Source organism: Lissotriton helveticus, chromosome 11 (assembly GCF_964261635.1).
Source record: "Lissotriton helveticus chromosome 11, aLisHel1.1, whole genome shotgun sequence".
Classification (NCBI taxonomy): Eukaryota; Metazoa; Chordata; class Amphibia; order Caudata; family Salamandridae; genus Lissotriton; species Lissotriton helveticus.
In genome coordinates, this window is record NC_136072.1 from 789,325,069 (window position 1) to 789,613,426 (window position 288,358).

Genomic DNA, 288,358 nt, shown 5'->3' on the forward strand with positions numbered 1-288,358 from the left:
CACGCTAAGTGTGGCACGGGGCACGATCAGGGTTAGCACTGGAAGTTGTACGCAGGAGGGTTAACTGTGCCATGCGCAAATTCACCGACCAACGGGGTTTTGGCTTTATAAGACATGGGGAATTACATGCCAAATCTACAGGCTGCTTTGACAACGATGGGGCTCACCTTTCCCAGGTGTGGATGGACCTGTTCCTGTTAGACCTAGAGGAAACTCTTGGAATAGCAGGTTGTAAGTAGCTAGGTGAGCTCAGGTGGGGGGCCCTGGTTGTGGCGGTCGCTTCACCCAGGGCTGTGGCGGAGTTACAGGATGATCCAGAGGCGAAAGGGACGTAGGAGTTTGAGTTTGAGTTTAAAGCATTTGTAGAGCGCATGTATACCTGGCGGTTTCATGGCACTGTGCGGAAGCTGAGCTCAGGGGGGCAGGAGGGGCGGGGAGGAGGGGGAAAAAAGGATGATTATGATGGGAAGGCTTGTGAAAAGAGCAAGGTTTTGAGCGCCTTACGAAACTGAGGATATAGAGTGGAAGATCTAAGGTGGGCAGGGAGAGAGTTCCAGAAGTCAGGGGCAAATGTGGAAAATTTCGTGCCCCCCCACTTTTTCCGCCTGAAGCGAGGAACTGTCAACAATTGTTGAGAGGATGAACGTAATTCTCTGGCGGGGGCGTAGGTTTTGATTTCCGAGGCGATGAAGGCAGGGGCTACGCCAGCCCGAGCCTGAAAGGTAATGCATTCTAGCTTGAACTGAACTCTTTCTCGGATAGGGAGCCAGTGCAAGGACTTTAGGAGCGGGGTGACATGATGGAATTTGGCCAAATTGTAAACCAGGCGGGCGGCCTGGTTTTGGACCAGCTGTAGTCGTCGCATACTGTAGGCGGGCATGCCGCAGTATAAAGCGTTGCCGTAATTTAAACGAGAGATTACCATCGCCAGGACGATAAGTTTCAGGGCGGAAAAAGAAAAGAAACGGGAGACTTTGCGGATGGTGTGGAGTGAAAGAAAGGAGGAGGAAACCACAGAGCTAACCTGGGAGTGCAGAGTGAGTTGGTTGTTAAGTTTGATCCCCAGAGTTTTCACAGCGGAGGAGGGAGGGGGGGGGGGGAACCTAGGGAAGGGGGCCAGAAGAGAGGGGTCCAGGGACTGGAGCAACCACCTGTCAGAACCAGCTCGGTTTTGTCTGGGTTTAACTTCAGGTGGTTGTAATTCATCCAGTCCCGGATAAAGGTCATAATGGATTGAAAATTCGCCATGGACTCAGGGGAGGAGGACAAAGAAAAAATAAGCTGGAGATCATCCGCGTAATTGTAGACGGCGACCTCCATTTGCTGAAGGGCAAAAATAAGGGGGGCGATGTACATAATAAATAACAGAGGGGAAAGGGAAGAACCCTGGGGAACCCCGCATTGCACCTTCCGGAAGTCCGCCGAGTAGTCGCCCAAGCGTACAGCTTGGGTGCGGTCCCTCAGGAAGGAGGACAGCCAGACCAAAGCTGAGCCACCGACCCCCGCCGCTCTGACACGAGAAAGTAAGATGGCATGATCAACCGTGTCAAAAGCGGCGGAGAGGTCGAGAAGGACCAGGGCCTGGGGGTGGTTGGTGTCCATACCCTCTTTGAGGTTGTCGAGGACCGATAGCACTACGGACTCCGTGGAGTGTGCGGGGCGAAAACCGGCCTGACGGGGAGCTAACACACCATTTTGCTCCACAAAGGAGCTGAGCGCTCTGGTGACGTGGCGCTCTAGTATCTTCCCTAGAAAGGGCAGGAGTGAGATGGGGCGGTAGTTAACGAGAGAGGAGGGGTCGGCGCCGGGTTTTTTGAGGATAGGGACGATGATGGCCGATTTTAAAGGAGGAATAACCGTGCCCTGGGACAGTGAACTGTTGAGAAATTTAAGGGGGGGCTGCGTACAGACCGAGTAAATGTGTCTCAGGATGTAAGCAGGGCAGGGGTCTAGAGGTGAGCCTGATTTCACCAAAGGGAGAAGAGAAAGAAAGGCCTCCTCTGTCAAGAGAGGGAAGGAGTCAAAGTGTACGCCGGCTGATGGACATTGAGGGTCAACAAAGGAAGGGGGGGAGAAGTAGGGGTACCCTATTCAGGAGCACAAAGGGTGCTGAGGCCTAATATCCCCGGGAGATCTGTGCGGTGGACCCTGGGGGTGCGACGGCGCCCCGTTATCCTAGGGGGGTGTGTGAGCAAGATGGCGGACAGAGTTCACCGGAATTGGGAGGGGCTAGTCCTCTCACCACAACCGCGAAGCACCGTCTGGCCAAGGCCGCGATGATTCAAGGCCCATCAGGTGCTAAGCTGCGAGGGGCAGCTTGCCTTTGGATCATCTGTAAGATAACCCACCTTGTTGGCATTGTTTATGCTAATAAACCTGCAGAACGTTTTTTCCCATCTACAATTTGTTTGGTCTATTTATTTCAGGTTATGTTATTGCTGGGGGGCTGGTGTGCGGGCTGATATGCCCTGGGCCAGTTATTGCACCATACTACCAGCTGTCTGTGTCCGTCCTTTCTCGCCATGTGGGCCTGAGGCCCAACACCACAGAATCCAGTAAATTTGGGGTTCACTCGGTCAGAGGAGCAATGGCCTCCAAATCTTTTTTCCTGGGTCCTCAACTACAGGACATTGAGGGCTGCTGATTGGTCCTCTGATTCTGCTTTTAAAACATTTTATTGCACACTTATTTTAGATGTAGCCTCGGCGGTATTAAATCAGCCTTGAACAGGCATAATCCAAAGCCTCTGATCCTGACATAGAATTTAAAGAAAATCTAGCTAATGCCTAGAATTTTCAATTCCAGTTCAAATATGCAGACAAGAGATTCCTCTCTATTTTGACGGTTGAGTAGTCAGTTGGGTTCGTCATCACTGACAAGAAAGAGGAATAGATATGGTGTTCTGACGTTATATGGCAAAGGCATGCCCTGATTGGGTGCCTTGGGATGATGTGAATGTTTATTCATTTTTGTCCTCGCCTGCGGTCCTGACAATTACAATCTGCTGGTTTGCTATCCCATTTGCGTTAATCTAACAAACGTCACTTGGCAGGGTTGCCTACATGGTTTTTAAAGCAAAAAGATTCCCTGATATAAAGATAATTTTATACAAGGTATTTAAAAACACGGACTAATGGAGGGTCTGAAAAAGGGTAGCAACCCTTACCGAAAGATGGCCTCTAGGGCAACACAGTGACAGGCGGGCTAGCGTGCACCCAGGATGCATCCCGCTGCGTATCAGCACAAGTGGTAAGAGCCCCCAAGTGGTAAGAGCCCACCACCTACGAATTTGGGTGGCACGAGCGTGTAACTAAGCGGTTTATTTTGTGAGCTAGCGCGCATTTATAAACAATAAGGGTGAGCGAACACGCTCAGGATATCACGTGTTGGTATGTTGTTAGGGACGCCAGAGGTCACACTCTGGATTAGCGGTGCATGTGGGATTGGAGCTCAACCTACCGGGTCGGGGGCCTATCACTTCCAGGAGGCGGGAAGGCGGTCACTTCCAGGGCAGCAGAGATGCTTTCTACAGGGCGTGCCTTTCTCTCTTTCTGACCAATTGCAGGCTTTGATTATGTGGACCAGCAAACCAGACCGTACGTGGGCCGTCTCTCTCCCTGTCAGTTATCATGATCTAGCTCACGGATTGGCTCCGCCAGCCTTCGGCTTTTGAGGTAGGTTTGAGTAGAAAGCTGGGTAAAAGAAATCTTGTATCAGAGTCCGAGAACGGGTGCTAAGTAACCAGCTCCTCGCTGGTTCTGGAGGGTTCGCAGCATCACCACTAAAACATCAATTTTCATCGTATTTCTGAAGCTGAGAGGTACGAAAAGTAAAACTATTGATAAAAACCGATACCTTTTCCTAAATGGAGATAGTATTCGCCTAAATTGAGAGTTTTGCCCTGTATAAAGGGCCACTGTCCTTCCCAGTCCTTAATATTTTGAGAATCTTATTTCTGACTTTGGTTATTTCAATAGGTTTGATTGTCGTTATAGGATTACTTCTAATTACAGCAGGAGGACACTTCCATACCAAGTGCTACGTACAAAGCAAAACATTTTCGTTTATAGGCGCTTCTTTTGGGGAAACGTGTGTATTTTTAAAGGAATGCTGTAGAGAAGGAGTTTTCTAGGAGTCAATGTAAGGGTTTACCACTACAATGTTTCCCAGTCCTAGTATTCATGCATGCCAACCCTACCGTTTTAGGCGGGAGACTACTGATTTCAAGGCTAGTTTCATGCCTCCCGGTTCCTGCATGCAGAAACACGATTTGGAGTTTTGTAAAACTGCCAAAAATAAAATGTTGATGCCTGTCATGTACACTCGAACCCCCCCACCCCCAAGAATTACCCCTGATATCAAAGGCTAACGCTTTGTCCTTAATTCTTGAAGGGGGAGATTACAGCATGTGACAGGCCTCGACATTTTATTGTTGGCAGTTTTACAAAGTGCAAACAAAAACAGAGCTTTTGTTTTTGTTTGCCAGAGTTTAGAACTGTTTTTGTTTGCACAATGTTATTAAACTGCAAATAATTAAATGCTGCTTGTCATCATACATACCAATAGCCCTGATTGATACAGATTGCCTCTGCTTCAATATGTCAGTGGGGAATATAATAGATTCTCCTGACTATTATAAAAAAATCTCCCACTTGCCTGTTCTAAAATATTGTCATATATGCTGTTATTGCACTCGGTGTTGGAAAAGATTTTTTTTAGTAGAAACTTTACAGGTAAAGTATAGCTACTTTATCATAATGTGTTGCCCTGACAGTTTTTGTAGGTACGCTTGTTGTATTTGTATACTTTTCATGGAGTGAGTGGAATGTTGAAAATTAACACACGGGAGACCGATTGACTAATCCGAAACCGCAACCATAAATCCTTTTTCCTATAATACTTAATAATTCTTTGATAGTAGGGATCACCCTGCACTTTCACATCTTGAAACGTCTGTTTTTTGTGCCTTCTTAAAAATCTAGTAAATTTGAAATCATTTGATATTAATGCATTAGCCTTACAGTCACACTTTGATGTACAGATATGTATTATTCAACTTTTCACCCTCAGCCTGTTGATAGGCCTCCCTTTCAAATGATTACAGCTGTCTCCTCCCCTCTGTGAATGTACCAACCTTGCTTCTTTTACACATTCTGTAGTACTCTAACAGTATCTCATTTCCCAGCACTTATACAGGTACTGATTACTCTCTTAAATCAGGCACATCGGAGCATTCTTAAAAACTACCAAAGCAATAACGTCTGAACACATTTACCCCTCTATTCTCAGAATATCTTCCCACTTTGTGAACAGCTGTGGTTTCAATTGTTAACCACACACATGGCTTGCAGCCACTTTTTAAGCACCCCACTGTCTCCTGGGACCAACTCCTCATAAATGGTCGAATGTTTTTTTTATGTGCATAGATGTGATATGAAGGGGAAGAGATTTTGCTTGCCTGTGGATTTTCCTGAAAATAAAGCTGGGACTACAGTTCAAAACTTTTTGCTTTGGGTACATATACATTTGTAGGTTTCGCGTAAGACAGTGCATGCACTGTCGGCAAAATCTGTTGTTAAAAAACCCCTTCAAACAGTCTTAAAGCCTGCCCATTACTTACCAATACTTGGCTTCGGTCCAACTCTTGTTTCCTTGCTTCTTATTGGTCACTGCCTCCTACTTTCTCAGAAGCTTCAGTGTGAGTCCCTGCCATGGAGCATGGACCAAATACAACTTCTTCTCTGCACTCTGTCCTTTTACTGGTCACAGCGTCCTGCAGGTACTTTTGTTTTTAACTTTTTCTACACATACCCTCTAAGAGTGCATGTGTCCCTTTCCTACACCAATGCCCGTACTCTGTAAGGATTCAAGAGCAGTTTCCGCAGGAGTTCCAGGAACCGAAGTCTAGCCCAACCCGTCCCCCCTACACCGTCTGTCAAACACTAGAACGCAATGGTGATATGGAGGGAAAGGAGGGAACAAAACAAGGAAAAAGGGGAAGAGACACTGGACTTCTTGGATGGATCTCCCTCTCTGGTGGAAGCTGGCGCTAAAAGGAATGGTTAATTAGTACAACAACAATCAACAAGCATTCATTATATTGTCTACATAGACTATCTATTACCTGATTCATACAAGGTGTGCCTGGGATTTTATGGGTCAATCAGCCTTTCTAAACATTCAATGTGTCTAGATACCACGGAATGCCTGTTGTGAAATAAAGCATGTATCGACAGGGTATTGTAATCACCAATGCATAATGATAGAGATCTGTACCTGTCTTACCCCTGTAGAAACAACGGGCTGAACTGCGTGGCAGAATAGTAGAATTTATAAGGTCACAGTTATAGCGTGTCTGTAAGAGCGGTAAGCACATGCATGAGAACCGACAGAATCTTTACTGAGGAGATACTAAATGATAATAGTGCGCTACAAGCGCATTACCAGGTCTTCTTTCCCCTGCACTGTGACGAATGCCAGCATCCAGGAATTCCAGCAAACACAATATGGTAAAGGAACAACAAAAAAAAGGGAAAGTCGCCGCTAGGCGGATCACAACTCCCACAAGTAGGCACCTAAACCCACACTCCGCAAGGCCGGCCGTTTGACGGGACCCTAGTCCGGCCAAAAGACGGATCCGCAAGAGTCTAGATAAGGTGCCCCCCAAGGAATCAGAGAGAAGACAGCCGGCACTGGGGGAGACAATAAGGGAAACCAAAAAAAGGGCAAAAGACTCGGACTCTTCCGCAAAGAGAAACAGGCGGAACACCGAGAGAAAGCCTCTCACAACGAGACTCTAGGAAGCACTACAGCGCTTCTGGCTTAGTGGAATAGACGGCTAAGGAACAAAGCTGAACAACGCTACGATGTGGATCCTGAATCGAGGTCCACTTCTGGAAACAAAGTGAAAGAGACGAAGATTGGCGAGGCGGAAGTGACACGCCGCAAGGGCAGCGAGAAACTAGAGCGCGAAGCTCAGAGTAGCGGGGAGGTCAGGCTTTAGTTTCCTGCCCGATCCCCTCGCACATGAGCAGTGTCGCGCACCCATCTTGGATTGGCCTCGCGTTATCTGTGTGCTCTCCGAATACCTGGCAGGTGTGACATACTCTTACTAAACCTCCTGCTCTCTGTTGTGTTGATGCTCCATCCCCCCTCCACAGCTCCCTCATATTCCTTGCCCTCTGTTGTGTTGCTGCTCCCTCCCTCCTCCCTCCTCCCCCCTCCCCCCTCCCCCACACCACCTTCATGGTGCTTTCCCTCCTCCCGATGTCTGTTGTGTTGCAGCCCCCCACAGTTCCTCTGCCACCTCCAATCCTTGCCCATTCGCTGCAAAAAAAAACCCATCAAACAAAGCCAAATAGCTTGTGCTGATACAAGTGCCATTTGGTCTTGTAAAAAAGACCTTATTGCACAGCAGGCTGAGCTGCTGTGCAAAATCTCTTTAAGAAAAAAAATTATATGACGCTGTCAATGCTGGCTTTGTGATGACTTTTTTTTCTTTAAGCCAAGTTGCACAGCAGCCCACGCTGCTTTGCAACATATCTAAAAAGAATTAGAATTTGAATTTTTAAGAACTTGTAAAGCGCTCGTATACAATGCAGTTTCATGGCGCTGGAGGAGCTACCTGGGCGGGAGAAAGGAGGAGGATTATAGGCCGAAAGCCTGTTGGAATAAAAGGGTCTTGAGGGCTCTGCGGAACTCCATGTAGGAGGGAGAGGTTCTGATATGGCGTGGGAGGGAGTTCCAGAAAGCAGACGCAAGGACCGTGAATTTCTGGCCTCCAGATCTAGATTTCTTGAAGCGAGGGGTGACTAGTAGCGATTTTGTGGAAGAGCGGAGGTCTCTGGACGGGGAATAGTTAGTGACGGCAGAATTGATAAATGCAGGAGCTGTGGCCATTCGAGCTTGAAAGGTAAGGCAGCCAAGTTTGAATAGGGCCCTTTGTTTGATGGGGAGCCAGTGGAGGGAGAAGAGAAGGGGTGATGAGTGATGAAATTTGGGCAGGCCATGTACCAGGCGAGCAGCCTGGTTCTGCACTAGCTGAAGGCGTTGGAGTGCGTAGGCGGGGGCGCCGTTGTAAATGATGTTCCCATAATCAATTTTGGATAGAACCATGGCCATAACAATTAATTTAAGTGCAGAAAGAGAAAAAAACCGTGAGACTTTTCTAATAGTGCGAAGGGTAAAAAAACAGGAGGATACTACCGAACTAATATGGGAGTGCAAGGTCAGTTGATGATTAAGAATGATACCAAGAGTTTTAACAGATTGGGAGGGGGTGGGAGGAAGACCAAGGGATGGGGCCAGAAAGAGGGTGACCATGGGTTGCCACTGCCTCCGGTCAGAATCAGCTCAGTTTTATCCGGGTTGAGTTTCAAGTGGTTGGCATTCATCCAATCCGGGATAAAAAGCATGACCGACCGGAAGGCAGTGACACCAGAAGAGGGAGAGACAAAATTAAAAATAAGTTGGAGGTCATCAGCGTAATTGTAGACTGTGACCTCCATCTGCTGAAGTGCAAAAATAAGAGGAAAAAATATAAAGATTAAATAAAAGGGGGGAGAGAGAGGAACCTTGGGGGACTCCACATTGCACCCTGCGGGGAGGGGCAGTGAATTCGGCGAGATGGACGGCCTGGGTACGGTCAGCCAGGAAGGAGCCTATCCAGGTCAATGCTTGTCCTTCTATGCCCGCCGCCTCGACACGGGACAAAAGAATGGAATGGTCCACCGTGTCGAAAGCGGCGGACAGGTCAAGGAGGACAAGGGCCTGGGGGGTGTTAGTGTCAAGCCTCTCCCTGAGTTGGTCCATGACCGAAATGACCACCTTCTCGGTGGAATGGCGGGGACGAAAACCCGCCTGGCAGTGTGCAAGTTAGTTACTGTCCTCAATGAAGGTGCTGAGTACCTGGGTGGCATGGGACTCAGCTACCTTACCCAAGTAAGGAAGAAGGGAGATCGGGCGATAGTTTGCCGGGGAGGAGGGATCAGCCCCTGGTTTTTTTAAGATGGGGAGGATTATTGCAGTCTTGAATGTGTCAGGAACGGAGCTGTTCACATAACAATCATTGAGAAGAGTAAGAGCAGGGGAAGGACATTTGAAAAAAATCTCGCGAAGAATGCGGGCCGGGCAGATGTCGGCTGGGGGGCCCGACTTGACGCGACAGAGTAGGGGGGGCAAAGATTCACTGGTAAGGGCAGGGATAGCAGTGAGGGACATTATATTGGGGGTGGGCTGGGGGTGAAGGAAAGTGGGCGGGGGGAAGGGAATGTTGGCTTTAATGCGAACTATTTTATCAATAAAAAATTCGTTAAGTGAGTCGCATAGGGCCTGGGAAGGGGGGATCTTGGAATGAGTTCTGTCGGAGGATGCCAACTCGTGGATGGTAGCAAAGATCTCGCGCGGCTGACTTTCTGCGGCGAGGATGCGTTTCGAGAAATAATCTGATTTGGCTGCCAGAATGGCTTGTTTGTAATCATTAAGAGTAGAAGTGTAGTGTTTTTTTTGGATGGGGCAGTATGTTCTACGCCAAGTTCTTTCAGCCTGGCGAAGCGCAAGTTTCTTGGCTTTAAGGGCTGGGTTAAACCACTTGTTGGCATTGTGAGAGCGGGTGATGGTAATCCGCCTCAAGGGAGCCACTGGGTCGCAGGCTGTAGAGAGCCAGTGATCAAGGGAGGTGGTCTGAGAGTGGGTAGTCAGCCCCGATAGAACCAGACAAGTGGCCACTAGGGAGTTGCACAAAGATGGAATATCAACTCTGTTCCAATTTCTTGCTCGGGTGATCTTCGGGCGAGAGAGGGGAGTTTTTTGACACCGAACTAAGGAAATGGCAAGAATGTAATGGTCTGATCAGGAGCAAGGCGAAATGATAGGAGGGGAGATCGGGATATTTAAAGTCCAGATCTGGTCCAGGGTATGGCCTCGGTTGTGAGTGGGGCCTTGGGCATGCTGGGTAAAATTGAGGCTGAGCAGTAGTTCCGTAAAGTCCTTGGATTTCGTCTCCTCGGCGGGATCAGTGGGCCAGAAGTTGAAGTCCCCCAGCACGAGAAAAGAAGCACTATTAACTACAAGAGTCGCAAGGAAGTCCTGTAGGGTGGAGAGAAAGCTTACGGGTGATTGAGGGGGCCGGTAAATCAATACACAAGTGATAGGGATGTTGAAGGAGGTAGAATGAACTACAAGACAATCGGCTGTAGGTAGCGTAGGCGACGCAAGAGTCTGGAAATGGAGTCCCTTACGAGCAATCAAGGCAACCCCGCCGCCTGCTCTTATCTCAGGGCGATCTGCGTGGAATATAGAGTAGAGAGGGGGGAGGGCCGCCAGGATGCTGGGAAGGGAATTAGGTCTGTACCATGTTTCAGTTAGGAATAGTAAATCCGGGGATTCGGAGTCTAAGAGGTCAAATATTTCGTATTGATGCTTAACAGCTGACCTCGTGTTCAGAAGGAGAGCGGTGGTAGTAGGCAAAGGGGGCGGAGGGCGTGTCGGTGTAGGAAATTTACCTGAGGCTATGCCAAGTTGTTGAGCATAGGAGAGTGTAGCGAAATCCAATGACCAAGAGTTGTTTAAGGCATGAGTTGAGCTGAAGAGTATGTGAGGGATTGAGCATAGTGGCATGCCCCTAGCCCCGGTCGGTCGCGGACGAGCGCAGACGGGCTTGCCTTAGGCGCGCTTTCGGTGCGCAAACGGCGCGCCCGCTGCGCGTCCGGTAAATGCACATTATTAAAGTGAGGGTGTGTGGCCTGAGGAGGGTGGGCGTGGCCTCAGCGTTCCTCGGCAATGGCGGCAATTTAGAAGAGTTACCCACGTCAGCGCTAAAGTCCGCTGCGCGGGGAAAGGCGGGAGGAGTGGCAGGTAAGATTAAAATACACAGTGTCACAATATCACACAAGATTTTTAAAAAAAGCAACAAACAGGTCTCCCGGCTTCCGCCTCAGGAGATAACAATCCTCTGTGCGCGCTCGCAATCAGCGCGCCTTTAATACAGAAAGCGGGGGGCGTGGCCTGAGGATGGTGGGCGTGGCCTCAGCGTTCCTCGGCAATGACGGCAATTTAGAAGAGTTACCCACGTCAGCGCTAAAGTCCGCTGCGCGGGGAAAGGCAGGGGAGTGGCAGGTAAGATATTAAAATACACAGTGTCACAATATCACACAAGATTTTTAAAAAAAGCAACAAACAGGTCTCCCGGCTTCCGCCTCAGGAGATAACAATCCATTGACAAACCTAAAAGATTCAGCATAGGCGAAATCTATAGGCTGTGCCAATGTTTGTTAATTTCTGTTTTAGAACTTGCTTTGGAGTGTATTTCTCTGCAAGTCATATTGTTACTATTTCTTTAAAATATACTTAAAGTGGGCTTTTGCTCCCCCAGAGCAGTATTATTCTCTCACCATATGCTCTCGGCAACTTGGTGTATGAAGTGCTTCCATTGAAATGCATAAAGGACTATTACACACCTAAAAAGTATACTCAGTCATCACACTGTAATATTGTATTTTTTATCTCCTACATGCTTTATATAGAAAGTTATCCTTTTCTTTTTTTTACTCTGTTTTTTTCTGTTGTTGATGCCAACAGGAGAGACTTTAGTGGGATAACTAGCATTTGTGCATGCAACAGCTATGAACTGCATTTGTGGGTGCCTAATGCTTGATTTTTGCATGTGTTGACAATTTAAACCAGACCTATTGGTTCTGCCAATGCTTGTTGTTGTCCTATTTTAATATAGCAATTAAGCCATTCTACACATTAGAGCATTAAACCAAACATTTACCCTACTGTAAAGTAAGGGATTATGAATAGTCCATTAGTCCGAATTTCTTTTATTTTCTGCTAGCATAAAAACAAATGAGAGATGTTACAGAACTTAATACTCCTCAAAGGTCTGTTAAAATTGATAAGATAACCCACATGCTAATAGTCTCTCTTATACCGATGCTCCTGGTTGTCCTTGAGTGTGAATTCTAGGGATAAGGCAACGCATCCAAATGTCGATTAAGGTACTGGCATCCTCCCACCTCTGGTATCTTATCCAACCTTGCTTTTTGACTTTGTTTGGATGGAGATCAGTTTGTAGCCCTTAATGAGCTTGAATGAAAGAAACATATATTTTGCTTGTCGTGCAGATTTTCACTAATTTCTAATAATTTCCTTTCCCCGAGTTATTTACGTAATCTCTTGTCTCACTGTTTTTGTCCCACAGTGTTTGACTTCTGTCTTGACAGATATATTGTAGGTGTCTAAAATTGCATACTTCCGCCATTCATTCATATTTGCCATATTTTTTGTTTCTCAAATAAATACCCTAATAGATGAATGTTTTAGTTACTGTTAGTGGAAGAAAATCCTGGCTCATACTAATAGCAGTTTCCCAAGAATGTCCGCTAGTTCCGTCCAAAGAATATGCCTAGCAACTTCTTTTCTGGTTAGCCTTTTCTATTTCCTATATTTGTTAATTTTTGTGAATGAAGTTGTGCATTTTTTTTTGTTCCTATAAAGCTTTATTTTAAACCGATTTCCTGTGTTCATTTCTTAAGTTCTTCATGCATTGCAAGCTTTGAGCTAGCTGATTCGATTTTAGATTCCTTTTAAGAAATGGGTCTTTATCATAACACAAATTGACTCTATATGACCCTTTCAAGCAAAATGATGGTTCTTTCTGTTTCAAATGGGTTATTTTAGTGAAATAGTAAAAAAAATCAAGGTTACTAATGCAGTCATTTCTGAAAAAAAGTTTGTTAAACCATAATTTAGAAAAAAAGTCATTTCTTAAGCCAGGTCTACATTGGCGAGGGTTTATATCTGTAGAGATGCCATAGATTGTAGTAAAGAAAGGAAAACATCCAGATGAGAGTACTCAAGATGTTTGCATCTCCCACAATACAATGCAATACATGTAACTGAATAGGAAAACATGTCATATGACCGAATAGTGTTTACCTACCTTATGAGGCCCAATAGCTAATTAGTGTGTTCAGTACTTGCCCACAATTCTTCCATAGTGTAATTTGTTCTTTATTATTGGCTATTTACGTAGCCTGCCCAACATACTGAATTGTTTCTGGGCTCTCAGTTGTATGTGTTAATGTCTATATTTTAAGTGATTTAGTTTAGTAATGTGAAAACCATAATAGTCGTTTAAAATAAATATCTTGCATGAAAAGAAATGCATTAAAAATGGATATACAGGATTAAAAGTATTGTTTACTTGGTCCTCAGTGTAAAACATTTTTACTTGGTCTTATGATGTACAAGAAACTGCAATTTCGCTGTTTTGTAGTGGAACTGAAAATTAGATTACAAATATTTTGTATATAAAATATTTGACATTTACATTTTTTGATTGGGTAAAGTTAGAAGAAGCAGTTTGATCACAACAATTGTAATCTCAAGATTTTGCATACAGTGAAGGTGAAGTAAAAATGAACTAAACATGTTAATTGAATCTAGAGAAAAATATATAGTATTAAGTAATGGAAAGATTACCCTGAAGCTAGGAAAAATACAAATGTTCTAGGAATTTTCAGGTTGTCACCTGCTCTATATAGATTTTGCTAATTTTCGTTTTTAAAAGGTGTTTCTTGCTGAGCTTTTCCAGAGAAACATAATTCCATACTCTAAAACAGAAACATAACCCATACTATAAAAGTATGTACATTATACAACCTTTTATGCTTTTTAATCAAAGATCTAACATATTGAAGTAAAACAATTTGCAAAATTATGAGCAAAAGTAAAGAAAAAATTTAAGATTAAGCAACAGTTAAAACTAGAAGTACAGGGAAAAAATCGACAAAAAGGAAAACATTTCCTGCAGCATTCATGCGTTAGGGGATAGGGTGGTTTGTAAGAATTTTCAATCCAAAAATTCGGACAAGTCTCAAGTATTGAATGGAAAAGGAATGCATTTTGCAAACAGCCCCTGCTGCTCAAGGACTTTAATTGCACGTATACAAATGTTAGACTGAATATATTTCAGAGACATTTTGAATAATCTAAATTATTTTTTGAGGAATCAACACAAATGTTGCAGAATTTTGAGGACACATACTTTGCAGTCTCAAACTTTTGAGAATACAGCATCCCCTCTAGTTAGTTATACTGATTACATAATGACAGGTCCCATATGTTCTACACCTCACCTCAGGCAGAGTACATATTCATGCACACTTATCCTGCCTTGCGCCATTCAAGTAAATGTAAATCTTAAAAGCAGACAAAATACAGCAAGTCAAAAAAGAAATTGCACTCTGCTTTGCCCCAAACATCACTTAAGCTTGTGAACAGCACATTCACTCATGGATTGCAAAGTTGTAGCACGTTTTCATGCTGCAGGTAAAGTTGACTTTTATTGAGTTTTTCTGTCACTGGTGCACTTCAGATAAAGATTTAAATGTTTTTGGTTTTACCTGCACGTAGTGGTATTTTCATCTACGCTCTGAGCATATTCTTGTTGTGTGGCGTGTTTCGATATAGAACATGTTTATTCCATGGTTTAAAAATGGTGTGTATTGTTTTCATGCATGTGTTTTCATGTAATGAATGCACTTACTGAAGGGTCGTTTTCATTGAACATCGCATAGTTTAGTGTTACATACGTATTTTTTAGAAACATTGTCACAGGATGTTGATTTGATAATGGGATGGTTACTGCAGGTTCTGATTTGTTCTTTTTTTCATACTAGTCTTATCAGATGTGTATGTAACTGTAAAAAAAAAAGTCTTAGTGAGAGGGATGGGGATGTTATTAAATACGTACAAACATTTGGGAAGCACTATCATTTTAAGTATAGCGACCCTGCCCGCCATTGACAACTGGAAGCGCAGCCAGCGTTCTACCTGTGTCTCTTATCTGTGTATTGCTTGGCCGTAATTTAAACTAATAATACTGGCAGCATCTAAGTGTATGTGAATACCTAGATCCTTGACAGAATCGTGGCACCATTCAAGCGGAAATCCACAATCCCAAGGAGTCGTGCTCTCCGTTAGAGGGAAAATTAAAGATTTGTGCCAGTTGATGCCCAACCCTGAAAAGAGGCCGAACCGAAGTATTTCCCTTATGATAGGCTCAAGATTGTCCTGCGGGTGTAGCACATACAAAATGGTGTTCTCTGCATAAAGTGAGACTAACAAGGGTCCTGTGTTAAATTGTTGACCCCGGTGGAGATGTTGCTCCTAGAAATGTCTAATTAGAGGATCCATTGCCAAAATAAATAAAAGGGGGGAGAGAGGACATCCATGTCGCGTGCCACGTTTTAACGAAAAGGGATGTGATAGTGTGCCGTTTATGCGAAGTCTAGCCGTAGGTTTATCATACAAGAAGGCAGTGGTGGCAACAAATCCCACAGGCATCCCCCATTACAGAGAGGAAAAATGGCCATTCTAAAGAATCAAAGGCCTTTTCGGTGTCCAACAGTACAGCGCAGCAGGCACTTTTAGATCAATCCTGTGTATAACAGTAAGGAGGGTCCGAAGATTGAGCAAAGTGGAACGATGCGGAACAAATCCAGATTGTGCGGGGATATAATAAAGTCCATTAATTGAAAAACCCTGCTAGCGATGGCCTTGGCCAAAATTTTATAATTGAGATTTAATACCGATAGGGGCCTATAGGAGCTGCATAGGGAGGGGTCTTTCCCAGGCTTGGGAAGGAGAATAATAACTGCCTCCTGAAGCGTTGGGGGGAGTACTTGCCTCTCAAGCGCCTCCGCATAGACCTCAATCAATTGGGGTGCTAGAATATCTTTGTAAGCCTTATAGAAGTCCCCGGTGAATCAATCTAAACCAGGGGCTGATGAACCATGGAGTGCTTCTATCGCACCCATAACATCCAGATATGGGCTCTGCCAGGAAATCTTACATGTATTTTTCAAGATACACCAGTGCTATTTCAGACAGGTAATCTTCCTGATCAGTGAGATTGCAGCCAATCCTAGAGCTGTATAAGGCCTTGAAATACTACATGAAAGTGTTGCGGGTCTTCAGCGCGGAGGAGACCGGCTGATCTGGGGGGGGAGAAAATCTCTGGCATCTACGCCTTGCTGTAAGGGCGGCGTCGCATTTGCGACAGCACTCTTCCCGGTCTTTCTCCCTCTCCATATCTCCTAGCAGACTAATATTTACCCAAATACAACAGTTACCTATCCGCGGCTTTGCGAAACTCAACCAAAAGTGCCAAACGCTGAGTCACGGCATCTGCCGTGGCTTTGTAAAGTAACTCAGAATCTAGTGTAGATATGTCACGCTCAATGCGGGCCAGAGTGGCACACAAGTCCTTTAGGACGCCAGCACTTTTTGCAATGCAGAGAGCCCGTATGTATGCTTTAAAGCCCTCCCACAGAATCGCCCAAGTATCTACAGATCCAGTATTTATAGTAAAATAATCTTCAATGGCTTCTCGGAACTCCGCTTTAAAAACCTCATCCTGCAGCACCCGGCCTGGAAACCGCCACTGTCGCTCAAATCCCTCAGGACGCGGGACATCCAAGCAAAGTATTACTGGGGAATGGACAGAATATGTCCGTGGCAATATCTCAAGGTCTCGAAACCAGCCTGCAATTTCCGTAGAGACCAACCAATAATCTATCCTGGTCCATGTAGCATGATATCCGGAGTAATGTGTGTGCAGACACCATCACCTCATCAGATCCCCCAAAAGGGCCTCCTTCAAAAACCGCCTAGACCATCGTTTCCCAAACTGTGGTCAGCGGACCCCCAGGGGTCCGTGACACATTCCCAGGGGGTCCGCAGGACTTGAGTGCCTAACGTAAGAGGTGTGAATGTACTTGCCACCTGGGCGTTAAAACTGCAATACAATCTGGCCCCCAGGCTCACAGCACATGAGAGGTGTGAATGTTTCTGGCGCCGGGGCGGCAAGACTGCAATATAATATGGGCAATCACCCTTCAGCTATAGGTGCAAGCTGAAGGGTGATTGCCCTTATATTGTGTTATTCACTTCTGCCCATCACCCGACGCCGAGATTGAAGAGCATTGGAGGCTGTAGCACGTCGAACGGGCAGGAGGGCTCTTCTTGGAACTGAATGTAAGTGTTCAATTTGCGTGTGCGTGTTTGTGTGTGTTTTCCTCGTTTTTGTGCCCTTCTGCCCTCTGTTCCACTCGTTTTATGTGCCCTTCTGCCCTCTGTGCCACTCGTTTTCCCTCATTTGTTGTGCTTTTCTGCCCTCTGTTTCACTCGTTTTTTGTGCCCTTCTGCCCTCTGTGCCACTTGTTTTTCCCCCGTTTTTTGTGCCTTTCTGCCCTCTGTGGCACTCGTTTTTCCCTTGTTTTTTGTGCCTTTCTGCCCTCTGTTCCACTCGTTTTTTGTGCCCTCTGTTCCACTCGTTTTTTTGTGCCCTCTGTGCCACTCGTTTTCCCCTCGTTTTCCCCTCGTTTGTTGTGCTTTTCTGCCCTCTGTGCCACTCGTTTTTTGTGCCCTTCTCCCCTCTGCGCCACTTGTTTTTCCCCCGTTTTTTGTGCCTTTCTTCCCTCTATTCCACTGGTTTTTCCCTTGTTTTTTGTGCTCTTCTGCCTTCTGTTCCACTCGTTTTTTTGTGCCCTTCTGATCTCTGTGCCACTCGTTTCCCTCATTGTATGTGCCTTTCTGCCCTCTGTACCACTCGTTTTTTGCTCGTTTTTTGTGCCCTTCTGCCCTCTGTTCCACTCATTTTTTGGTGCCCATCTGCCCTCTGTGCCACTCATTTTCCCTCTTTTTTTTGTGCCTTTCTGCCCTCTGTTCCACTCGTTTTTTGTGCCTTTCTGCCCTCTGTTCCATTCGTTTTTCCCTCGTTTTTTGTGCCCTTCTGCCCTCTGTGCCACTCGTTTTATGTGCCTTTCTGCCCTCTGTGCCACTCGTTTTTTGTGCCTTTCTGCCCTGTGTGCCACTCGTTTTTTGTGCCTTTCTGCCCTCTGTTCCACTTGTTTTTTTGTGTCTTTCTGCCCTGTTCCACTCGTTTTCCCTTGTTTTTGTGCACTCTGTTCTACTCGTTTTCCCCTCGTTTTTCTGCCCTCTGTTTCACTCGTTTTTTTGTGCCCTTCTGCCCTCTGTTCCACTCGTTTTTTGTGCCCTTTGGCGCCACTCGTTTTCCCCTCGTTTTTTGTGCCTTTCTGCCCTTTGTTCCACTCGTTTTTTGTGCCCTTCTGCCATCTGTGCCACTCGTTTTCCCCCCGTTTTTGTGCCCTTCTGCCCTCTGTTCCACTCGTTTTTTGTGCCCTTCTGCACTCTGTGCCACTTGTTTTTCCTCGTTTTTTGTGCCTTTCTGCCCTTTGTTCCACTTGTTTTTGTGCCCTTCTGCCCCACTTGTTGTTCCTCGTTTTCTGTGCCTTTCTGCCCTTTGTTCCACTCGTTTTTTGTGCCCTTCTGCCCTCTGTGCCACTCGTTTCCCCCCGTTTTTGTGCCTCTCTGCCCTCTGTTCCACTCGCTTTCCCCTCATTTTTTGTGCCCTTCTGCCCTCTGTCCCACTCGTTTTTTTGCCCTTCTGCACACTGTTCCACTCTTTTCTTTGTGCCCTTCTGCGCCACTCGTTTCTTCCTTGTTTGTGTGCCCCTTTTACCTTCTGTTCCACTCGTTTCCCCCGCCGCTTTGCCCCCTGTGGCCTTGCCCCCCTGACTGCCTACTGCCCATTTGCTGCCCCTTATCACGACAACTATAACTTTTTATAGTTATCGTTGGATTGTAGTTGTTTCACTTTTGCATATTTTTCAATATAAAATAATAAAAGTTTTAGTAATGCAAGTATTTGTCTGGTGTGTACTTGTTTGTGTATTTTTTGCGAATTACTGTTTTAATTCTTTGAAATTGTACAAATTGCTTGGGGGTCCCGGCTTCCAGTAGTGATTCAGTGGGGGTCCTCAGGAGTCAAAAGTTTGGGAACCACTGGCCTAGACAACAACACGCACAACAGCAAAGAGCTCTTCAACATCGTGAAGGAACTCTCCAACCCCAGCTTCAACACGAGCGACATCCCACCCTTCCAATACCTGTGCGACTCGCTGGCCACCTTCTTTTACTGCAAGATCGCAGACATCCACAACAGCTTCAACGCCACGACTGCCACTAAGACCTCCGCACCCACGACCACCATCCGCACCAACCACCTGCTCTCCTGTACCAACATCAACAACGACGACACCATCAAGATCATGAACACCATCCACTCCGGATCTCCATCAGACCCATGCCCACACCACATCTTCAACAAAGCCAGCACATTCATCGCACCCCATCTCCGGAAAGTCATTAACACCTCCTTCGAGACAGCAACCTTCCCGGAGAGCTGGAAGCACGCCGAAATCAACGCCTTAATCAAGAAACCCAAGGCGGACCCCAAGGACCTCAAGAACTTCCGGCCAATCTCCCTGCTCCCGTTCCGGGCAAAGGTCATTGAGAAGACCGTCAACGAACAACTGACCCGCTACCTCGAGGCGAACAACATCCTTGACCCTTCCCAGTCCGGGTCCCACAGCCACAGCACCGAGACTGCCCTCATCGCCGCCACCGATGACATCAAGTCCCTGCTGGACAACGAATAAACGGCGGCCCTCATCCTTCTGGGCCTGTCAGCCGTCTTCGACACGGTCTGCCACCACATACTACGAACACGCCTCCTCAACGCCGGGATCCAAGAGAAGGCCCTGGACTGGACCACCTCCTTCCTCTCTGGCAGAACACAGAGCTTCTGCTCCCCCCCCCCCTTCCGCTACGAAGTCACCATGATCATCTGCGGCGTACCCCAGGGCTCATCCCTCAGCCCAACTCTGTTTAACATCTACATGGCACCTCTCGCCCACGTCGCCCGTCGGCACGACCTCAACATCATCTCCTACATCGATGACACCCAGCTGATCCTCTCCCTCACCAAGGACCCCCACACCGCCAAAACCAACCTTCACAAAGGAATGAAGGCCGTCGTTGAATGGATGAGGAACAGCCGACTGACGCTGAACTCGGACAAGTGCGAGGTCCTCATCCTCGGATCCACCCTTTTGGCCTGGGACGACTCCTGGTGGCCGACCGCACCAAGACCCCTACACCGCCAAAACCAACCTTCACAAAGGAATGACGGCCGTCGTTGAATGGATAAGGAACAGCCGACTGAAGCTGAACTCGGACAAGTGCGAAGTCCTCATCCTCAGATCCACCCCTTTGGCCTGGGACGACTGCTGGTGGCCAACCGCACTGGAAACCGCCCGAACACCCACCGACCATGCACGCAACCTAGGGGTCATCCTCGACTCTACCCTCTCCATGACTAAGCAGGTCAACGCCGTTTCCTCCTCCTGCTTCAAAACCCTACGCATGCTCCGCAGGATCTACAAGTGGATTCCCACTGAAACGAGAACGGTCACCCAGGCCCTCGTCAGCAGCAGGTTGGACTAAGGAAACGCCCTCTACGCATGCGCCTTGGCCAAACTCCTGAGACTGCTCCAACGCATCCAGAACGCCTCTGCACGCCTGATCCTCGACATCCCTTGCCGCAGTCACATCACACCCCACCTGAGAGACCTGCACTGGCTCCCAATCAACAAGAGGATAACCTTTAAGCTCCTCATCCACGCACACAAGGCACTCCACAACACCGGACCAACGTACTTCAACAGACAACTCTGCTTCTACACCCCCACCTGCCAGCTCTGCTCCACCGACCTCGCCGCAGTCCCCCGCTTCTGAAGAGCGACCTCTGGCGGCAGATCATTCTCCCACCTCGCCGCCAAGACCTGGAACACCCTCCCCATCCACCTACGGCAGACCCAAGACCTACTGATCTTCAGAAAACTCCTTAAGACCTGGATTTTCGAGCAGTAGCAGCATTCCCCACCCCAACGCCTTGTGACCCTCACGGGTGAGTAGTGCGCTTTACAAATGATTTGATTGATTGATTGATTGGTAGGATTGTGCTTTTTCCATAGGTGTGAGTTGTCTGCATATTTCCTGCAGTGCGAGTCTGGAACGTGGCTTGGAGTCGGGGGACGTTGAGGTGGTGTCTAGACTGGAGTCCAATAGTAAATTGAAGTTCCCTCCCATAATAATCAAACTAGGCTTAAGGTTCATCAAGTGTACGTGTAATGAGTGAAAGAAGTCCTGGGCATCAACGTTTGGGCCATAGACGCCTATTAAGGCTATGAAATGGCCCATGAGTGTGCCTGTGACAATAAGGAACCGGCCCTCGCTCTCCGCTACCACTTTGCCTGAATAAAAAGAGCAACGCCCCTGGCATAGCTACTATAATTGGCAAAGTATCTGTGTGCCCCTCAACTGTCGGACATGTGGGTAGTATTGCCTTTGGGCAAATGTGTTTCCTGTAGACATGCGATATCGACCTTATGTTGCAATAAATAATTGAGCACCTGATGTCGCTTGCGTGGGTTATTGAGGCCTCATACATTCCAGGACATAAGGGACAAACCAGAGGGACAAACCAGAGGGACCAACAGTAATATCCTAGCTGAGCCATAATGAGCACACATCAAAAGACGTGCGCAATTTCCATATAACAAAAAATATCTTGTGTGTGTGACCTTTCGTACCATCATTTAAAATATGTAACCGTTGCAAAGTTCCTCCCCACCTCCCACCACCCAGCCTCACCCAATCCCAAGTAAGGCAGTACCATGTTCCAATAATCAGCAGGAAGTGCCAACTTGTTGTATGAATGCGTAAACAACCATTGTAAAAACACTTCCAAGCACACTGGAACCAACAACAGAAGAAAGTATTCACCTTAAGGGGTGGCAACGCCCCAGCAGCCGAGCAACTAACTTATTGCAAAAATAGAAATATCGTAAGCATTATCCCCTGTTTCAACAGAATCAAATGAACTATCTAGAAATTCCCCTTCAGCCAGTCCCTGTATTAAAAAAAAAGTCCCATACTAGCGTCCAAGCCGCTATGTGGAGGGGAAGGGCCTCCATCTCCAGACCTGGGTCCACTGTTGTTGTTCTTGTATGTGTGACAAAATTCCAGCGCCTCAGTCAGAGTGTCGTAGATACAAGAGCGTCCTCCCGCATCAACATTAAGCCTGGCAGGGTAGAGCAATCCGTATTTCAATCACAAATTTCTGAGGGTTGCCTTCACCCCGTTGAACTTGCGGCAGGCATCTTGGACCATGACAGTATAGTCTGGAAAGAGAGTTTGGAGCCCTGCCACCTCGCTCCCGTGCCAGACGCAAGATCGAGATCTCTGAAGTTCATGATCCTCGCAATTATGGGTCTTGGTGGCAGGGCTGGATTAGGCCTCGGGCTGAGGGAGCGGTGTGCACGTTCTACAACAAAGCCCAGGGAGAAGGCTCACCTGCCAAATAAATCAGATAGCAAGTGTTCCACAAATATATCCATTTTCCTGGTCTTAGCCGTCTCCGGGACGCCTAAAATGCGCACGTTGTTGCGCCTATTGCGCGCTTCCAGGTCCTCGTTCTTAGTTGCGACCTCTTACAAGATGCGTTCCACTCTGTCCAGTCGTTTCAGTGACTGCACCGAGCTGTCTTCAATATCCGATATGCGGGCCTCCGCCACGTCAAGGTGTCGTCATGTGCTTGAACTTTGGCACCCATGTCGGCCAAGCTTTTGTCCAGCTCGTCTAATCTGCCATCAAGAGCCTTGAAGCCCGCTCTCATCTCCTGGAGCATCAATGTAGATAGTGAAGAGAGGTCATCCACGTTGTCCGATCTCTGGGCACTGCTCGCCATGGTGAGGGTCTCTTCAGAGGTGTTGTCCGCCACTTTCTCAAAGGGTAGGGTCCTTTGTTTAGGATCCTTGCAGCTCATTCCGTGGCACAGGATTGTAGTGTGGGGGCAGAGTCACAATAAGGGTCCAGATGCAGTTGGTAAGGGTAGAGCCAGCCAGTTGTCGAGTATGCTGAGTGTAACCGTGTCCTGAGGTGAAATCTGCAGCCCAGCTTCACTACACCACAAGGCAGCGAGTTAGGAGGAAGCTCGGTGGAGCGTGTGCGTATCAGATTGCGCACAATGTCAGTCTCATGCAGGAAGATGTGGAAGGGCGGAAAGGGAGGAGAGGATAGGAAGTGCCATGGCCCCCAGCAAGGTCGATGGAGTACCACAAGCGTTTTGATCAAAGTGCAGCCACAGCAGTGTAATGGGGGCTCTCCTGACCCAAGCCAGTAACGTGCTTGCAGCTCCAATCGCTCCTGCTCGTGGTGCCCTGCCGCCAGCAGTCTCTCAGGACAATGCGCCATGAAACTCGGACGGTGTAGTGCCATCTGCGCAACGTGATGCCTGGGGTTTTAGAAGATAGAGCCCTGACTGTAGCGAAATTGAGCCTCTGGTGGTTTGGCATTTATACGCCGCCCAGAAACAAAGTGTCCGCTGTGTAGGAGGTCCCGGGCCCCTGGAGGCCTATCAGAAAGAGCCCAGGCGTGTCTGTACTGCTGTGTAGCTGGCTTGAAAATCGGCGTAATGCCGGCTGCCTAATCCAGCAGGCAGGCCTCAGATGGGGGGGGAGGGGCGCAGGAGCAGAGTAGCTGCACGGTCTGCCGTGGCGGATTTATCTGTTGACCGAGCTGGCCCCCCCCCCCTGTGCTTTGTGTGCCCTCGCACCCACTCTCAATGGTGAGGTGGGTAGATTGATGGGTCCTGTGCCCAATACGGCCCTCCGGCTGTGTCGCTTGCGTTTATTACCGTGGGTGCAGTAGCGTAGAGATGATCGCATTGTGCGCAGTAGCAAGGCAGGGGGGGCGTCCAAACCGCCCACTCGTCATGGGCCCGGCCGCCACAACTACCGACCCCTGCTTACCTCCATCCAGTGCAGTGCCTCCTCTGCCAGGCGTCGTCCGCGTGCGTCGCTCCTCCACTCTCCGTGGCCGAGAAGCACCACCGCAGGAAATCATGAACAGAGGCCCCTCCGCTCACCAGAGCAGGATCGTCCGGCTCCGATTCTCATCCTGCGTTCAAGTATGCCGTTTATAGGTCGCGGGCATCGGGGCCTTAGGGGGATAATGTAAGAAGTGTTGCAGCGGCTGCCGGAGCTTCAGCATCAAGCGACCATCACGGACGCTTGCGTGGCCACTCCCCCTGTTCTTTTTATTTTTAATTACACCTGATGAAGGGCAATTTGCCCGAAATGCTTTAGGTCAATTTTATTCACATTCAGTCTTAAGGAACAGGGACACCTAGTAACTTTCTGTGACACTGCACCCTTTCCTTGCTTCATGCATTTGCTTTTCTTACTTATGCTACTGCTGGGATATTTTTAAAGAGAAAACATTCAAACAATTATCATTTGCAACAGCAAGACCTCCAAATTTCACTAATTCGAGACCTATTGCATTGCAAATGCCTATTGAGAAGGCAAGTGGGGCTTTTGTATTGCAAGAATCTTCCCTGCAAAAGTCCACAAAGATCAGAGTCTCATAGTCTGCAGTGCTGCTCCAAGTGTGGCTGATGGGAGATTAGATAACCTCAGTGACATCCAGGCTTCAGTGTAGCATACTTCAAGAGCCTTTAATTAAACTGGTGGACTGATACATCAGATACCTACCTGGTTCTAATGTGTTGCCTCCTGTCCATTCTCTGCTCTTTCTAGTGAGCAGTGTTCTTGTGTGAGTGCAGGATAAGCCGCCATGTTTTGCGAGTAGATTTTGAATGGTGTACCTTTGTGAATGCCAGATTAACATTGTCTTATTTGAGTGCAGCATAAGGGGCCCACAAGTTGAAAGTTGTGCCTGTGTGAGTGCAGAGGTAGGCATAGGCTACATGAGTGCAGTGTGAGGGATGTGCCTATGTGATGGCAGCAGTGTGAGTGTGGGGTGCCTGCATGTTATGTCTTTGTGTGCATGCACTTTTTATGGGCTTTTAGAGTTATGGTTTTGAAGTGAAGGAGGTGGAAATACAATAGTGTGTGTATAAGGACGGTAGTGAGTTTAGATATGGAACATGTAGACTATGAAGGAGGTTGAGTAATGTCAGCGTTAGCTGACTGAGATCTCACCATAGTGAGTGGACCCAGGTACTGTGCTTGCACCATGGCAACTTACCTACGCCACTGAACCCCTTGTGGTCTCTGGTGTTAAACGTGTAACACCCCTCACCTCCCTTTAACTATGACTGGTAAATATTAACAACCAGAAGCAACAATAGATAAAGTGTAACACCAAAAACAAACCATTGAGTTAACGGTGGCAGTATGTAGTCTATTAGCAAGACACAAAATAGCCCACATTGCAGAAGAGGTATCAGATATGTCAACAGGTCAGTAGACTGCCCGATAACCCCCACCAGCACTAATTAGGAGCTGCAGGGGCCCAGCCCCGACTGAAAGCAAGTCAAGTCTTATCAATGGAAATGATCTTGCCTACATTCAAAGTCCTAACTTGGCTCATCTTCGAATAGCTCCAGAAGTTTGGCTTTGCTAGTTTCAATCTCAGTCTGCATCCTCAGGAGCCTATCGTGACTACCATCGTCTACTGGCCTTGCTCAGCTAGGTCTTTGTCTTCTGCTAGTGATAGTCCCAGGATCTGTTTAGCCTCCCTAAGGTACCCCGTGGTCCAGAAATTGCCCCAATGAGAAAACAATATGAAATGGAGTTGAGATCCATTGGAAAAAAGTACCTAAGGAAAATTAGCAAAACTTAAATTTTTTTAAACTAGATACCTAGGGGACTCTAGGGTGGGGTGACATGTGCGACTCTCACTGGGTTTTCTTTTTACCCAGAATCCCCTGCAAAACACAAACTTTGACTAAAAAGCACATTTTCCTCATATTTTTGTGATGTAAAGTTCAGGAATCTGTGAGGAGCAACAAACTTCCTTCCAGTCAGAATTCCCCAAAGTCTTCTGCTAAAAATAGTACGTCACTTGTATGGGTAGGCCTAGTGCTTATGACCGTAAAGGACCCAAAACGCAACATGGATACATCACGTTTTTGCACTGAAAATTGACCTTTTTCTTGCAGCGTGAGTAGCTTAGGATTTTGAGCAGTAGCTATGCTGGCCCCTAGGGAAATCTAGCAAGCCTGCACATTTTTTTAAACTAAACAACCAGTGGGTGGGGTCAAGGGATGGGTGACTTTCATGGTTCTCATCATGTCATTTTACCCAGAAGCCTTTGCAAACCTCAAACTTTGACAAAAAATACACAATGTCCTCGTATTTCTATGAGTAAAAGATGTAGAATCAGCTGGAAGCCACACATTTCCTACCATCCAGCATTACCCCAATTCTCCCAATAAAAATGCTACCTCACTTGTATGGGTCAGTCTAGTGCCCCCAACAGGAAAGGGCTCAAAATGCAGCACAGGCGCATCACATTTTTTAACTGAAAATTGACCCTTTTTTTGCAACATGGGTAGCTGTGGGTTTTGGTCCCTAGCTCAACCAAAACACCTAGGGACACCTAGCAAACCTGCACATTTAAGAAAAAATAGACAACCACGGGAGTCCTGGGGTGTGTGATTTGCACTGCTTTTATAGAAGCCCTTGCAGACATCAACGTTTGGTAAAAAAAAAAAAGACACACATTGTCCTCACATTTCTGTGATGGAAAGTTTTGAAATCTGCAGGGAGCCACACATTTCCTACCATGTTCCCATGCATTTCCTGATCTGAACAGTTCCCCACTTGTGTGGATGTGCCAAGAGACCACGACACAGAAGGCTCTAAAGCGCTACATTGAGAGATGAGCAATAGTGGTAGCTGCTGTATTTGTGGCCATGCTGTGGCGCGACCCATGCAAACCTACGACCAACGGGGGGTTTTGAAAACTAGATAACGAGGTGATTCCAGAGTGGTGTGCCTTGCGGGAATCCCATGAGGTTTCTTACCCACAACACGCTGCAAACCTCATACGTTTCCTGAAATTCAGTGCTCCAACCTTTAGCCAATACCTACTGGAGCATGGTAAAAGCTAAAGGTGCAAAGAATGTGGCCCAGACTGATCCAAAACAATTAACACCTCATAATTTGACCCATGGATAACCTGTGGAACATAATCCTTGTGCATCGTAAAAACGAACAAGGTCGGATCAGGACTTATGATACCTAGTGACTTAAACTTGCTTCGAGTCTAAACGTTTAAATGGGTTCAAGTGAAAGAATGTATAAAGGGAAAGAAAATGTCGGATTAAAATTGAAGCAGCAGTGAGGTCCCGAGAAACTGTTTCAACCCAAGCCTAGTTCTCTTGCTGTTCCCATTCATTGCCTCTCTCCCTCTTTCTTGGTTCCCTTCTATTATCCGCTTTTAAAGAGAAACAACATTAAGATTTCACCTGCACATACAAAGCTGATTGGTAATTGGTGGTGTACTCCCTGTGACTGCTATTGTTGTTTTATAGCTGTATTGTAATTTTAAAAAAACTCTCCCAAATATTCTATAAATCCTTCTTTTCCACTACATACATTACTAAGGCTTAACCTGATATGATTTAAGCGCGGTTTTAGCTTTAAGTGTTTGTATTTTTCATCTTACATTTCTGCAATCATTGTGGATCAATGTGTGTTTTTATTTTACTGATGGACAAGTGGCCAACTGTTTGAAGCTTGCTGAATAAACCTGAATTGTGTGCATTGTTTTATTCATTTTTTTTCTTCTTCCAGGACTGTTTGAAGGATCCAAAGTTCATCAAGGAACTGAGCTACCATATTCCTCACCGTCACTTTTCTGTAGAAGTTGGATGTACCTTTTGAACTTTGAGGTGTCTCTTTGCACATGGACACAGTTGTATAGAAGAACCATCCACGGACCCAATGGAAGGCAGGCATTTTCTGCTCAGCTCTCTTGCTTCTATGAAACAAAGCCTAGCTGCCCAACGATAATGGTCAATGACACCTAAGCTGATTAGAAGGAGATAAAGACATGTAATCATTATTGCCGCGTTGATGGCTCTCTGGTAATTTGAAAGCAGCTAGTCCACGGCAGATTTTAAAATCATGTTAGATATGCTGCTCTTCTTTCTAAATGTCACAGCTTCCACTTGAAGAAAGGCCTCTGTACGTGAGGCTACTATGAATGGCCAACGTATCGTACCTATGGAGGTAATGCTCCTTCTCTGGTCTAAGGGTCACTCCCCATGGTGAATCCTGCGTTCTGTAAGTGGAATCCTGTAGTGCAGTGACACAAATATCTTGTGAGTCAGCCTCAGGAGGAGACCGTTGCCATGGATATACATGCCGATGAAAATCATAATGGTAAAGCAGAGGTAAGAGCACCGAGAGAGTTGTCTCAGAAAAAGCCTGATCACTTGCATATGGATGTATGACGTTATAACGCATACTTTTACTCCGCAGACCATTACAACGCGACTTTTACTCCGCATACCGTTACAACGCATAGCGCCTTGGGGCGCTGGATAGTGGTAAGTATAATTTACTATTCTAACTCCAGTCCCCGTGGACCCTAGGGAAGGTGTTGGATAGTAAATTATACTTATTCCCTATCCTAGAGCGCCCCCCAGCGCAATGCGTTGTAATGGTATGAGGAGTAATGGTCGCGTTGTAATGGTAGTGCGGAGTAAAAGATCCGTTGTAACGGGTGTATACCCTTGCATATGGATCTGAATTTTGAGTGGTTCCTCTACAGGCAGAAGCTTTTGGTAGACTTGAATAGTTGAGCTCCTGGCCTTCGACAACAGCTCTAGCTGGTGGTGGTCATTGGGAATGTAGTGAAAAACCACATAGTTGTAACTTTATGGCTTACTGTCATAAAACCAGTAGGGGATTTTGACTATAGCTGTTGTCAAAGGCCAGGAGCTCAACTATTCAACAGCTCTAGCTGGTGGTGGTCATTGGGAATGTAGTGAACAGCCACACAGTTCTAACTTAATGGCTTATCTCAAAATCACTTACTGGCTTCATGAAGTAAGCCACAAAGTTGCAACCTTGCAGCTGTTCTCTACTTTCCCAATGACCACCTCCATCAGATCCCTTGGGGGCGCCAAAGATTATGTAAATTGGTCCAGAAATGTCAAAGGGTTTTGCTAGATAGGATTCTAGATGTTCATAAGTCATGTGGAAGTATCTTTGAAGATGCTCTTATTTCAGCTAAGCTAGATCCTGATTTTACACTGTTCAATCTGGAACATACTTTAAGAAAATGCAAATCTTGAACCCCAATATTTCTCACTAGTATATTTGAGCAAAATCATTTGCACATGAGTGTTTCATTTATACCACATTAAGCTTATTTCCAATCCCCCTTCATCTACCTAAGTAAATTGGGCCTGTCTGCACGTTTTATTTCTTTTTAATTGTGTCGTTGTTGTATAGAACCCCATTATTTTCCTCATTGGTTGTTTCGGCCATACTCTGCTTACTGAACAGTTTTCTTCCGAGTAATTGAATCTGTTTAAGATGGTGTGTGCGTTCTGTCTGTTGTTGGTGAGGGCGGTATGCTGTGATTTAAGCTTTCATTTAATCCAAATGCTCCTTTTTAACAGAAGGATGAGTACCTCACCATCCTATCGCTGCCCAAATAATTCTTTCTATACTGTAAAGTTTAAACTCTGTGCTTTTGTTTTTTTTCCTTCACAGGAGTTCCTCGTAATGAATGATCATTAAGTCCTTAAGGGGTAATTCAGACCTGTTAGGATTGTGACCTTTACCTAATTGCAGGCCTTGCGATCTTGAGGGACGGGTCTCACCACTCCTTTGGAGTGCTCCCTGTGCCATTTATAGGGGTGCCATAATGGCGGCTGGCCAGTGCCATTCAACCCTTATTTGCTTGAGTCACCTACGCACAGTCGTGTGAAGCTTCGGGAAAGAACAGGTTTTAAACGAGGTTAGTGTGTAGCCAAAAAAAGGACATTGCGTCAGTGTTTCTCTCTTCAGAATGTGCGTGCTTAATGAGGTAGGACTGTTATCACAGCCCTCCCTCTCTGTCCTTGGGGGAAAGCGCGGGCTAGTCTAGGAAACCACAGCAACACGCCCGATATGAGAGGAGGCTACAGACTGCATTTCTGTCATTTATAAACACTAATACTTGACTTTGTCTTTTTTTATTGTTATTCAAGGGGATGAAGAACTGCATCCTGGAGTCCAGTCACCCTGAGCACGAATCAGACCTCCTGCCCACTAAAAACGTACCTGTGCGTATATTTATACCTCAAATTGACTGTTTGTAGCTTTTGTTCTGTTGGTCTGTTGGAAAATTTCGATAAAATCCTTGGAAAAATGAGCGTATTTGAGTCCTCTAATTTAAACTTCAGTGTTTGTGGTGATAATAGTTTTTATTTTAAAATAACTTAATTCCACAGTTGGCGTTTCCTGGCGTATCAGAATTAATTCAGTTAACTGCTATACTTTAATTCTGCTTGTTACACTTTCCCAATTTTTATGCAAGTGCTGCACAGTCATGGGTTAAAAATGAGAATGGTGGTGCAGCAGTTCACGCCAAGTCTGTCAGTGCTTAATTGAACAGTAAAGTTGAGAAATTGTCTCCTGCTGGAAGAAGTGATGAGAAAACAGCTATTTTCACTGAGTGCTATCTATGGTAGTGGCGGTGGTCTTGTGTCCTCTTTTAAGCAGTTTACAGGTTAAAAACATGCTTTCGAAGCTAGAGTCTGTAGATGGAAATGTGTTCATTAACGAATATTATTGTACAGCGGATGCCAGCATCTCTCATTTTATAACAAAACGTGGCAGAAAATGACATTTCGGAAGGCCAGTAGAGTTTATCTATTTTTAGGGAATGTACACTGAGGCTTTTTGCAATTCGGTGTGAAGGGCTGCAGCAAGCCTGTGTATGTTTTAGCAGAAAAACTACCTGTGTATCGTTTGAAATTGTGCAAAAAAAGTGTCTCAATAAATTTTTATTTTTTACAGGTGTAAATGGCGTTCAGTCGTTTTGTCTTGGAAGTTTTCTGTTGATCAGTTTTTCTTGTGTAAATTTTCGCTGTTATTTTTCCATTTCATCCATTCTTTTAATTTTGGTCCATAATTATGTGTTGGTTTACATGTGTGTCTGGTTGTTTTTATCAGGAGACTTGTGTTGCTCCTTTCCCCACAGCCCAGCAGGGGTCTTTTTATGTCTGCTGTGACTTTGCAGCTGCCATCTTACCTTGTGTGACCAACAGAAAAACCTTTAAGCTGACAGGTGGGCTTTGGCTCCACCTGCTCATGTATTTTTTTGGAGTAGACAATTTAATTGGGCAGAAACCGTTTGCTGCCAGTAAAAAAGAGCTCTTATGTTGCCCTTTTTCCGTTTATTGAAAACCATATATTCAATACAGCAGGAGTGATTAATCATGGTGACACGTCTATCGGTGCTATAGTGCTGATCTGTTTGTTATGAAAAGTTTTGACGAAGGCAGTAGGCCTGACCTATTTAGTGTGAAGAGCAAATATTAAAATCAGTAGGCATTTAAGGTGGATTATTACACTGTGCTAAAGCCTGTAAACTTGTCTTTTGTTACATAAAAATCTGACTTCCCTAGTAGGAAAGGGTTTTGGTGTTGGTTACCCTCTGAGATAAAACCTGCAAATAGAAGATTTTTTAGGACCAGTTAGAGAAATTGTAGTTTGTTGTGCCAAATGTAATTTTGTATATATTTGTAATGTAATGACTGTATTCCTGATGTGTAGCTTGTGGAAAGCTTATGCTCAGTAATGTAGGCCTAAAATAGTTTTGGTGACAATCCAATGATAAAGGTGATTCTGATTAGTTCACCAAGACAAGTCCAGCTCTGTTACTTAGGAAAAGTCATAACATGGTTGTAGACCCGGTGTATTTCTTGTGAAAATAATTTGGTAAAGCCAATATGCCTTTAAGGGTGGATTATGACACTGGGTTAAAGCCTGTATTTTGTTTAATGAAATCTCACAGATTACAGCAGTAGGCAAGAGCTTTGGTGTTGGTTAGCCCCTCTAACGAACCCTTTAAGACTAGCCTTGAAAGATTTGCGCTGTTAAAATCCTTAATAGGCTCCCATAAGGGGGGGTTAATATTATTTTGCCAATTGGGAATTTCTGCATATTAATAATTATACGATTGTATGACTGATGATCGTCTTGTGGGAAAGATTATGCTTAATATAGTAGGCCTGAGTTATGATGACTAGCCAAATATACAGGCCTGATGGTTTATTGGTAAAAGCTATGTCTGATACCATATACAGGATCTGTATATATGAAATGAACATATATTAAAGCCAATATAGCCTTTAAAGGTGGATTGTACATGAGGTATTGTGTTACATAGAACCTTGCAGATTCCCTTCGTAGGTAGGAATTTGGGTGTTGATTACTTCCGTTGAAGCCTGCTGGTATTGCAAGATTTGTACTGCAATAATCTGTGCTAGACCATTTTGGCGGGCTCTGACTGGTTTAGTTGTCGCCCAGGCTCATGAAATCAGCCCATTCATTTAAAAAGTCATGTATACATGCATATATAGGCAGGCTTTGCGTCATCCCTTTTTTGCCCCTGGTCTGTTAGTGTCATTCACTCACTGCTTTCATACTTGAAAACATAAAGCATGGAGCAAAGGATCACCCCCTTTTAGCCATTGGCTCAATTTCCTTATGATTGACAGCATTTTGCTTGATGTCAATGCACGCCCAACTGAAAATGTGTGAAGTTCAGTGCCAGGGCTGGTGTCCCAGTCTGTGACTCCTTGTAAAGGCCCTTTTTAATTATTTTTTTTTAATTCTGCTTTTTAACTTTGTTTAATTGTAGAAAATATTCCAGTCCACGTGACAATGCCTCTGGGCCATTTGTTTGCCACTTTTCATCCTAAGTGTGCCACTTCCCACATGACTATTGCTTCTAACCTGAGTGGCCGTCAAGGAATGGTATTGTACATAATGAATCATTGTTTTGCCATTCTAGGATGGCCAACATGTTGCTACTAAATTAGTGGTCATGTTGGGACTTTCAAACAATGATACACTGTGAATGAAGCATTCTGCTCTGCTTAATTTAACTTTCTATTGCAAACATGCCGTGTTTAGGAAGACGCATGATGTATTTTCTCTACTTTTATCCTTTTCAGTTATCTTGAATATGCTTCTTGAATACGTGTGGATCAGTATGTGGGTAAAAGCAAAAATAAGCAAGGAAATGCAAGGGTGAATGGGAGAGTGAATGTATGTTGTTACTGAATGCCTAACTTCGTCCCTAACTGAAAAGGCTCTTTCATTCATAAGCCAGAATCATTGCCACTACCAGTGCTTGTTTGAAAAGTCTTGTGTTTAGCTTCCCCTCGCCTTAAATCAATTCTATTAGTTCCTTTTTCTGTTACACCGTTGTTGGTCTAAATGTATTAAACCTGCGATGATCGTTGTTCACCTTTAAATCTTGTGTTTGACTTTGATATCATTGCCTTCTATTAGTCTTCTTTCTGCTTAGACATGTATTCTTCTTTAACTAGCGGGTTGCTTTTTCCCTCTTTTTATACTTGTTTCTGTGACGAGGCTTCCATAGTACAATAGGCAAACTTAATTACATTGTACCTCGTGTCTGGCAAAACAGTGTCACTAAAGGTTTAGGAGAAATGCTTTTTTGTGTCTTGCTTAGAGATAGTGGTTGTTGTTTTGTCATCCTCATGTGAGCAAACAAATTCATAAGTAAAAAATAAATTGTCTGTATATATTTATATGCAAAAAAAACAATTGATGGACGGAATGCTGGACAATGCAAAGATTCACCCCCAGTCACTAGGATCTGGGTTCAATCCATCATTCTTTTGCTCACCACACCACCCCAGGTTGGACCCAGCCATATGCAAATAAGTCTTGACTCTGTTCCTTGTGGGAACAGTCCAACCTGAACTGCCAAGCCAGGTACTGCCTGGACCAGAAACGAGCATCCTGAGACCAGGTCCCATGCTCTCCATGCCACTGTAGTCAAGCTATCCTGGCTGATGAGGGTTGAAACCCGAAACCAGTCCTAGGATGCTTGTTTCCAGTCCGGGGAGGACCTGGCCTGTCCGTTCAGGCTGGATTGTTCCCATTGGGAGCAGGGTCAAGACTGATTTGCATATGGCTGGGTTCAAACTGGAATGGCATGGTGAGCAAAAAAATAATGGATTTAGGCCCAGATCTCTGTACCGGGGTGAATGTACGGCATTGTTCTGCATTCTGCCCATCAATAATTTTGTGTGTGTGTGTGTGTGTATATAAGCCAAAGGAGTAGAAAACCCACTCAACAATGGCGTTTGCTGTCATTCGTAAAGATGGACTTTTGTAAGTCGCTTTTCATTTCCATTTTGAATGCATCTGCGCATGTGCGAGAATAAGTTAAAATGGCGAGTAATGCTGGTAAATAATCTGTGGCCGAGGAAGCCGTAAGCCGAAAGGCGTTCCGCCCTTTCTGATTAATAATGAATGTAAATCTACACCTGTGAGTGCGGTACCTTCTTTAATGTTTGAAGTGGAAGTCTGAGCTGAATCTAATTCGTGGTCCTGCCGCCACACCACACACCGCACCTACTCCGGAGTGCTGATCGCGCATTCTGGTGGAATCGAAGCATATATATATATATATATATATATATATCTCAAAGAAACGCCGCACTCAGGAACTTTTAAGGTTTATTTAAACAGAGCCTAGTCTGCACACCGACGCGTTTCAGCCTTGCGGCCTTGGTCACGTGAAACGTGTCGGTGTGCAGACTAGGTTCTGTTTAAATAAACCCTAAAAATCTTAAAAGTTTCTGAGTGCGGCGTTTCTTTGATAGAAAATTGCCGTTCCTGGTTGCTGGCTGAGCCGAACGTCCACACCCGCTGTTTGTGCTGCTCCGGTGAATTCAGCCACATTGTTGGGGGGAAAAAAATAAATAAAAAAATGTGTGTGTGTGTGTATATATATATATATATATATATTAATTATGTGACGTCATCAGCAGTGCATTGCGGGGGTGCGAGTTATAGTTAGCTCAACTACCTCTAAAGTCTGAATTTATGTGGTTTTGTATGAGAAAAATGTCCAATTAACTATAACGTCCCTGAAACCGGTGTTTTTTTTCTGTGAATTTCTAAGGTTTTTTTAAATGCTGATTTATAACTATAACATAGTAGTTGCATTTGCAGTGTGGTGCAGAAAGGGGGCTGGGCCTCTGACCAGCACTCAGGAATTCCGCTGCATTGGACTTACAGGAGGTCTTCTCCAAAGTCTCTCAGGAGTAAAGTGGACTTCATCCCCCAACCCATAGTGTGCCAGGAGGCGCATTTGCAGAGTGGTGGATAAAGGGGGGCGTGGCCTTTGAAGACCTCTTAGCAATACCACTGTGTGGGACTTACTGGACGTAACTAGAGGGGTAGGTTGTTCCCAAGGACGTCCTTGGGGGCCAACTACTCCTTCTATTACCTCCAGTAAGTCCCACACAGCAGTGTTTGTAAGTTCTCATAGCAGGCCACGCCCCCTTTGCCCACCATTCTACAAATGCGCTTCCTGGCACGCTTTTGGATGGGGATTCCAGTCCCCTTCGATGCTGGGGGTCCTTAATGGCCAAGTAGCCTACCTGACACCTCCAGTAAGCCCCAGATAGTGGGATTGCTGTGAGGTGCACACAGGCCACGTCCCTTTTCTGCACCACTCTGCAAACGCACCTCCTGGCACACTCTTGGTTAGGAGTGAAGTCACCTTGCCTCCTGAGGGTCTCCGGGGCCCATCTAGCCCTCCTGTTATCTCTAGTAAGCCCCACACAGCTGGATTGCTGAGAGTGGTCCGAGCCCACGCCCCCTTTTTACAGCACTCTGCAAACGCGCATCCTGGCGCACTGCTGCTCGGGGGATGAAGTTCACTTCAGTCCTGAGGTCCTCAGGACACATGGACCTCATCGCCCCACCAGCAGTACTCTAAGAGGCACGTTTGCAGAGTGGTGTCAAAAGGGGCGTGGCATCGGACCACCACTCAACAGTCCCACTGTGTGGGCCTTACTGGAGGTACCTGGTGGGCTAGTTGGCCCCTAAGCACCCTTCAGATTCTAGGGGACTTAATCTCCCAACCCAGGCGTTTTTTTCTCTTTTTTGTGCTTAGAAGGGGGACTTTGTGGCCCCCACTTCTCATAAATATTTTGAGGGCCCTGGGGACCACATCCCCCAGGGCCTTTGACGTTGGTTTTTTTTTTTTTAAATGGGAAGGGGGCAGCGCAGCCCCCCTTCCCGAGGCTGATTTTGGCCCCGGGGACCCCACCCCCCAGGGCTTTGTCCCGTTTTATTTATTTTTACATTTTATTTTAACGGGAGGCGGGTCGCCTGGTCACCCTTCCCTTATCCACTTGTTGCCCCGAGACCCCATCCCCCGGGATCTGGCCTCATGTTGGGGACCGCGGGGGGAGCCCCAATGCCCCCACGGTCCAGCCGGCTCCCCGTCCCCTGCGGGAGCCGGTATTGCTTTTGGACAAGCGGAGCTGCTGACATGCAGCTCCCCTTGTCCAAAAGCAATTCTGCTTTGCTTTGTGGAAGTGAGAGCAGTCTTCCACGAAGCAAAGTAGTGTTTGCTATGGAGTGCGGAAGCAGGAAGCCTCCAGGAGGGGGGCCGCACGGCCCCCCTACCAACATGAAAATAGACCTGGGGAGGTGGTGGCCTCCGTGGCCGGGGGTCCGCAACAAACCCCCACCCTTAATTAAAAATTGCCCGAGTAGGTAGTGGTCCCCGGGGCAGTGTGGGGAGGGGCAGGAGACACCCCCCCACACACTTTCTAATTTTAATTTATGTCCCGAGGAGGTGGCGGTCCCCGGGGCTTGGGGGGGGGGCCCGTGAGGCCCCCCGCCCATAATCAGAAATGCCCTGGGATGTGGCGGTCCCCAGGGCTGCGGGGGTGCCACTGTATAGTATTTGAAAAACACCGTATGCGTATCCCGCTGAAAAAAATAAAAATGCTTTTTTGGGCCGTAGGAGTCCCTGTGGTCAGGGTGTTCAGGGTCTTTCTACCCTACCCGCTAGTTCTTCTTTTTTTTTTAATCGTTTTTTGTACTGTTTTCTTGTGACTCGGTTGAACCGAGTCACAAGATGGCTGCCAACACTTTTTCGTTTGGAGGGTTGGCAGCCAATCAGAATCAAGCTCGTGATAGGGAGGGTTTGCGGATCCACCGCGGTCACCAGATATCGTTCGCATTTTATTTTTGAATTTCTCACAAACTACTGAACGGATTTACACCATTACAAAAAAAAGGTCGCTTTCTGAACTAAGAGCTACCTTTTTGCTAAATTTGGTGTAATTCTGTTCAGCAGTTCGGGCTCCAGCCCGATCCAAAATTTCCTATGGAAATTAACATGAAGAAAACGTGTTTTGGGACCCCCCCTTTTTTCCTCTGCCCTGCTTAATAAATCACGCCGATACTTTCAAGACAAGAGCTGACAGGAGCGCCCCAATAGTTTTGAAAATTTAGCTAAGATTCGTCAAACGGCGCCAAAGATATTGGCAAATCAAATAAAGCTTTTCCTATGGAACCGAAGTCCTAACTATAACTACCTACTAGCGACCGCCAGTAGATAATATTAATATATATATATTTCCTGAAAACCATATATGTATGTGTGTGTGTGTGTATATATATGTGTATATATATATATATATATATATATATATATATATGTGTGTGTATATATATATATATATATGTGTGTATATATATATATATATATATATATATATATATGTATGTATATATATATATATGTATGTATATATATATATATATATATATATATATATATGTATCCACAGTGGTAATTCAATCCGTTTCAACCACAAAGCGAGTGCACTCATGGAAATTGATGGCAAAGTGCATTTAATGTGCAAGCCTCCTCGCACTGACTAAATTTATATTACCTACTGGCGGTCGTAGTTATAGTTAGGAACTAGTTTCCATAGGAAGAACGTTTTTTAGGTCGAGCCTGTCCCATTCCGCAGGAATGGATAGGATCTAATTCAAGTGCTTGATCCGACTCGTGAAACCACTGGCGTTTCTTCACAGTGCATGTGAGGTCACGTGGCCACAAAAGCGGGTCACGTGACCACACAAGCACGCGCATCTCCCTAATCCGCCTCCCACGGCCGTCCTTTCTGCCCACCAGCACTTCAGTTCCGTCCCTCCTCCCCCGAGCAGAGACACCATCTGGCTTTCCTCTCATGCACGCACATCGCTCGCGATCACTTTCACCGCGCGCACCACTCGCAGACTCACTTCCTGCGTGTCCGACTCTTCCAGGTGCAAATATCACAATCCTATTCGATGCTCCTTATAAACATTCCATGATGTGCCGTCTAGCGTTTCCTTTCATTTCTCCTCCCCCTCCCCAGCCCGTAGCAGCACTCCTCCCACACCAGCACCTCCCCCCTCCCACACCAGCACCTCCCCTCTCTCTCCCCGCAAACACCTATCTATGCCTGTCCCTGTCTTACTGTCCCCTTGCTAGAGAGTCTTTACTTATTTTCAGGATCTGCGTGTCCGACTCTTCCAGGTGCAAATATCACAATCCTATTCGATGCTCCTTATAAACATTCCATGATGTGCCGTCTTGCATAGCATGCAAACACCACATCAGTGCATTTAAAAATACATTTGTAGAATTATAAATATGATGAAAACATTGTAGTCACGGGATAATGACTTCTCTGGTATTTACTTAACAGACAAGCCCAGGCTTCCGAGGAAGGGCTGGGCTCACCACTGCTCCCGCGGGGGAGCGTCTCCCCAGGCAAAGAACAGTCCCTTCTGGCCGGGATACACCGAGAGCAGACAGGGCCGCGGCGGGCGAGCGGCCATTCACCCCGCGGACCTTAAACACGGCCATCAATCCACCGGAGACGAGCAGAGGCAGCCCCGACACTGAAAGAGTGCCGCCATGCACACACTGCAGACAGACACGCATGCACGCACCCAGCAGATAAGACATAGCACCACACGCAGCCGATAGACCCCACACATGGCAAACAGACACACACACACACACACACACACCCCCCACAGCAGACAGACACACAGGAGAGATACAGACGCAGGCATATAGCAACAAGCATTGGCATAGCCAAGAGGTCTCGCTTGTGGGACCTTATAAGTATTTTGTTTTGCAGCACAATATCCTTGTAACTAAATACTTATAAGGTCGCACAAGCGAGACCTATTGGCTATGCCAATGCTTGTTTCATTTGACATTAACATTGGCGTTGCTTGAGCTGAGTAAAACCATTAAAGAAAAAGAGGCAGGACGGGGGTCTCACGGGAACACCGCTAGGCCGAAAAAGCAGTTTCTTAAAATACAAAATTCGACGGGATCCGCAGATCATGCCAGAAAAGAAACAAATAAAAACTGAACTGTGGGCTCCCGCGCTTCGTTAATAATCAGCCCCTGGGTGGGCCAGGTTCCGGGTGCATTTGCATAACAAGCATTTGCAATGCAATAGGTCTCGCATTTGCGAGAGTTTAAGCTATTGGCATTGTAATTGACAATGTCTTTTACTTCTATATTTTGATAATTAACACATAAATAAAATAAAAGGCATTGTCATGTACAATGCCAATAGCTCAAACTTTTGTAAATTGGAGACCTATGCAAAGAAGCAGCGCCATCGTCCCGGGATGCTTAGAAAGTGAAATCACGCATGGGGCCCTGAATGTTGCAGGAAGGCATGTCATGCTTGCAGTAGGACAAACTACTTAAAGAAAATAGTGCTTACAGATTAAAAAGGACTCACTGTGTAACAATCTAAGTAAAAGGTCCAGTCCTCATGGCAGGTTGAGAATGAAGACAAGGTGGTACTAAGAAGAGACCGAATCGGAAGCCAGCATTTACGAAGGACAATGACACAAGCCAATGAAAAATATTGGCGGAGAGTTGGCGGGGCTTCTATTTCATACGAGAATACAGCATGGCTCGCAGAGGAGCGTATGCGCTGCCCAGGCTCGACCTAAAAAAGGCTTATTAATGCCCCAGGGACCACCACTTCCACAGGGCTTTTAGGTTTATAAACAGAGGCCTCTCGGACTGCCCGGGGGACAACCACCTCTGCAGACCCACATGTCTTAAAGTAATGGGGGGGCCTTTTGGACCTCCTCGTGCACTGGGGACCACCACCTCCCTGGGGCTTATTGATTTTTTTAGGTGGGAGACCTCTCAGCCACCCCCCTCTTCTCTCCTGGAACCACCACCTCCCAAGGGCCATAATCAATTTGTGTTGGGGGGTCTCAGGGACCCTCCTGGGCCCCGGGGATCTTCCTGTGGCCAAATTCATTTCTAAAGATGGGAAGGGGCTGCGCTGTCCCCCTCCCTGGTGGTTCTTGGCCCCATGGACCGCCACCTTCCTGGGGCAGACCCAACATCAAGAAAGGAGGGGGCGCACACGCGATCCTCCTCCTGGAGCCATTGGTGACCCTAGGGACACCACCACCCCCAAGGCCAGCTCCTGCTATGTTCCTCGTTGCCCACCCCGGTACATAGCTGTTTACTATGGTTTGGAAGGAACTTGACTGCTCCAGCCAAGCTTTAGCAAACGCTCCAGCATAAAAGGCAACGGTCATGACTCCGCGCAGCGAACGCGGTCAGCGGACGCGCCGGATCTACGCCGGAGTCGTGCCAGAGTCCTGCCCGTCTGCGCCCGTCCGCGGTCAGGACGCGGCCGAGGCCAGGTACTCTGTGGAAACCCCATCATCTTGCTTCAAAACATATAGTAAGGAGTCTCTTTTTTCGCTACAACACAAATGTTGTGCTCTCACTGTTTCTCTTCAAAGGGACCTAGCCCTATATTCAGTGTTGGGCATACCTTGTAATATGCTGAATGACACATTGGTCACGTGCCCCTTTGATCAGCCGCCGTCTCAGGCCCCTAAAGACACCAGCAATTTCACTATTAAGGCTGGCCTAATTAATTGTCGCTCCCTGCCTAAACATTCTCTCGATATCGCCCAGTCTCTGATGGACAATAACTGGGATTTACTTTTTTTTACGGAAACATGGCTGGAGGATGAATCTAATCCGTCTTTGTGCCTGGCCATTCCCCTGGAATATAATATCTTATGCGCCAATAGAGCGGGTCGCAACCGGGGAGGTGGGGTAGCTATTATTTATAGATCCCAATGGACTATCTCTTCCTTCCCTTACACACAAATTGAACTGATTTAAGCCCTTCCCTTCTGTATTAAATTAGCTGAACACACCACACTGACAGGGCTACTGGTCTATCGCCCTCCTAAATCTAAGGCTTCCTACTTGGCTATATTTTTGGACTATGTCCTTCAGGCTAGCTTACGCTATGCCAATTTTACCTTACTAGGAGACATAAATTTAAACGCAGAGGACTCTTCTGACAAGCTTTGCCTTAACTTTCTTTCTACTTTAAAAGATGCTGGTTTAAGCCAACTGGTTTCTCAACCAACGCACAAAGCTACTCTTGATCTTGTTTGCTCGAATTTCTCAAACATCCTGATTGAGGATCCCTATCCGGTGATTTGGTCGGACCACTTTTTTATCCCTTTTTCTATTCACTTTTGCCAGCATGTGAGACCTAGAATTCCCCCTAAGGTGGTAGGACGTAATTGGAGTAAGATCTCCCCTGACAGTGTTGCCCTGCATCTTGTAAATACCACTCCCAAAGACGCCCCTGATTTAGATTCACGCCTGAGTAACCTCAACTGCTGGGTCTCCTCTGCTATTGACTCGCTCGCTCCTATGCGACCGATTAAAACCTTTCGAGCAGCTCCCTCCGCCCCATGGTACTCCGACGAGCTTCAGAAATATAAATCTTCTTGCAAGCTGTTGGAGCGCCGGTGGAGGTCATCCTATGCTATTGACACAAAACTTAAATATAAACTGGCCCTCAAAGAATACCGTAGGAAAATAATTGAGCATAAAAACGCTACCTGGAGGAGAAAATTAATAGAGCGCATGGCTCGGCCAGGGAAATTTTTAACACAGTGAAGACTTTCACAGATCCCTTGGCTCTTAAACAGTGTCTTCCAGTCTCTCAGGCCCTTTGCTCCCGCCTCTCTGACTTCTTTGAAGACAAGATCGCGAAGATCTATGACACCTTCCCCAATAATAATGATCTAGGGAGTGATACGTCTCTACCTGACCGCATCAAGTCTTCCTCCACCTTTTCAGACTTTGAGGCAATCTCACTGGAGCACTCACTGATGGAACTGTCTAGATGCCGCTCCGGCTCACCACTTGACCCTTGGCCAGCTAAGCAATATAAATCATTGGCCTCCTTTCTTAATCCCTTCCTCAACTACATCTAGAATGACCCGTTCAAAACCGGAATTTTCCCGGAGTCTTGGAAACATGCCCAACTGGTCCCGATCTTAAAGAAAGCTAATACAGATCCTAATGAGCCGGTGAACTATAGACCCATTTCTCTGCTCCCAGCCCCTGCCAAGGTCCTTGAAAAGCTAGCGCAGCAACAACTAGCAGGTTTTCTTAAATCCCACGGCCTACTTCATGAATCCCAACATGGTTTTAGAAAGTGCCATAGTACTGAGTCGGCCCTTATAGAAATGGCCGACTCCGTATGGTTGAAACTGGATGGGGTTTCCAGAGCGGTGCTGGTGCTGCTCGACTTGTCGGCAGCATTCGACACCGTCTCTCACCCCATCCTGATTGACCGTCTTCGGTCGATGGGTATTCAGGGGAAGGCCCTGGAGTGGCTGACCTCTTTTTTGTCTAATCGTACCCAGGCAGTCTATACTCACCCTTTTACTTCTGTTAGCCGTCCCCTGAAATGGGGTGTCCCTCAGGGCTCGGCTTTGAGCCCACTATTGTTCAATGTCTATTTTTCTCCTCTGGCCGAACTCATTGCTAGGTCGGGCATCATAGCTACTTCCTATGCAGATGATATTCAGCTGCTTTTCTCCTATGAGAGTGCCACGCAGACTACTTTTGATCCTCTGAAGGATTGTCTGCGTGACATTTCAAAATGGATGGACCATAACTGCCTCCGCATGAATGCGGCGAAAACGGAGGTTCTCTTTTTCCATCAACCCTCCCCTCTTGATGCAACTCTATGGTGGCCACAGGAACTCAGCCTGCCCCCTGTCCCTAAGGACTCTGTAAAAAATCTAGGGGTCAAGTGGGACTCAAATCTTTCCTTTAGTAACCAAATACAGACCGTTTCTGCCGCTTGTTTTTCCAAGATTAGGATGATTAGGAAATTCATCACCTATCTCCCCAGTGACACCAGGAAAACCATAGTCCAGGCATTGATTACATCTCACCTGGACTATGCAAACGGCCTGTATTTAGGGTTGCCCGCGGGCCTCCTACATCGGCTCCAGACAGTCCAGAATGCGGCTGTTCGGCTGGTCTGTGGGGTTTCCCTACGCACCCATATTTCGCCACATCGCAGAGCATTACACTGGCTACCAATCCATCAAAGAGCTGAATTCAAAGCCATGACCTTAGCCCATCGAGCAACTAGGGGTAGGGGATCGGCCTACCTCTCTTAGTATCCATCCCTACTGTAACTCTCGGAACCTCAGTTCCAACTCCCAACATCTGCTTTCCATACCAAGATTCAGGAAAGCACGTTCTGGAGGTAAAACCTTCCAGGTCTGTGCCACAACTCTCTGGAACAAACTCCCGATCGCAATTAGGATGATCCAGGAAGAATTACCCTTCCGTAAGGCACTAAAAACTTTCCTCTTTTGTTAACCCCCCCCAGGACTATCACTCTGCTTTCACTCAGAAGCGCCGGGACACCCCGTTGGGGTAGCTGCGCGCTATACAAAATACACAATAATAATAATAATAATAATAATGAGAATCTAGCAAGAAAGAGCATAAACAATGCTCTAACTTGCTAGAAGCCCCCCCATTCACCATTTCAGAAAGGCCAGGCCATGGGGCCCAAAATCCCCCTCACTTAAAACAAAAAAATGTGAAAAAGGTTGGGCCCTGGGTGATGGGGTCCCTGGGCCATGCAGCCACCCTCCCCTAATAAAGGGCACATTTAAAAAAAAAAAAAGCCTGCTGCAAGTCACCAGAGGCCACACCCACTTTTACCAGCATTCTGCAATTGCACCTCCTGGTGCACTGCTAGTTGGGGAATGAAGTCCAATTGACTCCAGAGGGTTATTGGTGGCCAACGACCCCTCCTGTTACCTCCAGTAAGTCCCACATAGCTGGATTTCTGAGAGGTTGTTGGCCACGCCCCCTTATTGAGCCACTCTGCAAACGTGCCTCGTGGCGCACTGCCAGTTGGGGGATGAAGTCCCCATGGCACTTGAGTGTCCTGGGGCATACAACTACTCCTGCTGTTAACTTCAAGTAAGTTCGACACAGCTGGATTGCTGGGAGGTCTTTTGAGGCCACACACCCTTTCTCCATTACTCTCAAAAGCACCTCCTCGCACACTGCTGTTGGGGGATGAAGTTCTCTTGTATGCTGATGGACCATGGGACCAAGAAGCTCTCTTATTAACTCCAGTAAGTCCCTTACTGCGGTACTCCTGAGAGCTAGTAGGAGGCCCCGGCCCCTTTCTCTACCACTCTGCAAACGTGACTAGTATTTAAAAAAAAACATAGAAGTTCACTTAATACACCAAAGGTTTCAGGGACGTTATACTTAGGAAATAGAATTTTATAAACCTTAGATATTCACAAAAAAACTGAGGTTACAGGGACGTTATAGTTTAACTCAGATTTCACTCGTACAAAACCAGTGAAATTAAGCAGCTATAGTTACCTGAGCTAACTATCCCTTATGCCCCTGCAATGCACTGCTTATGACCTCACATTTTTCATTACTCATGACCTGGTCAGTGACATCACATAATTTTTTTAAAGCTCCTGCCAGTTGGCAGTGGATTTTCGTCCAGATTATGAGTTTTGCGATGTGGACCTGGTGCAGCACCACCACCAACCCGTTGTGAGGCTGTCCACCAGATTATGAGTTTAACTGGTGTCTGGCTGGCTTTTTTTGGGGGCGTTCGCACAGCGGTGCCTTTAAAAACAGGCACCGCTGTAGGAACTTCAAAAACAGGCCTGCATGCATGGACTGAAAAGTGCATGCCATGCAGGAACTGGTGTCTATGCACCAGGGGGCCCTGTTGCGCCCCCTTGGTTTCCTCTCTGCCAGGTTTTACATGGAGTAAGAACCTCAATGCAAACTTTGGTGGAGAGGAAACTCGTAATATGCTTGGCGGGACCACGGCGATCCCACCGCGCCACCAGGGAACGGCGGTCCCATGGCGATTGAACAGCCCGACTCGTAATCGGGCTGTTGGGAGACTGCCACTGCCACACCCCCTGCAAGTCTGGCGGTCTGTGGATTGCTAGATTCATAATTGACGCCTTAGTGCAGGGGTCTTCAAACTGTGGGGCGCGACCCCAGGGGGGCCGTGGAGAGATGCAAAGGGGGTCGCGCATTCCCACTGACACTTCTGCTCAGGCCCAAGGGTTTCAGCCCCCCGCTTCCCCCGTCCTGCGTCTCAGCCCGGGCTCTGCAGTGTAACTCGAGCTGATGGGGCCTCAGCTGGGCAGTGTCTGGAGTCTTATCTCCAGCACACCCGTCAGAGTTTTTCACAGGTCTTTAAAGGCTATTAACATATTGACATGCCTTTGTAAACTGGTTACAGAGGCTTAGTGTTTTTTCCTGATTCCAGTACCCCCTGGGTCCTACTCTGCCTATTCCTTACATTTGTATTTCACATTTACTGCCGTAGAGTGAGAATGCATTTCATGAAAAGGAATATAAAGTAGGGTTGCCAAAAGTAAAATGCCTGTGTGTGTTGTTTAAAGAGCATGCAGAGACCTTCTCTTGACACTAAATAGATTTATAAATAAAAAAGTATGTATTCATTCATTATGTGACTTTTCTGTCTTTGTTCAGGCCGCCCTAGAACACAATTAAAAGTGTTTTCTATTTATATTTGCTGTTCGAAGTACGCACATATAAGTGCTTAAAATACAGCTTTAGGTGTCTGCTTATTTTTGTTCCAACTGGGTCATCAAAATAATCTGCTGGCAACCCTAACCATAGGATTGGAAGTTGGTTGCAGCATCAGCCATTATTTATTTCCTCCACCCTCGATCCCCGATTAAAGCCATAAAAGCAATAGTTTAACTTAGATCTTAAACCCCATGCCACCGTCAATAACATGCTGAGTTACTTCAAGTGTCTGGGAATGCACCCTGCATTCAGACAACTCACTCCTCATTCTCGCCCTTCACTTTCACGCTCACCCTGCACTCATAGCGATCACAATGCACTCACACGGATCACCATGCACTCACACCATTCACCTGCTCACCCTGCACTCACAGTGATTACTCGGCACTCCCAATGCACTTGCGCTGTTCATCCTATACCTCACCCTGCAGTCACACAAGCACACTACTCATTCTGCACTCAAGTGACACTTCACTCACCTGTCTCCCTCACTGCTGATATATAACTCACTCAAACAAGCCCAACAGTAATCCTACATTCATTCGTCCTATTCTGAACTTGCACCCGCACCCAAATTCGTATGGCCACCTTACTCACCCTGCAGTCACACCTCTCACCCTACTCTCACACTGTTGCATCACTCACATGGGCACTCTTGTCACCCACACAGTGCAGAGGGTTAATGTGTCTGCTACAAAGAATATGTTCCATGCAGATCACAGAAATGAGTGAGAGTGAACTATGAGTAGCGCTATAAAAAAAATTGAATGTTTGTCAGAAAGGTGCTATAGAGAGAGGAGGTGCATTGTTGGTGAGTGGTAGTGCGGGAATTCATGGAGGAGGAGGAAACGGGGGTGGGGCACCCAAAAATACTTTAGCACCATGTGCAGCCAGTGTTAGGGCCAGCCCTGGCTGGGAGTGTTAGCCCCCCCCTCCCCACCCTCCTCCTCGAAGTTCTGGCCTAGTGGCTTCTTTGCTTCTGTAGTGCGCTACTGTTACCAAAAGATGTCCTGGGGCTAATAACCATTTGCTGCCTGAAGGCAAATGAGAAACAAGGAGAAGGAGAACCAGCCAAATGGGGTAACCTACAGAGCATAGAGAGAGGTTTTTATATCTCCCTAAAGGACACTAGATTCTTGGTGGAGTGAAGCGAAGGAGGGTGCAAGTCCTAAAACTGCGCGGCCTGCACCAAAACAGCGAAACAGACAACTCATGCCTCCTTGAATTAGGGAACAATAAGCAGAGTGGCACAGGCTGAGAGGAGCATACAGGTCCGACCCGTATGCTTGGTGATGAGATGATGAGAGAGGACAGCAAGGGAGTGAGAGAATTTGATTGAAGAGGTCAGGGATGAGGAGAAATGTAAATTGCAGAAGAGAAGTGTGGACACGCAAGAAGTGAGTGTGAGCCAAAGGTGAGGGCTTCTGTTAGAACAAAGGGGAGATGTGAAAGATGAATGGGGGGACTGGAGAGGTGTAAGATACAAATAGACAAAAAGTTGAATGGAGAGATGAGGTGAATGAGAAGTGCTGAAAGGCACGGGAAGTGGCGGGGCCAGAGAGGCCATGAGATAAATGCGAGCGAGACTGTTAGAGATAAGGGCAGTGAAAAGAAAGAATGGAAAGAGGTGATTAAAGGTGAAGTGAGAGGTTGAATGGGGAGAGTTCACAAGTTGTAAAAAGGGGTGAATGAAAATGGCCTGCAAATTGAGAGAGGGGTCCGAGGTTGGGAGAGGAGAGAGGGATGGGATGGAAGGGAGGGGGTGAGAGGAAAGCGGCATGGGTAAATTACTTAACTCTGCACAAGACCGCCAGGGTGTTAAGGGACCCCTGCTGCTCCCGGCCAGGGCCAGGTGAGCTTCTAATGTGGCAGCACGTATTCCTGCGGAGTGGAAGGCCCTTCACCAAGGTTGACTAGAAATCTTTCTGACGTTAATTGTTGTATTTTGGATATAAACAAGTACTGATGGGGTCAAATCTTTCCTCAGTGTTACTGTGTGTAATAAATTAATTTCAAAATAATGAAGCAATGCTAATCCAAAATACGCGGCATCACATAACATAATTTACATTTTCTTCCCACACAATTTAGTCAAGCCTGTCGCTTAATTTGGTCCTCAACTGCCTCATAATTCCAGTAGCCCAGCCTACAGATTTAGAAATTTTTGTCAGGAGGGGGTCCTTACGCCTCAACATGTTGACAGGGGGGTCTCGCCATTCAAAAGTTTTAAGACCTCTGCCTTAGTGTTTGCCTTGACGGAGCTTTAAAATGGCTCCCGCCAAGCGAGAGCAAATACAGTTTTCCCTGCCACGCTCCTGTGCGAGCGCAGAAACCGCTATGCCCTTGGGGTGAGCACCCCGGAACTCAGCAGGAGCCGGCCCTGGGGTAGGGGGTTGTGGAAAGCGTACCCCTGCGCCCTGGATAATACCACTCCTGACCACTAAATCCAAAGTAGTACCGGTAGTCGGATGTAAAACAGAGCAGTTTAATTACGCTTGAGCGGGCACAAAATCCAGCACTGGAAAAGCATGTTAGTATTGTATTGTGATTGCATTTATATAGTGCTTACTACCCCTGCCGAGGTGTCAAAGCTATTTTTCGGTTAGTAGCACGCTACTCCGGAACCCATAAAGGATTAGTGGTGAATTAGTATAGTGAAAATATGAAAGTAGTTTTGATTGGTGGATATGTTAGCCAGTTATTTATAATGAGAAGGATAGTGGAAGGATAGAAGAGGGAAAAGGTTTGCAATTCTATATTGCTTGCTACCCCTAGCGGGGTGTTGAAGTGCTTTTTTCGGTGAGTAGCACGCTACTTCTGAACCCATAAAGGGTTAGTGGTGAATTAGTATAGTCAAAATATGAAAGTAATTTGAGTGGTTGAAAAAAACTGAGGCGCTTGTCCTGTTTTGAAATTATTATTTTACAATGGATTTCGCTGTCAAATAAAAAAAATACAACTTTTTGACGCACCCCGGTGGAACCCCACCACCTGGCCTAGATGGTAAGGGTGTTCCTACCCTGCCCCCTTGAATTTTTAAAAAACTTTTTTTCGTGGGACAAGGCAGAGTCTGATTCCCAAGATGGCTGACACCACTTCCTGGTTAAACTGCTGGTAGAGAATCTGATCTCAGCATGACTTCTGTCGGATCTGTGGAGGTTCCACGTCCCTAGATGTATGTAAATCTTTTTTCTTTAACCTTACTTGTGTGGGTAGGCATAGTGCTCACGACAGGAAATGGCTCAAAACCCAACGTGAACACACCACATTTTCACAATGAACAAGCATTTGCAATGCAATAGGTATCGCATTAGTAAAGTTTGAGCTATTGGTATGGTAAATGACAAATTTTTTATGTATGTGTTTTTTTTTAAAAATAACGTAATTAATAGCTTTGTCATTTACAATGCCAATAGTTATAACTTTCACAAATGTGACACCTATAGCATTGGTAATGCAACATGTTTTGTATTTACGTGACTTACATGTGTTGGTATTACAAATAACAATGGCTTTTATTTCTTTTTAATAATTAATACTTAAAAGTGATTCTAATTTATAATGGCAATAGCTTAAACTTTTGTAAATAACTTTTGTGAACATTATGTTCAGTGTATTTTATTGTGACGAAAATCCAAGAACAGAAGTGAAATATTAACATCTTTTTGTGACATTTGTAATAAAGCTTGAAACATTGAGAGAACATATTTGAACCAGTGATGCTGTGGTGGTGCTGAGTGATGCTGTGGTTGCGCTGAGTGATGCAGTGGTTGCGTGGAAAGTAAAGTGTGCCATACTGCGATTTCTACAATAGTTAATTGTGGATGCGTTAACAATTGATGTGTGCACTGATGGCTGGTGGTGTGTGTGCCTGTAGAAATGGTGCACTGATGGCTGGTGGTGTGTGTGCCTGGTGGAAGTGTGCACTGACAGCTGGTGGTATGTGCCTGGCTAAAGCGTGCACTGACGGCTGGTGGTGTGTGTGCCTGGTGCTCGCTTCAAGTGTGTGCTTTTAACGAGCCCCAAAGAACACTCCGGGGGGAGGGTGGATTACAGGGCCTCAGCAAAATGTAATTCAAATGTACTTTATTAGTCATAGCAAGTCAACTGGGACAATTCCAAGAACACGCACTAGTCAATATTACTTATTTATGTATGCGATTTTATATAGTGCCTGCACTACCAGAGGCATCAGAGCGCTCTAGATTGGAGCGAGGAGTGCTACATGAGAAGGTTTAAAGTAACAAGGTAGTAAGGAACCACATTTATGGCTACTACGGTTATTCGAGGTGAGAGTTACATATTTACAGATTACAAATTTAGGTGGCACGTAGCCTGCCCCAAGGGGAGAACCACCATGACTGACAGACGCCCCTGCTAAGATGCTATTCAGCAACGGAAACCGAGCTTAGTAGAGTTTGGGGTCAATTTGCGGCTAGGCGTAGAGTTAAGTGTGAACTTGATTTAATTTCAGCAAGGCTCGTCAGACTTCAGCGTAAGTGCTCCCAGCCCTCACGTTGATAAGGAAGCGTGGAACTGGAAATTACAGAGATTTGCCCAGTGTCAGACACTTTAGGTGAAGGGGGGGGAGCGCCAGGATTCGGCGGCTGGTGCCCTGGCTCCAAACTTTGAAACTGCAGGGCACCGCACCATCTCTGGAAAGAGATGTGTTTGGAGCGAATCGCGCCCCCCCCTCCCCCCGTTCTTCTTTAATGTTTACTGACGATCCCCCGCTGAGGAGACTGGCATAAGGCGTGTCCCACCCAGTCGACCCGCCATGGGAAGTATGTTTATCAGGCAGTGTCTGTTCAGCGACCAGCACTGGAAGTTCACAGGAGGTGCGGAGGGCGCGGGCGAGCTTTGCCAAGATTCCCTGGAGACTGCCCGAGAAGGAGTGACTGTCAGTGGGCTTGGAGCAGATTTGACATTAGGTTTGGGTGTGCTCCTGTTCCAGTATTTGAAATGGAAATACAGAAGTTTAGGTACTCACTGTCCCAGAATACCCGCGGGATACTGCGAAGTGACGGTAATATTCCCCTGCATCTCTGCTGAGAAGGGCAGGTGCTCCCCCTTCATAAGTAAAGTGCAGAAACTCTGTATCCAACTGTACCTGCCCATTTAAAGTGCACATCGGCTCCGAGCAGGGGGTGCACCCCGTGCGAACCGTGCAGACTTTGGTGCCCCCACCGCCTGACCTAAAAAATACACAGATCCTAAGCTATGAAGAGGAGCAGAGAATAGGACAACTGAAAGGGCAGATCTCGGGTAAATACACCGCAGATATGCCCACAGGAGACAGACCTGAGGTCAGATGCACAGGACAGGGCAACTGCGGCGAGCCGACCGAGAAGGAAGGAGGGCAGCCACATTGGGCATGAGGGCACATACAACGGGAGTGATACAGCATGGTGGCGAGGGCACCCTCATGGTATAGGGAAGAGGGTAGCATCAGGAGTTGCAACAAAAGCTGAAAGGGCACAGGAATGGAAGCATAGAAATCCTATGACAGACCAGGGGGCAGTTTCGGGCGAGGAAAGGGGCAGCCTTGGGCGCCACCCTGAAGTTGCTGCTGATACCATGTGCCGTGCCAGGGCGCCTGCTGCCAGAGAGCTCCCGAGTCACAGGTGAGGAGTTTGCCAACTACGCACACTGTTGCATGCACTGATAGGGAAGGGCTCACCCACGCCACGGGCCTCTACATGAACACTTTCACCCTTAAACTACAGATGCATCCTGTGCCCGTGCACCCCTTAGCTTGGCAGAGGCACAGTTAGCACTGCAGGGGCACTGTTGGCAGTACAGAAGTAGACGACGTCCCATGTCACCGGTTCTCTGCTGCAACAGAGCATCAAGCAAAATCACAACAAGGGGGCTGCCCGCCCCCCAGCACCCAGATCTGTCCCATCCGCAGCTCTCCTTACCTGTGTAAGTCTCGCCTTCCCGCAGTCACAAGTCCCGAGGATCGCAGCGAGCGCCCGCGCCATGGCTGCCGCCGGACTGGCGGCGGCGGGAGTCGCCCCTGCACCCCGTTGTTCCAGCCGCGCGTCCTCCCGATGCTCCGGCTCCCTTCCGGCTGCCCGCGTGCCCCCCCGCACAACTCCTTGCTCCGCCAGCAACTCTTTCCCCGCGCGCTCGTCTCGCGCTCCAGCAGCCTCCAAGCTCAGGCGGCCGCGCCGTTGACGTCAGCCGCGCGCGAGCTCTTCTACCACACCGGGCCACTAGAGGGCGCGTGACTGCAAGAACTGCTGAAGGCTGGGCGGGCTCCCGCTGGATGCAGAGCACGCGCAGCTCTAACTGTACAGGAGGCGCAGGCGCAGCGTTAGGGGAGCCCGGGAGCTTCGTCAGTGTTACAGGGGTGTCGGAACAATGCTCGATTTCCTGTATTCAAGCACAATTTAAAACGAGGCAGAAAGAGCACGGTGAGTGGGAGGTAGGGGGGGGTTGTATCTGTGTAGAGGGCGCGTGACTGCAAGAACTGCTGAAGGCTGGGCGGGCTCCCGCTGGATGCAGAGCGCGCGCAGCTCTAACTGTACAGGAGGCGCAGCGTTAGGGGAGCCCGGGGGCTTCGTCAGTGTTACAGGGGGGTCGGAACAATGCTCGATTTCCTGCAGTTCTGCAAAGCTTCAGAACAGTATTCAAGCACAATTTAAAACAAGGCAGAAAGAGCACGGTGAGTGGGAGGGGGGGGGTTGTATCTGTGTGTGTGCGCGCCCGTGAGTGGTAGGTGTGCGTGCGTGGCTGTGTGTGGGGGGGGCATGTGCGTGTGTGATTGTATGTGCCTGCGTCTGTGTGGGTGCCTGCCTGCGTGTGTGCCTGACTGCGTGTTTAGGTGAGAATCAGAGGCAGGGGATGTGCACGGCGCCGGCTGGGCGTGCGCGCACACGAGGTCCAATCTCCGGCAGGAGAAGCTCGTGACAGTCTGCTGTCTACATTCCCCCGAAAGTGATTACATTAGTTGTCTCGTATAGACAGCAAAAGCTTCGCTTTTGCTTTCGTCTAGCGAGACCTAAAAATGACCCTTTTTTTTGCAAAGTGCCTAGCTATAGTTTTTTTAACCCTAGCTCTGCCGGCACCTAGGGAAACCTAGCACACCTATACATTTTTGAGGACTAGACACTCAGGGGAATCCCGGATGGGGTGACTTGACTGCCTCTCACCAGGTTCTGTTACCCAGAATCCTTGCAAACCTAAGAAATTGTCAACAAAAACACATTTTCCCCACATTTCTGTGGTGGAAAGTTCTGGAATCTGCACGGATCCACACATTTCCTCCCACCCAGCGTTCTCCCAGGTCTCCCGATAAAAATGGTAACTCACTTGCGTGGGTGGGTCAAGGACCAGTGACAGGCAAGGGCCCAAAACCTATTGAGGCGACATCAAAATTACCTATCACAAACCAACCAGGGGGTCCCATGAGTTTTTGGCCTGGGGCTCGGCGGAGATATAGGGAAACCTACCTAACATACACATTTCTGAAAACTAGACACCCTGGGTAGTCCAGCAAGGTATGGCTTGCGTGGGTCCCCCATCATTCTCCTACCCAGAATCCCCTGCAAACCTCAAATTTCGCCCAAAAATTAACTTTTTCTCACATTTCTGTGGTGGAAAGTCCTGAAATCTGTGTGGCTCCACAAATTTCCTCCCACCCAGCGACCAAATGCAGCATCCGAAGCAGAAGCAAATACCTAACATGTCTGCCGGAAATATAGCTGTTGCCATCAAGGGACTAGTAGACCAATATGAAGACATTGATGGCTTCCTTAGCAAACCCATCATAAAAGTAAAAACCAAGAACTTCTTCAACTCTTCCAGATTTGTGGCAGTCCACCAGGTAGCTCTAGAGCGGTGCTTAAGGCTGGCACTGTTGTCCCTCAAAAACTGTTCGGCATACAAATTAGTCTGCTCAACAATCTCTGCCAAAAACACATCTTCCATAAGCAACTGAAAAAAATTTATTGGCAAAACGTTTTCAGTACTCATTCTACACCCTGGAACACCAGTAAAGTCTGGCAATGCTGGCTGCACCATGCCTGGGGCAACCTAGAGGTCACCACTTTCAACCGGAAGCCTTGCAGCCCACATGCCTCTTGCTGTACAACACCAACGGGAAGCCTTGCAGCCCCAGATGCCTCTTGCTGCCGCACTACACCAAGGGGAAGCCTTGCAGCCGCAGGCTTCAGGCCAGATGCCTCTTGCTGCACAACACCAACGGGAAGCCTTGCAGCCCCAGATGCCTCTTGCCGCCGCACTACACCAAGGGGAAGCCTTGCAGCTGCAGGCTGCAGCCCAGATGCCTCTTGACGCACTATCGGCACATCAATGTCCTCCTCTAACACAGGCACTTCATCCGCACTGAGAGAAGCTTCATCATACGATGATTCCATGTGGAGAGAAAACTCACTGCCTGAATCTTCCCCTCCCACCTCTGCCTCAGAATCAGAGTCAGTCTCTAAACCATGGTCAGATGAAGACTCAAAAAGCATACCAACAACCTGCTGAGCAGTAATCCTAAGAAAGGAGACTGCACAAACAAGTCAGCAACAACTAACACTGTGCAAAATAAGTAGTAAACAAAGTGTGGCTTTAGCAAAAGGTCTATATACTCAAAAACATAACTCTTACCAAAGATAGCTACACTCCCCAGCACCTACTCTGCAGAGACACAGCAAAAAGCAACAATATCCCACTAGAAAGGAAAAAAAACCACAATTACTCATAAGACAACAAAGTACACATCGAACACTAATGCAAAACGATTTTGACACTCAAAACACAGAAGCCAAACATACTGCTATTATTACACCATTTGCAAAAAACACATTCATGTAGAGAAATTAAACTAATTTACAGTACATAGCACAAAAAAAATATCTTACCAAGCACAACTACACAAGCTTCAAAACCAGCAGTAACAAAACCGCAACCTGGCACAGTCTAAAGAGCAAAAGCCTTGAACTAGAATAAAATAAAGAAATAAAAAAATACTATTACATTTCGCAAACAATAATACAATTAAAATTACAACGCACAATGTCGCTACCCAAATGGTCAATCTGCCAAATGGGCCTTCAAATAGGGCTGAGAAAAATGGTGATTAGGTGAGGTTTTCTACCAAGCCACTCTATCCCACAGGTGGGGCAGAAAACTGACAGATATTTGCCGCCCCTTGGGAAAAAAAATTAGATCCCTGGTGCCTAGTAGGGTTTTCTGCCTTACCCTCCAAAAATAATGGGGCAGATCTGTTGGAGGGCAGAAAATACACAAACGTATTTTAACCCCCCTGAGAGTGACCCTTGGTCAAGGGGTTGCTTCCATTACCTATAAAAGAAAATTCCTGGTGTCTACTGGGGTTTTCTGCCCACCCCCCCTATCAGGAGACACTAAGGACAAAAAAAGGACCGACTGCCACCTGGGGGGTTGGGCAGAAAAAAAATCCACAAATTCTTTAGAAGCGAACTTTGCCCAAGGGGTCGCTTCCACACACTACAAAACACAATCACTAGGGCCTAGTGGGCCGGGGGGCAGAAAGGCCAAAACAGGCCGATCTGCCCCCAGGGGGGGGCAGAAAAACCTACAGAAAAAAATGCTCCCTTTTGGAAGCGACCCTTGCCCAAGGGGTCGCTTCGATCTAAATTTAAATCCCCCAAAACAAACCCTGGTGGCTAGTGGTGTTTTTTGCCCCCCTGGGGGCAAAACAACCAAAAAAAGGGTCAATTTTCCCTTGGGGGGGGGGAGAAGGGCAGAAAAACATCAACAAACAAATGCGCCACTTTGGAAGCGACCCTTGCCCAAGGGGTCGCTTCCATCTAAATTTAAATGCCCCCAAAAAGAAACTCTGGTGGCTTGAGGCGTTTTCTGCCTGCCTGGGGGCAAAACGGCCGAAAAAGGGGGGGGGCAAAAAACATGAACAAATAAATGTGTATGTATGTATTGTGCACTTATATAGCGCAGACTGTCACCCAAAGGGTATCCTGGCGCTCTGACTAAACATAGCTAAATACATGCATACAGAGATTACGCTGCTCTAGGAAACAAGTAGGTCTTCAGGCTTCTCTTAAAGGCTAGGAATTCACCATGACTCCTCAATAAAAACGGGAGAGAATTCCACAGCTTAGCAGCGGCAAAGCTAAAGGAGCGGCCACCCATCCTTACCCTCTGAAACCTGGGAACTGTCACCAAGCGTGCAGAGTAAGAGCGTAAGGTCTGGGAGGTGGAATACCAGGAAAACAAGTTCTGCAACAGAACTGGACCACGTCCATGCAAGGCTTTAAAAACCAGGCAAGAGGATTTGAAAAGAATCCGTTGATGCACTGGCAGCCAATGCAAGTCGCCCAGCGCAGAGGTGGAAGAAGCCGTGCGCGGCCGGGAGAGGGCCAGTTTGGCTGCCATATTTTGAACGCGCTGCAATTTACCAACCAGCAATTTAGGTGCTTCAAGAAGCAGAGCGTTGCAGTAGTCCAGCCTGCTTAAAATGATCCCACGCACCACTTCTGGTCTGGCCTGTGCTGGGAGTAGCGGCAGGACTTTCCGCAACATCCGCAGCAGCATCATACACATAGCAACGGTTTTGTTGGCAAAGGCATCCAATTGCAAGTTGGGGCCAAACACAACCCCCAAATTGCGAGCAGACTCTGCTGCTGACACTGCCCCTAAGAAGGAGGACGGCCAGAAATCATCTGGTAGAGGGCGAGGAACGCGGTCATTGGAACAGTACAGCACCTCCGTTTTCGAACCGTTAAATTGGAGGGAATTGGAACGCAACCTGTCCGCTGTAGCAGTCATGCAGCGATGGAATGTCTCTAAAGAGACTGCATCTTTACCCTCCAAAGAAAAGATCAGTTGGGTATCGTCAGCGTAATTAAACACTGAGACACCAAAGGACCTTCTCAGTTGGATCAGAGGGCGGAGGTACAAATTGAATAATATTGGGCTGATGGCCGAGCCCTGAGGCACACCCTGCCCTACTTTCCGCACTCCCGACCTAAAAGGCGGCAGTGCCACCACCTGCTGTCTGTTGTTAAGATACGAAACTAACCAGTCCCTCGCCTGCCCTTTCACCCGATCTCCTCTAGTCTCCTGATGAGGGTGGAGTGGCTGACCGTGTCGAACGCGGCCGACATGTCGAGCAGCACTAAAAAGGCTGCCCGACCCATGTCGACCCGCAAACGGAGATTGTCCAACACGACCACCAGCGCGGACTCCGTCCCATGCGCTGGCCGGAATCCAAACTGGGCCACATCCAACCTGATGTTATCTTCTAGGAATCCAGATAGAGATCGGGTAACCAGCTTTTCCATGATCTTTACCGGAAAAGGAAGCAGAGAGATGGGCCTGTAATTTGACAAACAGGTGGGGTCAAGTGTGGATTTCTTCAGGAGGGGTGAAACTACCGCCAATTTCCAGCACTCCGGGACAGTCGCGGTGTTAAAGGACTGAAGACAGATGGAATACAAAGGGTGGAAGAGGTCCTTCTGGAACAGCTTCCAAAATGTATGCGGAAGCGGATCCATCGGAGAACCCGATGACACAGTCAGCGCCAATTTACAGAACCCCTCAAAGTCAGGAAGGGAGAAACAGCTCAGCAGAGGCCGAATAGATGGGTCTTCCGGAATACCCAGACTAGATGACGTGTCCGGGGGGCCCGGGGAAGATGGCCCGGCCTAGCCAGTCCGTTCAGGATGGTAACGATCTTGTCCTCGAAGGCAGCAGCCAGTGAGTCACATAAGGCCTGGGAGGCAGGAATATTATTCGTGGCGCCAATCGGATGAGAGAGGTCATTGACAATCTTAAAAAGTGTCTGCGACTTATTAGTTGCCTGGTTCAATGTATCCTCCAAATAGGCAGCCTTAGCACATTTGATCTGTGTTTTATATTCCTGTAATACTAGTTTAAAACTGACTTTCGCTGTGTCTGAGTAATACTTCCTCCAAGCCCTTTCTGCCCGCTTGCATTTCTGCTTCAGCAGTAGAAGGTCTTTGGAGTACCACGGCATCGCTCGATTTTGTCTATCCCTAGATCTGCGCAACGGCGCAACCGTATCCAAGGAGCTCGAGATTTGCTGGCACAAACTAGTATAGCTTGCATCAACATTGTCACCCAGCACATAGTGACCCTTACCCAAGGGGTAGGTTCCATTGAAAAGAAATCCCTGCTGCTAGTGGGGGCATTTCCGCTGCACGATCGCGACGCTGTACGCGTTTGTGCAGCAGAAATGCCCTGCAAAGAGACATTGGGGGAGAGGAAAATCTCTTTCCTCTCCCTCGATGCATTCTCCAAACCCCCCCAGGAATAAGGAAACCTACCTTGTTTCTCCGACGCCTGGAAGCAAATGGCTTCCAGAGCGTCTGGGACTTCGCGATGATGTCAGCGCGCGCTGACGTCATGGGATTCCCATGGGGGGGGGTCGGGGGTGGCAGAGGAAACTCTTCAGCTACCATCCCCCTTTGTGGGGGCAAGATCGGACACCCGTTGGGGGATCGCCAGTGCTTCCCCATGGGTGCATGTCATGACGAGCTGGACTAGTCATGAGCACACGCCCACTGAGCACCGAAAGGTGTAATAAACCAAAACTACTGAACACAGTTACAACAAACTACAAAAAGCACTCTTTCTGGACCAAGGCCTAGTGTTTGGCAACATTTGATGTAATTCTTTTTAGCGGTTCAGCTGTAGTGGTCAAAATCCCTATGGGAAATTGCATGGGTAAGACATGTTGGGGGGGGGGTGGGGGGGGGAGGGTCTTTTTTTTTTTTTGGACCCCCACTTCGGATTGCCGCTGAGAAGATTGTTGTACTAGTTATGGAAATTTCGGGAACATTAGTCAAACAGCGCCAAAGTTATTAGCAAAACAAATACACTTCGTCTGTGTAAGGTCGGTCCTAACATAACTACCTACTGGAGACCGCAGTAGTGATATATCACACACTCACTCTTAAACTGTTGACAACGTCTCATTTAATACTTGTCTACCCTTCTTAGGTTCAGCATGCCGGACAGCACAGCTGTCTGGTTTCAAAAAAACTTTTTTTTTTTTTAAAGTAAGTAATTTTATTTGGTTCAGACCTCAACTGAGATCAACATTTACAGATATAACATTATTATTATTGAGTTAAAATGATTAAAATAGTAACACTTTTAAGACGCACAGTAGAATGGAAAAGTAATAATGTTTCATTGTCTACTTATACAACATTCAATAAAATAGAAAATAAAAATGTTAAGATTGGGCGCTTTACCTTTAGAACAGCTTCAAGAAACTATTAAAAAACTTAAACAAGTTATGGCATACATATTCATTGACTGGAGAGTTACACAACTTAATTAAATCATGAGCTAAGATCGCATTATACTTTAGTTGAACTGGAGTTATATATCGTTGTCGAGCCTCTACCATACTCGCATTAGGACAGATTAATAAAACGTGAAGCAAATCTGGTCTACCACCTTTGCACAATTCACATATGCCTTTAGTTATTTGTACCGCCCAACTGGATAAGTATGTTGCTAATGGGAGTATACCCAAACGTAAAAGCAGGATACAGCACCTTACCCCGTGCTCAAGCTGAAATCGTGAATAGGGAGCGTAAGTTTTAAAATTTATATTTTCTGCGAACGCTTTACAATGCTTAAATTGAATACAATAATCTTTATCCATTTCATAACTGATTCTAGGGTCCAAATGTTTTAAAAACAGTTTCAAGAACGCTGGAGACCACTCCTATAAAAGTGCAACAGTGCATTGTGAAACCTCAAAGGCTTTTAACATATTCCTATTGAACGTCTACCCAGACGCCTCGTCTCTAAAAGTCTCCAGTTTTAACAAATGCCTTAATGTTTCTGGTGCTGCATGTAAAAGGTTCTACCCCCACCTTATGATATTGGAAATTACTCGAGCAGAAATTCCCGTTGGAGATAGCTCAAGACGAAGAGCTTGGACTGGTATCGACGGTGACACTTTTACCAATTTTCGGCATATGGTTCTCTCCCTTACTTTTATAGATTGCCATGTTTTAATTTGAGTGTATTCCATGGCATATGATAGAATCAGTGGGATTTTCATGCCATAAACTTCCAACATTGGTATAAAATGTCTATTTCCAGTAGAGTGATATAGTCTCTGTAGACCTATTGTGGACTTGAAAATCCGCCCATTGGTAGGCTTCATTGCCACTCATTTGCTTTCTTCGTATTCAATGGCTTTCCTTGTCCCGCTCATCTTTCTTGTGTTTGTCCCATGGCATTTTTACCATTTATCTGATTGGCTGGCTTCTATCTTTCCACTGCTCACTTTTTGGGAACTATTTTTTTTCTTTTTGAATTAGCACTGCATACAGAGTATGTATTTCCCAACTCTCTCCTTCTTGTGCTTCTGAACCCCACCTCCTGCAGTCCCAATACCCACCATGCGCTGATGCCCCCCTTGTGTGCTGGAAGCTCTTTTGTGCTTCTTCCCTCACCTAACTCCCCCATACTCTGCATTGCTTTCTTCCTCATGTGCCGCTTTACCATCCTCCCACCCACTCCACGTTGCTTCCCACCCTCGCCCAATATATATATATATATATATATAGATAGATAGATAGATAGATAGATATATGAAATTTTATAGGAAATCGTCATTCTTAATGACGGCAGTTATTTGATTTCAAATGATAAACATACTGCCCTCTATACTAGAATTCAGAAAATATTACAGGTCATAACCCCTTTCTCAGTCTGTCCCATAAAAAGGAACTATTTAACTGATCCTGCAGAGTGAAAAACTTCTGAAATTAGGGAATCGTGGAAAAGGATCTAAATTGATCTCCATTTTAAACGAATGGCCATCCCACTTTCTCTTTTTGAGAGAGGCTAGGAAAAGGAATTTCTAGGAACTAAGGGGCACATGCATCAAGCAAAGGAATTGCGATTCCTTAATAGCGATTATTAAGGAATCACTATTAAGGAATCGCAATTCCTTATGCATGCAGGTTTCGCAGAAAAAATAGCGATTCCCACACATTCTATATTAGCGAATCACAAATTGCGATTCGCTAATAGGGAATGCTTTCCCATTCATTCCTGTGGACCTAGAGATCTATAGGAATGAATGGGAAAGCATTTGCAATTTGCGATTACCAGATAGGTATTTGAAAATTGCGAATGCAATTCAAGGGTGCAAGGGGGCCAAAAGGCCACCCTGATGCACCCCCAAAAATGGTATTTGTTAGTATATGGCGCACACACAGGCCCTAAGGGCGTGTGTATGCGCCGCATGGCACGTAGAAAAATGCAATTCACAGCATTTTTCTAAGGAATTGCAAATTACCATAAACTTGAAGTTGTTGGTTATTTGCGATTCCTTAATGCAAAGTCTCATTCTGAGAAAGCTTATTGCATTGCATTTAGGGAATCGCAAATTGCGATTCCCTAACTGCATTAGCAAAATAGGTAATCACAAAAATTGTGATTTACCTATTTTGTGAATGCCTTTGAGGTTGATGCATCCCAAAAGGCTATATACCGATCGCAAAGGGGCAGATTCTGCGAATCTGCTAGTTTGCGACCAGTAAACAGCTTGATGCATGTGCCACATAATCAGTCCAAAAAGCACTGATTGGAAAAGTCGAAATGTTTCAAAAAATGCTACTTCTTAAAGCCTTGTTATCTTTACAAATATATTTACCAAACATTAACATTTTAAAATGTGTTCCAGAATCCTACATATTGGCAGAGATTTTTATGTTCATTTTATTGAAGAAACCCTCTGTGTGTGCGATAGAGCTCTTCTCTGCTGATAACCAACTCACTCACCCCAGTCGTTTCACTTTTCATGTAAAATTGTACACCTATTGAGTCCAAGCCTTCATCCTCCTCCTTCCTTTTAGCTTGGAGATTCATGCAAATGCAGATTATTTGGTGTGGCAGCATGTCTCTGATATTTGTTTTTCCCCTAACTAGATTTCAGTTTTGAAACAAAATGGACTTCTGCAGACATTTGTGACAGGAGGACTGGAACAGAAACAGGAAGGTAAGTTTCTTTCTCAATCAATCAATCTGGTTTGCAAAGCGCGTCTACTCACCTGTGAGGGTGTGATGGTGTTTTTGGGGGGGGGGGGGGGGGGTTTATGGTCTGTGGATCCATCTGGGCGTGGAGGTTCATTCGAAGAGCCAGGTCTTGAAATCCTTCCGGAATTGGGTCAGTGACGGGGAATGCCTGAGGTGGAGGGGCAGGCTGCTCCAGGTCTTGGCGTTGAGGTAGGAGAAGGCTCGTCCTCCTGTTCTGGTCTTCCATGGGATGGTGGCCAGGGCAAGTTGGGCAGAGCGAAGTTGTCTGGCGGGTACGTGAAATGAGAGGCGGTGGTTCAGATATGGTGGTCCTGCGTTGTGCTTTGTAGGCATGTGTGAGGAGCTTGAAGGTGATTCTCTTGTTGACTGGGAGACAGTGGAGTTGTCGGATGTGTTGCGTGATATGGCTGCCGCGGGGTATGTCGAGGACCATGCTGGCTGCTGCACTTTGGACGTTCTGTAGTTCCCTGAGCCATTTCTGGGTGATGCTGATGTGTAAAGTGATGCTGGTGATGAGTGTGAGGGTGACCGTCTTTCTGGATTCTGTGGGGATCCATCTTAATGTCTATCGGAGCATGTGTAGCGTCTGGAAACAGGATGAGGATGCAGCGTTGATCTGGCGGTTCATTGTGAGCGAGGAGTCCAGTAGGATACCGAGGTTGTGTGCGTGGTCCGTGGGGGTGGGAGGGGTTCCCAGAGTGGTGGGCCACCAGGAGTAATCCCAGGCTGAAGGGGCGGGTCCTAGGATGAGCATTTCGGTCTTGTCCGAGTTGAGCTTGAGGCAACTGCCTTTCATCTAGGTGGCCACAACATTTATCCCTATGTGGAAGTTGGTTCTGGTGACTGTGGGTTATTTGGTGAGGGAGAGGATCAGCTGGTTGTTGTCAGTGGAGGAGTTGATGTTGAGTCCGTGGTTTCTGATGACGGCTCAAGGGGGGCCATGTAGATGTTGAAGAAGGTGGGGATCAGGGAGTAGACCTGGGGCACTCCGCATCTTATCTCTGTCGGTTCTGAGAGAAACGGGTGTAGTCTGACTCGCTGTGTACAGCTGGTAAGAAAGGAGTAGATTGAGGCCAGGGCCCTTGTGGAGTCTCGTGATTAGGCTGTGGTGGGGCCTGAAGGGGCTGAGAGGTCCAGTACGATGAGGTAGCGGATGTCGGTGGCAGGGAAGAGTGCGGTCTTGGTGCTGTGTTTGCTTTGGAAGCTGGATTGAGAGATGTCCAGGATGTGGTTCTCGTCTTCTCACCGTTACCATATGTGCTCTGACATCGACCCCTCATTGTTGTTCACACAAGGATGGTGACCATTTCCCAGAATGTGTTTTCATTATGCCCCTCATTACGAAAAAATCATCAGCAGTTAAGATGTGTTCACTTCCTGCTTTTTATAGCCTGTTTGTTCTTACTCTGTTTCAACATTTCATCCATACCTGTTTTTTGCTCTTGAAATTACCTTTTGTGAGTAAAGACGGTGAGCGCTAATCATTTTCACATACCCTTTCTAATTCCCTTGTCTATGCTGTCTTAAGCTGCTCTCTGTTGCGGGTGTAGATGCAAATGTAAGAGGTCACATATACCTCGATATGGCATTTATGTTGTAGGTTACGCTAGGTTTTGTAGAATGCATGACACCCATTAGGTCTCTTGGTGCTGGAACCAGAAAAAAGATGATGGCTGGCCATAACGAACGTTACGTTCTGGGGAATGACCAGGTTTTTAACTCTTTTTAAAAGAGAAGAAGCAGTGTCTGAGGCCTCTGATGGAAAGGAAGAAAATTCAAGAGTTTTGCAAATAAAATGAAGAAGGCAAGTCCACTGGCCTTTGTAGTTCGAAATCTATCAATAGCCAACATCCTGGTGGATGACATTTTCGACTTTAAGAGGGTTTGAAGTAAATGGATTTTTGTAGAAGATATTTCAGCCTGCTCATATGAATCGCTTTGAAAACACGGATATGAGATTTTGTGCTGTCTTGTTTAGAGACGAGGTCAAGCATATGGCCATTTGTGTGGGTGCAGTGGCGTTGTAAAATATTGTCTTGTAGTAAAGATTTAACTTGAGAGATGTTTGTCCGATTGTTTCTACTCCAGTGAACGTTGACATTTCCAAGAATTATATATTCTCTTTCAGATACGACCTAAGTCATAAAGTCAATTGGCTCCTTTGCAATGCTCATGCAATAACGAGGTGGTTGGTAGATAATATTAATTCTTGGATTCTTTAAGGAAAGTTTGTCTCAATAGTAACGCACCGGACGGGTGCGAGTTGAGACACTTATTTACCATCTGAGGAATTCTTTTTAAATATGGATGATCCAGTCTACAGATCGTGTGGTTATTTCAAGATGTATAATTTCATAAACAAACCTGTACAATGAGAACAAAAAGAAGCGTTGAGGATGTGGTGAAGAAAATTTCAGTGCATGTGATATTATTTATTGAATTATCTCTAATTAAAGGGACTATGACCGTGGGCTTAGCAATTGCATATATTCTGTTTAGAAGAGTCTCAGCTGTGGTGTTACGCGTTGATAGTTGCAAAAAACTGACTATGGATAATTATTTATAGACTATTGAAACGTACTAGTCTAATTTATTTAGGTGCACCATGGTCTGATAATCATCAAAACTGTTAAAAGCACTGTGGCTTTATTATTCTCTTATACTACCTCCTTTTTGTGGGTCTGGCTTGATAGAGTGCTTAACAATATACATAGAGTAGGTTTTGCTTATTGCCCAGAGGAATATTACTCTCTCACTTCATGCGGTTGACTGGAGTTTAGTTTATCATTCTGCTTCCTAAAGAGTGCTTGAATTGTAATGCAGCGTGAGGGTATGTTTTGCATCTCGAAAGTACACTGAATCGACATGCACTACATTCCTCATCTCGAAGATGCATTGTATCCTGAAAATCATTGTTTTATGTTTTCACTGCAGATGACGTCTTTAATGTTTTAGTTGGGACTCCAAATGCAAGCCACTTCTGTCGACATTATCAATGCTTGTTCTAGATTTGGATGAATTAATGAGGATTTATGGGTTTTGATACACATTGTGACCAGAATCATATGAAGTTAGATAAAGGATTCTAATGAAGTAAGATAAAGGCTACCCATGAGGTATCCTTATCTTTTTTTTATTATTGGAATTCTGTGCAAGACCTGAGTGCACAGAATTAGAGTTGCAGCTCCGAATCAAGAAGTCCTCAACTAAAATGAGTTGACTGAATCCATTGAAAAATACCAACAACCCCCACTATTTGTCTGATGGTTGCACAAACTAATCTCCGTAAACTTCCAGGCAAGTCTGGTCAAATGTTTAGGAATTGAGAAAAATTCTCATCAAAATGTCCAAAAATACATTTTATTTCATTGTTTAAAAATGTGCAAATTAATCTTACCAGGGTTTGAAATGATGTGCTGATTAAATCCCTGAATGGTCATTAATCATAACATGTGAAATTCCATTAATTCCATACGGTAGGCATCTGCTCACAAAACTTGTTGAGATGTTTAAGTCCTCAGTTTGGTCCTGGTATAGTCAATAAAATTGAAATGTAGCAGCAATTCTTTTTAAATTGAATTATGAAGTATATTGTCTGTAAACTGAAATGTTCATGTTCTCTTAAAATGAGTAGTACCATAATAAACAGTTATTGGCAATGCGATTTGCTTTAACATTTCCAACTTAGTATCTGGACTAATATATAAAAAGGGTAGCAAATAGGTGGCAGTACCAGTTGAAAGTCTGCATGCAAGGACGGGTGCACTGCCCATTCCTCTCCCTATCATGTAACTGTTCTTGCTAGTAGGGATGCTTGATCTTCTGCTTCCACTGCTTTAGCTACGTGGTGTGTTATTGTAGTTTGGTTAACACCTTTTCACTTTTCAAACGTGAAAGTGGCATTCTAAACAATCAGATGGAGAGCTCTGTGCAAGTGCTGTGACACAGATGGGTGGAGGTGTGGGCAGAGGCTGCTAAGTAAAAATGAAGGGTACAAGCTTTTTTGCAACCCACGGAAGAGGTACAACAGAGTCAGCAGCAGATGCTTTCCCCACAAATGCAAAGATTTGTACACCACAGGTATCTGCAGTTTTCTTCCCACGTACTTACTAGGCCTGGGGCAGTTTGCGGAGTTCCGCTTCTCAGAACTCTGCGAAGTGACCAAAAAACTCTGCCGCGCTATGCGTAGTTCTGCAAGTGGCAGTGTGTGCTTGGTCACGCCTGTTCGCGTTGATTGTTAGCGCTGGGTGTTTGTCCCGCACTGGAAAATCAACACGAACTGCACCATGCACACCACAAGAGTGTGCTACTTCTTTTCTGTCACTCGAGTAGATTTTCTACTTGAGTGGCAGCTTTCTCAACGTGAACGGAATGTTTCTCGGCGCGAGCAGTCGCAACCACCCGCGTTGAGAAATCCGACCGCTCGCGTTGAGAAATCTCCCTGGTTGGTGGATTTTTCTCGCTTGCAGACGCCAACTTGACGTTGGCGAGTGAGAGCGAGGAAAAATCTCGCCAGAGATTGAGAGCGAGGAAAAATCTCGCCAGAGATGAATTTTCCTCATTTTTCGGAATTCTGCATGCTCCGGGGAGTGCGGAAGACTCATGGAGCGGAGTTCATCACCCAGAGCTAATACTTACTGGTATGAAGCAGGCTGCAGCAGTACAAACTTCGCTAGATCTATGTATAAATAAATACGTGTTGCAGCATTGCAAGTTCCCCGTCCTTGGAGAGGAAGACTGCAGCAACGCTTCAAGAGTCTATTTCATAAACAGAAGAGAAATGTGACAGGAAGCAGCAGTTGACACTTGTTCAAACACACAGGTACTGGTGATCGCAGCAGTAGATGCTTCCTGTATAATAGGTGGAATTTATGTTGGATTATCAGAAAAGCCAGACATGTAGGTCACAAAACAAAGTGCACATTTTTAAGAAGCAGGCAAACCATGCTTCAAGAATCTCCATAATAAGAAAAGGGGGCAGTCCTTAAGAAGCCCCATCAGATTGTCAATCACTTAATCAATTTATCTTTAAATAATTATAGGGCATCTTCCACTCATACTGTGATAATGTCTTCTTTGAGAAGATACAGGGACCGAAACCTGAAGTAGAAAGTGACTTGATAATGAATGAACCGATTGCACTCAATTCAAATAAAATTGCAATAAGCAGACTTAAAATCGGCAAAGCACCAGGAGCAGACTAGATAATATGCCTAAGTATCTCAGTGTCTCACTGTAGCATTTGTTTTCAGATGAGATTGTCTGTGCTCGTTTCTCAGAGTTTCCAAGCAAACAAGCATTGGGTACTGAAATAGATGTTCGAGGCATGTGGGCTGCTGAATTCATATCTTAGCATAGATCGCCGCCTAGTGTTGGGTCCGGATGATTGCATCTTGTTGTCCTGGAAGAGTCTTCGAAGTATCACGAGATAGGTATCTCCTCCCCTGGACTAAAGTGCGCATGGGCATCTTCTCCATCCTTAGATTGTTTTTTCCACCATTGGGTTCGGATGTTATTCCTCTACTCCAACTTCGGAACCGAAACTAAACTACTTTCTAAGGCCAAAAGGCCTTCTACTTCGATGGTATTGTTCTCGTTCGGTACTTCTTGACTCGACCAAAATTTCCATCTCGATCTGGTCGTCGACGCGAGCCGTTGGGCCTTTCGACGCCACGTGGGCCTGCTGTCGATGGAAAGGAGCCCGTTCAAAAGGTGCCCACAATGCCACTCCGTGACCGTCCTGACTGGCTCAGAAGCGGTCGCTCCCTGCACTGGTATCGTAGCGCTCCACTACGTGTGCTCCTCAGACCTCGTAGTGCTTCCCTGCTCTAGAATTGTATTTTTGACCCTTCAGTTATTGCAGCTTGATTACATCGTAGCGCTTCTCTGCTCGTGCATAGAAATATTTAAGTGCAGCTTGATTACATCGTAGCGCTTCTCTGCTCCTAAGTACCCACTCTGCTTAACTTGTTTTAGTAACTGCATTTGATCGTAGCGCTGACTGTAAAGACTTAATTGTTTATTCCTGCATAGCCCTGCTTGTGTTGTTGCTGTTGTTGTTTTCCTGGTCGAGTTTTTGCTGCCACCATTTTGTTGTTCTACCTCTCAGCCCCTCTTCCCACCCCGCCCCCGCCTCCCAGCTGACCCCACCTCGCCCCTCCCCCTTCTCCATCATCCATATAAGTCAAACACCTTAACGCGCAGCGTCTACGCGCAGCGATCGCGCCCCAATGCGCGCCAAAGGTAAGCCCGTCTGCGCCCGTCCGCGTCTGGACCGCGTCCAGCGCCTGTCCCCCTGGTCCCCGCCGCTCCCAACCCTCTAGATTCACTTATGATGCCGCTACTCTCCTCGCCCTCAATCCCGGACGTACACCACTTTTCTGCGAAGCTACTCCTGGACGCACTCACGGCCCTTTCGCCTGCCTTTCCTGCAAGTTCAACTGCGTCAGAACCCTCACCAAATCCACCTCCTCCATACACAACTCCGACTCTAACCGCCTGAAGTGCATCCTGCTTAACACCCGCTCGGTCCACAGACACGCAACGGAACTCTGGGACCTAATCGACACTGCGTCACCTGACATCGCCTTCCTTACTGAAACATGGATGAACACATCATCAGCTCCCGACATCGCCATAGCCATACCGGACAATTACAAGATTATCCGCAAAGACCGCACCAAGCAAACAGGAGGAGGCATCGCCATCATCCACAGGAACACCATCAAAATCACAACCAACTCCGACGACAATCTAGCAACCGCCGAACATCTCCACTTTCAGATCCACACCGACCCCAGGACCACACTGAGAGGCACCCTCATCTACAGGCCTCCAGGCTCCCGCACCCAATTCAGCGATGACGTCACGGACTTCATCGGCCCACACGCCCTAGCCTCCGAGAACTACATTCTTCTAGGAGACCTCAACTACCACCTCGAAAACAAACACGACAGCAACACCAACAACATTCTGGACAACCTGGCCAACCTCGGACTCAAACAACTTGTCGACACCCCCACCCATGTAGCCGGACACACGCTCGACCCTATCTTCACCTCCAGCAAGCACATCTCCTTCGATCACACCACAGCTCTCCATTGGACGGACCACAGCTGTGTTCACTTTAGCTACAAAACCTCCCTTACCCACAATCGCCCTCAACCTATTCCTCGAAGAAACTGGAACAAAATCACCTCCGACCAACTCCTCACATCACTCAACCAAAACCCTCCCACCCTCTCATTGGACCCAAACCAAGCGGCCACCAAACTCAAGCAATGGATCACCCACAGCGCTGACGAATTAGCACCCCTGAAAAAGCGCCAGATCAATTCAACCAGCAAAAAGGCTCCCTGGTTCAATGACGACCTTAAAAAATCCAAGAAGCTATGCCGCACTCTGGAGAAGATATGGAGAAAAAACCCAACCTCCGACAACATGGCCTCCCTCAAGTCAGCCACCCGCAAACACCACCAACTGATTCGATCTGCTAAAAAATCAGCATTCAAGGACCGTCTCGACAACAACACTCATAACAGCAAGGAACTCTTCAACATCGTCAAAGAATTCACCAACCCCACCGCAGCATCTAACGACATCACTCCCTCCCAAGACCTCTGCGACGCGTTATCCTCCTTCTTCTACAACAAAATTGCCGACATCCACAACAGCTTCGAGAACTCTCCCAGCGATCAACCCTCCCCACCTCCCCCAGATCCTACTCCGCCAACTAGCAACCTCAGCGCCTGGAACCCAATTACCACTGAAGACACCATGCGCCTCATGAACTCAATCCACTCTGGCTCGCCCACTGACCCCTGCCCCCACCACATCTTCAACAAAGCTGACTCCATCATCGCACCCCATCTCCGTGAGGTCATCAACTGCTCGTTCAACTCTGCCACCTTTCCAGAAAGCTGGAAACACGCCGAACTCAGCGCCCTTCTGAAGAAACCCACAGCAGACCCCTCTGAACTTAAAAACTACCGACCCATATCCCTCCTCCCATTCCCGGCCAAAGTCATCGAGAAAGCCGTCAACAGCCAGCTCGCCGCCTTCCTTGAATCCAACAACTCCCTCGACCCATCTCAATCTGGATTTCGAGCCAAACACAGCACCGAAACCGCCCTCATTGCAGCGACCGACGACATCCGAACACTCCTGGACAACGGAGAAACAGTAGCCCTCATCCTACTCGACCTATCCGCCGCTTTCGACACAGTCTGCCACAGCACCCTTATACATCGCCTCAGCAGCATCGGCATACAAGGAAAAGCCTTGAACTGGATCACCTCATTCCTCGCTGGGAGAACTCAGAGTCCGACTTCCCCCATTCTACTCAGAGGCCACCGAAGTCATCTGCGGCGTACCACAAGGATCCTCACTCAGTCCCACCCTCTTCAATATCTACATGAGTCCCCTCGCCTCCATCGCGCGTCAACTCAACCTCAACATCATCTCTTACGCTGACGACACCCAGTTAATCCTCTCCCTCACCAAAGACCCCAACACAGCCAAAACAAACCTTCACGAAGGCATGAAAGAAGTAGCCGAATGGATGAAACATAGCCGCTTAAAACTCAACTCAGACAAAACGGAGGTACTCATCCTAGGATCTTCCCCTTCAGCTTGGGACGACTCCTGGTGGCCTTCCGTGCTGGGCACAGCACCCACACCCACTAACCATGCACGTAACCTTGGCTTCATCCTAGACTCCTCTCTCTCGATGTCCAGACAAGTCAACGCCGTCTCGTCCTCCTGCTTCAACGTACTTCGCATTCTCAAAAAGATCTTCCGCTGGATCCCCCTCGAGACAAGAAAGACTGTCACCCACGCACTGGTCACGAGTCGACTGGATTATGGCAACACACTCTACGCCGGAATCACAGCAAAATTACAGAAAAAACTCCAGCGCATCCAAAACGCGTCAGCGAGACTCATATTAGACATCCCACGCCAAAATCACATCACCGAACATCTAAAAAACCTCCACTGGCTCCCCGTTAACAAAAGAATTACTTTCCGCCTTCTCACCCACGCACACAAAGCCCTCTACAATCTAGGACCCGAATGCCTCAACACTCGACTGTCCTTCTACAAACCCACCCGCCAACTCAGATCGTCCAATCACGCCCTCGCCGCAGTCCCGCGCATTCGGAAATCCACCATGGGTGGCAGATCCTTCTCCTTCCTGGCTGCCAAGACCTGGAACTCACTCCCCACCCACCTCCGCCTCACTCAGAACCACATCTCTTTCAGAAAAGAACTCAAAACCTGGCTTTTCGACAAATAATGAACCCCTTCCCATAGCGCCTTGAGACCCTCTGGGTGAGTAGTGCGCTTTACAAATGCTTGAACTTGAACTCCAAATTCCCGCATACTGACAAACATACAGTATGCAACAAGTGCTTATCACCGGAGCACAACGAACAAAAATTGCCCAGCGTGTGCCCAATTCCGTTCGAAGAAGACCATCCGGAATCGACGGGCCGCTAGGCAAGAGATGCAGCGGTCTGCACCGGAACCGGAGAACATCTTCGATGGTTAACACAACCTCCCAGAAGCAGCGGACTTGGATCTAGAAATCGTCACAGCTGAGGACTAGTCGGACTCCGATGACCAGATCACGCCGGGGCAAAAAGTGAGTACCCAGCCCCCAACACCGCTTCTTCCAAAAGATAAGGCTCCGGTCGAAGCATCGCCTAAAGGCCTTAGCCGAGATCGACAAGCTCCTTCAGACGCCCCGCCTTCCGGCTCAGCTCTGAAGCCCAAAACCAGGCCTTCTGATAGCCCAGGACCGAGTACCACTCTCCCCAAGAAGGTTGTCTACCACAAGAGGGTTGAAAGGTCGTCGAACCGAAGAAGGTTGTCAAACCAAAAGTCGTTGAACCGAGGAAGGTTGTCGAACCAAAGGTCGTCGAACTGAAGAAGGTGGTCGAACCAAAGAAAGTCGTCCAACCCAAAAAGGTTCTCGAGCCAAAAGCTATCGAGCCAAAGAAGAGCCTCGAACCAAAACGGTTCGTCGATCCAAAAAGAGCACCCGACCCAAAGGAGGCCGTCGAGCTGAAAAAGTGTCGATCAACAAAAACAGGATCACACTACAAAGCCCGTCGAGCCGAAAAAAGCCATTGACTCGACCAAAAACATTGAGCCGAAAAAGGTAGTCTAGCATAAAAACGTATCGAATCAAAAGCTCTGGTCGATCCGAAACAGGCCGTCGAGCCAAAAAAAGGTCGCCGAACCGAAAAAGACTGTTAAACCAACAAAGGACGTCGAACCGAGAAAGGTTACCGACCCGAAAGCAACAGCCGAGCCGAAAAAAGCACACAACCAAAGGCCCTCGAGCCAAAGACTCATAAACAAGTCACTATGCCAAAAACATCGGCGCCAAAGCCACGGACAGTTGAGGAAGAACTCTTCCATCCTGATCCAGTGAGTGAGGAACAACCTAAACTGTACATAGAGCGTGAAACCGGACACGTTACAGTTTACCATCGGAAAAAGAGACCATTGGACACGGACACTCCTTCCCCTGTTCCTCCAAAGAAAAAAGACTTCGTGACATCTCCCTCAAGGCCTTTTACCCCTCCTCCTTTCTTTCCTAATATGCCATTTGTGCCCTGCTCTCCTACACATTCAGATTATAATGATGGAGATAACATGGGGGTAGATCCTCAGGATAATTTTAATGAACCAGAGGATCCTGATGCACAGCATGACACATGGGATGACCAGAATGATACAACAAATTCGTGGAGGAGGGTCCGAGGGAAAGTTTAACGACCTCACAGGTAAATACCCCCAGTGCAACAACCTAAAGAACAAAAGTACCTGTCAGTCGGGTGATGCCGAGGTGCTCAGAACTCGCGCTGGAAACAAAAGTGCACAGGAAGAAACATACAACAACCAGATAGGTCAAAAGATGCATTGACTATCAACAATTGCTGGTTTGAGTCCTATCAGACCACCCAACTGGCGGAGCCTCATCATGTAGGACACTCAGGCCATGGTTAGTCTGCACATGCCCAGGTGTATATTGGCAATGCATGACTGAGTCATGGTCTGAACACCGCAAAAGTTAATTCAAAGGTGGTACTGATAAGTGCAGTGCAAAAAAATTATAAATATAGTGCAGTGGCTAAAATGGCTGTCAAGGCAAACAAAGACCTTTATTAGTGCTTGCCTGGACGTCAGATTAAAAATAGTGTAATGACAGCGTAAAATAATCACTGTCCAGCTTGCTTGGTGAAAAACAAAAATAAGGCCAACATGTTTCTGCCGTACTGTGTAAGTACACTGGCATTCATCAGGGCCATGCTCTCATATGCTACTGCAGATTACACTACCTAATGTGTAGAAATAAAATAAGAAATAAGATCAAATAACCAAATTATAGGTAAACTAAGAGTGGTCGAACACGACCATCCTACCGCATCTTCTCAAGTTGCTCAGTGGATGCGAATGGTCTTCCCTGTAGTAGAAAGGTCAAAAGACAACCATATATAAATTGTATAACCACGTGGTGCCTATTGAAACATAGACAATCTAGGTTATTTGCATAAGCCCAAAGTACCACGTATTGTTACTGTGCATAACCAGCAATCATTCCAGCAACCTCAGACAGATCAATCACTAACTTATGATGATCCTTCTAGTGGCGCGTGAACACCGTCACCACAAGAACTACTGTATAGAGTTTCAAGAACATAAAAATTATAAAAATTATTTAGCACTTACCCATCAATCTGTGGGAAGTAAGCCTCACCTCACCCGGCAACTGCTCGGAAAGATAAGGCCCCGCTCTAGACGTGTGAATAAAGACAGTGCCTAGGTCAGATCACTGTCAATGCTGTAGTACACTGTAATCTGACGTCCAGGCAAGCACTAAAAAAGGTCTTTGTTTGCCTTGACAGCCATTTTAGCCACTGCACTATATTTATAATTTTTTTGCACTGCACTTATCAGTACCACCTTTGAATTAACTTTTGCGGTGTTCAGACCATGACTCAGTCATGCATTGCCAATATACACCTGGGCATGTGCAGACTAACCATGGCCTGAGTGTCCTACATGATGAGGCTCCGCCAGTTGGGTGGTCTGATAGGACTCAAACCAGCAATTGTTGATAGTCAATGCATCTTTTGACCTATCTGGTTGTTGTATGTTTCTTCCTGTGCACTTTTGTTTCCAGCGCGAGTTCTGAGCACCTCGGCGTCACCCGACTGACAGGTACTTTTGTTCTTTATGACCAGAATGATCAATATGACCCACAACCCATCCCAGACACCTCCCCATACCCTACAAAGCCGTCGCCTACTGACGACACCATTGTTTTTAACCAACTGCTGGATAGAGCAGCAAAATACCACAATGTCGACATGCACACTGACCCAATAGAAGAAGATTTTCTATTTGACACTTTTCCTACTTCTGAGAAAAATGTCAGGACACTTCCTATGTTAAAAGGGGTACTAAACCACGCGCCAGACATATTCAAAGATCCAGCCAGAGCACGTGTACTCAATCTGAGGATTGAGAAGAAATATAAAGCGTCCCCTACAGACCCTACTTATATTAAATCCCAGTTGCCTTTAGACACACTAGTAGTAGCAAACGCTCGAAAGAGAGCTAACTCACAAACCACAGGAGATGCTCCCCCTCCTGACAAAAAGTCTAAGATATTAGAAGCCTCAGGCAAAGAGTAGCCTCACAGGCTGCTAATTCATGGAGGATTGCGAACACACAAGCTCTACTAGCACGCTGTGATAGAGCACATTCTGATCAACTTGAAGGCTTACTGCAACACCTGCCAGAACCTTTTAAAGCTCAGGCTAACAACCTCATACAGGAAGGCAAATTAACCAATGCTTCCATTAAATGTGCTCTTGACGCAGCTGACACATCAGCCAGGTCCATTAATACTAGCGTATTACTACGCAGACACGCGTGGCTAAGCATCTCTGGTTTTAAAAACGAGGTGCAATCCACCATCCTCAACCAACCAGTTAACCAAGACTTCCTGTTTGGCCCTGCAGTAGATACCATCTTAGACAAAATGAAAAAAGATACCGAAACTGCTAAGTCTATGGGCGCACTTCAGTTTCAACAACATAGAGTTTCCTTTTGTCGCTCCTCCTACAGAGGCTCCGCAAGGGGCAACACATCACAAACTTTCTCTTCTTACAAAAGCAACACCCAAAGTTCCTTTAATAAAGTCTCCAACAGAGGAGGTTATAGGGGTAACAATAACAAGGGCAGGGGACGTGGCGGCAATAACACCAGAGCCTCCACTGCTGCCAAACAGTGACTTCATCACACTTCCTCCAGACCATCCAACACCAGTCGGAGGCAGAATCAAACAATTCCTACCAGTCTGGAACTCCATTACCACAGACAGGTGGGTGAGACAAATTATCCAGTATGGTTATTGCCTGGAACTCCCTTCTACTCCTCCCAACATACCACCCAAACACCGTCCTATGTCCAAAGAACACATTACACTGTTACAACAAGAGGTCGCGTCCGTGCTACAAAAGGGAGCAATAGAACCAGTCCCTTTTCAACACCAGGGAACAGGGGTATACTCTCTATACTTCCTAATTCCCAAAAAGGATGGATCCCTCAGACCCATACTAGACCTCAGACCGCTAAATCAATACATACTCTCAGAGCATTTCCATATGATTACTCTACAACAAGTATTCCGTTACTCCAGCTAGGCGACTTCCTTGCTACATTAGACCTCAAAGATGCATATTTTCACATACCTATACATCCAGCTCACAGGAAATACCTCAGGTTCACAATAGAAGGTCAACATTATCAATTCAAAGTTCTCCCCTTTGGGGTGACTACAGGCCCAAGAGTTTTCACAAAATGTCTAGCTGTAGTAGCAGCACACCTCAGAAGTCTACACATCCACGTGTTTCCATACCTCGACGATTGGCTCATAAAGGCCAACTCGTACGCGCAGTGTGCAAGCCATACGTCTCAGACACTCCAGCTGCTGCACAGTCTGGGTTTTTCCATAAATTACCCAAAATCACATCTACAGCCCTCCCACATACAGCAATATCTGGGAGCTACAATAGATACCTCAGTAGCAAAGGCATATCGAAATCCAGCCAGGATAGCCAACATGCAGACTCTCATTCAAAAGTTTCAGCCACAACACTCTTTGCCAGCTCGATTGTTCATGCAGCTCATAGGCATGATGGCCTCCTGCATTTTCATTGTCCCTCATTCCCGACTTCAAATGCGTCCATTGCAAGAATGCCTAGCACGGCAGTGGAATCAAGCTCAAGGACAACTAAAAGACCTAGTGTTGGTAGACAGTTGCGCTTACAACTCTCTGCAGTGGTGGAACCCACAAAACCTTTCCAAGGGGCGACTGTTCCAAGAGCCGGTTCCACAAGTAGTACTAACAGCGGACGCATCACTGACAGGTTGGGGAGCCCACTTACTTCAATACACAGTCCAAGGGCTCTGGACAATCAAACAAAAGACACTTCATATCAACCACTTGGAGTTGCTAGCAATATTTCTGGCACTGAAAGCATTGCAGAAATACTTGTACAACAAGGCCGTGTTGATCCGGACGGACAACATGACAGCCATGTATTACATCCAGAAACAAGAAGGGACACACTCTCCACAACTGTCTCACCTAGCACAGAGCATATGGAGTTGGGCAATTCCCAAAAACATTTTTCTACTAGCAGAACACCTGCCAGGGAAAGACAATCAAATAGCAGATCTGTTAAGCAGAAACAGCCAACAGCTACACGAATGGGAGATTCACCCTCAAGTTCTCCAACCATTCTTCCAAGAATGGGGGCATCCAGAGATAGATCTGTTTGCCACAAACGAAAACTCAAAATGCCAGTTCTTTGCCGCCAGGTTCCCACATCCGTTGTCACAGGGCAATGCTATATGGATGAACTGGTAAGGCAGATTTGCGTACGCTTTTCCACCAGCCCCACTAAATCCGCTGGTGGCACGCAAACTACGCCAGCAGTCACTCACAATGATCCTGGTTGCTCCCACATGGGCAAGACAGCCATGGTACACAACGTTCCTACAACTTTCCGTAGTTCCCCACCAAAGACTGCGCCTCTCGCCCCATCTTTTAACTCAGAACCATGGAGAAATCAGGCACCCAGATCCCAATCAGATGAACCTAGAGATCTGGCTCCTGAATTCTTAGAGTTTGGATACCTTAACTTGCCTCCTGATTGCATGAACATTATGAAGGAGGCAAGAAGGCCAACTACTAGAGCATGCTATGCAGCTAAATGGAAAAGATTTGTAATTTATTGCAATAATCAAATCAATCCATTAGATGCTTCCATCCAAAACATTATCTGTTACCTCCTGCATCTTCAAAGATGCAATCTAGCATACTCTTCCATAAGGCTACATCTTGCTGCTATAGCAGCATATCTCCAGAACAGACAACACCTGTCCCTGTTTAGAGTACCCCCAATCAAAGCTTTTATGGAAGGTCTTAAAAGGATAATCCCTCCTAAGCACCCACCTTCACCAGTCTGGAACTTAAATATAGTACTTACCAGACTTTTGGGACCTTCTTTCGAACCACTCAGTCAGTCAGTCAAAATACTTTATTTCGATAAATTAATATCATGTAAAGACAATTGCACAATACATAAATCACCACAAAAAACATAAAAAGAAAAATGTGCTTACTAACATGGTTATTATATACAGGTTAAAAATCATATATCATCAACAGTCCAATATATTTACACAATGAGTACAAAAATATTTTCTATATTAAAAATGGTTAAAAAGTTGAGAGAAAATATCATAAAAGAGGTTATTTAGATCAGTCATCACAATCCTTACATAATAACAAAAACATCAGACGAGTCATTAAGTGAAGTTTTCTATAAAATGATTGATACCATTAGTCATTCATTGCAATGCTATGACAGTAGAATTATTTAACAGAAACCTCTTCTTTATCCTTACAGCGCCCACTAAAAAATTAGCGACATGGAACATAATCCTTGGGGTCTGCAATAGCTGTAAGAACAGAAGTGCTGGTTTAACCTGAATAAACCCTGCCTCCTTTAAAATAGGGATCAGATATTTTGTTCTTGCGGCCGTGTAGTGTTCACAAAACATTAAAAAATGTAATGTGTTTTGAGTCGAAAAATTATCACAACTACACGGCCCTGCATTATCTGGGGTACTCCAGGTTGGAAAGTGACCATGGGTCAAATGGATTAAATTAAGGCGAAAACGCGTTAAAAGGAATCGGTGATAGGGTTTATTTACCGTTGTTAAATACAACTCTGGGCCGGCCTGTGTGCACAAAATGATGCTTGCTCTCACCGTAGGTTTCACAAGTTCCATTTGTTCCCTCTCCAGTCTTAATTGGTCACCCATCATACCCTTAATCGCCCCAATATCCCTAGTTGTTATAGAGGCCGGGGAAGAAAAGAGCTCTGGACGCCCCAGCTTTGCAAGACTATTTTTTATATAGGTTAACCAGGGAATTTTGTTAACTCTGTCTAGCTGCAGGCAATCTTTTAAAATACTGTGGTTTAAAGTAATTTCTTGATTCAGCCAAGTTTTTAGCCAAGTCAAGACGGGTGCCATTTTAATCTGATCCGTAATGTATCCCACTCCTAGTTCATTATGAACTGTGTATGTCGGTGTGGACTGAGGAACTGAGAGAACAGCTCTTAAAAATTTGTTCTCCGTAATCTGGATATTGTCGGGGGAACAATATCCCCAGATTGGGCTCCCATAGGTGGCCACAGCAAGACATTTAGCTTTGTAAATTTTTATCAAAGCTGCTATTGGCCTAGCTCCCAATTTCCTCGCAAAACCATGTAATGCAGAGGCTGATCTAGCGAGAGATATGTTTCTGTTTTTTAGTTGGGGGCCCCAGGTTCCTCTTTCGTCAAATGTTATCCCTAAATACGGAAAGGTGGCTACCCTACATAGTTCTTGCTCACCACAAGTGAATGTTTTAAAAAAATTGTATTTGCTTGCCTTTCCCATTATCATAACTTGGGACTTCCTTACATTTATTTTTAAGTCTAATAGTCCCATAAAATCTTCAAACGAGTCCAGGAGGCGTTGAAGGCCGACACCAGTCCGTGAAAGCAACACAGCGTCGTCCGCGTACAGAAGGACTGGGATTCCCAGTCCTCCCACACGAGGGACGTCGAGTGTAGCCTCCAATAGGGCTGCTTCTAGTCCATTAATGTAGATAGTAAAGAGGAGGGGTGCCAAGATGCACCCCTGCCTCACCCCCCTTTCTGATTTAAAGTGACTCGAGCATCGTCCCTCTGAGGTGACTCTAACTGATGCTATGAGGTCTGTATGTAGATCCGCTAAAAGATTAATAAGTGCTCTATCTAGACCCATCTTGATTAAGATTTGCCACAATTTAGTGCGGTTTACCAAATCAAAGGCAGACAAGAGGTCCATGAACCCCAGGTACATGGACCCCTCCTTAGCCCTAGTATACTTGTCTATCAATAGGTGTAAATTCAGTCCTTGATCTATCGTACTTCTTTTTGGTCTAAAGCTTTACTGAACTACGCCAGTAGTCACTCACAATGATCCTGGTTGCTCCCACATGGGCAAGACAGCCATGGTACACAACGTTCCTAGAACTTTCCGTAGTTCCCCACCAAAGACTGCGCCTCTCGCCCCATCTTTTAACTCAGAACCATGGAGAAATCAGGCACCCAGATCCCAATCAGATGAACCTAGAGATCTGGCTCCTGAATTCTTAGAGTTTGGATACCTTAACTTGCCTCCTGATTGCATGAACATTATGAAAGAGGCAAGAAGGCCAACTACTAGAGCATGCTATGCAGCTAAATGGAAAAGATTTGTAATTTATTGCAATAATAACCAAATCAATCCATTAGATGCTTCCATCCAAAACATTATCTGTTACCTCCTGCATCTTCAAAGATGCAATCTAGCATACTCTTCCATAAGGCTACATCTTGCTGCTATAGCAGCATATCTCCAGAACAGACAACACCTGTCCCTGTTTAGAGTACCCCCAATCAAAGCTTTTATGGAAGGTCTTAAAAGGATAATCCCTCCTAAGCACCCACCTTCACCAGTCTGGAACTTAAATGTCGTACTTACCAGACTTTTGGGACCTTCTTTCGAACCACTCCATTCATGTGAATTACAATTTCTAACATGGAAGGTGGCATTTTTGATTGCCATTACCTCCCTCAGGCGAGTGAGTGAGCTACAGGCACTAACCATTCAAAAACCTTTCATGCAAATACATGCAAATAAGGTAGTACTTCGGACTAACCCTAAGTTCATGCCAAAAGTCATATCCACTTTCCATATCAATCAATCCATAGAATTGCCAGATTTCTTCCAAAACCCACAGTCATTGGCTGAAAGAGCCCTACACACACTAGACTTTCACTAAACACTATTGTGTAGACGTGCAAACAAAGCAGCAAGCTGCTGTAGGCCAAGCTGTCCTTAAAACTCTTTTTCAGACTGCTGCAGCTGGCACAGGTGACCACCGCTAGAGGAGATACTGCTATACAGTCTATGCTAAGATGTGAATTCAGCAGCCCACATGCCTCGAACGGAAAATGTTATTTAACAGTATGCATCTGTTCTTGGCATGTAGGGCTGTTGATATTCATATCACCCACCCTCCTCCCCGGTGACTGTCGCAGCTGCAGGATTCTCTTTTGCATGGCCATCTCTTACTTTACTATACTCCATCTTTGCCACAATGGCGAAAAACAATCTAAGGATGGAGAAGATGCCCATGCGCACTGTAGTCCACGGGAGGAGTCACCTATCTCGTGATACTTCGAAGACTCTTCCAGGACAACAAGGTGCAATCATCCGAACCCAACACTAGGCGGCAGTCTATGCTAAGATATGAATGTCTCATAAACAAAATGGAATCCACTCGGTGGGGTACGGTTGTTACCACAATGGTGGGGAGCAACCAGTGTTGTATAAATACCCCTCACACACCAACAGGCCCCTTGGTGTCATGCTTCATCATCGGGGTCTTCGCAAACCTCTGCGGGATGCGGCGTGCTACGACTCACGGCTACGTAGGAGCACTATCTGTGAACTATGTGTTGGTGTGTGTGGATAAATAATGTGAGTGGTGAGGTGAAAGTGAAAAATTAAAAAATACCTGGCACGTGAGTACTGAAATTTTTTTTAATTAGTCTCCGGCTGGTATCGTTAAAAGAGTGCTAGAGTGGTTGTTATCTACTGGTTAGGGTAAAACAACCATGTTAGTGCGTCGACATGTTTCGGAGTTAAAAAACTCCTTCAGGACGAGGATGTGCACTACTTATCCCCACCTTACTCACATGTATGTAGATATAAAAGTGTGCTCTACAAAAATAAGATTAGGTGAAAATGTACCTATCTGTGTTAAATGTTGTAAGGTCCGTTGCGCCCAATTGGCGGATAAGGACACCTGTAAATAGAAAGGGTCTGGTAAACCATAATGTAATACACTTATTAAACTAGTGCTGTGTAAATACACAGAAGGGTAACCAGGAACAAAAAATGAAAGTCCAGGAACCCTATAAAGAAAAAGAAAAACGAACAACAAAAAGACTGGGACACACATTCATGATCTCTGGTAAGGCCCTTGGAGGAGAAGATATGACACTGATGTATTGCTTACTTATAGTAAAAGGTCAAATGGCCTCATGAGCCAAAACGTTCAGAGGGGGTCCGTTCTACCCGTTATGGCAACCTGTGAGGTATTCAAGGAAATGAGTCAAAGCATTGTAAGTCCTCGATCATAATAAAGGTTTTCACACCATCCATTGTTCCCATACATTCAAACACACTCACGGTTACTTCTAGGGCTGTCTGGCTTCCTACCCCTCCACGCGGCTCCGACGAGTGATTGTTTGGTCAGAGGTGAGCCTTTTTTATAGTCTTCCTTTCTCCCCAATTAACCACTAATTGAAAGTGGAATGAGACCATATCAGGGCCTAACCCTTCGTTTCTATGCCGCATCTGCGCGCATCGGGTAGGGCGTTCCCGTGAAGTGCGCATGTGCGGAAGAGCGGTGACAGCCAACAGCGCCTGTGCATCACGGTGGTGTCTCTCTGAATGCGCCGGCACAGTGTCTGCCGTTAGCGCATGCGCGAGAGAAGTTAGTACCTCGCGTGTGTCGGCCAGGATGTTTTTAAATGGTCATAACCTTGGATATAAGGGCTAGCTGCCAAACAGAATAAGGGCTTGAAATGAGGCTTTAAAAATATAATCATTTTGGGGGAATTATGATCATAAATTTCCTCGTTATTGAAAAGATCTCTTTAAGTAGCAAGAGTAGTTATCACTGCATGGTGATTTTTTGGGATGATATCGATGGCGTTATGATTGGCAGGATTTTTTGACACGGGTCACTTACAATAGGAAAGTGAAGAGAGGAGTTGCCTCATATTGCTCATGGTGGGGAAAAAAAGGTTACAGATGTTCTAGAAAGTGGGATATAATGCAATATCTGAGTGGTTTTGACCATAGGGTATCAGGGGGTTTTCAGTTATTAACGTAGTTGGCTCCATGGAATGGAGTCGTTCAACCCAGTTACATCCACTCAGAACAGAGATGGGTGTTCCGTCTGGGCTCAGATGTAACTGGGTTGAACGACTCCATTCCATGGAGCCAACTACGTTAATAACTGAAAACCCCCTGATACCCTATGGTCAAAACCACTCAGATATTGCATTATATCCCACTTTCTAGAACTTCTGTAACCTTTTTTTCCCCACCATGAGCAATATGAGGCAACTCCTCTCTTCACTTTCCTATTGTAAGTGACCTGTGTCAAAAAATCCTGCCAATCATAACGCCATCGATATCATCCCAAAAAATCACCATGCAGTGATAACTACTCTTGCTACTTAAAGAGATCTATTCAATAACGAGGAAATTTATGATCATAATTCCCCCAAAATGATTATATTTTTAAAAGCCTCATTTCAAGCCCTTATTCTGTTTGGCAGCTAGCCCTTATATCCAAGGTTATGACCATTTAAAAACATCCTGGCCGACACACGCGAGGTACTAACTTCTCTCGCGCATGCGCTAACGGCAGACACTGTGCCGGCGCATTCAGAGAGACACCACCGTGATGCACAGGCGCTGTTGGCTGTCACCGCTCTTCCGCACATGCGCATTTCACGGGAACGCCCTACCCGATGCGCGCAGATGCGGCATAGAAACGAAGGGTTAGGCCCTGATATGGTCTCATTCCACTTTCAATTAGTGGTTAATTGGGGAGAAAGGAAGACTATAAAAAAGGCTCACCTCTGACCAAACAATCACTCGTCGGAGCCGCGTGGAGGGGTAGGAAGCCAGACAACCCTAGAAGTAACCGTGAGTGTGTTTGAATGTATGGGAACAATGGATGGTGTGAAAACCTTTATTATGATCGAGGACTTACAATGCTTTGACTCATTTCCTTGAATACCTCACAGGTTGCCATAACTGGTAGAACGGACCCCCTCTGAACGTTTTGGCTCATGAGGCCATTTGACCTTTTACTATAAGTAAGCAATACATCAGTGTCATATCTTCTCCTCCAAGGGCCTTACCAGAGATCATGAATGTGTGTCCCAGTCTTTTTGTTGTTCGTTTTTCTTTTTCTTTATAGGGTTCCTGGACCTTCATTTTTTGTTCCTTGTTACCCTTCTGTGTATTTACACAGCACTAGTTTAATAAGTGTATTACATTATGGTTTACCAGACCCTTTCTATTTACAGGTGTCCTTATCCGCCAATTGGGCGCAACGGACCTTACAACATTTAACACAGATAGGTACATTTTCACCTAATCTTATTTTTGTAGAGCACACTTTTATATCTACATACATGTGAGTAAGGTGGGGATAAGTAGTGCACATCCTCGTCCTGAAGAAGGAGTTTTTTAACTCCGAAACATGTCGACGCACTAACATGGTTGTTTTACCCTAACCAGTAGATAACAACCACTCTAGCACTCTTTTAACGATACCAGCCGGAGACTAATGAAAAAAAAATTCAGTACGCACGTGCCAGGTATTTTTTAATTTTTCACTTTCACCTCACCACTCACATTATTTATCCACACACACCAACACATAGTTCACAGATAGTGCTCCTACGTAGCCGTGAGTCGTAGCACGCCGCATCCCGCAGAGGTTTGCGAAGACCCCGATGATGAAGCATGACACCAAGGGGCCTGTTGGTGTGTGAGGGGTATTTATACAACACTGGTTGCTCCCCACCATTGTGGTAACAACCGTACCCCACCAAGTGGATTCCATTTTGTTTATGAGTATTGACAGGGGAGACAGAATCCACTATTCCCTCTCCTTCCCCCCTTTTGTTAATTATTATTAAGATATGAATGTCAGCAGCCCTACATGCCAAGAACATATGTATACTGGTAAGTAGCATTTTCCTTTACGTTTGCAAGCAATGCTAGACCACATGCCATGCAAACATCAAACCTATTGGCATTGTCAATGTTTATTTCCATTGTAGGCATGTTTCCTTCAGAGATGGTTAATTATTTAAATGTCATACTAAAGGAGAAATGGAATGATGTGACAGACATGATAACACCATCCCAAAACAAAGACTTAGTTAGAACCGTTAGCATGCACAGGCTAAAATCACAATAAATCTAGAACTTAATGTATGCAAAGATACAGACAAATAGTCTACTTAAATGAATTGATTTAGCGTAAGGTGACTTAATTAAAGGTTGCCTAGCTGGTAACAACACTAAACTCTTTTGCCACTTCATGGAAGTTACAACGTGAGTCACAAATTGAAAAGCTTCAGTATAAATTGATGTGGAAAAAGCACTACATTAAGATCACTGCCCCTTCAGAAATTTGTTATGTTGTGTTATGTACTGAATCACATTTCCATCCATATTGCTCTACCCCTTTGCCTTGCACCCAAGCTAATTGTTAATAATACTACACTTATATTGAGCACTCTACAATATGTTTGACCTCTAGGTGATAGCAGGTGTTCATTATTACCCAACTCAATCAGTGCTACTCTACAATATGTGGTTTAGTTTACTGAGCTATTTTACCCAGAATTCCCTGCAAAACTCAGAAATGGCTAAAGTTAAAGCAAAGATTGATTAGACCCTGATAATTTCCACTCATCTTTATCTCAAATATTACCTTACATAACCCATTATCGTCAAACCCTAGGAATGCATTCATTGTAGTTTAAAACATTTAATTAATACTGAATAGACGATGGATAAACCATGTAAGCTCAATCTGTGGATATTGAATTCTGAAAATAAATCACCAAGCATCCAAGGCTTGAATTGGAATCTCATTTGTATTCACTAAATGGAAAACGTCCTGAAAATTTATTGAAACTTGCTTAAGGACCAACTTCACACATTTAAAGTCTGCATCCTTTCAAAGTATCCAACTTCAATGGGCTTTATAGGAAACGAATTTATTGTCTAATCCTAAACTTTTAAACTACGATTATATTCTTGCGTCATAAAGGATGGCATCCTACCAACTCACCTGCCTTGTGTATCATAACCGAAAGACCATGGCAAAAACATGCAGATGTATTGAGCTCCTTTGGAGGACTAAACTCAGTATTTGGAAATCTGCCAGCAGAACCTTCACGTCTGCCTCATCATCACAAGCCAAAATGTATATCCTAAACAGAACTTATATAAGAGCTCGGCAGGTTTCATAATTTGTGAAAAATCGACAACACATGCTGCTACTGGTAGTAGAACAAGGACGCTAAATCACAAATGTTAGCAGTGTTTAGACCACAATTTAAGATATATGTGCCGTAAATGTCCTAATTACTCCTTTGTTGGTGATTCTTGTTTGCAGCTATGTTGCCCAATATCTTCTAGATAGAAAGGTTACATTATTGATAATATGTTTGGCACCACACCAAAAACCATAGAAAATGTATTGAAACTCTTCGAAGAATTCACAAACCGAAATTGGTGGGCTGTCTATGCTTTGCACCAAGGTATGAGGACATCAGTGGTAAAAGGAGGCTCCAATACAAACCCAGTAAAGGTACTTTGACCTATCATGCCTACGATGACATAATCACACAAGGGTTCACATAAGGATATCACACATCATATTACCTTTCCCATGGCATAACCTTTTATCCCATTACACAGTATTGCCTCAAATAAATGCATACACACAACCTGCTGTGCACTACACATTGTGTCACTGAAAATTCTATACATCTCGCATTATGAGAGACTAGATTGTAACCAAGAACTGACCTAGACATGACTCATCTTGGCAATGCAATCCTGTCATGAATATATTTGTATCTATGCAAAAGTAGTGTAGGAAGATGCCTATTTTTCAGGTAACGTGCCTTCAATGCCATCCCTTTTCTTTGTTTGCTCTCTAATTCGTTTTTCATTACTCTTCTTTTCACTGTATTTTACATTTCAGCTTCTTTCTATTATAGTGTCCCTTTTTGATTCTATACAGTATTACCAAACACACATTGGAGTTAAATAAACCCGAAAAGTGTTTTTGCAGTGCACAGCTGGAATAATTTGGTCATTTAGCCCTGCTCTTCCCCCGTCTGCTGCGATATCAATGATGATAAACTGTATATCGTTCTTATTTTGAATAATGTATTAAATCGTGATACTCTTTCACTTTGAGTAATCCAAGTGTGTCAATGTGCATCAATTTGTATTTACTGGACATGTGCCAGCTTTTCAGGATATACACATAAGATCTACAACTCTACATAAATAATATCCTTTTAAATTAATTGTATATGAATGTTTTTGGATGTATGTCGCTCTCAACGTGCCTTGCAAGGCCTGAAGCACTAGTAGTTGGTTGTCCTGAACATCTTGTTTTGGATCTGAATCCATGTTACTTACCCCCGTTTGTAAGTGGCTTCTTACTGCATCAGTGCCGTTTTCTGATGGGTTTGCAACCTAGTTTCCCACCTCCTGGACAAGATTATTTCCAGACTCTATCTAATTGACTAACCCTTTTCTAACTCTCTTGCCAGAAGTATGTGAGGCAGTGCTCCAAGCAGAGGAAGAATGGGAAGCTGTCGAGATCCTCCAATCAGGTATGTATCTTCAGAGCAGGATTGGCTAGATTCCGAAACAAGTTAATTGTCCAACATGCTCAACCACTTCATGGTTGTTCTCAAGCTCATGTTGCTCCTTGATCCTTGGTTGCTCCTCGTTCTTGGCTGCTTTTATGTTTGGAATGCTTGGGATGCCATTGCTTACTTACACAGTGTAACTGGCTCACTGATTTCACATATGCCTAGGTGTTTAGTAGTCGCCTTAACTACCTGCCTGTTCCCTAATTAGCTTGAATATATGTCTGTTTTCCAGTCTGATAAGTAATAGTTTGTATGCTTGTTACTGCATGAAAAAATGCTAAATGTCCTCCAGCGCTCTAGTTACACTTGGTCTCCCCATCCCCAGTGATTGTGGTCCTATCGCCATTTGCAGGCCAGTTGACCATGCTTTAAATTGTTGTCTTTCATTGTTACAGGTCTGCCAGGCGAAAACACAACAGGTAACTCTTCCAGTTCAGGCAGTTGCAGGCAGCATTTAAGGCTAGGGGAGTGGTGGACAAGAGATTTTATTTTATACCATAGACGAGCCTTCATCACACTTGCAGTATATTATATTTCAGTCAGCTCCTGGTAAAAAATTAATTTCCACTCCTGTTATCAAGTGTCACATAGTGCATAGGATTTGCTTACAGCAGAAGCCTTGTATGTTATTTGTTGAAACTCTGCAACTTACAGCCTGAGCCCTTCTAGTTCTATTTGTTTAGATCTTGTGTTTGCCAAGACCTTTTGATTTTACTAAAATTATATGTGTAATATACATAATTTTAATGGCTTTCAGCCAGCCCTATTGATCCACTGGCTTGAATTGTTTCATTCACATTTACGCCTTCTACAGCATACAGCAGTAGGTCAGCCAACTTCAGCCATTGGCTAACTTCCCTGAGTGACAACAATTCTTCTCTTTTACAAGGAGCACATCCACGCACAAAGTAGTTCCCTTAGGTGCCAGGGACTACTAGGGCAATGTGTTTTTTTTCTTAGACCTAAAAAATATTTTTGGTTTTAAACTATGCATATTGTTTTTAGATAGAAGAATACCTGGCAGCTTCCCCAACAAAAATCATGACAAAATATAACAGGCGTTGACCAAGTGTAAATCTGACAGCCAACCCCAGATATGTTGAATTCGCCTATGCTTGTTTTATTTGTTGTGAACAGTGCGGAGTATATTCAACATTGCCGCTTACAGATTAAATTTACTTTTTCGCTGGAAGCAAACTTTGGAGCAACACAGTATTTGCCACAACGTATACAAATGTAGTTTGTAATCCTTTTTATCGAGACTGCATTTGCTAGTGCTTTTTTTTCCAATCTTTCAATTCAGATTTTGTTGACATAGGCATGAGAGCTCAGTCATCGAGTTATTGAATGGGGCTGAGGAGTATGAGCGGAAAATCAGCTTGTTATGTTTTTGCTCAACTAGTTGGTAATACAATGATCACTGTGAATAAACATTAGACAATGCAGCATACTTCACTTTACAATGGAATATATATATATATATATATATTTTAAAAGACCTTTATTGTACAATCCTATAATGACACAGCATATAGCCTACAACCCTGGGGGCCGGCTGCGTTGTTGACACAAATTGCTCTGGGTTGTCAGGTTAACACAGCCATTTAGCCGACATCCCTGGGGTCCAGCGGCGTATTCAAGTACGGTGTACATAGTTCAATCAGGCCTTGTATCGGGCATCTCCTAGGTCTACAATTTTTTTATTTTTGCTGTGTTTTTCTCATTTTCATTTAACCTGTAAACAAACATGCACGTCAACAATCTGCACGACAATAATGCTATAAGGTGTATGAAGATTACAATGGAATATTTTGATTGACTTTAGATAGAAATGATGCTCTTTCAATTTGCATCAGCTAAGTGTTAAAATATAGTGGATGGGGTTATTGATGTAAAGTAGTTTCTAATCTGCCTAAGAGTACTCGTCTAGAGAATAATAACTTTATTGTTGCGTGACCTGGTTTGGGCGGTGCACTTTAGCCATGTCCCAGCATCAGACGAGATTGGGAGGCAACAAAAGTATTTAAATTCACTTGTTATTTGTGTATATCCCCTACATGGCGGTTTGTTTGCTGCATGGTGCTGCAACCGGGAGGAGGTGGAAGTCTGAACAATGAGGTGCTGGATAAATAACTAATCTATACGCTTTGGGAGGCTGTGGGTGGTTTGGTGCATACTTCATGTCAGTTGTTGTTCCTTCTGTCTAGTGCCAGAGTGTCACCATTGAGTGAGCTCCTGTGCAGTTTATGAAGAAACCAGGTAATGCCTGAGCAACCGTACATATTGACTTGAGAGATTACCGAGTATAAAGCCTTTATAACAACGTTTCGATGACTACGTGTGGATGCATCTGCTTTAATTCTTTTCCCCAACAGTTGGACCTGAAGTTGACATGTAAACTTGAAGTGTGACATTAGTTCAGGCCTCTTTGAATATTAATTGGGGATCAATTGAAGCTTGCCGTATTCTGTTCATAGTGTTGAATGTACCCCTTTGTTTCAAGAACAAACCCACATCAAGACTTTTTCTAGTAAAGTATCCATTCCTGACTCATATCATTAGGATAAATCCTAGTCATGGGACAGAAACCTGTAACATTTTGTTACTAAATGAATGAATCAAGAAACACAAGTGAAGTGAAAATAAAGTCCACTCAGTAAAAAGACTCATTTTCTTTTCGTTTAGAGGCAGTTACTGTTCACACTTCCAGATGGCTGGGAATCAGCATGTTATGTCAGGTTATCTCTCAAAAGTCAGAGGATTCTTGGTGCTAGCAAATACAGAATACTGTAGCAAGGGTCATAAAGAAGTGTTGCGAAATGGAGCAAAACAACTACGGTTTTCAGCTTTTCTTTGTAAAGTAAAATAGTTGAATTACTGAGTCTGGCTGTTCCACAACCAGGTGAGGACAGTGCAATCAATCTGCTTTTTCTGTCATGCAAAATAGATAACGCTTGGCTTGTGATATTGGCTAGAATGCAAGACTTGTGCTGGTGGACAAGGAACCAACTTCACTCTAAAAACTGAGCTGAGAGTCCTGAAAATTGAGCACCTTACATTTTGTTTTTGGGCCATAGAGAGTCAGTGTGAGGACCTTTTCTCAGAGCGTAGGTGAATAAAGTTTAGGCTGTATATAACAACCATTATGAATACATTCCAGCTGGCCTACCAGTTGTTTTGGTAAGCCCGGTTATTAGACATTCCCACATTCTAAGCAGGTACCAATAATCAGATGGGTAGCCCACGCCACCAGTTGTACAAACAAGCATGAATTTACTTGAGAGGCCACCGGTAGTGAAAACATGTGGATGAATTAACGTAACATGAATGGACAGGGGAGAAAGGAATGAAAAACGCTGTTTCTGTTGAAGTCCAAGGATAGTCATAGCTGTAGTTTATTTCTGTTTCTTTTTTGTTCAAGCTGTATAACTGAGCAATGCCTTTCTTTGATTTGATGATTCTTTCCTCTAAAGTGAAGTCATCTGGTACCTTTTTTAGGTCTCGCCTACGACGAACGCGCTGAAAGCGCGTTCTCGCAAGCGAGAACTATAGTCGTCTCAGCAGTCGGAGACCGACGAAGGGAGACAAGACCTGGCCGCGCGCAGCGTTTCCCCATCGGATAACGTTGTGCGCGCGGCCAGGTCTTGTCTCCACAGCATGGCAGGAAAGGATCGGATCGTGTCGCGCGCCTCTCTGGAATGCAGGGGAGTCTACAGAGAGGCGCGCGGCGCTGATAAACAGGCTGGCTGCAGACGCCGTGGTGCGGCACCGATAAACAGGCAGGCATTGCTTCCTCCCGGCCGCTGTCCGTGTCCTGGCCGCTGTCCGTGTCCTGGCCGCTGTCCGTTTGTTCTCTTTATGGTTTGTTTTCCATCAAGACTGCAAGCCGCTGAAGATTCAACTACATGCACTGTATAGGTTACTCACTCCTGAGCCAACCTGAGAACTGTTTAGAGCACACGCGCATTCGATCAGCGTGAGTGCGTGAATAGAATGCACCTGCCCCACTGTGCAGGAAACGGAACCCGAGTGTGGGAAAACGCTTTACTCAGAGTGAACATGCCAGCATTAGACATTTGAAAAACACGTCAGCCTGGGATTTTTGACTTTAAGCTTTGGAATTTTGCACAGTTTTGATATAGAATGTGTCTGCTAGGTTTCCAGTGGAATGTGATGCCCTTAAGAAGTCAAACCCCGTTTATGGCCCAAACAGAGCACAGAGAGGGCCGGATTAAGTGCAAGGAGTAGCTAAGATGTGCCTCTGGCAGCCCGCCTGTCTTTTATTGTGTATGAGGGGCTTTGTTGTAAGCCAAAGGGCTCTCCGTTTCAGTCTTTGCCGGGTGCGTCATACTTTCGACTGCTTTTAATATGACACGTGACTAATGCCCCCTTGGCCGGACTCTGAAGGGAGTTGGTCAGGGCGCGCTGGAGCTGCAGTCTGTGGGGAAGGATGGCGAGTGTTAGCTACTCTTACTCACCCGTTGTGGCCGCCAGGCCGCCCCCTGGCATTCTGAGTCCATGCTGGAGGGACGAGTTTATTTACTTGTTTGTAGCACGTGGAGTCCTGTCGTAGCCTTCCAGTTTTATGCCCGTATAGTCATTGCGTGACTCGTGAGTCTACTTGGGATCACAAAAGTCACATACTACTACTGTTTGTTGCTCCCAGAGCCCGCACCAACCACTGAAGCGTTTCACGAAAACAAAACCGAAACATGACATAAAAGGGAGAGTTCTCTGGTCGGATTATTTTAATGTGGACTCGGAGGGTTCCTTGTTACAGTCTGTGTGCAGTCATTCTCACTGAAGGCCAGGAGACCTTCTGTGAGGTAGAGAATATTCTATAAGGACTCATGGCTTTCAGGCTGGCCTGACCAGCACTGACGCATGTATGTTGCTCTAATAGATTATGGGCAGTACATTAAGGGTCGCTCTCTATCTCCCACCTCACAACAAACGCTCATTCAATCATGATCGGTTTCATTCAACATTCATCAACATCGAGCTGCTTTTCAAATGCTCATGATCCAGCCTTTTATGTTGCACAGTTACTCAATAAACAACAGCGCAATCCAGCACCTCCTTCCTGCCCCAACTATTGGTAGTGCTCAGGGGGGACTACAAGCCCCAGACCACAACGCTGCCGGCGTGCCGCCTACGTGGGTGAAACTTGGTGCCCGGAGGCGCATTTAAACACAGACGGTCTCCCGCAGCGTGGGATGCGTGCGGGCGTGTCCGGGCAAAGCCCTGGCCAAGGGCGGGCCCGTCAAAGCCTGGAGGAGGATGGGCCCAGTCTTTTGGCTTTGGACTCTAGTCATATCCTCGCAATCACCTCTAAGAGATCTGGGCTGGAACCCCTAGGAGTAGCCTGAACAGTGAACATCTGCACAAGTAAGTTCTGAAACGACTTAATCATATCATCTCCCTCTTATGCCGGCTGCAGCTTACCGGTTCCTCCCCGCCCCCCCTTCCTCTTTAGAAACAATGGCCAAACTAAAAGCAGTGGGGGGAAGCTCGCACACCCCAAAGTCTCTGCAAAACTCTACACTTGATTGCTTCCTCCTACGGGCTGCAAAAGCCATCGACAAGGAAATTCTGGTAGCAGAGCGACGATTGTCCGTAGAAGGGGGTCTTGTTGTTCTTACTATTGAGGACGTTGCCCACACTGGTCCGTCAAGTGATCCTACCCAGGGTATTGTCGCATAAAATAAAAATCCACCAGTGTTATCTCCCACCATGCATCCCAATCTACAGTTATCGGTAACTCTGCAAAGTGATCCTCCATAGGTCTCTCATTATTACATTTTGAGCTATTGGCATTGATAATAATAATGCAACACCAATAGCTCAAACATTAATAATGCGAGACCTATTGCATTGCAAATGCTTGTTATTCTTTTACTGTGTTGTCTGGTACTTATACATATTTTCCATCAGTAAGAGGTGATGCTTTCATAAATGTCTGCAAGCATAGATCCTGGGTGTTGATAATGATTACAAGATGTTACATGCAGGATACTGCTGTCTGCCCTCTCACACACACTTACGCTCTGTCTCTATTGCACTGCAAAAAAGCCACAGTGCGCACCGACATACAGACTTGGAAGCCCCGTCCTCAGGCTCTGCACTGAAATTCCTGCCCACCGTAGGGGCCCCCCTCCCGCTCAAAGTCTAATTCCGCTGTACCTCACCGAACATCCACTTCAGTTCTAAAAGACAAGGACCATGGTACTTCGGGTCCGAGCACACAAAACCCGAAACAATCTTCAGCTCTTAAATTTTACACTTTTGGAACCCGAAACCCCACCCGAACCAATCTTGATGTTAGGCCGGAAAGGATTGATCTGTGGTAAAAAAAAAAACCTTTGCAGGTTCAGCCTGGAACTAAAAGGATAGTTCTTCACCCTGCAAAGCCACAATCTTCTGAAAGACAGTTGGCTTTCAAAAAGGCTATACACATTTCTTTACAGCCTCTCAAAAAGGAGAAGGACTTTGCTACTAGCCCTTTACATATTCCCATACCTACCTCACCAAAACCACCAACACAACCCCCAGCATCCACTCCACCACATGATTCAACCCAAGAATCTGAAGCAGGAAACATGTCCACTCACTCACCCATCACAGATGAGAATTACAACATAACAGAATACCTACATCCTGGGGATGCTTGTGATATAGAGCCACAGGAGGCTACAGACCCGGACCTTTATCTCACATGCCCATCACCACCAGATGACGCTTCTGCCTATCAAGACCTAATAGCCAGAGTTGCAGCATTTCATCAAGTGGCCTTACATAAAGACCCTATAGAGGATGACATATTTTTCAAAACACTATCTACTGCTCAAAGGGGGTCAGAATATTTACCACTCCTAAACTGAGTGCTATGTCATGAAGACTACATTTTGAAAGACCGTGTAAAGGCAAAAATAATAACATCACAAAATGACAAAAAATATAAAGCTGCACCATCTGATCCTATACATTAGAGGACAGTTAACTCTAGACACCCTAGTAGTGGCTAATGCACGGAAAAGGGCAAACTCCCAAACAACTGAGTACGCACCTCCCCCAGAAAAGGAGTCAAACGTTATTGACGCCTCCGGTAAAAGGATAGCAGCTCGGTCTGCTCATCATTGGCATATTGCCAACAGTCAAGCTCTTTTAGCTCGTTACGACAGGGTTCATTGGGATGAAATGATGGGGCTCCTCCAATATCTCCCAGAAGAACACAGGAAAAGGGGTTAGAGGGGGGAAGTTAATCACCAATAACTCCATAAAATGTGCACTAGAATCCGTCGACACTGCAGCTAGAGGCATAAACACCAGCCTTGACGCAGATTAAGGCAACGCTGTGACTAGCGCTGCTATGTCTTACTCCATATCTATGAGGCCATGCTAAGTAATGTAGGGTGACTATGCACCACCTCATAGGTATGGTTGAGACGCTTGTGCCACCAAAGCGTAAAAAATATGACTCTCTAGCGTTGCAAGCCGCTCATAAATAAGCCTCAAAATATTCAGTATATTCTTTATATGTCCCGTTTCCCAAAAAAGACAGGTCACTTTGACCCATTCTTGATCTCACACCACTCAATCACTATATCCTGTCAGAACACTTCCACATGATCACTCTTCAGGAAGTGATCCCACTATTACAAAACAATGACTTCATAGCTGCTTTAGACCTAAAGGGCACTTACTTCCATATACCCATCTGTACCTCACACCGAAAATACTGACAGTTTGTCTTCCAAGGAAAACACTATAAGGTTCTTCCCTTTGGTGTCACCACCACACCATGGGTATTCACAAAATGCCTAGCAGTAGTGGCAGCACTTCTGTGCAGGCAAATCGTCTGTGAGTTTCCTTATTTGAACGATTGGCTAATAAAAGGAAACAGCTCCTGCCTTTGCAAATTAGATACACAACAGACACTCACCCTACTACATCAGCTAGGGTTTACATCAATCTGCAAAAATCGCACCTACAACCATTCCCAAATCAACAATATTTAAGAGCCATACGTAACGCTCAATTGGGGTTTGCATACCAAAATGCAGACAAGATCCAAAACATTTCGACACTAATCCAACACCTTTGAACTGGGACCCACATCAGTCATACTACTCATACGAATTTTGGGCATGATGGCATTGTGCATCTTAATAGTCCCACATGCCCGGTTACTTAGGAGATCGCTGCAAGAAGTCTCATGTCAGTGGACACAGTCACTGTGTCAACTACACGATCTAGTGTTGGTAGACAGTCTCACACATCACTGCAGTGGTGGTATACACAAAGCCCATACAAAGGGTGGCGTTTCTAGACCCAGTTCCCCAAGCCATTCTCACGGCGGATACGTCCCTCATGGGTTGGGAAGCTCACCTGCAAAATCTTACAGTTCACGGTGTATGGGACTCCAAAAACATAGGTCTCCATATCAATTACCTAGAACTTCAAGCTGTTAACCTAGCATCAAAGCGTTCCTACCTCACCTACTACACAAAGTTGCCCTAGTCCAAACAGACAATATGACAACAATGTATTGCCTACAAAAACAGAGGAGAGTCACTCTCTACAATTATCATGCTTCGCTCAAAGCATATGGCGCTTAGCAATACATCACAACATTCATCTCCTGGCAGAACACGTACCAAGAATAAGCAATCCAGTTGCAGACCCTCTCAGCAGGACGCAGCAACAAATCCACAAATGGAAACTTCACCCCTAAGTTCTCCTACTACACTTTCAGAAATGTGGGTTTCCACAAATAGACCTGTTTGCAACCCCAGAAAACGCAAAGTAACCGAACTTCACATCCAGGTTCCCATACCCCCTATCCAAGGGCAATGCTCTATGGACGAATTGGTCAGGGATATTTGCTTCGCTTTTCCACCTCTCCCACTACTACTGTTAGTGGTCCACAAGCTCATGCAGATCTCCCTCACCCTAGTGCTCATAGCTCCAACATGGTCTCGTCATCCATGGTTTACCACACTACTGGAAGTCTCCCTATTCCCACACGAGAAGCTTCCCCTCAATGCGGACCTTCTCACACAGAACCATGGCGAATGAAGACATCCCAATCCTAATTAAATGAGCCTTGCTATATGGCTCCTGAAGTCATAGAATTTCGGTATTTAAAATTACCACAACAATGCATATTATCAAGCAAGCGCGTAAGCTTACTACTAGACAATGCCGTGCTGCTAAAATGGAAATGATTTCTTCTATACTGTCAGCATCAAAATGTTAACCCATTACAAGCACAAATCTACGCAAGTCTTTATTTGCTGCATTTTCAAACCTTGGGTCTAGCCTACACTTCAATAGGCTTACACCTTGCTGTCAATGCCGCATACTAGCTGAATAGACACCATTTATCTTGTGTTAAAAATACCTATTAGTAAAACATTTATAGGAGGACTTAAAAGGATCATTCCCCCCTAGACTTCCACCTGCACCAGCATTGAATCTAAACAGTGTACTAACAAGGGTCATGGGACCTCCATTTGAGCTATTACATTTTTGTTAAATCCAATATTTGTCTTGGAAAGTTGCCTTTTTTAATCACTATCACTTCCCATAGACGTGTCAGTAAGCTTCAGGCATTAACCTTGGAAGAACCATTCTTCTAACTTCATAGAGACAAAGTAGTGCTCAGAACAAACCCATGATTCCTTCCTAAAATAGTTGCACCTTATCACATTAATCAATGAATCAATAGATTTGCTTGTTTTCTTCCCACAACCTTACTCTATTGCAGAAAGAGCTCTACATACTTTAGAGGTTAAAATGTATTATTCATTGCTTTTCGCCTCCTCACATTGGAAATGCTATTTCTTAAAGTGGGTTTTCAAGATGAATAGCAAAATACATCCAAACTTGCTATGCTAAAGCTAAAAGATGTTTACCTGTTCCCCCCAAAGCTCACTCAACTCGTAAAATAGGGGCTTCTATGGCATTTTTTCGGGAACATTCCTATTGATGACATTTGCAAAGCAGCAACATGGTCTACACCACACACCTTTACAAAACATTACAGTGTGGGTATATTAGCACGTCAACAATCCAGTGTTGGCCTAGCAGTACTACGGACTCTTTTAAACTATTGTAACCCCCACAGGCAAGTCAATGCTTAGGGACTGCTTTACAGTCCATGCACAGCATGTGTATCTACAGCTCATATGCCTCGAACGGATTATGTTCCTTTGCAAGTAAGCATCTGTTCTTGGCAGGTAGTGCTGTAGATTCACATGCCGGGGTGTAGTGACCCCACAGATCAGAAGCCCATTGGCTACTACCCTTCACTCCCCTTAATGCCCCTAGATTCAGTCTTTAGATCGACTCCTACATCAGGAACTCTGATTCTCCTGACTAAAGAAGGAGCAAGAAGAGCCGAAGAAGTGAGAACTGTGCACCAACTGTGGACTTGTTGGCACCAAACCCTGCATGCCTGCTCCTGTTCCTACAATCATGACAACCCGACTTGTCCTGCTGCTCTGCATCCTCCAAAAGCCTCGGGGGCTGCCATAATTTCGCCAACCAGCTAGCATCTCCCTTGAAGTAGAGGAGCCATTTCCCTGCAGGCACCGACCGCAAAGCCTGCTTCACCGTTCTGCTGATCACCAGGTCCACTGGCACAGCAGCCACCCAGAACGAAGGACACTGTGTTCCAGAGGGTCAGATCCATTTTCCCACTAAGTTTGTAAACGACTGGACCTCCAGAAGCCACACTGCACCAATCCCCGGACGCCTTGCAGCAGCCAAGGCTTGTATCTAGACTCTGAGACCCACCAGTCGATGAGGGACATCAGCAACGAGAGTGGCCCAGCTGTCCTGTTTTATCTCCTTCTGCAGGTTTAACCAAGCACCGGGAGCACTGTTGCCACATGGGAACAGCTGACCAAAACCCTCTGTACCTGAGCTCCCTGGCCCAGGTCCACGAGCACCAACCATGTCCCCTGCTCCCAAGACCCTCACAAACTCCTGGATTTTTCCCCAAGTCCCCCTCTGAAGCCTGTTTTTAGGTGCCCCACCACCCCCCTTAGCAAACGGTGTAGTGTGCAAGGCTACCATCTGTCCACGTCTGCACCTGGACTCTCCAGGCCAGGTAAATCCAAAGTGCTGGTGGAGCTTGTGACTTTGAGCCCCAAGAACCTTAAGTCCTAAAGGACCACGTAGCACATTAAGTCCGAAACGGGACATCCAGAATACAGTTGCAAATACTTATATGCATTATATGTTTCTTATTCCATAGGAAACCATTACCGCGTAAAATCTCATTTGTGTGATCTCTTCTTGGGGGCCCAATGGAGAGGCAAGATTGCGCCTGAGGAGCAGACACCCGATGCAGCTCCGCCGGTCTGACCCCTAAGCAGACGTAAAAACTTTGCCATGTAAATTACCTGCTGACACTCTATTGTCTTTGTCTGGATTTATCGCAATGGATGATTGCTGTACTGATTTTCACCCAACGCCTTGACTGGAATGGGTGGCGAGGCTCAATGTTCCTGACAGCGGCTTCACGAATAGGGCGCCGCACGGTTCCAACATCCTCGCCCCGCGCCGTCCTGCGGCGGCTCTCGGCCACGCACGGCCTTGAAGCAATGTTTTCGGCTTTCCATGATTTCCTGATTGCATTGTCTGACACAGAGAGAGGAGTCAGTCACTGCGGCAAGTTTCAGGATACATTGTTTCCTGGACTGCTTCAATACTGAAAAGAAACAAGTAAGGATGACTGGGCGAGGGGGATAAAGCATGAAAGTAAAATTTAATCAGCTGTCCGCCCATGTGATAACTGAAGGGATAACTGTAGCTGTACAGCTAAACAGCCCAGAGAGCTTCGAGACGCCCGGAAACACGGGGTCTGAGAAATAAAGAGCAAGCAAACCGAACGATTTCAGAAGATAAGGTAGAGCAAGTGATTAAGCAAACGAAAAGACACAAGCTAAAAACACTAAGATTGCGGATACTGCCCAAAACCCTAATTCTCAACTTTTTATCCCAAATATGTTTGGCCCATTAGAGATGGCAAGAATTGAATTGGCGGCGGGCGGCCCGCTGAAGGATCAGCTGGTCGTAACCACTTCTCTGGTACCCTTAGTGGACTCCAGGTAGGTCCATTCAGACCCTGTGGCATCTTTAGTAGGATCCCCCGGAATATCGGCCTCAATTTTCTCCGAACCGTCAGCCAATACATAAGCAGTCACTGGGCCAGGCAACATTCTAGGCAGTTTTCCAGGCAACGTGCCAACAAAGAATGCACCCTTAGATGCTCTACTGTCCTTGGATCTACAAGCCTGTGGGAATGATTCTAGCATTAACAAGGATCACATCTTTGTAGACACTGGGGCTACAACACAAGAGAATTTGCTAAATCCAGGGAAATCAACACTTTTAATAAACCCAATGAACAATCAGCCAGAAACCTCTGGCTACTCTGAAGCCTTCGCTATCATAGAAAATCCCTGCCTAGCGACTGATGAATCAGAGCTGTATGAGACTGGCATATCCACATCTAGCGATGGCAACGATAGTGATGACAATGGTGCGAAGCATGTTTGGGGAAGCAGTATGGACTCAGCGACTACATGGCAAAATACAGCACAAAACAAAAAGCAGAAAAAGGGGAAAAAACGACAAAGCGGACATAAAACTTCCGACCAAGGAAGTAATGCTGATCTCAGATGGGATTATTCGTCATCTCAATTTACGACCCCTTCCGATTGTACGGTACGCTCATGGGGAAACTTCTCGGTAATAGGAGAAGTGGGGAGCGAACTCCCCGTAGCAAGGAAGAACCTACCCTCACCGAAGTCCTACACTCAATCAAGGGCTTCCAAGAAGAGGTCTAGCAGGATAACCAAAAAAACCGACAAGCCACACAGAAATTGCAAGGCGCTATCGGGAAAGTGGGCCGAACCTGCACTGAAATCGTTGAGAGACTGTCGTTTGTCGAAGTGCGTACTGAGAACCTGGAGAAAGATGTTTCTGCACTAAAAGTACAGGGAGATGCGCAGGATGCTATTATCAAAGACTTAATGATGAAGATGGAGGAGCAAGATAACAGATCTCGACGCAAAAATCTTCGCATTCTTGGGGTCCCGGAAGGTGTGGATGGGAGTGATTCGAGGGCCTATATCATCTCGCTTTTCAAAGGAGCCATTCCTGAACTGCAATCCTGTGATTGGGACAAGGAGATACAGTGGGCTCACCGATTTCCTTTAACACTTTCTGAACGGCCCTTATCTACTGCGCAATACCCCCATGCCATGCTAGTTAATTTTGGCAACTTTCTTTCACACCAGGCACTTTTTGATCTAGCCAGACCCACAAGCAAGAAGGAATTTAATGCCGTTACCTTTTTTAGCAGGCCAGACTTCGCTCATGCCATGGTGGAGCGTAGATGGAGGTTGCTGCAACTATTTGGCCCTTTTAAACAAATTGGGGCAACTGTATACCTACAAAATCCTGCACTCTTAAAAATTATTTTCCATGGGGTCACCCGCAGCTTTATATCTGAAGTATAGGCCCAAGCCTATTTGCAAGAGATCATGGTGCCTAGAAGAGACAAAACCAAAATGTTTAAATAATCATGGACTCAAGCACGGGCTTAGTGTTGTAAAATTGGTGATATTGTAATGTACTTTGGCACAGATAGAGTGGATAGTTTAGGATAGAGGTGCGGACGGGGGGGCACGGGACCCTGATTGCTCAGTTGTCATCATCCTGGCACTCCAGGAACCAGTTTGCCTCAGTGGGTGGCGATGGGTGGGGGGGCTGGGGGCCCTTCGGGATTGCGCCAGGGTAGGGTGGGGGTTGGCACTAAGTTGGATGACTCAAATGTTTTTTCTTATCCAACATATGGTTTCTGGTATTGGTTTTTAGAATTTTTCTACTTCAAATGAGTAAACTACATATAGCTACAATCAATGTTTGTGGTCTTAATGACCCCAAGAAACAACGCAATACTACGATTGCTCTTCGGCTACTTAAAGCTGACATTTTGTTTTTGCAGGAAACCCATATTGAAAGAACTCCGATCCACCTGTTCGACTCGCTCGGCTATACAGTAGTAGGGGCCACAACACAAGAGGCTAGGACACGGGGGATGACAGTACTTCCGCAAAATGCTCAATTCAATTTATACGAACTCTAGCTGACCAATATGGGAGGTGGGTTATCACTGAATGTCGCAGGGAAAATGGGGATTCACTTACGATATGCACATTATATGGCAGCACTGCAGATGATCCAGCAATTTTTGACGTCATGCAATGGTCTGGGATGCATTAAAAGCAGCAATAGGAGGAGAAACAATGAGCTTCTCATCCTTCTTAAATCGGAAAAAGCGCCAACTACTGGATAATTTACAAACCCGATTAACTGTCGCAGAGGGAAATTTAATAACTGTTAGGGATGGTAAAGACCCCCTGGATGCACTTGCCAAAATATTTTCTGCAAAATCATCTGTTATGGAGCAAATTGCCAAAAAAGTGCAGATAGATTAGCAATTTTGAGGAAGGATGCAGATGAATGCAGCGAGCAGGTCGGGCATCACCTTGCGATTAGGGCAAGGCAAAAAACCACAAGAAACATTATCACAGCTGTTAAAGATCCCACTCAAGCAATAATTTCAGATCCGGAGGGTATTGGCAAAGTGTTTCTTACCTACTATCAAGCTTTATATTATGAAACTAACACAACACATGTAAATGATATCACCACCTATCTTAATTCAATTCCAGCAGTGCAATTATTTCAAGACGACCAGGTCAAACTTGATGAGCCCCCTCAATGGATAGACGTCCTACTTTGTAATAACAGCCTTCCCAATGGTAAAACCACCGGGCTAGATAATATTCCAGCTGAATTTTATAAGAAATTCTCCACTGAACTAAAAGATGCTATGCTTCTTTTACTCGTACATGTGTTTAAGGGGGGAGACCACCTGAATCTTGGTGGCAAGCCAAAATCATAATTCTTTTGAAAAAGCAAAAATCTGCTCTGGAACCAGGCTCTTATCGCCCAATAACGTTGATAAATGTGGATAGCAAAATATATTCTAAAATATTAGCGCTCCGATAAGCTGGTGTAATACATAAAGTAATATCACCTTGGCAACAGGGATTAGAGAGTTATCTCACTGCTCGACGCCACCCATATCTCTAAAGATCCAGTTGCACTTATGTTACTCGACGCCGAGAAGGCATTTGACAGGGTTTCCTGGCTTTTTTTATGGGAGACCCTGTCAAGAGTCGGGATAGGCCAGGGATTTACACAGGCATTCAAGATGCTGTACTTTCAGCCAACTGCAAAATTATTTTTAAATGGTACACTAACTGATACGTTTAAAATAACTAGAAGCACACGCCAAGGATGCCCCAGCTCACCACTTTAGTTTGCTTTATATATAGATCCTTTTTTACGACTTTTGGAAACCAACCAAAAGATTAGCCCTATGACTTTTCATGGCTGGGAAACGAAAGTCTTGGCCTATGCCAATGACATTGACCTGATAACGACAGATCCCGGCATATCTATGGCCGAGGTTGAAACAGAGGCCGAAAGATTAGGTCCTTTATCCGGATACTCCCTTAATAGATTTAAAACGCAAATTATTTGCAAGAATGTTAGTATGGGCAATGACACTCGACAGGTCAAAAAGGCTATGTATCTTGGAGTGGATATTATGGCTAGTGTTGAAGGGATTGTGGATTGCAATATTGACCCCCTGATTAATAGAACAAAATCTGAATTAACTCGACTACATAATTTGCATTTTACAATAATAGGCAGGTGCAATTTGATCAAAATGCTTTTTTTTCCTAAGTTTTTGTATTCAATAAGACCTATCCCACTGGAATTTAGCGCTATTTGGTTGAAAAAGATCGAAGACCTGTTTTCTCGATTTATATGGGCTTATGAAAAACCCCGGAGAGCTTATAAGTTTCTTTCTCTACCCAGGGTAAGAGGCGGCCTGGTTCTTCCTAATATTAAACTTTATTATTGGGCAGCTACTCTTTTGTATAATCTCACCCTTTTTTCTGATAAGTCAACTGATAGTCCACTGGGAAGTATACCTACCCCAATAGAACTTATAATGGGCAGAGATGCATGGGGATGGATCTGGAGATTTTTGAATGGTTCTCATTATAAGAAGGTTTGTTTCAAGACGCTGATTGCTGGGTTCAAAACTATGAAATCGGTTCGTAAAATGTTGGGTCTGGGCCTGAATTGCTACACTCCAATTTACAATAATCCTAACTTGCCAGAAATTTCTAAAGATTTAACAATTAAAAGATGGCCAAAATAAAGGCTTGATGAAACTTGGGGATTTTTATTCTCTATCCAAGATAGTTTCATTTGGAATTCTTAAAAGAAAGATATGATTTGGATTGGAGAGGTTTTTATAAGTATCTGCAAGTCCGTGATTTTTTACGGATAAAATGTGGCAGCCCGTCTGGCTTTATAAGCAACTCTGTAATAGACAATCTTAAAACGTAACATTTAACTATTGGCTTCCTGTATGATTCTCTTAATTCACTAATGTCGGATGATTTCGTAATACGGGCTAGGAAGTGGGAAGAGGAAATAGATATCTCCGAAGACTTATTTCTCCATTCAATCGAGCTTGCACAAAGTCTTTCTAGCGCTGCTTCAAGCCCAATATTATAAATCTTGCTTCTCTCTTTATTACACCCCTAAAAGGATTGCGAAATGGGGGACAGGTAGAGGGACTTTTTGCCCCCGATGTTCTTTGTACCAGGCAGATCTTAACCCCTTCCACGCTCATGACGAGCTCAGCTCGTCATGAGGTACGCCTCTCGTACACTCATGACGAGCTGAGCTCGTCATGTAACGCGGGTTTTAAAAAAAACTCAGCGCACCGCGGTAAATCCTACCGCGGCTAAGGTGTTAATCATATGTTTGCCTCCTGTGACATATAAGTAACTTGAAATTAGAGTTCGCAAACTTTATAAAAGAAGTGTTAGGGAGAGATATCCATCTCTCTTCTTCCCTGATCTGCCTTGGTGTGGATGAAGAGATTCGAGGGAAACCGGGAGAGCAACTTGTTTTCATAGGTATGGCGATATACCGGCTTTGCCTGGCCTCCGCCTGGTTGGATCCAATTCCACCAGGATATCAGCAATGGTTAACACGACTAGTGTCAAACTATAACTTTGAAAAAGCCATCTACGTAAAAAGAGGGTCTCGCTCTAGCTCGAAAGGCTTAAAGATCTGGGCACCTCGGACCAGATGGCTTGAGAGAACTCTTCAGCTTGGATTTTACCCAATGCGAATCACATCTACATTTTTTTCCTTTTCTTCTTTGTGTCCAACCATGGGGTGGGTGGGGTGAAAAATAAATAAAAAAGTGTGCATGAGGTAACTCATGACGAAATGCTGCTGATTTAATATGACCCCTTTTTTATTTTTTTATTTCCCTTTTTTCTCGCATTTGGTTTTCTTTTAAATATTGTACCAGTCTCGCTGGTTTGGGCAAACAGCATCTGTTGATTTCATGTATATATGTCTCTTTCTATGTAAATTGAAATGTTGGAAATTCGCAGCGCTATATTGTAATATTGTAATCATGCACTAATAAAAAATAAAAGAAGTCTGAAACAGAACATCCAGAATACAATTGCAAATACTTATTTGCAGTATGTTTCTTATTCCATAGGAAACCATTACTGCGTAAAATCTCATTTGTGTGACATTGTTGCTATCTGTAAAAATTGTTGACTGGAAAAGGCCTTACCAGATTACAATTTTCTTAGTGTTAAAAATTCTATAAAAATACCCATTATTTTTCTAAATTGGTCTTCAGTTTCTTCTTGTGTATGCCTCATTTATTGACTGTGTGTGTACAACAAACGCTTATCACTACCCTCTGATAAGCCTAAACTGTACATTCACACTACCACAAAAGAGAGTATTTGGGATTATTCATTTAAGCCATGTAAACCAATAAGGGTTGTTTGGGCTTTCTACATAGTGTACCTGATTTAGCTACACTACATCAAAAGACAGCTTCCTGCAACCACCCTTTAGTTTGAAATGAACATCTATTTCAAGGGAGCCCCTGCATAGGTAGACTTATTTTTGATTTGTGAGATGGCTCAAATAACCTTCCTATACAGACTCTGCTTTGCGAATTGATTTCAGAATCCTCTCAAAGTATAATTTGCATGGCTCTATTGCAAATCTTCCTTTTTGGGGCCTCTGCTAATGAGAAAACTAATGGTTTGAAAGCAAAGGAAGTTCATTCATTTGTTTTGGAACACATGAGATCATAGCAGCGTTTTAATTAGATTTGGTCATTTACTGAAGGTGCTTCACAGAGCGTTCAGGCCCTTCGCTGGTAACACTTTAACTAGGGGCCCAGATTAAGGGGAAGAGATGGAGGCTGAGCCGCTCCTGAACTTTCCTCCAAAGCAAATTTCTTCGCAATGTGGCTTTGTCTACATCCAGTACTGCTTATTTTTCTGCTGGGAAAGATGATTGTAAAATATACTTGTAAATAATAATGGATCTTTTCCGACAAGTGTGTATTGGAAAATGTCCCTACGTCACAACGCCTGGTTGATCAAATCTTCCCCAGGATTATCTCCAACTCAGCAGACACTTTCACATGTCCAATTTTATTCTATTGCAGCCGGACGTAGAACTCCTGTTTCAGAAAGTCAATGTTCTACATACAATTTCTGATCGCAAGAGTCGGACCAAAAAGCAACTCCATTTATCACAAATAAGTAACTCAAATTCATATTTAGACAGTGATTCAAAATGATGACTTTACAGATTAGAGTTGTGCTTCTGAAAAAAGACAACCATTTCTTCACTTTGTTTAATTTATTTAGCCTAATTTTACTTTTCGTGGAGATGCACAAAAGACGTGTCTGGTCTTTATCAAAGAGAACACCATTACTGTTCAAGTGACTTGCTTTCTAATTGAAATTTGCCTTATATTTACATACCAAATATTCCTGTATTTCGTTGATTGACTAGTGAACACGTACCTGTCTGTTAGGGAAATGGATCAACACACTTCAGAGTGCAGTCATTCTTCACAGCCTGTATTTCTTTCTGAACTGAGAAAAATCCAAACTTCAGATTTTTACTCCTCACTTGCATGGACTTGACAATGGAGAAATTGTGAAACTGTTAATCGCTGGACAGAAGCTATTCATTACAGAAATTGACTTGGAGGTGTGCTGTTTTGTGAGCACAGAGAAGTTCTATTGCATCTTATTTATAGCTTTTGTTCTGTTTATATCTTCCAATTCCATTGTTTTTAAACGGAAAAAGACATCTGGGTAAAATAAGAAGATGCGTATCTCACAGGGAAGAGCTGACTCAAACAAGTTGTGGCTGAAATGTTAAATTCCCCTACCTTGGAGTGCCCATATGCGAGATCTGTTAACTCGAGCTTGTGGTTGCATTAGGAGTCTTTTCCAAATCAAAATTCTCAAGGCTCTCCAGGCATGGGAAACAGCCATTACAACGAAGCCTTTACAACGAAATCGTTAACCACGCATGCAGTACAACGCATGCGTGGTTAACACGAAAGCCTTTACCACGCATACCTTTACTACGAGGTTTGTAGTAAAGGTATATGTGGTAAAGGTAAAAAGAAAAAAAAGAAACTCACCTGAAGTCACGTCGGGTATCAGCGTCGTTTAAGAGAAAACGGAAAATAAACTTCCGTTTTCTCTTAACGACGTATGACGTCACCACGCTAGTAATTGTGGTAAATGTAATGCGTGGTAAACAAATTCCGTTGTAACGCATGCGTGGTAAAGGCATGCGTTGCAACGGAATTCGTTGTAACGTCATACATTCTCCAGGCATCTACTTGGTATTGAGTGGCAAGCAACACTAACACAGAGGGCAAATACATTCTGCACGTTTTACATATATAGGGACTGAGATCATTGAGCCACACACAATAATTTTAAATGTATGGAACTGCCTTATAGTATGCTCCTCGAGATCCTGTGCCTTGCAAAAGCACACAATTAAAGCCCCCCTTCTTAAGAATTAAGCACAGAGAAGATCACTGATTGTAGCTGCCTCCAGAAATAGCAGAATTTTCTTTGAAGCAATGTAGCTTTGATCACGTATATCTCTCTGCCAAAGGAGAAATGGAAAATGCATTCTCGTCTCATCCTAGGCACCAGAACTAAGACCTCTGTGACATGATTTTGATATGTTGATGCAGGACATTTCTGTAGGCAGCAAAAAGTAGTATGCAACCCTTTTCAAAATCCCTAAACACATAAATGTGCTTTCCCACCAGCTCTTTTATCAGTGCGGTGTTAACAACCTTGAGGAGTGTTTCTACTTAATTTGTAGATTGACTTCATTGCAGACGTCTTATATTTACTTCCACAGGAACTTTCTGTGTCCAGTAATTTTAATTGTGTGTTTGTAAAGTCATTGAATATCTGACAGCATACCCTAAGTCACAATCTATTTTGAGATCACCAATTTGGAAACTGCAATCCCTTTGTTTTTTGGGGCATTAAAGAGTAGGAGATGTCTGGAAAACGTAAAGTATTTTGATTTGTCCCCTTGATGCTGATTGCACTTGTGGCTCTGTGCAAGGTGTTTTCAAACTAGGCAATAGGTTTAAAAATGTGCACTGGGAAATGTATTATTTGATGAAGATAAATTCAGTGCAATGTTGGGGAGAAAGCAGAGTTGTGTCCTTAAAACTATCTTGGTTCTTTAAAGAACATCAGACTCTAAATCGTAAATACTAGTTGACGTAATGGGCACTACAAAATCTTAATGTTTTTTGGAAAGAATAATGTGGGCACTACTAAATAGCTGCAATAGTTACCAGTGGAATGGACAAGAACGAGTAGTGTAATCCAACTTTAGTTACATTTATGCAGTATGGCACAAAACTTAATAATCTTCTCCAAATCTTTTTTAATGTAATCTCTTCTCCTATTTTCCCCTACTTTCCTGACCGTACTGCTGTGTAGTTTTAAAGACGAGGGAATTCTTTGCTGGAGAAGACACATTTATTTACCTGTGTTACCAGTTCTCCAACAAGACTATCTTCCTAAAATTCATGGGTACACTTCTGACCCTAATGTGGCAGCCAAGGGTTATACGTAGGCTGAAAAATTAACTGAGAGGTCCTAGCTGGTGCTCAGAAATTTGGGACTCACCGGCTCTATATAAAACAAGAAACACCTTTCTTCTAAGGACTTTAAATTTATTTTTTTATCTTTAGTTGGATTTATAATTAATCAATGAAAAATATGCAAGTAGTTTTGCTCCAGATTGAAGCCTGGTAATTGCAGTTTTTCTTGGCCAAGTAATCCTTTTCAAAGATTAATTCTAGTTAAGTAACTTTTTGTTTTCACGTTTTATCCGCATAGGTACCCTGGATGATCTTGTGGGACCTGCGCCACTTATCTCTTTTAATGAGGCACTTCAATACTTTCAAACTGCTGATCTCTCTGAGTGCCGGGTAGGTGTAGCATTTTGTGACGTATTGTGACTTTTGGACACAAAATAATTCTCAAGCCATCTCTGGTAATATGCATTTAGCCTGGTTATTTATTTACAGCATGAAAAATGCAGTGTAACTGCAAACCAGCTGAAACTGCTGAGGAGGTGATGTTTCCTTAGTTTCGATCTATATTTTTAGTTTCTGGTTCCAATAGTCATTTGACATGCTGACAGATGGTTGGTATTTAATAAGCTGAAATGTATGGTGTAGAGTGTTCTCTTTTGTTTCACTGATCTTTATCATACCTCTCTCTTTACAGAAAAACATACAGCCAACTGTGCGCAGGACGGGGCTGTCGGCCATCTCCCACTTCCTCTTCGGACCCCCGCGTCTGCATCGTGTTCTACAGGAAGAACGGGACTTGGCTCTTACTATTGCCCAGTGTGAGTCTCTGTTCAAGGTGGCAGACCTTCACTGAGCTCAAGGATCGTGGTCCAGGTCTTAACTATAGTGCTGGCCCACTGTCTCTTTTCTGTATCTTTGATTTCTCTGAGAATATTATTCTTGGATTGTTCAATTGCAGGACAAAGAAAGGTTACTCTTTGGTAGGGTTTCTAAAATGTGTAGGTTTGGGACCCCATGGGCCTCAGGACAGGGCTGCAGTAAGTAGCCTGATGTGTCCAGTTTAACTGTTATAAGTCGTAGCCAGAGCCACACTGGCTACCAGGTGTTTCTTTATAAATAAACCATGCAAAAAACAAATAGTTGCAAACACACTTTATAACCATTTGTTTCCGCATTGTTTATTTAGAGGTATTACAAGTAGGAATATGGCCGGCAGGTCCCCAGCAACAGAACTGACCCCTACCCTGCCACCCAACTGAAAGACCCGTAGAAGGTCAGGCCTGACTGTAAACCAGTTTAGTAATTAAAGTTTGTCAGAGGTTCTCAGCATTTTTTAGAATTCTGTTTGTTATGAGAAATTGGTGTCAGACCGTTTAAAATTGAGAAACCATGTTCTGTGGCGGTCTTATATTTGCTCTGGGTCTTTCCTCCAGATGTAGATTTCAACTTACCTGTACTATGCATATTCTTTGCCTCTTTATAAAGTACAACTACTATTTGCACTGGCGATAGAGCCACTCTCCATCCATCTATGATGCACTAAAGAGCCATGGGGCATCCCCCCAGGGCAGTGGTTCTTAAGCTGTGCGCTGGAGACCCATGAAGCCTACTCAGGGGGTCAGCGACTGCTTAAAAAATTAAATAGAATCAACAGATTGATAAAGAGTGTGTTTGTGTGTGTGTGTGTGTGTGTGTGTGTGTGTGTGTGTGTATATATATATATATATATATATATCTATATATCTATATGAATGAAAAAATCTTACTGAATATTGCACCGACAAGGAGTGGCATCAATTGAATTTAGAAAAGCTCCAACCATTCCCATTAAACTTAAGATTTTTTTTCTTCATTTTTGTTTCTAAATTAAATAAAATATTTCATCATTTGTGTGTTCTTTTTGAATGCGGGTTTCTGAATTTTTGTGTATTGTTTAGCGGTTGAAACCATTGTAAATGCCTAGGCTAAGGTCACCGGCTTCCAGCAAGGACTCGGTAGTGGTCCCTATATTCCAATAATGATTCACTGGAGGTGCCCGGCTCCAGTAAGGATTAAGTGGGGGCCCACAAAAGTCAAGAGGTTAATAACCACTGACCTAGGTATAGCACACAAACAAGATGCTGCTGGATCAGCCTTTTGAAGCCATGTGTCTTTGGAGTACATTGCCCCCATCAGGGATGGGCCTCTTGTTCATGCTTCTTCGCTGGCTTTATTATTTTGTCAGCTTGTCACTGTACCGGACTGTCAGGTTTTAAAGATCCCTAGACTGTTCTGGGTGATAAAGGTTAGAATACTGCTCAAGGCCAGGTAGCAATGGCTACGCTTCGCCTTCCCACAACTGCGGTCCGTTTGGGAGTACCGTACTGTGAGCATTACTTCCCTGCCTCCCAGCTCCAGTGGCTGTGCAGCTGTTTAGAGGGCACCACAACAACTCAGTAGCCTGGGCCCTTAATAGGATATTCTAGTATATTTGCCTGGGAAGTCACTGCTCGTCCTTCTCCTCGCTTGCTCAGGGTGACCTACCAGTGCTATTGCCGAATGTTGCGCCTGATAGCGTGGGCACTACACTACGCACCTGTCATTTTGCTATTGAGCCTGCTCCATTCTCGGCAATGGCATGGCTCTTGCTCTTGCTGCCATGACTCAGTGAGATGCCTTTGACATAGAGTCCTCCGGGGACCTCCCCCAAGAAGGCCTCCTGCTAAACTTTGAGGAGCTTGCTGAATAATATGGGATCCCTCAGGGTAAGTTCCTAACTTATAGTGTAACGCAACTATACCATCACCTCACGAGGTATTACCAACACTACATACCATGGGATCCGGGCATCACTTAATCAAGTGGATGACAAAAGCTCTTACTACACACATGAAATTTCATTTGACTCTATTGAGAGAGAAGTGGAAGGTAGAGCTGGAGGATGCATTCAGAGATGCGGAAAAGGACCATATATTAGCCCCCCTGCCACTGGGTCCAAGAATGCCAGATTCAGGCACATTTGTTTTTTATTTAACACGGAGCATACTCATCCCCTGCAAAACTCAACACATTTTGGGGGTAGCAGATATCTCCTGCCAGAGATGTGGGTCTGCGTTTGCAGATCTGTGTCATATGTTTCGGGAATACCCTGGACTGATGCATGTCTGGGCCGCGGAAAAGCGAATTTGTCTCACTTGTCTGTTCATGGCAATCTGGACATTTGGGAGGTGTGTCCCCAAGGTACATTTAAGCGTTCCAAATCCCCCCCAAAAAATAATCCCTGAACCGCTTTTTTGACTCAGCCCTGGTGATGCATTGTTATATCTCCTACTGCGGCAAGGGCAGTGCCCCTCCATTTGCGACTAAATGGTGCAGCTTAGTTCTTTTCTGGAATCAGTCCCACAGTACGGCTCGGGGCACGAGGAAGCCAGAGGATTTCAGAAACCTCTATTATCACTGGACTGGGATGAGCTGACCTCCATATTTGAGGGCTTTCCTAGAGATAATACCTTACTCCCTGTAGAGGGTGTGTCACAAATCCTATTCGGAGGGGGCACGTCCCACATCTTAGACTTACTGAGTATGCTAGTCTAGGCTCCCAATCATGTTCCTCATTAATCTGTTCCATAAACACCTGCGAACAGCTTAGGCACACCAGACTGTGTGCCTGCGGGCACAACTCCCTCTTTATCAGTTTATGCACTGTGCGCAAGCAACTGGCAGTGACGCGTACCTGAGGTGCACAGTATTATAGCACACTCATGCTTCCACCAATGTTAAGCCCCCACTCCCGCCCTCATTCAGTCCTATTAAGGTCAGTCTCCTGGACAGTGCCACCTACTGATGCCCTCATGTTTTATATGGTTGTAATGTTTTTTCTTACTCTGTGTTGGTGTCTTCACCGACCTGTAACTGATGATCCATTTGTGACCTGACATCACTGCTTACTTGGCTTATGACGGTTTTGCAAATGGAATGATGTTTGTATTGCAAAGTGTATCTAGTCATCGGTCTTTTCTATTTTTGAGAAGCACAAAAATAAACCAATTTTTTTTTAAAGGTTAATGTCCTTTGTTGTTGCGGTGTACCATATTAGCCAACTACTGTTTTTTCTGGCCTTTGTTCTGTGGGATGTTGCTGTATGGCTTGGCACAGTGGGAAATGCCATTGTGAGCTTGGTGATACTCCTCAGCATGACAAATCAGTGCTAACATAGATATGTGTGTGTGATGTATGTAGTGAGGTCTTCATGTTACCTGTAGTTTTTTCAGCATTTTATGTCAGACTTCTACAGTTGAAATATTTGGCTATTTTCTAGAGTGTTGCAAGTAATGTGTTTTGTTTTGTTTTTCGTTAACCGGAGTAAGGAGTGGTGATCATTGTGCCCTGTTAGTTAACTTTTGTATTTTCCTTTATTTTGTTGTATACCGTGCCCTACTACAACTCTTCCAATCATCTTTAACTACCATAAGAGTTTAAATATAATGTTCTACCATAGCAAATGCTAGTAAAATGCAGGAAATTTGGCGGGGCTGTGGTGGCTTAGGGGACTTTCGCCACATTTGGTGGGACTGCTCCGAGATTCTGTCCCATATTAAAGACGTATTGGGCTATCCAATTCCGAATTCCATGGAGTATGTCCTGCTGGGGCTAAGGGATCCTTTACTGGAACATCAAACGAGGGCTGATAAACGCATGGTATGGCTGTGTTTAGGGGCGGCCAAGTTGACGCTAGCGACCGCCTGGAAGAGCCCATCTGCTCCGGCTATTTCATTGTGGCATGCACGGCTGTGGCGCCTTTTGAGTATGGAGAGATTGTCTGATATATTTATGGGGAACTTCAAGAACTTCATATTTACCTGGGGTCCCTTGGTGAGGTTCCTCTCTCGGGGTCTCCCTTCTGCAGTTTGCCCCCCGGCACTTCGTGCACTACACCTATTTCAAGTTTAACCATTCGGTGTGGGTGGTTGTGATGTGTGGATGTTGGTCGCCACCTCCAGGGGAAGGGTGTGGGTGGGGGGGGGGACTGGGGGGACGTTGGGGGGTTGTTGTTACTCTTGTTGCGACATGCTTCTATGTGGGAGTGTCCGAGCGGCGCTCCTATTTGACACCAGCTTGCCTTGGGGACGCCTTCTCGAGCCCGATGGACACTCGTTACGGACTTGCCGCACTCATTGCTTTAGTGACCACGAACATTGATATGTGAGGCAACATATCTTATTTGTATGGGGGGCGCTATGGCCGGGTTCCTGGCATCCCCTATGTGGGAAATGTGGCGTTATGTCGCCTGTTATGTGGTTCATCTCCTTCTTTCTCCCCTTTACTTTCTACCTTTTCTTTCACTCTTGAGCAAAATACCAAAATAAAACTTTTACAAAAAAAAAAATGCAGGAAATATTTTTTGTTATGTTTTCTAGACGTTCAAGCAGTCTGAAACCTGTGAGTGTTTTTGAACGGTTTAACACTTCTGCTAAGCCTAAACTTCTCCTTGCAGGCGCTCTCGACACAAGTCAGAAGGTGCACATGCGAGTTTTGCAGACAGTGTACAAGAAGCTAACCGGTTCAAGATTTGACTGTCCCCGCTTTGGAGCCCACTGGGAGCACCTCGGTTTTCAAGGTGAGTAGTCCCATATTCTGCAGCTGGTCAATTTTGTATAAAACTGACACTTCTGCACTGATTGGCTCTTCTGCAGTTACAGGTTTGTAGACTATCCACTCCCATTGGGGTGATCTGGAATAATGGTCCCTCTGTCTTGTGTGTGAAAATAATACTTGGTGTAAACCAGACACGTCCTGAAACTCACCAAATGCATTATCTTTTCATTCCAGAAGCACACCTGGTAGTGGTGCTTTTTCATATCTGATAGAGAATACTAGCCGCAGACTCCTTAACGTAGAATTATCCCCAGGCGTGAGACTGGATCCGGATTTTTTTTTCACAGCATCCCAGCGCGCCGGGGTAACAGCATCACGCGACTCCGCCCTGGCGTTGTCCGCGTACGTGACATCAGCAAGGTCACATAAGTCTCACCCTGACGCACCTACGTCAGTTTTTTCCTTTTCCGCGTGCAACGCGGATCTGGATCGTGCACCTGGCCTGTTTCGGGCCTTTCCCTTTCGCTTGTTGCCTGTGTGTGAGAACAGTGCGAATGCCTTCGGGCTTTAAGATGTGCTCGTCTTGTGCGCGCCAGATGTCGGCGACGGATCCTCACCCCATCTGCATGTGGTGTTTGGGAGAACACCACAACTCCACTGATTGTGAGGCGTGCCAGCATATAAAACCGAAGTTCCAGCGGGAACGCCGGATGAAACCTCTTTAAGCCTGCATGTCCAGGTAGGCGTCCTCACCACACCCGGCCCCTGCGGAGGGTTTCAGGAATTGCCTCCTCCGCCTCCGTCTTCGACATCGTCCTTCTCCCAGGCCGCAAAACCGTAGCTCACCTGTCGGTAAGTTCGCAGTTTGTCCCCGAGGGCTCGTTCCCGGCCTGTTGGGGGCGCGGGCTCTCCGCGGGTGGTGCGGCCCGCGTGTCGTCCCCCTATCCACCTTTTCCCGGTGTGGGGGCGTCTAGAGCCCAGATGGAGACATATATGCGGCGGCCTTGCAGGCCTCGCTGGCTTCTCCTCCTCCTCCTCCTCCTTCTTCCCCATCTGGGACGTCTGCGGATCGATCCCTTGCCGTGTGCGGGCCATCTGCGGCGTCACCTGTGGCTCCGTCCCCAGCGCCGACTGGCTCGGATCCAGGTTCGGAGGATGTGGTGCCATTGGGGTGCGGCCTTCGGGGGTCCTTCCTTCGGACCACAGCGCCTCTGCTTCGCCGCAAACTCCTGCAGGAGTCCCTGTGGTGTCGCGGGAGGTTGCAGGGGCTCCGGTCACATCCCCGGGACTGGCTCTCGGGACAGGCGGTGGCCTCGTCCAAGGCCAAGGTGACACCTCTTAGGCGCCGGCGGCTGCTGGTCCTGGCGGCGCCACAGGGGCTGGCGAAGGGCCCTTCTTGTCCCGTCATGGGCCGAGGCTGGCGGGGGACCCCTCGCCCCTCCCCAGGTCCCTCTCGCCTCTCCACGCAGGCGTCTGCTTCGTCTGAGGTCGGGTCGACGCCTTTCCGGTGCCGTTCCTTCGCCGCCCCGGTCTCCTGCGCCGTGCGCTGTGGCGGAGGCCGGTCTAGCATATCCCCTAGCGCCGGACGACGATGTCCTGCCTCAGATTGTGGACTCTACGGCGCCAGGCCGACGTCTTGTCGTTGACTCATCTTCGGAAGCCTCCTCTTCTCCAGAGGTTCGGCGCTTGCTTGTTTCCTCCTCGCCGGAGACGGGCTGCTGGGTCGTGGCTTTTTTCTCCGACGTCATCTAAGGACGGCTTCTCGCCGTCAACGCAGCCACGGTCTTCGCCCGAGGCGCCGCAGGTCCCCCACTCCTTGGTCCCTCTTCCTCCTTTCCGGACCTGGCCCTTCCTTCCTCCGGTTGCCTTGGGGGACGGCCGCTTTAGCTTGCAGCCGTCTCCTACTAAGGAGCTGCTATCTCCACTGTGGGGCCCTACGGAGGCAGGTGCTGCCTTTGCTCGTGCTGTTTCCACGGCTGTGGGAATCTTGCGCATGGGTGATCCAGCTGCCCATTTCCCCACGGATTATCCTCTGGAGGTCCTCCATCAGGGTTCTGGTGGTAGGGAGCTGCTGCTTCCCTTCGAGGGTTCGCTCCATTCTTCTCCGCCCCACCACGGGGGACCCAGTGCCCCAACACCTTCTGCACCGCCACCATCCGGCGCAGCAGGATCCTGTGTGTCTTTCCCTCCACCCTTCTACTAGGGACCCTCTTTTGCAGAATGCCTTCCCCTCTCTGCCACCACTGTTGTCTCCCCCGTCGCGGAAGGCCTGCTGGCTTGACTCCTGGGGGTGTAATGTGTTTGCCTTCACCAGTGTGGCTCTGCGGGCTCTTAACACTCTGTGTGTTTTGGCTAGGGCCACTTCTTGCTTGTGGGACTCGGCGGAGTCCCTTATGTCTGCCGCTTCTCTGGAGGGTGCCTGTGTTGATTTGCGGCACCATGTGTTGGCTGGCCGGGAGCTGGCGGCGTTTATTCTTCGCTCCGCTCTGGACATCTCGGAGGTGCTTGGTCATGCCATGGCTTCTTCGATCGCACTTCGTCGACATGCCTGCCTTCGGGACAGTGTGATCCCAGAGAACATTCGAGAACGGCTGGTGGACCTTCCCTTCAATGGCAGGCTTTTGTTCCACACCCTTGCGGACTCTGCCGTTCAGAGGTTCTTGGCGGGGCTTCGGCCTCCTCCTCCTTCTCCCCCTCAGTGACCTGTGAGTTGATGTGGTTTTTCGGGAGGTGTTCTTCCGTTGGTGTGGGTCGCCCCAGTTGTGTGATCTGTGTAATTACTGTGCATTCGAGTCTTTTTTCTCAGACTGTGGTGTTGTTGGCTGCTGGCTGGCCCTTTTTGAATATTTTTTTTTTTTTGGGGCTTTTGCTACGCCGTGTTGGCCCTGAGACTAGGCCTTCTGTTATTCTTATTGACTGATTGGCAAGCCGTCTGCGGGTTCTCCGCAGGTCTTTCTGTTGTCCTCTGCTGCGGAATGTTTTTTCCTAAGAGGGTTCCTATGTCTGTGGGGGAATGGTAGCTATTATATAGCTCTGTCTTGTGCTGGGGAGGTGTGGTCTCCTTTCGGACCTCTGCTCTCCGTGGCATTACGGTATGTTCCAGGTGCAATCCTCTTGCTGATAGTTTTGGATTGGCTTGAGTTGCTCCCCGGGCTGTCTTTCTCCGGGGTCACTGCGTTGTTGGCCTGGTCTGGCCTGCTGTCTGCGGCCTTGCGTCATGGCTCTGCCTAGTTCCTCTTCTTTTTGGGCCGTGTGTGTGGACTCCTCCCTTGGGGATTTATCCGGGCCCTTCTTGGCCTTCCTGGTCTCTGTCTTCGGCTGGCGCCTGGCTTGCCCTGAGTACACCGTTCTGTGGTGTTGTCTGCGTCTGGCCATGCATGCCGGTGCCGACCTACTGTTTAAATGCACCATTGTGCCTTCTGGCACTTTTAGACAGTCCTCCTTGCCTTGTCCGTTTCTTCCAGTGGGCCCTGCCTTCAGTTCTGCCTCTCTTCCCTAGGGGTTGAGCTAGTTCTTGAGTTCCTTGCCCCTCTTCGGTGCAGTCTGTCCCTGCGGGATGCTGGGCGGTTCTCTCTGGGTGTCCTTGGGCTACCCTTTCTGCTTCTGCCTGCCTCATTGTTGAAGGTGCCGTTCTGTCTGGCCTGTTGCCTTCTGGCTGTGTAAGGCTTAGTTGCCCTCTTCACTGGGCGTGTTCCCGGTGGGGGGGGGGGGGGGGGGCTTGCCTTTGCTCTACCTCTTTTCCTTGGAGTCTCTAGGTTGCTCTTTTTCCTAGGTGCTCCTCTTCCTTTTTTGGGCCTTGGGGCTACTGGGGGAGGTTCTTGATATCTTGAATGGGTGTGGGGCGCTCTGGCCTCCTTTCGCCTTGCCCCTGTTTCTCCTGCTGATGGACGGCGGGCTGCCTCTCCTTGTCTTCCCGCATCCCCTCTGGGGTTGGTGGTCTTCTAGATGCAGGGTTTTCCCTTGCCTGGGGGGACAGGGCTCTTTTATCCGTGGGCCTCGTCCCCTGTGGGACCCTCTATTATGTCCAGGCTGGTGTGGTCCTCTTGCAGACCCTCCTTCCCCTTGGGTATGGCTAGGGTATCTATTCTACGTTAAGGAATCTGCGGCTAGTAGTCTCTATCAGATGTACGAGTTACTTACCTTCGGTAACGATGTATCTGGTAGAGACGATTCTAGCCGCATTTTCCTTCACGGCCCGCCCTTCCTCCCCGTTCTGCGAGGACCTTTGGCTTGGTCTTCTGCATTTCCCTCCCTGTGGGTGGCTATGTCTTCAGTGAGTACATTCTGTCGCTCTTTCTGACAGGTTGTTCGTCCTGTTTACTTGTTCCTTTCTTCCCTTTTTGGCACATTGGAGGATAGGTTTATAGGTACTTCTGTGCCCTTGTGCTGTAGTTGGTGCCTACCTTCTACTCCCCCCCCCCCTTCCCCTTTCATTACTAGGGGTTCTGGCTCCCTTTGCTATCTTCTAGGTTGGGGTCTTTTGGCCTGGCCTCTGCCCCTGTTCCTTATTATGGGGCTGTCACATTCTGTGATGGCGCTGTCTTGGAGTCTTTTCGTGCCTTGTTTGTCCCGGACTGGTTCCCCTTCATTGTTATTAGGTGGGGTTGGAGGCCTGCTGCATGTTATCATGACGTTTTTTCATATATTCCTTGTCTCCGGGGGGGCTATCGCCGTACTGGCAGGGTTGCTGTTCAGGGCAGTGCTCTGTTCTTTCTTCTTTCCCTGCCTTTGGGTGCTGCAGTGTCTGGCACTACTCCTTATGGTGTTGTTCCTCACCATTCCTTTTTCTAATTTTTCTGCTCTCTCGCACATTGTTCCTATATTCTCAGTTTTGTCTGATGGCTCCGCGGAAAATTTCTCAGAAGAAAACTGTCGTAGGCGTGCCGGGGTGGGACTTATGTGACCTCGCTGACATCACGTACGCGGACAACGCCAGGGCGGAGTCGCGTGATGTCATCCCCCCGGCGCGCAGGGATGCTGTGGCAAAAAAAATTCCGGATCCTGTCTCATGCCTGGGGATAATTCTACATTAAGGAATCTGCGGCTAGAATCGTCTCTACCAGATACATCGTTACCGACGGTAAGTAACTCGTACTTTTGGAATCAGTGTTTTTTACTTATTGACTGTGACTTGGTTTATTTAACACCTTTTATTTTGAAGAAACGGTGGCTTAAAAATGTTGATACAACCCTCCTCATCAGGGAAACAGAAGTGCTAACAAGATGCCTTGGTTGCATTTGTAATCTGTCAGATCATGCCGCTTCCAGATTCCATAAATGCGACTCTTTCATGCCCGACTAAAGACAATCTAAGGGTTCTCTCTTACTCTTTCCTCACAGTACCTTCCGTGAGGCAAGTTCATTAATTTGAAAAATGCAGGTAACGTTCTTGCTCTTTTAAGAGCTCGAGAGAAGATGGCGCCTCCCACTTCTGGGCTTTGCCCCATTCTCCTAGTAGTTAGCTGGCTCATACTTCCACATCATCAGCATGATGCGCAGAATATTTCCTCTGCTACCGGATTCCTTCAGAAAAACTTTGGTGCAAGCCCTTATATTGAGTCGTATTGACTACTGTAACGGACTGCTCCTTTCTGCTAATGAAGGAGTTCTGGATAGGCTCCAGGTGGTCCAGAATACGGCAGCTCGCCTTGTCCTAAATGCTCCCCCTAGAACAGCATCAAAACCTCTATTACAGAAACTACACTGGTTGAGCATCCGACAAAGAGCCAAGTTTAAGATATGTTGCATTATCCATAAATGCTTAAACGGAAATGGCCCTATATACCTGGAGCAGAAATTTACCCCCTACACTCCCTCCAGATCGTTGAGATCTAGTGAGAATTTTCTGTTGGCAGTACCTCGTGCAAAAAAAACCAGACATGGAGGGAAAGCTCTATCTGTTGCAGGACCCACACTGTGGAACAAACTGCCTCTGGCCCTCAGGCTCTGCACAGACCATTTAAAATTCAGGAAGCAACTGAAAACTCTGCTGTTCATTGATAAAATCTAGACCTTTCCCCTCATCTGCATATTTATTTAGACTCTATTTGGTATCACAGCGCAGAGATACTCCGGTTGGAGTCGATTCCAGCGCTATAGAAACATATAAATAAATAAATAAAGCCAGCTCTTTATATAGTGAACTAAAATGAAGTACACTGTGTAATGATTCCAGGCAACCTTTATTGGTTTACAGAGGAAAAATGTATTATACTAAATGCTGTCTTTTGTGGTAGTATGAGCAAGCAGGTCATGCTTATCAGAGGATAGTACTTAGCATTTGTTGTACTCACAGAGGCAATAAATGTGACACACACTCAAGAATAAATCCGGGGCCAATTTTGGAAAATGTCATATTTTATATAAAGTGTGATACCAAGAGCTTAGTTATCAAGTAAGTACTTTTTTAAATATTGTTTTTTGCAGGTAAGTAAACACTTCACTTCAATGCGTCTTTACGGAGCAGTGCTCCCTTTAGGAGAAAAGGCATATTTTGCATACAGTTATGTTCGAGGCATGTGGGCTGCTGAATTCATATCTGTAGCCTAGATCGCCGCCTAGTGTTGGGTCCGGATGATTGCACATTGTTGTCCTGGAAGAGTCTTCGAAGTATCACGAGTTAGGTGGCTCCTCCCCTGGACTACAGTGCGCATGGGCATCGACTCCATCCCCAGATTGTTTTTTTCCGCCATTGGGTTCGGATGTACTTTCGTTCTCTCCAGTTCGGAATCGACAATATTCTCTAGGCCAAAAGGCCTTTTTCTCCTATCGTCGGTATTGTTTGCGTTCGGTGCCCGGTTCTGTTCGGACTCACATCCCGAGTTTGACATCCAGGGAGTCGCGTGGCTCTTTGGTGATCGAGGCCCAGTCGGCGCAGCAAGACCCTTGACGACGCGACATGGAACGGAGCCCGTTCAAGAAGTGTCCCGTGTGTGGATCGAAGTACCCACACATTGACGTCCACCCGGTGTGCAACAAGTGCCTGTCGCCGGACCACGATGAAGCCAACTGTCTGGCTTGTTAACGGTTTCGTTCGAAGAAAACGATTCTGCTTCGGCGCGTGGCGCGCATGGAGGCCCGGCAGTCGGCACCAGCACCGGTGGACATCTTCGACAGCGAGGAAGCAGACGAACACGACGTTCAACTGCAGATTTCACCTCCAGCAGAAGAAATCGACTACGACTATCAAGTGGATGTCGAAGGCCTACCCGTAGAAGAAGTCGTCGACGAGGTAGGAGACGGTGATGAGGGCTATGAGGCCATGGAAGATAGCTCAGAGGAAGAGCTATGCCCCGTTCGAACTCTTACGAAGGCTCAGGTCGAGGGATCGCCTATTGGCCTTACCCAAGACCTTCTATCAAAATCCCCGGCCCCGCCTCCCGGCCCGGCTACGGACACTTAGACGGAGCCGCCATTACCGAAAACGAAACCGAAAGTGAAACCTTCGGTGTCCACACTACCTAAAGTGGTTCAATCGCTTTCGAAACCGAAACCACCTGCTCCACCGTCCACAGCCTCGTCCTCCGAGGTGTCGGAACAGCCCAGGCCGAAAAAGCCTGTTGACCCGGCGAAGTCTGTAAAATCCGTCCAGCCAAAGCAGACCAAGGGCGTCGAGCATAAGTCCAAAAAGGCCGTCGAGACACAGTCAAGCAAGGGCGTCGAGCCGAAGTCCAAGACGGGCGTCGAGCCGGAGCCAAGCAAAGGCGTAGAGCCAAGGGCCGCAAGAGGCGTCGAGCCGAAGACCAGCAAGGGCATCGAGCCGAAGCCTGGTGCCCCAAAGGCGGTTGCCCAGGCCGCCGACACAATCAAGCCTAGGACCGAACAGCCCAAGGCATCGACGCTCGACTCTTCACACGTGGGTGGACCAAGATCTTCTGTCGTGTCGACGAAGCCGTCCGCTTTCTTCACGAAGCAGGTCCCGGACTCCCTGAAGCGTATCAGGGACAAGGCTTTGGCGGAGGACCCCAAAACACCTTCCGCACCGAAGCAGTCGGTCCCCGCCTCCAAGTCATCGACGCCACTCCTCTTCACGTTGCCGCCGAAGGTGGCACCGAAGGCATTCGCACCACGGGCGGCACCCGAAGCGACCTTGCTGAGTGCTGCGGGGTCCAAGGCCACTCTCCCGGCTGGGGGCTTGATTCATCGACCACCATTAATGGAGGACCAGTCGGAACGTTTCATCGATGCCGACACTGGGAAGCTTACGCTTTACAAGCGGAAAATTACTGCGACAACGCCTTTGGAGTCATACACCATTCCTCTAAAGCGCAAAAAGCCTGCATCAGATTCACCGGTCTTGGTCGAACCACTGACTCCTCGGACTCAAAGGGTTGCCACACCCTCACCAGCTTATTCGGATGCCGAGGATGCTGGGGATCAGGACGAGGAATACAGCTTCCCGGCCCACACAGATCCTGATGAACAACAGGACGCATGGGTGGACACAGGGGACCAGGGGGATCAGCAACCCGCCCTTGATCCTCAGATATACAATGTCAAGACCTCTCCCACTGAGGATTCTGCGGCATTCAATGCCTTAACTGAAAGGGCGGCAAAAAACCACGACGTTGAACTGCATGCTGACCCTGTGGAGGTGGACTTCCTCTTTGACACTTTTTCAACAGCTGAAAAGACTGTAAAAACCCTCCACATGCTAAAAGGGGTCCTCAAACATGCTGCGGACATCTTCAAAGGGCCCACACGGGCAAGGGGTGGTCAACCCTAGAATTGAAAAAAAATACCGACCGGCACCTGGCGACCCCACCTACATCAAAGGCCAGTTGCCATTGGACTCCTTGGTCGTTTCTAATGCCCGCAAAAGGGCGAATTCGCAGACCACTGGTGAAGCTCCTCCCCCAGACAAAGAGTCCAAAGTGCTAGAGGCATCGGGGAAGAGAGTAGCAGCTCAAGCGGCCAATATCTGGCGTATCTCTAACACGTAGGCACTCTTGGCTCGGTACGACAGGGCACACTACGACACACTAGAGACCCTGTTGCAACATCTCCCCGACCAATATAAGGAGGCTGCGGAGATGCTTATCCAGGAAGGGAAGCTCATCTCCAACGCTTCAATTAAGTGTGCACTGGACGTGGCGGACACTGCGGCCAGGGCAATAAACACCAGTGTGATGTTAAGGCGTCAAGCATGGCTCAGAATCTCCGGATTTAAGCCTGAGATCCAAACTACCATCCTCAACCAGCCAGTTAACCCTGACAGATTATTTGGTCCAGAGGTGGATACAACCTTGGAAAAAATAAAAAAGGATACCGAGACTGCGAAGTCCATGGGCGCTCTCCAATCCCAACAGTTTCGGGGGAGCACTTTTCGTCGCTCAGGCAATAGGGGTGTTTCCAGAGGCCAAATGTCCCAGCAAACACAATTCAATAAAGGTGGGGCGCAATCCTCTTACCCCAAGCAAAATAGAGGAGGTTATCGTGGCAACAACACCAAGGGCAGGGGCAACAACAACTCCCGTTCCTCTGCCTCCAACAAACAGTGACGCCCTGTCACTGCCCCCCGACCATTCCACACCTGTCGGGGGGAGACTCCAGCAGTTCCTGCCAGTCTGGAAATCCATCACCACAGACAGGTGGGTCAGGAAACTTATCCAGTACGGTTATTGTTTGGAGCTCACATCCACTCCACCCAACATACCACCAAAACACCGTCCTATGTCCGCAGAGCATTTGCACTTATTGCAGCAGGAAGTTCTTGTCATGCTGCAAAAAGGTGCTATAGAGCTCGTGCCGGTGGAGGAAGAGGGCACAGGAGTGTACTCCCTGTACTTCTTAATCCCGAAAAAGGCCTATTCTCGACCTCCGGCCCCTGAACCAATACATTCTCTCGGAACACTTCCACATGCTTACGCTGCAGCAGGTTCTTCTGTTACTCACTCAGGGGGACTTCCTCGCAACCTTGGACCTCAAGGATGCTTACTTCCACATTCCACTCCATCCATCACACAAAAAATACCTCAGGTTCACCATTCAAAATAGGCATTATCAATTCAAGGTCCTTCCTTTCGGAGTGACCACGGCCCCCAGGGTGTTCACCAAATGTCTGGCGACAGTGGCTGTGCACCTCAGGAGGCAACACATCCATGTCTACCCTTATCTGGACGACTGGCTGGTGCAGGCAAAGTCGGCCCAGCAGTGTGCCGCCGACATGTCCCACACCATTCACCTTCTTCACGGTCTGGGCTTCTCCCTAAACTATCCAAAGTCGCACCTTCAGCTGGCCCATGTGCGGCAATATCTGGGTGCAACAATCAATACTCTGGCAGCCACGGCTCAGCCAACTTTAGCGCGGATCAACAACATCCAGTCGCTAATCCACCAGTTCAGACCGCAACACTCTCTTCCTGCGAGAGTGTTCATGCAGTTGATAGGCATGATGGCCTCCTGCATTTTCATAGTCCCGCACGCGAGGTTACATATGCGTCCGCTCCAGGAATGCTTAGCGCATCAGTGGAATCAGGCTCAGGGGCAGTTGAAAGACCTAGTGTTGATCACCGGTCGGGCATACAACTCTCTACATTGGTGGAATCCACACAACCTTTGCAAGGGCCGACCGTTCCAAGAGCCTGTCCCACAGATCATCCTGACGGCGGACGCGTCTCTCCAGGGATGGGGAGCTCACGTGCTCCACTACACAGTGCAGGGACTATGGACAATACAGCAAAAGAAGATGCACATCAACTACCTAGAACTGATGGCAATCTTCACGGCACTGAAAGCATTCAAAGTACATCTGTGCAGCAAGGTCGTGATGATCCGGACGGACAACATGACAGCCATGTACTACATCCAGAAGCAGGGAGGTACACACTCTCCACAGTTGTCTCATCTGGCTCAGAGCATGTGGAAGTGGGCCATTCAGAGGAACATCTTCCTCATGGCAGAACACCTCCCGGGCACAGAGAATCAAATGGCGGACCTGCTCAGCAGGTACAGCCACCAAATGCACGAGTGGGAGATACATCCATCAGTACTCCGCCCGTACTTCCAGCAGTGGGGTCATCCACAGATAGACCTGTTCGCCACAAGGGAAAACGCAAAATGCCAAAGCTTTGCCGCCAGGTTCCCTCACCCACAGTCGCAAGGCAATGCGATATGGATGAACTGGTCAGGCAGATTTGCGTACGCTTTTCCCCCAGCACCTCTCATACCGCTGGTGGCAAGAAAGCTAAAGCAACACTCGATGACACTCATCCTAGTTGCTCCGACGTGGGCACGCAAGCCATGGTACACCACGTTTCTAGAACTCTCCGTGGTACCGCATCAAAGGCTACACCTCACGCCCAGGCTTTTGACGCAGAGCCGTGGCGACATTCAGCATCCAGATCCGCAACAGCTCAACCTGGCGATCTGGCTCCTGAAGTCTTAGAGTTTGGCTACCTTAACCTGCCCCCTGAATGCATGGATATCATACGGGAGGCGAGGAAGCCCACTACCAGAGCTTGCTATGCAGCAAAATGGAAGGGGTTTGTCATTTACTGTGCAAAACACAACATCAACCCGCTAGATGCATCCACTCCCAAAATCATCTGCTATTTGTTACATCTTTACAGATGCAATCTCGCATACGCTTCCATCAGGATACACTTATCCTCCATAGCGGCTTATCTCCAGAACAGGCAGCATCTCTCCCTTTTCAGAGTGCCTGCCATTAAAGCCTTCCTGGAAGGCCTGAAGCGGGTCATCCCTCCCAGGACCCCGCCAGCTCCTGTATGGAACCTCAATGTGGTCCTCACCAGGTTGATGGGCCCACCTTTTGAGCCTCTACATTCATGTGAGATTCAGTTCTTGACATGGAAAGTGGCTTTTCTCATTGCCATTACGTCTCTGCGACGTGTTAGTGAGCTACAGGCGCTCACTGTACAAGAGCCATTCATTCAAATTCACTCCAACAGGGTGGTGCTGCGCACTAACCCTAAATTTCTTCCTAAAGTGGTTTCGCAGTTCCATGTCAATCAGACCATTGAACTGCCCGCATTCTTTCAGATTCCAGAAACAGTTGCCGAAAGAATGCTCCACACTCTTGATGTCAAACGAGCCCTTAAGTACTACATCGATAGGACCAAACACTTTAGGAAAACACAACAACTCTTTGTTGCCTTCTCAGCCCAGCACAAAGGCAACCCCATTTCCAAAGCAGGTATAGCCAGGTGGATCGTTAAGTGCATTCAGATTTGCTATCACAAGGCTAAGCGCACTTTAACGGTCCCTCCAAGAGCCCACTCCACCCGGAAGTTGGGGGCCTCTATGGCTTTCCTTGGTAATATCCCTTTGGAAGATATTTGTAGAGCAGCCACATGGTCTACACCACACACATTTACTAAACATTACTGTGTAGATGTGCACTCCAAGCAGCAGGCAGCTGTAGGGCAGGCTGTTCTTAAAACACTTTTTCAAACTTCTGCAGCTGGCACAGGCGGCCGCCGTTAATGGAGGGACTGCTATATATTCTATGCTACAGATATGAATTCAGCAGCCCACATGCCTCGAACTGAATATGCTACTTACCAGTATGCATCTGTTCTTGGCATGTAGGGCTGCTGACATTCATATCGCCCGCCCTCCTCCCCGGCGCCTGTAGCGGCTGCAGACTATTTACATTTGCTCTTAGCATGGCCATCGCTTACACTCTTACACTCCATCTTTGCCACAATGGCTAAAAACAATCTGGGGATGGAGTCGATGCCCATGCGCACTGTAGTCCAGGGGAGGAGCCACCTATCTCGTGATACTTCGAAGACTCTTCCAGGACAACAATGTGCAATCATCCGGACCCAACACTAGGCGGCGATCTATGCTACAGATATGAATGTCAGCAGCCCTACATGCCAAGAACAGATGCATACTGGTAAGTAGCATATTCATTACAGTCTGTTTCTGTGGGTCACCTTTCAGACTTAGGGTAATAGGGGGCCACGGTCCAAAGTACCACCAGCAGTTACCTGTTACCTCATTTGGGGTGTCCAAGTGCAGAAGGGAGGGTTAGGTTTGTAGCTGTGTGCATAACGCCAGTGGAAAGAAGGGGGCTACCTGGAAATGAGCTGCAGAGGGGGACTTAGGGACAAGTCAGGAAACTCTGAATGGGGGGGGGGGGGCTGGGTCACATTGGTGCTGGGGATTAGAGGGCACAGCTGGTTCTTCGGTACCCGGGCTGGGGTTTTGGGGACAAGTCAGGAAACTGAATGGGGGGGGGCTGGGTCACATGGGTGCTGGGGATTAGAGGGCACAGCTGGTTCTTCGGTACCCGGGCTGGGGTGCTCAGTTGCAGAGTGGAATTGTCAGCTGGGCTTTATACGTCCTAGGGCCTTGCGATTGTCGGTTTCGCCAGGTGAGGTTGCAAAATCAGGACAGCTGGGCCACTCTGGAGGCGGGCTCAGCGGTGCTGGTGTCCCTCGATGACTGCTTGGTCTCGGTACAGTGGGAATCCTTATTGGACTCACACAAGCTCTGTTTGCTGCAAGAGGTGCGGTACCCCTGGTATTCGTCCTGTTATATTCGTGGGTTAGCGAAGAAGCTTATCTCTCTAATATTGTCCTCACAATAACATTTCAGCTGTGAACCTTTGCACATATTCGCATGTACGACAATGTTGGATTAGTTTCTCTGAAACTACTTTGTTTACAAATCCAGCTTTGAACAACATTATCACGATGTCTTGAACATCCTGTACTAGGCCTCTTTACGCACTATGTACAAATGCCGTCCTATCTTCATCCATGGGGCAACAGAGCTATCTACATATCCATGCCATCGCTAATCTACACAGACCTTGCAAGGCTGCTTTCTTTTATAAATAATGAGCATCCCAATAGATTAGTTGAAACACGTCAACTGTCTCTGCGGGTCCCTACATGCTGAGATTTCACCACACAGCGATCTGACATCTCCGTTGTGATTAAGACGGGCTACTACATTCTCTCTCACCAGAAAATGGGGTTGGCTAGCCCCTGGGGGGATGCTTGGCTTTACACCTACACACAATCTTGGTACAGTAAGAGTAGGGTTCTGCATAATAGGAGTTCACCAGATTACTACCTTGTTATATGCCTGCATATAAACACTGTTTTTGCACTGTGGTAGAACTAGATCTACTATTTACGCTTTTGGTGCTAGTAATCACTTTCATCTGCCTCTATCTACTGATTATTGCAGCACATGTTTTCTATACAAGGATAATTTGTGTTCAATAAATATGTTGAAAAGGTCCCACTGTGTATTCTGTATATTTCTCTAAGAACAAGTGAGCATGAGTGACTTAGCGAAAGATTCCAATCTAGTTCCACGATCCCTGAGGGTTCAGGGTTGTCATGTTTATGTCTTATACAGTGATTGCCAGAAACCATTTCCTCAAGGTTAGGGGGCTTACGGTGGCACTGTGAGCTAGGTGGCCTATAGGCCAATATATTCTGCAGGGGTGTCTGGCATCCGTCAAGGAATCAAGCCCCTAGATTAGGTTGGCAAACCAAATACGCAGATGCTACTAATTAGTAGGAACTACACGACAGTCCCCTGTGGCTCCGGTTGGTTCTGGTGTCCTCTCACACTGAGGCGGGACAGCTCTGACATTCAGGAGCACAGGTACCTTTTCCTGAAGGGCTGCTGTGTCAGGCTGGCCGGGGACTGGCAACTCGGTGAACCAGACTTTGCTTCTTTGGTGCATGCGGACTACAGGGGAGTAGGTCCTCTACTCCAAGGAAGATTGCTGGCAATTTAGGAAGGGCTGTCTATCTCCTGGGGTTCTTGGAAGATCTTCAGCTGCAAGACGAGTCGCTGTGCACGATTGTTGAGACTGGTGCAGGCAGAAAGGGTTTGGTGCATAAAGTCCACAGCAAGTCTTCAGTTCTCACTTTTCTCGCTGCTCTTCTTTGGATTTTTCTTCCAGATCCGTCGAATCCGAGTTCCTTGTGTCAGGGGTGCCACCGAAATATTTAATTTAGGGGTGTTAAGGGGAGTGACAGGTAGTAGCCCATGGGCTACTTACCTTTACAGTGACGACACCCTCTATATGGCCACTTCCTATGGGAAGTGGGCATAACCATGAAACCATGACCTAGAGAGCCTAATTCCGCCAAAGCTAAGATGATGGAATTCTAAAATTCATATTCACATCAGGTAGTCCACCTAATGGCTAGAACTAGCCTGAGGGAGGAACACGTCTCTGGACTAGCTAATTTTCATGCCGGTCCTAGTGCCAAATGGGCCCTGGCAGAGGGTGGCATTTCCCCTGTCTGGGGAAGTCTTTGGTTGCATATCAAAGGTGGCTGAAGCCTTTGAAGCCTCCTGTCTTGATATGTTGATCACTTAGTCATCCTGCTTGGAGCAGGTGACAACACCTCTGGCCGGAGCAGGCACTGTTTCTTCAGGGAACCCTTCTTAGCGTCCTTCTCCTAGATACCAGTCGTACCATTTACTAGGGACTTACAGGGGGTGCTAAATGTATTGGGGGGGAACCATGGTATACTTTTAGGAAAAGAGATCTGGCACTGGGGACTTGTATAGCGGGAACCCAGTGCACTTCTGTCAAAACTGCTTCAGAAACTAGACAAAATGTTGGGGTGACCATTTCAAAAAGGGACACGTTCCTAACTCCCTACCCCCCCCCCCCCCCCCCCCTAATGAAAGAGAATGAGACTAACCATTCCTAAGAGAGGCCCCTATAGTCTACACTAAACCTCAGCTCTGGTTTTCCACCCTTGGAATGAGGTTTTGGGACTTACACATCTGGACTGGCTAATACCGTGCCCAAAAACCATCACGAAAAGGGTCCTAAGAAGAAAAAACCCAATGCCCCCTGGTTCACTCAGACCCTAGCAGATAGTCACCTTTTATGCCGGAGACTAGAAAGATACTGGAGACAAACTTATGACACGGTCTCCAGATCACGCTATGTACAACAGAGGAAATTATATCTCTCTGACATAAAAACAGCAAAAAAGGAATATTACACTAAGCTCGTAACGGAAGCACACCAAAACCAAAAAACTATCTTTACTATAGTTAAGTCATTTACCCATCCGAAAGCCCTTCCCATCAAAATACCCCCCTCAGAGAGCCTATGCAATCAAATTGCAGATTTCTTTGTTGACAAAATTGTCAACATCCAGAAAGATTTCCCTCCTCCTTCGACAACCCCCTTAGAGGTAACAGTCAACTACCCTCCTCTCTCCAGTTTCAAATCGGTCTCCCTGCAACAAACTAGTAAGGCAATTTGGGCCTGTAAATCAGGAGCGCCTACTGACTCCTGCCCTCCCATCATTCTACATCACCTGATTGAGACAGTTAACCCCTACATTAATGCCATCATTAATGAATCTCTTGAATCCGGACTTGTACCGGCTGACTGGAAGAAGGCCACCGTAAAACCCCTGTTGAAAAAGCAGAACAAGTCTCCAACAGATTTGACTAACATGCGCCCCATCTCCTTACTTCCTATCCTCGGCAAACTCACGGAGCACTTAGTACATGAGGAGCTTAAAACTTTCGCAGAAGCCCATAACATCCTGCACCCCCAACAATCAGGTTTTCGCTCCGGTCACTCCACCGAAACAGCTTTGATCGAACTCGCTGACTCCATCAAATTCCTGCAGGATGAGGACAAGCAAGCTGTCCTCATCCTGCTGGATCTTACAGCAGCGTTCGACACTATCTCGCATGTCATCTTAATCAACAGAATGCGCGAGATTGGCGTGACAGACACAGCCTTGGCCTGGATTTCATCATTCCTATCTAATAGGTCCCAGACCGTGTCCCTCGGTCCTCACCTTTCCTGCGAAAAACTCATCACATCTGGAGTGCCCCAGGGGTCCATATTAAGCCCCCTATTTTTTAACATCTACATGGCACCCCTCCTAGCTGTGATAGAATCACATGGGATTCTAGTCACGTCTTACGCTGACGACACCCAATTGGTCGTCACTATTGACAAACAGCGGACTGACGCAGATCTCCGGTTCAAAAACTGTCTCTCGGATGTTTTTAAGTGGCTAAATACTAACCATCTTGGATGCAACAGTGCTAAGACAGAAATCATCCCTCTGGGTAAAAATCTGTCTTTTTGTCCGAAAGACTGGTGGCCCTCAGGATCAGAGGCCCCTCCAAGGGCTGTATCATCAGCCCGGAACCTAGGCGTGCAATTCAATTCATCTCTCTCCTTCGATGACCACGTCAAGATTACTGCCGGTCGCTGCTTTGGACAAATAAAATCCCTAAAGAAATTCTTTGATTTTCTCCCAATTGCAGCCAGAAAGTCAGTCGCGGTAGCTCTCATACTTTCTCGACTCGACTACTGCAATGGTCTTATGGCCGGAGTGAAAAAATCTACTCTCAGAAAGCTGCAGTGCATCCAACATGCTGCAGCCAGACTGGTTTTACAACTCCCCAGAAGGTCATCAGCGTCGGCAGCACTTAATTCGCTGCACTGGATGCCGCTGCACAAAAGAATCCTTTTTAAACTGCTCCTCACAGTTTTTAAAACTATGCAAAATACAGGGCCCCGCTATTTTGCAAATCGTTTCACGCGCTATAATCCCCCGCGCTGCCTGAGATCCTCCGGGACAAATCTGGTCCGAATCCCCAGATTCAAATTCAAGACCAAAGGTGGGAAATCCTTCACTGTTCTGGCAGCCAAGGCCTGGAACAACCTACCTGTCAACCTTAGATGTACAGAAAATGAGAACAATTTTAGAAAACTTCTCAAGACATGGGTCTACCAGCAACCAGACTCCTCTGTCTTGGCTGCTATTTAGCTCCACTCCTTTATCACACTCCACTTCTTTCAGTTATCTGTTCACAGCTTGCTTAGCGCCGTGATGCTCCCTTGGGAGCGAACGTCTGCGCTTTACAAATGCACATAAATATCAAATATCAAGAGGCTCTCAGAGGACTCAATGACTCCCAATTCCATCATCTTGCTGACTTCATTATTCTGCTCTCCCTAACTTGATCAGAATCTCTATATATTTTGTTTTTTGACAGGTGTATTTTCTAGGTAGCCTGACCAATGGTTAGTGAGAAGAGCTCAGCATATTGCTCCAGGACTTGTCTGCAGTCAGCTTGCTGTTGGACATAGAGGGTGCGTGAGAAGACAACTCCATCTACTGACCCATCTTTTGGGCTGCAGGCGAAGAGGTCTGGAGAGGTTCCCTCTCTGCTTCCTGATCCACATCAGTGACTATGAGCATAGTCACATCATCCCTGCCATAGAAAGGCTCCAGGCGCTCAACATGGATGACCCTGTGAGGGCTCCTGCTAGTGTATAGGTCTACCAGATAGGTGACCTCTCCTTTCATTTTAAGGATAGGGTAGGGACCACTTCACTTGTCATGGAAAGCACTTGGTGCCACAGGCTCCAAAATACATACCCTCTGCCCCATTGCAGCCTTTTGGTCATACCAATGCCTCTGGAGCTCTTGCCTTGCCTCTAGGTTTTGGATGCTTTACCCATGTACTCTGCAATTACTTATTTATTTATTTATTTAGCTCAATCATAGCGAAAAAAATAAAAAGCACAGAATAATTTTACTCGTACTAAACACCAGCACTAACATACATGTGCAGAACAAATTTTGTAGCAATTAAAATACATCGAGACAAAGGTCAATCTTAAAATTGCGCATTTCATTGATGTAGAAAACGAGTTAAGAAAAATAATATATCAAAAAGGACAATCTACCTCTTTATCCTACCCTGGGATTTCTACCATAAACTGCCCCCAAATTTTATCAAAGTTCCTAACCACTCACAACGAAGAGCATACCCACTCTGTCTCTTACTTGCTTCATCTTCGCCACTCACCCCGCACACATGGAATCAGCCGCATTGTGTTCCTTTTAAGCAGTAAAGATCTAGCCACTGCCATTGCAACATGTAGCAGGGAGCTAATCGAGCGGGAGGATCATAACCCAAAATCATCCGCCCCGTACTGGGCGCTAAATGTATCTGCCAAACTTTTTTTAAGAACCCCAATATGTTTTTCCAGAATTCTTGGATCGCAGCTCGCGTCCCAATTACGTGGGACCAGTTTACAGCATCCCCCGAACTACATCTATAACAGGGACTTGACCATGTAAGGTTAATTTGGGCAAAAAATTGCAGATTATTCGTAGAGAATGTAATTCTCCGCCAATTGGTTCCCCTTATTACCTTAAAATTCAATATATTAATTTGAGCTCACAACTTCTTAGTTAATTTGAGCCCTTAATACTTCTCCCATTTATTAATTCCCTTTAAACACAGATCGACACCCCGCCTAGACATGAGCAGTCTTTTCCATTCTTCTCCCATTTTAAGATCAGGGGCTTCCACTAACTCTGCTACGAGTTTTTGGCTACTCCATATCTATCCAATCTCCAGATTACTAAATTTACTGGCCAGAATTGTATTAGAGCAGAAAATTACCTTGAACGAATTCTTGGATTTCAGACAAACTCTTCCACTTTTCTGAAATCATGAAATCCGCTACCTTACTAACCCCCATTCTGTTCCAGTTACGGATGATGCTAGGAGCCATCTTGGCCCCTGAATCCCCAGCTGCATTAATGTGGGGAATAGCATCTCTCCTATAAAGATTCCTGTATTTACTAAAAAGCCACCTCAAGATTATATATAACGAACTTTGTTAGGTGAATTTGTTAGTTTTAGCACGTCTCAAGTATCATATTCAATAAAGACAGTCAAATAAGATTGTTCTTAAAAATTCCACCTGATCTCAGTTTCACATTAAATCTTGATATGTATTGTGCAAAATAGTACTCCCTCAAGTTGGGGAGTGCTAAACCACCTTCCTCCAGCCTGTCATACAAAGTGCCAAGTGCTAACATAGCAGTTTTTTTCGTTTGCCAGATAAAAGATGCAAAAAGAGATTCCACTTTGTTAAAAACTGATGTAGTGAATACACATGGTATAGCAGAAAAGAAGAAGCAAAACTGTGGGAGAACCGCCATTTTAATCAGGGCTACCCTCCCAAGAATAGTCAAAGGAAGCGAGCTCCTCCGTGCAAACATAGCTTTAACTTTTAAAAGCAACGGAACAAAATTAAGATTGTACAAATCGTCAATCTTTGAAGAATATCTAATGCCCAGATATCTCTTCAGGTAATCATTTACACAGGAGACTATATCTGGAAGTAATTTGTCCAACTAACAGCTACAAAGAATAACCTAGGCCTGAGGTTGAAGGCCTTATCTGCATCCAATTTGAAAACTGCGGCATGAGTATTATTGACTGATAGATAATCCAGCTTCTCAGCTAAATAGTGTGTATTTGTTCGTATCTGTTGTCCAGCTATAAAACTATTCTGGTCCTGGTGTATTAATTTCACATCTATGGAATTAAATCTGTTTTCTAATAACTTCATTATGATCTCATGGTCTGAATTTAACAATACGATCGGGCCATTAAGAATTTGGATCATCGCCATCCTATAAAAAAAAAAAAAAAACTAACCATGTTTCCCATCTTAAATGAGGTAGGTACAGGGCCATCCTCATGAATGAATGAAGGAAGGAAGATTTTTAAAGCGCGAACTAAGCCCAAGGGCATCAAGGCGCTAGGCAACCACTAATAGATAATCCACTAGTGCCTTCAGGAACGAATTTACAAAATTTGGCCGGGAAGCCATCTGGGCCACATACCTTTCAGTTTGGGGGGCTTTTAACCACCTCAACCATTTCCTCTTTCGAAAAGGGGACGGCTATATTTTCAACAGCCTCCTCGGTAAGAGTGGGAATATTCAGCCCTTCCAGAAATTTTCCTATAGCTTCCTTATCGATTACTTTATTCGAACTATAAATTTGCCTGCAGTTTTCAAGCAAAATTTCACCCAGTTTCCCCTGCAGCCAGCCCCAGAGACTGGGCCCTTCAGAGCATGGATCATATTACTTGTAGCTTGTTCTTGTGCCTGCCAAGCTAAAATCTTCCCGTAAAATTGTTCTCCTCTTGTACCCTCTGCATATAGACCAAATTGGATGCACCGCACTTAGTATGATAGAAGTCCCTTCACGCCGGTTTAGCCTTCTCCAGCTATTTTCTATTTGCTGCAGACAATTGTCTTCAATTTATCGTGCATTTCCTGTCCAGTCTTTTCTAGAATCTGCTTCTGTCCTCTGGCATTTCTGATGTTTGCCACATCCTTTGCTGTCACCAGCCCCCTTACATATGCTCTTAATGCAGCTCACACCACATTTGGTGGGGCGGACCCAGGGTTCCTTATCAGAAATTCCTTAATCTATTATTTACATATCCGAACCCATCGTGTAAATAATGTTTATTAAAAATCTATCTCCTAACCAGTGGAGTGTCTCTCTCCACTAAAATCTCCAAATCTAGAATCGCATGGTCTGAGAAACCATTAGGGAGGGTCTGCTGCCCCTTACAAAATCAGGGCTTTAGAGATCAAGAAAAGAATCAATACACCAAATATGAAACCTTCTTGATAGGCATGTGTGTTCTATTTTTGTTGGAATGGCCTCTCCCAGGGGGTCAGTAAGTGCAAGGGTTTTTTGATAATTCTGCAAAACTTTCACAACTTTAGGCTTTACATTTTACAGAGGAATCTATTCTCGTGTTTTGCAAAAAGTCCCACCGATAATAATCTCCCCTGGGACTTGCAGTAATGATTGAAATATTTATTTGTATGCCCCAGCATTATCTTCCACTGGGGCATACTGACTCACAAAGCTGAACTGCTTAGCAAAAACCAAGCAGTTAACCCAGCACCAATGACCATATATAATTATCTATCTTTCCATCGATCTCTGAGAGATGGAAAGTGCCAGCCAAAGCTTAAAAGTGCATTTGTTCACTGAAGTGCAACCTAACCTGCCTACCCCCTTACTGAGTACTCTCAAACCTCTATTAAAGTGCACACGTGCATGAACCCAAAACAGTTCAGACAGATATTCGGTCAAACCGCTGCCTCCCAACTGGAGCCCTCCACCCCTTTAAATATAGACAACTTCAAAAACATCAGCCAACTAGGCAGGTTCAAGGTAAGCACTCTTTGAATTTTAGGCTCATCACTCTACACTGATGTATTTCTCTTATTTTCGCCATTCAGGGTCTCTGTTTATCAAGCACCATGAACCCCCCCACCCCCCTCCCTTCTGTCCCCAACCTCAAATAGCCCCTCTTTCCTACCCTCCCCAATTCCAACGTGAGTGTCCCGCCTTTCCACCCACTCCCTACATGCAACCCAACCCTCCCGCTTGGGGATATTGGCACCAGGACACAGTGCCTAGGCCTCCAGCTGCTCCCCTCCAGCCCTTCACCTCAGTAGCAAAAATTAAATTTTGCATAGCCCCTTACATTCTCGTATCGACCATAGACTTTAGAAAAAAACAGAATAGCAGCATTAGGCCCACACAACTTCCTAACTCTCAACATTTTGAAGTTTGCATGTCCCCAAAATGCTTCACAGTAAGCCTCATAAATAGCTGCATACCACAATTAAAGCATTGACTCTAGTAACTTAGTGGCTTCTGTCAGATTGCCAAATATTCAAAAAGAACCCTTGTAAAGTACTTTAAGTTTAGAAAACGGAATTATCGAGGCCTGCCCCCCTCCGCTCCCTGAAATTCTGGAATCAAAGTTTAAAATTCCTTTTGTCTCTGGGCAGATTCAACAGTTGTGTCTGAAAAAATTCAGATTCAAGCTTTTCAGCATAGTTATAGGCCTTCTTCTTTATTGCCTTAGTCGAAATATTTTCTTTAATTCTGTAATCTGCAGGTTCTTGGCCTGATTGCCGATGTGAGAAGGAACAAGATAAGCCAGTGTGATTGTTAAATCATGTTCTTTTTCTGGATTTGCACAAGACTGTATTGAATTTTCCATCAATTTTATACATCCACTGGCCTCTTCACTGTGCTCTGTAATACCCGCAATCCGAATGTTGACTCTCCTGACACATTTTTCCATCTGCTCCTGTTGTTCTCTCAGCCATGCTGACTCCTTCTCCAGATACTGATTACCCATTTCCAAGGTAAGTATCTGATCCTCAGAGTCAATCACTCTTTGTTCCATCTCATTTACCCTCTGAAACTAAAGTGGCTTCAGTGTACTCTGGCCTGGTCAGGGCACACCAAGGATCCCATCTGGGGGCTCACCAACCCAGTGTTAGCCGGGGCTGCACTAGAGGAAGGCTTTTTTGGGACAGATAGGGTCTCCAGTTCGGTGCCCATTGGCTTTACAATTCAAGGTCATGTTTTGTTTCCCGGCCCCATCCTTCCTTCTCCACGGCTCTCCCTTGCTGCCTGTTCATGTCGCACTGTGTTCCTGCGCTGATTTAGTCAGTGTAGAATGTTCATGGATCCTGAGGCTTACGATAAAACAAAAGTGGCTCTAAAAAACGGATAAGGTGTAAGGGTGAGGAAATTAAGGAGGCTTGCGCCATAATCCTAAATCGAGGATAAGATTGCAGCTGTAAACAGCCGATTGATCAATGGACTAAGTCCTAAAATATCCTAAAATCAAGGAGAACAAGGGTGAGATGAGAGGAAACCCTGATCCATTGATGAATTAAATTCAAAAGAAGTGAATTACCATGCAACATTGATACCTATACAATTATTGGGAAGGGCTCATGACCCCTTCCCAATGGATGGTAGCATAATAGGGGGTGTACTCACCCCAAGGAAGGGACCCATGGAGTCCAACCTGCACACCTATGTAACGCCCCTAAATGTACTATTTAGGGGCGACCCTGACATTTGCCTCCGCAGATACGAGAAAGAAAGAAGGACCGAAGAGCTGTACTGACCCAGGAAGAAGAGGACACCTACTGCTTTGGCCCCAGCCCTGACTTCAACCTGCCTACAGTGAGAACCCCGGCAAGTCCAGCAGCCAGCATCCCCCAGAGCCCGGAGGACCTGCCCTCATCTGATAGACTCTGTCTCCTGTGAGCTCTGGATTTGCTCAAGCCAAGACTCAACCACAGAATTTGAATCCAGGTGGCTCCATGATTCTGCACCAGATGCCCACAGCCCGAGTTTGAGTTGCCAAACCCCACAAGAAGGTCTTCCCCAGCGTGCCTGACCTGGGATGCGGTGATCCTCCCTCAAGCTCCAATGCACTGCCTGCAGCCTCAACCTGAAGGGTCCCTCCGACCCCGACTGGAGCTGGTAAAAAGAACCAGACGCCATAAGACACCCCTGTTCGAGGCATGTGGGCTGCTAAATTCATATCTATTGAATAGATCGCCGCCTAGTGTTGGGTCCGGATGATTGCACATTGTTGTCCTGGAAGAGTCTTCGAAGTATCACGAGATAGGTGGCTCCTCCCCTGGACTACAGTGCGCATGGGCATCGACTCCATCCCCAGATTGTTTTTTTCCGCCATTGGGTTCGGATGTGATTTCGACGTCTCCTAGTCTGAATCGAATAAAACTACTTCTAAAGCCAAAAGGCCTTTGTTACCTCGTCGGTATTGTTCGCGTTCGGTCTCGTGCTTCATCCGACTCTAGGAGTCGGTCTTCTGCGGAGTCGAGTAACTCTTCGGACATCGAGGCCCTGTCGTCGCAGCAAGACCCCGAAGAAACTACGATGGAACGGAGTCCGTTCAAGTTCTGCCCCGTGTGTGGTTCAAAGTACCCACACATCGACGTGCATCCAGTCTGTAACAAATGCCTCTCGCCGGAACACGACGAGGCCAGCTGTATGGCCTGTTCGAAGTTCAGGTCGAAGAAGACGCTCAAGCTTCGGCGCGCGGCGCGCCTTGAGGCCCGGCGAGCGGCTCCGGCACCCGACGACATCTTCGATGACCCCGAGGCAGAAGGCCCAAGCCATCGTCTGCAGATTTCACCACCATCGACGGAGGTCGAGGCCGATTCCGGAGAACCCGTTGAGGGCCAGGACCTCGAATATGTCGAGGAGGTAGGGGACGACGAAGAAGTTTATGGGGCCGCGGAAGATAGCTCGGAGGAAGAGCTATGCCCCGAAGGTTACATGACTCAGGCTCAGGTCACGGGATCGCCACTCGGCCTTACCCACGACCCTGCACCGCAATCCACGGCCCCGCCTTCTGGCCCGGCCACGGACACATCAGCGGAGCCGCAATTGCGCATATCGAAACCGAAACCTTCGGATTCGACCACAACAAAGATGGCCGACGTACCATCGAAACAGAAGAAGCCTGCTACGTCATCGGCTCCGTCGCCTTCAGTGGCTCCGAAACCGAAGAAGGCTGTCGAGCCGGCACCGCTACATACGGTGGCCAAGGAGCCAACCTCAAAGAAGGTCGTCGAACACGTGTCGAGCACGGTTGCTCCACCAAAGTCCACAAAGACTGTCGATCAACCATCGGACGCGACTGCGCCGCCGACAGGCAAACTCCCGGTCGAAGCGCAGTCGACGAAGGGCCCCGAGCCGAAGTCCGGAGGCCCTACGCAACGGCACAAAGAAGCCGGTCCAAAACCAACGGCATCGGCGCATAAGCCTAGGAAGGAGGCCCGAACCATTGGGGTCGAAGATGCGTCGGAGGCTCCAGTACGCACGGACACCTCGTCGACGCTGGGGTCCTCCGATGGTGACGGGCATGCGCATCGGTAACTAAACCCTCCGCTTCCTTCACGAAGCAAGTCACCGACTCCCTCAAACGGATTCGGGAGAAGACTTTGCCGTCGACGACTCACACACCGTCAGCCAAAAAATTGGTGGACGCACAGAAGAAGACTCCCACGCAGATCCTCTACACTCTGCCGCCGAGGGTGGCACCGAAGGCCTTTGCACCCCGGTCGGTGTCAAAAGACACAGAGGCCTCACAACACTCGATGCTCAGTGGCCATTTGAGTCGACATCAAGCTTCAGAAGAACAATCTGAACATTATATCGACGCCGATACGGGAAAATTGACACTCTATAAGTGAAAGATTACTTCCCAACCATTGGAATCATATGTCATACCTCTGAAGAAGAAAAGGCCAGCACAGGACCTTCCTGCCCTTGTTGAACCTATTCATCCTCAACCAAGGAGGAGCCCATCACCCTCTCCCAATGCTTCAGGGGGAGATGGCGATAACCAGGATGACCAGTACAATTTCCCAGATAACAATGACCCTGATGAGCAACAGGACTCATGGGTGGACACTGGTGACCAGGGAGGCCAACAAGTGGTACAGGGCCCACAGGTTTATGGTGTACGGACATCCCCAACTGAGGATTCAGCGGCATTCAATGCCTTGATTGAACGGGCGGCTGCAAATCATAATGTGGACATGCATGTCGACCCGGTGGAAGAAGATTTTTTGTTTGACACTTTCTCTGCCGCAGAAAAAACTGTTAAAACGCTTCCAATGCTAAAAGGTGTCCTCAAACATGCACCGGAAATCTTTAAGGAACCAACCAGGGCAAGAGTGGTGAACCCACGTATTGAAAAGAAATACAGACCGGCACCTGGAGACCCAGCATATATTCGGGGACAGTTGCCTCTAGACTCTTTGGTGGTCGCCAATGCCCGCAAACGGGCGAACTCCCAGACGACGGGTGAAGCTCCTCCCCCAGACAAAGAGTCGAAAGTGCTAGAGGCGTCTGGTAAAAGGGTGGCTGCACAGCTAGCCAGTATCTGGCGCATATCGAACACACAAGCACTGTTGGCACGATATGATAGGGCGCATTACGACACCCTAGAGCAGCTCCTTCAACACCTTCCAGATGAGTTTAAAGAGGCAGCTGAGATGCTGATACAGGAGGGCAAGCTCATTTCAAACGCTGCAATTAAGTGTGCGCTTGATGTTGCAGATACAGCGGCTAGAGCAATTAACACTAGCGTGATGTTGAGGCGTCGAGCATGGCTTCGCATATCGGGGTTTAAACCTGACATTCAAACAACAATACTCAACCAGCCCGTTAATCCCGACAGACTGTTTGGCCCGGACGTTGACACCACCCTCGAGAAGATTGAAAAAGACAATGAGACAGCTAAATCCATGGGGGCGCTTCAGTCTCAGCAATTCAGGGGGAGCACTTTTCGACGCTCAAGTACCCGTGGTGTTACCAGAGGACACTTGGCACAGTAGACGCATTTCACCAAAGGTGGCGCGCAGTCCTCGTACCCCAAGCAGGATAGAGGGGGTTACAGAGGAAACAGTGCCAAGGGCAGGGGCAGAGGCAACAACAACTCCCGTTCCTCTGCCGCCAACAAACAGTGACTCTCTGTCACTGCCCCCCGACCATCCAACACCTGTCGGGGGGAGACTCCAGCAGTTCCTGCCAGTCTGGACGTCCATCACCACAGACAGGTGGGTGAGAAAACTTATCCGATACGGTTACTGTTTGGAGTTGACATCCACTCCACCCAACATTCCCACAAGACAACGTCCTATGTCGGAAGAGCACTTGCACTTATTGCAGCAGGAAGTTCTTGTGATGCTACAAAAAGGCGCAATAGAGCTCGTACCAGTGGAGGAGGAAGGAACAGGGGTCTATTCCCTGTACTTCCTCATCCCGAAAAAGGACGGATCCTTCAGACCCATTCTGGATCTACGCCCCCTCAACCTGTATATCCTATCAGAACATTTTCATATGCTAACACTGCAGCAAATTCTTCCCCTGCTAAACCAAGGGGACTTCCTAGCAACCTTGGACCTCAAGGATGCTTATTTCCACATACCACTCCACCCCTCCCACAGAAAATACCTCAGGTTCACCATCAAAAACAGGCATTATCAGTTCAAAGTCCTTCCCTTCGGAGTGACCACTGCCCCCAGAGTGTTCACCAAGTGTCTGGCGACAGTAGCGGCGCACCTCAGGAGACAAAATATACATGTCTACCCTTACCTAGACGACTGGCTGGTTCAAGCAAAGTCGGAACAGCAGTGCGCCGCACACATGTCCCACACTATTCACCTCCTTCACAGTCTGGGGTTCTCACTGAACTACCCAAAGTCGCACCTTCAGCCTTCTCATGTGCGGCAGTATCTGGGTGCGACAATAAATACTCTGACTGCTACAGCTCAGCCAAACCAAGCGAGGATCGACAGCATTCAGTCGCTCATCCAAAGGTTCAGACCGCAACACTCCCTACCAGCGAGAGTGTTCATGCAGTTGATAGGCATGATGGCCTCCTGCATCTTCATAGTCCCGCACGCAAGGCTGCATATGCATCCGCTCCAAGAATGCTTGGCACATCAGTGGACTCAGGCTCAAGGACAGTTGAAAGACCTAGTGTTGGTGACCGGTCGGGCATACAACTCTCTGCATTGGTGGACTCCACACAACCTTTGCAAGGGCCGACCGTTCCAAGAGCCTGTGCCACAGATTATCCTAACGACGGACGCATCTCTCCAGGGGTGGGGAGCTCATGTGCTCCACTACACGGTGCAGGGACTGTGGTCAACGCAGCAACAAAAGATGCACATCAACTACCTGGAGTTGATGGCGATCTTCATGGCGCTCAAGTCCTTCAAAGTACATCTGTGCAACAAGGTCGTGTTGATCCGGACGGACAACATGACAGCCAGGTACTACATCCAGAAGCAGGGAGGGACACACTCTCCACAGCTGTCTCATCTGGCTCAGAGCATGTGGAAGTGGGCCATTCAAAGGAACATCTTCCTCATGGCGGAACACCTCCCAGGCAAGGACAATCAGATAGCGGATCTGCTCAGCAGGTACAGCCATCAAATGCACGAGTGGGAGATACATCCATCAGTACTCCACCCGTACTTCCAGCAGTGGGGTCATCCGGAGATAGACCTGTTTGCCACAAGGGAAAACGCAAAATGCCAAAGCTTTGCCGCCAGGTTCCCTCACCCACAATCGCAGGGCAATGCGATATGGATGAACTGGTCAGGCAGATTTGCGTACGCTTTTCCCCCAGCGCCTCTCATTCCGCTGGTGGCGAGAAAGCTAAAGCAACACTCGATGACGCTCATCCTGGTTGCTCCAACGTGGGCACGCCAACCATGGTACACCACGTTTCTGGACCTTTCCGTGGTACCGCATCAAAGACTGCATCTCACTCCCAGGCTATTGACGCAGAACCATGGCGACATTCAGCATCCAGATCCGCAACAGCTCAATCTGGCGATCTGGCTCCTGAGGTCTTAGAATTTGGCTATCTCAACCTGCCTCCTGAATGCATGGACATCATCAGAGAGGCAAGGAAGCCCACTACCCGAGCTTGCTATGCCGCAAAGTGGAAGCGGTTTGTCATTTACTGTACAGAACATCACATTGACCCGCTAGATGCATCCATTCCTAACATCATCTGCTATTTGTTACATCTTTACAAATGCAATCTAGCTTACGCTTCCATTCGGATACACTTATCCGCCATAGCGGCTTATCTCCAGAACAGGCAGCATCTCTCTGTTTTCAGGGTGCCTGCCATTAAAGCCTTCCTGGAGGGACTGAAGAGAGTCATTCCTCCCAGAACACCACCAGCTCCTGTGTGGAACCTCAATGTGGTCCTCACTAGACTGATGGGCCCACCTTTTGAGCCGCTACATTCATGCGAGATTCAGTTCCTGACATGGAAAGTGGCCTTTCTCATTGCTATTACATCTCTCAGGCGTGTTAGTGAGCTGCAAGTGCTCACTATACAAGAGCCATTCATACAAATTCATTCAAACAGGGTACTGCTTCGCACTAACCCCAAGTTCCTTCCGAAGGTGGTGTCACAGTTTCATGTCAACCAAACTATTGAACTGCCCGCATTCTTTCAGAACCCACAAACAGTAGCGGAAAGAATGCTCCATACGTTGGACGTAAAAAGGGCACTCATGTACTACATTGACAGAACACAACAATTTAGAAAGACACAGCAACTTTTTGTTGCCTTCTCAGCCCAGCACAAAGGCAACCCTATTTCCAAGGCAGGAATAGCCAGATGGATCGTTAAGTGCATTCAGATTTGTTATCAAAAAGCTAAACGTACTTTAACGGTCCCCCCAAGAGCGCACTCCACACGCAAGTTGGGGGCCTCCATGGCTTTCCTGGGAAACATTCCTTTGGAAGACATTTGTAGAGCAGCCACGTGGTCTACACCACACACGTTTACAAAACATTACTGTGTTGATGTGCATTCCAAGATGCAGGCAGCTGTAGGTCAGGCTGTTCTCAAAACACTTTTTCAGACTTCTGCAGCTGGCACGGGCAGCCGCCGTTTATGGAGGGACTGCTATGTATTCTATGCAATAGATATGAATTTAGCAGCCCACATGCCTCGAACTGAATATGCTACTTACCAGTATGCATCTGTTCTTGGCATGTAGGGCTGCTAACATTCATATCGCCCACCCTCCTCCCCGGTGCCCGTAGCGGCTGCAGATCCTTCTTGCATTCAATCATTAGCATGGACATCATTTACACTATTTCACTCCATCTCTGCCACAATGGCTAAAAACAATCTGGGGATGGAGTCGATGCCCATGCGCACTGTAGTCCAGGGGAGGAGCCACCTATCTCGTGATACTTCGAAGACTCTTCCAGGACAACAATGTGCAATCATCCGGACCCAACACTAGGCGGCGATCTATGCAATAGATATGAATGTTAGCAGCCCTACATGCCAAGAACAGATGCATACTGGTAAGTAGCATATTCAACACCCGACACCCCAACTAACGGTGTCCAGGCATCTCCCAAGATCCCAACTTAGCCCTTCAGCCGGTGGTCGTCTCCAGAAAGTCTTCTTGCCCTAGCCTGCTGCGTCTTTTTGGAACCGAAGATCTCCTTTGACATCCACTGGGTCCCCAACGTCGCCTTCACACTCTGCACCCTGCCTCCCCTGTGCCGCTGGTGGTGCAGCTCCTGTGCTGATTGTTGGCCCCTGCTGTGTTGATCTTAACCCCAGGAGCTTTGCTCCTAAAGCCCAGTGGCCTGCTCTTGAGCAGCCCCTCACCGAAGGCCCCATTGGCTAACGTTGGGCCCTTGCGCTCTGCATCCAGCCGCCCCAGTGCTGCTGGTGGTGCAACTTGAATGCCGACCTAGACCTTAGGGAACCTTGGTCCTAACTCCCAAAACTCCCACTTGTGAATCGATTACTTACCAGTGAAACCAATAACCATTTTTCTCCCATAGGAACCAACAGTATGCATTTTTGTTCCTAAAATGTTCTGTGTTGAACTGTTTTGTATGGAGAAAAAGTAACTACTCTGCAAATATTTTAAAATCTTACTTACCGTGTATTGTGAGAACCCTCGTGGTATCTAGGCATACCCCTCCCCTTGAGGAGTCAATGTAATCCAAAAGTAATTACTGAGTGATTTAAACTGCATTTTGAACCAATACCAACCTGTAACGATGGCAAATTCAACCACAACTGCATTTCTTGTAAAGTATTACATTTGAGAGTATATTTTACTTACCTGCACTGCACCCCTTCCAGCTAGGTTCCAAAAATAAAACCTAAGTATACCTTTTTTATACTTACCTAATTGGTCTGGATTCAGTCTCTGAGTGTGTGCCATCACTCTTGATTGAGTGAGTACACTAAATTGTTAACACAGCCTCTGGATAAGCCTAACTGTTCGGCCACACTACCACAAAGTGAGCTTTTGGTACTTACCAAATTTAGCCTCTTCTATACCGCTGGGGACTCCCTGGACTCTGTGCACACTATACCTTACTTTGGTATAGTATATAGAGAGCCAGCTTCCTACACCCATGGCAAGGTTCCATACTTTGCAGATGTCCTTAAGTTAGGCCAACTTACCCAGGTTGAGCGCCTGGCTATTACCCTCTGCCTCAGACGTGGTATTTGATCAGTTGGGACCTTTTTTAGAAAGTTAGAGAAACATCTGTCAGGCTAAACATTTGCAGTCCTAATTGTCTAGGATACTTTTACAAGTTCCAGTACAAATGGACTGGGGAACTTAACCAATGGTCTTAATAGTTCAAGTTTAGAACGTTTGAAAAAATTGACGACCATAAAAAATATATATTTTTAACGAATGTCATTTGTGGATTCACTTCATGGCGCCACCCGTTGACCAAGTGGTATCAGCAAATGCAAAGTCTTGTATCCCACCGCTGGACCACCAATGTAGGAAAGTGGCTCTTTATATAGTGTACCAAAACGAGGTATACTGTGTACAGAGTAAAACCTTTTGTATCTATCGTGTCTAGAATTTTAAATTCTGTCAAGGATTCGGAGGAGTGGATTTTGATTTACTCTTTACTGTATATTAACAAAAAACCACAGCAGCCATTTAAAATAAAACTACATTTACCAATATCCTTTTGACGTCATTAACAATGCACCAATCATATCAGGACTCTGCCGATAATACTAGACTGACACCATTTCCGTTCCTCTTTCTCTGCCAGCAACGACTAACAGTCCCAACTTGCATTTTTAAACCATGAACCTCGAAACAACCCAACTGTCTTCAACCTCCAAGAGCTCAAACAGAACGAAAACTGGAATGCCTGGAACTGCTGCGAGGGGCCAGGTCACCAAGATGGAATTAGATTATTCTGTTTTCTGGTCAGAACCTGTAATGAAAACAGGCGTGTAACTACAATTTAAGCACACAATTCATAAACTCTGCACAAAACAGCATGATTCAGTTTACAACACAAGCATTACAATGCGTTACATCTACACAGCATCATTAATCATAATCAGCCTTATCAAACCATCTGAAAAAGAACAATAAAACTTTGTCTTAATCTGGCATCAGGGTGGGCAACAATATCATATAGACTTTATTTCTCTTGAAAAAGCGTGGAGGTAGCACCAGGATGAAGTCACACGACAGGCAAATGTAACCTTTATCAAAAATCTTTATTCTTCTTTGTATTTAGGAGATAGGATAACAGCCAACGCGTTTCGTTCCCGTTATGGGAACTTCATCAGGGCGAATAGCATAATGAATAGACCCTATAGAATTTGGTGATTCCAGAGGATAAATTATCAAATCAGATGCGGACAAGTAGAGTCCAAATTCAAAACAGCATCTTTACGGTGTCGCAGGAAATCTATTTTATTGTCCTACACTTATTGGAAGATGGGCATCTCGTATCAATCAACATTGACACACATTCTGCTAGTGTTGTAATTTTTATAAGGACCAAGCTATAATAAGCCACCAACGTTCAAATCGAATCAGCCTGCGTCGTAGACCCCCGACGGAAGTATGCCCGCACCCGTAATAAGGACCAAGCACAGAGTGCTTGGTCCTTATTACGGGTGCGGGCATCCTTCCGTTGGGTCTAAGACGCTGGCTGATTTGATTTGAACGTTGGTGGCTTATTATAGCCCCCTCTATTCTTTTCAATAAACAATGACACACATTCTGCTAGTGTTGTAATTTTTAAAACAGACTTTTTTTGGGCTATTTAACGGACTTGCGCTGTATTATACCGAGGTGGTCCATCGCTGCTATTGGAGTCTGGTCCTTAATAGATTCTACCATGCGGACTCTGTGGAATTTCAATTGGATTTTTTGATGTGGGTCAAAATATGCCCACATCCATTTATTGATCTTAAGTCGATCAACCTGGATTAATTTACTACAGTCCATGAAATAGATTTCCTGCGACACCGTAAAGACGCTGTTTTGAATTTGGACTCCACTTGTCCGCATCTGATTTGATCATTTATCCTCTGGAATCACCAAATTCTATATGGTCTATTCATTTTGCTATTCGCCTTGATGAAGTTCCCACAACGGGAACGAAACGCGTTGGCTGTTGTCCTATCTCCTAAATACAAATAAGAATAAAGATTTTTGATAAAGGTTACATTTGCCTGTCGTGTGACTTCATCCTGGTGCTACCTCCACGCTTTTTGAAGTTTTGTCTCTGGATAGCCAGTGGGACCCAGCCGCACCAGATCTCGGAGGCGTTGTGCACAGAACTTAATACATATGGGACTTTCAGATTGATGTGCTCAATATCTAGTCAGCTGTGGGAACGTTAGCTTTGTACTAAGACTTTATTTCTCTGTCGAATCTAGGGTGGGATAATCCTCGCCTTCGACTCCTTAATAAAAAAAAATTTATTTTATGTCCTGACTGGAGGCTTCTGATTATGCTTGTTTAAAGTCAATCCACCGCTACAGAGGCAACCTAAATATTGGGTTTGCAGTAAAAGGTCTTAAAAGTCGAGTCTGAAGACCAGTCTGCTGCTGTCATGATGTCCTGTAATTGAGAACCTAGAAATTTTTTTTAGAAGCCATAGCGCCTCTAACTGAATGCGCATCGAATCTGGTAATAACCTCCCCTGCTTCCCCCAGAAGCCACTTTACCCATCGCCATAGTAGCAGAAGAGACTGCATTGAACGGTTTCTCAAGGGAGATTAACAACTGACCTCCTATGTACTGTCGGAATTCTCTAGTACAGTCTTGGTACACTATCAAACATAGCACTATGCATAATTTATGATTGTTTGAAAAAATGTGGATATGGTATCTATTTATAACATGTCTTTGTTCGCCTGGACAGGGTAAAATAAACACCATTGGGAGCAAACACTCTACCTGTTAAATCCAGTGCCTTCATATCCGATACTCTCCTGCAAAACACCAAGCAAAGTAGCATGGTCAACTTTGCAGAAAGCTGTTTGCACGAAAGATCAGCATTTGCTATCCACTTCTGAAGATAAGACAATATTAACATCCCACAAACATGAATACCTAGGACGTGGAGGATTACTTAAAAAAATGCCTCTCGTAATACAACTCACCAAAGGATCGGTTTGCCGTTCACCACGTCATGGCCTGCGGAAATGGCGGACCAGTAATTATTCACAGAGGAGTAAGCTAAGCCAGAGGAGGCCAAGCTCGCCAAGAAATTGCTCACAAAGACAATGAGGGCCCCCAGGGGATCGTTCGTTACACCAACCCAGGTATTGTCATCAAGCGGAGGCATACCGATGGTGTTTGGCATCAGACAAGTACCACAGGAGAAACCCCTCAACCTGTTCCAAAAGTCCAGGCATGAGCCACCAGTCCTGGAAATGCGCCACGCCATGAGGTGTAGTTGGGCCCTGGGTTATCAAAGGAAGAGTCCTTCCCGACGGATCCAGAAGAAGGTTGGGAAGGTGAGGGATCTGAGAGGGACAATCGGACAACATTTTCATCAGGACAAGGAACCATGGCTTGGATCTCCAAAATGGAGTGATCAGTATTACTTCTGCTCTCTGGATCTGGACCTGGACTGAAACTCTTACTATCAAGATAAAGGGGGGAAACTCCTACTGGAGATGACCGTGCCAGTCTTGAAGGAAGGCGTTGTTGGCAAAAGCCATTGATTCCTGATGCCAGGAAAAGAACCTCAGAAGCTAGTTGGAGGGACGGGAAGCAAACTGATCAGTCTCGCACGGACCTGCCATAGACTGAAGTACCTGAAATTTCGATAGATGGAGTTTCCATTCACTGGCATCCCAGAGGTATTAGGAAATCCAGTTTGAAACTTGGATGTTTGGACCCGGAAGATACTCTGCAATCACCGAGATGCGGTGTTGTAGGCAGTAATGCTAAAACTCTTTGGCGATTTCCACCAGAACTAGTGACTTGATTGCTCTCAGTTGTTGATGTACTGAACTGTAGAAATATTGCCCATTCGCAGTAATACGCAACAGTTGGAGGAGCGGAACGCTGATGTCTTGATGGCAAAAGCTCCTGCCAAGAGCTCTAAATAATGGATATGAAGGAGAGACTCTTCCAAATTTCATCAGCCTCCCGTAGACATGTTTCCGCATCTGGCTCCCCAGCCCCACTGGCTGGCATTGGACATGATTATAACGTGCGGGCGGGAGCCAAAGATGACCATGCCGTTCCAGGCCATCATGTGTTTGAGCCACCATTGCAATTCTGCCCTAGGGTCCAGAGTGAGACTGATCATCGCAGAGTACAAAAGCTTGCTTTGAAGGTGGCGGATCTTGAGACGTAAAAGGGTCTGTAATGCAAGGTAGCCGTAAATATCGCATGAATGGATGAGGCTAGCAGGCCGACAATCCTTGCAAAAATCCTCAGTGATAAACTGACACTGGACAAATCAGCTAGAATTTCGTTCTGGACCAGCATCGTGTTCAGTTGAGGAAGAGCGAGTATTGCTGAGATTGAGTATCTGGAATATCAGGAATTCTATGCATTGAGTGGGAGAAAGAACCAATTTCTTCTGTTTGATGAGGAAACCCAGGTTTTCGAGCAGCTGAATAGTCCATGACAGGTGGGTCAGAAGCAGTTGTGTGTCTTGCGCAAATAGGAGAATGTCGTCTAGATTTATTGTAAGTCGGACCCCCCACACCCACAGTTGTTCCAACAATGGTCGCATTACCTTGATGAAACACCTCGGCGTGGAGGACAGACCTAAAGGAAGGACTTTAAACTAGAACAACTGACCGCCCACCTGAATTGAAGGAATCTGCAGTGTGGGGGGAAAATGGGAATGGAGAGATATGCGTCCTTCAGATTGAGGCGGTCCATCCAGTCCCTTTCCAGAAGTAGGTCTCTAAGAAGGTGAACCTCCTCCATTTTTAAGTGACATTAAAGAATCCAGGAATTGAATTCCTTCAAATAGATGACCAAGCGTGATCCCTTCCCTTTCTTGGAATCAAGTAAATGTTGCTGCAAAACCCTGAGGGGTCGGGGAAGCAGGGGGCAATTGCTCCCTTCTGCGGGAGCTATATTGCTTTGCTTTGGATAAAAAAACTGATCTTGATAGGAAAAAGGTTGCGGGAGGGAGGTTTGCTGTGGGGTACCAAAGAATTCTATCTTGAATCCCGAGACCATCTCCCAAATCCATGGATCCTGAATGATAGACTCCCAGTTTGAAAGGAATAGCTGAGTCCTGCCCCCCAATCTGAACAGATAGAGGAGGAATAAGGCTTACCTGAAGCATTGGCGTTGAAGTTGCCTTGGCCTCTGGGGCTGCCACGGTTGTATAGATTGCGCCATCCAAGGCCTCTTGAGAGGTAATAGGAGGTGTGCACTTCTGCACCAGATAGACTCTGTAAGGGCCTGAGGAGTATTGCCGGCCGAACGCCCTCTGATTGACCTACCCATCCAAAAAGGTGTTGGGAGCAAAACATTTTCTGCAGGGATGATTGCACCTTGTCCAAGGCAGTAAAGGTTTGGACAAACTTCCCTATGTCCTTGACAATTATTTCTCCAAACAGAAGACCGTTGGCTTTTGTGCCGGTTCTGCATTGGCCAACTCCCCTAGTTTGGGTTTGATTCTGAGAAAACTGACCTACGGCGTTCTGCCGACAGGGTACAGTTTGCCTTCCTCAGAAGGTATAGGGCCCTTTGGGTCCACCACGATAAAATGTCTGGGACAATAGGAGAACCCATATCCTTAGCGGCCACTGCCATCTCTAAAATCTTACTCGGGTGCCCAGTCAGGTCCAGGACCTTATCTTGACAGGCCTTCCACGACCTGTAGATCCCTTTTTTGAGATCCTTGGATGAACGCTTGAGGAAGGTCAACAGGTTGGGGGTCTAGCTCTGGGGTGTATGTGGCATTACCTGAGTTGTCAGGCGAGGGCATTCGACCATAGCCTGTTACGGACCTCATAGTAATAGCGCTTCCGTATACGGTCTGCTACTGGTGGTAATGGGTTTCAGACTGAGGAGTGAGGGAGTACTATATTGTCAGGGTCAAAGTCCAGGCCGGACGATGAGGAAGGTGGTTGAGAGGAGGTAGAGGGATGGGAAAGGACATGCAGGCTTTTGCACGCTTCGGGGGTGGAGAGGCTTGATCATCGTCATCAGAGAATGGTAACGAGGGGGGACTCTGAGCCTGGGTCATGTGAGTAGAAGGGGATCGGGCTACCTCTTCTGGTGGCATGTGCTTGGTGGAGTAGGCAAGGTCGGAGGTGAAAGATCCCGAGCTGTGCATCATAATGGCAGTGTGGGGCCAGTCTATGACCTGCAGTGACTTCCCTACTTGAGAGATTAGGGGAGGGAGCAGCTTTTAGTGCACATCTCTGCATGTGGCTGGTGAAGGGCTGAAGGGCTGCGATGTTCACTGTATGGGCCACTGAGGCATCCATCAGGTGTTCCTCAAAAGGAGTCTGGTCGTCAGGCACATCATAGCCCGCTTTCTCCTCACAGAACTGGCGGCCGGCCATGTTCATGCTTTTCTCAGGGGGTGTGATTGTGAGAGCACTGCATCAAGCAGCGTGGGGCGGCTGGGGGCGGGCAACCCTGGTCAGCAGTAATTCTTGTAGTCCGCTGGATGCACTTTCAAAGCACTCAGCATCTCGGGCACAACCTGTAGATACTTGCCCATGTAAGCGTAGGGTGAATAGTTTCTCTGGACCCCTGATGAGGTGGCATGCAGGGATATGGGTCCTCTACCTGCGTGGCAGTGTGGCTCGCCGTACACGAAGCACTCTAGGGTATCCCACTGCGCATCGGAAAGCACACATGCTGCGTCAAGCTAGAAATGGGATAGAGCCCGAGCAACTATTGCTCTGCTTCTCGCCTCTGCCTCACCCCTGTCTGGTGTGTAATAAGCAGCACATGCCAGTAGGGCGCGCAACAATTTCCAATGTGATACCAACAAAGCATGCAACAATTAAGGTTATGCACAAATAAGTGTAACATGAAATCCGTACTTATCTGCTTAGCGAAGAAGCAAAGAAAGAGTAATGGAAATGACGTTGGTCCAGTATTATTGGCAGTCATGATAGGATTGGTGTACTGTTAATGATTTCAAAGGGATATTGGGAAATGTATTTTAAATTTATTTGGCTGCTGTGATTTTTGGTTAATAAACATCGAAGAAAGAGTAAAGCATAATCTGAAGCCTCCGGTCCTGCCATAGAATCCAGGCAACCGTTATTGGTTTACAGAGGCAAAAATGATAGCACTACATGCTCTCTTTTGTGGTAGTGTGGGTGAGCAGTTTAGGCTTATCAAAAGGTAGAGGCAATACATTATTTACACACTCAAGAATAATTACAAGACCAATTAAAAAAAATAAGTTGTATTTTTATATGCATTTTGATACCAAGAACTTAGTTATCAAGTAAGTACTTTTTAAAATATCTATTTTTGCAGATAAGTAAACAGTTCGCTTCAATGCGTTTGTATGCAGCTGTGCTTCCTTAGGAGACAAAAGGCATATGTTGAATACAGTTATTTACGGTCGGTTTCTTGGGGTCTCCTTCGAGACTTAGGTCGTAGGGGGCCAAAGTCCATAGTACCATCAACAGTTAATCGCTTCCTTACCAGTGATGTCCGGGTGCACAGTTGGGTAGGTAGCTGTGCACCTTAAACCTGTGGTAATAAGGGGGGGCTACTTAAAAACAGGCTGCAGAGGGAGACTTGGGGACTCCTAAGGGATTTGGGTCACAAGGGTCCTTCCCTTGTTCCTGGGGGCACAGCTGGTTGTTCGGTACCTGGGCTGGGGCACTCGGGGACATCCTTCTTGCGGTTGTTGATCTCGCCGGTTGAGGTTGCAAAAACAGAGCATCTGGGCCACTCTGGAGGTGAGTCTTTGCAGTGCTGACGTCCCTCAATGGCTGCACGGTCTTGGTGCTGTGGGAGTTAGTATTGCTGCAATGGCTCATGTACCCTTGGTCCTGTGTGGCTCCGGTTGCTCTGGTGTCCTCTCACTCTGTGTGGGGACAAATCTGACCTTCAGGAGCACATGTACCTTTTTCTGAGGGGCTGCTGCGTCTGGCTGACTGGGGAGTGGCAACTTGGTCACCAGACTTTGCTTCTTTGGTACCTGCAGACTAGAGGGGAGTAGCTCATCTTCTCCAAGGGAGATTGCTGGCAATTTGCGAATTGCTGGAAGTCTCCCAGAGTTCTTCCAAGATGTTCAACGGCAGGACGAGTCGTTGGGCATGATTGTTGAGACTGGTGCAAGCCAACAGGATTTGCACCAACAGTCCACAGCAAGTCTTCAGTTCTCACTTTTCTCGCGACTCCGGTATGTCCTCTTCTTCTGGAACCATCGAAATTGAGTTCCTGGTGTCAGGGGTACTCGATTTAGAGGTGTTAAGGGGAGTAACTGGTAGTAGCCAATAGGCTACTTACTTTTATGGTGACTACACCCTCTATATGACAACTTCCTGTGGGTAGTGGGCATAACCTTGACCCAGAGAGCCTAATTCCTCCAAAACTAAGATGGTGGAATTCTAAAATTCATGTTTACATCAAGTAGCCGACCTTATGGGGGTGGGGGGAGAACTGGTCTGAGGGAGGAAGACGCCTCCTGACTAGCCAATTTTTCGCAGGTCCAGCTGCCAAAAGGGCTTGGGCAAAGGGTGGCATGTCCCCTGTCTGGGGAAGCCTTGGGTCACATATCAAAGGTGGCCAAGGCCTTCTGAAGCCTCCTGCCTTGATATATTGATCACTTAGCCATACTGCTTGGAGGAGATGACAACACCTCTTGCCAGAGCAGGCATTGTTTCTACCCTCAGGCTTTCACCTGCAGGGGGTCAAAAACCGGTTTGTGGTGGCCGGTGGGTCTACACCAGTCAGCCAGTACACTAATAGTTGGTAGGTTTTTGATGGCCACCTCCAAGGTGCCCTCTGAGTGCATGAATCAGTGTGGGTTTATTAATAAGAGTTGTTTGATACCAAACATCTCTAGTTTCAGTGAAGCCATCATGTTGCTGGGAAACTCGTAAACACCAGTATCCAGCACATGGTCTCAAAATGGCTTCCCTGTTCACTTGTAATGTCTAAGAATTGACTTGGACATCACTGGGGTGTATCTGCTCATGCAGATATGCCCGGACATTTAGTATAGAGCACCCTGCCGTAAGACTGTAAGGCCAGTTGTAGAGGTGGCTTACCTATACTGCATGCAGTGTCTGTAGGCATAGCACACAGGAGGTGTGCCAGGTCGTGTCTTCACTTTTCTCTGCCCCATAGCACACAGCCTGGAATGGCAGTTTGCCTGTAGGTGCTGAGGGGTCTTTTAGGGTGGCACAATCCATGAGGCAGCCCTCCGGGACCCTCCTTGATCTAGGTACCAGGGATACCATTTACTGTGGACTTATAGGGGGTGCTAAAGGTATTTCCAGTTGTGAGAACCTTTGTACAGATTTAGGGAGAGAGATCTACGGGCCTGGATAGCTGGAACCCAGTGCACTTCTGTCAAATTTGCATCCAATACCATATCAAAAAGGTCTACTTTCCTACAGCCATCACCTCAGTTTTAATTTCCCTAACAGCTTCACTCAAGCGTATTCCTCTCATAATCAGTAATCCTCATATAGATCAATAGCAAATGGCTTTATTTTCGTCCAATGATACTACATACTCCAAAAGGCTGGACTGACCGAAATTTGCTTGTTTGATCATGCCCTCCCATCAGTCAGGCAACACAAGCCACATGAAGAGAGCTAGAGTTTATTACCATCTTCTTCAGTGGCAAATCATTTTCTTTGCAGCGACTTGAGTTGTTGACTCCATCTCTTAACTACTTTTCAGTCTCACAACCATCAAGTACAACCTAAGGTACTGGTGGCAGAGGTTCGAAGTCTCCTAAAATGCGCAAAAAATATTTTTCAGGAGTGGAAACGACCGGCTTCTTCTAATTTGTCTCACTGGAGATGATGATGAGGATGACTCATCGATTTTATTTTCGAAGTAGTAGCGCTTACTATAGTAGTGCTGGCTATACAATAGTTTAGTTGATTCTGAAACTATTACAGCATGGAGATTGACTGACTGCCTGTGATAAACGAGGAGGATACTTACATTCATATTTCTATCTGGACCTAATACCGCAAGTCCCTAAGTGACGCTAAGAGTGCATTAGCAGCATAAATCTTAGCATTTGGTGTTAACTGTAGTTAATGGTTGTCGGTGCTACTGCATGATTCACATATACCTCTACCTCAACAGATTACTGTATTATGTCCACATGAAACCATTCATCACCAACTTTTTTGGCGATTTTTTTCTACTCCTTTTTCATCAGTGAATGTAAAAAGTTTAATCTGGTGCCATCGCAAAGCAACAATTGAAAATGCCAGGACTAGACACAAGTGTTGGCTGAGTATCTTCACTTATATGAACATCCCAGCCCTTCCCTGTTTTTCATACTGAAATTACCTTTGCTTGTGGCTTTGCAAATTCGCAGTCAAATATCCTTATACAACCTCATTGCGTGAGAAGTTTTCACAAAAATACAACCTTGCTACTGCTTTCCACTTGTTAGGAGGAACCGAACGATTTCCATTCCTACAGAATTCCAAATAGAAAAAAGAAATGTCATGGGTATCTAAAATCCAGTCTTCTTTAGTGTGTTCTTTTTCCACCTTTGCATCTGGTTTGTCGAACATTGATGGGGTGCCACTCTGTGTGGCTCTGTCCTCCATGGGGTGCCACACTGGGTAGCTCTGTACTCCTTGGTTTTTGATCCCTTCAGGATGCAATTCAAATTATAGACAACCTAGATGTAAGAATAATTTTCTTAATCCTAAATGTTTTCCCTTGTATGGCGTGGGGGAGCCATGCAGGGCTGATATATGTATACCATGTGAAGGAAGCTGTCTTTGTATATGGTATGCCCACTAGGTGATTATATCATGCACAGAGTCCAGGGGTTTCCCCAGAAGTGTACAGGGCTCAATGCAAAACCCAAAGTGCTCTACTAGTGGTAGTGTAGGCATAACACAGAGGAGTGTAAGACATTTATTGTGGAACATTGACAAATAATAGACACATGACTCAATAAGGGGATCCACACCAATTTTGGAAAATATACTTCTTTTGTATTTTATTTGAAAACCAAGATCTTCGCAATAAGCTAAGTACGTCAAAGGTCTGCAAGGAGCAAGGGATAGGTGAGTACCAAAACTGCACCAACAGGGGCGGTCAGGTGCAGAGTTCAAAGCCATAGTCTGGCCCAGTGCCTTTCACTGGAGACTAGGGGTGCCTGGAGCCTCACTGCTTGCAGGTAAGTGGATTGTTTGCAGAGGCCAAGCTTTGGTGGTTAGCACAAGCACAGGGGGGGGCCGGGGGGGGGGGGGGGAGGGGCCACAAAGCAGCACCCAACATACACCATCAACGGCACAGGGTGCAAAATCAGCGATGGATGCAAAATCAGCTCCGGCGCCCAATGCTTTTAAATGGAGTTTCTTATTTTGAAAAACAGGCTGCATGCGCCACATCGGAGGTTGCAAGAGGGAGACCCAACAACAACAGGGGTAAGTAGAGATGTACAGGGTCGTAGGGGCACCGTCGGTTCAGCTCACCAAGGTCCAGGGGCTTTGGGTGCAGGGGTGCCTTTTGCCGTTGAAGTTTTCTTACCGGAACCAGTCGCGGTCAGGGGGAGTCTCCAGATTCAGTCTTCTGGCGTCATCGTGAAGGTCAGGAGTTGTCAGCCAGTGCTGGACTCAAGGTCAGGATCCATGAGGAGACTTCACAGGGCAGGTGGGCCACTCCAACTCGGGCCGTGGGCATTGGGGACAGAGAGGGCAGGGATCGCGGTTCCAGTTGGATCCAGAGCCCTTGGAGGCGTTTTCTTTTGGACAGGTCCGATATCCATGCGAGATTAAAGTCTTTTTCGAAGGCAGCAGTCCTCCAAGGGTTTTCCTAGGTCACTGGCTGCAAGACAGGTCGTAGGTTTGCTGAAGCTGGAGAGAGGCCGGTAGGGCTGGGGCCAAGGCAGTCAACGTCTTCATTCTACTCTGCAGGGATGTCTTCTTTCTACTTAGATCGTCTTGGTCTGGGGTAAGGCATCTTAGGGGAGTAGCAGGTAGAGCCAATGGGCACCTAACCTGGGGTGACTACACTCTCTATGTGCCACCCTCCTGTGGGTGGGTGCATAGACCTAGCCCTGATTGGAGGGGGTCTCCCCATCTTCAAGGTCGCAGGGACCGAAAGATGTGCTTCACTTCTCCTCCCCCACCTTAGGGGTGGAGTTGGCAGAGGTGGGTACGCCTCCTATTCTCCTAAATATTCCTGCCGGAGTTCCCACCCAAACTGGGGGTGTAAACCAGGGGCTGCCATCTGCTGCTAGCGGCAGAGGCTGGGGGTCGCATCACAAATGTAGCAGGCCTTTGAAGCTTCCCCTTCGAGCACTGGCCCATCCTAGGTGACGAAGTGTGACACCTCTGCCAAGGATGTGCATTTTTTGTAGTCCCAGAGAGTAGGAGCTCTCCACCCAAGGGTCCAGAAACGTATCTGGTGGTGGCTGCCTGCCTACAGCCGGTCAGAGACCTCACCAGGGTTGACAGGTTTTCAGGGGGCATTTCTGAGGCACCCTTTGAGTACATGGTAGACTAAATCTCACACCGGCATCAGTGTGGATTTAGTGAGAGGAGTAGTTTGGTACCAAATTCTCCTGTGTTTAGTGGAACCATCATGGTGATGTGGAACTAGAGTTGTCGAGTTCAAAGCCCATGTACTCTCTATGGCTTCACTGATATTTACAATATTAAGGAATGGACCCAAATACTGTATGGGCATCTCTGTTTTTGCAGTTAATCCATCACCTGGGATTTAGCGCACCCTACCTTAGGGCTGTAAGGCCTGCTGGAGGGGTGTCTTACCTAGACCTCCAGTTGCAGTGCTGTCTGGCATGGTACCCAGGCAGGGTGCCATGTCGACTTTGTTGTTTTCTGCCTCACAGGTGCATGCAAGCTGCAAGGGCAGTGGCATGATCCCGGTGAGGGTATCCCAGGGGACTCTTCAGTTCACAGGTCCTAGGTACCCATAGTACCACTTACTAGGGACTTGCAGGGGACAGATGTACGAATTGTGGATATGTATCAGGGAAGAAGGCCTGGCACAGGGGACCTGGTTGGCAGGGACCATGTACACTACAATTGAAACCACATCAAAACCAAGCAAAACGTGGGGGCTAACTTTGTAAAAAGAGGCACTTTCTCACACCATGCAGGCAAAATGAATTCTTTGTACAGGCTCAATAGATTGTGACCTGTGTATTTTGGGTGGACCATGCATCTAGATACGTCAAAGTGCATTTTTCAGAAATGGAGGAAACGACTATTAGACTTTTTGCCACTTTACCAAATGGACATCTTCCCAGGTATGTGATGGTCAATCTCTTTGGGGTGAGGAGACAAAAGTGCTTGATTGAAAGTTTGGTGGATGGGTTACTTCATCACAGCTTGACCGATATCTCTTTTGCCTTCTTTCAATTGCCAAAGAATATACTGCACTTGCAATAAAACAGACAAGACATTTATCATATTTGTGGTGGAGTAGTCCACAGGCTAGACTCTCAATCGGGCTCATGTGTCGGCACGGTTTCCTCAACTGGGACTGATCTGAAAAGAACTCCTCAAAGCACACTTTGCAAATGATACTGATGGTTTCTTCAAGCCTCCTTAAAATCTAGGCTTCAGACCTCCCAATGAAATTTCTTCACTGTCTTGTTTCTTGCAGGAAAATATTTCTTTGATGGAGGAGGGTCCGATTGTTCAACTCAACCCTCCATCTCAGGGCTTCAGTGTCTGAAAGTTTAGCCAAAATCAGCTTTTTCTGTTAAAGGAGATTCTAGATCTCATTTAAGAGAGGAAAAAACAAAACAAAAGACAGCAATACAAAAGATTAACGTTAAGAGGCATACGTCCTCAAATACCTCCACAGCACATTCATCAGTGTTTAAAAGCATATTTCCTCTGTCCTCAAAGTTAATATGAGGCCTTTTTTGGCTTTTGTATCAGCTCCTCATTTTACTTGTAAGCTTTGTCTTAAATATGTTGGCTTATGGGTTTTGTGAGTGATGTCCTCGTCTGATATTAAGCTAGGCATTTGCCATTGCATGGTTGCCATAAAACGTGGGGCAAAAAGTTAAGCTTAAAATATTGAGTAAAAAACTGTGCGGTTCTGAAAAATTGTGCAATAGCAAAAGTCAAACGGGCTCCTTTGGATCTTATTTGGTTAGCACTGTCTACTCCATTCATTCTAGATGTTCTTGTGCTGCCTGTACACTTTTTATGTTTCTTGTGCTGTTGTCTTGCTGAGGCTGCGGAAGGATCCACCTTCCTTGTGCCCACTTTAGGCTTGTTCCTCTTCCCAGTACTTCTTAATAATTCACCACGACCTCCGGTATGCCCTCAAAATTCCCTATTCTGCTTTTTTTTTTTCTTTTTTTTTTTAATACCATGGGCCACTCTGCATTTCTTTGTAACGTTCTTTTGTGTCTGACTCATGTAGATTCAGATTAGCTTTATTCGATTCTCAAAGTATAAAATCATAAAAGCCAGAGTACATATATACACACATTTTTTTTTTAAATCATGAATAAGAATTTAACATTTAAAGATAAAAAACAGTATTAAATTAATCGTACAGTAATCGATTGTATAAGAAAAATTAGCTAATCATTAAATTACGTTGTCTCAGAACTCTTTTTAAGAATCCCGTCATGACCATTATACATGTAACATTCCCCAGCTGCTGTAGACTAAGATAAGCAGGCCTACATTGCCGCCAGGCACCATATGACAAGTATTGCTTAATCCATCGATAAAGTTCTCTTTCATAAAATTTGCAAAATAGCACCACATGAAAAGTAGATTGCACTGACCTATTGTCACACGGACAAAGCTCTAGGTTTCTGGACCAATCGTTTTTCGCTGGAAATGTAACAAGGCGGTGAAATAAGTCAAACCTGAACTTGGTTAATAAGAAACGGTCATATCCCCCAGTGCAGAGGGTCCGATAGTGTTGTATGGCATAACAAGACAACAACAGTTGATGTTGGGTTACTGTTTTCTTTGCGAACTCCTCTGCACATCTTAGTAAAACAAAATGGTCCATACAAACCCTTTTTAGTGTTTCCTTTGGGACACCACGGATCAATTCCGGTTTGCTGAATAGCTCTGGCCTTTGCAGGTCGGTTAGTGTTTTCCTGATATATTCGAGCCAACAGATACGTTTGCCATTATCCAGACCCATAACATCTCTAATGATGTCTTGGTTTAAAACAAGAGCTTTTGACACCCACACTCTCTGCCAGAGCAGGATAGGCTGCAATTTAATTAGATCTGAAACATGGTCCATGCCCAATTCTTCATGACAATTAAAAGCAGAAGTTCCCTGGGGAAGAGCCAACAAGTATCTAAAAAATTATTCATGTAACTTATAATTAAATCTGTCTGCAGTCCTCTGCTGTTGTGGCCACCTTGTAGCGTTTAGCTTTTTCTCACTACTTTAAATTTAGTTAAATATCCAAATGTCTTGTTTTAATTTCAATTTGCTATTTTGATTCTCTATCTCCTTGTGGCTTCAGTCTTGTCACAATCAGTGGTGCTACCTTTGGGTAAAAGAAACGCTAATGTTTTGGGAGCTTGTTTCATGGTTTACTGAATTTACTACCCTCTGGCATCTGTCATGTTGCAATCCCTTCTCTTGTCTGATGTTGCTTTTCAATACATCTATATCTTAGTCTTGGGAATCATCAGTTTCATACAACTGAAGAAGTTAGGACAGCAATATAAATGAAGTTACCTTTGTAATTCCTGTATTCTTCGCACTAGGTCCCTAAAATCCTAGAACTTTTAGGGCAGATGTTTTCTTATACGTTCTTACAAGAGGATTTTTATTGGTTTGACTGGAATAGCAAAGACAAATGATACACTACTCTAATGGTGAGTAAATCTTACTTTCTTTCAATGAAGAGAGCAAAGCTGAAGTGACTCCTTTGAGGAACAGCACTTCTTAGCTTGGAGCTCATTGTTTCCATATTTAGCAATCTAAGCGTTAAGAGTTCAGCTGCAATGTAAATGTGAGGTCTGCTTTGAAATCTGCGTTAATGAAAGAATGAATGAAATTAGAACCCTGGACCTGCAAGTAATGGTGACTGTATGTGAATGAATGTTTCACTATGATAGACCTTCTAGATTTTTGGTTGGGTTCGTATTAACCTGGCGCCAGGATGATGTAGTGGATCTTCGGTCATAATTTCACTTCTACCTCTCCTGGTCCTCATTCCTGATCTCTTGTAGGTTTGGACCCTGCCACAGACCTGCGTGCCACTGGACTTTTGGGCTTGATGCACACCCTGTATCTTGTGATGGACACTCGGACCTTACCACTTGCTCGGGAAATCTTCAAGCTGTCCCAGCATGAAACACAGGTGCGGTGTACAACCTATTGCCTACCCATTCCTTTTCAGTTTGTGTCTTGTTTAGTGCCTATCAAATCCCAGATTTGTAGATTTGGCTTCAAGGATTAGGTTGAAATGGTTCAAGAGGATCTTGCTTCAACAGTGTACAGTCAGCACAACCGGGTCTATGCCAAAAACTGGAAAAGCAGGAGCGGTGCCATAAGTAAGGAGGAGGTCCATTTTAAATTGTGGCAATGCTTTTAAAGGAAATTCAGGTTTTCAGTTATTGCTTATTAAACTTGATCAAGTATTCCATGGGACAATCCTGTGTGTCACCTGTATACTAGTCTCATTTCCCGAGGAGGCCACTCCTTTGGGGTTACACATCTCTATCTTTCATTTTGACTTGTTTTTCTAATGCTTCACATAAACTTTCCAGTGTGCTGCAAGTACACAGTATATCTCTCAGATGAACTGTCAAGTATTTGTTGGTTGGCTGATTTTTTTCTCACTGTATATAAATGTTTTTGCCATTTTTAGGCAACATTTGTGGTATTTTGCTTGGGTTAAGCGATGTGAAATCTATAAATGCCTCAGTCCCTTTGAGGGTGTTAATTGCATTTTCTATGCTGATACAGTAGTCTCAGGAAACCGGCCCAGTATTCCAGAGCTATGTATTTATTGTGCATTCTGACAGATTATTGTCTACTTGTCACAGCTTTTCTTTATTCACTGTAGGATATTTTTTGACTCAGTTTATTTTTTGGTATATTTTGTGTTACAACACGTTTTTATTAGCATTTATAAGATACCACAGTACATTATTCAGTACAACAATTGGCGGATGCCTCGAGCAATACTACGAAGCTTTGCGGTCTATATCTCAATGCAGACATTGTTAGCTCAATAGGCCGAATGGACCAAATGTAAGATTATTGCGCATCACAAGAAGTCACAGTATTAGTGGAAGGTAATAACATCGAGTATATAGATCTCTGGCATAAGCATCGTGAAGTTCCAATTGTCTAGCGATAGAGGCTATGTCGCTAGGGCGCAGAGCCATTAGTCATCACTTTAGAACTCGTTTTCCACTGAAGAGGCCTTGATTGCATGATGGCATCACTGTTGTAACTGTTGACAATATATAATTTAACAAGAAAAGAAAACAACCAATAGGGAGGGGAGAAGGACGGGGAGGGAGCAGTAGGGGAAGGGGAGATGGTGTGGCGGGGGGGACGCAGTAGTAACTTAACACTTTTTCCGGGACACCTCACATCGCTGGGGGCGTTGCTGTAGCTATGCCAGTTACTATCTCTAGCGGTGCGTGAGGCGAAGCCAGGAGTGGCTAAAGTGTCGAGAGGTATAAAGTCCAAGTCGCAAAGGATGTCTAAGGGTGCAGCGCGGGGCAATCAGTCAGTGGGCTTCCAAAAAACCCTCTGGATCTGTAGGATGGACCGCATCGTCAAAGAGGCACAGAGCCCGCAGCCTTGGTGGCTGTAGTGTAGCATTCTCCATGTCCCAAATGGTCCACCAGCGGCTTCCACAGCTTCGTGAATTTGGTGTCTCGAAACTGTAGTCGCGCCGTTAGCAGCTCCATTGCCACTGTGTGCCACAGGCGGGTGAACCATATGTTCGTAGAAGGTGTTTCTGCTTTTTCCAAATAGAGGGCGATAGTCTGCTTAGCAGCACCAAGCATATGGAGACTGAGATGCCGATCCCGGCGAGTCATAGCGCGTAGGTTCACCGGCCTGAGGCCCAGAATGATTGTGAGCGGACTTTCAGGCAGCGGGTAGCCTAGTACCTGTTTAAGGTGGCTGAGGCCTTCTTTCCAGTAAGTGGCCAAGAGAGGGTACAACCACCAGATATGCACAAAATCACCTGGTGCATGAGGGCAGCGCCAACAAAGGGGTGATGTGTTGGGGAACATTTTCTGAAGCCTCTGGGGAGTATAGTACCATTGGGTCATTACTGTGTAGGTGGATGCCTGCTAGGGGATGCTATGGAATGTTTTCGGTATATCGCGCCAAAGACGTGCCCACTAAGTGGGGGCAATGTCGGCATCAGATAAAGCCTGCCATTGCTTCTGGTATAGGTGAGGATTAAGAAGTTGTGAGTGTTGGAGGATTTGATATATGCGGGAGATGAATCCCTTGGAATTGTCGAATGTGCGCGCCAGCTGTTCAAGCGGCGTGAAAGGTCGTATGGCCGCCTGTGATAGAGAGGACCCCTGTATCCAGTGCCGAATTTGTATGTATTGGTATCTCTCCTTTTCTGTTAACCGGAGATCCTGCTTGCATTGGGCAAAGGTTTTGAAGCTATCCCCTAGGAAAAGATCGCATATCGTCCTACAGCCCTTGTCTGTGCAGTTTGCCAAGTAAGGTGGGCGACAGGCAGGAAGGAATTGTGGGTTACGAGCAATTGGAGTGTGTGGGGACGGAAAAGAGGTGAGGCCCCTACAGACTTCCAATTTTTCCCAGATCTCTGGTACCGTTTTGGTAGGGACCACTAAGTAAGCGCTGCGGTGACGTGCCTCGTGAGGGAGCCATGCGTGGTCCCAAACAGGGCGACAGGTAACTGACCTTTTCATGTGAAACCATACCTTCTCGCTCTCCCAGGCAGTCCACTCTGGTATAAAGCGAAGATGGGGCGCCCAATAATATTCTATTCAGATTAGGGCATGCAAGTCCACCCTTATTGCGTGGAAGCATTAAGATTTTACTAGAAAATCATGGTTTCTACACCCCCCATATGAAGGTGATTATTTCACGCTGCAGGTTCTGGATTTGGTGTTCTGGGATGGGCGGCGGCAGGGTCTGGAATAAGTATAGTATCTTCGGGTGAATGGACATTTTAATGGTATTAAGATGCCCCAACCAGGAGAGCGGCAAAGATCTCCACGCCCGTAGGTCGGTTACAACAGAGTTTTTATACTCCTGCCAATTAGCCTGCGACCAGGTAGCTATATCGGGTGTCAGGTTGAGCCCAAGATATCTAACAGAACTGGTCGCCCACTGGTAAGGGACGAAGGGTTGCGATCTCGTCAGGCGGAATCGTAAGGTTGAGAGCCCATGACTTCGAATGATTGATTTTAAGCCCTGAGGCTTGTTCGTAGGACTGGAGCAGGGTATGCACTGCTGGCATTGAGTGGATCAGGTCAGTTAAAGTAAGAAGCAAGTCGTCTGCAAAAAGGGCAATCTTGTGTTTGATGCCCCCGAGAGTAAGGCCGTGAATATCGGGTGACTGACGAACCATGATAGCGAGTGACTTTATTACGAGAGCAAACAATAGGGGTGACAAGGGGCAGCCCTGTCTGGTACCCCTAAGGATAGAGATAGGTTGTGTAAGTTGTCCGTTAACTCGCACCCTGGCAAACGGCGAAAGGTAAGGAGCCATAATGCGTGCTATCATCTGTGGGCCCAGTCCTACTTTCTGCAAGACTGCGCGGAGGAACCTCCAGTCCACCCTATCAAACGCTTTTTCAGCATCCAGCGAGAGTAAGCAGGCGGGTATCTTCCAGTGCCTCGCCTTCCCAACCAGGTGTGCAACTCGGCGTCCGTTATCTGCACCTTGGCGTTGTTGAATAAAGCCCACCTGATCCGGTTCTATGATGCTGGGTAGGTGTGTGCTAAGGCGTTTGGAAAGAATTTTGGTGTCGAGTTTGAGATCCGAATTTAGCAGGGCAATGGGGCGAAAGGAAGAGCAAAGCGTGAGGTCTTTCCCGGGCTTCGGGATGAGAGCTATTTCCGCCATCGCCATATCCGTGGAAGTCCCATTTTTATCTGTGAAGGAGTTGAAAAGGCGTAGCATGTACGGTTGAAGTTGTGGTAGGAAAGCACGATAAAACGAGACTGGTAGTCCATCCGGGCCCGGCATTTTGCTGAGGGGGAGCTCCCTAACAGCACTAGTTAATTCCTCTAATGTGATGGGTTCCTCCAAGAGTTTGGAGTGGTACTCGTTCAGGGGGTCCCAGTGACAAGCGTCTAAGGCGGGCGATATTTGACCCGGAGCAGGCGCGTCTCGTGCATAGAGGGATGCATAATAATGTTGAAACGCTTGGAGTTTAGCGGATTCCGTTGTGACCTACGACCTGTCCTCTAGCTTTAGTTTAGCAATGTGTGCTTTGGCTGCGCGTGTCCTCAGACAGCGTGCCAAGATAGTACCCACCCTATCCCCTCCGTCGTAGTAACGCTGTTGTAGCGCAAGAAGAGCGTGTTCGGCCTTGTTAGTTCTGTGTGCCCTAAGCTTTACCTGGAGTATAGCCAAGTGCCTCTTATGCACTGCCAACAGGCGCTCCTGATCTAGTCACTCAAGCGTTTTGATTTCACGTGTGAGTTTGTTCTCGTACAAGTGGGCCTCCCGCGTCCGAACAATGACAATAGAAGTAAGGGTGACGCGAATCGTTGCTTTGAACACGTCCCATAGAACTGGAAGCGGCGACTCCGGGAGGTCGTTGGTTTCAAAATAAGACAAGATAGCGGCCTGGAGCTCCACCCTGTCCACCGGGTCTCTAAGAATGTGAGGTGGAAATCGCCACCTAGTAGGCGTCTTGGTGTGAGAAGTTGGCCTGATGTATGATGTCCACAGTTTGTGGGCACCTTGTATCGGTCCAAACAATCCCTTATGGTGGTGGTTGTAAAGTCAACCTTATAGACAAGCTATCCTAGGGGTAGCATGGACTAAGCCAGCTGTTTTACCATATGCAATCCTGTAATATCAAATGAAAGGACACCACACAAGTTATATATTATAAAAATATATGTAGTTATTACTAGAATAATCCTCTGTACTCTTTGAGTGCAGAAGCACAAGCGTTTAAACAAAAGACCAGTTAAACATACAAAAGTTGCACAATTGTGGATAGGGCCGGTGGCCACTCAAACCATATACTAAATAAGTGGTATAGGTATCACTTTACGAACAATGGTAAGGCCTAGGGCCTTTGGAATCGCTTGGACTACACTGGACTAACAGCAGTTAGGACGGGAGTAGCCCGCGGGAATCGGATGCAGCGCTAAAAGCACACGCATGCACCAATGCAAAGTCAATGGTGCATAAAAGTTACAAAGTTACTGTTTTGGAAGTCTTCCAACTGGAATAGAATAAAGCCACTTTAAACTAGGACACTAGGGTTGTAAACCACTACAGGAGCACCGGTCTTAGATCGTTACCTCACCCACAGGAAGCAGGTGCATAGGTGCCAAAGTGTCGGGTTTTGTCGTGGAGTTCTATGGAGCCTGGAGATGAAGATGCTGCAGATGGCCAGGAGAGAAGAGTCGGTTGGGTCTAAGGGTGGATCGAAGATGTAGAGTACCTGAAAGCAGAGGGGACAGAGTCTGGGTCACTTTGCAGTGACCAGGATGGAACCAGGCAATGTCGGGCGCAATCAGGTGGTTGTCGTGAAGCTGGTCTCCGCTGCCACATGGACTCGGGGGCATCGAGGATGTCCAGGAGTGGTTCACGAGCTGTCCCACGAAGGCTCCCGCTGTCGGCAGTGTCGGCTTCCGGATCGGACTAAACAGGCCTTGGCAAATGCAACCCACACAGGATTTGAAGATCTCTTCTTACTCCGACCAGCAAGGTCAGAGCGGTGGCCCCTTTTCAGGGGAGCAAGGGCCAGTCTGAAGCAACCAGACCAGCTGTGTAAATTCGAAGGTTCGTCGGTACTGGGGCCACTAGCCAACGGGCAAGTGACCGGACCAACGCGTCGAGCAGGAAAATGCAAAAGGGCCCTACGCAGCACTCGGTGAGTGTGGAGGGGTGATCTTCGGTGCACGAGCTGCTCGGGGCTGTGGCTTCTCAAACCCCAATGCACAGCTTCGAGGGTGCCTCGGGAGCTGCACGGTCAGCACTTCGCAGTCTTTTCAAGATGGCCGGCCCCACACTTCACGTTGCCTCCACGGGTCTCAGATTTGCTGGGACTGTGGATCGGGCTCTTAGAAGTCAGGGAAGCTGGGTCTTGTCGATCTCTGTCGCTCGAGTTCCGGCGGGAACTGCAACAAAGCAAACCGTTGGGCGCTGGATGGTGCCTGTTTGCACAGGGTGGTTACTCCTTGACCACAAGGGAGATTCTTCAGTCTTCCACGTCGAGTGGGATGTCGAAGGGTCCAGAGTTTCGTTTCAAAGTTTCAGTCAGGATTATCTGATGTGCATTGGCACAGCTCCTACCTTTATTCCAAATCAAGGGGCTGGATATCCTGCTAGGTCCCTCCTATGGGTGGGACCAGGGAAGGGGGTGGTTACACCCCTTTCCCTTTGTCCAGTTTCGCGCCAGAGCTGGGGCTGGAGTGCCCCAGAACCGGTTTGACTGGATTTTGCCTGGGACACCTTGTGTGCCCAGGCAGTGTCTAGTTTCATTCAGCCCTCCCTGCCCCAATCCACTATCTCCTGTCTGGGGTGGTGTAACACCTCCCTGTGACAGGAAACCCTTTGTCTAAGCCACCCCTGCCGGGTTTCAGTCAGCAGCAGGAGGCCAGACTTGTGTCTGTGGCAGCAGCATCCATTTTGTGATGCTGAGGCTCTGGTTAGGATTAACCGCGTTTTAAGTAAAGTAACATGTCTTCTCCCTCTAGAAGGGTGGAATGCTACCCCTGTCGCCAGAACTGGCGAGGGGGTAGTATTCCAAAGTGTATGACACCTTACACGACATGTTTTGATAAAGCCAAACCAAAGTTAGCAATAACCGCGAGGATTATAATGCCCTTAGGAGTATATGGTATGGCAATACCCTGGAACAGCTATAAGGAAATGGTTCCGAAAGCTGCGCACAGGCTCAGCTCATGCTAGAGCACCAACTCACATAAAACCAAGCACTCTGCCTCCAGGATTGTTAAGGCCTGCCATAGGAGTGACTTATAGGTATATATGTGTCCAGATATAGGTTTAGGTATAGGTATACTATATCTAAGCAAGGGGTGATTATACGACCTTGCCCCAGCTGAGTGATCAGCCAGTTGTGTCGGTTTAAATGGCTAGCCAGGGGTGGCTAAAGATATGCTGCAGCCCCTGGTAGGCCTTGGATGCGCCTATGCCCTGGGTACCTATAGTACACTGTACAGGGGCTGATAAGGTGTCTCCAATACCAAATTGGTGATGTACCTATAGTACATGTATGTGAATTTAGAGAGAGAAAGAACAGCAGGCTGTGGGTCTGATTAGCAGGCCCACAGCCACATTAAGTCGAAAACCAGTGAAGCAAAAAGCAAAAATTGGGGTGACAATAGGAAAGCAGACCCTACTCTCCTACACTTGGGGTGAGAAAAGTGTTCATGGATGAGTTGTTCTACATGTGCGTGGTCCGATGCGGAGACATCCGACATGGTGGCTGATAGTGTATCCTTATCCAGGGAGTGTTATACAAAGAGGTAGTCAATGCGTGAGTAAGAGCGATGTGCATGGGAATAGTAAGAGTAGTCACGGGTCTCGGGGGAGTGATAACGCCAAATATCTATAAGACCCAGAGCAGTGAGGCATTATTTCGTTCATGCCGACATGGCTCCCACCCCATGGAATGAGCCCCCGCTGCGATCTAGGCTTGCGTCCCACACTAGGTTGAGATCTCCCCCCTACTATTAGGTCCGAGTTCACATGCTCTATGTGTTCTCGTAGGATCTCGCACAAGAAAGTGTCCTGACCCTGCTTTGGCGCATAGATGTTGCAAAGGGTGAGTGTGCGTTGCCCCAGCTTGACCACCACTTTAAGTAGTCTGCCCTCAGTGCCACGGGTCACCTTAGAGTCTCCCTGGTGGATGCCCGCCCGGCAGAGGATAGCTACACCCGCTGTTCTAGTGGGCGTCGATACCAAAACTGAAGAAGAAAGGGTGGGTGTGATATGCGCGCTACGTCAGCCCCGAGGAGGTGGGTCTCCTGCAAAAAAACAATGTCAGGGTTTTGCAGTAGCAAGTACCTCCATATTTGGCGCCGCTTGTTGGGGAAATTGAGTCCCTTTACATTAAGGGATATAATCTTCAAGCAGGGTGCAGAGGTCATAGTCCCCTATCGTCAGGCGCAAGCGCTGTCTCATGCAGGTGATCTGAGGGTCACAGTAACCACTGGAGGCGCCTCCGAGTGTCGAAGTGGCCCCCCCGCCTGGTGGATAGGTGGGGAAGGAAAGGAGGGGGAAAGGGATAAGGACATACAAAACAGTTCAGATAGTTTAAGGGCCAACATGGCCAACAAGGCCTATTCCAGTTCAGGGAGTAGCCAGGCGCGCAGGCACAGGCTGTCCCGGAGATGTCACTCTCCCAGAAATAGGAGTGGGGGTCGGTCATCGCGTTGTGTAACAAATCGGTACCTCTGGAGCGTAGCCTAGGGCCACCGCCTCTTTAACATAGGCTAGGCCTTAATTGATGAAGTCTCTGGGGCGATGAAAAAGATGATGGAGCGGATGTAAAGGTATGATTGGGGGTCCACCCCGAAGTTAAAGATGTATGTCCAGTAGATCTACAAGCACAGGGTTGAGCTATTTGTTGGCAGATGTTTGCGAGCCTGGGGGCAACAGGCCTCCCTCCAGAGATCTTATGTGTTGAATAATGTCCTGTTTTTCTTGGGATGAACTGCTGCGCTCTTGGGAGGATGGATGCCTGGCATGATGTACTGTGGTTCGCTGTGGCTTCAATGGGACTCTGGCTTTTGGAGGCATGCGTGTGGGACTCGCCGGGGGAGTGTCAGGGATTTGAAGTAGCTGGGCTGCCTCTCTAGGATCTCAGCCCGCGATGTTTGGACTCCCACTGAAATATGAGGGTGAAGGGGTGCCCCCATTGGTAGCGAATATTAAGCTCCCGGAGCTTGTCTGTGATGGGTCGGAAGTCCCTTCGGCGGCGAAGTGACGTGGGGGCCAGATCTTGGAATAACTGAATAGGCGTGCCCCTGCATAGGATCCCCGGTTTGTCCCTAGCCGCCTTGAGGATGGCCTCCTTTTCGGTAAAAAAAGTGGACCCGAGTCAATTTATCAGGGACAAGACCAGGCCTCCTGGGCGGTCCAGACACTCGGTGTGCGCGATCTAGGGCAGGTGGCGAGGCGTTGTCATCACCTCTAATGTCGTGAAGCAGTTCAGCCACAAAAGTCATTATGTCGGTGCCTTCTGCCCCTATCTGGGAGAGGTGTGGCGCCGCGGCCAGGGCGACTGACGCTGGAATCTGGGGATCAGGGTTCGATCCCCGGATCCGGCGGCAGATTAGCCCAGCACCATGCGACTCTGGGCAATAGCTTGCTTAATCTTCCCGACGGCCCCCAGCGCCTAGAGACCCTAACGGGTGATTGTGCGCTATACAAATGTGGATTATTATCGGAATCCCCCGTAGGCGTATGTTGTTTCGGCACCCCCTATTTTCCAGGTCCTCCTGCTTGATCTGCAGCTCAATATGCTGTTCTTCCAGGGTGGCCAGCCGCTGCCATAGGTGTTCCTGGTCCTCTGTACGGGCGTCAAGAGTCTTCTCGAGGTCATCTACTCGTCCACCCAACTCCCCTACGTCTTTCCGGAGTTCCTTGACACATGCCTGGACCTCAGTATGCAGAGACCCTATTTCAGATTTAAGTTCCTGCCTGAAGAGGGTCATAAAAGATTGTGTAACTGGCTCGGAGGGGCCTCCAGTGTCGCGTCCGTTGCCGGGGCCGATCCTGGCTTGTTCCATAGGGCCATGACCGTAGAACCTTTGGGGATTGTTGAAGGCTCTTTCCTGGACTTAGAAAGGGTCATGTTCAGGGAGTGATGGTGGCTTTTACTGCAGATCACGGAGAATGTGTCGCTCCACCAACCGCTGTCAACCCTCCGCCTGGCAAGCCGAACTGTGGCGTCGCCCCTCTATGGGTGCAGGGCCAATCGGGCCCGGGAGCTCCCCCAGTTGATAAGGAGGTGTTCCCGGGTGGGCTGCAATGCGGTGGCTACTCCGGTGTCAAAAGAAGGGCAATGCAGGGCTGCAACCCCTCCGCCCCAGGGACCAGCTTAGCAAGCGATGGGAGTAGCAGCGCCTGTGACTCCGGTGGTGGAGGTGCACAGAAACTGACTGTGGCTGGCAATGCAGCGCTGGGTTCCACACTGTCTCAATAATATATGCAAGTTGAGGCCCACTCTCGCAGCCCAGCTCCCCTCTATATTATAACAGGTCGCCGGTTCTCTCCAGGAAGAAAGGGTCATGTTGGGCTCTCCGAGTGGCTTACGGTGCCGTCTTTCGCCCAGGGGCTTCCGCCAGCATCTCCCTGTGCTGGGTTGCTACTGTAGGCCCAGGGCTCAGGTGGGGGTGCAGAAAGGAAGAGCCAGTGCGCAAGGGTTCCCAGTTAAAGTCTCCGGTAGTAGAGTCTAAGTGGGGTGCTGTGCTTAGGCGGCCGGCAGTGGACTGGCCCGGTCTGCGTGGCAGTACGGGTAGCGGGGAGCAGTAGGGCAAGGGGCATTGCCGCTGGGGTACGGGCTAGATTTCTAGAAGGCAGCGGGGGGACCGAATCTCAGACGGCCCAAGTCACGAAAGGAGCGCCCCCGTGGCGGCGACGGCATCCCCCGCCCCTGTACCTGTGTGAGTTCTGTGCTTCTGGGTCCCTCTGCAAGCGGCTGATCAGCACTTCCCAGGCGAGTACCACGACCCTCCAACACAGCAAAATGGTGGCAGCGCACTCGCCCTCCGGCGCCAATTTCTCCTCCGTCAATCACCGGCAGGCTGACTGGCAGTCTCGCAGATCAAGGCCCCCTCCGGTGTTTCCACGTCTGTCTATGGCGATCATCTCTTGCGGGTCCCCACCTCAGTGTCTGAGAGAGACTCCAATGCAGTCTTGCGAAAGCCAAGCAGCTAAAATGGCGGGTACCTCTGCGAACGCGTATTCCCGCCTGCCGGCTTGTTCCTCTTCCCCTCGGATCACCACTGGATGGTGTAATGGGTCCACACTCTGAGGTCTCCTCCGGTGTCCTTCTAGCCGCTCCTACTCTCCCGCAGGCGATTACAGCCCACGGGGCCTCGCTCCGACCTCTTCCGGATACCCCCGGCGCAGTCCTGCTCGGGCCAGGCAACCCAGGTGACGGTTACCGCTAGGGGTGCCTTTCTTGGCGCCCAAGCAGGGGCAGCCACCGCTCAGCAGCTGAGGATCACTGCCGAGCCCCGATCTGACATCACAGGACTGTGGAGCTTCTCCGCCGTTCACAATCGTCACCCGAGGCGGCTACTACAAATGCGTGGAGGACGTGCCGGCAGGGTCCATGCCACTCGCCTTATTAAACCCGTTCTTCTGTCGTCTGTCTTCACCACCCTGTTTCTCGCTTGCCAGTGAGTGCCCCAGGTGTTCCGCCAATGGTACCTCCCATGCCGTGAGGCTTTCGGCGCCACTGCCTTGCTGAAAATGTCTTTAGACGGTGGCGGCGGCCCGAAGCTGAGATGGCGTGCGTCTCACTCCATTAGCAGTGAGACCACGCCCCCCTTGGTATATTTTTCTTCTGCTTCTCCTTGGATTTCTTTGTATGTGTGCTTTGATCAACCTAAAGGCTTATGTTGTTGTTTTGTGTGTTGTGAGACATTTCAAATAACTGTCCTGCTCTAAAAGTGTTAGGTCAACAATGAATTAGAAAGTTGAAGGTCAAGCAATACAAGACCGTGATCTGTAAAACGGTGCTGGCTGCCTATGTTCCTTCCCTATGTTGACAGTTCAAAGTTATAACACTACACTGCCATTTTTGCTTTGTTGTTTACCCTGGCCTTTTTATAAAGTCTTTCTAGAAGTGCTGATTCTTTCTTTAGTTGTGTCGGAAATTGATTTTTGTCTTCTTCTTTTTCTTATTCAGAATTTCCCTTTTTGTGTCATGTCCATCAATATCACCCGGATAGTCATCCAAGCCCTGAGGGAGGAATGCCTCTCCAAGTGAGTAGCACATTCCCTATTGAAGGTATGGATTATTGTTTCATATAGAGTAATGCGTACGAAGATTGACACTGTGAAGGAGTGCTACCAATAAGAAGTCTGAAATCAGTAGATAAACGCAAATTAATTTGTGCACAGCAATACATAGAATATTATAGGAAATTTGCACATTAAGGCTACTCTACCACCCAGGCTATTCTACGTCCCTGAGCAGTGATACATATAGAATTAAATAACTTGGAATTGTACAAAATAATCTTTCAGATGGATACTCCTAATAGCGGATTCCTCACCTTCAGAATATCCTCAGGAGCCAAACTGGGTTCTGGAAGATTTAAACAGCTTTGTCCCTGTGTGCCAGTAGGTAGTGTCATGCGGCTCTGTGCTGACTACGTTCCGTCTCTGGAGTGACAAACTGAGCCGCATTTAAGGTTCACTCATGCTCACTGACATCCGTTCTCCTTTCTTTATGTGCTTTCGTATATGGATCTAGAGCTCACTGCCAACTTTTGCCTCGTGGATTGCTGAGTTTTTTTTCTTAATTTATTTTTTCCAGGAAGCAAGAAAAGTATGTCTCCTGCTTAAACTACATGGTTTAAGCCTTGCAGGAACTGTTTTAAACAGATTTCTGTGTCAGATTCCTGCAAAGCCTGTTTCTGGTGTTTGAGTTTGGCACACAACTTGAAATCCTGCAATGAGTGCACACTTATGAACCCAAAGGTGAACCTGGAATGTGAAGTTAAACTGTCTGCAGCCCAATACTGAAAGAAACATCAGAAGTCCTGCTCCTTCTCGAGGAAGAGGGTGTGGGCCTGTTCCTGCCCTTGAGGACGTACCCACAAAAGGTCTACATCGAGATTTAAGTCTTTCGGTAAGTCAAAATTGAAGTAGGATCACTAAAAGACCAAGTGGGATTTGTAATGGTCCTTACACACTCAGCCTAATAAGCTGTCATGGTGCTGGACACTTTGACCTTCCCACTTGAACATAGTGTTCTTGCTCTCGGTCCCCAGCAAAGTCACAAAGAGATTGAGGCCTTTAGGCAAATTTTTGCAATCCTTTGGCTCCCTTTGTTGCACCTTCAGAATCCAAGGATCTGTGGAGACCTCCAGTAGGGATACCTACAGCGGGCATCTGTGCCTCTGGTTTCACTCTGAATCCATTCTAACTTCCCTTCTGGCACCGCAATCCACGCCGGTCTCTGTGATATTAAAGCTGCCACCGGCATTTAAGGACAGCTCTGTTTATGTAGTTCTCTCCACTTCCGAGCTGAATTCTTCTCGACCGAGGTCGTGTCTAGACTCCGTACAGACACATTCTGCCCCATTCCAATATAACTTGATAGAATCATAATACAATTTTATACACCAAGCCTATCTCACCCCGAAAGTATTGAGCAAAATATACAGACTGATCCAGTAGGTGTACCAGAGGCCAGCATGTAGAGGGCTATTTTCTGCACATGGTGTGGACGTGCCCGACAGTGGAAGAATTTGGGGAAAAGGTATTGCAGATTCTTCGGAATGCCTCAGGATGGGCTATACCCAGGGAGGTGAAGTCGATTCTACTGGGTCTTCTCTCGTCACCAAAAAATAGGAAGCTGAGCAGGAAGTTTGTGTTGTTAGGGTTAATAATAGCAAAAAGACACACAGCTATTGAGTGCCGAAAACCGACTCCCCCGAAGTGTGATAGATGGGTAAAAGATGTGTGAGTGGGCAACAAATGAGAGGGTAAGAATGAAACAAGTCCGAAGGGACGGCAAATTTGCGTAAGATCTCCTGGCGTGGCCGGTGATGATAACTGAACTGCAGCCCCCAACAGAGGAACAGTATGGGAGGGGCCGTACACTCCTGACGTATACTGGATAAATATAAATTAAATGAATGAGCAGACCTCAAACTATTGAGTTACATAAGGTAGTCGTCCGATGGCGGGGTGAGGGAAGTTATGAGGAAACAAAGGCAATAACAATCGATATGGGAAAATAAATTAAAAAAGAAAAGGGGTCCAGGGGACAGACTACCACTGAGATTGTTAGAAAAACAAGAAATTTTCCACAAATCTGGTAAGAGTGTATATATTATAACTGTGAACATTCCCTCTGGGTATGACGTCATAGATAACATTCCTGACAACAATATTGTATGTGTGCTATTTTTAAAAATAGCAATAAAGTTGTTTAAAAAACAAACAAAAAACTTGATAGAATCATGCCTTTGCCTTGGAGCACTCCATCAGCTTTAGGTACAGACTCTGATGAGAGCCGCCCTGCATTTAGGGATGACAATGGTGATGAGGTGGCAAGTATTTTCTCCAACATTATGATGATAATTTATATCTGGATTTGCAGGAGGGCAATCGGGTGGACACTTCCCTGGACACTGGGTTGTGTTCTCGCTCTGGACCACCAACGGAAGAGAGTGCCACTTTTGCAGTGGTATTGAGACATGCAGGTGTGGTTTTGGACTTACTGACAACTATGGAAAAATATAATAACAGAAGTCCCTATTGACTGCTCAAGCTTTGGCACCGTTTGAAAGAGATACATAGGCTTCTCTGGAGACATGCAAGCCTCTTCAAGGGACATGCTGTTCGTTGGGTCTCCCCTGGTTGGTGAGAAGGCTGATTCAGCATTGCAACATTTTAAAGAATCCAGGCCAATGTACGCTCTCTAGCCCTTCTAAACGATATCCTCAACAGTTTTGTCCCATTCGAGGCATCTCCAGAGGGTTGGCATCCTGTCCACCACAGCACACCACCTCTGCAACAGGCACCCTAGTCCTTTTGAGTGTGGGGATCAAGCATACAACGCCCAGTCTGTCATTGGCTGCAGACTTCCCAGTCCCACGCCCCTCTGCATTTGCCTCCAGACCACTTTAGTTTAACCTTATTGGCACAAGACCACCCTGTTGGAGGAAGGATCTGATATTTCCTTCAATGGTAGCAAAATGTAATGTCTGGCACATGGTTACTTCAGATCGTTCAATGGAGCTATGCCCTGCCATTTCTTTTCGACCACAGAAGCTTCCATCCACACCAGGCCGTTGTGCAGAGAAACACCTAACTTGCTCCATGAAGTGCAGATTCTTTTGGCCAAAGGAGCCATCAAAACAGTTTCAGCACCAGAAATAGGGCACAGATGTTACTTCAGCTATTTCTTTGTGCCGAAGAAGGACTGAGGCCTCCAACCGAATTTAGATCGCCACCCTTTGAATGCCTTCTTGCGGAAGGACACAATTAAGATGCTCACACTGTCCTAGGTTCAGTCTGCCCTGGATCTTGGTGACTGGATGGTGGATTTCGACCTGCAAGATGCCTACTTTCATGTACCCATTCTGAACTCCCACATACACTACTTGTGGTTCAAGGTGGACCAGGATCATTTTCAATTTGCCAGGGTCTTTCTCAGAGTCAACTGTGCCCCTCGGGTGTTCACTTAAGTAATCATTGTGGTTGGGGATCCCGGTTCCTCCCTATCTTGATGATTGGCAGTTGAAGGCAGGCTCTCCACAGTCAGTCGTAGATCACTTCCAGAAAATGATGAACTTCTTGACTTCGCAAGGGTTCTCAATGAGCTTACCAACATCACACCGGAGTCATTTTCAGAGACTCCCTTTCATTGGAACCATCCAGGATACATGGCAGTTTTGGGCTTTTGCTTCACTAAAACGAGTCCAGGACATTTGGGTGATTCAGACCCAGTCCTGGGTCTCCGTGCGAGTGGCTATGAAGATTCTGGACCTTTTGGCATACTGCTCTTCAACTATGCCAGGTAGCTTATGAGGGCTCTGCAGTGTATCCTGTAATCTCAGTGGGCCCAAAATAAGGAGAATCCATCTGATTCCATCTAGATTTCAGAAGAAACTACAAAACACCTGTAGTGGTGGCTCAATCACAGTTGGACCAGCATCAGACTACTCTCCCAGCCTACTCAGAGCTACTGTGATGACACAGCTGGGATGGGAACGTCTCACAGAACTCTAGTCTCTGGTGAGATCTGTCTCCATATCAACATTTTGGAGTTGCGTTTCCTTCTCCTAGCACTGTAGCCTTCCTACCGTCTGTCAAAGGGATGCTGGTTCAGGTTCTCACAGACCACACCTCTTGCATGTGGTACTATGACCAGCATGGCTGGGTGGTGTACTGGGTCCTGTGCAAGGAGGCACTTCACCCCTGAAGCTGGCTGGATTGTCTGAGCATTTCCCTGGTCATCAACCACCTGGTGGGATCTTTAAACACCAGCACAGACTAGCTCAGTCAGCGGCGACAGGCAGATCACCAGGTCGGACAGACAGAATATAGGCCTGGGCTCCAAAATAAAAGTGGCCTCTTAGTGAATTGGATAGATAATACAGTGGCCCATGCTTGCAAATTGAAGCAGTTTTGAACTTATAAAGACAGACTATATAAGTGTTTTGCAAGGTATGGAAGACTGCATGGATTTGAACGTTCTGCAAGCAATTTTTGTTACAATATCAGGAAAATTAACAGTAAAAACTGACCCACCAGACCATAAAACAGTCCCACGAACAGCCCAAACATTCCCTACATACTGACTTGTCAGACCAGCCCGTCAGGCACTGCCTTTTGCCGTACATACCATTCCAACCATGTTGATCACGAATGGCGCTACTCTCTGAGGTGCACAGGGTATCTTCCAGCAATGGGAAGAATCTTGGGTAAATCTTTCTGCCACCACAGAGAACACGCGTGTCAAAATGTTTATGCATTGTAGTTTCTAAGAATAATGCCTCTCAGAAACATATTATGGATAGAGTGGATTATGGGACTCCTGTATGCTTTTTCAGCAGCTGTCTCTCCTGCCCCGAGTTTTGAAGATCAGGAACATCTGGTCCCAAGTTATCTTAGCGGCTGTGGGTTGTGCAAGGAGCGTGTGGTACCCAGAATTCCTGGGCAGGAGGATCTCTAGTCACAGCAGCAGAGCCAGGTCCTGTGGCCAAGCCTGCACATCTGATCCTCCATGCGTGGAGATTCAGTGATGGCAGTTGGCTCAGTTTGATCTTCTGCTTCAGTTGTGGATGTCATCCTTTCTGCGCTACTCCCATCTACAAAATCTGTCTATGCTGGGCGCTGGGAAAAGTTTGTAGCACCTGCAATACTGATCTATTCCAGGCTAACCCATCAGATGTTTTACTGTTTGTTTTATCTCTCACACAGCAAGTACTTCCTGTGGACACTGTTAAAGGTTTTGTCAGCTTTTTCAGTTTTTTTACGTTTATTGTACCAACCATTCTTCTTCAAATCACCTTTTGTGATGAGCTTTCAAATAGGGTTTGACTAATTTGTTTCCTCACAAATCCTTTGTGATGCCACAGTTATCCTAATTTAGTCCTCACTTTCCTAACGTCCTTGCTATTCAAAGCCATGCACAGCTGTTCACTACATCTCCTGTGTGTGTGTCTCTGATGCAGGGAATTCAGCTAGTTGTATGAGTGAACTCCAAGCTTTCTTGATGTAGCCTCCTTATACCACCTTTTCCCAGACAAAGTGGTACTGCGGACTAGTGCTGCCTTTTTACCCAAAGTTATTTCTGCTTTTCACATTGGACAATCCATCACTCTTCCAACGTTTGTTGTGCCCTCTCATCTCTGGAAAGAGGAGGAGAGACTTTATTGCCTGGATCCTAAAAGAGCATTCAGCTTTTACATTGATCACACCAAAGACCACTGGGTGGATGATCAGCTCTTTCTGGGGTACTCTGAGGCAAACAAAGGCAGTGCAGTTCTAAAAAGGATAGTTATCTGTATCAAGATCTGCTGTGCACCTGCCCTGCCAAGTAACACGCATCAAGCGTTAGACTAACTAATTTTAGTGTGGTGGTCCGTATCACCGCACTAAAATGCAAAGTCACGCATTTGTGCCTCTCTAACTTCACTGGTGCTGACTTACGGCACCGGCAGACCGAGACAATTAGGACGGGAAGCACCACTCAAGCTTTCATGGGCAAACAGCTGCTCTGGCTAGGTGTCGGACTGCACTTCTGTACAAACTCACTGTGCAAAGTAAGTTTTCATGAATGCCAGGTCAGGAGTGTGGTTCACACGGGCTGCAGCATTCATTATTATCACCGCCCCTGCTGAGACTGAGCCCGGGCCAGCCGCGGTGCGTCACTTGAGTGCAACAAATAGTTTAGTGTGTGTCCTTTTGCAACACAGCCTCTCTGAGTGCCAGCCGAGGAGTAATATTGGTGCCTCAACATGCATGCGCGACCGTATTCTTTATTATTGTTGTCCGGTGAGAGGGGACCGCAAAGTCATCGCAGAGGCTGCTTATACATCAGCATTCAATTTTAAGGATTCGTGGTCAGAGAAGTGGGACTTTCGGGACAGGACAGGTGCGGTTACTGCTATGTCCAAGAAGACCGTGCATTAAAAAAGCATGGTGGATGTTCGTACTTTACTTCCTGGAGACGTCCTTCTATCATGGGCACGCAAGGAGAGCGGATCAGTGTCCGGACCTCACAGCTCACTTTTAAAGCCTGCTTCGCAAGTTCGCGTACGTTGTTCTGGTCGGAGCTAGTACGCCTATCTCACCATACATCCAAGACAGGACCCAGTATCAGAAAAGCAACTGAGAGCTAACTTCTGCTGCAGAATCTTGAGCTCTACCTGGAACAGAGTTCCTGTGGAGCTTGACAAAATGTTGGACACTTGCACTTTAGTTAACACCTAATGCCTTGCCTGTCATTGTGGCCTGCAGCACTTTGCATGCTAACAAAACGGCAAGCCCTAAAGTGCAATGTGATACTGGCTTAAAAGTGCCTCTCTGTGTTTTACTCTCTTTCTGGTCCCCCCTCTTTCAGTCTTCCTCTGCCCTCTCCCTGCCTCTCTCTTTCGAACCCACCTTGCTCTTTCACCTACCTGCCATTGTTCCACACAAATCTCCAAAAGTACTCGCGTTTTGAATGGTTACTTAGGTAAATTTATGCCCCATTGTATTGAAGAAATGTGTTTTAGGCACCGACTCATTTCCTAACGTTTCATAATTTGCACCTTATTCAAAACTTCTCTCTCATCATCTATGAGCCGAGCTAGAATTTTAAGCACACAGAGCAGGATTGGTTTCAGTGGGCTGTTGGGCGACAGGTGTGAATTTGTGCCAGCGGCGGCCCATGATATTATTATAAGTAAGCTGGTCCGGGACTTCAACAGTTGTGATAAACACATTTTTCCTTAGCAAAGTACCTCTCGCCTGACATTTGTTCACAATCTATTCTTCTCAGTCTGTAGTGCCTCGTAAGTGGTTTGTAGATGTGAACATTTTCCAAGGTCTCCTTACAAGAACTGCATTTTCATGTTACAAAGCTCGATGTGGACGAGGCAACAAATTGATAGACCGGTACTACAGTGAACTACGCAGTTGCGCTCCGGAGTCAGTCCGTAATAAATTTGTGACTAGTAATTATAATTTATTATCAGGCTGAGGTAGCTGAGATCCGCATGATGGGTCCTTTCTCACATGCTGTTTCAGTTTGGTTAGAGTCCGGTCCCAAAGTGGAGAGCCTCTGTGTCATATTGGTTAATCGCTTTTCAATTTCTGGTGCTTTGCAGCAGTTGTAAGATCTTCTTAGAGCTTCTTGTTGCTCAAATGGCAGGAATTTCTGATATTTATATGGTTCCCTCGTCTTCATTGCTTGATTTTTGCTTGCAAGAAAGTGTCACTCATAGTTGTTGAATGTCACTCACAATTACACTGAAATTATGAATTTCACTCATAAGCAATCTGAAACATTGGCAGCTGTGATGCACTGGCCAACAAACAGCATCCAGAAGGATTGAAAAAGAGCTTTTTCCACCAGGGCCAAGGCTGCTACCACTGGGCAGGCATGTGGAGTGCCTTTACTTGACAGTTCCATGTGGGTGTCAGTAAATTTGTTCACAAAGTACAACTGCCATTACAGCTAAGGCCATTAGGAAGGATATTTCACTTTTTCGGTCCTGCAGGAGTTTTGGATCTGAGCCATTCCAAGGACGGACTACTTTTATTTAGAAGATGAGGAATCTGTGGTTAGAATTATCCATCTGAAGAACAAGTTGCTTACTTTCAGTAATGCTTTTTCTGATGAATACTTTATCGAACCGCAGATTTCTCACGGTCTTTCCACTTCCCTGTTCTCTTCAATGGTATCTTTTCCAATCCAAAAAGGTCCCAGTCTAGCAATCTGCTCACTGGTATCGATGGTTATTATTGGGCTCTGCATGAGAGGGCACAGACCGAGTCAAGAAAGAAGCTGACATCACAGTGCCAGGGTCCAGCTTTCATGCAGCTCCCTTCATCACCGCTGGGATGGATCAGAGTTGGCAAGAAGCTGTACGCCGCCTCCTAAAGATGCATTGGAACTTTGCTGTCCAAATCTTCTGCGTCCAATCTGACACCTGGGGATATATTCTCAATGTAAGCAATCTGGTTAGAGTATCCACCAGAACGAATGTTAACGAAGGTAAGCAACTCAGCCCCACACTTTTCAACATATACATGACAAACATCATCAGATAGAAATTTGTGGCATGCTTCATCATTTGGCTGCTAGACACACCTCCTCGCAGACCAACGCATGAGGTGGAGCAATAGGGTGGGGGAGACGATACAAACATATAGAAAATATCAAAATCATAAAGACAATAAGTGCAGACAAACAATTTAAAAATAACTCAGGAATATCCCATTGTTTATTTTATTCATGGATTCCCTGGACAGAGCCAAAAGGTATCTCAATACCATTGGATGGTGATGAAGCGGGTGGATTATGCCCCATACACCCCTCCACTCTGCAATGGAGTTGATACGTTTTAGCCGGATATTGTGTCTTCCCCAGCCTTCTTAAGGACTGTTAGATCCCGTATTTTACTACCTTTCTTATTTACCTCCATTTGTATACGGATTACTACACCTGTAATTTTACGTAGGTCCTGTAATCACACTCCATACAGTATCGAGTTTCACTGTAGTACGTGCTCGAACTGGCGCAGGAATGAGGGCGAACCCCCCCACCCCCCCCTGTAGTCACACATTCATCAAGGTGGGTTTGTCACTGGCTCAATGTCGACTCCATTGCAGAGGTGAGGGGTGTATGGTGCATAATCCACCCGCTTCACCACCATCCACTGGTATTGAGATACCTTTTAGCTCTGACCAGGGAATCCATTAATAAAATAGACAGTGCGATATTCCTGAGTTAGTTTTAATTTGTTTGTCTGCGCTTATTGTCTTTATGATCCCGATCTTTTCTATGTTTGTATTGTCTCCCCCACCCTATTGCTCCACCTCATGCGTTGGTCTGCGCGGAGGTGTGTCTAGCAGCCCAATGATGAAGTATGTTAAAACATTTTGTGGGTGATGGCAGTTTTTCAAAGAATTGTATTTTGCCAGTTTTACCGCTCTTAATAAAGCGCCCTATACTCTCCTACTTCTCAGTGTGTGACTAGTTATACTCAGAAGAGTTTGGAGTAGGAGATTTGCTCCTCCCCCTTATTTGTGTATGTTTAAACCTCATCTGATGCCACGGAATCAACATCATCTCCTACGTTGACACCCAGTTAATTCTTTTTGCTCTCAGATGACAGCTTCATCACTAAGACAAACTTCAAACAGTTCATGACTAGCATGGCCAATTGGATGAAAGAAAACTGCCTCAAGCTCAACACCGATAAAAGTGAAGAGCTGATCTGCGGGAATAAGAGCTTACCTTAGGACTCCACCTGGTGGTCTGACGATCTTGGACCCACATCCACCCCAACTGACCATGCTAGGAACCTAGGCCTCATCCTGAATTCAAACCTCATCATGAAATCCTAGGTCAATGCCATCACCGCCTCATGCTTCCACATACTCTGTTACGTAAAATCTTCAAGTGGCTTCCACTGGACACCACAAATACCATCACGCAAGCCCTAATCACAAGCCAATTGGACTAGGGCACTCACTCTACACCTGCATCCCAACCTTTCTCCTTCACAGACTTCAAACCATTCAAAACGCCACCGCCAAACTCATCCTAGACCTTGTGCGTCAAACCCACACTTCACCAATCCTCACAGAGTTCCACTGGCTCCTCATCCAATTCGAACTTCTCACACACGCATTCAAGTCATTACATAATATGGGACACACATACCTCAATCGCCTGCTTCACTTCCTCCTACCCACCAGATAACTTCACTCAGCCTCACTCTCACTTGTGCACACTCCCCGCATACACAGAAGCAAGATGAGATGGATCATTCTTCTGCTAAGCCGATAAATCCTGGAACAGCCTCCCCCAACACATCCGGGCCTCCTTCTCACTTTTTGCAAGAAGCTGAAGACCTGGTTATTCAACTAGTCTTCTTGCTGGATCATCGAGACTGCCTGTATTCAGGCCAGGCCTCACCACACACTTACACTCACCTACTCTGCGTCAGCATACCCTCGTGGGTGACTAGCAGCTCTGCAATTCCTCCTGATATTGCATTTGTTTTATCATTAAATTGTTCTTGATCCTGCGGTTTCTTTGGATCTTTCCAGCTGTTGTTGTACATGCTAAATAAGCAATCTAACAAAGACGCTTGTTGCAGAAAAATATGTATTGCAGCATAACTTAGGTTACAAGTATTGGAGTTTGAGGTTTTTCTCTTCTTCACCTATCTGCCATGTTTTCTTGAAGAACTTTATCTCCAATGCATGTTTTGATAGAGATAAACTACTTTCTATTACGACTGCAAATACCATTGAAAAGTGTATTTGTTCAAACTATTAAAATGTAATTTTATTAGCTCTCAGTTGTAGTAGACTTATCATATGATAATTGTCCTATAGATCAATAGTCAGGGCTCCAGCAGGATAATGAATACTTCTTAAACACACTGAAACCTATGTTTTAAACAAAAAAAGAAAATATTTATCAATGTCCTTTTTCTTTTTAACAAAGCTCTGAAAACAGTTTTTCCCCATATGTGTATCACTCCAGTCAACATCCTCCTTTCTGTTTTCATGTTGATCTACTCTAGGAATACTGTTTTGGGTGTGCATTTTGATAAAACCTGCTCTTTTTCAGTTTTGAGTTTTTTTCTGTAGTTACACCTGTTTTGATTAAGAAATGTTCATAATGTTATAGGAAAGTCAGCAATTAGCATGGCAGTTCTAGGTGCCGCTTTTATCTGTTAAGCCACCTAGATGCGGAGAACATTTTTTCTCCCTCACCTTAAACCTGTTCCAGCTCCCTGCCTGTTACACTTGGAAAAAGAGATATCTGATAGAGATTACTAGCCGCAGATTCCTTAACGTAGAATTATCCCCAGGCGTAAGACTGGATCCGGAAAAGTTTCTTTGCTACAGCATCTCTGCGGGCCGGCGGGGGGGCAGTACCACGTGACTCCGCCCTAACGTCGTCCGCGGGCATGACGTCAGCAAGTTCACATAAGCCCCACCCCGTTGTGCCGACGTCAGTTTTCCTCTTTTCGCGTGCAGCGCGGATCCGGATCGTGTCCCTGCAATTTTTTCTGGCCTTCTTTTGACTCTTTGCGTTGAGGAACAGTGTGCAAATGCCTTCGGGCTTCAAGACGTGTACTTCTTGTACATGTCAGATGTCTGCGACGAACCCTCACCCTATCTGTATGTGGTGTTTGGGCGAGCACCATGACTCTACGGACTGTGACTCTTTTCAGCACCTCAAAACGAAGTCCTGGCGGGAGCGCTGGATGAAATTGCTGTCGACCCGCTTGTCCAGGTCGGTGTCGTCCCAGTGTCCGTCCCCTACCTCGGAAGCCAGGAGCCGCCGTTTCCGACTGCGGCATCGTCCTTCGCCACAGCCCCAAGGGCGACGCTCGCCAGCTGGTATGTCTTGCAGCTTGTCTCCGAGGCCCTGTCCTCGTGTGGCGGAGGGCGCAGGTTCCCCTTGGGATGTGCGCCCCCACCGGTCGCCACCCTACCCACCGTTCCCTGGAGTCTGGTGACTAGGGCCCAAATGACAGCCTATGCAGGCTTCTTTGGCCCCTCCTCCACCTCCTGAGACGTCCGTGGATCCCCTGCCTCGCGCGGGGGCCTTCCGCAGAGTCGTCGTCGTCGTCGCCGCCGCCGCCGGCTCCAACCCCGGCGCTGACTGGTTCGACTTCAGGTTGTAGGAGGGTGGTGTCGTCGAGGTGCGGTCCTGCGGGGCTCCCCTCTCCTATCCACAGCATCCCTGCCTCGCTGCAAATCCCTATGGGGATCCCTGTGGCGTCGCAGAACAACGCCGGGACTCAGGGCTCGCCCCTGAGTCCCACTCGATCCTCTGGGCAGGCGGCGGCCTTGCCAGAGGCCAAGCCGGCGCCTTTTTGGCGCGGAAGGCTTTCCCCCACAGTCCTGGTGGTGCCGCGGGTGGAGGCCAGGGCCTGGGGTGCTTTTCCGAGTCCCCCTCGATCCTCTACGCAGGCGACTGCCTCGTGTGAGGTCGAGCCGGCGCCTTTTCTGCGCCATTCCTTTGCCGACCCCGCCCCATTCTGCTAGGGAGCACGTGGTGGTGGAGGTCGACTCGGCGCTGCCGATGCCCACTCTGGCGCCGATCGATATCAAGCCGGCACCTGTGGCGGACTCCACGGCCAGCGTCGGGTCCTCGACTCCTCTCCAGAGGTTCCTTCCTCTCCGGAGGTTGGTAATCTCCTGGTCTCTTCTTCTCCTGAGACGGGACGCCGCGTTGTTGCTTTTTCACCGGCGTCTTCTAGGGAGGGCTCCTCGCCGGCCTCCACCCTTGGACCCTCTCTTCCGCAGCTCGCGGTTGGCTGCTTCGCCGGCTTCTCTGCCTTCCCCGGGGGTCCCTCAGGTCCCCCATTCGTTCGTGGATCCCCCACTATTCAGGGGCTGGCCGTTTATTCCTCCCACTGGCCTTGGGGACGGATGGCGTAGTTTACAGCTGTCTCCCACGGAGTAATTGCTTTCTTCCCAACGGCGCCCTACGGAGGCCTATGTTGCCTTTGTTTGGGTTATTTCCACAGCTGCTGGCATTCTGCGGATGGGTGACCCCGTCACCCCATTCCCTACGGATCACCTGCTGGAAGTTCTCCACCAGGGCTCTGATGGACGGGAGCTGGTTCTTCCATTCGAAGCTTCGCTCCACAACTCTCTCCTGGGGGCTTTGGGGGCCTCCTGCCACGGGTGATCCGGTACCTCAGCCGCTCCTACACCGCCACCATCCTGCTTCGCATGACCCAGTCTGCCTTTCCTTCCACCCTTCTACTCAGAGTCCTCTTCTGCTGACTGCCTTTCCTTCCTTGCCTTTGTTTCCACTGTCCCAGGAGGCCCGGTGGTTGGATTCTTGGGGGCGAAACATCTTCACTTCCTCCAGTGCTTCTTTGCCGGTGCTCAACACCCTTTGTGTGTTGGCCAGGGCTACCTCCAGCCTGTGGGATTCCGTGGAGTCCCTTCTGTCTCGTCTCCCAAGAGGGTGCTTGCGCTGATCTACGGCACCATGTGTTGGACAGCCGGGAGTTGTCCGTGTTTATTCTTCGTGCGGCCTTGGATGTTGCTGGTGCTATCGGTCGTGCTATGGCGACTTCTGTGGCCCTCCGTCGCCATGCTTGGTTGCAGGATGGAGTTTTTCCTGAAAATATTAGGGAGCGTCTGGTTGACCTGCCCTTTGATGGGGTGCTTCTGTTCAATACCCACGCGGACTCCGCCATTTAACGTCTCCTTGTTGGGCTCCGTTCTCCTCCCCCTCCGTAAGCTTGGCTTGTTGATCCTCCGGGGCTTGATGGGAGGCGTTATCCCATCTTTTTCCTGGACTCTGGTGTTTTGATCGGCCCGTTTTTGTTCTGTGTGGTTTGGCGTGCCTTCGAGGTCCCTATTTTGGCCCCTTCTCTCCTGTTGGCTGCTGGTACACCCTTCTCACAATTGTGTATGTTTTGGCTGATTGTTAAGCCGTCTGTGGTTCTACCGCAGGTCCTTATGTTCTTGTTGTCTGATGCAGGATTTTTCCCTAACAGTGGTTCCCATGTTTTCTTTGGGACGTGTCATACCCTAAGTGGGGTACTTGTAGCTATTGTATAGCCATGTTCTACGCTTGGAGGGTGTGGCTCCCCTTGCGGGTTTCTTGCCTTTCTTGGCATCGCTGTATACTGCTGATGCGGTTTCTTTGATCTTTATCTGGGCGTAGCTTGCGCTGCTTGTGCTTCTCCAGGTTCTGTCATTTTCAGTATCCGCTGCATCGCTGGCTCAGCTTTGGCATGCAGTCTGCGGTGTGGTGCTGGTATTTTCCTGCGTTCTGGTTGACGGCTTTAGTCCGTCCTCTGTATTTCTCCTCTTCTTTTTGGCTGGTCCCACTTTTTTCGTGAGTGGGTTCATGTCTGGGATGGTCTTCCTTTAGGGGTTGTTCTGGATTTTCCCGGGCTTGCCTTCGTCTTGCCGGCTGCGCCCGCCTGCTCTTTCTGGTCCACAGCTGGGGGTTTTAGTGTGTGCCCTTGTGCTCCTGCCTCTTGTTCTGCTGGAACCTTGCGAGACTGCGTTTCTTTCTTCTCACGCCTGCCTTTCTTGACTGTGGAGGCATCCCTGCCTTGTCCACTGGCTTGAGGCTGAGGTCGGTTCAGCTGTCCCCTTCGCTGTGGGTGTTCTCCTGTGGAAGGGTCTGTCTCAATTTCTACATTTTCTCCTTGGAGTTTTGGGGTGACTTTTTCCTTCCTCTGTACTCCTCTGATGTTGTCTGTCCCTCTGGGGCTTTCTGGCGGATGCCCCTTGTACCTTGGATGGGCTTGGGGTATCATGGCCTTCCTTCGCCTCTTTTCTCCTGCCTTCTTCTTGGTGCGGGATGGACCGCCCTTCCGTCCGGTCCCAATGACACATCCCCCGTTGAGGCCCTATGTTCTTCCACGCTGGTAGGGCTCTCTCGCAGACCCTCCTCCCCCTTGGGTATGGCTAGGGTATCTATTCTACGTTAAGGAATCTGCAGCTAATAGTCTATCAGATGTGCAAGTTACTTACCTTCGGTAACGATGTATCTGGTAGAGATGATTCTAGACACAGATTCCTTCACGACCCGCTCTTCCTCCCTGTTTTGTGAGGACCTTCAGCTTGGTCTTCTGCACTCGCCTGCCTTTGGGTGGTTTTGCCCTCTGCGAGTGCCTTCTTCCACTTGCTCTCTAGTGAGATACTCGTTCTGTTTCTTTGATCCACTCCTTCCTTTCTGGTGATTGGTTGGTGGGTTCATGGGTGCTTCTGCGTCCCTGCACCTGGTCTTCCTCATGATCTTCTCACTTTTTCATTGCTTGAAATTTTTGCCTCCTCTGCAGTCCTCTGACTTGGGGTCTCTTGTCTGTGGCTCGACCCTTCGCTCCTTACAGAGAATGCGCCTCTCCTTGCTGGTGTTGCTTTGGGTTTAAATTGTCATTGCTTTTCTGTTCTGGTCTTGTTCTCCCCTCACTGTTTATGGCCTGGGATTGCAGGCCTCTTTCGTCTGTTGTGACGTTTTTCACATGCTTTTCTGTCCAGGTATGCTGTCATATTTGCATGCACGGTTGCTTCGCTGTAGCTGTGCTCTGCTCTTCCCCTCTATGACTTACGGTGCCGTAGTGCCTGGCACTCTCCCAGATGGAGCTGCTCCTCACCATTCGTTTTTTCCCTTTCTGTTATCTGATTTTTTTTGCACACTGTTGCCCTATATTCTCATAGTTTTTGTTTTGTGATGGCTCTGCTTTGTGGCGCGGAAAAGTTCCCCAAAGAAAACTGACGTCGGAGCGCCGGGGTGGAGCTTATGTGACCTTGCTGACGACACGCCCACGGACGACGTCCGGGCAGAGTCACGTGGTACCGCCCCCCGGCGAGCAGAGATGCTGTGGCAAAGAAAATGTTCCAGATCCAGTCTTACGCCTGGGGATAATTCTACATTAAGGAATCTGCGGCTAGAATCGTCTCTACCAGATACATCGTTACCGAAGGTAAGTAACTTGTACTGTAGGGAGTTTTTAGACAAGCTGTCATCTAAGAAAATAAAGGTGCTGAATGCAGGATCAAGTGCTTGGGGTCTCTCGTCTGATGGTTTAATTGGCGAATAATGCCAAGCCAAGTCAGTGTTGAGGATCTTCTTGGTGCCAATACTGGAAATTTAATACCATGCCATCACTACACTAGCAATGAAGTTACCAGACAAAACCTTGCAGATACTATTACCATGGAAAGTCATTCCAGGACACTGGAACAAGCATTTTTCACATTTACCTCCTAGAGCATAGGATCATCTGTTGCATGTGTGCTCCACACTGCATTTTCTACTGTTTATACAGCTTTGAATTATTATTTTGAGTTAGAGTGGGCAGGATGAGAAGAGACCATTTACAGGAATGTGTTATACCTTAAAGTGGAAGTGATTTTGCATATTGTGTATTCAGAAGAGATGTGATCCACTGAATTGCAAGAAGGAGGCTGTCTGTCAGTATTTTCTTTGACTTGCACAGTTAGGTTCAATACTCTTGTTTGCTTATGCATTTGTCTGTTTTTGAGGATTGTACAAAGAATCCCTCTGAAAGGTTGTCTCATGCCATTCCTGGTCAGTTCAAGGATTTTTTTAAATGTTTGTACGGTACTTCCACTCACATCACAGAACGTGCAGTCCACAGTTGAATGTGAATAACTACGTTAATCTGTCTTCTGCATAAAACATAGTAGACATAAAGCTCATTGAAATTACATTTATCTTATCATTATTAACAATGCTGTAGAAATAGCACAATCCAGGCTCTCTTTGTTATTCGGTGGCCTGTCATGATTTTCTTAGAAGTAGGTTAGTTTTGCGTATGCCCTCTTGCTGACGTTTGTAGAGCAGCTTTAAGAAGGGCGGTTAATTATGGTTGCATTCATTCTGTTGCTAAATTAGATTCATAGGTTGGGACCTTGTTTTGTTAATATTTGTTTATTTGTCATATTACCCCCTTGGGTTTGGAGTACTGCTTGCTTTACAATTCTAAAGGTGATCGTATAATAAGGAACCTAACGAAGCGACAAATGTTTCTTATCTGTACTTGTAGGTCTTTCATGATGGCCCTCATTATTGATAACCAACCACCAGAGCCTCTAGAGTTGGTGGTGTTGGCTGTCTTGACATACTGCGAGAGCTGCAGCGCTTCTAGTTTTAAACGAGGGAGCAAGCGTTTTGTGAGCATTCAAAGCTGTGATTAAAAAATGGTGTGCTTTGGATAGTTCAGCTGTTTTTCTCATGGAGAGATATAGTGGTTTGTTCTTAAAATAAATAAATATATATATATATATATATATATATATATATATATATATATATATATATATATATATATATATATATATATATATATATATATATATATATATATATATATATATATATATATATATATATATATATATATATATATATATATATATATATTTTTTTTTTTTCACGCAAAGTTCCATAGGAATGATGGCACTCCACTCGGGGAAATTTTTAGAATTTTTATTTCAACAACTGAGATCGAAATAAAAACTCAAAAAATTTCCCCGAGTGGAGTGCCATCATTCCTATGGAACTTTGTGTGAAAATGTTCGATGGGATACTGCCTTGATCCCGACGATGGCATCAGCACAATAGTGCTCCCCCTGCGACGAGGCAAGTTGCGAGGGATATAGATATAGAAACAATCCTGTTCCGTCAGTGCTCGGCGGAACCAAACAGGTATGGACCTCCAACTGTCCTCTTCCAATGTAGCGAGTAGTAATCACAAAAAAAGGAATCACTCCTCAAGTGAGTTGCAGGATGACATATTTATTAAATGAAAAGACGACGCGTTTCACTCCAATCAGGAGCTTGCTCCCGTGAGCAAGCTTTGTAAGAAGCGAAACGCGTTGGGTTTGGTTGGAACAATAAACCGCTGAATACTTAACCAAGACGAGTGAGTGCGTTTTCCTTCTCCCTGCGGGGAACCTGCTGCATATCTAAACGACTGACCCAGTCGTAGAAAAACACGCACCACGCTAAAAATAGAGTGCCGACACCGCAAAGGGTCACAACTGCTTCCTCTCCCGACCTTGTCCGGGTGCAACAGGCTTCCCCGCCCGCCCCGACATTGTGCAGCAGCCCGGGCCTGCCCCGACCCCCGCCTGTCCCGACCCCCGCCTGCCCTGACATGGGTCCCCTTACCTGAGTCGCCGCTCCTCCCGCCTGTCCGCTGCTCGCACCGCCGCTGGCCTGTCCGCTGCTCCTCACGTCACCGCTCCTCCCCCGCGCAATGTCTGCCGCTCCCTTACCTCAGCCGCCGCTCCTCCAGCCTGTCCGCTGCTCGCACTGCCGCTGGCCTGTCCGCTGCTCCTCACGTAACCGCTCCTCCCCCGTGCCATGTCCGCCGCTCCTCGTCGCGCTCCTGGACGCCGCTCCTCCCCGCGCTCCTGACGTGAGCACGCACATCGCGGCCGGCGCTACTTCGGAGGGACTACTTTTTTTTTTACTGTAAATTTTTTAAATCACGTTTTTTTTTGTATTTATATAGCCTATAACCATCTACACACCCTGACGATTCCAACGGTGTATCGGGTGTGTGGATTGGCGCTGTGGTTCCCGAGTTTACCCGCCTCAAAGGCTGAAAGTTCTTCCTTTATTATAGTAGTATAGATAGTATAGTTATGGATCCATCCGGTACCCGTCCCTCTCGCAGGATGATCGGAGTGGTTGAGATCGGAATATACCTCTGTCAGGGCATCATGCCCCTGCTCTATTTTCGACCTGCCTGAAGGACTGACAGTTTGAGGGGGCCCAAGGAGAGACTTTGTTCGAATGAAACAACCCCGCATCAGCATTCATAAACCCAGCTGCTTTTTTCCTCGCCTCCGATTTATTTCACCACTTTGGAACAATCTTTACCCTTCCCCACAACACCGGCCTGGAGTGTATAAACATGTTGCATTCTGGGAGTTGTGGTGCGCAGACATGAGTCGTACTGCAAAGGGTGAGCTTAATCGCATGGGGGAGGAGCGGAGTGGCGCTTTTAACAACGGGCGGCAGGTTGGCTGTTCGAGACTTTGTCAGGTGTTGGGCGCTGAGGAAGGCCAATGCGCCGAAATGCATTCGCCGCCACCAGACTGCTGTTTTCTATTTTAATAAAGCCCCTCCTTACATTTCCCCTCGTGGCTGCTGCTTCTCTTTTCTGTTGGGGAGAGACTTACCTGAATATGTTCTGCGCACAGCCAGAAGCGCATGCAGCAAGCCCCTGTCGTCAAGGGTCCGGATTTCTCTGGTCAGCTCCACAGCGCCGCGCTACAGTTCCAGTTATGGATCCATCCGGTACCCGTCCCTCTCGCAGGATGATCGGAGTGGTTGAGGTCGGAATATACCTCTGTCAGGGCATCATGCCCCTGCTCTATTTTCGACCTGCCTGAAGGACTGACAGTTTGAGGGGGCCCAAGGAGAGACTTTGTTCGAATGAAACAACCCCGCATCAGCATTCATAAACCCAGCTGCTTTTTTCCTCGCCTCCGATTTATTTCATCACTTTGGAACAATCTTTACCCTTCCCCACAACACCGGCCTGGAGTGTATAAACATGTTGCATTCTGGGAGTTGTGGTGCGCAGACATGAGTCGTACTGCAACAGGTGAGCTTAATCGCATGGGGGAGGAGCGGAGTGGCGCTTTTAACAACGGGCGGCAGGTTGGCTGTTCGAGACTTTGTCAGGTGTTGGGCGCTGAGGAAGGCCAATGCGCCGAAATGCATTCGCCGCCACCAGACTGCTGTTTTCTATTTTAATAAAGCCCCTCCTTACATTTCCCCTCGTGGCTGCTGCTTCTCTTTTCTGTTGGGGAGAGACTTACCTGAATATGTTCTGCGCACAGCCAGAAGCGCATGCAGCAAGCCCCTGTCGTCAAGGGTCCGGATTTCTCTGGTCAGCTCCACAGCGCCGCGCTACAGTTCCAGTTATGGATCCATCCGGTACCCGTCCCTCTCGCAGGATGATCGGAGTGGTTGAGGTCGGAATATACCTCTGTCAGGGCATCATGCCCCTGCTCTATTTTCGACCTGCCTGAAGGACTGACAGTTTGAGGGGGCCCAAGGAGAGACTTTGTTCGAATGAAACAACCCCGCATCAGCATTCATAAACCCAGCTGCTTTTTTCCTCGCCTCCGATTTATTTCACCACTTTGGAACAATCTTTACCCTTCCCCACAACACCGGCCTGGAGTGTATAAACATGTTGCATTCTGGGAGTTGTGGTGCGCAGACATGAGTCGTACTGCAACAGGTGAGCTTAATCGCATGGGGGAGGAGCGGAGTGGCGCTTTTAACAACGGGCGGCAGGTTGGCTGTTCGAGACTTTGTCAGGTGTTGGGCGCTGAGGAAGGCCAATGCGCCGAAATGCATTCGCCGCCACCAGACTGCTGTTTTCTATTTTAATAAAGCCCCTCCTTACATTTCCCCTCGTGGCTGCTGCTTCTCTTTTCTGTTGGGGAGAGACTTACCTGAATATGTTCTGCGCACAGCCAGAAGCGCATGCAGCAAGCCCCTGTCGTCAAGGGTCCGGATTTCTCTGGTCAGCTCCACAGCGCCGCGCTACAGTTCCAGTTATGGATCCATCCGGTACCCGTCCCTCTCGCAGGATGATCGGAGTGGTTGAGGTCGGAATATACCTCTGTCAGGGCATCATGCCCCTGCTCTATTTTCGACCTGCCTGAAGGACTGACAGTTTGAGGGGGCCCAAGGAGAGACTTTGTTCGAATGAAACAACCCCGCATCAGCATTCATAAACCCAGCTGCTTTTTTCCTCGCCTCCGATTTATTTCACCACTTTGGAACAATCTTTACCCTTCCCCACAACACCGGCCTGGAGTGTATAAACATGTTGCATTCTGGGAGTTGTGGTGCGCAGACATGAGTCGTACTGCAAAGGGTGAGCTTAATCGCATGGGGGAGGAGCGGAGTGGCGCTTTTAACAACGGGCGGCAGGTTGGCTGTTCGAGACTTTGTCAGGTGTTGGGCGCTGAGGAAGGCCAATGCGCCGAAATGCATTCGCCGCCACCAGACTGCTGTTTTCTATTTTAATAAAGCCCCTCCTTACATTTCCCCTCGTGGCTGCTGCTTCTCTTTTCTGTTGGGGAGAGACTTACCTGAATATGTTCTGCGCACAGCCAGAAGCGCATGCAGCAAGCCCCTGTCGTCAAGGGTCCGGATTTCTCTGGTCAGCTCCACAGCGCCGCGCTACAGTTCCAGTTATGGATCCATCCGGTACCCGTCCCTCTCGCAGGATGATCGGAGTGGTTGAGGTCGGAATATACCTCTGTCAGGGCATCATGCCCCTGCTCTATTTTCGACCTGCCTGAAGGACTGACAGTTTGAGGGGGCCCAAGGAGAGACTTTGTTCGAATGAAACAACCCCGCATCAGCATTCATAAACCCAGCTGCTTTTTTCCTCGCCTCCGATTTATTTCACCACTTTGGAACAATCTTTACCCTTCCCCACAACACCGGCCTGGAGTGTATAAACATGTTGCATTCTGGGAGTTGTGGTGCGCAGACATGAGTCGTACTGCAACAGGTGAGCTTAATCGCATGGGGGAGGAGCGGAGTGGCGCTTTTAACAACAGGCGGCAGGTTGGCTGTTCGAGACTTTGTCAGGTGTTGGGCGCTGAGGAAGGCCAATGCGCCGAAATGCATTCGCCGCCACCAGACTGCTGTTTTCTATTTTAATAAAGCCCCTCCTTACATTTCCCCTCGTGGCTGCTGCTTCTCTTTTCTGTTGGGGAGAGACTTACCTGAATATGTTCTGCGCACAGCCAGAAGCGCATGCAGCAAGCCCCTGTCGTCAAGGGTCCGGATTTCTCTGGTCAGCTCCACAGCGCCGCGCTACAGTTCCAGTTATGGATCCATCCGGTACCCGTCCCTCTCGCAGGATGATCGGAGTGGTTGAGGTCGGAATATACCTCTGTCAGGGCATCATGCCCCTGCTCTATTTTCGACCTGCCTGAAGGACTGACAGTTTGAGGGGGCCCAAGGAGAGACTTTGTTCGAATGAAACAACCCCGCATCAGCATTCATAAACCCAGCTGCTTTTTTCCTCGCCTCCGATTTATTTCACCACTTTAGAACAATCTTTACCCTTCCCCACAACACCGGCCTGGAGTGTATAAACATGTTGCATTCTGGGAGTTGTGGTGCGCAGACATAAGTCGTACTGCAACAGGTGAGCTTAATCGCATGGGGGAGGAGCGGAGTGGCGCTTTTAACAACGGGCGGCAGGTTGGCTGTTCGAGACTTTGTCAGGTGTTGGGCGCTGAGGAAGGCCAATGCGCCGAAATGCATTCGCCGCCACCAGACTGCTGTTTTCTATTTTAATAAAGCCCCTCCTTACATTTCCCCTCGTGGCTGCTGCTTCTCTTTTCTGTTGGGGAGAGACTTACCTGAATATGTTCTGCGCACAGCCAGAAGCGCATGCAGCAAGCCCCTGTCGTCAAGGGTCCGGATTTCTCTGGTCAGCTCCACAGCGCCGCGCTACAGTTCCAGTTATGGATCCATCCGGTACCCGTCCCTCTCGCAGGATGATCGGAGTGGTTGAGGTCGGAATATACCTCTGTCAGGGCATCATGCCCCTGCTCTATTTTCGACCTGCCTGAAGGACTGACAGTTTGAGGGGGCCCAAGGAGAGACTTTGTTCGAATGAAACAACCCCGCATCAGCATTCATAAACCCAGCTGCTTTTTTCCTCGCCTCCGATTTATTTCACCACTTTGGAACAATCTTTACCCTTCCCCACAACACCGGCCTGGAGTGTATAAACATGTTGCATTCTGGGAGTTGTGGTGCGCAGACATGAGTCGTACTGCAACAGGTGAGCTTAATCGCATGGGGGAGGAGCGGAGTGGCGCTTTTAACAACGGGCGGCAGGTTGGCTGTTCGAGACTTTGTCAGGTGTTGGCCGCTGAGGAAGGCCAATGCGCCGAAATGCATTCGCCGCCACCAGACTGCTGTTTTCTATTTTAATAAAGCCCCTCCTTACATTTCCCCTCGTGGCTGCTGCTTCTCTTTTCTGTTGGGGAGAGACTTACCTAGATATATATATATATATATATATATATATATATATATATATATATATATATATATATATATATATATATATATATATATATGTATATACACATAAACACACACACACATATATATATATATCTCCCAGGATCCTGCTGAACCCAAAGAAATTGTTTTAAATATTTTCAATTATGAATATCTCTATAACTGAGAACTACAATTAGGAGAAGAAACCTTTACTTAGTTGTTTAAATGTGTTAACAAGTTCACACTTTACCCATTATTTCTTTTGTATCTTTGACAATTATCATTGTTAAATTGACCAATGATTGAATTCCCTATTTCAGTGACCTGCCGCCTTTTTCAGTTCATTCTTCTGAAGTAATTGTGAGACATTTCCTGGTATTCATGAGACATTTACTAGTATACAGTGGATATTACAAATCCACATTGGTTTATGAAATGAGTTCAATGTTGAATTAAAGGTGTTAACAGTTTGTTTCACAGCTCTACCTTCCATCAAGTTATTAACAAGTGTTGTGAAAACTCTCTTCAGGTTGAAGTCCATTCCCACTGGCAACTACCACCGTGTGCTATGGTGAGGCAAGACTAGGCAGCCACCTACAGCTCTACCAGCAAGGTGCCTCAAAGCACCTTGTATGCCTGAATTGATCAAGAAAGGGGAAGAAAAGTCATTTTACTTTGACTAGCCAAACTTCTTGCGCAAGCCTTATCCACAAGAATCCGTGTATGATACTGTGGTGCTACACTACTGCTTTACCCTCCTGTGCACCACCAGTGGAAAGATCCTATAGATGCGACATTGCAAAGTATTATAATATATATTGATATTACAAATGAATTACAAAAGTAAATGTGAACATCACATTCCAGGAGGGCACGGCTTATTTGCAAACCCTTTCCAGGCAAATGCAAGGAAGGACATGGTTACCTGTTAATGTGCTGTCTTTGTACTTTTGCAGAGAATGTAACCGCAGACAGCAGGTCATCGCCGTTCTGAATGATTTCTATGTTGCCACGTTCCTGCACCTTTATCACATCTGGAAGACACAGAAGAAAACTATTTCTGACTCTGGCTTTGTCCTGAAAGGTATGACTGTGTCACCCCAAGAACTGATTACATGAGCAATTTATTATAAAATGTTAGAATAGTATAGTGGAGGGTCAAGTGCATATAATCGAAGTCTGGAGTTCAAGATAATGAGTATGTTTGCAGTGAACACCGACATCTTTAGAAAACCATAACTTGTATGTATCCCCGAATAATCCCCATTCCTACAGCAGAGCTATTCTATTATTTTTGTTCATAATAAACTATAGCAGCTCCTTATCTAAGGGCCCTATTCACCAGAGTAGATGTTTACTTTATTTTTGCTCTCCTGTTCTCAACTGCTTTCAAATTGCCTTAATGAGTGGCAAAAGTTATTTATTTTTTTATTGTTTTAAAAAAAAAAAACATGTAAAGGCTTTTTTAAGATTGGTTGTGACAAGGTTTGGAAGATTTTTGCTGCTGGCTAACCATGCCATCTTGCGCGCATTATTGAGTTTTTCTGTGCCTGATTAGAGGCTTTTGTGTTAACTATTGAGTAGCATGAATAGATCCTGAACTCCTCAATATATCTTAATATAGCGTCCAACAGACGTTCTTCCAGAGTTTACTGCAATTTTAGCACTTACTGCGCATGGTGCTTGGTGTGCTCCAGGATTTTGTGCGAGTGATCCATAGCCATTTTTTAAAGTAAAATATGCAGATAATGCAGCCCTAGAAAAAAAAACAAGCAAAGGATTTTCCATGATGCCTTCCAGATTTTTCTTTGTTACTCGTGTTTTGCCCACAACATGATTATTAATGTGTTTCAATATCCTTTCTAATCCTTGTTCTTGAATTTCACTTGACACTAGAGATTCTAGTTTCTTTAGCATGGCACAGTGTTATTGGTGTTATCCTCAAGTATAAAAAAAACACTGTTCTGCGCCATATAAATGGTCTGTATTGATGTTTGATCTGGATTAAAAATGTTCACCTATACAGGTAAGACTATGAGTTTTAAGGCCATTTCCTTTTGATTTCAACTTAATCTCTTCACGTATCTTTCTTACGTGCTACCCCATGTTGAGTGTAATCTGTGTGAATACTTGAGTGAGATTTGGAGTGCGTAAACTATAGGTTAGGTTCTGTATTTTACGGTCTTCATGTCTAGTTTTAAAACATTATAATTGCCATGCCCATGGTCAGGATGCCATACCACTTTTTTACTATAAATATAGAAATGTTTTAGTAAATAACAAAAGCTCAAACATTTAAATGCATAATCTTGCATTTCAGATTATTTCACCTAGACTTAGGGAGGCAACCTTCACTGTGCCCATCGAGCCACCCCCTAGTTAGGTGTATGCCAGGGCCCAGTTATGCATGGGGAAAGTAGTTTATGGGACCTGGACTTAAACTGTTAGCAATGCTTAGATAGTGTGTGAATCTATTCACACGGGGTCCCTGGAATAAAAGTAAAGCAGCTTTTGGTGCTTTTCCCTAGAGCTCACTGCATGTAGATACTCTCTCAGCTAGTATTTGCTGCCTTTTTTATGGGTACTGTGTTACCCGGTTATTATCGGGTAGTATCACTGATGGGTTTTGTTCTTTGTTGTAATCAAAAAGAGAGAGGAGAACTAGAGAGGCTAGTCCGCTTCCCCAGTTTATATGTTAGCAATCAATGAGAACTAGCTCTGGTTTAAATTGTTTGTATGTCTGCGGGTGGAGGAAAACCATTAGGTTTTATGAAGGCCCTCACCCACCAACCTAGTTGGTGGCATGCTTTATCATCGGGCCCCACCCGAGGTACCGAGTGTACTTCAGGTGTGCTTCGATGCCAGATTGTTGCGGAGCGGGTTTTTTGGTTCGTGAGGGTCCTGTGAGTGTGCTCTGAGTGAGGTTTTAAATACTGTCCTGGGTGTCCCAAAGACTGTTTTAATGGTGGTCCCCATGGCAGTCAATAACAAGCATTTGCAATGCAATAGGTCTCGCATTATGAAAGTTTGAGCTATTGGTCTTGTAAATGACAATTTTTTTATTTATGTGTTGATTTTGAAAATAGCTAAATTAATAGCTTTGTCATTTTCAATGCCAATAGCTATAACTTTCGCACGGGACGACTATAGCATTTGTAATGCAACATGTTTTGTATTTACGTGACTTAGATGTATTGATATTACAAATAGCAACGGCTTTTAATTTTTTTAAATAATTAATACTTAAATAAAAGTGATTGTAATTTATATTGGCAATAGCTTAAACTTTTGTAAATAATGTTTGTGAAGATTATGTTCAGTGTATTTTTTTCAGAAAGCATCATCAGCGACGAGTCCCTCTAGAGTGCATGAAATGATGCGATGAGCACGGACCAGAGGTGTTCCCATGGATGCGTACATTTCCCCCCTACCGTCAGATTCACCTCCATTAGTACAAAATAAGGAACTAATTAGGGACGTGCAAGTCTGTGCTGGTGAAAAGAAAGGTGCAAGATCCCGGGAATAAGCAAAAAGATGCTCGTCTGTTTGAAATCTAAAATTGACGCGAGGACACCCTCAAAATAGGACACTCTTCATCACAGGCACCTGCAGCAGTAAGGACCCTTGCATGTACAGAGGAGTTCCTTAGTATACTACAGCATTGAGACTCTGCAGATAATGCAGTGAGAGAATACACTTACCAAGGGAAGCACTTATTCAGAAGAGCCGCACAAGTGACAGTGGCAGAGTCCCAATTGTTACAGATTATCATCCATCAGCACTCAAGTGGCAAATTCAGAAAACAAGCGGTGCTGTAATTTCCTTGGGACAAAGAAAATATTTATCGAGTAAGACTGTAAACTTTAGTGTCGACTAGCGGTGCTTCCACAGCTAGACTGCGGCGATGATAGTGGCTGTTTCACTCGCATTGCAACCATGCGTGCATTGCAGACAGTCACTCGCAGGCAAGTCATTGGAGGGCTCGGCCAGGAAGCTGACGACATCCTAAGGCTGAAGTTGCAAGTTCGAACCCAGAGACCATGCACAGCTCTCGCGTCTCCCATCTACATGTGCGAGAACCTCACCCAGTCCAGGTTTCCTTTGTCTTTGACCATGGGTCATCGGATCAAGAAGTCTACAAATCCCAGAATGCATAGCAAAGTCTGAACTAGCCGAGGTACCCGTTAATGGTTTTAGGGGGGGGGGGGGGGGAGGGAAGAGAAGCAGACCACCGAGCGGCCAATGCTCATATTTAACCCTGAGTCAGCTGCCAGTTGCACATTCTGGAACTTGCAATCCCGCTTTGGAAAGTAAAAAGCAAATAGCCAAGCACATGAATTCAGTGATGAAAAATGAATGCACCTCTCAAGCCACATGTATCAAAGAATGGTAATGTATTTGTTTCTAGATGATACTGTCACATCGTAATACGCTAAAGACCCAGCCCCCCCTCCCTCCCACACACATTCGAAAGGAAAAGCAAGAGGTTAGAGGTCAGCAGTGTCACTGGACTATTTATAGAGGAGACGCGGTAGAGGTTATAGTGTCGCGCTGCCCTGTATGAAAGCTGGTGTGTAGAGTAGAACCGCTAGCGGGCAATCGTGACGACGGCCATTCCCTGCCCCTCCCCCTCCCCCGAGGGGTGTATCCTGCCAGAGGACAGATGTTTGTGCACCAACAAAGTAAATAATGCACCCCCTGCCGAAACAGTGTGTGACCTGCAGGACATACTTTTCAATGTCAGCAACATATCTCATTCGGTTAATGCACCTGCTGAAACAAACGTGTGACCTGTGCAGAGTGTGATGGTCCTGAGATGTGCAGTGTGGCGACTCAGATGTGCAGTGCGAGGGTTATCTCCTTGGACTCAGCCCCATTAGCTGCAGTCAGCTTTAAGTTACATAAATATTTACACATGCTTTCCCACCAAGGTGTTGCCTCAAATGTGCTACTTGCATACCTTGAATCTATCTCTGGGGTTAAAGAAACGTGAACGTTTTGAGCTGCTACCCTCAGCAAACCAACAGAGAATTGAAATGTTAAGTAAATTACCTTATTAAAAGCCTCTCCCTTCTGCCAAATTGGAGATTCCTATGCTTAATCCTGCTAGGAATGCATCCTGCCAGTTGACATCATTTCAAGCCTGATGGCAAGGCCTCTGGGATCACAGCTGAAGGCCTCCAGCTCTAATGGCCGGGCTAAATGTACACGCATCACCACCGTGTTGTGGTTTGCAAAAGTCTGAAGATAAAGGCTTGTGTGTGACTCTGCATCTCTTGGACGAGGGCTGATCCTTAAACAGGAGGGGTGACCTTAGTGCACGCACATGCTCTGCGTCCTGCACCGAGGTCAGTTGTTGGCGCCAGTTGGGTAAAGGGGCGGGACTTCGCCATCTCACATTGTCGTACCACGTGTACTAGTGCCCGACTAAAGGGGTGCCATCCGTGTGTAATCCTGAGTAAAACTGCAGAATTCCTACCCTCGTCTTGCCTAAGCGCCTCTCATCTTTATTTTCTTTAAAGCGCATGTGATGTGATGCTTTAATTAATAAGATGGGCTTTATCTCCTTTAAAGACAATATGAAATAAACAAAGAAAGCACGGTATGACAGCAAGGCTAAACATATGTCAGCATGTACTGGCCCTGCAGCAATCCAGGAAGAAAGTGACACGTGAGAAGGAGAAGCAGGGAAAGGATAATACACCTGTGCTCCATAATCTATTAGGGCCAAAAACCAATACCATGGTTGTTATGGTGGCCTTAGTTCTTGGACATTCAGGCAATCAAGGTCTATTAACAAACAGCATGTTTAATGCTAGGAGTTTTAACCTCAAGTGGAAGGGCAATTACATGGCTCTGAATGGAAAACACGGATGATGCCACAGGCGTCTCATCATATTGCATGGGGCCTATGGGCCGATACCCATCACCAACAAAATAAAGAACCAAACCTTCTCCCTCCACTACTAGAATAACAGCTGCAACTCACGTGATGGAGACAGGGGTTTGAGGCAGCAAAACTGAAAGAAAGTGGATTCCCCAGAGCGGTGTTCCCTCGCCAGGTCCCGCTCTCCAGACAGGGATGACGCACTCCCCTCTTGGGAACAGGAGCCCGGTTCTGAGGGTTACACTACTCTGGCCAAAGCTGCGTCAGCCTGCAGACGCCGGCGCTGCTGACGTTTACACCCGAAAACAAAGCCCCTGCAATACGAGCGCTTACTCCTTTCCTATATATTTATTTTCTGTCTGCTCGGCTGGGCAAACCACACCACAGGTAATGCGGGCACTTGTCAGGAAAATGTTTATTAAAGACCGCGCCCACACCAAAATCAGTGCAGGCACACCCCTAAAGCCAGCCCTGTACCTTTAACTTGGCAATGCAGCAGTTAGAAGCTCGCTCGCGGTTTCGTGCGGGAAAGTGCCCAAAACACTGCGCATGCGCAGAGTGTTCTTGGCCGCGTCTCCGGCAAGTGACGTCAGGCGGGCGCACGCACTTCTGCGCAGGCGCAGAGTGTTCTTGGCCGCGTCTCCGGTCACCGCCTGCTAATGACGTACAAGAGGTAATGGACGGCACTGGAGTCCCTGGCCGTTCCTTGCCGCGTCGCCCCCGCCCGCCGTAGCAGCACTCGAGCCCCTGGCCGCATCGCACCCGTCCATCCACTGGGAGCCAGGCAGAAGGAGCCCGCAAGAAAAGAGCCTGGTGAGGTAAGGGGGGGGGGGTGTTTATGCAGTGTGTGTACGCGTGGGTGTGCGTGTGTGTATGCAGTGTGTGTGTGTATGTGCGCGTGGGTCTGCGTGTGTGTATGCAGTGTGTGTATGCCTGTGTATTATGCCTGTGTATTATGCCTGTGTATTATGCCTGTGTATGTGCGCATGCGTGAGTGTAGAGTGTTTGCGCAAGGGAATGTGGACAGGAGAGGGGCACGGCGCCCTGCGCGCTCACGAGGTGAAAACTGAGCTACTCTGCGCTCGTGCACCCTTCCTGTCCACATTCCCAAAAACGGATCACAATAGTTGTCGAAGCAGACTCTGCTATCAATGCTTCGCATTGAAGCAGGTCGTGCTTCGACCTAAAAACAAAGGCTTTCTGACGTGCACGGTAGGCTTATGGCCTCCGACGTCCTGTGCGGTCAACTAGTTTCAGCCAGGCCTTTTCTTCTACTGGCTTTCGTCAGGACCTTATATGTGTAGGGTGTTACAGGGGTTTGTATGAGTTTGTCAGTGCCCTGTTTGTAAAGCACACGCTTCGGTGCTTATATGTGCAAGAGGTGTTTCCTCTCGAGTTGTACACCTGATTTTAGCGAACAACTCAGCATCTAGCTCAGCCGGGGGCCAGGACCATGTGCACTTGCGCGATGTCGCTGGGCCCGCAATGAACCTGTTGTCCGGGCAGAGGCTCTGTGAGTAGAGCCAGTTGTCCTGCCTGAGCTCGCAGAGATCCGTGGATCAAACACCAAGCCTCATAAAATAACAATTGCAGTCCTCCTAATTTATTTATGGAGATCCCATTGTTGCTGTAAGGAAAACACAGCACAAGAGTCTTGAGACTAGCTGAGGACCCAAACGGAATCTCAAAATGTAAATGTTTTAAATATGGGAAAAAACAGTAGGTTGAAACTCACGCATGATTTTCCCAGGATTTCCAAACTTCTTAGGCGTGTATCTCAAATGGTGTAGTGTACTAACTGGATCTTGTGCCCTTGTCATACACTGCTTATGCCTTCACATATTTCTTCAGTCGTGTCATGTTAAATTACATCATTGATGGCAACATTGATTATATTTAATTATCAATATTGTTGAAATTACTAGTCTAAGTTGCATTTATATAGCGCTTACTACCCCTGACGAGGCGTTAAGATAAATCAATGTACAGTGAGGATTGGGCTTTGTTAACTAGGAGTAATACACCAGCCTAGATCAAAGGTTGGGCACATGTGTAAGCTTTCAAAAGGTGAGAAGGCAATTGGATATTTCAAAAGTGAAGCACTTTTGATGGATGTCATTGTCTTTTTACTTGTATTCACTTCTATTGTGTTAGGTGGTCATGGTGCGGTGTGTGCAGGGCCTGGCCACATGCGGAGGCTTGGGCATTGTGGTGTTGTGGGCCTAGCCCCACATGCTACTAAATAACTGCCACAGACACTGTGGGTATAGTTAATTAACTGGGCACAAGCACATGCACCCCGTCCCTTTTATTAGCAGGGCCATGTCACGTGTGACGCCTGTGATGGATGGGTGTGGGGTGCATGTGTGTCCACTCCACGTGGGCCCCGGACTAAGTGCCTGCTGAGTCACTATAACGTGTCCAGCATGACACTACATTCCTCCCAAACTTTATTCAAAATGAAACAAAGTCCAACTTCTGGAAACAAACTATGAATATAGGACACCATACAGTCTCTTGGTCCTGAGAGTCAGGTAACAGGACAATAGTAGGCAGGTGGAGCTGGGAGCACCAGAGCAACTTGGCACACGTCCATAATTTAATCAGCGTCTACTGGGCACGAATGATGCGTCAATGGAGTCCAGATTCCTTGGCAGCCTGTCCGTGAGATCAATGTCCTCTCACACACTGCTGGATGAACTTGTGTGCTCTGGCGGTGATGCTGGTGGTGTCTGTCAACTAAACGATGGTGCATCAGGAGCGTCAGTGGATCTTCACTTGAGGTACCTGGGCATTACGATGACCAGTCTGCCAGGGCTGGAATGGAGTTGATCACATTCACTACGTTATCCTCTGAGGCAGAGGTGCCTCCCGGTACCTTGTCGGTAGATCCACTTCTCGACCATCTTTCATGCGAGAATCCCCAGGTGCAGGAATGTTCTTGAGGCCCTTATGTGGGGCTGCCACGATACTGTGTGAACTGTGCAGGGCTGCTTGTGGGCCGCTGCAGGAACACTGACAGGATCCGGCAACGTTTTTCAGGCAACCGCCCGGGTTGGTGACTTAATGGTCGGTTCGCTTGCCAACAGGACATAGGAGCACATGGACTGTTGGATAGCCCCGGAACACTTGGTCTCTCATTTCGATGGAGGTGCCACAGTCTTGGGGTTGTTCTGCAGGTGCAGGGCTCCACCGCGGTGATGATGTCGCTCCTTGGTTGGATGGGGTGATGCATGTGGCAGTGATGTTGTGGTTGCCATTGAACCTGGGCGACAGGTGGTGACGACTTGCTGGGAGAGAGGATGCCTGGAGGGACTTCGCAGCCACTTATCTTTGTCTTGCTGAGGCGGTTCTTTACCCATGGCATCTGCGGTCAGGAGCAGGGATGCCCCCTGACTTAGACTGCCGACGCTTGGGAATGGACAGTCACACTGGGAAGCGTTGGAGAGAGACACAGTCCGCGCTACCTGCGGCTTACATTTGGTTCTCCCATTGAGCTGTCTCCAGGGATATTGGTCCACCTTGGTGGCTGTTTGGTGTCTCTGGGTGCGCTCTTGTCTTGTGACGGTGCGAGTCCTCGTTCTTCTCCTCTTGTTGGTCTTTCCAGCACACCTGTGTTCGTCAAGTTCTTCATGGTGACGGGATTGTCACTCTTCTTTGTGCGGACCTCTTGCCGTTCTGATCCCTTCCACGGGGTCTTTGCGGTGCTCCTCTACCCGATTGGTGGGTGTGCTTGCGCCTCGAGCCTGTGCCGTTGTGGTGTGCAGGCATGGTTGGAGGGGTCGGTCACTTTGTGTGACGTGCTCCTTGCTTGCTGTGCGATGTGGCATCCGGCCATGTGTCATGTTTTTGGCGCACCTATTGCGGTGGCAGTTTGCCAAGTGGGGTGTGCGACTCCCCGCTTGCCTGTCTTGGGCCACTGGCGTCTCAGTCTTGAGGCAGTGTGAGGAAGGACACTCTTTGCTGGGCTTTGGTGGAACAGTGGAGAAGTGGATGCCCTCCTTGCTGCCTCCAGCATTGCTTCGTCTCTATGGAGATGTTGCTGTCTCCCAGACGCCTGCCCGTACTGTCAAGGTCGCAGGTGTGGCCTTCTGCACACCTCTGACCTCGTGCACTCCGTCATCTCCTTGGGCACCCTCTTCTGGCACTTGGTGTGCCCGTGTTGTAACTTGCGGTGGTGTCCGTTCACCACTAGGGACATGCAGTGCACTCTTGACGCTTGCAGTGGCATCAGACAGCCACGAGGGGGCATGCACAGTGCACGTTCTTCTTGATCCTTTTGTGGGGGTTGCTTTCGATTCCATTACCTTCGCTGGACCTTGCTTGGTCACTTGACGCTTCTCTTAGCTGGTTTTTTGTGTCTTGGGTCTCTGCTGTGGGTACACAGTCTCTCTCTCGGCTGGCGGTCTCTTCTCTTTGGCTAATGCTCCTTGAGCCTTCTCTGATAGACTGCGGCTCGGGCTGCTTTCCTCCTCTTCTCCTTGGAAGTTGCTTTCCTTAGACTTTGCTACGTTTAGTGTCACTACCTTGGCTGCGGTAGCTTTAGACTTTGTAGGGCTCTCTCAGGGGTATAACAGTCTCTTCTCTTTGTCCTGGAGCAGGGCAGTTCAAGCAGGGACATTGCAGGCTGTGCTTTCCTTTACTTTGTCCAGCGCAGCGAAGACTGTCATGCCGTGTGCGCTCTTCATCTGGGACTGTCTTTTTGAAGGGAAGTTTGTTTAACAATTGCTGTGCTTGATTTGCCAGTTACAAAGAATATTGCTTGTACGGGGGCACTTAAGTCACCATTTTATGCAGGCCACGACAGCTCTTCTGAGGCAATGGGGTCTTTCCATTGTAAAGTGCTCCCTTTTCATGGGTGCAGTAGCCACCGATGGCCACTAGGTGGCACTGCAGGTGATTTCTGGGAGGCCGGGCAGTACTCTTCGTGCTGCAGGCATGCTCGACTCTCTCGGGCATTGGAGGCCTAGTTATGGGGGCCGCAAAAGCTCTCTATCACACTGTATGGCCTTGTGGCTCAGGCAGGCACAGTGCAGGAAGGTGTTGGAGTGGCAGGGGGTACACAGCGCTTGTACAGTAGGGCTGTTCGGAACACTTTTACTATGTTCTTTTTTAATTTATTTACATTTTTACAGTCCTTTGTTGATGATGCAGGTGCCTGGTGCGGTGCGGCGAACCAGCCGCTAGCTGGTGCTGCGGTCTTTTCTCCAAGGGTCGTGGCATTCATTCCTCCTGCTGCGGCCTTGGAGATGGCCAGGGCTCAAGTCCTAAAAAAAGAAGTGGGGGGACTCTCCAAGTTAGGTGGTGTCACAGGAAGTGACATCACGGCAGGAAGTGACATCACACCAGGAAGTGACATCACGGCAGGAAGTGACATTGTGGCAGGAAGTGACATCACATGTGCAGCAGATCTATCATTTGCATGTTTCACAAAATTTAACAATTGAAGCTGCTCAGTACTTAGGCCTGTGACTTAAGGTCCCTGTATGGAGGAATTTAGAGCCCAAATGTGGATGAAGTTTGGCGTACAACTACATTAGTCAAGCCATCAAGTGCTGTAAGCGAGGCATACTAAAACATGGAATGCCAAATTTTCAGGATGCTTATGTGTAAGGCTCCCCATTTTCACAGATTTTTTACAGATACAGACAGAAAATGTGTTTTCTGTCTGCATTTATTTTTTTAAATGGATAAATACGAAAAATTGTCCCACTTTTAAGTGACTCTCCGTGCTGTCTTTCATGAATTATAGGCCAGCAGCTGGACAGCATGGAAAATTGTAACACCTCGTATTATTTCTCTTCAGTTCTTCTTTCTCACCTCTCTACATTTACCTCCTCGCTGCATTTCACTCGCCACATTATTTCTAGTCTCACTGGCAGATTTACGAGGCTCTTGCGCCAATATTGCGTCACTTTTCCCATGTTAAAAGTGATGCAAAAGTGGCGCAAGGGTCTTGTAAATCTACACCACAGTTTTTTATTCCTCGCTCCATAAATCTCTTGACTACACCTACCTCCTCGATGAATTTCCCTCCTCTTTTTATTTCCCTCGTCGTTGTATTTCTCCCCCCAACCCCGCTCCTGCCACAGATTCCTTGCTTTCTATTCTTCAGCTCCCTTGGTGGTGGCTCTACCCAGGCTCACGCCCTCTACTTCAGGCCCAGGGTCGGATTGGGATCACAATTCGGCCCGGGCACTCCCAAATAAAGTGGCCCACTTTCCCAGAACGTCCCTTTCATGAATCACCATCTGGTTAGTCTCCTAAGACTTATTTTTTTGAGAAATGTTTGGTAAATTAAATAATTTGATGCTTCTAGAACCATTGAGATTAGCATAACTAGAAGCTCTGCATGCTGGCGAGGAGAAATAAAATAGCCTAGGGCCACAACACTTGATCTGGCTAGGGTTGCCACCTGGATGGTACCAAACAGACGAAAATCACCCAAAGCCGGTATTTTTTCATCTTACAGGTATGAACTTTAAGTAGTAAATGTAAGGCGAAAGCACTTTAAAATGTGTTCTAAATGTGTTCTAAAGATGGCTTAATACTCTGTGACTGATAGTTAAACTAAAAAAGAAAAGCTGAAAAAATGTTACAATGGAATAGGGACTTTTTTTTATAGTTCTATAGTTTTTTTAGTTCTCTTTAATTATCATTGTCCAGCCTTTGCAGAATCTGTCTGTTTGTTTCTTGTTTTTTTTTGTAGTTTTATATAGTGTGAACTTGGCTTGAAATCATTAAAGCAATTTACATGATCGCCAGTTACATCATACAAGATTATGCTAATACATTATACAAGATTAAATTAATTTTTAGGGTCGAGCCTGTGAGAGAATGCCCTAGCTATTGTTCACAAAAAGGACTTGTAGCCCGGGCATTGCTTACTATTTGTACGTTTGATGCCACTCTTCTTTACAGGCTCCCTAATTAGCCAGACCAGGCCACACATTATTTCTGGTCATTTCAGTGAAGTAGGGACAAAGGTACGGATTGATTCAAGCCAATCTATGACTATCTGCTGCTCACGACTGAGTGATATACTTTTTCTCTTCCCCTCCAACTTCCCCTGCCTGCAGCCCCCTCCAAATCGTTTGCACTTTTTTTCTTGCTTTTTAAATTTTCAACATGGTACAAGGCAGAGAGAGTTTTTTTTAAAGTTTCAGTTGCGGCCCTGGGCTTGAAAATATACGAAAACTCTGTAATATTGTTATTCTCAAACAGTGGAAAGAAGTCCACTGACATCTTTCTCTCATGTTTCCCCAGCGGTATAAGCGATATAAGTGAGTACTGCTGGGGCACTCATGTTACTGGTGTAGCAATATCCCTGCCCTGCTCACGGCTGCAGAGAACAGAATCTGAAAATGTGCTGGGAGAAGCCCCCTTCTGTGCCCCAATGTCTTCTTTTTAAATGCAAAGGGCTGATGTGTTATGTATTTGTTTCTAATGTTATCCATGACTGAACGTTCTTGAAACCCGCAATCCTAAAAAAAAATACATTTTTTAAAACTTTGTACCCCACTTTTCAAGAAGTGCAAATTACACAGACCCTTCAAAAGCAACTCTCAGAAAGTCAGGAATACCCCTCCTTTGTTTGCATCAAATATCTTCTAAAAACACAGGGAAGCCTTTTCTGTGGCTGCAGAACACCCTTTCTGTTTGACAGCAGAGAAGTCTCTGATAATTAAATTTAGGAAGCTTGTTTTACAGGAGCTCATGATTTACAGGTGATGCTCTGTTCATGATATAATACTCTATTCATCTTTACTCTATTACCTATAATCAGGGGCCCATCTGGTTTTGCCACATGTGTGCACTTGCTTTGTGTTTCGCTGACATTTTCCTGTACTGCATTGTTCATTTAACTCTTGTTAATGTTAATTTACAGCACTGACACTGTTCCACTCAGTGCTTTCTGTACTTTTATAGACACACATTTTGTGCGGTGCCATATCCAGTCTTTAAGCACCCCCCAACAAGGCCTAAAAGACACTGGGGCTGAGGTTACAACACCTGGCTGCTAGGAAGGCTGCTTCTCTTACCCCCTCCCAGCACACAATAGCCTGAGGTGAGAATGGCACAAAGGCCACAAGTCAACCCCACCCCGCGCGTATTCACACCCTCCTTTATTGCCCCCATAACCTGAACCTTGTGGAGAAGTGTGGCTCACTGGTTAGAGGAGGCAGACCCTGAAGCAGAGGTCAGACCCGGGACCAGGGTTCAATTCCCGACGCGGCAGGGTCTTGAGCCCAAATATCCACGGACTCGATAAATCTCGTTTCGGTGCCTACTCGAATCACAGGTTCACACTCTGCAGCTCTGGGCATTAGCCTGCTTAATCTCCACTATGGCCCCCCGCGGCGGGATGCCTGGCTTTCACCTTGGGGAAGCCAGGACGGGTTCCCAAGGCAAGCGCCGAGATGCCTACGGGTAATCGAGCGCTATATAAGAACGCATAATAATAATAATAATAATAAGACCAAGGCCCAGCAGGGGATGACTCTGCTTCTTGCCAGGCAGGCCCCACGAGGCAGGGGGCAGAGGCAAGAATTCCCCAAAGGGCAGAGCAACACCGGGTCCCCAGCCTCAAAAACAGCAGGTCAGGAGAGAACCGTGATGCTGGCGCCTCATTAGAGAGCCGTGGCATGGCGGGGATTAGGGATGACTGTAAAATTCTCTTGGGCCAGTTTGCAGAGGCCCAAATAAAACGGCCCACAGGTGCCACTGTGCCCATCGGCCAATGTCCGAGTGCCTTCCTTCCCAATCCGACCCTGTTCAGGCCTAAATCTCTTCACATGAAATCGGAATATTTTCAAAGGTTTTATTGTTGTGCCGAGGGTCTGCAGCGCAAACAGAAAGCGCCCTTTTTTTTTCAGTTCCAGCAAGGTGACTGCTCCGGGGAATGATGGATTTCCTGCAGCGCTGGCAGTTTATCACCTGTTTATTTAAGCGTCACCGTGTATATCTATGCGATCAGAGAAAGTCGTCTGCAGGGCGCATTCAAGTTTTACATAGCTGTTTGGGTTTTTCCCGTTCCATTCTTTCCTCAAAACGGAGCTTCAAAGTATTGCTAGATATACAGATGCAGGGGCTTTAAGGAGTGAAAAAAAACAACAAAACCTCATTCACAACCAAATGGTCTATTAAAGACCTGTGAAGGGCTCGGGTGCGGCTGTGTGTGCGCCCGCGAAGCTGTCTCCTCCCGGACTGCGCACACGACGGGGAGGGGGGGGGACAAGTAACTCACCATCTTAGATGGTCATGCTTTTGAGCAGGGGGGATGGCATCCCCCCTGTAAAACAAGTGGGGGGACGCCGTCCACCCACGTGGTCCTCCGACTCGAGCCCTGGAGATGGCAGAGCAGCAGGGCAGGGCTCTTGGCGCAGGAGTCTTCGTGCCCGCAGCGGACTCCAGTCATGTTGTCGGGAGCAGCCCAGCAGCGGCGCTGCCGGCTTTGGTACTGTTTGCGCAAGGCTCTGCTCTCTGCCAGGTGCAGCCTCGGCCCTCTTCCTCGCTGACAGGGTGCGCACCACGCTGGCAGGTGGCATCCTTCTCGCTCATGGGGCCAACTGCAGGCGCTGGGTGACGCTGCACGCCAGTGCGGTTGGGCAGCTTGTCTTCTGCTTACCTTAAAACCGGTTGAGGCTGCCACATACACTTAGCCAATAAGTGTTACTTCTTCAATTGAGTGGGCAGTGTCTTACAGTGCGGGCTTATTCTTCCCCCCTTGCTAGTGTAGTGCCACCTTAATTTATCCTCTGCAGACGTTGCGGTATGGCCGTGCCACTGTTTGTTTGTTACTGCCTCGCTGTGTATTGCTGAGAGGCGCTTATTATGCCGGGGTAAACTGGTGTCAGGTGGGGGCTGCTTGCAGATGCCTCATCATGCGGGGGCAATGTGTAGATGGTACCTGGTCATACCTGAAGGGTTAAGCGCGCTCTCCCCGTCAATGGCGCTGCTTCTCACCACATTCTCTTCTCTGCGCTGCCTTCTTCACCCAAAACATCAGCAGGCGGGCAGGAGTAGGGAGGCCAGGGGTCACCTTCTATGTGGGGTGATGTGCTCGCTTTCACAGGGCAGGCTGTGGTGGCAGGCGAGGACTCGATTTCCTCCGGGCAGGCAATAACAGCGGTGCTCTTGCAGAGTTGTCCTCCACAACTTATATCCGCCGATAGCACCGTGTGTGGGGGAGGATAGAAACAGGCTGATTGTTCTCTTTGAGGAACATTAGGGTCTCTTTCCTAGGCCCACATGCTACTAAATAACTAACACAGACACCATGGTTATAGTTAATTAAGTGGGCACGAGTACGTGCAAGTGGGCCCTTTTATTAGTAGGGTCACGTTTCTCGTGACGCCTGTGATGGATGAGAGTGTGGTGCATGTGTGTCTACTCCCACGCGTGGCTAACTCACTAAGTGTCTGCTGAGACACTATAATGTGTTTAGCGCAACACTACAGGTGTAAGGTCTTAACATAGGGCAAGCCCACTGCCCAACCCATATTGTATATTCGATGGTGGGTCTGGTGTGACACCGGACTTTCCAAAGAACCTCAAGTGTGTATGTCTAAAATCTGTGCAAACTGGGGGTTGGCTGCAGACGCTGGCCACAGGCTAAGCCCTGTGTCAGACTTGTCTTAAGTATGACTAAAAATTGTGTCCAGTGGAGGTTTGATGTTTGCTGAGGGTTAGGTGCAAGGCCATGTTGGAATCTAAGGACTGAGTCCAAGTCCTGATTGGATGCAGGAACTGGCCAGGAGCTATTACTGAGATGTCAGCTCCTCTCTGAACCCCACCGTCTTCAACGTCTACATGACCCCACTCGCAGCCATCCTCAGGAATTATGGACTCAACATCGTCTCCTAAGCCAACGATGCCCAGCTGATCCTCTCCAATGAACCCACAGCCACCAGAATCAACTTCCACTGCAGAATGACGGTCGTCAACACCTGGATGAAAGACAGTTGCCTCAAACTCAACTAGGACAAGACTGAAGTCCTCATCCTGGAACCCACCCTTTCAACGTGGGACAAATCCTGGTGGCCGGCTGCACTAGGACCCCCTCTACACCCACGGACCACTCACGAAACCTCAGCATCATACCGGACCCCTCACTCACAATGAAGGGCCAGCTCAATGCCACCTTCTCATCGTGCTTCCACACGCTTCACCTGTTTCGAAAGACTTTCAGATGGATCCCCACTGAATCCAGAAATATGGTCACCCATGCGCTATTTAGCAGCAGACTTGACTACAGCAATGCACTCTACGCTGGCGTCATCAAGTAACTCCTCAGGAAACTACAGAACGTTCAACACGCCTTAGTCAGACTGGTCCTCCACATCCCCCGCCTCTGCCACTCCACCAAACACCTTCAAGAACTCCACTGGCTCCCAGTGAACAAAAGAATCCCTTTCCAGCTCCTCACACGCCTACAAAGCCCTCCACGATACAGGACTTGCATATCTGCCCACTGCCTCTCATTCCATGTACACACCAGACACCTCCGCTCCGCCCAACTGACCCTGGCCACTATCCCACAGATCTGCAAGACCAGAACCGGAGGAAGATTCTTCTCCTACCTTGCCGCCAAGACCTGGATCACCCTGCCTCTCCACCTCAGTCAATCCCCATTGCTGACGCAATTCAGGAAGGATCTCAAGACCTGGCTCTTTGACTGAACCCTGGCACCCAAATGGGTAAGCAAGATAGCACCTCTTTTGCCTTATCCAGAAGATTTAAGGCATAATGTGAACAATAATTTCTATACTCCTGCAAGTATATACATGTTAAAATGCTGTACTTAGGCAGGCCTCCTTACAAATACCTTGTACCTCAAATCTAATGGGTTAGGCAAAAGAGTGGCCAGCCGATGCACAGAGATAAATTAACGAATAAATCCCGACCACCATACCTCTTAAGATGCGATAGAAGAGGAAGTAATGGAAACACCTATGGCTGACTTGTTCACAGGAGAAAAATTAACTGCTATAAGAATTGAAGGTCATACTGGGTAGTAATAACCACTAGGTTTCAATTATAGAAGGTGGATTTGGGATCTGAAATGGACAGTTGGACAGCACGAGGCAGGCCTTGAGAAACTAGAGTAATAATAGGCAAATGTGCAGACTACTATTTATTTTAAGCTGTGCCATCCCACTATAGTTAGACTAAAGATGATGGTTGAAATGTATGACCGCTCTCGATAGCCTTGCGTTTGAGACTTCTGGAGCTCCCCAAATTACAAGGATGGGAAATATTAGAGTAGTGTTCCAACACCTCTTGTTGTCTCTAATTAGGGGAGATGAAGATGCAACCTGACTGGAAGTTTGTAAAACATCATGTCTTCCGATGGAGGGTCTGAAGGGAAAATCTGGAATCTGGAACTGTTCTGGTCGAACTGGGATCTTTGAACTAGAAGGAAGATTTCTCTGTAAGGATTATACGGTATTGATATTCCTGACCTAACCAGAACCACTCAACCCAAGGGGGCAGATCAAAAATGTAAAAAAAAAAGAGTTGCTGACAGTGGGCAGAGCTACATCCCTCTGATATCTGGTGCAACTTTGCAAACACAGAAACCGCCTAAATTACACTTACATTAACTCTCAAGTGGCAAAAGAATTTTTGGCAGATAAAAAATTAAATTTTGACATCGAGTAGTTGACTGGGGAACTAGAGCTGATCCTGAAAGAAACCATGATCAGTGTCCGGAAGACTTGGCCTGATACCCAAGAGAATGCTGGGCATTCATAACAGTGAATTTGTCGATGTTGATTGTTCCCCTTCCCCAATCTTTTTATCTTTGCTGTACTGTATATCTCGCAGAGCACGTTGGTTCTAATAGAATAATAGCTAGATCTTTAACGGTTGAGATGTTCTATTATTCAACAAGTAATGTAATATGTGGTCATACTTTAAGAGATTGATCTGTCGACACTCAGTCTTTTCTACTTGAGATTAAAGCCATAAAGCTGATTTATAAACATATTTATTGTATTTTCTGTCAAGTGTCCCTTTATCATGGGTGTCACATGGGTGATTCCTTTTGGGTATGCTGTCTTTAATTAAGCGTTGATTCTATCCCACTTACCCTGTCAAATTCTGTTTTTATTTCATTTTAATTTCTGGAATGCTGGAGGTCAAGTGATATTATCTGTATGTAAGAAACCAAATCCTTGCTTGGCCCTATAACAGCTTTTCTTCTAAGCATTGCTTATGGTCCTGTGCTGGATGAAAGAACACACAGGGAGTTTATGCTCATGTAAATATCATATTATTTTTCACTCTTTCCAGAGGTGGAGATGTTTGCCAAGAGGAACCCTAAACAATTGCTACGGCGCCTGGAAACTCACTTGAACCAGCATCCGAATGGAATGGTATGGACGGTCGATGGCTGGCCGCAGCACCCATCACCCTCCTCAGGTGCACGCAGCCCTAGTCTGAACACTAATGGCAGGAACATCAAGCAGCTGGACTTCACTGGGGTTTGTGACTTACAGGTGGATCTTGAAGGAGAAGACCGGCTTGTCTAGAGGAAGAAAAGGGAAATCTCTGACCCCGTTCTGAAGAGTTCAGGGAGGTCTGATCCACAAAGATGTTTCCCTCACCCCATTTGTTGGACTGTCTTTGCACATGGGTTGCATCTTTCTGGAAGCAGCATGGTGCTGCTTGTGAAGTGAGAAGACACCTGCCATGTTCCAGGCAGGAGAGCAGATAGACATGAATAGGGCTAGAGACAGTTTCAAGGCACTATGATAAAAGGGCATTCTTACCTTGATTTTGCACTTCGCCACACAGGACCTTTGCAGTGTGTGGTTATTAGGCTTACTGAGAAAAGGGTTAACTTGAGGGACAACTGTGCAGTGGAATGGGTCATTTAGTGATTCCTGTCAGTCTGTATTTAACAAGGAGACCGTAGTAGCTTCAATTGTAGGCAGAGCTCAAGTGAAAATATGAACATTGGGCCACACTTTGCTAGGTACATCGAACCCCCAGGTTACTGCATTTTTGGTAGTTTTCACCGCAACCGCAATCATCTTGGAAGTAACCTTGACACGCATCTTCTCCCCTTTAGTCATCCTGCAACACTTATGAGAATTTTGCCGTAAACACTTCATTAATTTAAATCTTCTAAATGCTCTTCCGTTAGCAGTCAGTGTTTCTCCTCACTGGTTCTCCAGTCATACAGAAATGACACAAGACTTACTGACTATATAGAATTTTGTTACAACAATATACAGAAATACTAATTTATTGTACTTGCAAACAATAGCTTTTGTTCTGTGTGACAAATTGTGATAAACGTGCGCAATAGATGCCAATGAGGGAACGGCATATAGAGCTCTCAGAACTCTTAGCAGGTGCTACATGGTGGTGTTTTCAGAATTAGATCATTTGCACATTCATTGTTCGGTATCCTGCATGACATTCACTGCAACAATGTTGCTGTCGGCAAGCTTTGTAGATGTCTTTGCAGATAGGGCAGTGATGAAATGCTTGTAGACACTATCACCCACATAAGTGAGCCAAATGTAGCGAGAGGCAAAGATTGGGGAAGGGCATACGTCCTAAAATCCCGTACTGTTGTGAGAGGTGATCAGAAGCAAAGAATGGATGGAGACTTTACCGCTGTACGTAATGCCAACATGGAGAGACCTCAACTCAAATTTCACTCCTGAATTAAATCCTCCAGACATGCCAAAGATGGGCACAGGCTTAGAGATTTTTTTTTTCTTATTCTGAGTTAATGCTATATCTTTGGAAGGTGCATTGCTGTTGACCATACCATGGGTACAATGTAGGCCGCCCACTTTATGAATTAACGCTTATAAACCAACCCTTTACTTGAAATATCAGTCTTCTAGTTAATTCACGTTCAGAGGACGGCTTTGGTGGTTAAGAACTGTGCTGTCCTGCAATATTCAACAGCCGAGTTGTTTTAGGAATTGCCTGCTGCCCACCACTTGTCTGTGCGGAGGAATCAAGAGACTGAATAGGATTTTAATCCGAAAAATATGAAACTGAGTGTGTACTAAGCTAAAGGAAAATTTTGTGAAGCTAAAATGAGACCGAGAAATAAAGCAAATAAATACGTAAAATTATGCCGCTCGTACCATTGTGCTGTATTCTTTTTTTTTTTATTTATCTTTTTATTAATGAAAAACAAAGAAAACCAACAGTGGGTGCCGCACAGTATGAAACAAAAGAGATGTACATACATATATTGCAAGGTAGACGGATAACTACAAAGGATAGAGCGGAGCCATGGATTTTAACAAGCGTGCAGCCAGGAAGAGCGCAGTACACAATCAAAGCCCAGGTAATCCGATACAGCCCACAAACCCCTCTACCCAGAGAAACCAGGATCGTCATGAAGATAAGCAATTTCGAGTGGCGGGAGAAATGAGCTGCAACAAACATCGGGGCTGAAACAATGGCCGCAGCCAGCACGCAACAATGAGACGCAACACCTTACAAAGTTCATCTCATACAGTAATCCGTCCACCCACCAAACAGGATTGCTCGTTAGTACAGCCCCCAATATCAGGATTCGAACAGGATCTTGGAATAAAAAAAAACAAAAAAAACCACCTACTCTACATAAACCCCTTCCCCCCATCCTGCACCCCTGCATGTAGCTTTCGCCAGTCCCCAACTAGCAGTGTGCCTGTCGCCCCATCTAACTATGATAACTAAAAATAGTAAATGGAGGAGGACTGCCGTCTTATGGGCCCCTGGTCCCCCCTAACCCCCGCCAGATCCAAGCCTTCCCCCGTATCCCGAACCATCTATCTATGAAAGAACCTCGTGCAAAACAGGGGAAGCATTAAACACCGCCCACCCTCCCATAATCACAATGGTAGCATTGTGCTGTATTCTTAATAAAGATTCATGAATGCCACTTTTAAAATGCTCATTACATGAATGATTTTTTTTGGGGCACAAAACAGCTTCATGTTACCTTTCTGGACTGCAGTCTCACCTTTTCTTATAATGTTCAGTTAGCAAAAGCAGATCATGTCTACTCTAGGAAAATTATTGCAATTGAAAATTCCCAAATGTATATTTAAAGAAAGTGGTTGTATGAAACATAACATTACAATAATTTACCATACAGTAACTAAAAATGGGAATCGCCTCTTGATTTTAAAAGAACTTCAAAGCTGCAAGTTCTTAGTTTATTCCAGTCACTAGACTTCTGATTAACATAGGTATATGTGTGCAAGGCGTTTTGGCTTTTGGTTTTATACATTACATAAAACCAGTGATGAATTATAGACATACTCCATCTCGATCTTTTTGCTGTAAATTTTGGTAATGAATGAATATAAAAGCATTGATTTTGCCTACATTTTCTTTAAAGGCAAGTGGAATTTAGTTCTTCCTGTACTCTACCATGGGATTGTTATAAACACTACATATCTCCACCAAAGCCTTGGATCATAGTACACTACAAAAGAAAATCGTGTTTTCTCTCTTGACCACGAGTCTATTCAAAAGCTTTTTTAATTTATTTTTTATTTTTATAAAAGCCAATGAAACCATAACAAATATTTATTAAGAAGCAAGTCTCAAACGTTTAATTCCGGACTTAAAAAAGGTAAACATTTCACAGAAAGTAGGCAAATATAGGGGGTATAGGCTCACTGAGCGAAAAGCTGCACTGTCTGGAAGTCCGACAGGCTGACCTATTCCAGAGTGCACTGCCTTGCCGGGTAAAATGCAGTTCATTCTATCTTTCCATGAATGAAATGAAATGAAAGTGGGATTATTATTGCGCGACTTAGCCCGGAGGCATCAAGGCGCGTGGAATTAGAATTAGAGTGGGAGAACGAGACATTTCTTTTTTCAAAATTCAATCCGCCTGTATTTAAAAACACCACCATTTAACACATTTGAGTGTTGGCCATTTTCTCAACAGTTTTTTCCTCGAAGGTCTCAGATTTTACTGGAGTTTTTGACACAAGTTCTTTATTTTGTCATGGTTTTTAGATTTTACTTACTTTGAAAAGATGAAGTCAGAAGTACACATGCATTCTCTGTAGCATATAACTTTCCAACAGTGACTTTGTGAAAGACTGACCTTACTGTGTCTAAAGAGGTATTAAAAGTTGTAGGGAGTCTGCATCATAGGCAGAAAATGTGCCTTCTAAGCCCACGTTTGAATCATCGTCACGTCGTACTAATTAAAGTCTCCAAAAAAATGTATAGGAAAAGTTGGAGACCACTGCTTTTTTTCTTGTCTATTGTCCAGAGGAGCCACAAAGCTGAACGTACCTTTTCATCACTTTCAAACCAGGCCATTGATAATATTCAGAACCTTACAGCACAGACCTCCACCTAGGGCTCTGATACCTTTGGTTGCAGACTTGCTGCAGGCAACAAGGGAAGTATTACTGACCACATCTCTTAGCCCAATTTAAAAACTACAAGCGAGGACATACATTTTCTCAGAATGAGTTGTCTAGTGAACTTGATAGTGTCTGTGGTAAAGAAAAGCTACTAAAGAGGTACTTCTTCATTCTTAACAGATGATATAGCTGAAAGATGAATTCATCAAGGCTGCTAATTCCACAGCTTGGGGAATTGTGATGGTTCTTTATTGGAATTCGTACAAGGATTTGTTAAAGATCTGCCTAAAGACATGAGGCAAAACTTCATGGATATTGTTAGTATAGGCTTAGGGGTTTCAGCCTACAGTTTCTGTATTTCGATAGGTGTGCAGCAGATGACATAAACCTATTGATATGTGCTAGGATCCCCATGAAGCGTTCTTTGTGACGGAGTCTAAACGGTCTCAAGCAAAAGGCACTGTAGCAAATTATGAATCTGCCATTCAGAAATGATGCAGTTCACAGCATGAAAACACAAGCTGATTCTCTGAATGCAGTGGGCCTGGAGAGAAGAAAGCAGTACAAAGCTTTAGTTCTTCAGAAAAACGTTTTGCTGCTGGTGTAATCAGTAGTTCTCCTGGCAGCATCTTCACAGCAACAACGACACCAAAAGTCTCACTCTTATCAAAGACCATCTAGAGGCAGTAGCGGGTAACAGCTGCTGGCCTCAGCATTGAAGACCTCGGCTTCAAATATGACTTGCCCATGTAGCCCTCTTTGTTAACCATTCTGGAAGGTGGGAAGTATGTTAAGCCATCTAGAAGTGTGTAAAAAGAAAATGGCAAAATGTGAATTAACTATTGCAACAAGTGGTTATATGCTGCATTTCAAATCACCTTCTTAGAACAATTTTCTCACAAGATCCACCCAAATTTGTCTTGAGAAGGTTGTGCGAACTTTGCTTTCATCAGCAAAAGCTGTTGATTAGATAAGAACCCAAGTCTCACAAGAACAAAGTCATTAACTCAGTGTACTTTGCTATGGAAGAGTTCCTAAGAAGGTTTGCAACCCAAGAACAGCAAACAAGTGGAGGAACAAAGATGCATTCAAGATGCTCGCTTTTGCCCCTATTCTAGCAGTAATAGGTAGGCTGGAATTATGCAACATATTTACAAGACACTCTTCACACCCAGTTCCTCAGAAGGAACAAACTTTTTTAGGCATGCGGTTAAAGACCACTAGTAATAGTTAAAGATCCTACCGTTTGACCTGAAATCAGGGCTAAATATTTCACAAGTACATGGCTAGGACGTACCTTGGAAGCAAAATAATTTTGGTCTACCCTTGTCCGGATGACTGCTGTGGAAATCAAACCTCTCTCAGCAGCATACTCCATGATTTTCAGATTTCAAATGGCCACCATGCAGAGGTTGGGCTGTACATTCATTTTGTTTTGTGTGGCAGTTCTTTATTGCAGTACCAACCGATGTGCAACAATTAGACTGCACCAGCCATCAGAATTGGAACAACAATGCAGAACTCAACACTTAAGACAGCATTGTTGGAAAGTGGTTTATTGGAAGGGGAAAGTATGCACCTACCACTAGCAACAAGGCCACTAACACGGTATAGGGTCCAGTAAAGGTCTCAGTAAATTAGCCTTTTGATCAAACATTTGTAGCGGACATCGAGCAGTCAGGCCTAACTTAGGAGACAGAAATATAAACACCAATATATCAAATAAGTAAGACTCAACACACAAAAATCCCACGCCAATTTATAAAAAAAAAAAGGAAATATTGTTAGGAACATATAGTCTTGAAAATGACAAAAATCCAATTTAGGGAACCGGAGATATAATGTTTTAAAGATTAACCGCTTTATAGTGCTTAAAAACCTATAGCACTGGGACATCTGGTCGTGCTTGACCAGGTTTGAGTCCAACCGCGATGAAGCCCTGGTTGGATACACTCAGCGGGGTGCCCAGTCAAAACTTTACCTCCACTCTTCAAAACTTTTCTGGAGCTTTTTCTTTCGACGTTGCTCGACCCTCCACAACAGGCAGGATTTGGAGAGGGTTCGCCAGCTTGACTTTCAGCGAGGCCTTGGTCAAATCCTTGAAGCCTGGAGCTCCAGAGCTTTTAGCAGGACGAACCTGAAATCCTGTCTGGGTCGAGGTTGAAAGTAGTCAGCTAGACTTGAGTTCAGGTTGGTCACCTCATCGAGCTTTTTCACAAAAGTTCTCCAAACATTAGGATGTGCTTCCTGAAGGTCTCCTTGTAGGTTCAAACTGTCCAAATCACCAATCCATAGGTCTGAAATCTCCTAGATGGTCCCTGGGATGTCTGGACCACAATTCTCACAATGCACCTGGTCAAATCCTTGAAAGTCCACTGGATGTACTCCAGTATGGAGACTCTTGGTAGAGATGATGCAGGTAGGATCTGTTAACCTGTATTTTGCAGGGAGTCCACTCCTTAATCCTTCTTGAAGGATGGCAGAGTCTCCAGGGCTGTAGTACCAGATTGTGCAACAGGCGCAGTCAGAGTGTAGGCCTTTGGATGCAAATCCAGATTACAGCAGGGCAGTCATTCTTTTCTTTGTAGTTTCAGGCAGAAGATCTGAGAGACTATGCAGCTCTCGTATATTTATTCAGCGTTCTGTGGTGACAAGCAGGGGACACCTTTGTTCAATTACATGCAGGGTACCACCCAACAGCAGGACAACTTCCTCCAGAGTGCCATCTTCTTGTCCCACAAAGCACTGCACTTCCAAATTCCAACATGGATGATTTCTCTCCAGAGGAGTAAGAGCTAACTAACCAACCCATGGTGTGGCTCATTTCCATAATTTCTCCTCCCCCTGACATCTGCAAATTCCTGTCTTCTGTCTGCTATATCGCTGGAGCACAGGATGTGGGGGTAGGTACTCTGGCATTCCTTACTTATCTGCTCTCTCTTTGAGCTCAGTTTGATTTACCCAGCCCCCTCTTCTGGACCCCTCCTCCTCTGCTTCAGAGCTCTCGTCATCTGATAACCTCTGCTCCAACCAGGCCACTTATCACATAATCAAAGCAGCCTGCCTAAGCCAGTTAAGGCTGACCAATTAGCAGAGACCACTGGAAAGCTGGATTTTTTCGCTTTCAGAAGAAATATCTTTTAAAAGGCCCCTGCTTATAGGTATGTGCCCTCCCACTCGTTGGACTCCTAAATGGAGACCCCGAGGGTACCTAATATGTAACAATAAGATAGAGTATCACTTTTAAAGTGCCCATACTACCAAAGTCGAGTTTGCACACAATTTTACTTTAAAAGACAGTCTGCAAGGCCTGGCTACCTTTAAAATGACAGCAGGCACACAACAGCGCACATATGCAAGTGCAAGAAATCTGCTGGGCCTCTAAACATTCCTGCCCCATTACATACTAGTAATAATAATAATCTTTATTGCATGATTAATTAAAATCTTTGCAATTTCTCAGTAAAACAAGAAGAAAGGAGTAGTATAAATATAATGATTTTGCAAGCAATTAAAAACACTTTTGGAAAAAAAAAAAGAAAGAAAAAAAAAAAAGGAAACCATGCAGCTAATACAATGCTGTCCATTAGTAGAAAAGGTCCTTTGCAGTCAGTAGTGACTTTAGTTATCTGAAGAAAATGGTCTTAGAATGCGAAAATAAGTCGCAATAGTTCAATTTTAGTTAGTGGCCTCTGGATTTAGGGCCATGTTGGCTATTTTCATAAAGCGCACTAGCCTGCTGGTTAATTGAATATCTTCTCCCTTGAAGCTCATCAGCAGAGCTTGTCTGCAAGTGCGCACACGTCTTTGATTCCAAAGCTGTGTTAGTAGGTTTTTCCGGGCACTATCTAGAGCTTTACAGCTACACAGCAGGTGCAGAACGTCCTCCTTTGCGTTATCACAGAGCCTACACTTGGGGTTACAGTCCAATCGCTTCCAAGGGGGAAGATGTACTTTGGATGGTATTACCCCCATCCTCAACCGTAAAAAGTCTTCCTTCGCTTTCCTTGAAAAGCCGGTGCTGAGATATGGCTGTGATGAGGCGCTGATGTAGCCTTGAATTACAAACCACCCATGGGACCTCTTGGTTAGTGCTGCTTTGTCCTCTTCCAACGAGATTGTTTTAATAGATTTGTTGACAAGGCGCTTGAAGCAATTGTGTGTGCAACTCGAGACCCAAAGATCTTTTAGCACAAGGGAGTTAATAGCTGCTTGGAGGTACACCATTGCGGGGGAGTCCTTGTTTGTTTCCATCTCTTTCCAGAGATGAGCATTCAGGGAGTCTATTTCAGAGTTCTTTACTTTGTACCAGCATTTTACGTAAGCGCCTTTACGTGCAATTTGCTGCTTCTGTAGGCCAAACTCAAGCCTTAGCTGTGCTGGGGAGGTGTATGGCGGGAGCGTGAATAGTATTCGCAACGTTTTGCTGACCACGTTGTCTAAGATAATCTCGTCCTTCCCTCTCATACATTCACTACCATAAGTTATTGACGGCAGCAATTTCGCACGAAATAAGTCTAGCAAGGGGGTTAAGTTTGGGCCCGTTATTTTGTTTTTGATGCTTTTTAATGCAATGGCCAGTGAAATCCCTCTGTTCCTTATTGCTGTTTCTTGTCGCTTGAAGGAGCCATTTGAATAAAAAATTATGCCCAAATACTTGTATTCTTGAACTATTTCCATTTTGTTGTCCTGAAGAGACCATTGAAATACTTGCTTTTTTGATTTTTGGTTTAGTACCATCACCTTCGATTTTTCCGTGTTTACACATAGCCCGTTCTTTCCGGCAAATTTGCTTGTGGTGTTAATGAGGTGTTGCAAGCCTACTGGAGTTTGACTGATTAGTATCAGGTCATCTGCATCTAGCAGGTTGGACAGCGTAAAACTCCCTAGCTTTGGGGCATGGTGGTTGCAGTTATCCAGATCTTTGGAGAGGTCGGACATAAAAAGGTTGAACAGGGTCGGTGCGAGAACGCACCCCTGTTTCAGACCTTTAGTAGTTGTAATTTCTTTGAACAGACAGTTGCCGGCCCCAAGTTTTACTTGGATCCATGTATCTGTGTGTAGCAGCATCAGTAGTTTCAGCAATTTGTGGTCCACTCCCCACCTTGAGAGTTTTGCCCATAGTTTTCCTCTGTCAACGCTGTCAAATGCAGCTGAAAAGTCGATATAGCACACATATAGTGGCTTTTTCTGTTTGATAGTAGCATCTGTCAACAAGGAAAGGGCTAAGATATTTGTCGTGGTGCCCAGATTTGTTTGAAAGCCAGTCTGATTGATGGGGATCAGTTTTTTGCGTGACGCCCATGCTGTTAATTCTTCCAAGAGAAGCCCCGAGAAGTATTTAGCGTCTATATCTATAAGGGCTATGAGCCTATAGTTCTTTGCCTCGTTCTTGTTACCCTTTTTGTAGATTGGGGCAATTATTGAACCCCTCCAGGAGGATGGGAGTTGTTCGGTCCTCCAGGTTTCCACAAAAAGGGGGAGCAGTTGTTCAGCCCAGTAAGTTGGATCTTGCTTGTAGAGGATGGGAGGAATTCCATTTGGACCTGGTGCTCCCGCCTTCCGACCTTTCGCAATTCGACCCTTTAACTGGGCGATTGAGCCTGGGAAGTTAGACTCTTCGACTAGAGGCTTTGGGGCCATCAGGTTTGCTTGACAGAATTTTGGGCTTTGTTGGTTTTTGCATTGCCCTTCGTCATTGAAGTGTTTAAAGAGAAAATCTGCCCATGTGTCCTCAGTAATGTAGGAGTTCACGCCGCGGGCATTCGGATTCTCTATTATATTGATAGTTTTCCAAAATCTTGCGCTGTTGTTTTTTGAATCATACAGCAGTTTGGCCCAAGTTTGTTCAGTGGACTCCTGCTTGATTCGCCACAGGATTTTGTTCTTTTGACACTTTAATGATCTCAGGTTGGTCAATAGGTTGGTATCACTCCAAGGGTTCCGCAGCTCACGGAGTGTTCTATTTATGGCCGTTTTTATTGCCCTTAAATTAAGGAACAGAAGAGTCTGAGATTGTGTTTTTGAGTCACTACTGGTACGGGTAATTGTTTGTTGGCCTGTCCGTATGTCGTTTTCTCGAGAGAGATTGGACTTAACATTCAAACAGCTGAAGGTTTTCAAGAAGGTCTCCCAGGCAGTAATATGACCAACATTCGAGTCTGCAACACTTTCCCAGCACAGCTTTGCTTCTTTTGCTAGTCGCTCCGGGTCATTGATATTGCACTTAATTCTTTTACATTTTGTTGTGGTCAGTAACTTTGGGCCATTGGTGGGAAATGTTAGAGCTGTCCCTTGAGCCCTTAGTATCAATTCTTGCGGGAGATGGTCGCTGCAGTCGAGTGTGCCTATTTTGAAGGCTTGAACTAATGTAAACATTGCAAAAGATAGGAAGGTGTAGTCGATCGCCGAGCTGGCAGACGTGTTGTGAAAAGTTGCCGCTTGTGGTCTGTCCCCCGGCGATCGGCCATTTATCGAAATCAGGCCCAGGTTTGATAAATCTTCCATTAATCTTTTTGATAGATTTGTCAAACTGCCCCATGGACACACTTCCAGTGTGGGAATCCCCCTGGACAGCAGATGTTCTTCCATTGGCGGATTCTTACCAGTTGACTTCGAAAGGAACATATTAAAGTCTCCTGAGACAATAAGGTTTGAGTTTTCCGCTTCTGTTATTAATTTAGTCGATTCTGTCACCAGGTGTTTCGCCCCACTTTTTTTGCCTTTTGGGTGCAGGTAGATGTTAACCAGGGTTAGTTCCTGCCTAATGGTTCCTGATGTTTTTTTTTCCAGCTGGACTGCAATGATCCCGTTTTCTATCCCCGAAGTGTTTTTATTGAGAAGTTCTTTTGCATTATTTATTGTTTGTATCGAGGTGAATATCATTAAGCCACCTTTCTCGTGGCCAAACTTTGAAATTCTCCTTGCTGGGAGATGAAATGTTTTGTAGCCTTGAAGATGAAATGGTTTTGCTAACCAGGTTTCCTGTAACAAAATTAGATCATACTGCTGGAAATATAACAGTAGATCTTTATTTGACGTTTTTGATCCTAATCCGTTTATGTTCCAGGAACACAGTTTTAGTAACGGCTTTGTGTTTGAGGTGCAGCTGTTTCTCTCGTCAAATTGTCAATGAACAGACGGTCTGATGTTGATTGTTTTTGCAATCCAGTCCCATTCTTGATATGGGATCCTGTTTTTTTCCGGAGGGGGTGCTCCGGTCTTTCGTTCAACTGAGCTTCCGCGTGCTCCTCTCAATATAGATTTTCTGAGTATGTCTGGCTGGCGTTTGCTCGTGGTTGAATTAACTTTTTCTTGGAGATTGCGGAGTAGTGGAACCGGATATCCCGGGGTGAGGTATGGTTTAATTCGAATCCCCCATACTTCTAGTTGATTTTCTTCCTTTAGGATTTTTTTCCCCAGTTCTCCTGTGTTCCAAATTGTTTTTGTTATTTCCTGCTCAGATAGATGTTTGATTGTGGTAAATTCAACAGTTTCCAGGTTTTGGGTAGTGAGTGTGCTTAAGGATGCAATCGAGTTCAACACTCGAAGGATATTGCTCCGGTTTAGAATATCCTCACGGCCTTTAGATCTGTAGTCAGGAATGAAGAGTATTGTTTTATACTCGTCATCGGTGGTAGCCTCCTGTTGTTGTTCATGGTTTATAGAGAGAGAGAGTACTCCCAGTTGATTTTAGGTCCAGAGGGGGGAGAGACAAACCAAGCAAAAAATACAAAAACCTCAAATATGGACCTATATTCCTTTTGACATTGAATAAATCTACAAGGTTCTTGGAAGCGGATGCCAAAGAGAGAAACTTCACCGTGTTATCAAAACATATACATTTATTTATTAATTTTTTTATTTTATAAAGTTATTTCTTTAAAAGGAACATTAGTACATCTATGCATATCAAATCATTTTGTCATCTATAAGAGATTCATAATTTTCACAAACATAGTTGTTTCACAAAAACTCAATGAAAATATAGTGCTAAAATTTTGCCCCCTAGTAATAACTATTCTCACCACTCATACATGCATACTAATATGTCAATCATACCAATCCTATTTGTGTAAAAAGACAAACTATCAACATAAGCACAGAGACCAAATATAACAAAACATATAACATAAATGACAGCTCTAAGGTGTACTAAGTGGAAAGCTCAAAGAGCCTGGATGGTAACATTTCTGCTGGTGTTGATGGGATTAACCAGTTTATATCCACAACAGGTAGATGTTAGGCCTAACATCTACCTGTTGTGGATATAAACTGGTAACATTTCTGCTGGTGTTGATGGGATTAACCAGTTTATATCCACAACAGGTAGATGTTAGGCCTAACATCTACCTGTTGTGGATATAAACTGGTTAATCCCATCAACACCAGCAGAAATGTTACCATCCAGGCTCTTTGAGCTTTCCACTTAGTACACCTTAGAGCTGTCATTTATGTTATATGTTTTGTTATATTTGGTCTCTGTGCTTATGTTGATAGTTTGTCTTTTTACACAAATAGGATTGGTATGATTGACATATTAGTATGCATGTATGAGTGGTGAGAATAGTTATTACTAGGGGGCAAAATTTTAGCACTATATTTTCATTGAGTTTTTGTGAAACAACTATGTTTGTGAAAATTATGAATCTCTTATAGATGACAAAATGATTTGATATGCATAGATGTACTAATGTTCCTTTTAAAGAAATAACTTTATAAAATAAAAAAATTAATAAATAAATTTATATGTTTTGATAACACGGTGAAGTTTCTCTCTTTGGCATCCGCTTCCAAGAACCTTGTAGATTTATTCAATGTCAAAAGGAATATAGGTCCATATTTGAGGTTTTTGTATTTTTTGCTTGGTTGTTCATGGTTTATTACACCTTCCAAACTTTGATGTCTATCATAAGCTTGTAAACCCTGCTCTCTCTCATTTGATGGGCCCAAATTAGCTGTTGAGTCGCAGGGATCATATTTGTGATTCTCCAGTGATGGTCCAGGTTTTGTCATGTGAGCTATGTTTTTGACTGGTCCGGAGACTTGTGCTCTCCCGATCAGTGATTCCGTGTCAAACTTTACATTGGGTTCTTTTTTACTGACTGTTGAAAAAATGCTGGTAGCCGGATTCCAGGGGTTAGATCCTTCAATAGGTTGGGCGACCAAATTGTGAGGTGATGGTGGACCCACCATCTGGGGAAGTATGGGGGGTTTTGCACTTTTATTCGTCGCCCTCGAGTCATCGCATTTTCGATCTTCTTCGTCTGACCCCTTTATGGTCTGTGCTTCTGTATCCTTGCTCTTTGGGGAGGTTGCCTCTGGACCTATGAGAGCGGGAGCGGACTGGGTATTCACCCCAACCCTGGGGCTTGTATTGACCTTCATACTTCCTTGATCCTTCTCTAGTTCTGACAATGATTTGTTTACTTCTAGAAAATAATTTTTAATGGAGCCTGTCTTGTTTCTCCCTTTTCTCTTAATTTTCCTTCTTTGTTTAGCCGACATTAGTCTGGTACCCGGTTGATCCTTGCTTTCGACGATTGTGGGTGGCTCTCTAATCTTGATCTGCTGGAGTTCTTCTTGCCGGTGGGCGGGTGGGCATCCTGCTTGTTGAAGTCTCAATTCATTTGAGTCCTTGAGTTGGCCATTTGATTTGTTTAGGACCATACTAGAGTTGAGAGTGGACACGACCTCCGATTTTTTCCTTGCTTCAGAGTCTGGCGTTTTCCTCTCCTTGCCTGCTGTTACCCACGCTTACATACTAGGGATTTATAGTTAAATGTAAATCCAGTATTTGTAAAGCGCACAGCTACCCGGAGGCATCCCGGCGCTGGGGACCCTTGGGAAGATTAAGCGAGCTATTGCCCAGAGTCACATGGTGCTGGGCAGACCCATGCCGCCGGAGCCTGGGATCGAACCGTGAGCCCCAGTGTCTGTTGTCAGTCGCCCTGGCCGCGGCGCCACAACTCTTCCCTAGTATAGAAGTTAGATTGCAACCCCTGGCTCTGTTATCTACTAGGGACTTACAGGGTCTATCATTGCTAATTGTTAGTGTACCCTACTACATGTACCTTTTTACACACAGCAGTGGCCCTGGGCCTGGTTAGCAGAGCCCAGGGCACAGCCAGACTTAGTTAACACCAGTATCATGTATTATTAAGCAAGAAAATGGGGGTGAACAGGGCAAAATAATGTCTTTCTAACAAGCATCTACAGGTAGAAAAGGAAAGCACATCTTTCTCATGAAACCAGAAAAACAAATTAGAGCAGGAACCGAAACATAATCGTAATCAGGGTAGTTTGACATGGGGTAATGTCACATCAAAGACTGCAGTAACCTCCCCCCCACTAAAAGATAAATGTGGTACAGAACGAAGACCACCAAAAAGGTAATGCCATCAAACGGATACCTAAAGGACACAGCCATCCCTACAAGCACTACCAAAGGGGATGATGGACGGAGCATTTGAGCAAATCAAACACCCACAGTCAACTGATCTGGGTTTAATCCATCATCATTCTTTAGCTCACTCCACCACCCCAGTTCAGACATGGCCATATGCAAATCAGTCTGACCCTGTGCCTCATGGGAACAGTCCAGCCCGAACTGCCAAACCATGTCTTCCCTGGACCGGAAACGAGCATCCCTGGACAGGTTTCGGGTTCATAACCCTCATCAGCCAGGCTATCTTGAATCCAGTGGCAAAGTGAGCAAGGGACCCACGCCTGGGCATACCCTGCCAACTTAGCGCGAACAAAGCGATACCAAAGGGGAAGATGGACGGAGCATTTGAGCGAATCAAACACTCACCCCCAGTCAACTGAACTGGGTTTAATCCATCATCATTCTTTAGCTCACTCTACCACCCCAGTTCAGACATGGCCATATGCAAATCAGTCTGACCCTGTGCCTCATGGGAGCAGTCTAGCCTGAACTGCCAAGCCATGTCTTCCCTGGACCGGAAACAAGCTTCCTGGGACCGGTTTCTGGCTAATCAGCCGTCATCAGCCAGGCTAGCTTGAATCCAGTGGCAAAGTGAGCAAGGGACTCATGTCTGGGCATACCCTGCCAACTTAGGGCAAACAAAGCGATACCAAAGGGGATGATGGACGGAGCGTTTGAGTAAATCAAACACTCAACCCCAGTCAACGGATCTGGGGTTAATCCATCATCATTCTTTAGCTCACTCCACCACCCCAGTTCAGACATGGCCATATGCAAATCAGTCTGACCCTGTGCCTCATGGGAACAGTCCAGCCCGAAACTGCCAAGCCATGTCTTCCCTGGGCTGGAAACACGCATCCTGGGACCGGTTTCTGGCTAATCAGCCGTCATCAGCCAGGCTAGCTTGAATCCAGTGGCAAAGTGAGTAAGGGACCCACGTCTGGGCATACCCTGCCAACTTAGGGTGAACAAAGCGATACCAAAGGGGAGGATGGACGGAGCGTTTGAGTAAATCAAACACTCGTCCCCAGTCAACGGATCTGGGGTTAATCCATCATCATTCTTTAGCTCACTCCACCACCCCAGTTCAGACATGGCCATATGCAAATCAGTCTGACCCTGTGCCTCATGGGAACAGTCCAGCCCGAAACTGCCAAGCCATGTCTTTCCTGGGCTGGAAACACGCATCCTGGGACCGATTTCTGGCTAATCAGACGTCATCAGTCAGGCTAGCTTGAATCCAGTGGCAAAGTGAGTAAGGGACCCAAGTCTGGGCATACCCTGCCAACTTAGGGTGAACAAAGCATTACCAAAGGGGTGAGTGTTTGATTCGCTCAAACGCTCCGTCCATCATCCCCTTTAGTTTCACTTTGTTCACCCAAAGTTGGCAGGGTATGCCCAGACGTGGGTCCCTTGCTCACTTTCCCACTGGATTCAAGATAGCGTGGCTGATGAGGGTTATGAACCCGAAACCAGTCCCAGGATGCTTGTTTCTGGTCCAGGGAAGACATGGTTTGGCAGTTCGGGCTGGACTGTTCCCATGAGGCACAGGGTCAGACTGATTTGAATATGGCCATGTCTGAACTGGGGTGGTGTAGTGAGCTAAAGAATCATGATTTATTAAACCCAGATCATTTGACTGGGGGTGAGTGTTTGATTAGCTCTAAGTCCATCATCCCCTTTGGTATCGCTTTGTTCATCCCTACAAGCAAGCAAGCAAGCAATGAACCGGGGAAGAGGAGGTAAGTGGGGTAAGGTGAGAGGGTGGATGAGGTGAAAGGGGAAGGATCTCTTCCAAGGATAGTTTGGATAAGAAGCCAAAATGTCCCGTAGTTCCCTTTGCAACAGCATATGTCCATGTTTGTCACTTGGTGGGGTCCTATCAGTTAGGAAAGGTTCCCAATCATGAAGGAAAGTGTCGTCTTTATCTTTCACTCTGTAAATAAGACTCTTGAATATGACTGTTTTATGTATTTCGACAACCATTCATCGTGTCGGTCTTTAGGACTCTCTCCAGTGGCATAGGACACAGATCTTTGCCAGAGTGAGCCCTGTGGCCAGAATGCGTCACCTATGGATCAAGTTTAGGAGGTCTGACCTGTTATGAAGTAAGACCAGTGGTTCAGTGAAGAGTACTAGGATCTGTACTGTCTCAATAAGTGATGTCTGGATGTAAGACCAGTGAATGTTAAGTTCTGGGCATTGATAGAGAATATGGGTTAGGTTGCAATGGTCATAGGTACACCTCCAGCAGGACTGATGGTGCAGTAGACCCGCCTACCTCAGCTGGAAATGAACCAGTCCTTAAGTATTTTGAAATGGGGGAAATTTCATTCTGTATTCCCAGACCCCCTTGTCCAGGTTTTCAGCAAGTTCCGCCCATTCATCCTCTTAGTAGTGCACATGTTGCAGCCGCTACCAGTGTAGCTGTGTTGGCGCAACATGCTTTGGGGGTGTAGGTGCCACGTCAGTAGGTTGTAAAGTCCCCAAACCAACCCCTTAAACTGTCCCCACAGAGTAAGGTATTGCAAAATCGGGGATGCTTAAATTGCCCAAGGTGGTTGACCAAGGGGGCCAGAGAGGCAGTATTTCAGTTGCCAGAAGTGCCATAGTTGGGAGTTGGGCAGGCAGAATGGAGTGAGCAGTGTCTCGAAGATTTTGAGCTGGGTATTGTGAATCAAATTGTCATTGGTTAGAATGTCAGCCTGCTTCCAAAGGGTCCAGGAGATGGGCTGTTTGACGGAGACATTACACCATAGTGGTGCGCATTTGTGCATGCCTGCATCGCAACTTTGCATTTTATGGGCACGTGTCCTTGCTTTGAGCATAGCCTGAATTATAGGGTTGTCAGCACAGCACTGATGGGGCCTCGAAGCATACAGTATTTGGAGACCTGGGCCAGAGCCCATAAGAAGGTGTTTTATAGGACCCAGAGTGGGGCCTCCAGCCGAGCCAGGGTGAAATACACCAGTTGAGAGATTGAGCCCGATGTAGTAATGTTCCAGGCTCTGTATGCTCAAGCCCCCAAGGCGCCAATGGGCGAAGTTTCTAGATTTTCAGTCGCGGTCTCATGTTCTTCCCCCCTTACAAAGATTTAATACCTCTGTCTATATCCCATAGTATGGACATCTGAACAACAAATGGCTGCATTCCCAGGACAGACCAGCAGCGCATGGCAATCGGCATATTGACCACCTGTGTCCTCCCCCAGAGAGAGAGATTAAGGTGGGCCCATTTCGCATTCTCTCGTTTGGTAGCAGCTATTAGTGGGCCTAAGTTGTCCGAGACTTTATTTTCGAGACCGCAGATAACATACACCCAAAGTATGCCACGTGGTGTGCCTTCCATTGGCAGTTATAATCTGCTATGACTGGTTTTGTCGTGACCCAAGAGAGTGGTAGAGCTTCACTTTTGCTTCAGTTTATCGAATAGCCTGTGTATTCTAGAAATCAGACATGAGAACTGGTAGGTACGTCTGTCATGGTGAGCAAATTATATGCGTACAACAGAATTTTTAAAACTCTTGATGAGAGGATGTCGCTAGATCATCACCGCCAGAGTCTCCAAGGCGATGAGGACCAGTAGCAGGGAGCGAGGACAGCCCCCCTTAATTGGAAATGGTTTTGAGACAAAATCCAGCAGTTGACCTGTTCCGTCAATGCCTCATACAGCCATCGGACCTTAGAAATAGTATTTTCCGAGTCTGAAGCGCCGTAGAGTCCGGAAGAGGTAGGGTCACTCAATGCTGTCAAACGCCTTTTCAGCATCTAGAGAGGGGGTGATTCTTTCCTGCCTGATATCCTTGGAGAGCCACAGGATGTGTGAAAAGGTATGGAGATGGTGTTGGAATGTCCTACAGGGCACAAAGCCCACCTGGGAGTAGTGAATCACGGTTGGGAAACACCCCTTTAATGAAGGCCACCGATATCTCTCAGTATTTTCATGTAAGCATTAAGCAGTGATAGAGGGCGGTGGCTGCTACACTGCAACTGGTCTTTTCCAGGTTTAGAGAGGACTGTTATAAGTGCCTGATCGGAGTTGTGGAGAAGTGTGGCTCAGCGATTAGAGCGGCAGACCCTGAGGCAGAGGTCTGGCCCGGGACCAGGGTTCAATTCCCGACGCGGCAGGGTCTTGGGCTCAGTGTCCACGGACTCGATAATTCTCTTATACGTGCCTAATCTAATCATGGGTCCCACTCTGCAACTCTGGGCAATAGCTTGCTTAATCTCCACAACCGCCCCGAAAGCGCTAGGTTGCCTGACCTCACCTTGGAGGTGCCCAGTAAGGGGCATCTCACAGGGAAAGCCAGGAAGGGTTCCACAGCGGTATACAGCGCCAAGATACCTTCTAGGTGATAGTGCGCTTTACAAGTATACACACATTTACATTTACATTTACATAAGCTGCCATTTGCCTGCCTCCTTTAATGCATTGTACGGGGAGTCAACCACTATCAGTTGCATCCACCTATATAACTTCTCCAGGAAGCCATCTTCTCCCGGCGCTTTGTTATAAGGGAGACCGGTAATAGTCTGCAATATTTCCTCTTTCGTTATTTCTCCCCTAAGAAGGGCCCTACCTTGGTCATTGAGGGACAGTAGTAGATTGTCCTCAAAGAAACCAGCTTCCCCACTGATTCACCCCCAACCTCTGAACTATAGAGATCTGTGTAGTAGGCCGCAAAGGTGGCAGAAATCTCTTGTGGGCTGTTACCAGCGTTACTCTATTTTTTTTTTTTAAACTTTATTTATAGATTTTAAAACATACAAACTACAGCATGCTGTGCCAACCGGAAATGGTGCTGAAGATGTACACAAAAGCAAGTGGTTGCAGATAGACATTCAAGTATACAGTGGTAAAGGCGGATCAGTTGATAAGCCAACAGATCTTACAGGGCTTCGTAATCTGCATAGTGTCTGCCAGTGCTTAGGGCAGTCCGGAGGGCTGCAGCCATTAGTCAACGGAAAGGGGAGGTGATCCAAAAATAGAGGCGAAGAGGAGAAAAGAGAAAAGAAAGTGGGGTGAGTGGTCAGCTTGGGGTGAGTAGGGGGGAGAAAGGAGGCAGGAAGATGTGTCTCTCTGGTCCGATTGGAGAGAGGGGTGTGCCATTGCGCAGGGCAGCTCCCCCTGTGTCACAGGCATACTTGTAGACGCCTATGCTTCTGCTGTGCAGGCCTCTGCGCGGTCAGTTGGCTATGTATGTAGGAAACTTAGCAGTGGTTCCCAGATATTGCGGGGACGGGAATGTGCAGGCATTAGTTCCCAAAATTCAGACGGTTGTGGCAAAAAGCAGCATCCCTCAGCCATGCGTCCCTGCGCGGCTTACGCTTACGGCCCCAACAGATAGCCACAGGCCTTTTGGCCAGTAGCAGCATCATCACTGCCAATCTTCTGACTTCTGCCGAGAGTTCCTTAACATAACCTGGTAGAGCAATTAGCGGTGATCGCTTCAGCTTGCACTCCAGCATTTCATCTAGCGCTCACACTGTCCCAATATCTCACAACATCCATACAGTCCCATGCCAGATGCATGATGGAGGCCTCAGATGCTCCGCAGCGTATACATCTCGCATCCGTGCTCAGCCCAACTTGCACAGGAATACAGGAGTCCTATATAGTCTGTGGAGGTATTTGAAATGAATAAGCCTCAATCTACAGTTGGGTGACATATCTCTTGACTGCGTGCAGCAGTATGCCCATACTCCCTCCTCAAACGGGGTTCCCAAATTGTCCTCCCATTCACGCTGGGCAGGGGGTACGTTTCATCGGAGACTTGGTCTGCATGCCAGAGTAGAGGGGTGTTATGAGTTTGCGGGGTGAGGGATTGGTCAGGAATGCCCCAGTATGTGTTAAGTTGGGGGCATGACTGGGAACTAAGCATATTGTGCCCGCAGCGCTGCCTGCAGCTGGAAGTACGTCATTCTGTCAAGGAGGCCGGTTTGTTCCTCTCCAAGGGCGGCATTTAGTCCAGTGAAGAAGCCGTCCAGAAAAGCTCTCCCAAGCGTATGTAGTTGGAGTGTGCGTAGGCTCTGATAGACCCCCACATCCTCCATGAAAGGCAATGCCAGGTGTCTAGTGAGCGGCACCGACGGTGCAAACAGGGTATACAGATGTACTCTACGACGAAGCTGCCGCCACCCCCAGACGTGCAACCTATTGTGTCAATTCCAGACCGCGGGCGGCCCTTCGAACGGAACAGAACCATATGCAGCGGGGTTGGGTCCGCTTGGTCACTTTCAGGGGCAGTGTGAGCCATAAACTGAGTCGGATAGATCTGGTGGAACCCGAATTGGGCCTGCGCACAGCTACAATAAACCTCCATGTCAGGCGCTCCTAGGCCACCCTGCTCAAATGGAAGTGCGAGGGTTTTCCAGGCGGTTCGAGGTTGCCTGCCCACCTAAGTAAGAGATATCAAATTTGAGCAGAGCTTCTTCTTTAACTCAGATGTGAGAGGAAGCGGGAGGTTTATAAAAAAATATTAAAATGTGGGTAATATTACCATTTTAGCAATGGCGATTTGACCACCCAAAGAGAGGGGAAGCGCTTTCCAGTGGGTTAGTCGACTCTCTAGCCAGTCCATGAGCCTGCCATAATTGCATCTCCACAGCTCCTCGTGATCCCTGCTGATCCAGATTCCCAGGTACTTCACTGGGGAGTCCACCCATTTAAGCGGGTTTTTTGACTGAAACGTGTCCGTGGCAGCAGTGAGTGGAAAAACCACAGATTTCGCCCAATTGATAAATGTGCTGTGCTTCAATTAGATAAACACATTAACAACTTCAACCTTCTTGACCCCTTGCAATCCGGCTTCAGAAAAGGCTGCAGCACAGAAACCGGCATGCTAAATATAATATACGACATTCACGCTTCCCTTTACAAATGTGGATTCTGCATTCTCATTCTCCTTGACCTCTCAGCTGCCTTTGATACAGTCAACCACAACTCCCTTCTCAACTCACGCAAGTCCCGCTTTGGCCTTAACGGTAAGGTCCTTAAATGGTTCACCATCACAGAACACAACAAGTCAAAATTAGCGACTGTCTATCCAACACCTCTCCGGTTTCCCTAGCCGTCCCCCAAGGTTCTATTCTCTCCCCTTAACTCTTGAAACTCTTTATGGAACCTCTTACCCTTATTCTGAAACAAGCAGGAATCAACTACCACCTCTATGCCGACGACACACAACTGTACTATAAGATTAGGTCCCACACTGATGTACTTCATCTTAACCATACCTTAAACAAGATCCAACACTGGTTCCACTCCAACCAAATTCAAACTCAATCCCAAGAAAACTTAAATCATCCTCTTCTCCCCTAAAAACAATGGACTCCTCGTCCAAACCTGGATCTCTGTCCTCAATGCACTCAACTGCTCGCTCTCTTTGTCCAACTCCGAGGAAATCTCTTGGTTTTACCATTGACAAAAATCTAACCCTCACCGACCACATAAAAAACTCTGCCAAAGGAGCGCTCTTCACTGTCCGTCACCTGAAGAAAATCAAACCCTTCATCCAACCGGAAGACTTCAAATGGGTTGTCCAATCCCTGGTACTCTCAAAAATCGACTATGGGAGCGCTATCCTCACAGGAACCCCCAAAGTCCACCTAGCCCCACTCAAATCTATGCTCCACCTAGCAGCCAGGCTCATCACTGGCTACAAACGCTTTGATCACATCTCCCCTGCCCTGAAGGATCTCAATTTTCTGCCCGTTGATGGTAGATCCTCCTACAAGACAGCATGCATCACACACACAGCCCTATGCCCCGCTGTACCTCACAAACAAACTTTAAAAAGAGGGCAGCTCCAGAACGATGAGGAGCACAAACACATTTCTCCTCATCCCCACTTATTCAAAAAGAAAACCACTCAATCTCGCTCCTTCTCTGGAAATGTGCTGATCGTCTGGAATGCCCTCCCTAAGGAATTGCGCTGCAGCCCCTCCTACATTGCCTTAAAAAAAGACCTTAAACTGCACCTCCTCTGCAAATACTGGGGTCCTTAAATCATACCTCTGACGACCCTATCCTCCTCTACTTCATTCCCTCCCCTCCCTTTCCCTCACCTCTTCCCTCCCCACCCCTTCTATCACCCCCATCCTATGTAAAAATTTATGTAAATGTATCTGCTCTTGCTATGTCTCCGTTTATTAGACCTCAATGGAACGTTTGTTTTTATTTATTGTTTCATACAGTGCTTTTTTGAGCAACTCCTGTAATCTTGTTTTTCACACATGTAAAGCGCTCTGTTACCCCCGGGTCTAGCCAGCGCTATATAAACCTTTCAAATAAATAAATTAATGCTCGAAAGGCCACCAAATCTGGTGATTTCACGTATAAGGGGATCGATATTGGTCGCCTGCTGATTGACATATAGAGTAATATCATCTGCATACATGGATTTTAAAATTACCCTGGGTGTAAAATCAAGCCCTCTCCAAGCGTGGTGTTGCCGTAGTCTTGCCGCCAGCGGCTCCATGGCAATGGCAAACAGGAGGGGGGAGAGTGGACACCCCTGCCTTGTGCCGCGAGCCACACCAATCTGGGGAGAGATCACTCCGTTAGTCTGCAGTCGGGGAGGTATAAGGTAATGCTATCTTTTTGAGTAACCTTATGAACACGGAAGGCTTGGGTCTGTGCTCTATCTGGACTAGATCACTCTTAAATTGTACTAACAAACACAGTGTCCAGATAGACCGTTTCTTAATTAAACATACAAGACTTCAGCGCGTTGTTCTAAAGCCCGTGTGTTTTTTTATATCTGAAAGAAACACGTAGTGATAGATTCCTTACCTTAGAATTACCCCCAGGCGTCAGACTGGATCCCAAAAGTTTTTGTCAGCGGTACCCCTGCGTGTCGGAAGGTGGCGTCATGCGGCTCTGCGTCCGTCGTTGGCGGCGTGGTTGCTGAGATGACATCGCGGCAGCTACTTAGATGCCGCCCTCACGCGCTGACATCAGTTCTTTCTTTTTCCGCGCCAGCAAGTGCAGATCCGGACAGAGCGGTACCCCCAGTCACTTTTTGACTGAGTTTTTCAAGGCCTTTTTGTCTCTTTTCAATGAGTCGATCGACTCCTGGTGCCATAGGGATGCCCGGTTTCAAGTCCTGCGGGGACTGTAATTGCATGATGTCGGTGATGGGCCCGCACTGCGTGTGTCTCTATTACTTGGGGCGCGACCACGACCCCAAGTCGTGCCCCGACTGCTGGGCCATGGTGCCGAAGACTTTGTGGGAGTGGTCCCGAAAGTTGCTGGAAGTCCGTCAGTCGCCTTTGCGCCGTTCAAGGTCCTGGTCCCATGGGAGGTCGAGGGACCGGTTGCGGAGCCATCACCATTGTTCGTCGGGATCGAAGTCTTCGCACTCGGGGTCAGGTAAGGCGAAGCATCACAAGAAGTCGAAGATGCGCCATAGCTCTCCGACTCCCCCCGCCCGTCGCAGCTGAGGGTGCGGGTGGTGCCACCCCTGCGGCTCCGGTGGGGCCTACCTAGTCGCCGTCGGCCTATCCGCCCTTCCTGGGTCCGCCAGCGACTCCGGCCTGCCTCTTTGGGCCGTTGGGCCTTCCGGTGTACCTTCAGGCCCCTCGGGTCCGACTGGGGGCCCTCTCTCCCTGTAGACGCTGGTTGATCTCTTGACACCTCCACCATGTCGACCCCACCGGCACCACTTCCGACATCGACCGTGCCCCTGGACGACGGCGGCCCTGGTTTTAGCCCTGATGTGGACACAGCGCCGTATCGGCGTCTCTCGACACCGATTCCGACGCCGATGGGGCCTTTCTACCCCTATGTTCAGGCTCCTTAGTTTTGGCCTGTTCATCAGACTTCGGAGGAAGGGGAGGACTGGGAGGGGTCTGAGGGCCCTCTCACAGCACAGTGTGAATTTGACCCAGACTGGGCAGAGGAATTGGGGGATGCCAGTGGTCTTGATACCTCTAATGACCTTGGCATGCTATCTCCTCCTACCATGGCTACAGAAGAGGGTGTGAGTTACTCTGTGGTGTTGTGTAGGGCGGCCGAGGCTCTGCACCTCCAACTCCCTACAGTAGCCCTCAGGACTAACCTCCTGACAGAAGTGCTTCAGCCGGCAGCTACCTCTGCGGAGCCACTGCTACGGCCAAGTCTTGGGTTTTTACGCCACGCGCCCTCCTCTACCTTCTGCTTTTCGCTCTTTTTGTGGCCATGGAAGGGGCGCCCGACACGATCGCTTCAGCGCCACAGGCCTGCACAGCAACAATCTCAGCGCGGCAGAGGATGTGGAAGCAGCTGGGCGGGTCAGGGGGCCAGCGGGCGGGTGAGTCCACCTCCACCCTGGCTACCACTGCCTCCAAACCTTCCTATTCCGGTCTTTCAGGCCCCTCAAATGCCAGTGTGAGGCAGGATTCACCATCACCTCCCTCACTGGTGCACCATCACTTCGGCCAGGTGGATTTTACAAATAGTCCGGAGGGGCTACTCCCTCCCCTTCAAGACTACCCCTCCAGCCATGCCACCCCAGTACCACCGCATGTCGGGGATCACTTGGCACTTCTTCATCAGGAAGTCGCGGCCCTCTTGGCCAAGGGGGCCATCGGACGCGTTCCTGTGCCAGAAGTAGGACGTGGTTGTTATTCCTACTACTTTCTGGTGCCCAAGAAGGACAAGGGCCTGCGTCCTATCTTGGACCTCAGGGACGTCAATCGCTTCCTCCGGAAGGAGAAGTTCAAAATGTTAACTCTGGCTCAGGTCTTGTCTGCCCTCGACCCTGGAGACTGGATGGTAGCGTCGGACCTGCAGGACGCATATTTCCACATTCCCGTCCTGCCTGCCCACCGGCGTGACCTGCGCTTCACTGGTAGGCCACAAGCACTTTCAGTTTACAGTGCTACCCTTTGGATTTACCATCTCCCCTCAGGTGTTCACAAAAGTGATGGCGGTGGTCTCAGCTCATCTGCGCAGATCAGGGGTTTCAGTCTTCCCCTATCTCGACAACTGGCTGTTGAAGGCGGGCTCGCCCCAGACAGTCGTCTCCCACCTCCAGACTACGGCTGACCTGCATTTGCTGCAGTTCTCCATAAATGTGCAGAAGTCGCACCTGATTCCCTCTTAGAAGCTCCTCTTCATCGGAACGGTTCTGGATACAACACACTTTCGGGCCTTTCCTCCTGCACTGTGAGTTGAGAATATTCAGGCTATGATTCCGATCTTTCAGCCTCTATCCTGGATTTCGGTCAGGATGACCCTGAGGCTGATGTGCCTCATGGCCTCCTGCATCCTGCTGGTCACCCATGCCAGATGGCATATGTGGGCTCTGCAGTGGGACCTGAAGTTCTAGTGGGCGCAGCGTCAGGGGAATCGGTTCGATTACGTCCAGGTCTCGGAGGGCACTGCTCAACAGCTGCAGTGGTGACTCACAAACCAGCATTGGGTCAATGGCAGATCCCTCTCCCTTCCCCAGCCGGAGCACACAGTGGTGACGGATGCGTCCATCCTGGGATGGGGGCCACACGGGAGAGGCGGAGATCTAAGGCCTTTGGTCTCCGGCGGAGTCCAGGCTCCATATCAACCTTCTGGAGCTTCAGGCGATCCGACTTGCACTCAAGGCATTCCTTCCCTCTGTCAAGGGGAGAGTAGTGCAGGTGTTCACGGACAACACCACCGCCATGTGGTACTGCAACAAACACGGCGTGTGAGGTTGTGGACCCTATATCAGGAGGCTCTGCGCCTCAGCAGGCCATTTCCCTGGTGGTTCAACACCTGGCAGGTTCACTGAAAGCCAGGGCGGACGAACTCAGCTGCAGGTGCATGATGGATCACGAATGGCGTCTTCACTCGGACGTGGCGCAAAGTCTCTTTCTACAGTGAAGAGAGCCTCGGTTAGATCTATTCGCCACCGAAGAGAAAGCACAATGTCAGCAGTTCTGTGCGATGGAATTTCCAAAGCGGCACTCTCTAGGCGACACTTTTCATCGCGAGTGGAGTTGCGGTCTGTTGTGCGCCTTTCCGCCTATACCACTTCTACCCAGAGCGCTGAAGAAGATCAACCGCGACCCGGGCCAAGTTATTCTTGTGGCTCCGGACTGGGCTCGAAGAGTTTGGTATCCAGAGCTACTCAGTATGACAATCGATCCTTCGATCCAACAGCCTCTTCGGGAGGATCTTCTGTTGCAGCAGCAGGGGACGGTCCTCCACCAGAACCGGTCCAGTCTCCACCTCTTTGCGTGGAGATTGAGCGGCGGCAGTAGATTCCTTTCGACTTGCCTCCTGAAGTCTGTGATGTCATTCTGGCAGCCAAGCATTCCTCCACTAAGTTGGTTTACGCCTGCAGGTGGAACAAATTTGTGGCATGGTGCACAGCAAAGGCTGTGGATCCCCTTTCTGCCCCTCTTTCAGAAGTCCCACTGTTCCTCCTTTCTTTGGCCCCTTTGAACTCTGCTCTGGGCACTATCAAGGGCTACCTTTCTGCTATTTCGGCCTTTCTCAGGCTTCCCGATCAGCCCTCTCTTTTCTAAGTCCCCTGTTGTAAATAGATTCCTCTAAGGCATTACTCATTTTTTTCCTCCTATTCCCTTCGTAATGCCACAGTGGGACTTGAATCTGGTTCTCACAGATTTAATGTGCGCTCCCTTTGAGCCTCTTCACAACTGTCCTTTGTTTGTTGATTTTGAAGACTGCTTTCCTGGTTGCCATCACTTCTTCTAGGAGAGTGAGTGAGCTCCAGGCTCTTTCTTGTAAACCTTCTTTTCGATCTGTCCATCCGGACAAGGTTGTGCTGAGAACGCGTCCATCCTTTCTGCCAAAGTTGTCACTGCCTTTCACATCGGGCAGACCATCACTTTGCCCACCTTCTTTCCGCATCCTTCCAGAGAGGAAGAGAGACTCCACCGTCTGGACCTAAAACGTGCGCTCTCATTTTACCTAAATTGCACACAACAGTTCCGGATGGATGACCAGCTCTTTGTTGGCTACATTGGCGCCAAGAAAGGCCGGGCCGTACACAAGTGGACTATCTCCAGATAGGTTGTCTTGTGTATTAAAGCCTGTTATTCTCTGGCAAAGAAGGAGCCTCCGGTGGGGCTGCGCGCCCATTCCACTAGGGCAACGGTTGCCACTATGGCATTGGGATGTGGTGTCCCCTTACAAGACATCTGTCAGGCAGCTATGTGGGCCTTGCTGCACACTTTTACTAAGCACTACTGCCAAGTCCGTAGAGAATGCTTCTTCGGCTGTTCTGTTCGCCGAGACTTCCTGGTGTGATCTTGGTTCGCAGACCCACCACCGGGGTTGTTATTGCTGCGGTATCTATTCTAAGGTAAGGAATCTATCACTACGTATTTCTTTCCGATGAACAAGTTACTTACCTTCGGTAACTATAGATCTGTAAGAAACATTAGTTAGTGATAGATTCCTTCCTAAACCCTCCCACCCTCCCCGTTTCTGCAAACTGATTTCTAGGGTTAAGGTCATCCCTTTCAGGGCCCTAGTTTCAATGCACCAGCGGTCAGTATCTTGCATGGCTCTGCGTTCCTGGCGCGGAAAGTCGTGTACAGAACTGACGTCAGCGCCCCAGGGTGGCATCTAAGTAGCTGCCGTGACGTCATTTTGGCGATCACGACGCCAACGATGGACGCGGAGCCATACAACCACCTTCTGACGCGCAGGGGTACTGATGACGAAAACTTTCCGGATCCAGTCTGATGCTGGAGGTAATTCTAAGATAAGGAATCTATCACTAACTAATGTTTCTTACAGATATATCGTTTCCGAAGTTAAGTAACTTGTTCTTTACTTCTCTTTCTACTTTCTTCAAACAAGATTAGACCATTATTCTCATGTCATCTTGTCGGGCCACACATATTTTTCAAAGAAATATTAAACATTCAAAACAATAACACCACAAAATGCAAAACTAAATTCACTAGCACATTACATAGAACATTACATAAACAGTACAAGTGCAAGTAACCAGGCTTTGATTTTCAAATACACCTGGCGGACCTTCAGAGATAATTGAGAAGACTCCTGTCTTTTGTCCTGCCTGTGTGTAACGCTCAGGGAATACTTATTTCAAAGGGTGTTGTCTATAGGGGACAAACAAGATGTATGCATTCCCTCGTGGCACACCCAGCTGTTTATGTCGTGAGCACAAGCCAAAGCATTTAGAACACTGTCCTGCTTGGGGGTTCTCCTCGGGACTCAGACTTGGTGGTCTTGGTAAACCAAAAATGAAAACCAAAGAATGTGTCTTCTAGTCTTGTGTCTTGTCAATATCGATCATTGATAGAGGCCTATAGGAATCGGAAAGCCGTGGGTCCTTGTCCGTCTTGAGAATAGTCACTATAAGTGCCTTGCGGAGGGAGGGGGGGAAGAATGACCGCTCAAGCAAGTCCTCATACATGTTGAGGAGGTGAGGCGCAAGAAGCGGCGCATATTCCTTATAAAATGCGGCAGTGAATCCATCCAGCGCTGGCGCCTTGTTCCCTGGCCGGCCCCAAATTACCCTAATCACCTCTTCCTCTGTATATGGGTCATCCAGATATTTGCGGTGGGCTTAGCTGAGCCATACTAATTCAATTAAATCAAATAAGGGAATCAGATCTGGGAGTGCCTCCAGAATCCAAGCAGCGTATAATGAGGAATAATACCCAATCATTTTGGCCAGAAGTGCGTCCTGCCCAATCGCAACTGTGTCCTCGTCCGTGCGCAGCTCACTTATATATTCATTCGCCCATGGTTTTTTCAAGTAGACACGCAAGGGTTTTACCAGCATGGTCACCTTCGCCGTATTGGCGGGCGCAAGCTTCCCGACCCAAGTAGTAAGTTTCCCTGTGCGCTGCCTCCTCGAATTCTACTATACTAGCTTTAATCTGCCCAAGGGTTGCGAGTTGGTTAGTCTAAAAAGAATTCCGCTTCAAGTTAGCTAATTTCCTTCTCCAGCCGCCTCAAATCATTCCTCAGCGAGTGCAGAACACCAGTTTGTTTGGCAATGCGCTTGCCCCTAATGACTGTTTTAAATGCCTCCCATAGCGTGGATGGGAAGTCCACAAAACCAGTGTTGGTTTCAAAATATTCCACTATGGCGGCCCGATTTCTTCCCGAAATACCTGGTCCCAAAGGGCACTGGCAGGAAGTCTCAAGCTGAAGGCCCGACTCGGCGCATCCGGCAGAGTGAACTCCAGCAGTACTGGAGCATGATCCGATAGAGTTTCGGCGAGATAGGCACAGTGTTTAACCCAAGTATCCCCATCACGTGAGATGAGCCAACAATCAATTCTCTACCAGGTGGGGCCCGCAGTGGAGATGCAAGTTCCCTCTCAACTACGTTGATGTTTGCGCCGCCAGACATCTAACAGGCCATAGTCTTCCATGAGGGCCTGGAGCAGCTCTGCCGCTCGGGGTGTGGTCAACAGGAACCGCTCAATCTGTCATAGTCAGGGTTGAGAACCACATTTAAGTCCCATCCCCAGAGCGCCTCCCCAGGACCTAAAGAGTGTGCTAACCGCCTCACCTTGCTGAAGAACTGGGGATCATCTGTATTGGGGCCATATACTCATATGAGTCTGACTGGACGACCTTCACGTAACCCTGCCACAATTACATATCGCCCAAGGGGGGGTCGCATATTGCAGTGCGTACGTGCCAATGGAGACCCTTTCTAAGAATAATGGCTGTGCCCCTGGCGCAGTTGGAATATCCCGCTATGAATTTTTCACTCATCCATCCTGCTCGCAAGTGCGAACAGTTGGCTTCCGTCAAATGCAGCTCCTGCAAAAAGCAGATGTCCGCCCCATATTGGTTAAGAATCGCTGCCACGAGCCACACCTTCCTGCCATCATGCAAACCTCGTACATTCCAGGTCACTGCTTTTAAAGAGTGTGTCTTGTTACCAGTTTCAGCCATGCCTGAATACCCCTGTATCCATTCGCGTCAAGGGGGGGCAAAGATTAGAAGCTGCAGGCTCAAGACCAGAGAGGGGAAGAGAAAGGAGGAAGAGGGAGAAGATTCATAGAGAGGAGAATATTTCAACCCAGGTAACTCACCCACCACCACCCGACAATCCCACCCCCTACCCACTGCAGCCACCCAACCTGGCTGGAGAGCTTCTACCCTGCCCAAACAAGGCCATAGGAGGCCAGCAACAAAATGCAATATGGGACTCATCCCAGGGGTTAGCGCCAGAGGGCTCTGCATTGCCCAACATTGGATGTTGGGTGACTGGACATAAAGCGCCTGAAGGGCCATACAGTTAGTCAGTCAGGCGCCCCAGCTCAGCACCCTCTATCCCAGGAGCTCATAGGGTCACCAATGACAGGAGGCCCAGGGTGTGGGCCAGATCAGCCATGCGTTAGTCCCCCCCTACTCGCCGTGCTCCAAAGAGCTACATCAGATTGGTTGAGTCAATTTCGTGGAGGGAGTCTCCTGCAATTTGTGCATTGTCCACAGAATCCACCCATCTCCTACAATTGGGGCTGCGTGCAAGTTTGGTGGTTGACTGGAAGGTGGCATTGAAGGGCATCCCGCCAGTGCAGAGAATCCGGGGCCACACAGGGTGTACCAGGGATTGTTTTGGAGTCCGGGTACTGCAGCGTTCTTCAAACCTGTTGTTGGGTGCTGGACCAAAAGAACACGGAAAGAGCGTGCCGTCATTTAGATGAGCAATCGAGTTCAGCATTTGCCTGACCCATGTGTGCAATAGAGAACAGTTTCAGGATGCACAGAGAGAGGTCCGAGCTCTCCAAGCACGGGAACCCCTAATGTCCTGCTCGTCCCGTTTTTCAGTCATTTTCGTTAAGCGGGTCCTCTGCCATCTGCTCTTTGTTCACAGGGTCTGTCGGTCTAGAGCGTTTGAGGCTGTGTGCGAATTTGTCGGCGAATTTGGGATCCGTGAAAAAGAGGTCTTGCCGGAATGAAAAATGCAAAGCTTCGCTGGGGAGAGCAAGGAGTACTCGATTCACATTTGCTGCAACAATCTTGTAACCAGCACAAATTCTCGACAGGCAGCTTGGACAGACTGGGTGAAATCAGGGAAAAGGGAGATTGGGTTGCCCTGGAAACTGGTTTCTTGCAGTTCACTGGCCTTGCGTAGCACAGCGTCACAATCCCTGTAGTTTAAAAGTTTAGCAATAATGGGCTGGGCCGGGGCTTCTGTGGGGGGGTGCGAGGGCCGAGGGATCTGTGGGCCCACTCCGCAATACACACTGCAGATAGAGCCTTGCCAAACAGTGATCGGAGCATGTCTTCCACGTAGTCCTCCACTCGGGTCATCGCTGTGGTCTCACGTGTTCCAAGAATACGCAGGTTGTTGCGTCGGTATCTAGCTTTGAGATCCTCATTCTTATTTCTTATGACCTCCAGCACCTTTTCCATACGGAGCAGTTTCTCGCGGGTCTTCGTGCCTTCATCCTCGAGCACAGAGGTCCGCTGTTCGACCTCTGCGATGCGCTCGTCATGGTTTGAAACTTTATCTTTGAGCCGGTCCAGATGATCTGACATCGAGTCTATTTTCAAGTCAAAGGCCGACAAGGAGTGCTTCAGGTCTCTGAAGATCTTGTGAATATTTGGCTCGGGGGTCAATGTGGTCGTCATGTTTGCTACGGTTTGTTCTTCCTCCAAGGGGGTCCCTCCCCTCGGGGTTTTACACTGTTCAAATGAGATCTTCGGTTGTCTTGTGTCAGCCTTGGCCATGGCGCACCACCTGGTCATCCAGCCAGGGACTGCCCCCTCCAAAGCAGGTCCAACCGCGTCCAGCCAACCCAAGCACAGTCCTGCAACGGTGTCTATACTTTCAAGGCCTGCATGCATGGGGGACAGCACCCACCCCTCCGCAGTGTCTGGGCTCGTTAGGGATTGTCACGATTGGTGGTGGCTCAGTAGATCCCATCCACTACACACATCGATGATTGTCGGCAGCCTCTGAACAGCGTGTTACTGGGACAGATCTCGCCCACCTGCCTGTGGACTCCGTTCACTGCGGTGACCTCCCCCAGGTGGGGTTGTCTCAGCCTGCGCACAGGGACCAGCTCAAGCTCTCAGCAGCTCCAAGGGGGGCCCACGCACAGGGACTGGTGCAGGTTCTCAGCCACTCAGATGGGGCCCCTATCTGAAAGAAACAGGTTAGTATTAGATTCCTTACCTTAGAATATCCCCAGGCGTCAGTCTGGATCCGGAAACTTTTGCGTAGCAGTACCCCTGCGCGTCGGTAGGCGTCATCTGCAGGCGTCCCCTGCGGGTCCGTCGTCGGCGTCGTCCGCCGTGATGACGTCGCTGGAGTATATAGACGCCGCCTCCGCGCGCTGACGTCAGTTCTTCTTTTTTCCGCGCCAGTTAGCGCAGATCCGAAGAGCAGTACTCCGGTCTTTTGACCAAAGTTTTTTGATAACTCTAACTCTTAAGGTGCCGGTAGGATGCCCGGTTTTAAGAACTGTGACGGGTGTGATCGCACGATGTCGGTCACCGACCACCATCGACTCTGCCTCCGGTGCCTGGGCGCGGACCACGACGTGGAGTCCTGCGTCGACTGCCGGGCCTTGACGAGTAAGGCTAGACGGGAGCGGTCCCGCAAGCTACTCGAGCTCCGGGTGTCGGCCCCGCGTCGAGAGCGGTCCCGGTCCGGCCGGAGGTCGAGGGAGCGGTCGAGAGAGCGGTCGCGGAGCCGCCACGAGCGCTCCGGAAGTCGTCACCATTCCTCCGGTTCCTCAGGTAAGAAACACAAGAAGTCGGGGCGTCGTCATCGCACCCCCAACTCCCCCCGACGCTCGCGCGATGCGGCCGGGGGTTCGGGTAGCCCCACCCCCGCGGCCCCGCCGACGCTGCCTGCTCCATACCCGTCGGTCCCTGGGCAAGGCGCGTCGCGCGAGGAGATAGAGGAGTTCCTCATGGCCATGAGGGCGCTGTCTCCTCCGGCGGGGCCTACGGCGCCTGCGAGCCCGGTGGTCCCGTCCGGGGGCCCGAGCGGTTCGGGTGCTCCGACGCCGTCGGGTGCTCCGGCCCCGACGCCGCCGACGGCTCCTGCCCCGGCGCCGCTGGGTCCTTCAGGGTCGACGCCGGCTGGTCCGCCGGCCTCTCCGGCACCGATTCCATCGGGGCAACCCATGGTGTCGCCTCCGCGCCGCGACTCCGTCGCCGGCTGCGGCCAGCGTCGGGGCTCCGGCACCCCCATTCCCTCTCCTACTCCGGACGCGGAGTCGGACCGGCGTCGCCCGACGCCGAGTCTGGCGCCGATGGGTCCCATTGGCCCCGAGGAGCCGGTCTACATCGTTGACTCAGAATATGGTGAGGATGAAGATTATGGAGAGGGTTGGGAGGGGTCTGAGGACCCTCTGTCACGCGAGTGTCAGTACGACGTGGACTGGACAGGTGACTTGGGTGAGGCCAGTGGTCTGGACGATTCTCCTAACCCTGGTTTTGTCTCGCCTCCTACTGTGGCTTCGGAGGCTGGGGCTGCTTATTCAGTGGTGTTGATGAGGGCTGCCAAGGCTTTACGCCTTGAGCTCCCCGTCGCTAAAGTGAGGCCTAACATCCTCACCGAGGTCTTCAAACCGCAGTCATGCCCACAGGAGCCTCTGCTGCCGTTCAATGAAGCCTTGACAGACGTTCTTTTGGGCACGTGGTCCAGGCCCGCTTCAGGTTCGCCTGTTGATAGGAACGTGGCCAGACGCCACCGTCCGTGTCCGGACGACCCTAAGTTCCTGTCCACCCATCCCACCCCTGAGAGTCTGGTGATCCAGGCCTCAACTTCCCAAACCGCATTTCCGTCGGCCCCGCCCGACCGGGAATCAAAGAGGTACGACCAGTATGGAAAGAAGGTCTTCTCGTCCCTGAGTCTGGGACTGCGGTCTTGCAACACCGCATGCCTCTTGGGCCGCTACACCCTCTCTCTGTGGGATACGGTCGCGGAGTGTCTGCCGCAATGCCCGCAGGAGGTACGGGACAAGCTCGGCCAGGCTATGATTGAAGGCCGAGACGCGGCGAGATAATCCATCAGGTGTGGTCTTGATACGACCGACTCGCTGGGCAGAGCGATGTCCACGACGGTGGCGATTCGTCGCCACGCCTGGCTGAGATCCGCCAACTTTTCGACGGATGTCCAAAATACTTTGATGGACATGCCGTTCGATGGCAGTCGCCTGTTTGGCGACAAAGCGGACCACGCGCTTGAGCGCTTCAAGGACTCAAGGGTCACGGCCAAGTCCTTGGGTCTCTCGACCCAGCACCAGCAAACGGGTTCGTTTCGCTCCTTTCGTGGCCAAGGAAGGGGCGGTCCCACACGTGCTGCCAGCCACGCACCGCAGAACACTTCTCAACGCGGTGGCGGCCGTGGATTCCGCCGTGGAGGCGGTCGGGGACAACGGCGCGGTCAGGCCACACCTCCCCCCGCAGCATCAGCCTCCAAATCCTCCTAGTCCGAGCTTTCAGGCCCATGTGACGCCAGTGGGTGGCAGGGTTCGCCATCACCACTCCCGCTGGCGCACTATCACATCGGACAGGTGGGTGCTGCAGCTCGTCCGAAGGGGCTACTCCCTCCCCTTCGAGACCACTCCTCCAGCCATGCCACCGCAGAACCACCGTGTGTCGGGGGACCACTTGACACTTCTGCAGGAGGAAGTTACGGCCCTCTTGGCCAAGGGGGCCATCAAGCGCGTTCCTGGGCCAGAAGTAGGGTGTGGTTGCTATTCCCACTACTTTCTGGTACCCAAGAAGAACAAGGGGGGCCTGCGTCCTATCTTGGATCTACGGAACGTCAACGGCTTCCTCCGGAAGGAGAAGTTCAAGATGTTGACTTTGGCTCAGGTCTTGGCTGCTCTAGACCCGCAAGACTGGATGGTGGCGTTGGACTTGCAGGATGCGTATTTTCACATCCCCGTCCTGCCGGCCCACCGGCGTTACCTGCGGTTCACGGTAGGCCACGAGCACTTTCAGTTTATCGTGCTCCCATTCGGCCTTACCAGCGCCCCACGGGTGTTCACGAAAGTGATGGCGGTGGTCGCAGCTCATCTGCGCCGGTTAGGGGTTTCAGTCTTCCCCTACCTCGACGACTGGTTGTTGAAGGCGGGCTCGCCCCAGACAGTCGTCCACCACCTTCAGATGACGGCAGACCTCCTGCACGAGCTGGGGTTTTCCATCAATGTGCCGAAATCACACCTGTGTCCCTCTCAAAAGCTCCTTTTCATCGGAGCGGTTCTCGACTCGGCGCAGTTTCGGGTTTATCCTCCGGAACGGCGGGTCCGGGATATACAGGCTTTGATTCCCATCTTTCAGCCGTTATCCCGGGTTTCGGTCAGGTTGACGCTGCGGCTGCTGGGGCTGATGGCTTCCTGCATCCTTCTGGTGCATCACGCCCGGTGGCGGATGCGGGCTCTGCAGTGGGACCTGAAGTTTCAGTGGGCCCAGCATCAAGGCAACCTATCCGACCATGTCCTGATCTCGGAGGGCACTGCGAGACAGTTGCAGTGGTGGCTTACGGACCGCGATTGGGTCAGAGGCAGATCCCTCTCCCTTCCCCAACCGGAGCACGTAGTTGTGACGGACGCGTCCCTCCAGGGCTGGGGAGGCCACTTGGGAGAGGCGGAGATCAGAGGCATCTGGTCTCCGGCGAAGTCCCGGCTCCATATCAACATGTTGGAGCTGCGGGCGATTCGCCTAGCACTGAAGGCATTCCTCCCCTTTGTCAACGGGAGTGTAGTGCAGGTGTTCACGGACAACACCACTGCCATGTGGTACTGCAACAAGCAGGGCGGAGTGGGGTCGTGGACCCTTTGCCAGGAGGCCCTGCGTCTCTGGCAATGGCTGGAACGTCAGGGCGTGACTCTGACGGTTCAACACCTGGCAGGTTCTCTGAACGCCAGGGCGGACGAACTCAGCCGTCGGTGCTCGGTGGATCACGAATGGCGTCTGAACTTGGACGTGGCGAAAGGCCTCTTTCTGCAATGGGGAGAGCCTTGGTTAGATCTATTCGCCACGGAAGAGAACGCGCAATGTCATCAGTTCTGCGCGTTGGAGTTTCCAAGACGGCACTCGCACGGCGACGCCTTTCGGCGCGAGTGGAGTTGCGGTCTGTTGTACGCCTTTCCGCCTATACCACTTCTGCCCAGAGTGCTGAAGAAGATCAGGCGCGACCGGGCCCAAGTTATCCTTGTGGCTCCGGACTGGGCTCGAAGGTACTGGTATCCCGAGCTACTCAGCATGTCAGTCGGTCCCTCGATCTGCCTGCCCCTTCAGGAGGACCTTCTGTCGCAGCAGCAGGGGACGGTCCTCCACCCGAACCTGTCCAGTCTCCACCTCCATGCGTGGAGATTGAGCGGCGACAGTTGAGGCCATTTGACTTGCCTCCTGAAGTCTGTGATGTGATTCTGGCAGCCAGGCGTCCCTCCACAAAGTCGGTATACGCCTGCCGGTGGAACAGATTTGTGGCATGGTGCACAGCAAAGGCTGTGGATCCCCTTTCTGCCCCTCTCTCCGAGGTTCTCCTCTTTCTTCTCTCTCTTGCCCAGCAGGGCTCTGCTCTGGGCACTATCAAGGGCTACCTTTCTGCCCTTTCCGCCTTCTTAAGGCTACCTGATCAGCCATCTTTGTTCAAGTCCCCTATTGTAACGAGATTCTTGAAGCGCATCACGCACATGTATCCACCTGTTCCGTTAGTGATGCCTCAGTGGGACTTGAACCTGGTTCTGACTTTCTTGATGTGCGCTCCCTTTGAGCCGCTTCATTCCTGTCCTCTCCGTCTCCTGACTTTGAAGACGGCCTTCCTGGTTGCCATCACCTCTGCCAGGAGAGTGAGTGAGCTCCAGGCTCTTTCTGTCAAACCTCCTTTCATGTCCATTCATCCAGACAAGGTGGTTCTGAGAACTAGACCTTCTTTCCTGCCCAAAGTAGTTTCTGCTTTTCACATCGGGCAGTCCATCACCTTACCCTCCTTCTTCCCGCCTCCGCATCCTTCAAAAGATGAAGAGCGGCTCCATCGTCTGGACCCAAAACGTGCGCTTTCATTTTATATGGATCGCACACGCCAGTTCCGGGTGGATGACCAACTGTTTGTTGGCTACGTGGGTGAGAAGAAGGGAAGGGCGGTACAGAAACGGACCATCTCTCGGTGGGTCGTCCTGGGCATCAAAGCGTGCTACTCTTTGGCTCGGAAGGAGCCTCCTGTTGGGCTGAGAGCCCATTCCACTCGGGCCACGGCGGCTACTACTGCCCTGGGCCGGGGAGTCCCCTTGCAGGACATTTGCTAGGCGGCTACGTGGGCCTCGCTGCACACCTTTGCGAGGCACTACTGCCTGGACAGTCAAGTCCGGAGGGATGGCTTCTTTGGCCGTTCGGTCCTCCAGGACTTTCTGGTGTAGGATTGTATTTGTTCGCAGACCCACCACCGGGGTTGGTATTGCTGGGGTATCTATTCTAAGGTAAGGAATCTAATACTAACCTGTTTCTTTCAGATGAACAAGTTACTTACCTTCGGTAACGATATATCTGTAAGAAACAGTAGTTAGTATTAGATTCCTTACCGCCCCACCCATCCTCCCCGTTCTGCGAACTGATACCTAGGGTTAAGGACATCCCTTTCAGGGCCCTAGTTTCAAATGGCACCAGTGTTGGTTCTCACATGGCTCTGCGTGTTCTGGCGCGGAAAAGCTGTGTGCAAAGAACTGACGTCAGCGCGCGGAGGCGGCGTCTATATACTCCAGCGACGTCATCACGGCGCACGACGCCGACGACGGACGCGGAGCCGCAGGGGACGCCTGCAGACGACGCCTACCGACGCGCAGGGGTACTGCTACGCAAAAGTTTCCGGATCCAGACTGACGCCTGGGGATATTCTAAGGTAAGGAATCTAATACTAACTACTGTTTCTTACAGATATATCGTTACCGAAGGTAAGTAACTTGTTCGTCAGGGCTCGCACTGCACATCCGCTGGCTTCTCAGACAAGTCACTCTGCGGGGCGGCCATACGCTGATGGAGTTCCAAGGGCAGTCCTGCGAGGCCCTCCGTCACGGGGAAGGTAAGTAGGATCCCCAGTGTTCTAGGCCTGTTCTCCCCGCCGTCTCACCGAGATGGGGTGTGACACCACAGAGAGGTCGGTGTCCTGGCTATTCTAATGTGGTCCGATCGGCCCAGGAGGGCTCAGCCAGGAATGGGCTTAGCAGGCCCAGCCGCGGCCCGCAGTGGTCTGATGTCGCTGTGTCCTGCAGGCTGCTTCTTAGCCGCTGCCACAATTACCCCCCTGGGGGACCTCCCGGCCGAAGGCCCTCCCTCCGATGGTGTCCCCGCTAACCTCAAGCTTCAGCGGACTGAGGCTCTGCCGGCAAATCCCTCCTCCACGCGCCACTCCAGGGTTCCAGAGCAAGGCCCGCCGGCCAGCGGCCCCGCGCCAATCTTCGTCGCTCACGGGTTCCAGGCCACAAGTACCACGGCTCCTGTCATCCCGGCTGCACCTCCGTCCAGCAGTCGGGGCTGTCACACACCTCCAGCTGCAGGTCGAGTCCGGCGCCTCAGTCCCGGTGCAGCCTAGGCAAAGGCCACCAATTTACCATCTCGGGCAGTCTCGGCGGTCACACGCCGCCAACGTCTCCGGAGCAACCAAACTGGATAATTCTATGCTCAACAGCAGCAGAAGTTATTTCCCTTTCAAGAACTGTCTGATGGTCTGACATAACTGTTTGCAAGGGCTGAGTCTCTCATAATGTGGCCTTAGCCGTGGCTAAGAATGTGTGAGGGGACACAACTGAGCCCCTGTTGTCAGTCATGTAGGTAGAAAGGTGAGATTTCAAGTGTGCTCCGATACCCTCAGGTCTGGCCAGCGCTATATAAAACTTCAAAATAAATTATTATTTAAATCCTCCATTGCAAATAGATTCCTTAAAGGACTTGTACATATGATCCCACCTACCCCTTTAATTATGCCTCATTGGGAACTTAATTTAGTTCGTTCATTGCTGATGCGCTCCATTTGAACCTCTGCACAATTGCCCCCTCTGGCTGCTTACCATCAAAACAGCCTTATCTAAATGAGAATATTAGTTATAGATTCGTTACCTTAGAATTACCCACAGGGGTCAGACTGGATCCAGAGATTTTTTCTCAGCAGTACCCCTGCGCGTCGGTAGGTGGCGTCGGTTGACTCCGCATTCGTTGTTGGCGTCATGATCGGCGGAATGACGTTGCAGTATCTACTTAGACGCCGCTCCTGCTCGCTGACGTCAGTTCTTTCTTTTTCCGTGCCAGCCAGCGCAGATCCGGAGAGAGCGGTACCCTTAGTCTTTTTTTGACTTGCACTTGTTCAACTTTCGTCGACATCTTTTTCGAGTTGTTCGAGTCATGGTGCACGTAGCGATGCATTGGGACTGACTAATTGGGACCCCAACTTTCATACTAACCAATGCTGTTTTGTGGAACTAGCATGAAATTCAATTGTTTAATATTGAAAAAAGAATTTTTGAAGAAAAAAGAATACATTTGATTTACTGATCACATATGGTTTAAAGCGTTTTGAATGGGATCACTTCACTCATCTGGTGAATAAAGCTGTGTACTGAGGGGACTTCTCCCCTAGGGGGATGCTTTAATGGCACGTAGGGGTGTCCCATTGGTGTACCGGCTTCAAGCCTTGTGACTCCTGTCACAAATTGATGTCGCTCACGGACCCACAACTTTTGTGCCTCTGGTGCCCGGAGCAGGACCATGACCCGAAGTCGTGCTCCAACTGAGCGGTGCCAAAAGCTTCTGGAGAGCGGGCAGTCAGGTGCCGATCGAGAGGCAGGTTGCAGAATCGGTTGCGGAGTCACCACCATCAAGGCGAAGCACAAGAAGAAGGCGAAGAAGCACCGTTGCCCTTTGCCTTCAACCCGTCCGTCGGCTGACGCGGGACGCAGAAGGTCATCGTCTCTCGGCTCCGCCTGTTGAGCTTGCTGGGACGGCTCCGAGCCTCCCTCCCTTACCGGGAGCTGGAGCATCCCCTGCCCAGCTTCATGCATTTTACAAAGCCCTCCACTCCATCTTTGGGCAGCCCGACTCCGCCTTTGCGCCCTGCGGACTCGGCTGGGGACCTAGGACTTTAATGCCAGCAGCTCTGGCCTCTGCGCCACATGGCCCCCAGGCCTGGATCCGGATTGGCACCTGACCTCACAACACCTCCTCGAGTGCCGATTCCTCTGACGCCGCCTCTGGCACCTCCGACGCCGGTTGTATCCTTGACCGGCATCAATCCCGGCCTCCCCTTCGGCTCCCCCCTCAACTTGGACACAGAGCCAGACAGGCGTCGACTGACGCTGGTACAGACCGATACTTGTGTACCACTGTCCTATCCTAGTGTTCCTTTTCGCCCTGAGTGGCAGCCAGAGGAGGGTGAGGAGGACTGGGAGTGGTCTGTTGACCCTCTGACAGACCAGCTGGAAGAGCCGGACTGGAGAGAGGAGTTGGGTGAGGCCAGTGGTCCAGATACCTCACCAGACCTTGGTATGCTTTCTCCCCCTACCTCAGCCATGGAGGAGGGAGCCTCCTACGCTGTGGTGTTGCATATGGTGGCTGAGGCCTTGGGTCTTGAGCTTCCTACGGTGGCAGTCAGGAGGTTAGTCCTGAGGTGTGTCAGCCGGCAGCAGCCTCTTCGGAGCCCCTGCTGACGTTCAATGAGGCCCTCACAGACATCCTTCTGGGCACCTGGTCCAAGCCCAGCAAAGGGGCTCCTGTGGATAGGATGATTGCCCAAAGCCACCGTCCGGCCCAGGGCGACCCAATTCTCCTCTCCCAACACCCTACCCCTGAGAGCTTGATGGTCCAAGCCTCAACATCCAAAGGTGCGTTCCCTACTGCTCCACTGAATAGGGAATCTTGGGAAGAAGATGTTTTCCTCTGCCAGCTTAGGCCGCTAAGTGGCCGCTACACCCACTCTGTGTGGGACATGGTTGCCCAAGTGCTGCCATAGTGCTCGGAGAAGGCCCGGGCTGTACTCTTCTGTTTGGTCGCAGAGGGTAGAGACGCAGCGAAGATCGCCATTCGGTGTGGTTACTGCTGACTCGTTAGGTAGAACGATTTCTACGCCAATAGCCTTGAGACGCTACGGCTGGCTGAGGTCTACGGCTTTTCCGGGATGTTCAATCGACCCTTTTGGACATGCCCTTTGATGGCTGCTGCCTGTTTGGCGACAAGGCGGACAATGTGCTTGAGCCCTTAAAGGACTATAGGGCTATGGCCAGATGCTTGGGCCTCTCTGCCATCTCTCGCCCCATTCAGTCCGCCTTTCGCCCCTTTCGTGGCAAAGTAGGGGGTGCCCTACCACGTTACACCCAGGGCCACAGGCCGGCGCAAACTGCTCAACCTATGCGCGGCTGGGGATGTGGGACCTATTGCCGTCGGTCCGGGGGACAGTGGGCGGGCCAGTTTACAAGTGCCCCCTCTACATCAGCTTCCAAGCCCTCCTAGTCCGACCTTTCAGGGCCACTAATTGCCAGTGAAGACCGTATCTGCCATCACCTCCCCTTCTGGCACAACATCACGTTGGATAGGTGGGTTTTGCAGATGATCTGAAGACTACCTCTCCATTGGAGATGTTCTGTAAACAGTTCAGTTTCAGGCCTATCCCGAGCGCCGAGTCCAGGATATTCAAGCTGCGATAGTGATGTTTCAGCCTCTATCCTGTATTTTGGTAAGGTTGAACCTGAGGGTGTTGGGCCTCATGGCCTCCTGTGTCCTGTTTGTGATACTTGCCTATTGGCATGTGCGTGCTCTGCAGTGGGACCCGAAGTCCCAGTAGGCGCAGCATCAGGGTAATCTCTCTGCCTTGGTCCAGATCGCCGAGGCAACTGAAAAGATCTGCAGTGGTGGCTGACGAACCACAATTGGGTCCCTTCCTCAACCAGAATTGATTGTAGCAACAGATGTCACTCCTGTTTCCAGTCCATGGAGGACCTGGCCTGGCAAGTCGGCCTTGACTGTTCCCATGGAGAGCAGGGTCAAGACTGATTTGCATATGGCTGGGTCCAAATGGGAATGGCATGCTGAGCAAAAGATTGATGGATTTAGATCCAGATCTCTGCACTGGGGGTGAATGTTTTACATTGTTAAGCATTCCGTCCATCAATTGTTTTTTGCATTTGTCACTGCGAGTGGGAGGAGTATGCAAAGACGTGGGTTCTGTGCTCGCCATGTCACTGGAGTCAATCTTGCCTGGCTGATGAGGGGTGATCCACAAAACCGGTCCCAGGATGCTTGTTTCCGGTCCAGGGCGGACCTTGGCTGGCAGTTCGGGCTGAGCTGTTCCCGTGGGGAGCAGGGTCAAGACTGATTTGCATATTACTGGGTCCAAACTGGAATGGCATGGTGAGCATAACATTGATGGATTTAGGCCCAGATCTCTGTAGACAATCAGCTTTTTTTGCAATTGAAATAATTAAGCATACTGAAACTAGAGGATCTTAGAACCATCTCCACAGATGACCAAGATTTGAAACCAATTAGAATGACAGCACGTACATGTTACTGGCCTGTGCTCTGATAACATAGAGCCCATGTAAAGCATCACTTGTGCGATGGAAAAGTTCAGGCAATCCCCATTGGGTTTTTTTAAAGCTTGGTTGGAGGTCTCAACTTTTGGGCTAGGTATTTGATTTCCCAGTCCAGATTGATTTACCTAGAATTTGCCTTAGTTTTGAAGCAGTACAGCGTGCAGGAATAGGGCAGGCACAGGGCAGGCACGGAGAGGGTTTGAACCTCAGTGTTTGAAAATCTGGAAAAGAGCTCCAGAAATATATTATTCTAAAACCGACCGTCGCAGAATGAAGAGAGCTTCCACCCAAAGTCTAGTCTAAACTGAATATTTTTCGGTGCTAAAGGTTAGATCTGAAACTATATATATTTAACAAATGGATCAGATAAACAGGGAGGGTATGTATTGGCACAGTTCATTAACGACCAATTAAGGGTCGAACTCACCTGAAATTAAAAAATACTGCATTGGGGCTGATGTTTAGCTAGTTTTTAGAATACATCACCTCGGAGCATCAGAGGTTCCAGGTAATTATTTTTAAACCTGCATGTTTTATGGTAATGGTGATCAGTTGGCGGGAGCATTCAGTGGACCATGTTGATTCCACTGTATCCTCCAGGTCATTGGCTGGAGCTGTAACTAAACTTTAGGGTCCCTGCCCAACCAGGACTTTGAACTGGGTTAGCCCTAGAACTCAAGGAGCTACAGAGACAATTTAAATGGTTATATAGGAGGGTGGAGTGGTTCTACCCAATCTAATACTACCATGAGGACTGAGTGACAGAAGACAACCTAAGTATTCCTCTGAGTTGGAAAGGGGATGATATTGTCTCCTCCAAGGCATTGCTGTTACTAGGTGGTAATAACTCAGGCTCCACCACACTTGCAGTCCTTTAATTATCTCTGAAAGAACTTGATTCTCTGGTCATGCAACTGATTCTTTCATTTGACTCGTGGCAGCTGGGGTGCAAGGTCCTCGTGGGTACTCGATGACTCGCTCCCTGAAGGCAGCTTCCATGCATAGTTGTGGTGCTACACTTTTATTGTCCCTTTTTGGTCAGGAGAATGCCCTTCTACACACTGGACAGTATGTGTGAATTTTATGTCATATTTTATTAGATATTTTTTTATGAGATTGTATTTATTGAGATTTGATGTGTTTAAGGACTAATTGGTCCAAATAAACTTTTGTTTGAACTGAACACTGGACAGTAGTACATCTTCCGAGTCTCCTTAGCAGAGTGTCTTTCCACATTATAGGTCTATTAGAGGATATGGGAAAAGCAGCAGCAAACTGTGTACTGTTGGTAGTAAGTGTCTCTCTGGACAGTCTCCTTCCGAGTAAAAACTAAATATCAGAATTTATCATCGACTGTTGGGAAACTAGGGAACACAAAAACAATCTTTCTTTTTAACGATTAAAATTTCTTTCAATCCGAGTCCGCTCCCCAGGTGTTCCTCTCAAGCTTCCTTGAGCTTTTGGGTAGGGTGAACAGATGAATAAATGAGGATTAGCTTTGATTTTGACTAAAACCAGACTCTCTCAGCCAAGGTCTAGCACAAAGTAGTGATGGGGCTGATTCCTAGGGTCAGCAACATGCATGCAATCACATTCCCAGGGAAAGCTTAAGACCACCATCTATACTGGAAACAGTCTTCTAGCCAAACAACAAACGTAACATTGCATACACAATGCATTACACACTAATGGGTATGGTAAACACTGCAGTTATGAGGGATTTTAAGCATTTTCCAAGGGATAATCAAAAGGGTGCATCTCGCAAGGGCTAGGAAGAAGACCTTTGTCCATGGCTTTAAAACCAGCTACCATCAGTCTCCCCTTAGTTTGGTATGAAGGAGATAGCCATCCTCAACTATTGGGGTGGGTCCAACCCCGGCCAAGAAAGATGGTGATGTTTGAGGTGATAGATATCTGAAGGAGAGGAGACTTTTAAGTAGAGATGTGTATCATCAGCATATCGGTGAGTCTTGATGCTCTTTTTTGTGAGTAGTGTATGAAGTGGCTTCATTTAGAGGGTATACATGACGGGACAGTATTGAACCCTAGGGGACTCTGCAAGTGACAGAGATCTTGTGGGACCTGGAGGTGCCCATGTGAACAAATAGTCTTAGTTAGAAAGGTAGGAGATCAACCAGTGAAGAACATTGCTGATGAATAATAGTCGAGACTCGGGCGCACGTGAGGGTGGGATGGTTGACTGTGTCAAAGGCAGCTAAGAGGTCCATCAATATCTGGAAACATGAATAATTTTTATCTGTGATCAGGAAAGCACTGTCTAAGATGTGTAAGGTATTGGCTGCAGCATGATCTGATGCCACACGTGTAGTCGTGCATGAGGTGGTTAGTATTAATGTGATCTTGGAGTTGAACACAGAATGCTTTTTCTGTGATTTTGCCAATGAATTGTGGGTGAGTGATGAGCCGGTAGTTGGCGAGGTCCACAGGGTCTAGCCCAGGTTTCTTTAGAGGTTGGAGGTTCAGACCTGCCTCTTAAGCTTCTGGGACGATGCCTTGAGTGAGGAAAGCATTGACGATGGTTAGTGGGAGTTAGAGAGCATTCCAGAGAGTATCTTTGATAAAAGATCAGGGTAAGACATCATCTTGATTAAAAGTGGGCTTGACCTGATTGAGCATGTCTGTATTGATTCAGTGTTAAAAGATAGGGGACATGTTGTACTGGATTGGCTGTAATGACGTATTTAAAAAACAAGGCCCGTTTTTCTATGTATACAAATTAAGCAATACATCAACAGGGATACAATTTATAATGTTGATAGTGTCCGACATGCAGTTGTAAGCCACTTTTTTTCTACTTTAAAGTGTTAGTATGGAACGAAAAATTGTAAGAAATATTTGAAAAACTGATGATGGAAATTTGTTTGAAAGAGGTGATGAACTGTTATTGGTATAGGCTCTAAATTCTGCTGCTGGTATCTTTAGTGTATTGTAAGTTTGCCATTTTGTTCTTGAGGTGGTCTTGTTTCTGTTTTTGTGTTGAGCTCATTGGAGACAGCATCACAGAAGGCTTGAGAGTGTGGCATACAGGGGGAACTGCACCCTGGGTTGTGGAATTGTGTAAGAATTGTGTGAACTTTTTTCGAGGGACATTCTGCTGTGGCTCTACCTGTCGAGTAGTGTAGTTTCTTAGCCACTCTTTGTTTTGTATGCTGCGTTGTGACGTATTTGAGTCAAACTTGTCGGATGGCCATAATAAAGAGCCTTGACCCTTTGGAACCTCAAATTAATTGTAAACTGCTGAAATTTCTGACACTGCATGGCAAACTACTCAAATAATGCTAGGTGTCCCTGGAAGGTTTTTTTTGTGGCACTTTAACAGCTAAGAACCCAGATCATTTTCTTAATCGAATGATATGTATTTATCTATTCATAGAACTTGAACTTTTAGCAGCTGGAGGCATGAAATTAACAAGATATTTTATATTAAACGAGGCAAGGAAATTAATTTTACTTTTGTACTTACACTTTTAGATTGCCTGGGCCTGTCGCAGTGTGAACATTAACCAGTATTTTATGAAATTGTTGAAAATGGTAACTTCAGTACAACCAACAACTTACCAGCCTAATTTTATATGTTCGTGTTTATCTACAGTAACACTGTGATGGGTATTGTTAACTTAAAACAATAAACAATTCATTTAATTTCATTTGTATTAGGGGATGTTATTGTTATTGGGATGTCCTCCATTTTGTTAGTATGGAGACAATTCAGTTTTCAGCCTCTTTACCTTTCCATTGATTTGTGGCACCTTTCTTGCGTATAGTTCCTGAGGAAGCCTTCAGTGTTAGTGCATGAAATGAAAATATGAAAGTGCAGGTACCCACTACCACAGAACACCTGTTTGCCACTTAGAAAGTGCAGGTACTGTTCTATTACAAGCATTATACCGTTTCTAAGAAGCGTGAGCGCACTGCCATTGATGTTAAAGAAGGGCAGGCATCTTGTACCTTGTAGTACGTGTCCATTTATAGTACTGACGCTTCGGTGAGGTGTGAGGCCACCGATGAAAGGTCTATTTTTCCCCACTGCCTATATCTGCTGATTGTATGTGGTATTTTCTAATGATGTATTTTTACCTGGGTGGCTAATACTGAATGAGAAGAAATGATGGTCTCTGTAATGGAAGAGGTGTCTGTTATCGTAGCGAGATGTTGGAAGGTGGTGAATACTGCGTCCAAGGTGCGTCCTGCTCAGGGTCGGAATGGTAAGGCGGGCACTCAGGCAATGGGCCGGTGTCTTGGTTGCTGCTATGGGACGCATTTTTTTTAAATCTCAATGAAGTTAGGAAAATATGTCTCTTTTAGACAAAGCCACCCCTAGTCCCTCACCCCACCCCCTTTTCATACTTCTTAAAACACTGAAGCAGTGTATTGCGAAAAGGCACTGCCGCTCCCCCCCCCCCCCCTTTTTTAAAGGTGCCTGTGCCTATTTTTTTATCCCAATCCAACCCTGGTCCTGTTGCACGAGTTGATTCCTTGTTGTGAAGGGCAACAAGAGGTGAAATGTTAGTGCTCAACCAAACATCATCATTATGAAAATGAAATAATAAATGCACGTGGCAATAATGTTCATATATGACACCACCATTATTATTTTACACATTCGATAACCGAAGTAAGCGCTGTTTAGGCCGTTGATCTTGCAGTAGCCACTGTGTGTCGCTGTAATACCACTCTTGCCAGAAGAGCTGCCCGACTACTTCAATCTTCCATTCACACTGTTTATCCTTCAACACCTAAACGAATTATGCGGATGCGTTTTTAAGGATAAAGAATACAAACATATCAATCAACAAATGCATTTCTCCAAATAGGTATGATGCTGATTTTAGCCATGATAATCTCTACGATTGCTATAAATGCCTTAATGTACCTCCAAAACACGGAAGAGGCACGAAATCACGCTGAAGTACTAAAAAAATCACGTTCAACTTGAATAAACCACTTTTTGCGAAGAAGCGGGCAGCATTTTCTCCATCCAGCGCTATTTGCAAAATTGCATAGGAATGCCAAAAATGATTCCTCAAACCGCGCCGCTGGCTGCGTAAATTAGCATGCCACGAACACGTCTTTGACACAGCACGTGTACATGCACATTTAAAATTGTACGTTTTTATGATGTGAATAACGAGGCGTTGAAAACTCAAAGCACAACACATATTAGGAGGTCACAACTCATCACGAGAAGAAGGCATCACGAGCGTATCCGCGTCTAAATCAGGAATCTCGTGCAACTTCACGTGAGGCTGCTTCGTGTTATGCTCCGTTACGGGAGGGCCTCAACCTAGAAATGAATGTTAGTCAACACGTGGTAAAATCACACACAGCCCGCCCCTACTAAGTATTTTCAATAAGTACACAACGTTTTCAAGTTGTGTGATCTGCTCATACTACGTGCAAAGTATCCCTTTTATTTTTTTTTGAAAATTGAAACAAATTACGAATTTGACAGCATCGTTTTCACTGCATATGCCCGCTAAATACATAGACGGGCAAAGGAGGCCTATGCCCTATCTTGGACCTACGGACCGTCAACGGCTTCTTCCGGAAGGAGAAGTTCAAAATGCTGACTTTGGCTCAGGTCCTAGCTGCCCTTGACCCAGAAGACTGGATGGTAGCGTGGACTTGCAGGACGCGTATTTCCACATCCCCGTCCTGCCAGCCCACCGGCGTTACCTGCGGTTCACGTTAAGGCCACGAGCACTTTCAGTTTACCATGCTCCCCTTCGGCCTTACCAGCGCCCCACGGGTGTTCACGAAAGTGATGGCGGTGGTCGCAGCTCATCTGCGCAGATTAGGGGTTTCAGTCTTCCCCTATCTCGACGATTGGTTGTTGAAGGCGGGCTCGCCCCAGTCAGTCGTCTCCCACCTCGAGACTACGGCCGACCTCCTGCACTCGCTGGGGTTCTCCTTCAACGTGCCGAAGTCACACCTGTGCCCCTGTCAGTAGCTCCTTTTCATCGGAGTGGTTCTGGACAGTTTCGGGTTTATCCCCTCGAACAGCGGGTTCGGGATATTCAGGCTCTGATTCCGATCTTTCAGCCTTTATCCCGAGTTTCAGTCAGGTTGACACTGTGCCTCCTGGGGCTGATGGCTTCCTGCATCCTTCTGGTGCATCACGCCAGGTGGCGGATGCGGGCTCTGCAGTGGGACCTAAAGTTTCAGTGGGCACAGCATCAGGGCAACCTGTCTGACCACTTCCGGATCTTGTAGGGCACTGTAAGACCGTTGCAGTGGTGGCTCACGAACCGAGATTGGGTCAGCGGCAGATCTCTCTCCCTACCCCAACCGGAGCACGTAGTGGTGACGGATACGTCCCTCCTGGGATGGGGGGGCTACATGAGAGATCGGGAGATCAGGGGTCTCTGGTCTCCGGCGGAGTCCCGGCTCCACATCAACCTTCTGGAGCTGCGGGCGATCCGGCTTGCACTGAAGGTAGTGCAGGTGTTCACGGACAACACCACCACCATGTGGTACTGCAACAAACAGGGCGGGGAGGGGTGGGGTTGTGGCCCCTTTGTCAGGAGGCTCTGCGCCTCTGGACATGGCTGGAACACCAGGGCGTCACCCTGGTGGTTCAACACCTGGCAGGTTCCCTGAACGCCAGGGCGGACTAACTCAGCTGCCGGTGCATGATGGATCACGAATGGTGTCTGAACTCCCACATGGCGCAAGGCCTCTTTCAACAATTGGATGAGCCTTGGTTAGATCTATTTGCCACCGAAGAGAATGCGCAATGTCATCAGTTCTGCGCGTTGGAATTTACAAGGCGGCACTCGCTCGGAGACGTTTTTCGTCACGAGTGGAGCTGCGTTCTGTTGTACGCCTTTCCGCCTATACCACTTCTGCCCAGAGTGCTGAAGAAAATTAGTCGCAACCGGGCCCAAGTCATCCTTGTGGCTCCGGACTGGGCACGAAGATACTGGTATCCCGAGCTCCTCAGCATGTCAGTCGATCCTCCGATTCGTCTGCCTCTTCAGGGGGACCTTCTGTCGCAGCAGCAGGGGACGGTCCTCCACCCAAACCTGTCCAGCCTCTACCTCCATGTGTGGAGATTGAGCGACGGCAGTTGAGGCCATTTGACTTGCCTCCTGAAGTGAGTGATGTGATTCTGGCAGCCAGGCGTCCCTCCACAAAATCGGTATACGCCTCTTCCTTCTTTCTCTTGTCCAGCAGGGCTCTGCTCTGGGCACTATTAAGGGCTACCTCTCAGCCATTTCTGCCTTCGTGAGGCTTTCTGATCAGCCTTCACTTTTCAAGTCCCCTGTTGTAAATAGGTTCTTGAAAGGCATCACGCACATGTTTCCTCCTGTTCCTTTCGTGATGCCTCAGTGGGACTTGAACCTTGTTCTAACCTATTTGATGTGCGCTCCCTTCGATCCACTTCACAATTGCCCTCTACGCCTTCTGACTCTTAAGACTGCATTCCTGGTTGCCATCACCTTTGCCAGGAGAGTGAGTGAGCTCCAGGCTCTGTCTTCTAAGCATCCTTTCCTTTCTGTCCATCCTGACAAAGTTGTCTTGAAAACTCGTCCTTCTTTCCTGCCCAAAGTGGTTACAGCCTTTCATATCAGGCAGTCCATCAACATGCCCACCTTCTTTCTGCCTCCGCATCCCTCGAAGGAGGAAGAGAGGCTCCACCGTCTGGACCCAAAACGTGCGCTCTCCTTTTATCTAGACCGCACACGCCATTTACGGGTGGAAGACCAGCTCTTTGTTGGTTACGTGGGCACGGAGAAGGGACGGGCGGTGCACAAACAGACCATCTCTCGGTGGGTCGTGTTGTACATCAAGGTCTGTTACTCCTTGGCGAAAAAGGAGCCTCCAGTTGGGCTGCGGGCCCATTCCACTCGGGCCATGGTGGCTACTACTGCCCTTGGTCGGGGAGTCCCCTTGCAGGACATCTGTCAGGCAGCTACGTGGGCCTCGTTGCACACGCTTGCTAGGCACTACTGCTTGAACAGCCAAGTCTGGAGAGATGGCTTTTTTGGCCGTTCTGTTCTCCAGGACTTTCTGGTGTGATCTTGGTTCGCAGACCCATCACCGGGGTTGGTATTGCTGGGGTATCTATTCTAAGGTAAGGAATCTAACACTAACCTGTTTCTTTCAGATGCACAAGTTACTTGCCTTCGGTAACAATATATCTGTAAGAAACAGTAGTTAGTGTTAGATTCCTTACCGCCCCACCCATCCTTCCCGTTCTGCGAAGCGATATCTAGGGTTAAGGACATCCTTTTCAGGTCTCTAGTATCATGGCACCAGTGTCGGTCTCTGACATGGCTCTGCGTTCCTGGCGCGGAGAGCTATGAACAAGAACTGACGTCAGCGCGCGAGAGCAGCGTCTAAGTACTCAACGACGTCAACCCGGCGATCATGACGCCGATGACGGATGCTGAGCCGCAGACGACGCCTACCGACGTGCAGGGGTACTGCTACGCAAAACTTTCCAGATCCAGTCTGACGCCTGGGGATATTCTAAGGTAAGGATTCTAACACGGACTACTGTTTCTTAGAGATATATCGTTACCAAAGGTAAGTAACTTGTGCAGCCGGTCACACACCAGCAGGGAGCAGGTTGCACAAAGCAGGGAGCAAGGCACACAAAGCAGGGAGCAAGGCACACAAAGCAGGGAGCACGGCACACGAAGCAGGGAGCACGGGACACATAGCAGGGAGCAGGCACACAAAGCAGGGAGCAGGCACACAAAGCAGGAAGCAGGATTCACAAGGCAGGGAGCAGGGCACACAAAGCAGGGAGAAGGGTGCTGGGCACAGAAAACAGGGTGCTGGGCACAGAAAATAGGGTGCGTGCACACACCAGCCTGGAGCAATGTGCGCAAAGCAGGGCACACAAAACAGGGAGCAGGACACACACCAGCTGGGAGTGGGCACACACCAGCATGGAGGAGGCTGCACAAAGCAGGAAGCAGGACACACAGAACAGGGAGCGGGGCACACACCAGAAGGGAGCACACTCTGGCAAGGAGCAATCACACTGCAGCAGGAAGCAAGGTACACCTCAGTAGGGCACACATACACAGGGCACACATCTGCAGGGAGCAGGACACACGCCAGCAGTGGGCATAGCACACATCAGCAGGGCGCACAGTTGTCTGCAGCCTCACTGCACCTCCCCTCTGCGTTTGCTGACATTGCATTCCTCAAACTTTGTGAAACAGTCTTGGAACCTCTTTCGCCCGTGCACACACGCACACGGCAAAGCACGGGCCTGTCCATATGTTCCCAGCTCATGCATGTCATGTTAGAAGCGGTTTTCCTTAACTGATCTGAACACGACGATGCAGCAAACCAGGACGCTTCTGAGGTACAGCCGCGGCTCTATGGTGTCTGAGGAGTGGCGGGGTTCTGCTCCGGCCCAGATAAAGACATGACGATGGCAGGTCTGGGATCCTGTGAGGTGCGCCACTGCCTTCTCATGGGGCTATGCACAAGGGAGGTCGGCCGGGCTGGCGCGCAGTGTGCGCGTGCATGGTAGCGTGCTTTCACTTTAAACTGCGTTCAAAGTAAAAGCACGCCGTGTTTAAAGTGAAAGCACGTCGCCTCGAGCGCGCATGTGCACATCTGTTGAAGGAGCCAGCGTTGAAGGAAGCCGGCATGTTTAACAAGATGGCGGCGGACTGTCCACTGTCCTTACATGCACGCGCATGCTGTTAGGTTTGGACAAATGGCGAGAGCAGCCATCTTTGTCCATCCCTACGTGTGCATGTAAGGCTTTGGGAGAATCAATTGCAAAAGGTCCTCTCCATGGCGAGAGCAGCGCATGTGCTGCTTTCGCCAGGCGAGACCTAAAAATGGTATAAAAATGGAACATAATTCAACTTATTAACAAAATGTAAACAAGCATCTGCAATGCAATAGGTTTTGCATTTACACGAGTTTGAGCTATTGGCATTGTAAATGACAATACCTTTTATTTTAGTTTTGGTTTTTAAACCATAAATAAAAGGCATTGTTATTACTTGCCATGGGCAACAAGCTCATGGCAAGTGATAACAAGCCTCTGCATTGCAAAGTGTCTTGCATTTACACGAGTCTGAGCTATTGGTATTGTAAATGAAAAAAACATTTTATTTATGTTTCGGTTTTTAAAACATAAATAAAAGGCATTGTCATTTACAATGCCAATAGCTTAAACTCTTGCAAATGCAAGGCCTATTACAGAATGTACATCATGCACCTTTGACCTCCCTAAAGGCATCACTGAGTTGCCCCCTTCTGTCTCACATGGTCCTTGAAGAGCTCCCAGTTTGCTAAGAGTTAATCAAGCCGGTGGTCACAACTGCAAATGAGAGACCCTTCCTGCCCTCTGGCAGTAAGAGAAACTCATTAGAGAAAATAGTGCTTGCAGACTAAAGACGACGTACGGTCTAACAACCAAAGTAATAGGGCCAGTCATCATTGGAGGTTACAAATGAAGACAAGGTGGTACTAATGTGGGACTAAGAAGCCTATGACAAACCAGAAGCCAGCATTTACGAAGGACAATGACACAAACTAATGGTAAATATGGGCGGAGAGTGGGCGGGGCTTCAACTACATACTCCAATACAGCATGGCTCGCAGTGCATGCGCTGCCCAGGCGAGACCTAAAAACCATACCTTTGATTAAGTGATGCTAAGCTTTTTTTACTGTCAGCATAGACTACTCAGTTTGTCATCTCTACAAAAATTAACTACTTCCATCTTCAGGAGAGAAATAACAATATTAGTAAGCAGGTTCTGGATAATAATTTCACCTGAAGGTAGGAATCCTGTAGATTATCCTTGAATCTTCCCGTCGGAATCAGTAAGCAAACAAGCATTTGCAATGCAATAGGTCTTGCATTTGCGAGTGTTTGAGCTATTGGCGTAAATAAGAATGCCTATTGTTTATGTGTTTTGAAAACTTGCAAGCTGTGCGTAAACATGCACTATGTAGGTTTTCTGAACAGAAATAAAATGCATTGTCATATACAATGTCAATAGCTCAAACTGTTGCAAATGCGAGACCTGTTGCATTGCAAATGCTTGTTATGCAAAGGCATGAGGTACCTGACTAACTCACAATTGTAACAGCGTTTTTGTGGAGCTGTCCTGGAGGCTTTATGCTGTGTTCCGCAATGATCCAGTCCCAATCATAGCATTCAAGTCAGCCCTTTCATCCTTGTATGCCTTTCTTGCTACTGTAAAAGCAACTGTGAATGTGTATAAAACCTGCAGTTTGAGTCCCAGATATCGGCGCCAGAGGAAGAGAAACGATTACTCATGGTGTCCGGCACAAGAATATAGGAGCTGAGCTGATGCTTCCATCTGTTTACAGTTCGCGGCCTTTACAGAAGCTCAAGGAGACAGCAATGTGACCTGGAAACCAAGGGTGACCGTGGGTGCCTGCATGCCCTTGGGGTGAAAGAAAAGCTTTTCAGGCTGCTCACAGTTGTAGTTTACGGAAGGAAAAGCTTTTATATTTACCTTAGAAAACCCCCAGCAGAAAATAGTAGAGTTGAGTATACAAGTCACTTACATTGGCGCGCCTATCCTTGCGCGCCAACAAGATGTTTAGGTTTACAAAGCAGATCGCCCTTCCATTTCGAAGCGACGCTCCTGTAATAACCAGCATCTCTACAAACTTTACTTGGTTGCAAGCCTGTGGACTTCTCCTGTCTCGACGCTAGATGGCGATCTTCCCCGCGCAAAGGGGGCGGCCATAGCTGCCAGTCTGGAGATGGAAGTTCCCCCTTCCCGGCTCCTTCAAGGGGCACCCCGTCAGCTTTATTCCAATTAATAACTGTGAGATATCGGATATTGAGGGGCCACTATTCACACTCAGCAGCAGGCCGTGCCCGATTAATTTTGTTACTCCAGGGCGTCTCATGCCCTTATAACTAACGTCTACATTTGCATATCGCTGGCTTAATGTAAATCCGAGATGCTGCTGGCCAACTGACATTAGAAATTATTAATAATAATTGATAGCAAAGGTAATCCAGTTCGAAATATTTTGGGCAATTTCAGTTTGAAAATATGTTATTCCTCTGTGCACCACAGATGTTTGGAGTTTACACAATCTGAAATAAGTCCTCCTAGTGTAAATTTCAAACATTTTAGGATGGCGCACGAGAGCCATCGCACGGATTACAAAATGTCTAGGGGACATCTCCCAAAAAAATTCCATTTTCCAGGGATGCCTAACGAAATCTCTCAACGCGCTTTTCCACCACATGTTTTTTTTCTAATTAGGCACCTGCTGTGGACATCATCGCCTATTCGGTTCATTTGCTGCCTTCCAAGTTAACCTTCCCTTGCAGCTTTAACATGAGGGTGTTTTATTAAGCGACTTCTTTAGAACTCATTGCATCGACGTCAGTGTGAGGAAGAGCTGGATTGGCTCTGCCCACAGGCCGCACATACGCATGCGAGTCCGACGAGGTGTCAGAGAATAGTGAGCTCCAGCAAAAGTATCTTTAACCAAAACGCTCAATGAATTGCGGCGACAAACTGGTAGCTTCCAAACTCCCGAGTGTAGCAAAGCTACAACATAAGCAAGCACTGAACTGTTTGTCACTATGACGTGTTGGAAAGCTATTTTAAAACAACTACAATATTCTCAAAACAGTGAAAAACTTACAGTTCGGCGTCCAAAAACGAATCAGAGCGCACCCTCGACCCCTCGCAAAGCCTCACTTAATGGAGAGAAGTAAAAAAAAAAACCAGTCTTGCAGCACCAACCATCGCATCACGGGGGTGTCCCGGGCCGGCAGCCAATCACAGCACGGCCCGGGACAAAGGGGCGGGACTTAAAAAAAGCCTGAGAAATGCCCCAGAATTGCGTTTTCCCCGAGAAAGCGTGATTGACAGCCTCTGTCTCCCAATGGCTAGCCTCCATTTATGGAGCTAGCCAATGAGAGACAGAGGCAGGTCATCGATCCCACATACAACTCAAAAGGTTTTTTAGCGCATGCGCACTACGTGCGCACTTGCAGGCAAAACCTAAAAAAGATCTATAGGTGAAACATCCAGTTCATAATACATAATTTCACTCAACCTATTTTTTATAATCTCTTTATCTGCTTTCATTTTTCACCCTCTTTCATTTTCAATCTTGCTCTTTCTAAGGGTATTCTTAGTCGCATCTCATGGCTGAGTATTTGCTTGGAAGGGGTGGGGGTAGAACAATAAAAAAATAGTAAGATTTTGCAGTGTGAGGCAGCACAGCATAGATGCACTGATTACATAGGCTGCTACAGCAGTGCTGTCACACAGGTAGCAGAGACCTTACACACTCTGCTCAGTCAGGAAACACCAATCTTAGAGCCAGAGTTTCAGCCTGTGGTAGCGATTATTACTCAAGCATCTGCTTTAAATATATTTTTGGAAATGCAATAATCGTGTTCCCAAACACCAGCTTGTAAGTTTATAAAAATACTCATGTTTTGATATTAAGTTCAAGTTCTTTGTTTTGGAAAAAGAGTCTAAATGTTCTAAACAAAATCATGTGTTTTCCTTGAAGAAACAAATGCTGTCCTGAAATAGGAGATTGCCCCCTTTTGTGAATTTACGTTTGTGTATTTCAATCCGTTATTTTCATCAAGTACTCACATTTAGTGCTGCCAAATATGGGTAGATTCAGCCCTCTGTGCCTATGTATCATATTCTCATGCCATTGATTCCTATAATATGGCAAGAGTTACCGTTATAATGCTGGGGTTAGCACTTTATCAAGGGTCCTGCATTATCATGCCATGGAGGTTCACTATAGACTAGGAAACACCACCATTATGAGTGACTACAACATGCCAAGCATTGCCAGCATAATGCCAGGGAAAGCATTATAAGATGGGTGGACATTACAGTGCCATGGATGTTCACATTATGTCAAGAAATACCACCATTACATCAGGTCCAGCAATACACCAGTAGTTTGCATGACCTTACAGTGGATGCCCTCAATTTACCAAGAATTCCCATCATTATTCTGGGCCCACAATATCAAGGATGTGCATCATAATGCTATGGATACTGACAAGAAGCCAGTAATTACCACAATTCTGCTAAAGATGGGCACCATCCTCCCACAGATGACACAGTATGCAGGGAATTACCACCATTGTGCCAACGTAAGCATTACACCCCAAGTTCACCATCATGCCACAAGTGTCAGAAATAGGCCCGGAATTACCATCATTATGCCAAGGCCAACATTGGATCTGGTGACCATCCCATATCATGCCATGGAGGTCCATAATAGGCAAATAATTACAAGAAGACTCCATAGCCAGCACAATCACCTGCAGGTAAACACATACACACTTATTAATGCGCATGCACATGAACATAGGTACTAAGAGCATTTAAGAATTTGTTCCCTGACGTTCTGCTGCCTGGCTGCATGGGTTCTGTACCTGCTGTTTTTCCCCTCTGTCGGCCGCACAATCCTTGGTTTGGCACATATACACTTTTCATGTCATCGTAGTCTGGTGAAAAACTTAAAATGTGTTTGACAGGTCATGGCCTAATTGGGCCCTGTGCTGTTAATAACACCTTAAGTGTGATGAAGGGCCTGTTGTAAAAGTGTGATTACATGCTACACCCCTCTAGAAAACTGTTGGTCCTGTTTACAGGTCCCTCCTATAACAGAGCACTGCACACCAGTGTTCTAGACAGACAAACAGCTCATGTCAGCTTGCCTTAGTATGGACTACAGTTTATGTGCACACCCTGCAACATACCCACACCAACCACTCTTCACTTCCTGCTTTCTCCCACCTACATATATAACCACATCTGGCCTCCTGCCACCCTCCCACACCACCCTCTGCAGCTTCCCTCCCCTCCCTCTGCCAGCCCAGAGTAGTGGTGCCTGCCCTTCAAAATGTTCAGTGCTCTAAGGGAAAGGCAGACACTGACCTCCTCCTCGATAATGGAATTATGGAGCTTGAGTTGGAGGCATTTCTCCAACATTTCTATTTAGTGTAATGCTGGAGAAACATTCCCAAGAATCTTTATTTGTGTGTTGCCAAGACAAGACTGCGGCTGTACCACACTGAATTGAATACACATCCTGACGATGACCAGTTCTGATTGGTCTGACCTATGTGTAGCTGCACTTAGATCCCTTGATGACCTGGACAGGAGGAGGATTTAAAATTTTGCATAAAGCTGAACTTTAGTTGGCCCGGCTCACTAATAGAGTCCCTAAAGTCAAGTTTCGGATTGAGTCGTGGATTCACTGTGTAGCCCAGTCACCCCTTATTCTCTCTAGAGGTGTTGAACACACACACATTTCAGCTGAGAAAGGGGGGAAATGAGGAAGGGGTAGAGAAAACCTTCTTCCATGCAAGATCAAGGAGATATACGACAGCTTCGCAACCCAAGACCCTTCCACCCCAGCCTTTACCACTGCACCCAATGGCTTCAGACCCCAGCGGACCTTGCCCTACTAGACCACCTTCACCTCTGATGAAACCCCCCGGATCATGAAGAGCATCCACTCTGGAGCACACTCGGAACCCTGCTCCCACCATATCTTCAACAGAGCCGGCACCTCCATCACACCCAAACTCTGCCACACCATTAACTGCTCCATTGAGTCTGCCACCTTCCCTTAAGACTGGAGGCCCGCAGAGATCAACCCCCTGCTGAAGAAACCTTCTGCCGACTCGACGGACCTCAAGAACTACAGACCCATGTCTCTATTCCCCTTCCCAGCCAAAATCATAGAGAAAGCCATCAACACCCAACTCTCCGAGTTCATTGAAACTAACCAAATAATGGACCTCTTCCAATCGAGCTTCAGAAACAGCCACAGCAGAGAAAACGCTCTCCTCACCGCTCAGACGACTTCTGCACCTTCCTCAACTGAGGCGAAACTGCTACCCTCATCCTCCTAGACCTCTCAGCCGCCTTAGACACCTTCTCCCACCACACCCTCTGTGCAAGTCTCCACGACACCGGCATCTGCAACAAAGTCCTGGAATGGATCCGCTCCTTCCTCACCAGCCGAACACAGAGAGTCAGACTTCCACTGTTCAACTCAGAACCCACAGAGATCAGCTGTGGAGTGCCTCAAAGATCCTCCCTGAGCCCCACCCTCTGCTTTAACCTCTACATGGCCCGCTTGCAGCCATCGACAGAAGCCACAGACTCAACATCGTCTTCTACGCCTATGACACCCAGCTGCTTCTCTTCCTCACAGACGAACCCACAACCACCAAGAACAACTTCCACAATGGGGTGAAGGCAGTCGCCACCTGGAAGAAGGACAGCTGCCTCAAGCTTAACTCAGACAAGACCGAAATTGGGCGGCTCCAACCCTCTGCCTGGGATGACTTTTGGTGGTACGCAGGCCTCAGAACCCTCCCCCTCCCAACCACCCACGGATCAAGCACGAAACCTCAGGTTCACCCTGGACTCCTCACTTGCAATGAACTGCCAAATCAATGCTGTTTCGTCCTCCTGCTTCCACACGCTCCACCTGCTTTGTAAGATCTTCAAGTGGATTCCCACAGAGTCCAGGAAAATTGTCACCCATGCGCCCATCAGCAGCAGACTTGACTATGGCAAGGCACTCTACATTGGCACCACCTAGAAACTCCTAAACAAACTGCAAAAAATCCAAAACGTCTCCGCCAGACTCATCCTGAACATCCCATGCCAAAACCATATCAAAGAGATCTTCACTGGCTACCTATCAACAAAAGAATAACCTTTAAGCTCCTTACGCGTACCTACAAAGCCATCCAAAACGCCAGATCTGCATACCTCAACTACCTTCTCTCCTTCTACACTCCCGCCAGACATCTCCACTCTGCCCAACTGGCCCTGGCCACCATCCCACGAATTCACAAGACCACGGCTGGAGGATGAGCCTTCTCCTACCTTGCTGCAAAGACCTAGAGCTCCCTGCCTCTGCACCTCAGGCAAATCACCATTGCTGGCGCAATTCAGGAAGGACCTCAACACCTGGCTCTTCGACTGAACTGCAAATCACCCCACTCAATGCCTTGAGAACCTTACGGGTGAGTAGTCACGCTTTATAAGAAACCTGATTGATTGATTGATTGAGTAGCACTTGCTGTTCCAGTATGGTGTTGGTAAAAACCCATTTCGGACTGGTGTTGGCTTCCAGACTGGGATGCTGCTTGCATTTAATGCCCAGTGGTGGAGTGAATTTTGAATAGGGAGGGTAAGTATCTGAAAAAGGGAACTAGGAGGGTATAAGATACTATAACACCTTTCAAAATATTACAATAATTATCTTAATGCTGCACATGGAAGGAGGGAGTGGTTTTGGGAACAGACGTTGACCAGGTTAACAGTACTGATCCCCTAGATGCTAGAGAGAAAGGAGACTTCAGCAGCAACAAGTAGACACACAATAATGATAAAGAATACAAAGAATAGAGGCGAAGCCTCAAGCAAAAGAGCAAGGATAAGATAGACAGGAAACCAAGAAGGAAGAACACAAAAAAATTTGGGATGCAAGGCCAAGAGACTGAACTGTATGGTTGCGGAGATCCAGTGCAACGAGTGGATGTTGCCAGGCCCACAGCCATATGTGCAGCAGTGATAATTATGCTCCGATAACCCGTAAGTGACTCGCTACGGTTCAGTCCTCTATAGCCTCAAACGCAACCCTGTCCTGCCTATATCAGGTAATTCTATTATTCTGTTGGGAAATAATACAATATCTAGTTTAACCAGCACCTCACCTATGCGAAGCGCCTCGTTACCTCTTTGCTAATCACTTCTGTAATCCTGATAGGTCAGTTTCAGATCAGTAGCTTGTATCTATGTTAGCCTTCAAGGAGACCAATCAGGTCAGTGCTTGACAGATGTTGGCCAGGGATGCCTTTGTGATGGTTATCCTGTCAGAACTTGAGGCCAAGGCTGGAAGTGGATCTAAAGAAGCTGCTTCCTTTGCATGAAAAACCCCAACATGAGTAAATGCACCTAAGACCCATAAGATGTATGAATCCCTGCTGGCCTGCACATAGACAAATACTGAACAGGATCTGGGTCCTGCAGCTGCAGCAGCACTCTTCCTCTCATCTCTGGTAAACCTGTCCCACTCCCCCACACACACCTGGGATACCTAAATCTGATCCTTGGAGTCCCCTAGTCAATTAGAGGCTCCTGTTTTCCCTATAGGCACATGGTTAGCTCCTGATGGTTGCGGCCGGTCATGCTGATTACAGAACTATTTCAGCGAACTTTCAAGCTGCTATAGAACTGGCATAAATGCAATTTGTACTCAACTTAACACTTAGCCCAAAGTACTGCTCCTTGTTGATACTGGTAAGGTCTCTGGATTCAGTGGGTGTTCCACGTATCGGAGATGCTTCCTCCACCTACAGTTTTGATGGTGACTGGCCCTTTTAATGATAATGGCTTCTAAAGTTTGATCTGTCCCTGGCACTTTACACAGAGCGCTGGCCTGCTATTGTAAGAACTAAGAGGCAGGTTGAGTTAATGACTGGGTTCTGCCAAGCTGGCAGTCATTTCTAAAGCATTGGCAGGAAGAGCTGTCACCTTCTGCCTCTTCTCCCATGGCAAGTGGATTATTTAGCAGTTTTTACTGCCCTTTATCTCCAGGGTTTTCCTGAAGGTGACGGGCAGCGAAAACTGACCTTTAATTCCACCCATCTAAATCAGGTGGGCAGAATAGAGGTCTGCCTCCAACGGCCCTTACTCCATAGGTCCGACGGAGGGATTTGATCACGGCAGAGACGGAGTAGTCTCTGCACGATTAATGCCATGGTCCGCCCGCATTTAAATCGGGTGGGGGGGGAACACCATCGCAGTTGCAATGGAGTTCCCTCTCGACCTACATATACATTGGGCCCTTTGTCTCTTAAACAAATTCCGATTTTCTTTGAAGCTATTGCGCTGGTTGACTGTTAAATTTCTAATATGCTATTTCCTGTGTGATGCTGGATTTGAATTCTTAATCCCATACCATCTCCTAGAGTAAGCCTTGACTATTTGACTCTGCTATCCCTGGAGCTGAAGTGCCTAAAAGCGCTTTGTTACTTTGCCATCCTGCTTTGTGGTATATGTGTGTCTGTCATCCATTGTTGTTAATCCATGGTACTGGGGTCATGTCAATAGGTCTTGGAATGTTTTTTAAATACCCCTTTTTCTTGGTAATTGCAATGCACTCTTGGACTGTGAATGCTTGTCTATTGTATCATTCCAGATTAGACCCTTATAGCTTTAGATGTAGGCTGGCATACTTGTTTCTTGAATATACCTATTTGCTGGTTTACAATCTCGTTATTTAATGCACCAGCACACCAGAGGCCCTATTATGTAAAGAGCGCACTTTCCCTGTTTGCGCTGAGTACTACTTAAAACAGGTGCGCCGGGTGTAAACAGGAAAAGTGCGCACTGTTATATGGAAAAGCGCTTCCCCCATGGCAGCGCATTTGTGTGAAAAACGGAGCAGCTGCTTTGAAGTTTTGACAGTGCAGTTGGAAACCCACCTTCACTTTTAAAGGGGATTAGAGAGCCCCTTGAAGGCGGGTGCAGTCAATGACTGCACCCACTTGCAAGGGGATGTCGGGAGGATCCATAGCACCTCCTTTCCCCCTTCAGAGTGCGCACTGACAGTGCCCCACCTCTTAGATGAAGCCCTGTCATTGCACCTCCTGAGAGCTTCTATGCCTTTGCTCCCACGTCTGTAATACGTCTGGGCGCAGAGACAAAGGGATTCCCTCATTTGCATGGGGCATAGCCCCATAGCCCCATGCAAATGAGGGAACGCTCCCTGAAGATAGTGCTGGCGCTTTATGTGCACTAGCGCTATCGAGACTACAGAAGGGGTGCACAAGTGTCAGTGGCCCCTTCTGTAATACCGAAGTGCTTCCGGGGCGCGCGAACAACAGATGCGCCCCCGGGACACTTGTGTAATACGGCCCCAGTTATCCAAGTGGAGAGCAATAGTACTGGTGTTCTAAGGGCAACAGGAGTAACCAACAGTACTCGTACAGGATGCTACTCTTGATATCTTACTGCCCCAGGGCTCAGAAAAAAGGCTTAGATTGGAGGACAAGTAGTGGATTTACCAGTTAAAGACTTCAGATGATTGCTACATTAATGGGAAGAGGCAAGTTAAGGTGGCTGATACCTGGATATGGGAGGAGCGGGCAATAAAAAGAGTGACATTCAGTGATCTAAAGGAGATCTACTGAGTCAGTGGCATAACTCTACACCCACCCATAAAGAGCAGTTCATTGCAGTCAAACTGGCCCTCTAGTTTAGTGGGATGGGTCATGTGTGCCAGGGACTAGTGGTAGTTCTGCCACTTTAGAAGATAATGTCTATTGATAATCCACGTATGGCACCTTCTTGCCACATACCCAAACCATCCACTCTCCAATTCCTCCTTTCCTCCACCAAAATAAAAATTAAAATACCTGGTTACCTGTCACCCAGCTTCCCCCCCCCCTCCCACCCCAAGATGGTGTCTCTTCTCTCCAACGAATCAGAGAACCATTGACATGCTGATAAGCTCTCTTAGAGACCTGTCTCGGCAGGCTGCAATTCCCTGTGCCATCACAAAAGTAGAAAACAACTTTTGTTTTCCACTGCTATGCCAAAATAGCAGTGAATAACTTGATTTAGGATGCAGTATTCAAGCCACTAGCTCTCAGTCTGAGCGATACGTAACAGTTCTTATAAAACCTAGTTGTACAACTCGAAATGTGTTCAGAGTACAAGAGACAACATCTTTCTTACCTCTCATGTCTAATCCAAAGATGTTGGCAGAGGCATCTCGCATGTTCAGGCAACAGGGTAGGTGAAGAGAGACAAAGCAGCAGAGGACCGACACAGGTCAACACATGGACCGCCAATAGCGTAGCCCAAAATAAAAAGGTTCACTGTATCTAGGATACATGGGGAATGGGGCAAGGACACTGCCTTCCCTGGGAAGGGCAGTGACTGCTTTAGGTGTAGAAAGAAGTTAATAATAAAATAAACACAAATCACTAGTAGAGGGTCTTGGGGGCATCTTTTCAGACCTTGCATGGACACAGCCCCCAACAGAATACTTAGCAAACAACAGGTGCCCATGGGTCTAAAATGAAAAAACCTTAATATGACATGAACCTTCAAAATAAACCCAGCGTGAAAATATTTAGGGTGTAATTACAAAGACAAGATACTCCCTGGTAATAAAGGATACCCATCAGTAGCTGTCCGGTATCGCCCTATTCATCATTTGGGCTTCCTCATACCATGTGACTTACAAGTTCACCCATAAGGGCTAGATGTATATGTCCCATGTCTTAGAGTGAACAGGGTTGAGTGAGATCCGGGTAGCAGATGATTTGTAGCTACTGATTTGCAGTGCAAGAAGAAGATAGGAAAATACGTGTGGTTAAAATTGGAGAAAATGGGAGAAATTAACAAGTTTAATGGTGTCCCTCAGTTGTCCAAAATTTAAAAACAGTGCAAGAAATAGCAGTTTAAACAAATATCTACTACTGGAAGTTATATGGTCAACATGTTTCAGCAGAATAATGGACACGAGTGTCCTCTGCCTTCGTCAGGACCTTGAGAAATATTTCTGCTACTGCAAAAAGGTGAAAAAATAAAGAAAATTAATCAAGAACCATTTCACCTGGATTCCTAGGTGTTTCTGGTATCACCTCCTCTCAGTGGATCACTATTGAGCAGGAGGGTGTGGCTTCACCTCACCTGGCTGCGGCTCAGGCGAATGGAGCACCGCTCTCTCTGTCGGTACTCCTGGCTTCGAACTGAACTGTCTTGGGTTCATGTCATATTAAGGCTTTTTCATTTTAGACCCATGGGCACCTGTTGGTTGCTAAGTAGCAAGAAGTTAAACATCAACACTGTCCCGACAAGGTCCACTCGTCAAATTCATTTCCCCAGTTCAGCAACCTCATCTTTCATGTAAAAGAGGACAGACAAGGGGACCTATGCTACTGGCTGTGGTATCACTGGGCACATGGAAGGCATATCATTACTTTCTTTCAGTGGTACCCCCGAAATTCACCAGTACCTCTGCAGGGCATCTATGGATGGGGAAAGGGCCACTTCCCATCATTTACCGACCCCTTAAAATATCATCATGCGAGCCTGAGGTACAGACTGCCCAGTGAAAGGGCCACCATTTTCCCCTTCACTGAGTTTGACGTGCAGACTGAGCGCCGCAGTGAAACACATGAGGTGAATGTCAGAGATGACCACAACATGGACTGTTTGGTGGATAACAATCTGGGTGCAACTGACAATGACTCTTTCTCAGTCCGCTCAACTCAAGCAAAGTCTAGTGGAGGAGACTGTCATAGAAGGCATCCCTCAGAGAGCAAGAGCAAGAACCAAGTCCTGCAGAGATTCAACAGGTATAATAGTGTTGAGGAAAGAGGGCCCTGCTTCTACCAGACATCAGTATGAGCACTATGCAGGGGATCAAGTGTGGTGTCTGGGAGCCTATCGAAGCAGCAGAATGCATTTGCTTATGGAAGCCCCACTGCAGACAAGTTCACTTGGCAAGTCTGCATAGGGGAGCTGGCAATAAGCCAAAAATGAATCTGGTGGACACTTCAAGGTGGCATCTGAAGATGGGCTGGTTTACAATAAGTCTGTTGATCAAGAGACTGGTTCTATAAAGAGGCTAGTTGATCCTCAGTACACAGGAACCCCCTGATTCAGTTGGTCACAGGACGTGCTTGGCAGGGCAGTTTGACATAAGGAAAATAAAGGAACATTTGTATTCTGTGTTTCAGTGTTATAGCTTGTAGATAGCAATTTAACCAAACCTGCTGGACTCGCCAGCTGAGTACAAAAATTAAGAAGGATGGCAGAGTTTCCCTTGTACTACTGTATGTCCTTCTGTGAGTGTAGGTTTAGACTTTGTGTACCCGTAGGAAACTTTATAACCTCAAGCAACAAGCATATACTCATGGACTATGCCACAAGATACTCATGAGTTGTGCCACTAAGTTAGTTGGGATCTTTTCTCATGTTGCATTTTCCATGACTGTGATCTTTAAACGATGAAGTAACTTCATATCCGTGGTCAGAAAGGCTGTGTGGGGCGAATGGGTTGTGAGCAAGCACACCCTACCATTCCCAGAACAACATACTAAATGAAACGTTTAATAAAACCTTTAAGAGCAGCATGAGCACATTTGTGGAGCCCTTCAAGGCCATGTTGCCAGGCGGTGCCTCAGAAAAGAGTAGGGTGCATACCATTGGAACTCATTTTTTGAACACTTAATCCATGGCCCTTTGACTTTGGTGTGAGAGAGTTGCAATGGATTCCAGAAGACCCATATTCATGATGTAAGATCTGTATGCTGGGTCTCACGAAGATATCAGACTCATGCACAAGGCAAAGGCTCAACATCATGTTAGCCAATAGTTAGCAAAGGAGTGGTTCGACCTGAAGGAAACCTGTAGTAATATCAGGAGGTCTAGGTCCTGATACGGATCTGCCCTCTAGTCTAGCTTTTGAAGGGCAAGTGATCTGGTTGCTTTATATTATTGAATAAGATCAGTGACCTCAGCTACGTATTTTATATTGGAGCATTCCTTCTGCCACACAGGAGCCACAATGTGAACAGAATCGAGCCCTACCTCCTTGGAGACGGAGTGGCAGCTGTATTTGCAGCTGCAGATCAGTTGAGAAAGAGTGAGGACTCGTCCCTGGTCTGCAACATAGAAGAGAAGTTAGGTCATAGGCGGAGGGGAACCTTCATCCAAGTTGACCCTTGAGCAAGATAGTGGGTGCAGAACAGTACTGACCAGCGTTGTCCATCCATTTTATTGACACCAGGGACAATCTGTCTGTTCCAAACAAAACATACAGGATATTGGAGAAGGTCACAAAATGTATCAAGGCATAGGTGGCCAAGATGCTAAGCAAAATATTGATTGAGTGGTTCTATAGCTCAGTGGTGGTGGTACCCTAGCAAATATCTATGGACCTGCACTTCTGCATGGACTATGAGGGTTTCCGTACAGCAACTAAGACAGATGGTCATCCCATTCCTCGAGCTGATGATCCTTTGGATAATTTAAGTGCAGCAGGATACCTCTGTAAATTGATTGAAACAATGGCTATTGGCAAATTGTCCTGTACATAGCACCCAAAGAGAAGATGGTGTTTTCGATGTGTGAGGCCCTCTACTGTTTTAGTGTTTATGGCCATTGCCTTAAACAATGTCCTATCTACATTTTTAGATTGGTTGTATGTGGAAAAACATTAGCCTAGTAGGAAACTTCACTGGGTTGAGCAAAAGCTGGAAAGTGTAATAGGGCCCCCTCCAAAAGGTGTAAAATGTATTATAGTAGGCCAAACAGACAATAGAGAGAGGTGAGTGTCAGATTGTACATCCTTCTCTAGTCTATCTTTGGTGCCAGGTGGGTTGTGGTCGAAAGCCAAAGTCCAGATTGTGCTTGACTAGACTGTTCCCTTAGCCCAGTTACAAGCGAGAAGCTTTCTAGGTCTCATAGAGTATAACTTCAGTTTTGTGGCCAGCTTTGTTACCACAGGTGAGCATTGACAGTCTTGATATTCATGTAGCACCGCAAGGCAGATATCTTGATGTTGGCTGCCGAACGACATTTGAAATCCTTAAACTTGCATTGTGCTAAATACCTATACTAGAGATGCAAGACAATAGTAGAGTTTATAGTAAAGAAGGATGTGCCGGACAAGGGAGTTGAAGCTTTCCTACGTTCAACCCAAGAAGAAGGGTAGAGACCTTTATCAGTGGCACGTTAATTTCCCAGAGAGCAGCTCAGGACTGCCATGGAAAAGTAGTGTTAGGTGATTGCCAAGGTTTAACACCAATTTAGGTCTTACCTTTTTGATACAAAATTTACAATTGAGGAGAACCATAAACCTCTCAAGCGGCTGATGGTTATGCGGGAAGAGAGCCACAAGATACTAGAGGAGTCTGTTTTCTTGCTGAAGCTGTACTTCAGTGTGGAACATAAGGTGACGATGTGTCATTGGAGTGCTGGAGCTTTTTCCGTGTGTTTTCTCTGGGAGAAAATAGAGAATTTCTTGGACATGAGTAAACCTAGTACAGTCAGATCTCAGTGATCTGGCAGGCATGTCTCATGGGACTGCAGATGTTTTTTTCAAAGACTTAACCAACCGAATGATCAAGAATCCCCATGACATGAGTAAACTCAGATCGGTCTTAACTGAAAGGGGCATGGTGTAGATACAGAACCCCTCTGCACTGCTTGTCTTTGTAAAGCTCTACTGTTCAGTCATATTTGTTTTCCTTTGACCTACACTACTTTTCCAATGAGAACTTTACAATCACATCGCCCACTAGAAGTGGTTCAATTTTAAGAAGCGTTTCTTCAACAGTGGCTAGCTGTGTCGCAAACATCTACACTCATAAATAGATCTCCAGTCCGAGGTGCTACGGCCAACACACACACCGGGCTATGAGGTAATACGCTGCAGAGCCAGCTGGATTCTAGTCCCTCAATGCAAGCCTTTTCACTTGCACCTTGTAGGGAGACTTCCTTCAGTTCCCAGTAGTTCAGAACATGTCAGCCAACTGACCCATGGAGTCACTAGATTAGCCAGGGATGAAGGGAGCAGATTCAGTCTTCATTCTCAGAAAGCAGGGCAGACCTCAAGTAGCAGGACAGTCCTCTGAAGGACAAGGCAGGCCTCAAGCAGCAGGACAATCCTCTGGTAGCAACAGAGCAGTCTGCCTGGGAACAAAGCAGTCCTTCTGCTGTCCACAAGTTAAGTAGGGTACTGAAGAGTTGATCTGAAGGTCCAATAGTTATACCTGGTGCCAGCCTTTGAAATGAGAGAAACTTCCAGGCTATCCCCCATCTGATTCTGGAACTTCCCTTCCTTCCCTGCCCAGGCTCCAAGAGGTCTAGGGAGGCTGGTGTCAAGTTCCTCCATTGTGAGTGTGCTGCAGGCAGCCTTTGAAATGTTAGTAGGGCAGGGAACAGCTCCGCCCCATCCACCCTGGCAGGATGGCCCACCCTGCCAGTACCTAGTCCCCTGTTTGTTTCACTGTCTGGGAGGAACACACTGCCAACTATTCAGTCATGTGACACACTACACAGGCACCAAATGGTTAGAACAAGAAACTGCTAACTTTCTAAAAGTAACAATATGCTAAGAAACCCCCACCCCATAAATTCATCATTAGTTTCAAAGGCCATGTAATTTCTCCGAGCCTACACCTTCAACAATGCATTTCATATTATTTAAAGAGTTAATTTGGTATAATCGAACGCCTTTACAAAGAACAACAATTTACTAAAGACATGTATTTGTAAACACAACAAAAATGACAAATCAGAGACGAAAACATTATGAAAATCTATAGGTAGAAAACATTACTTTGAATTCTTTTTGGGACATGTAGCACATGCACAAGATACCTAATTCTCGTACATCATCACAGAATACTTTTCTGATCACAGAACGATTGCAATATCTTCACATAAATACTTACCATAGTCAGGAGAGAAAACAAACATTTAACTTCAATCCACAGAAGTGATATTTATGTTATACACATATATCAATATGAGAAACATAAGTGTCCAAATTAAACTGCATCAACAGAGGAGATACAAACTTGTCCTCCTTATCTTTGTCACAAGTCCAAAACTGACCCTATGGGGTTGGGGCACAATGTTCTCCCCTTAACCATGACTGTAGGTGGTTTCAATGTTCATAAATCCAGTCATCAGGCTTCTATTATCCTTTGTGTGTGTGCACCCTCAACCTCACTGAACCACGCCAACGTCTTTTGACCTATGGATCTAGCAACTATTTGTGAAGGTCTTCCTAAGTGCTCTCAAAATTTCATAGCGAACACTACATGCAAACAAAAAAGAAATGGAACTATATGTCACATCTCTGAGAACAATCCTCATTGTTTAAAACACTTAATAGTGTAGGGGAAGCCCAAAAAGCCTTGGATTTTACATACCAGTCTTGCAGTGGTGAGGAGAGTATGTGCCACAAGGTTATTATTGCAGTGATCTGTCCTCACAAGGGTATGGTCGATCGGTAGTGATAATCATGGGTCAACTCAACAAAGTACTTTCAAACGTTGCGTGTTTTTTCAGTCTTATATAGCGCGAAGTAGACCTGAGCGCTTTACATGAGCACCAGTTTCGTTACAGACGAAACTGGGCAAAAAACCCATAAATGAGGCCCTTATTGTTTTGCTGTGGGTTCCTGAACACTTTAAATGTGGTGACTAAAGTGAGTAAGTTCAAAGTTGTACTTCAGTTCTTTCAAGTACTACATGTAACTAATCCAAAAACGTACTAAAAGCAACATGACAGTTTGAGTGTGACAGCTTCTGACTGGTAATAGGGTTACAGGGGGAAAATTCCTTCTTGGTATTTCCAACAAGGGATGTGGGATCAGTTGATTTTTCCCTATGAAGTATCATCCAGCGTGCCTCATGCGACGGGCCTACATTGAGAAAATAATGTACTTCCCTAGAATAAGTTAAAAAAGAGACAGCGTAGACTGTTCTCTGTCAATTTGCAGGACTTACTCGTCAGCTCACACCACACATAACATGTAAGTGAAATGAAGAGTTCTGGATACATTTGTATGTTGGCTTCTATGACCTGCCAGATGGAGAGAGCATCATGGAAATAACTGATATGTACTCCCAATCCACAGCCACTTAGTGGAGTAGTGTGGCTCACTGGTTAGAGGCAGCAGACCCGAGAGCAGAAGTTGGCCTGGGACCAGGGTTCGATACCCGACGCGGCAGGGTCGTGGACCTTGGTCAGCGGACTCGATAATTCTCGCTTCGGTGCTTACTCTAATCAGGGATCACACTCGGCAACTCTGGGCATTAGCTCTAATCTCCACAACGGCCCCACCAATTCCGGGGATGCCTGGCTCCACCATGGGGACTCCCAGCAGGGACCATCCCACAGGGAAAGCCAGGACAGGTTCCCCAGAGTTATACAGCGCCGGGACGCCCCGTTGCTGGGGCAGCTGTGCGCTTTACAAGTATACTACATTTACATTTTACATTTACATTTACATTTCACTGAGACCATGTGCAGCATATTTGCTATCTCGTACAAAGATTAGCTACCCACTCAACCACAGAGTTAATGATAATGGACCCAGTTTCAAGGAAGTGACTTCAGGAGGTATCCAGTGCAGTTGACATTTGTCAACTCAGAGTCATCTCATTCCAGGCCCCAAAACAGGGGTGAGACCCTTATAAGAGCAATACAAAAAAGGCTTAGCAGTATGCAGACTTCTCCAAAGAGCGCTGAAAAGCAGCTCCCTTGTCTACTTGGTGTTTCCTTACTGCAATGATCTATGTCAGAGACAGATGGCAGCCCCATTCCCACAAGCCCCATGACCAAGTTCAGAATGAGAACAGACTGAAATTGAGGAACAAGCCAAAGAGAGGGTCTCGCTCTTCTGACATCCAAGATGAGGATGGACTATTCACCCAAAACATCATCGGAGAACCAAGTTCTGAATGCCTTTTGAAACAAAAACCAATTGCAGTGATAATACAAAACTGGACTATGGTGACCCCCACTCTGGGAGGGATATTGATCACCAGGAATATTGAGGTACAAAAAAGATCACAGGGCGTGCCCTAGAAGGCTTCAGATGCACCTCACTACTCCAAGAACACTAGTCAGCAGAAGACACTAAGGAAGCCTTGAACGGAGAGTATGCAGTAGGAGTCCTACCACTTTTGGTGTCTGACAAATGTCCCCCAAAAGCAGACATATCATTCACCACTGTGAAAGTTACTAACACCCAGCTGAGAAGTGAAACACCTTTTCCACACAGGACCTCTTTTTGACTCTATGGGCGCCCAATCCATTATCATCACATGCCAAATGTACAAATGTTACCTCAAAACAAGAATTGTGACCCACTAAAATTGACTTGCCCTTTAGACAGCTCTTATAGTTTTTTAGCTTAACGATAAGCTGGCCAGACTCCAGACATCAGCTCATTTAGGGCATCAGGGTGCACTCACATATGCTGTTCTCTGGGCTCCACTCCTGTGTCTGGAAATACCAATGAAAGAAGCTTCTGGGCACAAACGGCCATGTGAATTAGCAGTGCACAGATATGAAAACTCATATATGGTCACTCATCTGACCCATATTCTGAAGGACGGTTCAGAGTCAGAAAAGCCCTGTAAAGCCCAACTATCTCAACGCCTCTGAAAAATGACTTTGATCAAGTGCTATAAAAACAAATGAAAGTGATCCTTGCAGCTGGTACCACTAACAACCATGATGACCAATCACTGCAGCTATCCTCTCTGTTTGTTAAACCAATATCGAGTTAGCTGCCTTGTCCGTGAAGAAAAACACCATGGACCTCAGTAGGGGTATCCATTGAAATCAGCTACTACCCTTGGCAGGCCCTGTGAAACCCCTGGAATGGCTCCTGCTGTATGTGATCTCATGGGGAATCGAGGAAATCCTGTTTATTTTCTGTACTTTCTAAAAGAGCTGTCTCCTGGATCTCATCAGAAAACAGGAGGGCATTAATGGACTAGTGATGGAACAAATTATGAACCCTACGATGTCATAAGTGATCAAAGGTTGAGTTAGGAATTCCTCTTCCTCTTGCCTTTTTGTGAATCAATGCCTATGAATAGCAGGCAATCCCTATAGATTGTACCTGCTGATTGAGCCACCATCTCTTCACAAGAACACGTGTAAGAAATCTCCACTATTTCTC

At 47.1% G+C, this 288,358-nt stretch overlaps 1 protein-coding gene across 2 annotated transcripts; it reads left to right on the forward strand.

Moving 5' to 3' along the window:
- Positions 1 to 3,657: 3,657 nt before the first annotated feature.
- On the forward strand, positions 3,658 to 217,443 carry ELMOD3 (ELMO domain containing 3). 2 transcript variants are annotated; one of them, XM_078666747.1, is made up of 13 exons: positions 3,665 to 3,820; positions 27,540 to 28,141; positions 29,951 to 30,025; positions 61,702 to 61,771; positions 86,874 to 86,936; positions 87,374 to 87,397; positions 108,386 to 108,477; positions 108,779 to 108,902; positions 113,558 to 113,680; positions 161,506 to 161,636; positions 173,365 to 173,441; positions 197,409 to 197,536; positions 215,636 to 217,443. In XM_078666747.1, exons 2-13 carry the CDS (start codon positions 28,100 to 28,102, stop codon positions 215,872 to 215,874), a joined length of 1,188 nt encoding a protein of 395 aa, XP_078522873.1. In that variant the 5' UTR covers positions 3,665 to 3,820; positions 27,540 to 28,099; the 3' UTR covers positions 215,875 to 217,443. The 2 variants fall into 2 exon arrangements, with proteins under 2 accessions (XP_078522874.1, XP_078522873.1); XM_078666748.1 differs by lacking the exon at positions 87,374 to 87,397 and having other exon boundaries at positions 3,658 to 3,820.
- The last annotated feature ends 70,915 nt before the right edge of the window (positions 217,444 to 288,358 follow it).

What these genes read in the sequence shown, in the direction of transcription:
- ELMOD3 (XM_078666747.1), top strand. Translation starts at nt 28,100, where the DNA reads ATGGATATACATGCCGATGAAAATCATAATGGTAAAGCAGAG. An exon ending in CTGATCTCTCTGAGTGCCGG is followed by an intron (nt 108,478 to 108,778) that starts GTAGGTGTAGCA and finishes CTCTCTTTACAG; the next exon opens with AAAAACATACAGCCAACTGT. An exon ending in GGAGCACCTCGGTTTTCAAG is followed by an intron (nt 113,681 to 161,505) that starts GTGAGTAGTCCC and finishes GATCTCTTGTAG; the next exon opens with GTTTGGACCCTGCCACAGAC.